At 39.3% G+C, this 230168-nt stretch overlaps 3 protein-coding genes and 1 long non-coding RNA gene across 6 annotated transcripts; 1 reads left to right on the top strand and 3 right to left on the bottom strand.

Annotated features, from left to right (window-relative positions):
- LOC110397446 lies at positions 30713-40540 on the bottom strand. Its single transcript, XR_002437784.1, has 4 exons — positions 40394-40540; positions 38297-38377; positions 36278-36350; positions 30713-30885 (listed from the first exon to the last, which is right to left on the bottom strand). It is a non-coding gene; the product is annotated as an uncharacterized LOC110397446 (long non-coding RNA).
- On the top strand, positions 94400-104870 carry LRPAP1 (LDL receptor related protein associated protein 1). Of its 2 annotated transcripts, none has more exons than XM_021396076.1 (8): positions 94400-94624; positions 99639-99783; positions 100116-100240; positions 101588-101708; positions 102612-102770; positions 103254-103336; positions 103538-103714; positions 104050-104870. In XM_021396076.1, exons 1-8 carry the CDS (start codon positions 94451-94453, stop codon positions 104113-104115), a joined length of 1050 nt encoding a protein of 349 aa, XP_021251751.1. In that variant the 5' UTR covers positions 94400-94450; the 3' UTR covers positions 104116-104870. The 2 variants fall into 2 exon arrangements, with proteins under 2 accessions (XP_021251751.1, XP_021251752.1); XM_021396077.1 differs by lacking the exon at positions 94400-94624 and adding an exon at positions 94738-94945.
- DOK7 (docking protein 7) lies at positions 114735-178381 on the bottom strand. Of its 2 annotated transcripts, none has more exons than XM_021396260.1 (12): positions 177929-178381; positions 177733-177778; positions 175358-175603; positions 171355-171555; positions 161870-161989; positions 153833-153940; positions 150816-151690; positions 128891-128933; positions 122828-122893; positions 121720-121791; positions 117537-117686; positions 114735-116162 (listed from the first exon to the last, which is right to left on the bottom strand). In XM_021396260.1, exons 1-12 carry the CDS (start codon positions 177980-177982, stop codon positions 116026-116028), a joined length of 2118 nt encoding a protein of 705 aa, XP_021251935.1. In that variant the 5' UTR covers positions 177983-178381; the 3' UTR covers positions 114735-116025. The 2 variants fall into 2 exon arrangements, with proteins under 2 accessions (XP_021251935.1, XP_021251936.1); XM_021396261.1 differs by having other exon boundaries at positions 175358-175588; positions 177929-178380.
- On the bottom strand, positions 180524-222688 carry HGFAC (HGF activator). The gene is made up of 14 exons (XM_021396106.1): positions 222497-222688; positions 221311-221365; positions 219347-219443; positions 213935-214008; positions 208389-208502; positions 207231-207362; positions 205746-205856; positions 193705-193879; positions 191514-191599; positions 190579-190819; positions 187250-187389; positions 184997-185137; positions 183847-183995; positions 180524-182191 (listed from the first exon to the last, which is right to left on the bottom strand). The coding sequence occupies exons 1-14, from the start codon at positions 222560-222562 to the stop codon at positions 182021-182023; spliced, it is 1752 nt and encodes a 583-aa protein (XP_021251781.1). The 5' UTR covers positions 222563-222688; the 3' UTR covers positions 180524-182020.

Raw genomic sequence — 230168 nt, forward strand, 5'->3', positions numbered from 1 at the left:
TTGGTTATGGGACTGAAGAAAATTTCAATTTAAACAGCAAGATCCCTCTGGGAGAAGACATATGAACATAAACTAATAATAATAATGATAATTGCATCCAGCTGGAATTCAAATTCCCTTCCGAGCTCCATCAGCGCTGCTCATTAAGTGATGTAGAGTTACAGCTTTTAACTTCTTCAGTTAGCAGCAAATGCCAGTGTTACCTCAGGAGCATCTGTGAATATCATTACCTCTTGAGGACACCATTTTTCCCACAGCATTCCTAAATATGTGTAGTTGCAAGAAAAGATTTACAGCTTTTAATTTCAGATGTTCTTGTGGACTAATCTCCTTTAAACTACCTGATAGGTCTCACACAGCTAAATATTAGGAATGTAAAATAATCTTAATCAACTAGTACTCTAATATTCTCATAGCCCTTTGTAGTATTGAAGATATTTGAAAAAAGGAGCTACAAGTGTACTTTTTCCCCTAGTGCAGCAAGAAAAGCTGTGTGAAAGAAAATATGAGCTCTCAAGACAGAAATGATTATAGTTATGTATTAATTTGGTCTTTTTTTTTTTCCAAAGCGAATAACAGTGTTTCATTTCCGTAAGTACACAGCAAGCATATGAGCGCACTATGGAAAAGCTTCAGCTTTCCCGGCAAAAAAATAGATACTTCTAGCATCAACTCATGCTCAGGAAGATGACCAGATGGGCAGTATTCCAAAGCATCCCATTGCTATTTTTCCAGCTATCCTTGTTATGAAGAGAAGAAGCACATAGGACAGAACTGGGACATAATCTATGTAACAGAGTTTTCTTAGATGACATTTAAGTTGCTATTGAATAGAAGGAAAGAAGATGGTAAACACAATTTTCAGAACAGTTTTTTTTCTATGCTGATAGGTTTTTTTGTTGTTTTTTTTTTTTGTATTGTTGTTCTGATTAATTTAGGTAATTGCAATTCAGTTTAAATGAATTATTTGATTGTGGGGAATATAAAATAACATTAAAAAAATCATGGCACTGTTGGCTGCAATCCACTGCAGTTGGGGCTTTATGATCTGATGAGGAAAAATAGCCGTATGGTATTAAATTCAACAGAATTGAAAGCAATAATGAAAATTTTATGAACAATGCACTTTTGTTTGGATGGAAATTTTTAAAAATTAAGTGGCAAATTGCGGATAATTTTCTCTTCACATTTCTGTCATACTGTAAAGCTGAAAAAAATATTATTATCCTCAAACATTTTATAAAGCTTCTTGTTTTCTATAAAGAATGGAATCTCCTGCCCTGGAGTCATTTTGCTTAAAATAATGAAATCCTTGGATTTGTGAAACATTTTTAAGTGGCTAACTCTTCCATCAATATGCAAACTTAATATATTAACTTCAGATATATTACACATGTAGGTCTAGTAATAATATATTCTATAATACTAAGTTTCTGAGGCTGCAAGCTCAGGCAGACAAAATCGAGGTCACGGAAACCTTCAGAGAGACTTGAGTCACCCTTGACACAAACCTTTTCACTTGGTATAACTTCATTTTTAGCCACAAACTCTTCAAGCTGTCATACAGATACCAACAGCACAATGGCTGTCCCAGAGTGCACTCCTGGACTGGCACATCTAAAATACGTATTGGATGAAAGAAGAGAAACACAATGACACTGAGCAGAGTTTTGGGTGGTGAGCTGGTAGCTAGAATAAGTGGTCTGAGAAAGCCGCTCTGGAAGATGAGTGTAAATACAGCTCCTCTGAAAGCACCTGAAACAGTCCCAAATGCTACATCAGCATTTCTTAATACATTTATCATATAATCAGTAACTGCTCTTATGTATGGAAGTAGGGCAATGTACCTCAAGACTGGTATTGTAGAGACTTCATCCTCACAATTTGAACAAACAAAATAGGGAGAAGAGCAGGTTTTTAATCCCTCCATATAACCTTTCTTTCTTCAGTATCAGAAAAAAATCCACAGAAATAACTTAAAAGCCAAATAAATACTTTGAAGTAAGAAATATTGTTGAAGAAAGAGAAGTTGGGAAGGTTTCTTGGCTATAGGAACTATGAGGATCTATAGGAAATCTTCACAAGTACTCAAGGACATTTACCTAGGTTAACAAAACAAGAACCATTGGCTAAATTGTAACCAGACTCGAATTTATGATATATTAGGCAAACATTTGTAACAATAACTCAGCATTCTGCCTTCAGTTTCTAGACAATATGACTTTCTGGAGGATATAACTCAGAAAAACACAAGTTAATGATTAAATAAGGGGGATATTATGAAAAAATTGATGTCCAAATTAGATGATCTTCTGATCTTCTGGTCAATTATTTGTAATATCAAACATATCAAATAAATATTGAACATTCAACACCATCCATTTTGGAGAAAGGTGATCTTGTTTCCATGGCAACATGTAGGCAAGCCAATAGTTGTTCACCAATTCTTTCTTGGATTCTGTATGTTTGTCCCCTGAATACTGTAAATGTGACCTCTTCATTTTTTTCCAATAATAATTAGAAACTACATAATATATATGAGCCAGTCATAACAAATATTCTGTTTGTACGAAATTTAAGAAGATCTGTGCATTTTCACCTTTTTCTTGGGATCGTTCTTTTCTCTTCTGTGATTCATAGATTCCAGCAGATGCAGCAAAAAGTTACATAAAAAGCTTTTTAGGGTAATTATGTCTTCAGCTGGAAATTTTGACATTTGTGATCTCTCTCTTTGATTGCTACTATTAATATCTCCTTAGCAGATATGATTTGCCCACTGCTGAGAATTAACTAATTGGTAGAAAAAGCTATTCGGAGTTGCAAGAGTTTTTGCTTCTTTATTTCAGTTTAAGTGATAAGGTTGCACAGGATCATTATATTTCTAGTTAACAGAATACTCAACAGACATGACTATGACTAGAAAAAGCTGGTATTTTTGTCCTTTAGGTAGTATTTAGGTGTTTGTTTGTAGCGTACAGCTCTTTACATTAATGTATTGCCTGCAGCTTCAGAGAATTTCACCATCCTATTGCTTTAGCAGTGGAAGAGGTACAAAGTAACTGTCCTAAAACAAGAGGACTGATGATGTAAAAAAAATGGGATGGAGAGTAAACATACGTAAGTAAAATACCTGTACTGATAGCAAACTGACAGAGTTCATCCCATCCAGAGATCAGCCCATCTGGCTATATGTTAAGAATGGCAGTGTTATAAATCCAACATCCATAGCTCCATAGATCATCTACTGAGATAATCGTTTGGCAGCGCCATACACTCTACTAACTATATAGGAAGCCTAGGAAATTTAGGATCCTTAGGCTGTATCAAGGTACTTGCCCAGCATTATATAGCAAGTCCTTGGCTGAAATGAAACACTTGCCTACACATCATCCTGTTCCAAGTAATGTCCTAGGCTAAACTGCTATCCAAAATTCTTCTTTCTTCTGTTTTCTTCTGTCCTCTATATCCAACCCACAATTTTGCATCAATCATCTTTTCTGAGTTTGTAGAGAACTGCCTTCCTCAAAAAAAACTTCACTTCAATGGGTCACTTCAGTGAAAAACAGCATTGTAGGAAATTTTCTTTAAGAGGCCTAAATTATAAAATTGTCAACACTTAATATGAAGAAGCTTCATTTCTCTTTTTTTGGAGAACAAATTCAACTCTTATTTTCTCTTTTCATTCAAAAATTAAGTACCTATTATGGTCATCAGACAGTGAGTCTAGCAGATGAGTACTACTTTTGATTAAATGCAATCCATATGCTGCAGTTTGCTTTCACATGAAGCATGCTGTCTTTATGTTTCAAATATCTCACTTGATGATTAGAACATCTCCTGATTAGCATAAACAAGCAGTTTTCTTCCTCTACCATTCCTAGTAAAAGAGCCTCTGTGAAGATATCCTTCCTTGAGTGCTACACTCTTGCCTAAAACTCTGCACCTACTCTACTGTTTTGAACTGTTCATCCTCCACTTTCAAACAAACAAAACTTGAGAGAAGAAAACCACTGGATCATGACTCATTCAAAAATAAAGTCCTAAATACTCATAAATATGTTAACATGCTTTTAAATGAAGTATATAAATCACGAGCAGAAATGTTATAGCATGTGAATAGGTTAGATGTGACATGGCATATCCTTTTGCTAGCACAGCACTTTTTTTTTTTTTTATAGCTGAAATGTCAGCTTCTTAATAGATCTATGCACCATGGATACGGTTATTTATTTACACATCCAGGAAAATTACAGATTTCAAGTCCAGCCTCACCACTGTATATTATTTTTAAATCGCAGCACTTTTTTTTTAATCTGCAGAACTAGGCTGTTTATCATGACCATCCTTCCGTTACTCCTCTCACTCCCAAAACTAGCAAAAAAGGAAAATAAAAAGTGGAATTAGAAAATAAAGATTTCAGTAGGGGGGGGGGGGAAGAGGCATTAGTGTACAAATCTTAGGATTAGAGAGGGATATAGCTGTCACTAACATCAGAACAAGGACAGGCCTCCGTTATCAGACATATCAGATTCTGCCCAGCTGACAACGAGACAAAGCTAAATCCCCTCCAGTGCACAATGAAGCACCTTGACCTGAGGCTGCCAGGTTCAGCAGAGCTGCGTGCCATGAGCAGCAGAGCATCACCTAAATTCTGAGCTGCACCAGAGGTTTGATAGTGTCCTGATTTCAGGTTCAGAGGGATGTATATCCAATTACCTCTAAGCATGTAATAATAAATAAATTGTTATTCATAATTTGAGTGTTGAAATTATTTACATCACTTTTTTAGTTTATATTCCAACCTGGGGAATTAAGAGTATCTTTTTCCACATAAACAGAAATCCTGCAAGAAAAATGAACGCAATTTTGGGGTGAAAAGCAGTAACTTGCGTCTAATTAACAGAACCAACAGCTAGCAGTGACATGTTTATAATGCTGTGCAACACTAGAATCCCCATCCCAACGAAGCTCCTGTTGAATCTATGCTGATCAGGCAGGGAGAAAGGCCTGCCTTCATTTTGCACCTCAGACAACAACTCTGAACATCACTGAATTTGCATTTCAGTTGAAAACCTATAACCTTATAGCAGTTATATATGTATTTATTGGTCCTTATCCCAGAATGTTTTCCTTTACTTCATTTCCTTTAACGCTTGAGTTAGGGCTGGCCAATAATGAGACATCAGCCAGTCCTTAGCTCTTCTGACGGTCCTGATGGCTCTCTGTCCCACAGTCACAACAGATAGAGTTTCCGATATAAACCACCTCACCAGCAGGAAGCTGGCGAAGAAACACAAACTCAGGATAATTCAGGTTAGAAAAGGACTGAGTGTAACACTAGATTAAAATGTAACCCTCAGGAAAGTATTCAACAAGTCTAGAGTAACACGTCTCTCATCTGCAGAGGGTTGAGCACAGTTCTTTAAGGACCCACTGTCACCTTCTCACAGCACCATCAAGGAAATCTCTGCCCATATTTTTGTAACTGCTGCCTTGGTGCTGCTTAGAAATGCTTTCACTTCAGCAGGAGAGCAATCACTCTCTTTAGATGTCAGAGCAAGAGAGCAGAGTGCTTCACTTTGGAGTGCAGCATGCAGAATGATGATTAGAGCCCAAGAGATGGGCAGAGCGCTCGTGAAGTGAATGGCTACCCTCTCTGAAAATTAAGCAACTGACAGATGTTAGAATATTATTAAGCTTATACAAGAGCTCAGGCCCTTCTTGCAAAGTTCATTGCTCTATGCAAAATCAGCTAATTCAAGGTGGGATTGAAAGGCATATTTGCATGCTGCAATATAGGTTACTCCAGCTTATCTCATGTAAGTACTGGACTGGAAAGGAAGGTGCCAATGATGACCTTCCAAGAATACTGGCCAATTAATCTTAGCAGCAGAGACTTTTAAATGTCAACAAAATCTCATCCACGGGGACTTGCCAAAAATGTTTTGGACTTCTGCATGAGCTAACGCTGCTTTGCAAGCAGTGCCTTCTTCTGCATCAGAGCAACAGAAGAGTTCTGCCATCATCCCTTGTGAAACAAGTAATCATTAATCAAGTGTGAAATTTTATTGACAACAGCCCGTGACAACAATGAAGTTCATGCACAGGGTTTAAACCATGAGAGACAATTAAGTTGTCTGGTTTGGTCTTCTGTATACTTAGTGAGCCTAAAGAAAGATGAGCTGCAAGTCATGAAAGCGGAAACAAATTCTAATGGCTACATTAGTAACTGCTTCTTTTGGTGTGAGGAAAGAGGAGGAAAGAAGTACAGTGTTCAGACAGACTTTCCATTTTGTGGGGAAACAGACTGACTAGAAAAAAATGGGATAAGAAAACTGAAGAGTAAATAGTAGGAACTTTTCATTGCAGGGGAGTTGGACTAGATAACCTTTATAGGTCTCTTCCTACTCAAATGAGTCTATGATTCTGAGTCCTGAGGAACAGGATTTCAACTCAGCAGAGGACAAGAGGAGACAGGAACAATAATTCACTGATTAGAGAATACATGCTGCAATACTAGACGTCATATTTCTCCTAATAGTAAATACTCTGTAACCCTCAGAAAAGCTTGCATCTTCTCTCTCTTTTACTGCAGGCAAGTAGAAGGAAGTCAACAACTTCCACAAGACCGCTGCCAATTTTATAGCACTACCACACTCCTACCAAAATTGCTACCCTCATGAATCTACCATTTTTGCACATGCAGTTACAGCATGAACTTGTGTTTGAAGCACAGTGTCTTCACCCACAAAGCAGAAAAGAATCTTATTGTGTTTGCTCACTTCATTCCATATGATTACTCCTATGAGAACAGACATTATTGTTGAAAACACAACAGCAAGAAGTTGCAATCAGCGTAACTATGGAAGAAGTCCTGGATCAGAAGATGCTGTCCCAAGCTCAAAGTATTTTAACACACTTGCCATATTTATTATTTGGGAGTTTTCTGATTACTATTTGCATTAAAAGTACTATGGTACCTTCTTCTTAAGTCTTGTTTTTAGTGTTGTTTTCACACTCTTACTATCTCATTTAGATTAAATTCAAAATATATCTACCTAAACTAAATCTAATTAAACAAACTCTTTGTGTCAAGGAAACAATATCAAAGTATTAAAAATTGGCTCTAATCTCCCCTTTACTGCCAGTTACCAGGGTACAAAGTAAAATAATTTGTGGTTGAATTGGACCTTACATAGAACTTCTCTATTATGTAAGAGACAGGAAGAGGAAGACCTAGTTCTGCACATACTTTTTCCTAGTACAGTACTGTCAGCCTGCACAGCCCATTCCTCTGAGAGGGATGAAAACTTCATTTTATTTTTTATCCCCTAGGCCCATTCCCTCTCATTACCACACAGGAAAATCTTTCCCCTTCCTCAAAGAAATTAAACCTTTTCTCATCTCCATCAAATATTTCCTCCCTAGCTCATTTATTATTAACAACTCCCAGTCATAACGTGTAGTTTTCACTTACACCCAACAATGTGTAGAGCCTCTTCCTCCACAAGGAGAAACACAGTCAATATACATATGGAGATGAATGAGCAGTTCTGGGCCTAATAGCAATCAGTGATGGTGAGGACTAGGTGACAGGTGGTGAAGGATTTGGAACAGCTGACTCCTACCCAATTTCCTGAAAGGTATGCAAGAGCGCTGTAGTCTGGCAGTGTAGTGTTGAGCAAGCTTCTGTTAACAGAAAGCTGGAGCTGTATCATCACCTCTTTCATTGCTCTCCCCCTGGGTGAAATATATCTGCTTGGGATGAAGTCCCTGCTCCATTCTGGGATGCAGACAACAGGGTATTTAGTAAATCCCTAGTTTCCACAGAGGAAGAATAAATGTAAATTAGGGAAGGAAGGAGTGAAAAAGAAAAAATCTTATCTCTCAGCCAGCTAGAGAGTCTTCTAGTCAGGACTGCCTGCTGCAGTTTTTCTCCTCAACATAAAAAAAGATCTAAAATGATTTCTACTTCTTAGAAACCTATCAATGTGGATACAGCTAAAGAAATCTTTTTTCACAATGTATTTCATTGTAAATTGTAGAAAATGTTTTATCACAGAGCTAAACATGATGTGTAGTAATCAAAAGTACTGAAGAGATAAAACACAGTACTGATCTACACGAAGTACAAAAACAATATTTCAGGTTCCCCTTCCAAATAAGCAAAACAATTACCTAGCATGAAATTTACTAGTTCCCCATTCTCACTGAAAATAATTAGGTATGTTAACTTGATTTAAAGATTTTTTTTCCATCAGAGAGAATAGTAATAGTTGAAAATTATTGCCTTCAATAATCTGATGTTGTCATTCACAACTGAGATTTAGGTAGCCTTAACAGAAAGAAGATTCTTTATTATAAATGTGAAGCTGTAATTAACAGTAAGCTTTTGTTCAAGTCATCCTTCCCATATCTTTTCATGTCACTCTTTTTGATGAATTACAAACAGACTAAAAATTAAATTAATATTTTTTAGATAGTAGAACTTTGGAATTGTATCTTCGTAAATGAACCTAGCACATGAAAAGTCATGGTCAGTTTTGATATTTCAGGATAATTCAGTTATTCCAAGTATTTCTCCACTTGGGGGTGTAGAATTTTTTGCTTAGTAAAATATACTGGAGAAACAACAAGAAAAAAAGAATTTTCTTTGCCTGAAAAGAGAACACAAGTGTCATTTGTAAATGATAAGAGACAAAAAGTGTAGTCAGCATGGTGAAGTTGGAGTGGAGTGCAGAACTATAGGACCTTGACAATGGGAGAAATATTTAAAAAGGTAGAGGTCTTGTATATAAGGAAGAGAATTAAATGGTTTCTTTGCTGTAGACTGTGGGTTTCTTGGCTGTAAGTAACAATGAATGAGAAAGAGGTAGGTGTATCAGTCAATCATGAGATGACTATAAGCTATCAATGTGATGCAACATGAAAAAGGCAATTGTAATTCTGAAATATATCAGGCAAAGTATTTTCCATAGGGACATGGAGTTATTAGTTCTGTTGTACAAGGCACAGGTAAAATTTCATTTGCTATGCTATATGTAATCCTAGCCACTGATGTTAAAGAAACATTAACTGAAATAAGCATAATGCAGATAAAAAGCTATTGGCATGATTAAAGTATCCATCAGCTAATTTCTGAGAGAAATGAGCACAGTTTGTTTAGCCTTGTAAACCTTTGGCTGCAAGAGGTAAAATATATTCTGACTACAAATACATCAATAAAGTAAAGATCAGGCAAGAAAGAAAGTTATTTAACCTTAAGGATAATGATGATGGAAGAAAAAGAGGGGCCTAAAATTGATCATGAATAAGTGCGAACTAGAAAAGGAGAAAAGGTTTCTTAACTATCATTAATACCTTTGTGGTCTTTCTAAAGAGGTCCTCTCTGATATCTCGTGGAGCGAGGGCTCCTCGTTATCTTAAGAGGCATTAAAACTAGACCCTAGGATGTCAGATGTTTGCCCTTTGGAATCTGCCAGTGTTAACTTGTGGATTTAGGAAATCTAAAGCTCAGTCTTCTGCTTAGATGTCTTGAGCTAAATGGCCAAATCAAAAAGTAACAAGGAAATGGTTGGACTCTGGCAACATTCCTCCTTCACAGCAAGCAAGCACAGCAGGGTCCCTCCAGGCATAGGCATTAGAAAGCAATTGCTTTTGAGAAACCATGAGTCAACAGTGAAACCCTTAATTTCAAGTTATAGCTTTAACTCTTTAGGCTATATATGTCCCTAAGCCAACAGCAGGCACAGTCTAGAAATTATTCTCTTTCCTGTTTAGAAACCATATGAGAATGTATTGGTTGTTTGATTATTTCACCTAATTCCTGAGGTTCTCGTACCTAAATTGCTTAGTTTAGGTGATCTATACAGAGCTATGGTGACAGCATCTGACCAGCCTTTGAGATTACAGCATGATTGTAAGATTGTTTAGTAGGCACGATTTGTCTTACCAGAAGAGTCCTTTGTTTATTACATACATTTTCAAAAGAAAAGCAGGATTTTTTTTTTTCCCCCTAAGTAATAAATACATTTTTAGGAGGGAACAGGAATATTCATAATTCAGGTTGAAGTTTTTGCAGGTTGAAAAAAGGGAACGTAAATACAGGAAACTCATCAAATACATCATTTTTAAATTAAAGAAAATATGAATAGAAATCCACAAAACTTAATTTTGGAATTTTGAAAAGCTTTTGAGCATTTAAAGGGAGCTCATAAACGAGATCAAGACTGATTTTTCACATGGTCCGATATTGATAGGACAAGAGGGAATGACTTTAACCTAAAAGAGTGGAGATTTAGTTTACACGTTGGGAAGAAATTCTTTACTCAGAGGGAGGTGAGGGCTTGGCACACGCTGCCCAGAGAAGTGTGGGTGCCCCATCCCCAGAGATGCTCAAAGCCGGGAGGGATGGGTCCCTGGGCAGCCTGATCTGGAGGGTGGCAACCAGACCACAGCAGAAAACTGGAACTAGATGGACTTTAAGGTCCCTTCCAACTCAAGCCATTCTATGATTCAGTGATTCTATGAAATTTCCAGACACACTTTGGCAACATCCTAGTTTTCTTCTGAAATTGTCTTGATGTTGCCTTTTAGGATAAACAAGTAAATGTGGGGTTTCTTTGCCCCTAGGGTTTCTTTTTGTGTATTTGTTTGTTTCAGGAACTAACTACTGGAATTCCATTACTCACCCAGTCTATACCCTGGAAGAAGATAATGCTGATTCTTACATTCATGTAGACCTCAAATTACCCCCCTAGTTAGGCAATGAATATAACTTGATAAATCTTGTCTAAACAATTGCAATGCTGGCCTCTCCTGCATGCAGTTAACTCTTCCACAAAGTAGAATTATTTCAAAACAAGGGTGTTCTCATATCTATCCCACTGTATTTTTGTCTCTCTCCAATTTATAGAAGGGAGAGGAGGTTATTTTAATATATGCATACCCAACGGCAAGATTAAGACACAACGAGTCAAATGTTAGCCCGACAAATCCTAGTTGCTTAGGGAGAAGGGGAAGGGAAGGCAGGCGATAGAAAAGGCATAGGAAATAAAAGCAAGGAGTCCTTGTAGAAAGCAAGAGAGAGACAGTCACCAACATGGGTCCAGCATTGTTCCTAATGCCTCCGTTGATCTCAGGAACTGGTCTAATCACCGCAGGGGATGAGGGAAAGCCAGGAAGCTTCACAGCAAGCAGGCCCTGGGGTGTTCTTTTCTAAGAGGTTTCTTTCTCTTAGGGAATTCCTCCACCAAAGGTTTATTTTCTCTAGGAGTTCTTCTCCCACAAAGGTTTCATTTCTCTGGGAGTTCTTCTCCAAAGTTCTTACTTTAGTGGGGACCTTTTATCCCCCATTTCACAGGTTTTTTTTCTTCATTTTCTCTCTGTTAGTGTGACACACCTGGCACAACAGATAAGCCAGCAGGGAGTGGTGCCTTCGTTGCCATGCAGAAGCATTATCACCTTTTGCAGTGGTCAGCTCCGTCAAGCCGCACCCCCAAAAAAAGTCTGCTTGTCCCCCCTCTGCTTATCTTTACAATCATAAGCAGAAGTGCCCTGGCACAGTGACACCCACCGCTCACCCCCCCCCCCCCCCCCCCCCCCCCCCCCTTGATAATTCACAGTTATCACAGCCTTATCACCAAAAAGGCCTCATGAAGCAAGCATTAAGGCAAAAGAAAAAACAGTTCTTGTCTTCCACAATTTTCATTTATCAGAAAATCTGTTGTCATAGTTAAGTAATGTCATATTTTCTTTTCCTCGCTGCTGAAATATGCTCCCTTGGCTTAATAATGTCAGCAGATGTTGTAGAGCACAAGAAGGCATGAGAGGCCAGTATTCCAATCCTACTGTCTAAACAGATGGACACAAGACAAGGCAGCCAAGAGAGCAAGCCACAGACACTTAGGGCAAGAATCTCCAGTTGTGGATGCAAAAAACTTCAGTCTTATATTTATGAAATATTATGATCACTATCACAGTGATTTAGATTTCTTCTGAAGAACGTAAACAACCAAATGGCTCTATAGACTATTTTTTACCTAGTTGCTCTACCTGCAAATAAGTATTTTAATGATATGTTGTTAGCCAGGCTGTATCCTAAAGGTCCCTAAGAAACCAATCATCAGCTTTCTGCTGGCTGGCTGAAATTCAAGCATACAGGTGACTTAATTGTATAAATCTAATTTAGAGCTCTGAAAGCATACAGAAGTGACACATAATGACAGGACTGACATATAACACATCCAACCAAAGAAGGAATAAGAGGCAGATAGCTTTCAAGTCATTTGTAATGGCATTTCATAGAATCATAGAAGCCTTAGAGTTGGAAGGGACTTTTTGAAGGTCATGTAGTCCAACTCCCCTGCAATGAACAGGGACATGCACAGCTAGATCAGGTTGTCCAAGGCCTGATCCAGCCTCACCTTGAAAGTCTACAGGGATGGGGCACCCACCACATCTCTGGGCAACCTGTTCCAGTGCTTCACCAGCCTCACTGTAAAAGACTTTTTCCTTATATCCAACATAAACCTACTGTCTTTAAGATTGAAGCCATTTCCCCTTGTTCTATCAGTACAAACCCTGCTTAAGAGTCTGTCCCCTTCTTTCCTGTAGCTCTCCTTTAGATACTGGAAAGCTGCTATCAGGTCACCTCAGAGCCTTCTCTTCTCAAGAGCTGGTCTTCCTAGCTCTTTCAGCCTGTCCTGATAGGAGAGGCATTCCATCCCTTAGATCATTTTTGTAGCCCTTCTCTGGATGTAATTCAACAGGTTTATGTTTCTCTTGTACTGAGGACTCCATATCTGGACACAGTACTCCAGGTGAGGCCTCATCAGGACAGAGTAGAGGGATAGGATCACCTCCCTTGCCCAGCTGGCCATGCTTCTTTTGATGCAGCCCAGGAAACAGTTGGCTTTCTGGGCTTTGAGGGCACATTGCTGGCTCATGTCCAGCTTGCCATCCACCAGTAACCCCAGGTGTTTTTTGGTGGGGCTGTGCTCAATGCTTTCATCCCCCAGCTTATGTTGGTAGTGAGGGCTGCCTCAACCCAGGTGCAAGATCATGTATTTGGATTTGTTGAACCTCATGAGGTTCACCTGGGCCAACTGCTCAAGCCTGTCTAGGTCCCTATGAATGGCATCCCATTCCTCTGGTGTGTTGACTGCACCCCGCAGCTTGATGCCATCAGCTAACTTGCTGAGGGTGCGGTGCACTCGACCCCACTTTCAATGTCATTGATATAGAAGATATTAAAGAGTACCGATCCCAGCGCTGACCCCTGTGAGGTCAGTTTAAAAGAAGGAATATGTTGTAATTCATTACATAATATTAGAGAAAAAATTCTGACAACTAGCTTTACTAGCCCAAGGGCTTTATGAGGACCATGGGGGTGGAGGAGAGAGAGCTCTGTTTTATAACTGAAACTAGTAGTTTAAATATTCTAGTAAAAAATGTTAACAACCAAAGAGAACGTCTCTAAAGAGAATCTGAAAAAGTAGCTGAATGAAGCAGATACACTGTTTATTGAAACTATATTCAAGGAGAATTGTTGCAAAGAGTGAAACAGTTAAATCATTTAAATACCTGTACCAATTATTCTGCAGCAAATGAAGAACATTCCAGTGTTAGCGTGGTGAACTGATCAAAGAAAAGCTGCTTCTGAGGAGGAAGTCTCCAGTCAGCTATTTTAGTTCACACTATTATGTTTTCTGATACTAACAGAGCTGAGGGTGGAACCAGTATTACCTGTCCATAAACTTCATGCCAACAGTGTTTTTAACATGAATGTATTTTCTAAGTGGTGAAGCAGAAGAAGATGAGCTGTCCTTTCTACTCAAGAGTTTAAGAAGTATCACTGAAGCTTTTGTTGGATGTTCTCCATGTTGAGACTCTACAGACATCTTTAGAAACCACTTTAAATAATCAGCCTCACTCCATAGCAGTCTTCTCTCTGAAGGAAAACCTGTCAATTAATTCATTTTAAATCTAAACATTGTTATGGTAAGTTTTATATTTGAGTTCCCGTGCCAAATTGCAAATGGAGATGTCGTAAAGAATCCATTACGCCTCATTGCAATTATCAGACCGTAGCAGGAACTCTTTCCCAGAGGTCAGTGTTGATTATCACTACTTTATTTCTTAACTTATAGTTCTTTATTAATTAATTCATTAATCAATATTTAACTTACATAGACTGTTAGACTGTTACTTAGACCTAAAATTACCCAAAGCTTCTCTATATCATTTTCCAGTATTGATATAATGTTAGTATTCTGCTTATCTTCTGAAGCTTACTTACAGACCAGAGCTTACTAAACAAAATTTCTTGGCTGCCTGTTTAAAAACTCTTGCATCTGAGTTATTTTAGATTGCTTTTTTAAATAATTGAGTTTAGCAGTAGTAGTTTTCCACTTCAGCAGTAATTGAGAAGAATGTATCATCAAATAAATTCTCAAATACATTGAACACAGATCAGAACTATTTATCAATTACATCTTTATGTCTGTTTTGTTACTAGCCTGTCTATTTTTCCCACTTCTGTCTAACTAATGTTAGTTTGTGTTTCTTAAGATACACATATCTAGCAGTATTTTGGCCCCAAGATTCCCACTTGCTTCCCTAACTAATTTTCTGCGGCCTCCAGTACCTCTTGGATTCCCCAGTTTTGACATCTGAGATCTACTGCATCTTGCACCTACAACTGGAGAAGGATGATAGTACAGGTGATTACCCAGATCTGTTTGGCTTAGCATTACAGAGCGTCTCTGATAAACAGCTTGCAGCTGTACCTTGAGGATCAAAAGTATTTAAGAAGCCTCGGTTCAAGGATGACAAGTAAGTCATTAATATCAGAGCTGGATAATGTCTTGAAGGGAGAACATTCTAGGAATAACCCTTATGCATTTCAACTTACTATGCAGGTGACTGAATGATGGAACAAGCTGCCCAGAGAGGTTGTGAAGTCTCCCTCCTTGGAGGCCTTCAAATGCTTTCTGGGCATGGTCTTCAGCACCCTGCTCTGTGTAGTCCTGCTTAAGCAGCGGTTGAACCAGATGACCAACTGAGGTCCCTGCCAACCTCAAACATTCTGTGCTGCTGTGAACTCAGAATAAGTGGCACCAGAGATTGCGTTCCCAAAGCAGAGATGTACTGACATGCATTATTTTCCTGTCTTAACAGAAGCATAGAAAGAATACTGAACCAATATTAGGATGACGATTCAGCTTGAAGTTAATGGGTGGATCTACTTCATTTACTTCTTTCCACACTCGCAGCCACCTTACATGATTCAGCTGGAAGATACAAACACTTTTAATTAGTTTTTCCGTAAAGGGAGTTGATATCACAAAAATCAGAACAAGCCAGCCATGAAACTGCAGAGAATGAGGTGTCGGGCCGATAGGTCAATAAATTGTCAAGGAAATTCTATTTAAAAAAAAATCTTACTTTACATATTCATCAAATAGTATTGTTACTGCTTGATCCATGGAGACTGTACTCAATTTAACAGTTGCTACTGCTACATAAAAATACTTAATCTTTCTCACTGTGCTGGTAGTGAAATGGTTAGAGATTGAAAACTTTCTGAACACATTCTCTTGGAAACTTGATGTTTTCTTTCTCTGGTTTTTCTTTTCATTTTGAAGTCATATAAAACCAAGAGTAAGGGAGAAGTTCAGATCAGCATCTACAATAATGCCCACATTTGAAACATAAGTTTCAAGCCCTACAGGAGGAAAAAAGTGTCAATAAATGATGGAAAAAATGTACGAAGGAAAAAAGCCAAACAACTAGTGCATATCTTGTATTAACAGATTGCACACCCTAAGGAAGATATGAATGTCCTTTGCCTTTTGTCCAGACATTCTTGTATTCCAAACTCTTTTTAACTGATAGAATGGACTCAATTTTCCTGTTATATAAACAAGCTGCAGAAGCAACAAAGTTTTCAAATTCCTTTACAGTAAAAGCTTGTTTCAGTTACAAAAGAAATATGAACTGTGTAGGAAGGTTATGAGGTACATGTATTCCAGTGATGCTGCCAGAGCTGCTTTCCCAGGAGCTATTTAACTAACAGTGGACAAAGAAAATCAAGGGTGAAGAGAGATGTCTAAAGATAAACATTTCGGACAGGCAAAATTCAGGAATGTGTTAATGGCATCCCAAATAATTCCACTGTTTTGTAGCCTTATAGATATGAAGTGTTTATGTCCATATATTTACATTTTTTTTTAACTTATTGACAATAATTTAATTACTTTTCTGAATATCTTAATGTTTAGTTTTTTTTTTTTTTTGCCAAGAATAGATGAATGGATGTGAGGTGATGAAAATCACAGCAGCAATGCACATACCAAACACCAGAGGTGACCATTTGTAAACAGTCTCTGGTGCATCCTTGGTCTTGTTTTGAGTAAATGTGTTCCATCTACAGGCAAGTGACAATTTTATTGGCCAGCCCTGGCCTGAGGTTTTACAGTCTGAGCAGAGCACAGAAAACTGGCCACCCCAAATGTAAAAAAAAAAAAAAAAAAAAAAAAAAAAAACCAAAAAACAACAAAATGGAGTAAAGGCAGTAATTAACTGTCTCCAGATGCAGTAGCTGAGGTAATGCTGCAAGTTTAAAAAGCATAATATTCTAAAAAAAAAAAAAAAAAAAAAAAAAAGTATTTCTAAAGCTTGATCCATGCAGGGAAAAAAAAAAGTGTTCAAGTAATAAATATATTTATAAAAAATTCCATTCTAAATAAATGCAATAGGAAAAGGGAAATGGTGGCTCTGATTGAATAGTAAATAGATCAGATGTCCTCTGCTGAAGATGTCCATGGCATATCTTAGATACAAATGCTTTTACCAGTTAGAAGGTGTGTAAGAGCCCATAAGAAATAGGCACTGCAGAGAACTGTCTGTGCAGGCTACAGTTTGGATTTCATATGAGAGAGAACCAATATTGAACCAAGAGTGTTAAAGAGGTGCCTTTCTTTCTAGCAACAGTTGGAAAATTAAATTCTTTTAAAAGCCGTTTCTGTTCACTGTAGAACTACAAGCCAAGGCTGGTCCCTGAAGCTATTTGTGCATCACCCCCACTGCAGGAGGATTAAACTATTTCTCAGTGCACTGAGCCGATTCATTTTGTTCAGCCAGTGCAGCTTCTTTCTGGGCAGAGTAGAATTACAGATTTACGGTTTTCATTACCTAAGGCTAAAACTGTTAACGAGGTTTAAGTTGGCTGTGGGGGGTTGAAGGAAAGCACAGCTCTGCTTGCATAGCTAGGCTCAAACAGCCCTTTGGAGAAGGCGCTGGCTATTTCATTTGCTCAGTATCAATACTTCTTTCCCAATTCAAATACTGTGGTGCAAGCATGGGGCTTTTTCTTACAGCTGCATGTCCTTGCCCAGGTTAGATTGGCTGTTTTCCCTAACAGTCAGTTCTAAATCCAGATTTAAAAGGAATAAACACATCTCACCTGAAAGCAGACATCCTGAAAGCCGCTACCTTACCATTGCCATATCCATAGGGCTTTCCAACTTCAAAATTGCTCCAGTATAAAGTTGAGCCTCTGTGCTCAGAATTATCCCAGATTTAATAGCTCTACAGACATGGTTTAGTGGGCATGGTGGTGATGGGTTGATAGTTGGATTAAGATGATCTTAGAGGTCTTTTCCAGCCTTCATGATTCTATGATTCTATGTTCCTGCTCATACCTATCACCTGTAGGAGACAGTCATAAACCCACCATGGACCTCAGTCCAGCAGCCACTCTCACATGCACTACCCACTAATGTCTCTTTCTACTGCTGCGATGAGAGCTCTTTTATTTGAGTTAGCTGAGAAGAAGGTAGGAATCCCTTTCGCATGGCTATTAAACACTCCCCTGAGCAAAGAGACATCCCTCTCTGGGCTCTGAGCTGAGCTCCATGTGTAGCATTCAGCATTTTTCCTGCTGAAGTTGTGCCACCATGGGAAAATAACTCAGAGCTGCAGCAGAAAGTGTTAGAGGAGCTGGCATATGTGCTAAAGCCATCTCTCTGGACCTGCAGGGAGCTTGTCCTTCCAGCTCTGCACATCCCAGCAGCAGCCTCCCGTGGACAAGCTGCTGCAGTGATGGAGCTCCTCTGGGCTTCAGATGCCTCAGGATGGCAGAGAAACTTGAACAGCTTCTTTTGAGCAGAAGATAAATGTGTGCACACAAGGAGAAGGCATTCTTCACAGCTGGAGATGAAAAAGCTCTGAGCCAGCTGCCTGTCCCAATCACACAGCAGTGAGTTAGAGCTGTTCAGTTTTTATGGCAAAAAGGAGTCCAAGAAAAATTACTATTAATGTTTCTTTCTAGGAAGGAAAAAGTTACTTCTTCCATGTAAATGAGCAAAACTGCTCTATTCGGAGGCCAGTTACATAGTGGAACACAAGTGCTGGGTTGTTGATGTAGCTGCTAAGGAAAGATGAACTGCTGTATGAAGTAAGGACATTGGACAGTTATTTGCCAGACCTATTCAACAATGCATAGCATTTAATATATTTAATTAAATCCTAAATGAAAAAAACAGAACTACCCTCATTTCAGCTTTATAGCATGCACCACAGGACTGAATATACAGAAATATTTCAGTGTTAGCTACTGTGCCTGCTCAAATAGAACAAAAATGACAATAATTCTTCATTTTATAACAAAAATGACAAGAATTCTTCATTTTATATACAAGAAAGTCCTGTTTTCACTTTCACAAGACAGATGATAGACCTGAGTGCCAGAGAAGGATCCAGCTTCTGTTGCATAGTGTGACAGACCAACTTTGTATTCTTGGCTCACTCCAGTGAGCTACAAAGCTCTTTGGAAGCCAAAGTTCAGCACATTCAGTGTTTGCACTGGAGGGAAGCTAAAACCATTTAGGAAGTTGATTAAAAGTGCTCAAAGGAATAGTGCACTACAGGCGTGGGGGCAACACTAGAAGTAACAAAGATGACACAGAACATCTGCGAGTCCAGGTTTCCTTTATTTATGGATCTTCACCTTTAAACTCATATAAGACTGAAAAATCTGCATTTTAGACTTCAGACTTCAAGCAAAAGATTTCCGCTCACTGTTATTGTTTTAATCTGACAAGTCACCTACTCCGAGAATTTAGAGCAAAAATAACACAGAAATCTCTGATCTGCTGTTCATTTTTCATACATTACTGAGCCTTAAAAATACTTGTTGTGTAAGTTAGCTGTGCAACAAATGTGTTCCTGTGTAAGACAATGGGCAGAAATGCTGTGAGGTGAGGTGAATTTTGCCTCAAAGGATCCAAAAGCTCAACTGTGATCAATAAAAAATATGGTTAGATTTGAAAGCACAAAAGATAGATTATTGGATTTCCCTGAACTCAGATCCTTAGAAAATACATTTTAATAACACAGAAAAAAAAAGAAGAGGAAAAAAAAAACCCTACTCTGAGACATTTTGCTATAACATAGAAACAGGTGTTTTACAGTGAGTAGAGCATTTAAAAACTCCTTGAATCTAAGTCTTCTACACCCAAAGCATCACACTGTGCCAAGTTCTGCTGAGTTTATCATGGAAAGAAAAATTTTCCAGGTTTATTAAAGTAGGATGTCACCTGAGTTACACAGCATGGGAGAGTGAGACTGACTGAGGCTGCTACTACCAAGGTAAACTACGTCAGAGTGACTAGCACCAAGCACTTCAACTGGCTTTTTAATCATGTGTTTTTCTCACAGACAGAGAAAATAAATTCAGTGAAATGTAATTTTTATTCAAAGAATAGGCTTGTGTTGTTTTATGGAAGCTTATAGCTGGGTTAATTTACAAACTCCTGTTGGGTTACAATTTGAAATGAGCATTTAATGACATATACTCTCTCACTGAGAAAAAAATATATATCAGCTGTATTGTTGATATTTCCATTTTCCAGAAGAGTTCTAAGTATACCAAGAACGCTGTCAAGGTAGCAGACACATGTAATTCATGCAAAAATAGAAGATTAAAAATGGCAAGGGCTGATTGGAAAAAAACTTAAGTGCCTTAAGATTTAACTTAAGTTGAATCAGTTCCATTGAAGTCATAGAATCACAGAACCATAGAATGGTTTGGGTTGGAAGAGACCTAAACCATTCTGTGATTCTATGGAACCTAAGATTCTATAGAATCACTGCAAACGTGCTTCTTGGCTGCAGTAGGTTTTGGCTGAGACCTTAAATGGGAATCTGGTATGAAACGCTTGCTGTCATAACTGTATATATGCAGCTGCCAACAGTTACACACGTGAGCTGTGAAACAAGACATGGAGCTGACATACAGCACAAGCCTCTGTTCCATCTGGAAGAGTTGTGTTATGGAGGTAATTTAGCTACCACAGTGTGTGTCAAAGTGTTAACAAATGTTGTAATTATGAATAGATTCACTTTCTGGTGAAGGACAGAATGACAACAGAGGATGTACGTATTGGAGCAAGAGAGGAAGAATCCCCAATTTGTGATTTGATTTTCAAAGTCTCTGCATTTCCATGATGCACAGATCTTACCAAAATTTAACAAATATAACCCCAAAAGCAAATCATTTATAGTTCATCAGTTTTGCTGAAGAAAAATAAGGAAAGTTGTTTTCCTTAGTATGGATTATAGCTCTGAAGTATAAGATACAGCAGTTCTGAATATTTAATTAAGATTTAGAGGTATGGCATAGATTGAAAATATTTTAAAGGTTCAGATTGAAAATACACAGCTAAAATTGGGCAAGAGAGAACAAAACAGATACTTTACAGCAGAGACAGAATTAAAATGGTAACTCAGAAAGAGACAAACAAGACAGTGGCAGTCATCCCTGAATATTTGGCAACCAGTATCTCTTGGAAATTTACACCCTGGGGATGTTTGGGCAGAAGAGGAGGATAAAGGGTATGGGGTTCTGTAAGACTGCATTGTTTCAGAGGATCATAAAGAGACAAGTGGAAGAAAATGAAGAGTGGGAAGAAAGGACAGGTACTACTGGCAGAGATTGAATAGAGTCAGAGCAAAGGCCAGGAAGGTTAGGAGTAAAGCCTTACTTTGATCTAAAGCAAAGGAATGATTACTAGTGGACTCAGCCAAACGCGTATTTTTTCAACCCTAACTTTGATCCAACTGATGTTAGGCATTGCTTAACATGAAGTTTAAAAATATAGCATTTCTGGTGCCCTCTTGGTCTTTCAAAAATATATTTATGACCGTAATCCAGAGCTCCTTACTCTTTTTTTTTATTTATTTGAATAGGATTTCAAGCCACTGCTAAGGTAGTTTTCAGGAAGGAATCTCTTTTGCTAGTTCAATTCAGACCTTCAGTCAACATTTCATGCAGTCTTGATTTCCATCTTTCATCTTCACATTATTACAAAAATCTTGGAGGAGGGACCTCTTCAACCTGCTGGTGATAAGAGAAAGAGTCTCTACTGAGCAGAGTGTACTACAGTCATACTGGAAAGAGACATCTTCTGACATCCTATGTAAAATGTTTCTGTCACTTAATTCTTGCTGCTTAACTCTTCTGTCAATTCACATCAAAAACATGGGAAGAACACTAACAGAAGTAATAAGCCTTGTGTTAAGACTGATGTCTAACCTCTCTGTAATCTCTAGAGAAACTCCTCTTAAACTACATATAACTGCAAGGAAGTTCAGAGATAACAGTCAAGTAAGTAAAGTCAACAGGCACCATGCTGCACTTTTCACATTCAACACAACTGCTACAGGACGCATTCCCCTAAGTTCGTCACCTTCCAGCTCATGAAGGGAGAATGATGCAATAGCACCTTGGTTAGCTCACTTCGCTGGGGACAGCAGAAGCTCACTAATGACCATTCACATCATTTTCAGCATGACAACTTTTTCAGCCCATCCTGGGAAAGTGCCACCAAAGCACAGCTATGATTTGGTCAGTCTGCAAAGATCCTTATAAATCTCTTCCCAAATCAGTGGCAGGGCTAACCGACAATCATGTCCCTTCTCTCAGGTGGTTGCACTACCTCCTGTTGTTTGTGGTACAAGGGAATCCATGACCCATCTCACTGCACAAGAGCTTGGGAATGATCTGCAGAGAGGGATGCTTTGTCCCATCAGCATTTCATGTCTGAAAAAAAAAAGGAGTCAAGTTGTGAAGAGAAATCTAAAGAGATGTGTTACTTTTTTTCCTAAAATGAAAGTTGATAAGAGAAAGCTGTGAAGATAAAGAAGTACCTGGCACTCATGGAGAAAATTCATCTTATCCTGGCAGAATTTGTTACCCAGAACCTGCAGGTTTACGTGGAAATGTGGCATCAAACCATGATGGCACCAAAATAACAAAACAACACACTCCAAACAGCTCAAATTTTGACCCTGCTCTTGTTCCTGTCTAGGAATGAAATAGGCATGGAAACCAAGGGGCTCACACGCTACCATCATGAAAGAACTCCTTCAGCACAGTAAAACAGAAGGCAAGATCTATCTAAGAAAACTGTACAGTGCTCTCAGCCTATTTCTCTACTGGATATTTTTAATTTCATTTTTACTTCATGTTCCTGACTCCACTGCTCAACTGTAAGCTAGGTCTAAATGACAGAAAATAAGCTTAAAATCCCATATATCTTTTCTAATTTCTCCCACTCACTGTGGAAATCAAGGCTATTTGTTCCAGCACCACTAGGAGAAAGAAACATAGACCTTCTGCACACTAACTGCACCTCTGCCAAAGCCCTTAAATCCAGCTCTCTGATGGAGAGGGTTTTATTAATTACAACACACAGTTTGTAATTTTGACATTGCCACTGGAACAATGCTTCTGGTTTCTGAGCTACCATCAAGTCATCAATTAGCTCATGAACCATTGCCCTGCCTGCATCTGCTCCTTCAATAATCTGTGCCTTTGTGCTCCAACCAAAATCTCCTACTGCTGTACAGGCACTGAGTCATAATGATGATTTCCTCTCTTAACTCATCTCTATCTGCCCCTGCTAAATGAAAGGAATGCAAATGACAAAACATGCTCACTCACTGGAACAGTGGAAAAACAGCACTTCTGCAGCATCTCATCACCTTTTTTCATGCAAGACAGTCATACAGCTCCTAACAACCATAGAGCCATAGTCATAGAATTGTTTGATTTGGAAGCGACTCTTAAAAGGCCATCTAGTCCAACTCCCCTGCAATGAACAGGGACACCTACAGCTCCACCAACTGCTCAGAGCCCTGTACAGCCTGACCTTATGTGTCTCCAAGAATGGGGCATCCACCACCTCTCTGGGTGACCTGTTCTAACCGTGACTTCTGGGCTCTTTTGACTGCAGGAGGACAGAGTTTCATACTGAGCCTTGAACAATAATTTATAATTTAGGACAGAATATCTCTACCTGAAACTCAGACCCTCACAGTTTTTTCTTCTTTCTTTCTCTCTTCACATTAACTCTTTTAATGGAAAGATCACCAAGTCAGTAAGCTATGTAATACAAAAAGCGTGACCAAAGAAATAAGCACCATATAATATACCCTTAGTTCTGGGGAGCAGAGCAGCTGTATCAAATACTATGGATGAATAGTCCCTTGATGCCAATGAAAAAAATGAAATTATCCCACGCTGATGGAAAGTTAAACATTTAAACTGGAATATTTTTGCAAACATCAGAGACAGATTTCCACTGACAAAATGTTAAATTGATACAGTATAATTGCCTTTTAACTTTTCCACGTGCAGTAAAGTCATAACACATTTTCTCTTAGTTGCTGTTTTTTTTTTGTTTTTTTTATTGTTTGCTTTTTTTTTTTTTTTTTTTTTTTTTTGAGGGATTTTAATGCCATTTGCATTACTATGAAAATGCTTAGTGTGGACAATACCAGCATTTCAGGGAGAAACATATCTGGAGACCAATTAATTCCCTTTATATAGAAATAGCTGTATGTCAGAAAAATCAGACTTCTTCACACCTCAAATCCTGCTTTGCCCCTTCAGAACATTTTGTACCCTGTGATATATAATCATATCGGGCTTCACTTTAAAGCTCCACAGCATTTATATGCTTCAATTCCAGAAGTTTCCAAATAAAGATTTAGAGAAGAGAAAAATGCTAGAGAGAGAATTCCCTCCCAGGATTTGGTTTTTGAGCTCTTGTGTCTGTTTTTCCTGCGTGAGATCTCACAGTCTGTATGCTGGCCTGGAGCCAAAAAGTGGTGAACTTGATTCTAAACTCAGCAGCACCTGCTCAACTGCTACTCTTAGTGTGCTGAGAGTAAAATCAAAGTAGCACTCGAACACTCAGTGAGAGAGATTTGGGCACCTCAATTCAAGAGGCTGATGCAAATGTATGCCCTGAGTGTGCTGGTTAATCCACTCTGCTGTCTGAGAACTTTGTCATGTCCTCCAGCTCCTTTCACAAGCTAAGCTGCCCCCTGCGACCCCATACAGTTATAGGCATCCTTTCATTTCAGTGCTATAACATGATAGCCCAGTAATACAACATTTGTATTGCCAGTAATATAACATATGTATTGCTACTGGCCGCAGGGTTTGTACTGATGTCTCCAGACCTCAGTATTGAGGATCGTCACGCTTGCTTTATCTGAATGTTCTGGGATCTGCCAGGAGCATTGCTTTCATTCAGTTCAACAATTTTTCTTCCAGCCAGGTGGCTATATATAATTTGTTTTAGTTCTGTTTATCTTTTAGGACCCTAGCTTTTATAGGGAGAGTAGTAACAAGTAGCTATTCTGTGTAGGCTGGGCTATTTCTGACTGTAATTTAATGTTACAGTAGAGAGAAGTAGAGGTCTGTCTCATCAGCAGAGGCCTGTCACGTGTGTGGGGACTACAGCAGGACCTGCAGAGGAGTGTGGGCATGGGATGACAGAAGATGGCCCAATGCTATAAATGTCTCATCCGTAACAAGTTAAAGAAGTGCAGAACTGGAGCCAGACAAAGCCCATTTTAAGAGTAACAGAGACATCAAAGAAATAGTATCTAGCATACCTAAAAGGCACCGTGTATAGGAAGATCAGATCAAACATGGAGCTGCAGATAAACAAAGGCCAGAGTGTACAAGCACATGAGCAAACATAAAAATCGCCCTAAACAGAACTCAGAACAAGGAAAAGCCATTCACATGACATCCTGGTTCTCTGAGCAAGGGGCTCATGGCACAGATGTCTCATTGCTACCCCAGTAGTGCACCAGGCTGAGGCCATTGGCCTTAGGACCCTGCAGGGCTGTGGGAGGGTGGCCTAACCCCAGGGGAAGGGGAGCTGCTAGAAAGTGTGTGCTTCACCATGCACAAAACAGTGGTTACTGAGACTTTTTCTGTAGGGTTGTATTCATTTTGTTTTCTTTTTTTTCTTTGGGGTGGTAGCTGTTAAACTTGGACCGATACCCATTTCTGGATGAGACTGTTAAGATATTAACTATACTGAACAGAAGAAGCTTGGTGTCTCCTTTCTGCCCACAATATGATTTTACTGTAGCAGCGTTCCCATCCTCTTTCCCTAGATTCACACACTGGCTGATAGAAGTTTCATGTTTGTCTCAAGCATGCCAACAAGTGCTTCCCTTCTCAGTAAGGTTTTAATACTTATATCTACCTTCATCCAATAAAAGCAAACCAAATTTTTAACATGTTAATTACGATTTCTGCAGTGAATTTGTATTTTCCCTTTGCTGTATGATCATTGCAGTGGTGCTGCCTGAAAATAATTACTGCAGCATCTTTCTACCATCTCTTGCGTAGCTTTTTCCCCAGTGCAGAAGAAAAGCAGTCAGGACACAGTACAGTTATTCTGCCTTCTCAAAGGTCTAGATGTATAATAAACTAGAACTCATAAAGCTGAAAAAGGCAAAAGCAAGGCAATTGTTGCTAGTTTGATGTGCCAGTAATCATATTTCAACTAATAACTCAGAAACTAGAACAGCTTACTTGAGAAAGAAAAGAAGCAACTCAGCAAATGGACTTCAGCTAATTTTAAAATTAAATTAACCTCACCATCCAATTTAAATGTTTCCAGTCAGCACTTTAATAGACCTATCCAAGGCACAAGTACCCATAAACATCTCAAAGAGAAAATAAAATTCATTGTCTTTAAAACAACCCCTCTCTGACTGTACACGCACATGTAGACACTGAAGGACCTATTTTTTTTTTTTTATATTTTTTATACTGAATGTAAGAAAAATGTTTTTTACGAGAAGGGTGGTGAGGCACTGGAACAGTTTGGTCAGAGGGGTGGTGGATGCCCTGCCCTTGGAAACATTCAAGGTCAGGCTGGACGGGGCTCTGAGTACCTGATGGGGCTGTAGGTGTCCCTGTTCACTGCAGGAGAGTTGGACTAGATGGCCTTTAAAGGCTCCTTCCACCTCAAATTAGTCTTTGATTGTATTTTATGATTCTGGGAATTTTGTAGATTTAATGCCATTGTGTCAGTCTGGATGCCATCTGCAAGAACTCTTACTTGACAGAAAAATGAACTAAAAAAATGAAGTAACCCTGCCATCCCTGCAAATGGAAGAAAACCTTTCTGCCACTGCAAGCAAAACCAGCAAACAAACCTCCTGCTGAGAACAAACCTGTCTTCTTGCTAATATGCTGCTCCTGCCTAGCTGTACGCAGAGAGGTTCTGTGTCATTAGCTAACACAAGCCCAGGTTCAAAGAGATCTTTGAAATGACAAATCCAAAATGACAGGAGATGGAAAAACAAACTGTACCCAGCAAGGTAGAGCTCTCTTTAGTGACGAGTGTAACTGGAATACACAATAGGGCAGAAATATTACCTTTAAGGTCCATTGTACAAACAACATTTAATGACTAGTTAAAAGTTAATTAATTATATGTGTAGGGATAGCTCAAAAGGTGCTAAATTCTCCTGAAGGGACTCCTCATGCAGAGACAATAAAACCCTCGACTTCTAACATTAAAGCTCTCAGCTTGTATGAACTGTCATACCTATTTTGCTGGAAATGGTGCTGTGAAAATTTACATCAGTATCAGGTTTCCCTCATTGATTTTGTTGGGACAGCTCATATACATATGCAACACCGGGGCCTGAATTAGAAAATGGAGGTCCACAGCAGATAGAGCAGCACAGCCAAAGGGAATGGCAGGAATAAAGGTTAAGAAAGTAGGAGTAAACACTCAGATTAGGCTAGACAAGAACAGGAATAAGGAAAATATATTTATGTAAGGCCAGCAGAGAAGTTGACAAGATATTCAGTGGAGACATTTCTTCCAGTATCTTGTACTCTGAGCTTATGTCCGGATAGATACCTCCCTGATCTCTGCCCCAAAGAGCTCAGCTGCAGCAGCATTCTCACAGAACATTGTATTTGCAAGAAAGGATCTGTTTGGAGCTCTTAGACTGGATCTGATCTTGCATGCAATTTTCCTAAAACTTAAGATGTTCAGCTGGGATGTGAAATGGACAAAACCCAGTGTAGAGCTAAAAAGAATTATCACGGCCTCAAGGAAAGCATCTAAGCCCTGAGGCTGTAGGCACTGGAGTAAGTATGTCCTGTCCTCAGGTATATGTTGTGCGAGCTCCAACACTGGAGAATTTCTGTGGGTCTGCTTTGAAAACCTCTTGTTGCAAATCTGATATTCTGTGGTATCTTAATTAGGGGATTATTTGAGTGCCAGCTGTCAGAAATGACAGCGTCTTGGGCCAGACAGCAAGACCTCAGCAAGTGTTTTGAGGGCTTCAGTGACGTATGAACATGGGCTTCAGTGTCTAACATGGCAAAATGCTACTGTGGTCCCTTTGTGGGTTTAGTTCTACAAGCTTAAATACTGTGAATCTGAGCATTGAGCTTCAGACTGCAACCTCTGTTCCTCCAGTGATGAGTGCTTTCTGATCACTCTTTTGTGTAGACTACAAGGACTAACATCAGTTATTATCTTCTCTGCTTTGGGTACATTAAACCTAGAAATTAAAGAATAAGTAGTTACAGGGCATGTAATGTTAGGGCACGCAGTATACATCTGAGACCTGGGAGCCAACATCAGAATCAAGTGGTTTAGCAGCAAAAGCATTCAATTTCTCCTTGAAATCTCCTAGTAAAACATCTAAAAGAGGCAAATTCTATGCCTACTTTAAAAGAAGTTTCAAGGCAACTGGGATTTAAAGACAAACTAATCTGACTTCAAACAACAGCAATTGAAAGCAGAACAATAAAAGATAGTGATTAACATTACACAAATTTATGAAAACTATTTGTACTTTTTCTCCCTTGTTAGGGAGGATATAAATAACAGCAAACAGTGAATAGTGAGTGTTTCCATTTATGTTTTCTGACAATACAGAAGCTAAAGAACATTCAATTACAATGTGCAGCAATGCATTAACTCCAAAGAACTCTTTGTCACAAGACATCACCAAGATCAAACAGAGCTGGTTTGGTGTTTTCTAGAGGAACCATCAGAGAATTGCTGCTTGTTGAAAACTGAAATAGAACTTTGGAAACCAGTTCTGACAGAATTAGTTTCCCAAGTCCAGGCTGGAAATCATGATGAAGAATAAGGAAGGAAAAAACATTTTTCATCTGCTGTCCTACCAAACAAGCTTGCTGTGCAATGTGCCTTGTTGATGTGCTCAGCATATTCAAAAATTCTGTCACTCAGAAGATGAATATCTTTTCTTCTCCTCTCAAGAGAGTAGCCTAGAAGATGGGCTCTGAACTTTTTTGGTGTGACCAAGCAGGTAATCTCACAGTTATAGAAAATAGCTACTGAAAGAGCAACGAAGGTAAGGAAGAAGAAAGGATTCATACCACAACTTTGCATGCAAGTGCACACTTCAGATACAAAGCACTATGAACTTTCCTCATCAAAAAACGTTTAGAAATTTTTTCAGTATAATTTTTGGGGGATACTGACAGGGTTTTTTTTAGAGGAAAATGCCACTTCTTTCTCAACAATCTACAGCTCAGAAATATTAAGAATGAATAAGCTATCAAAATAGATACTTGGATCATTAACAAATATGTTGCATACATTTATAATCTCCTCTAATATATATTGAATATTCTTCACAGAGTAGACAAATAAAACAGCCTTTGATAACTTTTCATAATACATTTTCCTCCGTATTGATTCCCATTTGCTTGCCACTGCCTCCTGTCAAAAGTACAACCAAACATCATTACAGGTCTAATCCAGCATGAGTATCTATTTACTTACCAAAAAAAAAGATACACAAGGAGTAGTACAAATTATTATCATGCACTCACAGTTGAAGAATGTTTGTGGTAGTAACCAAAAACCAGCGTAATTTCCATTCACATATTTCGTAGTGATACCAAAAGGGTGTGATATGCTAGGCCCTTCACTTCCTCATCTGACAATAAAAATCATAATCAGAAGCATCTTCCTCATAATTACTGAGACTTATGTGAAAGTGAATATGATATGGTGTGCACTTTGGGAACTATTTACAGGTTTATGACCTCTGAAGCTCTATTTACTTCATGAGGTTTGGACAATTGCTGTGTCTTTTTCATGTAGAGATAAGATACATTTTTCAAAACCTGCCTTTATGTGCACTTTAAATCGCAGAAAATTGAAAAAAATGATGAATCTCCTTTGTTTCTAATTGGGCTGTGAAACCTTACACATCCATTAACTCACCTACATGAACTCTCCTGCTCTCAGACAGAAGACCTGTAGTGCTGTACACGAACAGACACAAATTCCAGAAGCAATTCTGCTTGTCATGTATAATGGGGAATTCTGGATCCCCCATGTTTTCCCCACAGGGATGGAAATTGTATTAAATACTATAGGATCAGCTGGATTTCATTTTAGAAACAGACAAATTAGGCACGCAAACAAAAAGGCAAAGGCCATCTCTGAAATATATTGTTTATGCCATTATCTCTAATTACTAACTTTTTTTTAAATTTCTTTCTAGCCATGACTAGGCTCTGCCTTACCGACATAAAATTCATAACATTTCATTGAAATATTGAGTGCTTCACAAGACTCCCTGGGCAATCTTCCTTTTCCAGAAATATATTGACTTCCTGAGGAATGATGAAAGGATCTGACTGCACAGTTGTCTAACGGCACTTTTCTTTGATGTACTTAGAAGTGTCATGCGTTAAAAGACTAAACAACCCAATAATTGCTAGACAGAACTGAAGTAGGCCTGGAAGTTGCATTATGTCATGAAAATTGTGACAAGAGATGTAAAAAAATTACTTTAGCTCAATCATCTTCACAGTCTAGCTCAAAAAAGTGAAAACCTGAAATCATTGCTCCAGATCTCGGAGCCTTGATGACTCTGATGCTTTGGGCTAAATGGATGAATGTGGGTGTGAGAACAATGCTTTAAACAACGTGTTTTCCAGGTAGGCAGCTCAACACTTCTCTAGGTAATCACTTGTGCTCTTATCTAAGGCAGTTGCTATTAGTGCTCTCAAATCATATTCCCTGCAACAAAAGCATAGATCCTTACTAATCCAGGATCAAATTTTGGCATTTGATTTAAATTAGTGGGAATTTCTGCAGAATGAAAAGTTCACCTGTTGTTCTTTATGTTCAGCATCAAATTGGCTTTTCAGAAGTACATCAAAAACAGATTTTTTATAAGATACTGTAATAAAGCCCAAACCAGTTCTGTAAGCAGGTTCTGCAATAATCTCTGCTATGTTGGACTTTCCAGACATAAAGGAGATCATTAATTTCTCATAATTATCAGAAGAAAACAATATAGTTATTTGCCACAGAATTGATTTTTACTCTTAAAGCAGTAAGAAGGCATAGGCAATGTCCACAGGTGGTATCCAAAAAGTCAGTGCTTCCTTCATCCTCCAGCAATTCTTCTCAAAGCCATTGAAAGCAAGTAGCTTGGAAGTGAGCTGAAGGTGTCTTTCACAGCCAACCAAGAATGCCAAAAGCATGCCTATAGAAAAAAAAAGCAACAAATAGGGAATCTGACTATAGCACAGAATTTGCTAGACTATATCCTGCCATTAGGAGTGGGAATGGTAGTTCTGGTATATTTTCCTAATGTGTTTTATGCTATCTACCCACTAGATGGTAAAGATAAATAATTCCAAACATATCCGTTGGACCAGGCTCCTCAACAAATTCACAAGCAAAAAGGCAGGACCAATCTGTGCAAGCAATTTTACAAAACAGACAACCAAATGTGCTCCATGCACTGGCACAGGCCATTGTCATACTTTATGTGGATATAAAGTGAAAGAAAGATTTATGGAAACAAAATACTAAAATGCCTTTGTATCTGTCTATAAGGAATCACCAAAATCAGTGAAACATACAAGAAAGTAGAAAAATACTGTAAAAAAAAAAAAGTCTACAATCTGGTAAATTTTGATACTTTGATACTCTAATAAAAGTGTAAAATGAGATTGGGAGTTGCTGTGGAGTACTCGAAAACACCTGATTTTTGTTTGACCCTATCAGAATGGGGGACCCAGAGGAGAAATGTATCTCAACTAGTGATAAGGTAAATGATAAACTCTCAATGCCAGATACTTGATATTGACATAATAACAATCAAGTATGTAGGCATTATACCGCATGTTTGTGAATACCCAGCTAAAGTTGCATTATTGGTATATATTGGCATTAAATGACTGGTTTCAGAGTATGGAAAGTTAAGGGCAATATGTTGTTCAGTGATACTTTAAACTGCTGTTAATATGGGGAAAAAATCGCATAGAACTCTAATTTGAGTGGGTATGATGCATGCCGAAGATGCTAGGATAATATGTGATAGAGACCTATGGAAAAGACGTGCAATCACTACAGTTTACAAAGCACCACAGATGGCTCACCGAATTTCAATAGCACTGGAGTGCCTGATTCCTTTAAATTCTCTTGAAATCCACAGAACACAGTCTAGTGGTGTTACAATGCAATGTGTTCCCAAATTATATCAAATTGAAATTCAAACATGGGTGGCTGCACCAGTGCATACTAATAGAGCAAAGCACTCATACCCCCTAATCCTCCCTGACGCTGTTGGCTTACATTTTTCTCTCTAGTGTCTTATTATTCACGTTCTCACTACCCTTATAAATTTTCATTGATGTCTCTTCTCTCTTACTTAAAATGAAAACATCTGGATTAAAGCAACTAAATTCACCCTGTCAGTTTTGCATACACTCAATAATTCTTTAAAACAGAGCTCTCAGACTCTCTGTATTTTCAAACTTCCTCCCTGCATTTTCAAAGCTTCATCATGAAGGAAACCCAAACTCCCAGTGGATGATTTGACTTTCCTGTCATGTTCCTTTGAATGATTTGTGCTCGAATGTAAATATAGTCTATCTGGTTTGGTATCTGTTAGCAAGCTACAGATTCACAAATAAATAGAGCTACATGGCTACATAGCCTACATCTTTTATTAACAACAAATTGAACTGAAATGATCCTCAACCAGAGCAAGCTTTATTTGCCAGGTCTGAGCCACATAGGTGTTGTCAATCCTCTGTTCAGCCTCTTGCACAGAAACATTAGTGGGTCTTAGCCCAGCATGGAAAGCTTTGTCCAATGATAAGACCAGTTCCACCACAGTTTTTTGGTTTTTTTTTGACACCAGTGAGTTATCTTTCCTGTATCTCTCTTTAGTGTGTTGACACCAAAACTGCATTTTTAATTTTCTTTCTGAGACATTCTCCTCAGCAAGGCATCTACAGGGCACTATCAAAGGAAACAATCTGTGTCACAAACAATTAGAGGGAAATTATCTCAGAATCACTATGAAATGTGGGCACTACTTGTGGAATAAAAGCTTAATAGAAAGAAAACACAGGAAAATTCCATTTTAACCTCAGAGATGACTGGAACAATCCTTCAAATCTGAGAGGAAAACTATGTATGCCAAGCATCCTTATCAGAAAGGACATTACTTTTCTCCTCCAACATCACCCTGCAAAAGGAAGTTCATGAGCCAAAGTGAGCAGGTCAGCTGAAACCTAATTAATATTACATTCTATCCGGAGGTTTTTGATAGCAAAATTCTGGCATAGTCTCTCAAGGCCCAGATGCACTCTGTCTACCTGTGAGGGGACAACTACATTCTCTCTCCATCACGTCTCCTCAACAGCTTTTTACATTTTGCAGTCTCAAAGTAGCACAAATTACTTACGGCTCCTCTATACCCCAGAAGTGTACAATGTAAAGGTGTTGGTCAGAGTGGAGCTGCAGCAAATTTAGCCAGGTTGTACAATGAAAAGGTACCCACACTGGCAAGAGATGCAGCAAATAAATGCTTCTTGTTCCACAGTGGCCCTGTATTATGAGGCCTTCTACATAGTTTGGACAGTGAGATATTGCTGTGAGATGTGCCTCGGCTACTGGTTCCCAGCAGATGCACTCCTTGAAATCATATTTAATAAAATTGTAATTCAAGCAGAGAAGAGAAGGATGGCTGTAACCAAAATAATTTTAAATCCAGTATGTCACTAGTCCTTTCATCTAGGAGGAAGTGCTAGCCACCACTGACAACTGTAAGACTTCTTCTAATATACAGCAGTCTTTATCGTCTCTACCAGTAAAAAATGATTTTTCCTCAATTTTTCTGTTTTTTTCCTTAGGCTTGGAAGGATTTGAGGGGCCTTCATTTTTTTTTAATCCAAAATGGAAGATGATAGCCACCAAACTATCAACAGCTCAGTAACTAGTTATTTCCAATGCCTAAAAGTGTTCTTATTATGTTCTTCATTTGTCAGCACAAATTTTAAGTACACCAAAGTCCTAATGTCGATTTTGTGAAGTTTGTGACTGCACTAGCCATAGCCTCTAGCTGAAATACTGACATTTATATAAACCAGAATAAGTGTGCACCTGAATAGAGGATTTCTGTTCAGGCCATACCTGTCAGCAGAACTGCAAGAGCAACACTAATGAGCCTCTATTATTTCTTCTGCAATTTCTGCTTTGTTAGCACTTCTTACGTTGGCATCATGCAAAATCTCTGCAAAGTCCTTTCTTCCCTCCCCTGCTCATACCAGAACTGTGGCAATGTTTGTCTTTGCAAGTCAGCTCTTTGTATAAAACATGGGAAAGCAGGACCTGAGCCAACAATGGCTTCAGATCCCAGGAGAGGTCTACAGACATTTTGTTTAGACCTTTTGTAGGTCTGATCAATGACACTGGAATAAACATGGGAAACAAAGACCCCCATTACCTCCTTCTGGGTTTATCCTGGGATCAGTAGTAGACAAGGCACCACCAAAGGCATGGGCTTTGTCACAGATTTCTCATTCTAAAGAAAAACTAGCAAAGCTGCAGCATCAAAAGTTCAATAGACTGCTTGGCCAAGGCAAGGTAAAGGAAAATGGAAGCACAACACCAGAAATAATAATCTGCATTCCACGTTATTGTAGACAAAGGATCAGAAAAGTATTAGAGAAAAGGAATTGAGAAAAGGATCGAACGCCTTGTTCCTTCTCCAGCTTTCTTGCTCCAGCTATGGTGAAAGCAGAGAGCTATGTGAAATGCTGCAGGGTCTCTTTGCACATAACTCTTTTACCAGTGCCTTTCAGGACTCACTGTTTTTCAGGCCTCTGATAATTTTAAATATATATTTTATTCCTCTCCAGGCCCTAGCTTATTTGATCTGTTAGAAAGCACAACTCCAGGGCTTACCAGGGGCCAGTGGACCCTGTTCAAACAACAGAGAAGGAGATAAATCCTTTCACAAGGAAAGAAAAGCTGATACCTTCTCCAGGAACCTATTCAGACTGCATTGGCAAGGCTGGAATCCCAGAGTTCTCAAACAATGTTTATTAAAGGGCTGTTTTATTCTAGATTTCTGAGCTACCCACCGCAGTGCATTATTGCTGACAGAGGACGCTCAATAGCGTGAGCTGCAGACTCATGCTGCCACATGCAAGTGGCAGATATAAAAGGAAAGTATCTTCCTCAGAGATCACAGAATCATTGAATATCCCAAGTTGGAAGGGACCCATGAGGATTACTGAGTACAACTCCTGACAAAACTGCAGTGCTGAACTTCAATATCTTGTACCCAGTACGACAAGCCAACTGACATGATTCATACTCCTCCCCAGGCCTGCATTCAGCCCCTTCATTTCTTATTTTCACTGTTGGTATGGATCAGGTGGCAGCTGGAGAAAAGAGGTCATCTTCCAAGTGCCATTAACCTTCTCTTTGTTAGTGTCTGTCTGTTAGTTGCCTGAGCATTTGCATACAATGTGAAAATCCCTGTTCATGTTAACCAAAACTGTAAATCCTGTTCCATGCAAGCAGTTTTGAAAAATCAAAGTTCTTTTAACAAGCTAGGAAATATTTTCTTAACTTCAAGTATTTAATTTTATATTTATTCTTTAAGTTACCACACATTATCTTAATTTTCAGGTTGCTTTCAGCTGGCAGATAGCAATCTTTTCAAAATGTTAATAAAGGTTGCTTCAAATAATTTCAAAACTTCTTAGAAAAATCTCTATTAAAAATCATGAAACAGGTATCTTCTTACGTCCATGTTTAGCTTCAGCTGATTATTGCCAGAAAAAAAAAAAAAAAAAAAAGAAGAGTAGAAATGCCCTGATTAAGTCTTATTATAAAATGTCAGGGAAGTAGTGTCTGCAGGGATGAGAAGCAATTAAATGTTCAAGTAAAACAATCAAATGTAGGAAAACGTGATCTGAAAGTCAAAAGTCATAGGGTCAGCAGAGAAAATCATGCAAAAAAGAAAAAATGTGAGTATAAGTTAGCAAGAAATAAAGACTTTGGGGGACTCTGAGGTGCAAAGAGCTGATTAGTCTCCTTTGTGAAGAGAATAAATGGAGGATAACATAGAAGAGAAATGCAATTGCCAGGATGACGATCAGAGAGATGTGAAGCTGACAAGTAGAAAAGAGATGTAGAGACCAAAAAAGGAAAAAAATGAAAGTGCCACAGTAATATGTTTTGGTCTTACTTCTGTGTAAGAACAATAAAATTAGCTGCCATAAGACAGAAGGATGCTTATTGGATGCAGTTCAAATATATCCATAACAGTTTTTAAGGTTGTTGCCATCAAGCTGTCAAATGTTGATATTTTTAGCAAAATCATAATTTCATGGTTTTAGGCTACCAAAGGTATTTCACATTTTTTGAGAGCATATAGGAAGAAGTAGATAATGTAAGGTTGATCAATTCAACCATACATTATCAGCGGTCCCTTTGTTTGCTGAGAGATTCACTTTCATTCAGATCTCTGCATATGGAGCATTCTATCAATAGCTACCAATTCACAGTCAAAAGAAAACAAAATACATAGATTTTGAATGCAAAAAACTTCATTTTCAGACACCTACCTCCAGTACAATAGGGGATACGTATCATTCATATTGAGATAAAGTTTTACTCTTCATGAAAGGAAAGCTGAACCTGTAGATGAATCACATGCATCAAAGACAAGTTAAATCAAATCCATTCCACTGAAATTTTTGCTATCATCTATTAAGCAGATGAGAGAAGTAAGAAATTAAAATAAGCTCTTAAAATATTGATAAGCCTGGAGTTGCTGGGACAAAGATTCTTTGCTTTCCCTTTAATTTTATATGATGGTTTCTCACATACCACTGGCTCTGTTTGTTTAGAAATATATTCAGGTCTTACAAAGACTTCTGAAAAGGCATAATGAGTTCCGTGATTTGCATAAAGAAAATTGTATTTAGAAATGTCTGTTCCACTTTTTTAAAGTAATAGAAAAGAGTTTCTACTCAGTTGCATTTCTTTCTCCCATTCTCTGTGAAGGATAAAGGATTCCCTTTGATCACTCCAACTTTTTCCAATCTTTGCTCACTTCACATTCAGATGCTTCAGTTATATCTATCCTCTCCCACAGCAACATTGGGTTTCATTTCCTTAATACTGACACGTGCTAAAAAAATTCTGAGATCTATAACTGCTGCAGTTAATGGGAAGTGCATACCTCATTCTTTCCCTTCAGCCTGAGTCATTCTGGAGGAATAGCAGGAACACTTTTGCACTTTTGGTATTAAGTCCTCCTTCACAACAAGACCTGTGTGAATTATACCACTATACACTCCCGCAAGATAGCTCCCTCTAATGTGTTTGCACAGTATGTATATGCAGGAAAATAAGCTCTTTTTCTTTTCCATCTGAATGTTAGTCTAGTGAAATACGAGTATTTTACAAAAAAAAAACATGTTGACTACCCTCAAATGAGGCCACAAAACATATGTGGGCATGCGAGGCTAGCTGGGGTGGGCAGTGACATTCACACCAAGATCCGCATTAAGTTTTCTCCTCATCTAATTGACTGCAAATTAACTGGTTCCTTCTGTGAGCAGCAAGGGTGCTTTCTGGCTAAGAGGGGGAACAAGCCAGATAATGCAAAGGGCAGCCCAGTTCAATTGGCTAATCATTGCATGCATGCACGAGTCAGGGACTGCAGCTTTTGAGTTCCAGCTCTGATGCTGATCCTCCTTAAGGAAAAAGCTCAACGCTGTCAGAGCACAGCAGCTGCACTCCTGCACAGCTCCTGCATGCTCCAGGATAAAGGCAGGGAAAATTAGCCCTTTCTGACAACACTAAGTAGATCTGGCGTATGGATGGAGGAAGGGCAGTCATACTGACCTCAATCTCCATGGGAAGAATGGGAAAAAACTTTCTCCATCTTCAGTAGTTACTCCAACACACAGAGACCTGTGGCTCAAAGTAAGATTTCATGACAACAGAGGTGTGATCAGTCTTTTCCTTTCTTTACAGTGAATTTTCAATGCAAGATTATGCTTTTTTGATACTAAGGTTTTAAAGACACCTGGAACAGCATCTGTAGAATCATAAACATACCAGCTATATGATTAAAGGTTCTTCAATTATCTTCACTCCATGCTACCCAGGCACTTTCTGTGACAATGTACAAGAGATCATGCACAACGGGGCAGAAATAGTTTCAATTTATCTTGACCCTAGTCAATTTGTCAAGATTCTACTGCTGTCAAGAAATGGCAAGTAGAATTTTTTCAATTTTTTTTCTTTGCTTTATGTTTTATGTGCTGATACAAAATGTACAAAACAAAAATTATGGTTTTGTTGGACTAAAGATGTTGTGACAGAAGAGATCTTTTAAATCCACTCGTTGTAGCTGTGCTCCCGCCTTCGTGTTGTTATGTGTTCGTTTACTTTTAAATTGTTTTGTATTTTACGTGTAGATAAAAGTGAGGTGTAAATCTCTAAAATCACTGGAGAGATCTTTCTCAAAAGGATGGCAGTAAATTAACACTTAAAGTTCTGCACCAAACATAAGTCAACAAACATCATAACAATCTGCATGGTCTTTCTGAGGTATTGCTATTAGCACTGACCTTGTAGCAAGCTGGAATGTGTGCCAAGTGATAACTCTTCTGAGTGACTGTCAAGGCATAGCAACGTGGCATTTTGCAATTCTAAACAGAATTATGGGAAAAAAAATGACTTTGCGTTAGGAGTCCTCTTGAGAAGTACTCACATTTCTAAACTGCATTAGACTCAATCTGAAGAAAATACAAATTTGAACAGAAGAATAATTTTTTGCACAGAAAAGAAGGAAGTAACACCATTCAGCTGCAGCCTCTCAGAAATATTCATAGTGCATATTGGCTGCACCAAAGAAGAGAGCTCAGCAGGGAACATCTGTCCTCAACAAAACACTGCAAGTGTCTTGTATATGTCTTTATTGGCCCTTTGATAGACTTCAGACATCTTCCTTATTAATGGAGTATTTGAGAGTCTATTGCATGTGCTCTCAGGCTCTCCATTCTTGCTATTGCATAGTTATAATATGTAAATCTCTTAATTTTTATATTTTCATATTATCACTTCACCCTTCCACGAGATTCCTGTATCACAGAAATCTTAAGAGCTCATTAAGCTCAGCACAGTGGAGCTCTGAAGAGGAGAAGAAAGCACATGTGATATTAAATATATATATATATATTAAAAGGCCTTAGTTCAAGAACCCTTTCTCTAGAATTACTTTACCTTCTGGTTTTCCTGGTTACTCTTGCCAGAATTTCATGTAGGGAAGTGGTTCTCTATGCATGACTGAACTCTACAGGGTCTATTTTGTTGCTGGCAGCTGCTGTCTCCTTATGAGTACATCCCCAATTTCTTGTTCTCATACTGAGGATGAATGACAAGGTCTAGCAGCGTTAAAATTCACAAAGTATTCCTCCACCCTGGTATGCCCAAATAATGGAAGCTTGTGCCTGGAGGTTCTGTAAAGCTGCTTTAATGCTGAGCATCAGTTTATTGCGCCTCAGTGTGTTTAATAGAAGAAAATCTGAATTTTGTTCCTTAATATCATTCCAAGGATGGACAACTTTGTCATGGGGAGTGGGCTTTCCTTTGTTGCAAGGGGGAGCAGATATCCCTGGTTTATGCCATAGCACTGTGCTATGATTCATATTATGGTTTACAAATCATGTTTTCCCACTGCTGTTTGACTGACAGCTGGATTGATGAACACTGGACTTGCAAAGTGCTTAAAAAATTATTTCCTCCTCCAAAAAAGAAGCATTGCAGTCCCTTATCCTCACACAGTCTTTGCAATGAGAAATATTTTTTTCTGAAACTGCCGTGAATACTTGGCAGCTTTACACACATTCATGTTAAGATCTTCCTCGAAACCCACATAGAAAGAAAACATTGTTTAAAAGCACATTTTAAACCTATGTATCAATTAAACGTTGTCCTGAATTAAGAGGTTACTATGTCTCATTAACATGAAATTTTAAGGGATGAACTCAATGACTGTAACAAAACCAAATAACCTACTTAAAAGAATCGTCAGCCACCTATCTATCACCTGCATTTTGTTTTCCAGCATACCTAAACTGCAATTGTAGTGACATAACGAAATAACCCACTATAACTCAGGGGTTATTTTGTTTCTAGTGTTGTACCAAATTAGGTGGTGAACATTTCAGACCTTAGCAGATTATAGCATCCATAGCTCTAGTCCTGCAACACCTTCTGGGCATGCTTGGCTTCAGTTGTACATGTGGGGGTTAGTTAAACTGGCGGAAGTGTCATTCCATCAGGTTCTCAGTTGAGCAGCCAGGTGCAGAATTGGGGCTTTACTGGAGCCAGCTAACTGGTTTGGAGGCTTATTATTCCACGGTGCCATTGAGTAACACTCTATCTCCACATTAAACCAAGTGAAGGTTTTAGTTCGACAGCTGCCTGGAGGTACCATGAATTGTTCATAGTGACACATTACAACACCACTGGCAAGACTTTGGATCTACACTTCTCAATGCACACTGCCAGTCTTCAGTTAATAGCAATAATTTTGCACATAAAAATATATTTTGATAAGCAAAATCTCCTTTGTGCCTGAGAGCTGAATAGTTTGGTGTTCTAGCTACAAGTAAGCAGTTTACTGCTGCTCTGTTTCCACACACACTTTTCTCCATACCTACCAACTCTGTTATGCTCTTATTTTCCTCTTCAAGAGTATTAAGTACTTCTCCAAAATGTTGTGAACCAAATTATCTTCCTGATAACTTTTGTCTAAATCTCATTTTTACTGCCAGGATTATTCCATATTCACCTAATTACAATGAGAAGTAATTTTTCCAGCTATTTTGTGTTTATCAGTCAAGCAGTCATATCCCTGAAAAAGAAGGAATTATGTGAAAATATTCTTTTACTCCAAAGAAACTGTGAGATATAATCACTGAAATGTTTCTGCTTCAGAAAAATACAGTGCACTAAACTAAATGCTGGGTAGTACAGGCCCTATCAACTGTAGCTAAAAACAATCACATTTAGCCTGGTGAGACATGTGATCTTTTATTTGTATGTGTAATTAAAAACAATTCACCATAACAAACATTGCTCATGTGTCTTTTCTCCATCCGAGTGTCTGTGCCTGTACAACCTGCTTGTTGTCCAGGAAAGGAGAACAGTAAAGCTAAGTCCTTGAGATAGCCTACGTATTCAAATCCTTAATTACAGATTTAGGTGCCTTAAAAGATTCTTCTAAATTTGGAAGCAAAGTCCCAGATGTCTGCATATCATAATTACATTCATCCTCAGCCTGCTATGAAAAAGGAGCAGCACCTCTTTACTCTTCCACTCTGGCTTTCCCTCAAGGGTGAAGTACTTCAAGAAGTTAAATTTTTATTTATTTATTTTTAGAGCTGGGGATTCTGCCTCCATCTTTCCTCCTTCCTTGTTCAAAAATTTCCCCAGTATCTAAACCTGGCATGCTATCTGCTGAGAGCTCTTTGAACTTATTTTTCCTTTTCTCACTACCTTTTACTCTTCTTACTACCTTTACTCCTTTGATCCAGGTGTCCAGTAACTGTCATTCTGTCCTTTGCTGTCTTCACTGGGCTGTGCTACCCCTCCTTCTTTTACCATCCGCATAATGTCCCAGGTAGCTTTCCCCTCTCTATTTCACAGCATGGTCTTCCGCATTTTGATCTTCCTTTATGTTAGCACACCAGGTCCTCTTGTAATCAAGGTTTCTATTTTTCAGGCACACAGGCACACCAAAGAACATCTGATTTGAAATGTCACCCATAATCTTGTTTTCCATTCCAAGCATATTATGAATTCCTCCAAAATTTGGTGCACCACATTCTGCTCTCAGTTTGCTAACATAAATCTTATTTTCATCCTGGCAGTAATTCCAGATTTACAGTGATGTAAAAAAATATATTTTTGCACTAAAGCTTTATTTGCTAGGCATTCTCTTTTATTTAAGCAGTGACATGGCAGAACAAAAGCTCTAACTGAAAAATAATGCAGGGCTTTATGTATTTATGATAATGTTAAAGAACCTTAGCAAATATCATTAATCCTTTTTTGCACAAGCAAAACAAGGAAAGTTCAAAAAAACCAAACAAACAAAAAAGGAAAAGCTGTTGAAGAAGGTCTATAGCACAAGTTATTCCTGCAAAAGCCAATTCCATGTCTCTGCCACACCATCTCTCCCTCACACAGATTGATTTAAACTTCATACTTACATACCGGAGAGAGTTTTTACTGTTTCAGCACTTCTTCCTGCCACGATTCAGTCTCCATTTTCCTTTGAAGCTGAAACTATTCCTGAGTTATTGCGGCACCAATAACATGACACCTGCAGCATTGTAGTACCCTGATGAGAAAGTAAAGTAAGGGAAGGAAATTTCAAAACAGACTTTAAAATGAGTACTGTTGTTATACTTTGGTTAGCAGAACATTAAAAAAAAAAGGCTGGGGTGCAGGCAACTATTCAAAATCCTTCCACACCATAAGTTTCCATGGTACGTGTGAATTGCAAGAGTGCCCAAACTCAGTCTCACTAAATTCAAGAAGACAGTAGATACATTTTCAGAGAAGACTCCTGGAGAAGCCAAAGTGGGAGGACAACATTCCTGCTCTGATGAGACACACTCTGATTCCCATGTGTGAATACTGGGTCTCTACTGAGAAGCTCGAATGTTTTTCTCAATCCATGTGAATATTCCTATGGACCAGAATAGCACTTCTTGCAGCTACTTGTCCAAGGTGATGTCCATCTCTGTTTCTGACACTGCTGCACATGTATCTCCATACACCACAGGGCCCACAGAGCATATGAGTCCAAGAACATCTCAAAGTAAATATGATCCCACAAAAACTTGCTTGAACCCTTTCTGACACAGCTGTAAGTCAAACGAAAGGGAAAAGAGATGTTCTTCAGACTAGAACAAGGTTGGCTGCATTTCTTGAAACAATTGTGCAGGAGCCTATGAGATGTTGATCAGCCAAGAGATAGTGGAGTCCATAGTGGTAGCTCTTAGTCTTGACTTCATTGTATCACCAATATGTGCTCAGCCAAATACTCATATAATTGGATTTATCCAGCCCATGTCACTTAAGCCTGTACTTGATTATGTGAATGCTTAAGAAAAAAGTACAAGAAGCGAACTGTTTTTAAGCTCTCCAGTAGCGGTTCTGCAAAATATTTGGCATTCTTTCTGGAGTCCGAGCTCCTAACTCATGTCTGTACATAATAATCTCAGCTTTCACTGGGGGAAAAAATACAAGTTTCCAAGTTCCTGTGGCTTAAGAAGATAAGTGGAAAATGCACAGCCTAAAGGCTTCCACACCAGAAAAACAAATATAAAGATCTCAGAGGTGATCTGCTTTAAAATCACATGATTGGTAATCTGCTCTTGTACCATCTTTGGCCTCTGACTTAATTGCTTTTTATAAGCATGGGGCTGTAAACACTTCTTCTCCCATACAGACTATTAGCAGGGGTCTAGCCCCAGTTCTGCTTGTCCTAACATTTTTCTGGTCTGGCTGTCACATGGTAAAACCAGCCTGTACATTATCTTTAGGATCATTTCTTTAACATCTGCTTATTATCTGGTATTTTTATATTCTGTTGATGGAATGTGATCTAGCTGGAATTCATCACTGATGAAAAATAGCACTGCAAACTAAATACCTAAATAGGATGTTTTATATGTATTCCTGATTTCAGTGACTGCTTGTGGTTTGAAAAACAGAGACCATAATTTTAATGCAAATGAAGCTACCTCATTCTCTCTCCATTGCTTCACAATCAAATAAAGTGGCAAAGGAAATGACTGCAATTCCTTGAACTTGTTTGTCTATGCACCAACTTCTGAATATCGTGTGAAGCAGTAATTACTTCCTAAATGATTTACTTCTTCTACTGGGGCTGCAGCTTCTGAGCCACCCCAATTTGGCAGGAATGTATTTATCTATTATGACATGCATAATATCCCGAACTATTCCACCGACTCATAGCTTAATTTAGAGATGAACCATGAACACATCCAGGGTTAGACCTTGGCCTTATGCTGTTAGAAATAGAAATGCCAGAGAAACCACTGTGAAAGACCTCTCAACAAAACCTAAGAAACTTAAAACAGGCACCTTTTCCAGAAGGATTTGGTATGAAAAACAACGTGAAAGCAAAAAAAAAAAAAAAAAAAAAAAAAGGTGGAAGAAAACTGCTTTTGCTTCTATACAAAACCCAAACAGTGATCCAAGAGAGTGAATAGACTTTGGATTTCCACACTCTCAGGCCCTTACAGCCTGAATTATGGATATTCCCAAGACAGACAATAAGGTAACTGTCTGAGGATGATTGCTGTGCCCTGTAGTCAGAGCAGGGACAGCAGCAGAGAATAAGAAGCAAAAGTCACTGAGGTGCTGCTGCCCACTGTCTGCTGAGATCAGATTCTCCCAAAGGCCATATAATGTTAAAAGAGCTGTACAACAATCAGGCCAGAAACAGAATGTTACCAAGTTTTTCTGAGGTAGTGATACTTTGATAGCGAGGGCTGATAATTTTTTCAGATCTGTTCTGAGAAAGAAGAATTTATCTTTGAATAAAGGCAGCTATACTAACTTTGTCATGACTTCATGTACTAGTCTAGCCATGTCTTCTCTATTCATTATAATTCTAAAGGCACTGGGTGATGTTGGGTATATTAATGTCATACTCATTGTTGTCTTTTTTTGCTTAAACTATCAGGTTTTATTGAGATGTCTAGAAAGGAGAGAGAAAGAGAATCAGATTTCAAGACTTACTGATATATAGAAGATTACTAATCAATGAAATATTACATGATCGCAAGAATATTTTCAATTCAACTTATCACTTAGTAATTTACTAAGTCACTTTGTTCCCATTACAGATGGCCTTGAAAATTTCATTAAGAAATCGCGATGCTCTTTCATTTTTTATTTCTAATTACAAAATGCGTATTAGCTGCTAAATTGCTAACATGATATGAATGAAAATGTTATGGTAAAGCATCCTAAGCTGAAGTTCAGTGATATCAGTGAAAATACCATCAAGGAATGGGAGTGAAGAATTTGAAATGTGCAATGGAGCCACGGCCATGAGATTTTCACGGTTTCTTTTGATTCAGTCAAAAGAAGAGTTGCTTCAAAACTAGTCTACCATGTGTAATTCCTACAGACAAATATGGAACAAAAGGAAATAGAGAGCAGACTTCTACAGTAATATTTATTTACTTTGGTTTGTGTAACCTGTACTTGATATAAAATGGCTTCCTGAATTGAATGGATTTATCCTGTTGCACCTAAGCATCTTTTCTATGTCTTTTGTACCTTCCAAATAATATTGTTGTTTCTTTAACAATTTAGTGCAGTCTAAGATGTTTCCAGCTAACTTGCATTTCCCTATTAAGACTGTGATTTTTCACTTGGTGAGACAAATCTCCTTTTTGCAATGGCTGTTTAATTATAGTGGATGGTAACTGATTGACAACTATGTTTATCAGCAGTGAATGAAAATGTTTCTATTAATTTATTACCGTGTGCTCTGTCATCACCACTGATGAATGTAAATAACTCTGATAAAAATACAGAGGAGCCTGTTCAGTGGATGGGAGGAATTTCATTAGGGTGTGGGAAATTTGCTGTATGCCAGTGATTTTGTTTAAAAAAAAAAAAAACATAGCAGATGTGTATGTGGTGTTCACCTAGCAACATTTTTTTAGCACTACTGATTAATTTCACATGGATCAAAACACTGGGGATGATTCTTCTCACCATACCCACTTCATAGAATCATAGACTGATTTCGGTTGGAAGGGACCTTTAAGATCATCTAGTTCCAACACCCCTGCTATAAGCAGGGACACCTCCCAGTAGACCAGGTTGCTCACAGCCCCATCCAGCCTGGCCTTGAACACTTCCAGGGTGGGGGCATCCTCAGCCTCTTTGGGCAACCTGTATCAGTGTCTCACCACCCTTACAGTAAAGAATTCCTTCCTAATATCTATCAACTTCACTTCAATAGACATCAGTTCACCTTTGGCTGTGCTTTGCTGGTGACCTGAATTACCCCAAGGCATACCTTCTCAGGACACCTAGCCCACAGCTGCTGCATCAGTTTATCAGCACTTGATTCTCTTGTAGCTCTGTAGGCAGGTAGAGCTGCCCACAGCTCAGAAGAGCAGCTCCTTCCCAGCCCATAGCAGTGCTGATGGTGACATTACGAGCACCTCAGCAGCAAACTGGGTCTTCCAAAAGACTAAAGGGGTTGCAGATCATCACTGGCCCTAGTGGAAGTCAAGAAAATGTCAACTGCAGAACTGGAAATATTATGGTCCCCCTACAGCTAAAACAAGCAATTTCTTTTCCCTGTATCTCAGCCCCAGGAATCCCAAACACGAGACAAATAATGGCTGTTCTATAAAGGGTGGTTTTTTTCTTGCATTTATACACGTTAGATGCAGAAACCCTCTTTTCTGTACAAGTTTATCCCACCTGAAACTACATTTATCCAGAAGCACTCTTGTGATATCCTTCAATAGAACCAAACTGAACTCCTTTAAATGGTATAACAACAGCCAGTAAGAAAACGTATACAATTTAAGCCCTTTTCTAGTTAATCACTTTCTTTTTTCTAAGTGTTGAGCTGCTGTACATGTAACCATAAAATTGTACTACATGTCCACAACCTTTTCCTATACTTCTGTCTCATTCTCATCCCTTAGCATGATGTTTGATATCAATTTACTAATTTCCTCAAGGCCCGCCATGATAGATGTCAAGAGGCAATGTGAATTTATTAATGTGGTAGTGGAAGAGGATTCCTACACATATATTCTGGTAATGTATGCAACCAATACAGTACAAACAGGAACTCCAGTGTAGCATGCAAGTACAGTAAGGAATTCATTATCCAGCTTATCATCACTGGCTGCATACCTAATAGTTTACATGGTGAAAAGAGCTATATATGGTAAATGCTGAATATATGTTTTTATCACTAATAATCTGGACATCTAAAACCTGAATGAAATAGAACTGTAACACTTTATTTGTATGTTGTCTATCTTAATGCTGTTCTCCAAATAATTTTTTATTTCTTAATGCATTAAAAAAGACACTCTAAATCAGTGCCTAGTATGGAAGATCCAAAACAGCCTCAGCTTCTCCTCTGGTGACCTGCATTGTTCTTGGCTTCATGTATGACAGAGCTCTTCAATGAGGGAATGCAACTTCAAACTGCCACTTTCAACAGTACTCCAGATATATATTAGGGGATTTTCACTCTATCACTTCTCAGCCTTCCTGAAGATAAGCAAACCCTATTTTTTTTCCACATAGAAGCCAAGTTTTTTTCTAGCTTCTCAAACTTTGTCACTGCTCTTGTCCATACTCTTCCCAATCCACACTACTCCATGCAGAATACAGCAGTCCCACTAGGGCCCACTACAACACAGATTTCTTTCTTTATTTCACATGATACTTCATCAAGTCAAATATTTGGTTTTTTTCCCCAGCATGCCAGCATTATTGATTCATGTCTGATGTGTGGGCCATTCTCAATGATAGATCTTCCTAGATAGATCTTCCTAAGGACAATTTCACTAGCAGTTCCTATCTACATCTTTGACATCTTCAGCCACTTTTGCAGCTCTATAATTCTTTATTTTAGAAGTTCATAAATTGTCATGCTTTCCAGAGAGGAAACACTAGAACAGCAATCAGTTTGGTGCTTGTGATGCACAGATGCACATAAATGGTGTAGGTTTTGAACAGAAAAATAGAATGGGAATTTATGCTATGATTTCGCACAGATAACTCTCAGGGAATTAATTTTAAACTTCCACATTTTGTGAATATCTGTTCTTGAAGGAGTGAAAAAATAGACTAACAATAAAAAAAAAAAAGAAAACCATTGATTTTTACAAACCTTGGAGTGGGTAAAGAATTCTGAAAAAATCTGATGTTTAGAAAAATGAAATACTAATACAATTATTTACTACTCATTTACGCAATATGATCTCATGTACACTGTTAATAATAGCTATCAGTTGTAAAGTCCTAAGTCCTTCATTCAGTAAATAAGAGCTGTTTTTCTGAATCTCAGGGAAGAGATTTAAAGAAAAACAAACAGCTGGATTATTAAACATTAATTCAGATGCACTTAAGAAAAAGAAACCACTTACCTCCTTTGTGATTGTATTTACAATAAGCACCTTCATTGTATTTTATCATTAAGCTATCAGGAGATAAGAAAATAAAATCTGCTTAATGGAAAATGAGGCTTTCATAAAGAAAAGGCTTATTTAAAGTTCATTATAACCATACAAAGCTATCTAAAATTTCCAGGTTCAGACAATAAAGTGAGGAGGGTCATCTTCAGAGAAAGCTCTGTTGCTAGGAGACTCAAGCCACTAAGTGTAACAATAGGTTGTAATGTACTTTTTTTGTCAAGAGAAGTCAAAGACAAATGTGCTCACCACTATGTGCAACACTTTTATCAGGTGTGCTTCATTTCACGTAAAAAGGAGGGACACCAGCTTTCCTTGTTGTCTGACACCTTTTCTCAAATCCCTGAATTCACAGTGTAAGGAGAGTTGCACACTTCCATTTTCTTGTTTTGCAGTATCAGTTTTTTAGGTCATCCCAGTATATTAAGGACTCCTATAGATAACTGGTTCCAGTGGGCAAAATAAACAGAGGCAGGGAAGGTCAGATGTTGAAGAGGCTGGAATTCAAAAGGTTTAAAAGGAGGAATGAAGGGGAGCAGTTTGCAAGGCATGACTAAAATACTGAATCATAAAAGTTGAAAAAGACCACTAAGGTCATCTAGTCCAACTATCAACCCATCAGATAATCTAGTTCAACCATCAACCCATATTGCCTAGCTTGAAAACAGCTCAAACTGGAGGAGCGCGCCCAGTCTTTCATAGCTAGTAGAAAATATGTTTGGAGATTTCAATCTGGACAAAGGGTGGATCACCTCCAGATGTACACAAGTACTAACTCAATGCAGTAGTCTATTTGCTTTTGTTGGCATCAGGAATCTGATACCAAAACCCAAACACTTTGTTTTGAGCAGCAACACCAGTGCAATAGAACACAGAACCACAGAATCATTAAGGTTGGAAAAGACCTCCAAGATCATCTAGTCCAACCGTTGACCTATCCCCACCATGCCCACTAACCATGTCCATCTGTGCCACATCTCCACAGTTCTTGAACACCTCCAGGGATGGTGACTCCACCACCTCCCTGGGCAGCCTGTTCCAATGCATCACCACTCTTCCTGAGAAGAAATTCTTCCTAATATCCAACCATCTTTTTAGGGACAGGTTGTTCAAGAGTTTCTCAGAATCAGAGTAGCTCTGATTCTGACTCCAAATGACAAGAAGTGAAGGTATGATAAGGTTGGAGAGGTGGAGAAGGAGAAGCTGGGGTGAGGAGTCTGGGGTCTGTAATGTTATTAATTGAACGCAAGAGCTGAAATTAAATAGAGTTGAAGTTTAATTCATTTGTGAAAGCTTCTGTCGCTGTAGTTAGTTTGGATTAACTGTCAGATTCTTCACTGGCATAAAAAAAAAATGCAGTAGGCTGATAATGAGGTTTTATTACAGATCCTCATTTGGTTAAAAAAATAACTTCCCTAGAACTGCCTAGAATTGTGCCTAGTGTCAGACAGAGACCTTTTTTCAACTGTATTCACATTTCACTAAAAGTTTGGGATTGCATTTTTTCCCATCACCGTTAATAGTGAGAAATATGAACACATAAACCTCACTAGCGTTTGAAAAACAGGACAACATTTTCTTAATATTGCCTACATAGAGGTCTTCTGCAGTCAAAAGCCCCACTAAAAGCTGTGAAATGAAAACCAGTGGAATGAATATTCATTTGTGCTTGCTCTCCTTTTGTCCTTCCTCTCGTATTCTGTTCCCTCTTCCTTGTGTTTTTTTTCCCGCCTAAGACAAGCTTGCAGGTTAATTGCCTTGTATTTCTTGCCTGTTTTCCTCATTATGTTGAGTATTGGGAAACCACGTACCAAAATTTTGGATTTGCCCAAATGGAAGGAAACACTGAGAGGAACTATCTACACATTGGACAACTTCATAGTTCTGCAGTCTAAGCAGGCAGGAAATATAAATAATCAGCACACTTAGCAGGTTAATAAGTATGTGTTGTTTGATGAGTATGTGACGAGTAGCATCCTTACAAAATGGCCATTATCAAACTGTAATAGTTTATACAGGCTAAAGTGCTCAAAATTAACGAGGCATTTGTACTCAGGGAAGAACCTGCTAAGAAAATGTTTTTGTGTTTTTTTTTTAAACACAATGAATCATGTGGATTAATTAATACCAAATGACCTCATTTTTGCAAGGATGTTCTATGTTTTCATTCTGAATTCTGCTCCTTTACTCTATAAAGGGGCTTAATAACTATGGAACAGATTAATAACTATGGCACATCAAACAACAGATCTGCTTTGACAGCAAAAGAGAGCCATGTACTTCTGTGCAAGCTGTACAGTTTGTAGCTAGAGCAGAAGAGCTTTAAATTTCTAAAGTTCAAAGCCACTTATCTGACATGGAGAGAAGAGGAAAGAGTCTTATAAAAGGTTTAGACGGGATGCAGGACTTGACTTCGTCTTGGCAACTAAGCTGTCTGAACTGCTACATTCTGTAGAAGCACAAAAGCCAGAAGCTCCAGGTAGAGAATGAGATATTTGCTGTCAGCAGCTCCTCTCTGTAAAGGGAGGTCTGCACCAGAGACATAACCAGAGTACAGCCCTGAAACAGAATCAGGCAGAGATGAAACGACATGGAAAGAAAGATGTAGAAGATACCCTGAAAAAGAAGATCTACAGACACCCATTCACAATTTGTTTTCCACTCTAACACCTCCCTAGAAGCCAGTAAACGAAGATATAAACACCATACAACTACTAGATGGGTAATTTACTTGCTGAGATAAAACATATTATTAGCTCTGTTCAATTCCTAGAAGAAAACAGTAAAGTGGTTACTGATTCATTGTGCAAGCTAATGGGTTTGAAAGGCCCCTAAAAGTTAATGTTGAGTCAGTCTCCAATGAAACCATAAAAGGAAGGCCTATCAGGAAGCACTTTCCCAGAACATAGTGGCGAACTCTTATGCACTTTCCCTCTTGCAAAATTAAGTAAAAAATATGTAGCCAGAGCTGGGACACAACAGCCTGCAGCCCTGATTTCATCAAAATAAATAGGTTCATGTTCCTTGCTTCAAAGCTATTCCTAGAATATTATCTGTAACACCATCATTCTTTGCTCTTTCAGAATGATAACTGCCAAGTCTCTGGTCAGTGCACAACCCAGCACTCTCATTCCCTGTAATAACCACCAGATTTTGCAAGACAGTAAATCCTGACCAATTATCTGAGTGGACATTTGCTGCATTTCCTCCTGTGTTATGCAGCCAGGAATATCCTCCCCAGGGGAGGTGACGTGCCATTGATCACTCTGAAGGGATGGCAAATTAAGGGGTTTGACTTCCATCCCAATACTAACCCAGAGGTCTGGAGTCTCACTTTGCTCCTGTGTCTCCCCACCCATCACTTGTGGTCAGCTGCAGGAGGACAATCAGTACTTGTGTCCACTGGCTAATTCTCTAACCTTGAATTTGCACTCAGTCTCAAAAGCCTCACCATTCAAGCACAAACCAAATTAAATTTGATAGTGCATAGTGAGAAAAGCGTGCACACTAATTTCAATCACATACTTTGCAGGAGTGAAAAAAAAATACTTGAGACACATAATGAAGCTTGGTTCCTTATGCACATCCCAGTTCCTCTGTCCCTCACTGTCATTCACATCTTGGTTCATTTGCATCTTGAATATAATTATACTCAGAGCAGGATCCTGGTGCATGAATTCATTCCATATTTACCTTTTGGTCTCCCATCAGTTCACACACCACAGGCAGTTTCAAAAGTGCTGGTGCTTCAACACCTCCATGTCAGGTTTCTTCTCACCCTGTAGTAACTCTGTAGGGACTTGGGGTTTTGTCAGGATGAGATTCTCTGTCAAACATCTCAGCATAGCTGTAATTATGAAGCCATTTACTTAGAAGAGTTTTTGACATGCATTCTCTAGTTATAGATACCTTGAAGATAATTGCTCAATCTCCTTAAAAGTAAATCTGAAATGGGAAGAGACTGGACTGCTACTGTGGTCATATTTCACATTTTCACAAATGAAAAGATATACAGATATGTTTTAGAAGTAAACATACCATAGATATTTAATTAGTATGACCACTTAGGCTTCTTGAAAAACAAATGAATACTGGTTACTTTACTGTGGGCAAAAGTGGTTTTTCTCTTGAAAAATAATTATGTTTTTCTATCCAGCTGCATCAGAATAGGTGGGAGAGTTCAGATTGTTTTGTTTGGGCAAAAGATGACAAGAATATGGAAGTAGACATGTCCGTTTAATTTCGGCTCATTTTTAAATATAAAAACAGCATACTGAAACAAAGCCAAAGTTAAATTTAATATTCAAATTGGATATCTGAATATTTTCCTCCACTTTTTGTGGCCAAAACTATTTACTAGGTTGAATCTGAACTGGAAAAGCAGCTTACATCTCCCTCTGCAGCTCAGTTTTTAATTGAACACACTACAGCTACGAAACAATGTCCTTCTTGATACTGAATATTATACGCGCTTGAGTGCGGGAGGTTGAACCAAAAGACCTCCAGAGGTCCCTTCCAACTTCAACAATTCTATGAGTCTGTGATTCTGCCTCTATTAGAAGCATAAATAAATCATTGAAAATTCATTGTGTTCACAACTGATCATTTTCAACAGTTCTACAACCATACTACATTTTGTTACAAAAAACAATGGATACTATTCTACAGGGATATGGCATCAAATGGACAGCCTGTCTTGACAAATCAGAAAGCAATAATGGCTCAAGTGGTTGGGAGATAAGTTATTAGTTGCACTTGTCTTTCTGTTGCCAGCATTTTTCCATACTTATTTTCATTCCAAGCACGGAAAGGGAATATTTTATCTTGAGGCCTCTTTTTCTACACCCTGAGCAAATGCTAAACAAGACCATGTCCTCCTTCAAGAGCTTATAAAATAGATGAGACACAGCTATCTTCTTTCCTATTTGTCAGCACTGGGACTGGAGGTTTTCAGGTTGAAATTCAGGTTGTTTGGCTCTGTAATAGCTATAGAGAGATAATAACCATAACTGAAAACACTGAACCAGGCAATGAACACATTGTCACCCTGCTGTCCCAGTGTTGTGTTAAAGACCATTTGATGCAGCATTTCACAGATTAGTTCCTCATTTTGAATGGAGTTAAACCTGAATTAGTCAGTTTAAATAGAAAAGAATTATAAATGAGTTCAAAAGATTCTCTAAGGCCAACATACCTGAAAACACTGGGAAAGATTTTAAATTGCTCCAAGCAGAATGTGAACTTTGTGGGGTTGTTTGTATAATGTCTATGATAGTTATCTTACATTTATAGCTTGTCTTCCCAAACCAAGACCCATTTGAAATGTCACCAAGGATCTGAAATGTCTCAGTTTAATAACAAGGGAAAACGAGCACTGAGAGGTCACTAGAGGTATACAGCTGTGGCAGTGTGCTGACCTCCAGAATATGTTACTTGAAATCATCAGATACGGCTTTGCCACTTCAGAACTGAACACTCAGTTAGCATGGATATAAACACAGGAAGCATGCTAAAAAAAGTGTTTATTGAGCAAAAGCTGAGCATCAGCCTGTTTGAGGGAAGCTGACAGTCTGTTCTTCCCACTGGGAGTTGCTAAATGCATCAAGTATTCATCCATATAGCTCTATGCGGTAGTGGAGGCAACGCTGCACCTCCAAGCAGCATCCTATAAGTTACTGATTTTAAACAGTAGAGCCCTGATCTTGCACTATGGGACCCAGTGCATTATAAAGCTTGGTACAGGAGGTAGAAGTGAAAAGAAAGATGTGGATATAAAAAAGGGAAAAAAAAGAAAGAAAAAAATCTGACCTTCCCAGAGCTGAATGTCGTTGCCTAACTAGAGCTCCTGCAAAGGGAGATACAGCACTGGAGGCAGAGCTCTGGTCTGCGTTAGAAGATAAGCGCATAGATGGGTTTTCATGTTCCCTACCTTTCATGATTCAAGTCTTTCAAACCACTGCCCACAACCACCCAAAAATCTAACCATAAAACTCTTGGCCAATACATCCGATAAGCACAGAAACTGGAATTTTCTCAAGATAGGATGAAGATGATGGAATAGGCCAAATTGATGTCGAAGCTGGCAAGTATCTTGTGGGGAAAAAAAAAATGAGAATGATCATTAAAATAGTATCACAATACATGTGCACATATAAACCAAATGAAGCTTTCAGGAGTTGTTTTAATTCTAGAACATCCCAGATCTTTGTGCTTCTTTTTGCCATCTTCAAATACCTTGTTTAAAGCAAAGTAATACCTTCCTTTATAGATATCCATCAGATAATTTAGATTATTCTCTGAGTAAACTCAATATGTAAGGCAGCCTTCTATGTTTCAGTTTCACACACTTAAGAAAAAATAAAGTATTTACAAAGGGTTTCAAAATCTGCCTGTGAAGGCACAGAAATCCTAATTTATGGAGTTCTGGGATACCTGTGCCTTGCCTAAATGAATGAGGCGATATAAATGAAGCACAACTGGAGAGCATTTTATGTCTTGTGGGGTTAGAATTACTTTAAAATGCAGGCTTTTTTTCATCAAGTACTAACATAGGATATAAAATCAATTTTCTTTTATATTAGTCATGATTGAACAAACTGAAATCATTATCTGTAAAAACATGACTAGACTGCAAAACTGCTGACTGGGCATTGCCTCTAGAAGGTGTATAGCTTCTAAGACAGAGAAACATAGGTGAAAGAAAATAGCTTCATCTTCCAACTTCACACAGGCTCATGAAGCTATCAGGATGCTCACGTGTCATAGAGTATCAAGCAGCAAAATTATTTCTGAAGAAGGATTGCAACTTTTCTCAGTCGCTGGTCAGATATGAAATTGCTAACATCCATTTTAAATAAAAGATTAAACTACACATAGCTTTGGACAAGCATATCTGAGTTTGTACAGGAGAGGATAGGAATGACTTGTCAACAGCAACTTCGCCCTGTTGTACGTACATCAGATAACCACCAACACCGTTTATCTCTTGCCTACTGTCATCTTTTTCTGCATATAAGTCACTTCTGATCAGCTGGAATGATCTTCCTGTGATACAATTCTATTGCTCAATTCTGTGAAAACTATAGCTTAATATTTCTGGACAATAGCTCCAAAATAAAGATACTAAAACACTTGCTGAACAAATTTCTTATAGCTACATACAGTGGCTTATGTAATGTTTGAGTTACCAAAGGGTTTCTTTCCTGATAGTCAATGTTGAATATATGATATTGTTGCTTAATCATGGTTCACTGTCCACAGTGTAACTAAGGAGAATATTAGCATTATGGAACTAATATTCTGCTCCTCATCAGGAGGAAACTCTCCTCAACACAAAGGAAACTGGAATTGTATAAGCTTTCTAAAAGATCACCGTCCCTGAAGGTGTTCAAGAAACTTGTAGATGTGGCACTGAGAGACATGGTTGGCGGCACAGTGCTGAGGGGTTGATGGTTGGACTAGATGATCTTAGTGGTCTTTTCCAATCTTAATGATGCCATATGAATGTAATTTTAACTCCTGTCTGACTTTTACACATTCTAATTAGTGTCAGCATTTTAACATTTTTTCATATGCAGCAAGAGTTGTAGCTCAATACACCAACTGCTCTCATAATGTAATCTTTTTAAAAATTGGCATTCAAATATACAAACTATTAACCTTACCCTATCACAACAGACTCTGCTGACATGTCTGTCCCCTTCTTACAGATCTCCTTCAGATACCAAAGGCTTGCTATAAGGTCTCCCCAGAACTTTCTCTTTTCTGGGCTGTACAGCCTCAGCTCTCTCAGCCTGTCCTTGTAGGAGAGGTATTCCATCCCTTGGATCAGGATTATACTTGTGGATGCTACAGTACTAGAGAACCTGTATTTGAAGGAAAGAAATACAATCTTTACCCATCAATCCATCATTTGAAGATAAAAAACTAGCTTTATCTGCCCCCTCTGACAGCATCTGTGAATGAATGCATCAAAGCAATGACACAAAGAAGGTAATCACAAATGTCATGGCCTTCTCAGAAGACAGTGCACATACAAAGCTACACTGCACTCATTTCAGTCTTAACATCTTGAGAAAAAAGAGCTGTACCTTGGGGAAATCATTCAAACATTCCTCCACATGCAGCCCTAAGAACTGAAACGCCTAAATACATATCGCTGATTTGGCCTGAAAGCTGTAAGGCAGCAATACTTAATGAATGACATCTGGAAGAGGGGAACTGTTCACACTTCCTTATGTTGCTCAAAAGCCCATAGGTGTAGAGGATGATCCTAACAGCTTTGTAAATTGAACAGCAGCTGTGATTTGACTGAACTCAAGTAATCTAACCAACCACCAAAGCTGTTTATTAGAATAACAAAAAAACAATGATAATCTTTGGTTAGTGACAAAGTAATACTTTAAAAGATTCAGCATATACAAGAGGCTAGGACCATGGATATATTCTCCCTCTCCTAAGCTGCATATGCAGTATACATACATGTTCTCTTATGCTGGAGAATATCTGATCTGTCTGCACCAGTCCTGAAGATCCCCTCTTCTGTTTCACAAATGAGATTTTCAGTTCAGTCAAAAGAGCAGTGGTCCTTTACCCATTACGGTGAATTCTAGAAAAATGCGAAACAAGATAGTAAAGCAGATTACCCTGGTAAACCCTCCACACTTAGTGCAGACCCCAGCAGTACTTTGAATATGGCTTCACTCCCTCTAATAAAATGTGCTCATTTTGATTATTAACCATCTCCTTCATTTTGCAGTATGATTCACTACTTTGTTCACATTTGAACTAACACATGAAATAGTTTAAAGTCTCCTATTTTCCCTACAAGATAAATACCTGCTTTTTCTACCACTTGCTCCTAGGTGACTCCATTGATAGCTAAGGAGACACTCCTGATTTTTGCCCCCCAGTATATTAAAAAAAAAATAGAACACAAAACCATTTAGAATGAGAGTCATAATTTCCTCAATATTGTTAAGACTTATGAAGTCCTTGGTTCTCTGAATACTCTGAATATTTCTACTTGGCATTTACCCGTTATTGCATTATATCTGCAAGAATGTTATCTTTGCAGAAAGAAAAACATAAAGGAAGTCAGGAATACCTTTTGGCCATTCACGCGAAGCTTTAATAATTTTCTCTAATTTTTGCTCAGTATCACCATTAAGAGTATAGTTTCCTGGGTGTAAGTTGTTTCCAGAAAACAAAGCTATACTTTATTACAATATGAGATTACAATTTATCTTCTGCTGTAAGTCAGGGCAGATAAAATATTAAAAACATTTTTCCAATCTAAGCACTTAGGTATTGTTAATCTTCTGCAGTTTTGTAGTGATTTAAAAAGGTCACAGTCTTCTTTATAAACTTTATAATACAGTGCTCTGGCATCCTTTCATCATCCAATACAATGCAGCTCTCTCTGAAGTCAAGTGGAGCAACACCTACCTCTACAAAGCTTTAGGGTCTCTTCCCCATGAGTATTGCTGTTTTTTATCACTCTCATTTGGGGTATTTGGGATCTCATTTTATTTCCTGCCTGATTTTAGTGGAACAGTAAAGGAGATACTGTCAATGCAGAATATCTCTCTACTAATAAACAGAAAGCATTTGTCATTTTGGTTAGCTATTATACCTTGTTATTTCTGTGCTGAGGGAGTAATAGCAATCTTTCCATATGGCCAAAGCAGCTCCTTAAAAGAGATTTCTGAAGAAGAGAGCTTCATCTTTCTCACTAGGATTATATTGCATTTGAGTTTTGTTTTCTCTTTTGGTTTCATGCCAAAAACTTTAAAAGTCAGAGTAAAATACCACAGAGGAAAAAAATTAAGTGTATCTAACATACTCTCCATTCTAATACAAAGGTATTTACAACAAAAATCAATGCATTCAAGTAAAATGAAATTGTGTATGACAAGAGCATATGTCACAAATTAAGGCCTAAAAGGTGAATTATTATGTTATTTTAATGATGTGCTGTCAGCCAGAGCTCTGGGACCTTTGTAGTGTATGCTTAACACCTACAGAGCAGATCTAAAACCCCAGCTGCAAACATTACATCAGCTTCAGTGGAAGAAGCAAGTAGGCTCCTGGCCACATGACAAACAGGGCTATGCACATATGCTAATATGTATGCTAACACACATTTGGGTAAAACAGAAGGAAGACTGTCTCCTTGCAATCATGACAGCTTCTGATTTGTAGGAAAACTAATTGCAGCTCAAACAGCCACAGGATCCCATGTGTTAGATGGGGCATCAAAAGAAGTGTAGTCAGCTGGGCAAGGGAGGTGATCGTCCCTCTCTGCTCTGCTCTTGTGAGGCCCCACCTGCAGTCCTGTATTCAGCTCTGGGGCTGCCATTATAAGGACACGGAGCTGTTGGATCTGGTCCAGAGGAAGCCATGAGGATGATCAGAGGGCTGGAGCACCTCTCCTGTGAAGAGAATCAGAGAGAGTTGGGGTTGTTCATCCTGGAGAAAAGAAGGCCTTGGGGAGACCTTATAGTGGCCTTTCGGTATCTAACTGGGGTCTACGGGAAAGATGGAGAGGGATACTTCATCAGGGAGTGTAGTGATAGGACAAGGTGTAATGGTTTAAAGCTAATAGAGGGTAGATTTAGTTTAGATATCAGGAGAAGAAATTCTTAATGATGAAGGTGAGGAGGCACTTAACAGGCTGTCCAGAGAAGCAGTGGATGTCCCATCCCTAGAAGTGTTCAAGGCCAGACTGGATGGGGCTTTGGGCAATGTGGTCTAGTGGAAGGTGTCTCTGCCCATGGACAGAGTTGGATACAGATGGTCTTTAAGGTCATTTTCAATCCAAACCATTCTATGATTTTGCATCTAGTAGTTGTATTGATGTTTTGTGACTCCTCTTTTCCAGGCCTTCCATAAAAAGGGAAAGATGGTCACTGCTACAGAAATTTAGAACTGATGTGTTAGATAAGAGATGAGAAACAAACACAATCCTGCTACAGCTAGATGGCAACAAAGTCAGCAGAAGACAGCAACCTCAACATGACAGTGGTCTAACCATCATCAAAATTCAGGTGTATGCAGTTGAGATGTGTTCATGAGGGGTCCCTTACTACTAATTAGCTCAGCATAAACAATGAATTCTGAACGCTGTGTTAGAAAAACAGCAAGGAAACTTCCAGGCTGGCAAACACATGGCAATTGATGTGAAATGAGTTTGCATGCCAGGCTTATGTAAATGTCTACAAAACATTAATTAATTTTGGGGTACACTTCTCTGAAATGGCAGAAGGAATTGCAGAGGCTGCATTTCATCAACAAAGCTTTTGCTTATCCTTTCTAATTAGCAGATACGAGAGAGGCAATGAGCCACACGAAAAAAAAAAAAACTACATTTGGGGATTATATGCTCTTGTAGTTAACTGTTTTGCCTATTGAAAGAAATACTATGGTTGACACAGAAAAGATGAAGTTGTCAACATTAGTGGCATGAAAGTAAGAATGAGGGAATTAGCATAGCTACTCCCTGACATTTTGCTTACTGCAAAATTCTTAGTGCCATGGAAGGTAATGACATTTTAAAAGACTTCAACCACAAATCTGAAAGAAAAAGCTATGCAGCATCTTCCAGAAACAGCTGAATGAGATGTTTTGTGGGTGATGTGTGAATTCTGTTCCTCTGGATCTGTTTATTAATCTGAAAGATAAACTGCAGAACAGAATGAATCCTATAGAAGTAAGTTCCTGAAGGGCCTAATCAAAGCTCATTGAAGTGGGTATGAAAGACTACTGTTTCCTTTAGCAGCCTGGCCATGAGGCACTAAGTGAATTTCTTCTGTGAGCCTGTTTCTGTGTTTGTCTGCTACAGATATTCTAGCTATTCTAAGACTGAAAAATGGGGTAAGTTAATATTCAGAGAAAGTAAATTGTGAACCTATTATAATATAGGCTCCATAAGTACTTAATTTTAGTACTAAGAATTGTTTTCCTTATAATTAAGGAATGTATGTGCAGATATTTCTGATAACTAAAAATTGTAGTAAGAAAATCAGAAAACATTTATTAGCTGCCTCTGGGTAGAGACAGCATTCAGCAAATCATTTTGTATTTATATCGAGGCCAATTATATGTTCATGTACTATCCATAAACACAAAATGAATTCCTGCTTATTCTGACCTACTTTCCTTCTTTACATAATTATTTGACCTGTATCTAGCATTTCAGTTTGTCCAGTATGACTCATACTAAATTTCCATGGTTAGAGCAATTTCAGATGTTGCTGTTGACACTTCTGGCCTTCCAGTTCACACATATCCATTTTAAGACCTTCTTGCTGCAGCTGAAAAATAAAGGATTTACCACAGCATGTGATTATGAACTCAAATAAAAATATCCTACATGGTATTCCTTGTGAAAAGGGGAGAGTAGAGATAACAAACATTTAATGATAAAGAATGAAAAGGTTCTGGAATCTGATATTGAATAGCTTTTCTCTGATCAATTCCTGTGGAAGTGGAAGGTCATTTTCAGTGTCACTGGCTGTAGGGCTTCACAAGCTCCTGCATTAACATACAGTCAGAAAAAAAACACATCTGAGCCACCCAGAAAAATGATAGTGTTTATCCCTGCAAGAAATACGTTCCCAAATACCAACAGAAGTTTTCTCAGCTGATAGAAAAAAGCAGGCTAACATTTCTATTTCAGTTGTACCAACTGGGTGAGGGATGAAGGTTTGATCCATTCTTTTTCTATGGCAAAAGGCACATCTGCATCACTATGCAAGTCCAATGGCTAATAGATCAGAAAACAGTTGTACATATAGAAATAGCATACCTTAACTAGCTGGCTTCAGCACCACTCTCCATCCAGTTAGTTATTTTAGTGTTACTTGCAGCATCATAATGCACTTGATTAGATATTATTTTCATTATTATGGAAATAATACTGGAAAATAATACCGGACCTTTCCACTGCTTTGGGGAAAGCTTTGTGTAACAGTGAAGATACCCACCAAGAACCTTGGCATGGTGTCCCATGGAGAACAGAATCTCTCCCATAAGGCCCACAGTGCAACATGTATTGGAAAAGGATTTTCCAGACCATGGGGAAGGATGCTGAGCATTGTGCGTGCACTCTTCCTCCTCAGCCTACCACATAGACACTGTTAATGCATCCCATTGCACACTTGGATGAAAGGAAGATTACTCATGTTCACACTCACCTTGAAGTAATGAAAACATGAAAGAGGAAGGGAATTAGACACTTGGAAGCAAATTTTGTTAAGCAAATAGAAGCACTACTTTTAATGAAATTGTATCATCATTGGAACTCTCAGAAAAGACATGAGGAGTTAGAGACTGCAGTACTGCAGAGACTGCTGGAAGCGATGAATGACAGTGCACAACATGCAAGAAGAAATCTTATGTCAGCTCAATCAGGAATAAAAAGCTATGTACAGGGGGTATATGCAAATACATTTTAATCTGGGGATTCTTTATCTAGAAGAAAAGCAGTGGGGAAGCTTATCTACAAAATGAGAAAAAAAAGAAAAGTAATAATAAAAAAGCCAACCAGAAAAATTGTCTTCTCTTTCATTCTGGTGTGAAAGCTTTCTCCTAAAGAAAGGAGTCCAGAGCATGGAGTGTGTCTATTTTAAGTACCTGCAGTGTTAAGGTTTGAAACTTGTGACATTTGAAAAAAAAAAAAAAAGAACGAAGGAAAAATTTCACTGGTTTGGAAAAGCATATTACATCCATCTATGCATTATTCATTAGCAAGTGCTTGCCTTTCTTTGTGCTGCAGTGGTTTTAAGTGGGATGCTAATCCCATGCCTGCTATTATTTGTCAGCAAAATCAAAGGTCACCAGATGAGAATAACAAATTAGATATCCTGAGTTGTCCAGGCAGAAGTGGAGGCTTTGGCAAAGGCAGCACTTCCTTATCCCGAGAAGGTCTGGTACACTGGGTCCCACCTCTGCTCTGGGTCCACAGCCACATTTGAATTTCCCAAACAAACAGGCACCTGGTGGATGCCCCATCCCTGGAGACATTCAAGGTCAGGCTGGACAGGTCTTTGAGCAACCTGATCGAGCTGTAGGTGTCCCTGTTCACTGCAGGGGAGCTGGACTAGATAACCTTTAAGGTTCCCTTACAACTCAAAGAGTTATATGATTCTATGATTCTAACTACATAAATCCAACAACCACTCTGCTCTGGAAAAGCAACTCCTTCTGAAATATCCCAGTCATGCACCTACTTTCCACAGCAGAACAATACCTTCCTCACCACCTGCATAATTTGACCACGACATCTAGGTTTGGTGCCTGCTCAAACCATCATATAAGTGGTACCCTTTGGTCAGGCTGTCCTCAAAGACCTAATTGAGCCAATTGCATCTGCCACTTTACTTCACATCTTAATTCTTCCTCTCACCTACAGTTTTCTTCCAGAAAAAATGCAGAAAGTTCTCTACAGGGAGAGACCTCAAGTGACGGGATTAAGTGCAGGAGAACTGCTCCACTTGTAGCTTCCTGAGCAGACAAGTTACTGAGGCAAAAAACAGCTGCAGTTTTCATTACGGTTTTGCTAACCACCCTTCTAAAGTGCATTGCACTCAAAAAGCACTGGATAAAACATAGGTGCCATTGCTACTATTTTCTGTTAGCTGCCCCAAGGTGAGTATAAATGTGGCCCTAAATCTGGCAGACACAACTTTATACCCTCAGCATATCTTCAATTGCTTGTACCTAGCTGGCTACTCATTAGTGATCCCACCTGGAAATTTGTATTCCTCTATGAGACAACTTATACGAAGGCAGGAATTAAGGTAAGAAGGAAGAATGGTGCAGAGAGATATGCAGTACATCACCAACAGACACAGATATGCATAACAAAGAACTTGGTGCCTCTTATGAAAAATGAAATGAATGAAACTCATACAGTTTTAACCCTACCAGCTGTAACATTTCTTTTAAACAGAATGTGTTAGCTTGAAGGAGTGGAAACTCTGTGAGTCTCATCACTTTTTTACGGGGGTGGCTGACTGCAAGACACTGCAACTCTACAACAGCGAAGACTGAACACCTCTTCACAGTTATTGAAGAAAAAAATACATTGCATTCAAGTATGATTTTACCATGTTATACTTCAATATCTAGATAACACAATATACTGAAATACAGCCCGCAGGCAGATAGCTATCCAGACAGCTACTACAGTACCAAACCTTAAGATTTCTATCAGGGTATCCAATATGGGAAAAAATCTGTCAGAATCCACAGCACACAGAAAAAACAAGGCTTTGAATGATGGAGCAGCAGTGATGTCCTCTGCTGCATGAAAAGTTGAATGGAAGGATTCAGAACTGCAGATCACTTGCACTGCTTTGGTAGCCATGGCCATAGGGTGTCTCTTCCCCACTATATTTCTACACATTAACTACATGATCTCAAGACACATAACCACGAAGAACAGCACCAACCACCAATGCTTTGTGACAATATCTCTCACTGCCTCCTCATCTACACCTCCCGTATCTCTGCCATTGTGTTCTGATCACAGTTTTCTAATACGGCCACTTCACTCTCTCTCTAAAGTATGTACTTACTCAAAGAGCTGTGTTCTAATGCATCCATCTTATTTATCCATGCTCTGGATCTTGCTTACCAGTATTTCTATTTGGCAGCTGTGGGTACATTTTCAAAATTAATATCAAAAACAAATAGCTGAGACAGGTGAGTGTCCTGGCAAGATTAAATAGGAAGAGTTTAGAACAGAGATGACATTGTTACAGGCTTAAAATTTTGCTATGTTCTAAAGATGACACAAATAGCAATCTACAATTAAATCCAAGACAAGAGTGTCTTATTCTGTATAAATACCTGACTTAGGCATCAAAGCTAGTAATTTCAAGGTTAAAAGAAATCATTCTTCTTATATAAACTGTTCTGAGAGCTACTTTGTTCATTGGTTAAAATAAATAAACACACTTTGTTTCTGGCTTGTAATTTTCTAGTTTCAGCCATCAAATTTTGGATCTTGTTATACCTTTCCCTGCAAGATTAAAGAGTCACCTACAATTGGACTGCTTCTCACAAGGGTACATATAGACACTAATTAAGGCTTTAACCTTCTCCCAGATAAACTAAGAAGTCTGAACTTCTGGATCCTTTCACAGTCATCTGCTGTGAACCAGTATAATGTGAAACCGGAAAAGATGAGTAAACATGATTGCTGAAGATCATTAACCAGAGATTTCTAAGGGAACAGGAGCTGCTCCTTAACATCATTATTGCTGGACTAGTGTAATATATTCCCAGTTCACTGATATGGCCATAGCTGCACAGCACTCTTCTGCCCCATTCCCACTAAAGCTGACTTAGGCTGTAACCTATTTCCAAACGCAGACTGACAGGCCCTCCCCTGGTTTCTTCATAAACTGCTGACACACCACTACAGCAAAGCATTCCTTGCTTGTGATAAATGAGTGATAAAATCCTACTGGAGATGTCAAGCATATTAATGCACCAAAGCATCTGCAGTATTGGAAAAAATGCTGAAGGACTGTCAGTCTGCGTCATGCCTGCTCATAGAATACATCGCACAAAAGGAACATCACCTTGGTTGCTTAGCAGTCATAGAACCATGCATCACACCATTTCTTCAAGTTTCCATACAAAGCACACCTATATGGACAATACGCGTCAGTATGCCATATAAAACCCTGATTCATCTCCCACTAACGTCAACAGACAGAGTGCTTTAGGCTTGACAGATCTCGTAAAAGTATTAGCTTTTGTGCACTTCGACCTGGAGTCACATTCACCTGAATTCATATTAACACAAGCCAACATTACACTTTGTCGTTCTGTCAAAACAAAACAAAAATCTAGAACGTCAATCCCTTTGAGAAACTGAAAAGCATACCAAATGTAAAGGAATGCAGATGGCTGTATGTACTTGAAAGCAGAATTCCTAGCCTTCCTAGCAAAAATATTGCTAAGCAATTTAAAGAAAGCTTTTCTTTTACTAGCATTTCCATTTCTTTCAAAACTTTTCAGCAAGAAATAGATGAACATTTTTTTTAACTGATTCTGCCTCATTTTAAAAGGGTAACTAAATTTATAAACACAAAAAGAGAAGAATTTGTTCTGATATATTCATTGGAAAATACTTACTGTTTGCCAGGTAGTCAGGCTTCCTTCTACTTGTGTCTAGAGTATACCTTATACACCAGGCGCTGTCCCTTCATTGTGTTACTAAGAACCACTACAGAACAAGCAATAAATAACAGCAGTAGCTTACTTCATATATCTCTGTACATTTTCATTTTACTCCTTTAACTATATAAATCACAGCTTTATGATGCTGTGTAGAGGATTAACTGCAAAAATTAAATTCCCACTCTAAGCACTCAAGTACTCGTACATTTTGTTTTGATGACAAAGCCCTATTTGGGAATTGATGTGATCTCATTATGATTCCATAAAACTTTAGATTTTTACGAAGCACCCAAACTGCAGTTAAGTGAGTCAGTGCTTTATTGTATTTAGTGCCATTTGTGACATTTCACATAATTTTGCACAGAATTTGCTCCCCAGCAATAAATCCACAGGATGGGAGAGGCACTGTTTGTGTCATACAGTTATATACGAACGCTGTATCTTCCTTAGAGGGAAACTTGGTTATGGCTCTGCTGGAGATCATAGCTGAAACTGCAGTGATCAATGTCAGAATCAGAACAAACATATGAGGCTGTCACACCTCAGAAACAGGGAAAAGGCTTTTAAAGCAAAATAAAGTGAAACTTCTAATTGAGTTTCTCTGTACATAACACCATCTCTATTTTCCTCAATAAAACCATTAGCATGGCAGCAGTGTCAGGTCTCTGAAAATAATTTCCAGAATCAACTGTCATTCTCTGCCCTAAACCTTTCACTTTTGACTTGAGTTTTGTGAAACTATTTCACGTGTTCTAATTCAAATCAGGAATAAGACAAAATTACCATGGTATCATCACAGAAACTTTATTTTCTGAAAAATGTTATTTCTAGCATTGTTTCTGGGCTCTCAGGAGAAAGTGTAAAACCTCCAAGTTCAGGTATGACAAAACAAAATATTACTCTAGTTAAGCCCTTCCCTGTGACTGTCATTAGTCTGTTTGTTTGTTCTGTGCATTTGAGATAATCCAACTAAAATTGTGCTGCATCTTGAAGTTTGTGTTATCCTGGCAGGCTTCTCTCTTACAGTGTTTGCTTTCAGGACAATTTATTGTGGCTGAAAGTTCTGGAATGAAATGTCTACCTAATGACATCAAGGAGTAAGTTGCCATAAAGTACTTCATACTGAAGAAGAAATATTGGCTGCACATGCAAAAGAAAAGCAGCATTTAGTAAGAATGGTAGTTTGGGATGAGATCAAATGTCCATGGGGCCCAGTATGCTGCCTCCACAGCAGCTAGAAGCAAAATTTGGTACAAGGATGCTTTTCCTTCACTTCCCAGCTTCCAGCTAACTCCAGTTCAGGGGATTCCTGGGCTGTACGTGCTTTTCTGTGTATTTCATAGAATCATAGAATTGTTTGAGTTGGAAGGTCTCTTTTAAGAGAGATCATCCAATCCAACTCCCCTACAATGAATAGGGACACCTACAGCTCATTCAGGTGCTCACAGCCCTGTCCAGCCTGACCTTGCACGTCTCCAGGGACAGGGCATCCACAATCCTTCTGAGCAACCTGTGCCAGTGCTTCACTTTTTTCTTAGACTCAGTGAAGCTCTCTTTCATGAAATTGTCCAGTATTCCCCTAAGCCAATGGCAAATTCAAGCACAAATTTCTGCTTAAAGCAGCCACATCATGGTCAGTGACGTTCAAAGGTCTTCAACCAGCCTTAGGAAGAACTGCTTCTTTTTGTCTGATCAGAGTACAGTTCCCATAATTTTCATTCAGTCTTCCTACTTCTTTTTCATGGAGAGTCACAGAACAGTCCCCATCTTATTTTTCCAAATCTGCTGTGATTTTATGGCTTTCACCTCTACCTGTTCTTTTACAGTCAGAAGATCCCCAAATTACACCATTCTTTTTTGTACAGGAGCCATTTCCTGCCTTTGACTCTTGCTTGCCTTCCCTGAACTCCATCATGCTAAACTTTGACCTTCCCACTGAGTGCTAATGTCAGTTTGGAGCCCATTATATGAAGTTCACACAACTTTTTTCTATGTTCATCAATTTACCTGCACTAATTCCATCTGGCATTCTCTGACTGAATGACTTATCTGTTCTTTCTGCTGCTCCTCACACTCAGCTAGCACTTCACTATTCACTATCATGAATAACTTAGTACCTCTGCAAACTTTGTGCCCATATTATTCTTGACCTTTTCCAGGTGATGATACCTCAGTAGCATTATGGTGGGAATGCAGAAAGAACATATTTTCTGTCTGTGGATTTTAATGTTTCTTGAACATTAAAGGCAAATTGCAAGATTTCTCCTAGCAATTTTTTGCCTGCTGCCACCATATTGGCAAACATGCTGATAAGAAACTGTCATGTTGTATAAAGAAGAGAATTGATTATAAGGTGTGAAAAAGAAAACCTGAAAGGATTGGGGTGGTTGTGTATATAGAAGACCAGAGTGAGAAAATGTAATGGTCTTCTGGCACATTAAAGACTGCAACAAAGAGGAAGATAGCAAACTGTTACTCAGGTCCACTGAGGATAGGATGGGGAGTAATGAGCTTAAACTGCTGCAGAGGAGAAAATGCTTTATCATTCAGGATAATTAAACATTGGAAGAGGCTGCCTGGAAAACTGGATTTTACATCACTGGAGGTTTTAAAAAAAATTAGACAGGCATCTGCTAGGAAAAAATGTATTTTTCATCTCAGCTTGGGGCTGTGGATGGAATAGGGTTAAACAAGCAGGCTTCCTAGTGACGAAATACAACAGAAGTGTTCAAATTTCCCTGGTTAACATACAGGACAGGACTTAGGCCCTCTGGAAGCATGATCTGGTTCTCAGAGCTGCTGAACTCCTGAACACCTACGAGCTTTCAATAGCTCATAAATAATGTGTAGGTATTCCCATTCTTTGGCATCCTAAACTTGTTTCACTGCCTCCAGGTCTACGTAGACCTCATTCTACCATCAGCTACACAGGAATTAATTATTTTCCTTTACTTAACTGGAGCCAGGATTTAGACCCAGTGACACTTGTGGGTCCCTTCCAGCTTGGGATGTTCTATGATTTTATGATTCTATGAAACAAGAAACTCATTTTACCTGTGAGAGGACAACAAAAGCATTTCAACCTTTGCCTGATACGGTGTTTGGGGTTAGGGAAGAAAGAAGTATTTTCCACAGTTTCATTTCTGAGACAGGACGCGGTTGTGGTGAGTCTTTGAGTCTCTTTCACTGTTTTGGAGAGGTGTTTTTGTTATTTTTTTATCCTGTCTGAAATGTAGAGTATAACGTTCCTTAAGAAGAGAAGGTAGCGTCCTTTTTTATAAATCAGTACTGTCTGTGGTGTGGGAAAGCAGAGAGCAAGGACATATCTACCTTTGCTGGCACATTACATAAATAATGCTAAATGGAAAATATGCTGATTGCACTGAACGCTAACTAAACAAGGACTGAAAATCTCTGTGCCTCCCAAGAACTTGTTAGTACAAAGGCAGGAAAATACAATTACTTCTGCTCTGAATATCCCAGAGAAATGCAGACACTCAACCTGGATGTTTGTATGCTTATGTGATAATGATGAGTAAAACAACACCTACAAATTTCAGACATTGCCATAAACAAAATGCAGCACAGTATCTCTGCAGCATCCATAGGGTACCACAAGATGCAGTGAGTTCTTCTCAGAGATTAGAATTCAATTTAAAGAAGAAAACAGCTGAATGTGATTGCTACATTTGAACAGCTGGAGTCCCAGAGGTAGGGGGAAATTTTTTAGATGAGGGGTTGAGATGAGGAAATAAATAAATAAATAGAAGTAGTGCAATCAGAAGCAGAGCTAAATCAGTCGAAGCTGGAACAATGCTGCTGAAGTCACTAATGCTTTGACAGTTCGCAAAAGGCAAGATGCTGGTCTAGAACATTCTCTGAGCATAAAGCCTTTCTTATTGTGCTGTCTCCCTTTATCAATGCAGAAATTGCTCCTACAGTCAGAAAACTTATTTGCTCTGAAACAGACACACTTCAATCAGGTTTGGGAATATTCAGGTAAGTTCATGCCCTGCCACTCTGAGAATCCAGCAGGCTGTTCCTGAACCAGGATTCCTTTTTGCTGAATCTGTCTTCATTCAGTATTAAAATTAAAACTTCTGACAGATACGTATGAGAGTTTGTGACAGTCCTCCGCATCAGCTAGAAAACTCGATGGTCCTGTTGCTGTGATATAACTAAAGCATGTGAAATAAAACGTAATTTCCAGCTCACCTGTCGGCAGAATAGGAAAGCTCTCAGCTCTTAGTGAAAACAATCATGCAGTGGACACAGAATGGAAAGCCTGCCTTTTGGGAAGGATGGGTTAATCTTTAAGTTGACTTTAAGCATTAAACTGAAATGCTATCTTGATATTTTTTCCTCTTTGCTGAGTCTAGAAGCTGTAAATCTGACAGAAGGCAGGATCTCTGACAAGATTTCAATCTTGTATAAACAAAATTTATTCAGATTTCTAAAAAGCATTTTGCATAATGCCATCTAGCAGCCTGATTTGAAAATTTTGGCAATGTCTAAAAATTAATGTTGTCTTTATCAGATAGAAAGCATACAAATTACGGTTAATGGAGCCTCCAGCACTTAAGGATGTTGGCAGGAAAGAGCCAAAAAAAAATGAATCCTGGACCGTGCTGTTACTCATTGTTACAGCATGGAAAATCAGTAACAAGTTAGAAAGTGGCAGAGTTTATTATACACCATGCCAAAGCAATTAACATTATAAACAATTACTTCTTTACTGACGCAGAAATGGTTTAGCTTTTAACAATAAAGAAAGAAAGGCTCTCCTACTCTGTAAGTCCAGAAATGACTTTTGTGAAACCCCATTCTAACTTCCTGAGTAAGGCAGATTATCAAACTTACTTCAGTGTAATCACACCTGAAGCAGAGTACACCTTTTAGAAAATCTACATTCTTGGCTTATAATTGCCAGTGATGGAAAATCTATCAAACACTTCATAATGTGATCCACTAATTGTCTTAATTTGTTTTAGTAAAAAACTAATACATAATCATTCAAATACAGCAATGGCCCTTTTATCCAGACTAAATGGAGTTAAGTTCAGACCTCTAAGCTTCAGGTTTGGCAGCATTATTTGCCTTCTTGACATCGGAGTCCTGGCTACAATTAATGGTGCTTGAGCAGAAGTGATAGAGTAAGTACAAGGCAGTGCCTAGCAGCCAGCATGATTCTCAGAAAAAGACTCCCTTCCACTCTTACTGCCTTTTGGAAGACAAAGTAGAATGGGAATGGGTCAATTCTACACTGTGGAGGTATGGCACATGTTTTTTAGAGAGACCAGAGTGACATTACAGAAAATATCCCCTGCTGTGCCTCCGTCTGATGCAGAAGAACTAAAGGAATGAGTCAAAATATACGTCCACTCTTAAGAGAGTGTGCCAAAACAGTGTAAGCTTCTTAACTGCTTTAAATTATATGAATAGTTCATCTAAAAGCATTGTGTAATCCACCAAAATCCAAAATCTATATATTCATCTCAGAAAAGAAATGCTTTGCCATAAGCCATCGTTTTTAGGCAACGAAATAACAAATACCTGACAATTAAATACATTAAGCATTTAGCAATGCTCACTGGGAATTTATTGACTGAATCTCAAGATGGCAAAAAGAGAACACCTTTGTTACAGGTTAAGAAATCTACAAAAAAGAGTAAATAGAATTATGTTTTGACAAATAGCATTATGTTTTGACAAATAGAATTATGTTTTGACAAATAGAATTATGTTTTGATGTTTTGAATTAAGTATTGACAGGACTGAAGAATTTTATATTGAACACAGATTTTCTGATTTGTTAACTCTGCCTAGTTGTACTGACAAAAATCACGTTACTAGGCAGTGCTATCCTCATGAAATGTCTGTGTTGCTTTGACCATTTTGCATTTGACAACTGCATTCAACCTAACATCAAAAGGGCTATTTATTTAAAACTCAAAATAACATTTTGACCTTCATCATACCAAGCTAAAAGAAATAAATTACATCTTTGTGAAGTATCATATTTGCATAGTTATTAATGGACATACATAAGCACTCTGCATTTTTCTTTCCAAATTGGTTGAAAGCAACTATAACAGGGTATATAATTTAAGCATTAAAGCATATTTCTGTGAAATATATTTAACACTTAATGATAAGAAATTTCATTGCACACAGAACAGCTCTTTTGATCTAATGTGCTGTTGCTGTGACTTTTCTCTTTTGAAATCTCTAAACATTGCCGGAGGTCAGATTCTTTGGTGTAAATCACGGGCACATTTATTTACGTTATCTTCAGTAAAGCCTGTTGTCTACTACAGAATACAATATAAAACCTTATGAAGAGTTGAAATGTATTTATTGGCTGGCAAAATAGTCATAAAGTAAATTGTAACGATCATTCTGTTTCTGGAACTGTGATGTATTTAGAATTGTACAGGTTGGTTTCTAAAGCTCAGACGAATTTAATAGACCCTGTTTCTCTGAGCTGTAAACCTCTGTCTGAGCTGATTTTTGGCATGTTGTTCTGGAATGGTAATAGTTCGGCTGAGACCAGATACAATAAATGGGAAAATGCAGAACTTACCAGGAAGACAATTGCTCACAACAGATTAATGGATTCACTTAATCTTTCCATAAAGTTAACATCTCTTTAGTGCATACAAAGTGTCAGCAACCTATTTTTGCCACACTGTATACATGCTATGAAACTTGCTGTGGAAACAGGTTCAGCCTGGCTGTGGAAACTTCTGCTGTTTGAGCAGGGGATATTAACACATACACCTGCATCCTTCCCCAAGGGTCATTTAGATACAGAAAGGCAGAGGTGATTCAACAGTAGGCAGTACAATGCACCATGAAATACCTGCAATTGCCCATTCAGTCAGTGGCTTACATTCCTATCTGACTATGACTAACTACACTGAAATCTTTAGGATCTTTTTTATGTGTTGTTTCATAAATCTACCAAATAGTGTTTTTAAAGAATGTCTGACAGAGACATAGCCCTGACAAGAAGCAAAATGATTGCACGTTTGTTCCAGTCAAAGGATTGAAAATTGTGTCTTTGAAGCATCACAGGAAAAGCAATACATTCACATATCTTATTTTCAACCCAGTTGAATCCTCTTTAAAAAGTCAATATAGTGTTTTAAAAGCTATCTTTAAGACATTTTTACCTTCCTGAAGGAAACCTCCCTGCAGCTTCATGGTAGCAGCATGTCTCTTCGTCCTCCCCTCCAAATTCAGGCAGGTCACTCCTGACAGAAGGGGTCTTTTGGATGGATTTGCTATGTTTAAGAAACACTATTCTTGGAATCATAGAATCATTAAGGTTGGAAAAGACCGCTAAGATCATCTAGTCCAACCGTCAACTCATTCCCACCATGCCAACTACGCCCCTCAGTGCCACATCTCCACATTTCTTAAACACCTCCAGGGACAGTGACTCCACCACCTCCCTGGGCAGCCTGTGCCAATGCATCACCACTCTTTCTGAGAAGAAATTCTTCATAATATCCAAGCTGAACATCCCACAGAGCTACTTCTCAAAAATGCTGCTGATGCCCTTTCAAACTTTGACAAGTATTTTCAAAACCCACAGAACAATCACTTTTGCATGCTGACCATTCTGAAATAATGCCACTTACTACTAACTGCTGCTCCAAAACAAACTGATGAAAGCACACAGTCTGCGAGGAACTAAAACAACAATTTCTTGAAAATCAGACTTGTTCAATGGTCTTAAGCCAAACTCACTACTTCAGTATTTCCTATGGCAATCTAAGTGTTCATCCTGGTATGTTTCCTCAAGCAACATTAATGCTGAAGTAAAGGCACTGAAACGTTGTTGCTTTTGTATACAAGATTATTGCTATAAAGAGGCATTCATATCAACAGGTGGGAGAAGAAGGAGGAAAGCACTTATATTTGTTGTATATCAGCATACAAGTAGTTGCAAAAGGATGTGATCAGTTTGAATCTATTAAAGCAGTCTTATAATAGGAGTCTATAAATCACATTGCATTTCTTCTCATTAGTTTGGAGTTATTTAGGACAATACGAGCCCTTTTGGAGGTGTTCATTGAAAGTTTTGCCTTGAGGCAGTCTCTAGACAAATAGGATGTAATCCTTCATATTCTGAGCATTCAACCAAAAATACTTATAAGAAGCTTTGAGATTTTTAAACAACAGAGGAAATTTAAATTCATCACAGGGGCCAGCTTTCTTTTATGTTGTCTTTGTGAGGATCAAGGAGTGAGTACCCTTGAGTTCTTACTCACCAGCCCTCAGGAAAAGAATTAACTATCAGCCCAGTTTTGAAGACAAGGAAAAGAGAAAGGTGAGGCTTGGTTTATAACTCACTGATACCTGTGTATAAGCAATTTAATAGGAAGACAAGAGCTTGCAAAGAACTAGGATGGCTCTTTATCAATGCTGTTATACAAGTACACATTCAGATGAAATATAATCACAGTGGAAACAACAAAACATTTAAGCCTGGATTTCTCTTATTTAATTTCAGAAAAAAAGTTATCCTCAAATTAGCTGGGTGAAATTAGTTACAATTAATTTTGTAATACATGCAAACAAGAATTATTTCTTCCTTTGTATCTGAGTCTGAAAAATCTGGATTCATCAGTTGCTACATGAAACTAATCCACCAAGGTTACCATTCTTGCATTTCATTTTTAATTCTACCTGTGCCTGCTTAGGTTTTCCCTCTTGTTTCTTCACCTTCTCTGGCTTAGATTTTTTTTATTACACTGAAAGGAGCTTGGCTTTCAGAAAAGAGGGTATTTTCAGCAGTACCCATCATCTGGCATAGTTAATACCCCCAAATCCACTGCTGGAACATTTCCAGCTGGCTAAGCAGTTAAAACTAAATAATGTATCCTACATCATTCTCTCATCACAGAAAAGCAAAACTGTTTGACACTCATGTAGGACAAGGCCAGTATTAATGTAATACAGTTATTCATAGAGCTCAAATTATTTTGACCAGCTTATTTTGCAGCTTTTTATGGACACTGTGTGCAGACATTGTCACCCAGCTGGTTAGAGAAACTGCAGTACTTGCTACGACAAATCATTAAAGCTACAGATTCTGATTTTTTCACTGGGGTTGATTGAGAAGTGTAAAAAGAAGACATTTGCTATCAGACTTGCACAGCTGTGGGACAATAACATATCTGAAAACTAGATGAAAAACAAACTCAGAATTAGTGTATTTCAAAAACATTGCCCATCATCTCAATTGGAGCACTTACTTAGAAAAGCATTCTTATCAAAATGGAGTATAAAGTATGAAAGTAGTTTCTATGAAACTACTTGCAAGACATGAACCATCACATGTCGCTCTAAAATCTGTGACTGCAATTTAGGTTGAAGGGCTCTTTGATTGTAATTAAACTCCAATTTCAAGACAGGAAAAGTGAATTGTCATGTTCTCCACATGGTATTTCAGATGATGTTCCTTCACCTTTTTCCTCTGGAGGCATGGCTTTGGAGTTCCAATTATCAAAAGTGAGCTATAATTTTGGATTTGACAGAAAAAAAAATGGGTGACTCATAGACCCTATGCATCTGTTATCATAACCCTAAACACATGATTATCTGGTTGATTGAACTCACAGTTTCCACGTGAAAAAGATGTAATTTCTCCTTGGAAGAACACTTTGGCTTCAATAAATAATCACAGGTGCTCTTTTTCAGCTTATGACTACAATTACGGTAAACCAAAAGTGGCAGATGTCTTTTAAAGAATAAAGATGATATACGCTTAAGAGCTAAGACCCAACAATTTTGCAATAAGATATAGAATAGATCTAATTTTTCAGTAAAGCACTGAATGCTGCTCAAAGCCAGTAATACTGTCTTAAAAATCAAGAGTTAGAGATCCAGGCAACAATTCTAAGAAAAAGACTGAAGAAAGCCAAAGTGTTGACAGGGATGGCAGGACACTATTTTTGGAATTTTTAAATAATCAGTCTTGGGAGTGATATCAGCTAAAGTTTTCATAAATTATATGAAGGAATAGAAAGTATCCCAGTGAAGTTTCCTGCTGACAGGAAATTTGGACACTATACTAAATAGGATCAAATCACATGAGAAGAGTAGCATGACCTTGAGTAAATCAAGTAAAGCAATGAAATCAGACAAAATACAAATTTAATTCTACAAAGAAATATATCTTAATTTTATCAACAATGAAAAAAATCTAAAATTTTGTGAGCTGCAGACAAAATAAAAGAAAATGACAGTTTGAAACTAATTAGTATAAATGTTGTGGAAGCAAAAACTTTTTAACAGCCTTATAATTATTATTGATACAATTTAATAATTTTATACTGTGAATTGGTTGCCATAGCTTCATACACATACACTCATTAGCGTTTATATATAGTTTTATAACAGGAAATTGTAACTTAAGCATTCTTAAGCACACTTCTTATCTATTTTTAGACTGATTTCCCTTGGAAATAAGACCTATCAGATCATATCATCTTAGTTTCTTCCCTAATGAACTGCAGTAAAATTGATTATTTTTCTATTCAAGAAGTATTAGTTGATATTTCAAAGATGATAATGTTCTTACTCACAAAATAGGTGGACAGAAGGAGAGCAAAGCTGCTGCAAGTATGAACCCACAATCTCACTCTGCAAGGCAGAAAATCTGCAAAGCCGCTGATAAAAATTCTTCAGCTGTAGGAAAAGCTTCAGGCAGTACTTGCCACCGAAGGACTCAAGACTCCAGTACCAGAGAAACATCATTCATGTTAAAAAAAACATATGGTAGGTATGTTAAAACACAAAAACATTTTCTACAGATTGTGTTATCAGTCACATGCATTTGTCCCCAGCGGGAGAGGTGTTGATTCTCATCCCTGTTAAATGGAAAGCTTGTGAAGTTTCTGCTTGTAAGACACCTTTATGAAATTCTGATTTGATCCTCACTCGGAAGGAGGCATTTCAGTGTTTCATGGCCTGACAGAGAAACAGCCACAGCAAGATTAACAATCTGTATTATTCATAAAGATGCCCACTGCTGCAGGTATTTTTATTTCTTGTTTTTACCTGCTTTGAATGTTTCTTTTTCCCAACCACTCAAAGGCAGAGGCCTACCTGCAGCTCTTCTTTTCTTTCTGTAGCCTTTCTGTGCTGCTGGAAACAAGATATGAGAGAGAAGGGAGGAGGCTACATACGTTCTCCATTATCTAATCTAATATCCAGTATTTGTATAATAACCTTACAGATCCTGTAAATTATACAGTTCTGTGCAATTGATTTTGAATATGTTTAATCTGCAAATGGTGCAAAGCTATGGAAGTTTTTTTTTAAAAAAAAAAGCCTACTCTGATAACTGAATGGGGAGGAACCAGTTAAAGACGTAGTTTAATGTAGATCTTTATTTGGAGATGAAAAGGATGGAGGTGAAGGGTGAGTACTGACATCTATAGCCTGGAAAATACCAAGAATAACCAGCAATAGTTAATATCTGAATACCATCTAATCTTCCAAACAGCCTCTAAAAACTCTCGAAGTTACAGTACAAGTGCATCCCAAATCAGAGACTGGGATTACCAAGTAGTGTTTCAGTAAAAGGAGTTTCATTCTCAGACACCATAGATGCACTGAGAGGAAACAGGAAGACTTCATGAGTGTATTTTGTGAGATGCCTACTTGGAGAAGGGATACTAGAAGCAAAATACTATATACTGAAGAGTTCTGTAGTTTACCAGCAAAGACAAAGTTTACAAGTTTTTAGAATTCATTGTGAACGATATGGGAACATTCCAGGAGGATTTGTATTGATAAAAATATTCTAAAACAGGAGTGGTTAAGGTCCTCAAAAATCCTGCTCAGATTCCACCTAACCCTGAGTGTGCCTAAAATGCCCATGTCTTGATGAGCATATGAGGGCACACACCTGTCCCAGGTCTTAGCTCCATTCAGTTGTCAGTGTAGCACTATAAGTACGGCTGATATTCTGAAACAAAAATCAGTCAAATCACAAAACTGAACCAGAGGAGGACAGACTTTCTAATTGCCCTGTTTTTTTGCTGCTCCACTGGTGATTATCAATGCTGTAAGTAATCTATCTTCCCTCCTCAGCCCTGCATGAAGATCCTAATGCACAGCTCACTTAAAGTTTCTTTGGAAAGTAAAGGCATCCTTACTAAATCTAGGCTTTTCAATGAATCATTTAGAATTTAGAAGACCATTTCCCCAGCACATGCTCTCAGTATCTTCTATTAGGCATTCAGCAACTAGTCTAGTAAGCATTTCATTATTTTAAATACAGTGGAAGTGCAACAGGAGGAATTGAGAGCTGTGCCCTGCACTGGGGTCAGGACAGCTCTGCAAAGCAAACATTTCTGTTCTCACAAACTGCCTTTTCTATGGACTACAACTTAAAGGAAACCTTCCAGCACAGGGAAAATAGCTGTAGCAAAGCCACACATTGCCCTGTGCAGACTGCCAGTGACTCCAGCTGACTGGGCCACAGGGAAATGTTCCTATATTTGCTACTACTTGCAATATATGCAATATAGGTACTAGCCTCATAGGTAACGTCAGACTCCACTGAGCAGCTACATAAGTTACGGAAATCACACTTTTCACCAGAAATTCTTGGCTGGTGAAAGAAGTAAACTCCTTAATTCTGTCTTGATACATTCCCTGAAGGATTCGTGGTTGTTATTTTTCATTCCAGTTGCTTCGTTGTTCAGCACAAGTGCAATGAATAGGCATCAGGCTGCCAAAAACCCTTCAACGCCTTCAGTAATTGAGTGCTATCTCCTAGGAACCTCCGTACCAGTCACCTTGGGATTAACACTTACTCCACAACAAAGTAGCTGAACTTCAATTCCTTGGCTCATGTATATAAAGCCCCTGAGTCCATGATTAAATCAACCTGTTTTCAAATGCTTCAGAGCTGTGAAGCACGTGATCTGTAACAGCAGCCAATCAAACTATGCAAAGCTTTAATTTTTGGTTAAAGCCTCTGCAATGCACTTTCTTCCCTGTGGGAGACTGAATTACGAGTAATCCTAATGAAACTTTTCTATCTCTACTTGCCCATGTCAAACAATATTTTCTTCAATTTAAAAACAATTGCAGCTGTGACAAATTTGGCAAACCTAATGAGCATCCTGTGCATATCTCTTAGATGAGAGCTAATTAATCATTTCCTTTTTTTCCCCTAACGAAATACATCTATTAAAAAAGATAATTCCAACAATGCAAACTTACTGATAGATTTTTCTGTACTTTGGGTAGATTCATGATAAGGCATATTCTTACAAAATAATACTACATAATTGGTTGTGTCTTTCTACTTTACAAGGATCTATACAATCTAATTTCTGATAAACCAGAAAGACAAAACTGGAACTTGAAATGTATGGAGAGTTAATCATCTGTGATTGTAATCATCTTCCACAATGAATGTTTCCATTTATCATGGAAACCATATCCGTTTCTACAATTCTAAACAAGCCATTCTTTTAACCAAAAATCTTTTAAAATGAGGTGTTCAGGAACTGCTACATTCGGAACACGAAATCAGAGGATTTTCCAGCTATAAACTAAAGTCTTGGTTCCTGATCTTTCTGTTTATAAATCACAGCAGTAATTCAGGATTCAATAAAGCCAAACACGATCTTTGTAGATCACGCAGACCTCTTCCTAAACTGTGTTTAGGGACGCCTTTGTGTTTTCCTCATATATACTTCTAAAAGTACTGCTTGTCTGCTGACAGCAAAACTTTAATAGTCTCTGAGATCCTCTGGCATATTTAATAGCTGAAATATGTTCCTACATGACGTTCTTCAGAAGACCTAAGTTTGTCCCTTTTTGTTTATTTTCAATAAGCAAAAATGAATAGCTTCTATTCCTTGTCTGCAGATACAGCCTATGCAGCACAGCCAGAAAACAAACTATGGTAAGCAAGAATAGGAATTTTTTATCCATACCTTTGCTGAAATTGATAGAAAATCTATAAAGTGAATTCTACTGACTATCCCATACAATGGACTTTACCGGTGTCTTTGGGTCTTCATTTCTAATGCATGTTCAGGAACTGTATTTGGCAAAAGCCTAATTTATGAAACAGTTCATTATTTCCTTTTATGGAAAAAGTACTGAGCTTCCCTAATGTTATATTTACCTACATAGTAAATTTTGATTCAGAGGAATCTTTCTAGGGGAAAAATAAAGAGCAGCAAGGGAGTTCAGGCAATTAATTGGCTTTATTAGCCTGGACATTGTTTGGCACCTTGTTGTTTCTTTTTTTGTTTACAAGGAATACACAGAAAATCTTTGTGCGTACCTGCTTCTCCAGGGTCCCAAACTAATTGGGCCAGTGTTTCACAAATTGTCTAACTGGCTGAACATTCCTATTCCTCTGATTTTAATCAGTGACACATGGTGCATATCAATAGCCTGCTTCATTATGCCTGAAGAAGATCCAGGCAACTGTCCATTTTCAATTAAACTGTATTTAAAAAGAAAAGCAACTTGACCTTTTAGAATACTCCATAATAGGTTTAAAAACTTAAGCTGCTTTTTTCTTCTTTATTTCCCCCCTCCCTGGGGCAACTATACAACAAAGAGAAATAAGCACCCCCTATTGCAGTATATCACCAAGGAACACCCTTTGATGCAGCACTGCATCCATTAGCTACATTTTCTGATGATAATAACACCTGAAAAAAAATCAATTGCAAAAGAGTTGTGTCTCTCCACAGCCTCAGAGCACCCTGTTAGCATCTACTGTACAAACAGACCTAGAAGACGCAAAGAGTATGCTCAACCAAATCACAACTGAGAGAGCTCCACTACCAAAAAGTTCATCCTTTAAAAAGACAACAGTGAGAGAGAAAAACTTATGAAAAGCCTTGCTAAAGGTAAGAAGCAGATCAGTGCTTGTGACAGAATATGCATCTTTTAATTTCTACAGTGACAATCAAATGGTCAACTATATTTATTTCTCCTTAACTCTGACTCAGACTGAATCATCCTTTATTCTAAGATTCTTGTGGCATTCCTCAAAGGCTGTGAGACAGCCAACAAGATTTTATCATCAAAATAACTTTCCTCCACTTCAGATTTCAGGAGTTCTTTTTGTCTACCTTGGGTGGCAGCCGTTGTCAATACAGTTCTGTGCATGATCCAGAAAGAGAACTGAATTAAAGAGCTGTACATTAGATAGTCAAAAGACATCACTGCTCTGAAATTCCTCACTACTACATAAGATTTAAAAAGCATCCTGTTAAATAACAAATAGAAGACATAAGAAGTGTTTATTGTAAAGCATCACTAGTTCTGGAAAGGTTGGAAACAAAAGAAAAATCATGACCTTCCAGTATGCACTGGCCATGTTGTTGAAAAGCTCTCTGCTTTTTTAAGCTGTTGGGTTGTGCTGAATAGCTGACTAATAGAAGCACACTCTTCTTTGTAACAATAAAAATCTTTAACTCATGTGCCCCAATGTTCTGGAATAATATTCTTCTTCAGTTTGAATGTCACAATGGTTTCTATGAGTGAATAATGCCAAAGTGCTATCTTTCTAGAGCTCAGGAACAGTCCCAAACATACTGTGCTTTTTCATCATTAAAGGAGATGAAAGCATAAGACAAAAATAAACACAACAATACAAAAAAAAAAAGACAAAATGATTAACTAAGAGCAATAGCCTTACTAAAGAGTGCATCACATCTCTCCAGATTGAGGTCAGAGGTGATTTCATTTTATGTAATTGACTACAGGAGACTCACAGTGTCTCAATACAACTATTCTCTTAGGCATGATATTTAAAAAGTCCCTATTTATCCTCATCTAGAAATTCATCTGCAAAGGCAAGAAAAATACCAAAAAAGTGTACAGTGTGGGCACTGTAGAATATTTACAGACGGTCCTCCAGGACTCTAGACAAGGAAGAACCACTCTATTTTCGTTGCTGAAGTGGACTGTCGTGAATAAAGTTAGCCTTTGTGAATTCTGCCACCTCCCACTCTTCTTCCAACCCATTTACCTACAAATACAGACCTCCAAACAAAAGGGATATAGTTCGGTGTGATTTCTCCAAGCTTAGACCAGAAATATTTGTGGACAGTTTTGCTAGATCGATAAAAGCATCACGACCCAGGAGCAACAAGTCAAGCTATTCTGCACTGACATTCACAGGTACTCTCTCCTGAGCAACTAACCAGACACATCCAAAATCCATAGCAGCCAGCTGACTGAGGTGTCAACGGTTTACGGGCGTTAGGCCCGATTCCGTGACAAAGGGGACGAGGGACCCAAGGGCCCACGTCCCGGGAAAAGGGGAAAGGGGAAAAGGGTAGGGAGATGGCCCTGAGAGCAAAGAACAGCGGCAACAATCTGAGGAGAAACAAACTAATTTACTAAATAAGATATCGGAATGCAAAACAACACACTATAGTACAATATTACAATTACAATTTAAGCTGATAAATCCAATACAGAGAGAGAGAATGTCCCAAAGTCAAGGTAGGCCTTACTCTACTACCGACGATAAGACGGCTGGAGAGCGAGGTGCTGCCAAGATGAGAGATGGCGGAAAAAGGGACGAGGTCTCGTGATCTGCAAGTTTTTGTACTGTGAGCTTTTATCCCTCCGGCTGGAAAATGGTAACAGAGGAGCAAAGTACCGTGGGGAATGTAGTAGTCCTTCTCTTCTGAGAACCAGGTACATTCACTACATGATGTTATGATGTGGAGTACCAATAACCGAAAATCATAAAACCATGACACTGAGGCTACATTCTGGCTAGACAGAAGATGCAGTTTTTATCCGAAACTAATTAGGCATTCCAAAGACTTACCAGATAATATAATGAATTTGTTGACACTAAAAGTCTTGAAATGAAATGTAGTGTCTTTCTAAAGGCTGTGCTCTCCATCTCAAGAAGAATGATGCTGGGATTAGAGTTCTGTTCTCTGGTCTGGCTTACAGAAGAGGTTAGATGAGCATATCTTAATGATGTCTTCTAGCCTTTAAATCAGCAAATATTTCCACGATTAGCCAGAAAAATAGGTTTATGCTATTAAAGCAAAAGAATAAAAAGAATGAATGAAGTTGATTTTGCCTATACTGCAAAGGACTTAGCCATTTTCATAGGGTTCCTTACTCTCTTGTACCTCAAAAACGTTAGTTTTGCTTCAATTCCTCTTAGACAAGATTAAAAGTAAAAGCAGTAAGACTTGGAAAACAAAATACTATGCTCTGGGTTATGAAACTGAAAACACTTTAAAACACAAAATAAACAAACTGACATTTGAGACACACCTGACACAAGTGCTCCTTCTTTCCTTAAAAATCCTAAAAGGAAGTACAGCAACTTCTAAAGAGAAGATAAGACACCTTTTGCAGGCCCACCAGAATTACTGTGCAAAGAGCAGGCTGAAAACAGCACTCAGAAGAACTGTCTTTCACTAGAGGACCTCTCTGAGCCTCTGTAGAGAAACAGAAGATAAAAGGGCAGCAGATCAGTAGCATTCGTTCTCTGAAATATTTTCATTTCCAGATAGCCTAAAAGGTTAGCTTGGAAGCTAAAAATTTATCTGTCATGAATATGCCTTTCTAACTTCTAATATGATTTCAACTTTACTTGAATATTGTTACTGGCAAATTAATAACACAGATGAGAGAGCTGGCCCTAAGAAGCCTTCCTGTTCTTTTCTATAAGTTTAGGAATTTGGCTATCTCCAAACTCAGGAGACACCCAGACTCAACAAATTACTTTCATTTTAATGTTTAACTACTTGAGTAACATATGGTACTTCAGTACTTAAGTAACATTTTAAGTACTCATGGTACTCTCAGAAAGATTTCATTTCTAACTGTGATAAATACCGTTCTCACACTAAACTCTCAGACTGTGTAAATGAGCTGTTCCCATCACTTTAAAGGTTAAATCCACTAGTCTCAAAGCACAGGTGGCAGATTAACCTTCACTGAAAACAAAGTGGCAGATTCCATTTTCTTTCATAATACCCAGCAGTTATACCTCCTATTCATCTAAGAGCCGCAGAAGGAGTGTTCAACCCTCTTACCTGCTTTGGGGATTCAAAACCTGCAGCACTTTCTTCTCTAGACAGTCTTCTAATTAATAAGCCTACAGAACTTTCCAGGAAAGATTTATCTGCTCAGTTAAGAGAGAAAGCGTGAATCTGTAACTTAAAATGTTGAGTCCTTTCCCATGTCTGGATTCTAATTAAGAAAAACATGCCTTCGGTTTCTACTGAACACACAGAAATTTCAAACTTTCTTAAGCAAGAAAAGAAAAATAAGACCTACCCTTTCCAGCTACATATTCTGACCAGTATTAGCAAGAGTAACACTCTCAAGCTCTCAGTATTTTCAGTTAAACTCTCTCTAGGGCAGTTTGAAGCAGCTGCAAGAAAAGGAGGGCAAAGAACCCTCCAAGAGCACCATGATGGGCTGCCATACTCACTACTGCCTGTGCCACCTCCTGAATCTGGTTTCTTTTTCAGAGTGCGATAGGAAGGAGGGCACACACCTATAGCAATCTCAGCCAAGGATGGGGAAGCAACACTTTAAATCTTACTGCAGCTCTCTAATTCCTGTGCTGCCATTTGCTCTTCTGAAAGAGGATGATATATTTACAGCAGCATTGGGAAGACTAGCTGGTCACCATCTGCAAACATAGCTTAAGGCATAAATCCACGTGCTGATCAATATGGCATCAATCACTATTAAACACAGTCAGTTCCATTCTCCCCTGAGGTATCTCCTTGCAAACCAGATTTGCAGTGGGTAGAGCATGCCAAATTTATTATAGAACAGTATTGCCCTCCTGTGGCCAAAGAAGACTATTCTGAAGAAATGAATCATGAGATTTACTTCCCTTTTATTTATTTGCTTGTTTCTCGTGCACTACCTCAGATACACTGGTCAATCTTTCTGAAAAGAACTCAGAACTGGGAGACTTACCTCTGAACCACTAAAAAATTCAGATTCAGAGCTGTGTTTGGTATGCAAGGGAACTGCAGCTGAACAGAAATCGTATGAAGTAGATACGATGTGAGTCCCTCTGGTTCTTCACATTTCTCTGAATGATGTTATTCATATCAAAAATTATGATTATCTTTGCTTATCCTCTGTGGGCATGCTTAATAGTTGCACCTTTCCTTTCTGTGCACCATCACTTATTCTATCCTCTTCTACATTAGACTTGCTTTTCTATTAATCCAAAGTAGAAGCAGATCCAGACCATTTTCAGATAAAGAGACAGTTCTATACCCCTTCCCTGGGCATAGGCAAGGACCTTCCAGACCTTGTCCAAAATCCATGTAAGTAAATGGGTTCTCTCCAACTTTAACATCTTTGGATTAGGTCCTTAGTGACTTAGAGTCAGATGTAATCTAAGAGTTTGCCGACACACAAAACTGAACACAAAAAGCACTCTGAAATCCCTGTGATTAGGCAAACAGTATAGTTTAACAAACACAAATAACACTTTTCACAAGTAAAGAACTTGGACACAGGAATTGAACCTCTGAAGTATTGGATCAGCCATACACCTGGAGACAAATTTATTGCAATAAAGGACCTATATATACAAATGACATGGATGTATGAATGTAGACTAAAGCAGTCTAAAATTTTCACCATTAAGTCTGAGTGCTGAAGAAAATTAAGTTACAGTTTCTGTGACGATAAATTGCATTCAACATAGCACATCACCTGATCTATTTTACTTGCCAATAGCCAGTTAATATGACTCAGCTTTTCTGCCCAGCTGTCAAGGCTGAAGAAATACGGATAAGCATCTCCATCCTTCTTTTACAACTGCCAGCTATGCTGTGCAAAAATGGTTTACATTTTCTTTCTCACAAATGGTCATTTTCTGACAGTCTAATCACTGACACGCTCACTGCTGCAACAAATTTAAAGAGTATTAAAAGTAATTATGGTGATATAATTTTACACTTTCAAACACGACTATTCATGCCTGACTCTATGTGTTTCAATATCTCCCACCTCAGGATTTTTGTGTTCTCCATTCAGTTTGGAGATCCACTTGCAAATAATCCATGGAGCCAGAGAAAGTCAGTGAATACATCTGTATTTAAAATACAAAAAAAAAAAAAAAAGGGGGGGGGGTTATTTTTTTTTTTAAACATACAATTGAAAACAGAGTATGAACAGGACATACTTACCCTGCCCTGGCTGTGAACTGATTAACAGTGCACAACCTATAACAATTTTCTTCTGATTAAAATAAAATCTACTTTTCTTTTGGATAAGTACTGACTGCAGATTTTCCTGGCTGCTCAATATTTATTTCTGATCAATGAATTTTAATGATCACCTCAAGAGAAACAGTATATGCCCAGCATCACAGTACAGAAGGGTATAAAGTATATGATGGGAAAATAAGGATTACATACCCAGCTGGGTACATACAGAGAGAGGGCAGAATAACTAACAACTCTTGCTCTCTCAAAAAGATCTGAAAAGGATTTTTACCTATGCTTGCCATCCAAAAATTTTGTGCAGACCAAGGATGCAGAAACAAAGCCTGGAAGGAGAACATCTGAAAAGTTTTTAATCAAGTTCACACTGAATATTGCCCACTTGTTCATTAATTCAGTCTAAGAAATGTTTGTAGATATGTGCCACGGAGGACAATGCCAGAGAAATTCTGGTTGTTAGCCCTTGGTTTAATTGGGCAGATAACTAATGCATTTTGAATGAAGTTATAAAAACAACATTTTTCCAGCTCATATTCTGTTGCTGTGTTGCAGCAAGAATGATAAGCAGCCACATCTCTCTGCAACACGTACTGTATCACATGTGAAAATAGACAGACATTCAGATTTTGTTCTGGTAACCCTGCAGACTCCATCCATTTCCCTTTGTGCACATTCTTCCTAACATTAACGCAACAAACAGCCATGTTTGGATCTTCCTACTCCTTCCCAAAGACAGCAAATTTTGGACTATTCGATTTACTTTTCTGTCTTTCCCAATTATTTTTTCTACTTTTGATACTATCTAGGAAAAAAAAAAAAGAAACGGTTAAGTGGCTTGCATTTAGATTTCCATTTCTTTCAATGTTTGGCTGGTAGATTTGTCATTCAAGAGGTCAATGTTAGTTATTCTACATTTAACACTATGCAGAACAATTCTTTAATTAACCACTTTTCCACCAAAAATAATTTTTGCAACAATTACACTGATTTTTTTCTTTGTTGATAGTCCATCTTGCAGAAGCAACAGAATCCAACTGAAACAACAGGGTGCAACAGCAGGAGGCCTCCAGCTTGTACAGTTTTGCCTGCCTCTCTGCCTTCTTTCCAACCCAGACTATAGCAAAGAAATTTGCTTCATCATCCCTCCTGTAGCTCATGCTCACCAGTCATCATGTATTTGTAAGCTTAATACTGCTTGCTCTATTGTTCTATAACGCTACCTGCACTCCTGCCCAGCATGTCTCCATTAGGACTCTCTATGTTTCAGACAAGGAACAAGTCTTTTTCTCTGTCTCAGAAGTTATTTTTCAGGCTGCCATAGCACTATAACAAAATCATAGAATCATAGAATTGCTCAGGTTAGAAAAGACCTTCAAGATCATCAAATCCAATCGCAACCTAACCATACTGCTCTAACAACCCACCACTAAATCAAGTCCCTGAGCACCACATCCAAACGGTTTTTAAACACACTCAGGGATGGTGACTCAACCACCTCCCTGGGGAGCCTGTTCCAGTGATTAACAACCTTTTCTCTAAAGAAGTTTTTCCTGATATCCAACCTAAACCTCCCCTGGCGCAAATTGAGGCCATTTCCCCTTGTCCTGTCACCTGTCACCACTGAGAAGAGACCAACCCTGCTCTCACTGCAATCACCTTTCAGGTATTTGAAGAGAGCAATAAGGTCTCCCCTCAGCCTCCTCTTCCCCAGATGATGAGAATTGCTCTCAATCTTGAGATCAGTGCAATCTCATCTCCCTTTACAATTACTGTCCTGCTGGGTTCACTCCTCCTGAGCAAATGTCCAGCTACTGCTACTCAGATACTTTTTCTTTTGAAAGCTCACAGTCAGTAACAATAACAAAACACCCTGAAATCAGTGTTTGGCTTGTGAAGTCTTTCTAACTGAACTGTGCTTTCTACTTCATTGCATAATTTCTCTGTGACGCCCATTGGGATTCACTAAGACTTCAAACATAGCAGTGATGTAGGCTATTTAATTCTAAAATCCTTCCTTTGCATCTTCCAGAGGAAGAGGACTTCTTTCAGCTGGACTAGACAATCCCATCTGTTTATTTGGCTCAGTTTTCTACAGCTCCCATGACCCCTATTTCACGTAAACAGCTGAAACTTCAGGAACAGTAATTAGAAAAAAAACTACTCCTTTTACACTCTTGAATGTTCATGCCAGCACTTGTAACAGTATGAGATGCTAAGCCTGCTTTGCAGGCCGCTCACTAAATATTCAATCCCAATATAACAGTAACTTGAAAATTACTGCTGCTCCACTTCAAAACAACAACTGTCTGACAACAAACATGCCAGAATACAAAATGTTTATTGTGAGGCTCAACAGATACAAAAATGATGCTGAGCTGCATCTGAATAACACAGAACTATGACATACAACACTGCCTTCTGCATCTAGAAGAGTCTTGGTAGTTCAGATAAATTTTGAAAAGCATAGCTATTGCTTGCTAAAGTTCAAAAGGTACGTAAGCAATGAAGGGGAAATTGAAGGAAAATAAAGGCATGAAGATAAGCATTATGTGGTTATACTTTAAAAGTGATGATGCGACAACAAAGGAGAAAATGATGGAAGCTCCTGAATGTATCTAAACAAGGAAATGACATAGCCAAAGTTATACGGGAAGAGGAAGAAAGAACAAGAGAAACAGAGAAGCAAGAGGTAGAAATTATTCGAGGTGGAAAGACTGCCAAATATGAACACAAATGTACATTTGCTCAATACGTAAGACCTCCTGTTGTCACACCTCATAGTGACAATCTGCAATACAGGAGTAATTAGGATTGCTGTCCTATATTTTCGCAGGAAAAAAAGAGATCTAGTTAAACTGCAATACTTTTAAGGAATCCTTAACAAAGTTCTGGAGAAAAAAAAAAAAAGACACAGTTACTCTGACAGAAACCTGAATAAAGGAGCACATCTGTCAGATTTCTTTCTACACTGCACTGCTGAATTCCCCAAAGGATCATTCAGGAAGAACAGAGTTACAGTCAATTATTTGTTATAGTTTTATAAGAGAATAACACAGCACTTGGTATTCAAGGACATGACACTTGGCATTTTTCAGAATTCTTTTGGTACTACATGTTCTGTTTCATTGAACTGTTCTTGCATTTTCCATTGAACTAGACCAAAACATGAGTTGCAATGATGAGCTTCATCTCACAGAGCAGTTGCATTTCTCTGGCAGGTGAGACACCTGTTAGCAATTAGCTTAATTGTTTTGCACTCATTGTTTATTTCATACTTAAAATTTAAAGAATCACAGAATCACAACAATCAGAAAGACCTCTGGAGACCTACAAAATTCCTATTGTCCCCTCTGCAGTTACGAAGAAAGAGCCTCTAAATGCACTCATTGCAAATAGGATCAAAAGGAAAGTTGCATCCACCACAGCAGCTAGACATCACCTAGAGCTGTAGGCAGGAGCACTAAGCCAGGAATTTCAACAAGTATTTTATTTCTTCCCAAAACAAGTCAAAGAACACTACATCCAGACACAACAATATCTTCTAGAAGGGCAGAATTCACAAGTTGGTTTTGATACATTCATCTTTAGTATCTGCCCTAAACAGTTTAGCTAAGGAAGCAATTTCAGCAAGATAATAGCGATAGTAAATGGTTAATACATATGAGAATCAATTACTTCACGGAGATGTTTTACAGTAATAGTACTCCAAAACTTGCTTCTGTTTTCACTACAATTAAATTCATGAAGGAAAGAATCCATTCTATGAGAATGCACATTTAAAAATAAATTCCAACCTGGTTAGTTTTCTCTAACATTCCATTAATTCACAGAAAGGACACAGGTAAGAAGTTAATGTAATAAAACATCTTCACAACTTATAATTTTTAAACACATTCAGGAATGGTGACTCAACCACCTCCCTGGGGAGCCTGTTCCAGTGCTTAACAACCCTCTCTCTAAAGAAGTTTTTCCTGATATCCAACCTAATCCTCCCCTGGCACAACTTGAGGCCATTTCCCTTTGTCCTTTCACCTATCACCACTGACAAGAGACCAGCCCCGCTCTCACTGCAATCACTTTTCAGGTATTTGAAGAGAGCAATAAGGTCTCCCCTCAGTCTCCTCTTCACCAGACTAAACAGCCCCAGTACCTTTAGTCGCTCTTCGTAGGGCATATTCTCCAAGCCCTTCACAAGCCTTGCTGCCTTTCTTTGGACCTAATCCAGCACCTCAGTCCTTTCTGTACTGAAGTGCCCAAAACCGAACACAGTGGAACCTCACCAATGCCAAGTATAGGGGAAGGACTACTTCCCTAGTCCTGCTCACCACACCATTTCTGATACAAGCCAGAATGCCATTGGCCTTCTTGGCCACCTGGGCACACTGCTGGCTCATATTCAGCCCACAGTCCATCGGCACACCAAGGTCCCTTTCCGTCAGGCAGCTTTCCAGCCACTCTTCCCCAAGCCTTTGGTCACAACAACCGCAGGCAACCCTAAAGTGCAGGACCCGACACTTGGCCCTATTGAAACTCATACAGTTTACCCTGGCCCATCATTCCAGTCTATCCAGGTCCCTCTGTAAAGCCTTTGTACCCTCTAGCAGATCAAGACTCCATCCCAACTTGGTGTTTCAGAGAGAAGGAAGGTTTACAACACTCTAAGAGGTAGAGCTGTGAGCCACCAGGCCTCCGGCAGAATGAATGCATGAAGTGTTTTTAAGACAATTGTGACTTCCTATCCTGTTAGCTATTGCAGACTCTTGATGGAAACATCAGAAGAATCCAGTTTCTGGTAGGCCGGTTAAAGGAGTCAAAATGCCTGGATGACTCTGACCCTGGTCACAGATTTACAGAACAGCAGACAGTGAAGGAACAGGCTTAATCTCTTGACAAACAGGATTGTATCTTTGATGAGAGATTTCGGCTCAGTTAGTCCACATACTTATCTCTGACCATTTTTCACTGGAAAACCTAAAGCACATCTGTGTAAATACACTTTAAGGTGAATTAGAATATGAGGAACTAGATGCTTCTGCAAGAATGCACAAGATCCAGAAGGATGCTCTCTTCTGTTATTAAAAGAAAGTAAAAGAAGAGACAGATTCCTCTGTTTACTAATCTATTCTGAGAAGCAAACATCAGATACAGAATGTTTTGGGTCACTGACTGAGCAAAGACCACAAGGAAACTCCAAAGCCATCCTGATTTGGAAGGTCCCTGTGCCTTCAAAATACTAACCCAAGCATGTTTTATCAGCAAGGATCTGGATCTTTCTATGGCAAGAAAGCTTTTAAACTATTAGGATTTAGTCCTACATACAAATAAAATACTGTAGACATAAGCGGAGCCAGTAGGATTATAGCAGAGTTAAAGGTACACTTGTGATTCTCTTCACAAGATCAGGCTGCAACTAACTGCTGTGCTATCTTCAACAGGGAGTTTTGGTTTGCAGTCCCTGTTAGAAAGGGATAGTTGCTTTTATGACAATTTTATACTTCTATCAAATTTCTTACTGTTGAACTGAATTTTGTATATAAGACTACAGCTGGGGTTAGGTTTAAGGACAAGAGTAGGAACAAAGAGAATCGGGAATGTAGAATCCACTCTATTCCTGGATCTTCTGACCCTCAGAAACAAAGAGAGAAGTGGTGTTAATAAGAGCTCATAATTACTTTAAAAGTCTAATAGAATAATAAATCATGTAACTTAGGCTTAAGCTAGAAAATTACAACTTTACGAATTTAAATTGATGGATGTTGAACACCTCAGAATCCTATAAGGGTAATGGAACAGTGAAAATACTATTGTTTTTCAGAGTTTTCAGCTACAAAATAGTCTTCAGTCTATCTTAAGGAGTGATCTTTGGAAAAGCAGCAAGAAGCACGGCTTAGAAGATAAAATAGCCTTATTCTATAAAAAATGCAAAACAAATCTGGTCTGTTTCTGCAGCACTGTTATGGTTAGGTTAACATTTCTAAAAGTAGAGTCATAAAAACGTTTATTGCGGGCTGCACAGACAAATAAAATGAGGGATTTAGTAGGAAATATAAATTTGCTCCAGAACATGGTGGTTAGGTTTTGGAGAATGAGGACTTTCTCCAAATAAAGAGCTTATTACTGATTAGATTGGGATTTAAAAGATGAAATGCAGTGGGAAAAATATATAGAAGAACCTTGACAGAGGTATGTCTGGATACTGGCAAAGTTAAGATTTGGGCTAGTTTTTGGAGAATGGAAGGTTGAAGGACATTTGTTACAGGAGAACGAGCCATAAAGAGGAAATGTAAAAGAATTAAATGGGAAGAGGAAGAAGCTGTCCTTAAGCTTTGATACAAGTTTGATTCACCTGAGTTCTGCTCTTATCATAGCTAGAAAAGACCAGGGTTCAAAAAAACGAAAGGAGAAAAAGATAGCCCACTGCAGTAGAACCATTTCTTCATATATGGGATGGAGGTTGTGGTTGGTTGGTTTGGTGAAAGTTTACTAACTGTCATGAATAAGAAAATTATTCAGTACAGACTGAGGGTCATAAAAAAAGCTTTTATACTTCATATTTCAGACTTACAATAATGAGAATATTACAAGTTCTAAGTCCTAAAACTGATGGCTGATGGACTTGTTTTCCCACCACTTCACTAACATACTTCATATTTCAAAACATCAACATATTCTTCATTTTAGAAATGAGGAAGTCTGTGAGACTTTTGCCTGCTTCTACAATTCAGTTTTACAGCAACAGCTCTTAAGTCCATACAACTGAGAATCTCAGCACAAACTTTGGAAAATGTGGAAGAGAAAAAAAAGAGATGTTTATATTGCTCATGGAGCAAAAATAGGAGTCCAGTAAAAGTCCTCCTCAGGGTGTCATTTTCAGAAATCTCATTATAGTTCGGGCAGTCTATTTGTTTTCAGAGGACTGATTTATAATGCATGAAGGTCTGGTGTTGATAGTACTACAGCACAATGCTTTGCTCTGCTCAAAGTCACACACAAGGTCTGAAGTAAATTAATGAAGTGAACCCTTGCCTTCATCACCAGCCAGGCTCTAGTACTGTGCTAAATAAAACTCAACATAGAAATGCCCAACCATGCCAAAAATCTCATACTATACAACCTTCGCAGTATGCAGAGAAGGATTTATCAGGAAGACCAAAGAAAAAGGTTTCTTCTGTCTTCCTCTCAGAAACATCCAGGTGGAGTGTGCCCTGCATCTCAGCGCACATCCCCTGCTCTTCCATGATGGTGGCATTCAATTTTAGTTGATTTTTTAATAACATGGGAGGATATATTCCAGCCCTGGATTAATCATCAGACATTTTCCCCCATATAACATATTTCTGCTTAATACAGTCTGACTTAATATCCTCCAAAAACACCCCATGGCCTGCTGCACCTCCTGGTTGCATGCTCTGCACAGGATGCACCATGAAGGGAGGTGGGCACTAAGCAGCAATGGACTCTCCTGCCCAGGAGCTGTGCTCAGCATGCACCACCAACCTCAGGGTTGTTCTCATAGTACACCTCCTTCACTAACAACCCAATTTACTCATTACTACATTTCTCACGGTCCACTTCCTCCCCATACAATCACACTCAATAGGCTGTCCTGGGCAGTGCTGTCCTCTTTCCCCAATGGAGGACAAAGTCCTTCCCCCTCATGGGAAATAGAATCCTAGAATCATTACCACTGGAAAAGATCTCTTAAAGATCATCTAGTCCAACTGTCAACCCATGTCGACTAAGCTATGTCACTCAGTGTCACACCTACATATTTCTTGAACACTTTCAAGGACAGTGATTTCACCACCTCCATGGGCAGCCTGTTCCAACACTTGACCACTCTTTCTGAGAAGAATTTTCTTCCTAATATCCAACCTGAACTTCCCTAGTGCAAATTCAGGCCATTACCTCTTGTCCTAACACTCATTTCCTGGGAGAAGAGGCCAACCCCCACTTCACCACAACTTTCTTTCAGGTAGAGGATCACAAGGTTTACCCTGAGCCTCCTCCTCTCCAGACTAAACAATCCTAGTTCCCTCAGCTTGTCTCCGTAAGTCTTGTGCTCCCGATCCTTCACAACATCGTTGCCTTTCTCAGTGTCTTTCTTGTAGTGAGGGGCCCAAAACTGGACTCATTACTCAAGATGCAGGCTCACCACAGCTGAGTACAGGTGGACGATCACTTCCCTGCTCTTGCTGGCTGTATTCTTTCTGATACAAGTCACAATAGCATTGGCCTTCTTGGCCACGTGAGCACATTGCTGCCTCATGTTCAGCAGACTGTTGACTAACACCCCTGGGTCCTTTTCTAGCACACAGCTTTCCAGCCACTCAACCCCCAAGCCTGTAGCGTTGCCTGGGGTTTTTGTAACCAAAATGCAGGACCCAGCACTTGGTCTTGTTAAAGCTTATCCCACTGGCCTCTGCCAGCAATCCAGCCTGTCCAGGCCTCTCTGTAGAACCTTCCAACCTTCAGACAGATCACCACTTCCTCCCAGCTTAGCATCACCTGAGGGTTACTGAGGGTGCACTCAATCCCCTTTCCCAGATCACCAATTATCGTTCTTGCTTTCTGCACTTCCTGAACTGCTCTTTATTTTCATGCACTGTTGAGCAGTGCACTAATATCAGAAACCTTAGTTTGATTGAAGGGGCAGTGCTTGGACCTGAGGAGCTGCCTTTTCCACACACATCAGATACGGATACCTCAATGAGGGTCACACAGCACAGGGCTCCAGGACACAGTGGGTGCAGAAAGAGAGCCTTCTATATACATAATCATATTTCCACATTTTGTGCAGCAAACGCTCAGAAAAAAAAAAAAAAAATGAAAAGATGCCGCCCCAACCTAATTCCTCTCACACCACACAGACCCCAAACTTCACGCTGGCTTTTTAGATCTTCAGCTGAACATTCAGTCTATTTTCAGACACCAACACCCCCTTCCCACGCGGAGGAGGGCGCAGAGGCCGCCCACAGCAGCCGCCCGCCCCGGCCCTGCAGGCGGGTGCCGCCTGGCATCTCGGGACTCGTAGTTCCCCGCACGGAGCGACATGGCGGCGGCGCGGGCCCTTGTGGCTGTTGTCGCCGTGTTCCTCCTCGCCGCCAGCGCTCGGGCCAGCAAGTACTCCCGGGAGGCCAACGAGGGGCTGGCTGACGCCAAGCGGCGGGAGACCGGAGAATTCCGAGTGGTGAGGCTGAACCAAGTCTGGGAGAAGGCGCAGCGGGTGAGTGGGGCAGTGCGGGAGGAGCTGCTGTGAGGCGGAGGAGGGCTGGGCCGCGCCGCTTCGGCCCCTCGGCAGCCGGCTCAGCTGGGGGTGCGCGGAGAGCAGCGATCCACGCGTGGCCAAAGCACGGCGTTGCTAGGCCCCAGCATGGGGTTAGGCCTCCGGTTGCGGTGGGTTTTGCCTGGGTTTTAGGCCCAGTGCCTCTGCCGGGCGCCTCATGGACGGATCGCACAGCCCTGCTTGCTGAGGCTGCCCCAGTCGGCTGGAAACTGCACCGTGATGAGAGGGCCATCAGGAGGTGCCCTGTTCCTCTCTTCTGCCGTATGTACCTGGGTTATGGGAAGTGTATCATCCCACAGTTATATCCAGCAGTGAAACTTAATGCCAAAGAAGTGTCCCTCTGGTACCAGGACAGATCTGAGTCTGACTCCTGCACCTGCTGCTTGAGCGCTTCAGCTCTGTTCAGTGGTGATGTGCTCATCCCACCCTGTTTGAAGGCAGTGGCCTTCATCCTTGCTTTGCTTAGGACAGGAAGGCACAGTAGGATAAGAAACCCTCCATCATGGTGGCTAGATCCCCTCTGATACTGAGTTTACACTAAGTGATGTAGTCTCATGCAGGGGGGGGCTAGCAAATGAGTATTGTCGTTCTCAGATTACAGAATTAAAGTGGCTTAGATTGGTACGGACCTTAAAGATAATCAAGCTCCAATGCCTGGGGCATGGGTAAGGTTGCAGTCTACTAAATCAGGCTGCCCAGGGCTCCATCCAACCAGGTACTGAATGCTTCCAGTGACAGGCTACCCAAAATTCTCTGGGCAAGATAAAAAGGTTGATTGCTGGTAAGAGCTCAGTTCTTTCAGGCAAAATAAGTTAATCCTGGATGGACATTCCCCAGTCTAAGCTATTGAAGTAAAGGTATTCTTCCGTGGGCTGCACTTGGAGTTTGATAGGGTTTAGTTAAAAAAAAAAAAAAAAAAGAGACACCACAGAACCCCTGCCATAACACTGTGGAGTTTTATCCATCATCCCAGCATGTCAAAAGAAATAAAGTAACAAAATATTCCTCCTCTCAGTGGGAGACAGGTAGAGGACAGGGCAGCGTGTGATAATGCAGTTCCTGATGTGAGCTGGCAGCTGAAAAAGAAACAGCACTGAGACTGGAAGTAAACTATAATTATAGTATTGTTTGTTTCCTCTTGTTTTTCCCCCCATCTCCCTTTTTTCTTTTTTGTACTTAGATCTTCTGGAATTCAGTTTTCAAACTTTACATCATCTAGATTAAGTCTTGGCCTAGCAGGCTAACGTGAAAAATGGAGGTAAACCTGTCAGGATAAACTAAGCTACAGTAACTTCCATGCCTCTGAGGCAGATTTTAGAGAAGCAGCATGTACTTGAGCTACATTTGCTACCATTTAAACTTCATTTTTGAGTACAGCTGATACGCAGCCTGTGTTTTAGCGTTGTTTTTTTTTCCCCCCCAGGGGAAGGTCTGAAATAGGAGAAATAAGCCTCTATACAAGATCTGCTTCAAAATGCATGTGTGCCAGTGCTGAACTCCTTCCTTTAATTCCATTGTGCTGGAGGTAGTACTGAAAATAAAGAACTGCATTGTTTTACATCAAAGACAGATGTTGCAGTTCAACATTGCAACACAGAGCTGGAGGATCAGTACTTTAGATAGCAGGAACTAGCAGCTAGCAGCCATTTCCCTGAGAGAAGGTGGGTTTGATCTTTCTCCAGTATCTCTTCTCATAGGTGTGTGTGTGTTTTTATCTAAAAAATTTTTAGAGTCTACCTCTTTCCAGTTTAAAACCATTCCCCCTCATCCTGTCACTACATGCCCTAATAAAGAGTCCCTCCCCAGCTTTTCTGTAGGCCCCCTTCAGGAACTGGAAGGCAGCTATAAGGTCTCCTCAGAGACCTCTCTTCTCCAGCTGAAGAGCCCCAGTTCTCTTAGCCTGTCCTCATAGGAAAGGTGCTCCAGCCCCCGATCATCTTCGCGGCCCTCCTCTGCACCTGCTCCAACAACTCCATGTCCTTATGTTGGGGGCTCCAGAACTGGACACAGCACTCCTGGTGGGAGGTTCTCACAAGAGCAGAGTAGAAAGGCAGAATCATCTCCCTCCACCAGCTGGGCATACCTCTCTTGATGCAGCCCAGGATAGGGTTGGCCTTCTGGGCTGCAAGCACACATTGCCAGCTCACGTTGAATCTTTCGTCAACTGACACTCTCAAATCTTTCTCCTCAGGGCTGCTCTCAAGCCATTCTCCACCCAACCTGTATCTGTGCTTGGGATTGCCCCAACCCAGATACAGGACCTTGTACTTGGCCTTGTTGAACTTCATGGGTTGGCATGGGCCCGCCTCTCAAGCCTGTCTAGGTCCCTCTAGATGGCATTTCATTTGCTTCTGACAGGTTTTTGGTGATACCAGGCAAAGTATTTGCAGGTAGGCCAGAATTCATATACAGAAAGCATTGAACTCACCCAGCTGGTGAAGGGACCCAGGCTATACAGCATTCCTCCTCCAGAAGCAGCCTAGGTCCAAGACATGTCTTCCCTTTAGTGGCTGGCTCTTATATGCACCCTGGGTCCACCCCTTCTGCTAACATGGGGAGCACAGGTGCAAACAACTTGCCTGTGCTGCCTAGGCCAGCCACACACCTTCACCAGGTGCTCAATCACCAGTTCAAGCTGTGACCGAACAGTTCCCTTACAGTAAAGAACAAGGAATAAGAAATGAGCTTTGTTGTTTAATCATTAAATTTGGCTTTCCATCTCTGCTCTTAGTTAGTTATTCCAATGGATGACTGACATTAGGGATGTGAAGTGTTATCTGTTAACACTTTTTTACCTGATGTTATTCAAGAGCCTGCATTAGATGATCTTGAAGGAAGCAGATCATGACATATATGCTTTTAATTACCCTAATGTATTCACTTTTATATTATGTAATTTGGACAGGGCTTCCAGCAGAACATTTGTAAGAGTTTGTGATGTTTAAAAGTTACATACCAAATTATAATGACAGTCAGAAAAATATTATTGGACTTGAGATGAATTTGAATAGAATCCTTCTTTTTCTCCTTAGAGAACAATGGACTTATTGAGAATTTAAAATGTTTGGTTAATGATGAGACATCCCCAAACTTTCCATTTAGATGATCTGATACTATTCTCTGGTGCTTTTAGAAAACCCAAAACTATGTGTTTATGAGGTTGTGCTAACTGCAGTGGATGTCTAGCATAAACTGTTGTGTAATCTTTTATATGTATAAGTGTGTCTCTGATGGTAGTCATACATTTAAAAGATTATATTGTCCTATTTTGCAATACTTAGGAGATGAATAAATTGTTATCTTAGTTATTGATGGTGACTTTTATATTCTGGATTTCTTCAGCCTATCAACATATTAAGTCATTATGGCATTAGAGTACAGAATTACCAAGATGATTAGTCATTTCCTGCACAATTTATAGCGAACTTTTACTCAGTCTTCCTCTCAGAACATCAGGACACAATTCTGCAGGGCAAAACAGTGTTACTTGGTGCCACCATAGCACTGAAGCACTGTCCAGGTCAGCCTGCTCCAGAAAAGCAAATAAGTAAAAAGTAAATAAGGTTTTCATTATTTTAACACACAAAATTCATAACTAAAGTGGTTTCTGCTAAGTGCTTAGCTTTCATCAAACAGTTCTCCATAAGCAGATGTTAAAGAAGATTATAAAGAGGCTTTAGAACTAGAGGGATCCAAAGTTTTAATACATTCTATAAATTATATATTTATCTATGATTCCAAGTACTGTCAGTTTTGGTAAATTATTTCAGTAGGCTACGTGCAAGATACAGAGAAAAACCTGGTTTAAAAAATTGCAGTAATTAAGTAATCTTGTCCCATTGAATGTAATAGAAGAGCATTAGTTGAAACCAGAAACAATAATGTGCAGAGGTTCCTGAACTCCTTACAATTTAGTGCACTAACTTAGAATAATGACATTTTTCCTAGTTATTTTCTAATAACCTGCTGGTGCTCAGATGAATGGGTGTCTTTTCAGTAGCATCAGTTTAAACATCAATTTCTGATGTTTAAAAATTATACTGAGATCTGAATCTGTGTATGTTAAACATACTGTTTTCTCACTGAAAATGAAAATTTTTGTAATTTTTAATCTGATTTTAATGACAGGAAAAAAAGAAAAAAAAAAGAAAAAAAAAACCCTCTAGTCAGTAAATTCTTGCTAGGACAGATGAGCCCACCTGGTCCAGAGGTGGATCTCAGCTCCCAGGAGCTGGCTGCTCTGCAACCTCAAGTAGAACAACTCAGAAAGCTCAGGCAAGACTGAAGGTCACACTGTTAGGATGTGTTTTGATTACTTCTCTTCTCTGAGCTTTTCCTCACCACCACCACCTTGTTATGAATTCACATGCAAGAAGTTCTTAAGCATGAACGTTATTTGTTTCATTACTTTGTTTCAAAGAATTAAAGTGTCTAAAATCTGGAAATTCAAAAGTTTGGGCTCATCTTGCAGCAGTGCTGCTTAGCCAGCTGCGTATTAGTTATTGTCTTTGTTCCTGTTTTCTCCGTGTATTTCACAAAATTTCAAGCTGACCTATCCGTCATGTAAATCTTTTTTTTATTTGTAGTGTCAACCTCAGTATCTTCTCTTTTTCTTCCATTACGTAAGGCAGGAATTCTTCCAGGTTTTATGTTTTTAATGCACATAAACCATGTTGAGAAGTGGAATCTTGGAAAACTATGCACTTTGTTGCTAGTTAAAATTGCTGATAAAGTGGTTCTGTGACCTGCAAGGCCATCCTCAGTGTCCTGGTAATCTGCAAAACCATACCAACAAATGAAATTTACCAACTCTCTAAGACTGTGCGATTAGAAGATAGTCCACAAGAAAGCATATGTGCTGGCAAGGCACAACATTTGAGAAGTTTGGTCATTATTGCTTGCTGTATGTTAGTAAACCTGAATGGAGTCACTTCCTTTCTCTGTTTTCCTTTAGCTTCATCTCTCTGCTGTGAAACTAGCAGAATTGCACAGCGATCTAAAAATACAAGAAAAGGATGAGCTAAGCTGGAAAAAACTGAAGGCTGAAGGGCTAGATGAAGATGGAGAAAAAGAAGCCAAGCTTAGACGCAACTTGAATGGTAAGGTATATCTTTGCAGAAGGGGTTTAAACTGTGCATGAAACACCTTTGTTTAGACACCTCTGAAAGTGTTTGAACCGTTAAGTACCAGGTTGTCTTTCAAGACACCCAGCTTGTAGTGGTTGTTTGGAGGTCAGCAGGGATGTCAGGAGGCTAACAGCTTCCTGTGCTTCTGATATTTTCAGAAAAGATCATTAAACTCTTTGTCTTAAACTGTTAACCCACCCACTGTGAGCTGCAAAATCTAACTGAAAGTCAAGGATGCAGCAGCCAGCCTTGTGTACGTTCATAGCTGATTCTAATGCATCTGTTATCTTCTATTTCTCCTGCAGTCATTATGACTAAATACGGAATGAACGGAAAGAAGGACTCTCACCTAACGGATACTAACTACATTAAAGATGGTACAGAAAGTGATACACTGGATGACCCAAGACTGGAAAAACTGTGGAGCAAGGTGGGTAAAATTTCCAGGAATTGCGGTGTAGGAAATCAGCGTTTCTTCTCTTCTGAGAGCCTCCAGTCTTGGAAGTGAATAGCTTTAAGCTTTACTGCTCTATTTTTTAAGTTCTGGACAAACTGCTGTGCTCTGTAGCATAGATCACTGTGCACTGTGGGCATCCTATGTGCATCCAGATCAGCAGGTGTGGCAGGTCCTCTTTGCCAAAGAAAAAAACATTCATAGCAGTCATGGAGAGTAAGATCCTCTGTCCATTAAGATAAATAGAATCTTTCCTCAAATGTCACTGAACTCTTGATTTCCCTTTGTTGTTTTTCATGTTCTTCTCCTTGTTCTTTCTCTGTTTTTTTGTTTTGTTTTTAATTTTGCATATAGAATAGAACTATCTCATTGAATGTTTAGAAAGGAGAAAGGAGATATTTGGGGAGATGTTAAAAAGACATTAAATAAAGATATTCCCAACATGGTATTCAAGTGAAATCTTCCAGGATTTGCATGAAAAATAGAAAGTGTGCTGTCTGCATGGGCAGCTAAAACTAGCAAAGTAGCAAAGTAGTAGTCTTAAAAAATGAAATGATATGGTTTTTAGAAACAAGTAGTCGTGTAAACCAAAGAATTCTTAGACCAATCTAGTGGGATGATACTAAAGCAGAGAAAAGATTTGCTGTCTTTTAAAATGTTACTGTAACCAGATGCAGCTCTGGCAAAGGATACATTGTCATGTGCTTTGGGGAGTGGTGAAGTTCATCACTTAAAAGCGTTCCCTAAGGCTGAATTGGCATGAGCAGTTTTCACTTTTGGTCATGCCATTGTAGGAGGTTAAGTCACAAGACTCGTGGGCAATTAGAGCTTCACTAATTGCTGAATATAGTCCTGTGAGGAACAAATCACTGCAGAGCAAATAGAATCATAAAAATGCACAGTAGTGATACAATCTTCACTTGCCAGTAGAGTATGATTTCATGAGTAAAGATTGTGCTTAATGCTGGGCTACAGCTATCACACAGACAGTTCCCTTTCAGTTGCCCTTGTATCTCCATGGCTCTTATTTCTCTATCAAATTGTTTTCCACTGAATATAAATGAGAGAGACTTTTCATTGGGTAGTCTGTAGCAAGCCAACTTTGTAGATCTGGAACAAACTTCCATTTGTTACAATTAAAGCCACCATGTTCCTAAACGTCTAGTCTTGCCCTCAAATTTACTTAATGGGATTCAAAACAGAAGATCTTATGGAACAGCTGGGCTTAATAATTTTCTAAATGTAGCAGGGAGAAGTTTCAGCAAGGGAGTGCAAGTAATAGCACTTGGCCTGGGAATCATAATGAGTTTATGTTTCTTTCAGGCCAAGACCTCTGGGAAGTTCTCTGATGAGGAGCTGGATAAGCTTTGGCGAGAATTTAAACATCACAAAGAAAAGATTCGTGAATACAACATTCTGCTAGAGACCGTGAGCAGAACTGAAGGTGTCAGAACATCTTCCTGATGTTTCTAGATCTCTGCCTATTGCCTCCATTGTTTCCAAGTTTCTTTGAAAATCTCTCAGTCTGACATTCCTGCCAGAACTGCTTGCAGATGCTGAAATTCCCAGATACTTGCTTGGTTTAATTCTACATTAGCTGCCAAAAATCTTGCCAGTTAATGAAAATGTTGCCATTTCAGTTTTCTAATTATTGCTTGTGTTTCAAGCAAGGAAGATACCATCAGATTACTAACAATGACTTGTTGGAGTTTACTGGAAATTGTGCAGCAAGCACAGTTCCACTGCTGCAGATTGTGGTTCTAAAGTCTGCAAAACATGGATGTTTCATCTCACCAGTGGAATCCCAAGAGGATATATATCTTAGGCACTGAGCCTGAGGATCTGTATCCAGTTTTCTGTATTAATCCTAGCTAAAATGTTGTTAGAATCAAACTGTTCTAAAGCTTATAGGCAACTTGATGTTTGCATTGTAGAGTCCAAGCTGAAGCTGCTGAAAGTTATTTCAGTGTTGAATATCCTGACTAACTCATAAAATGTCTGGGGGAGGGTTATAGGACTTACCAACCATACCTATTCCATTTCCTTGAGATAATGCTAACCAAGGAAAATAAGATCATTCCCTTATTAAAACTTCAGCTGATCACCAGTAGGATGTAAAAGGCATTTCTGTAATACCACCCTCCAGATCACTGAGGAACATTAATCATAGCATTAGCCTGCAAAAGGAGTTACTGCTTTTTAGAGTATGATGTCAGTGCTTTACTTACACTCAGCTCAAATACAAAGAACGGATTATATTTTATCCATCCCAGATTTGAGGGATTCCCAGCGTTTCTTACCTATTAGGATTTGGCCCACAATCTATATAGCTTTTCTCTTTCAACAGATATTCACAAAAATGTAATCAACCCATCTGAAGAGAACCTGGTAAAAGAGGAAGTCTTGCACAACAAACACAGAGAACTTAAAGACAAGCTAAGAAGCATCAACCAGGGGTTTGAGCGTTTGCGTAAAGTCAGTCACCAGGGATATGATGCAACCAGTGGTACGATACAGTAGTATTTTTTAATATTTATTTGGTGTCAATTTTATTAAGTAAAAATCAGTGAGGAAGTAATAAGATTTAATCACAGTATCACAGTACATCATGTTGCCACAAAGAGCTGAAGAGGTACATCCAGGCTGTTCCAATTAGTAGCCAACACAAAAAGCCTAATGCAAGGAGAGGGGCAGCCTGTAAAGAGGATAGTTCTGTCTTCATACCCATGTGGGAAGGGATATTACACCTTCTGCAGATAAGTTAAGCAATGTGCAGGGCAAACAATGGCATTAATTAGTTTGGGGGATTTTTGTTTGCTTTTAAATAAATGCTTGCTACAGTGCTGTCCTTTTAAGTGAATTACTTGGACTTTTCTCCCTTTTCATCTAAGTAGACCTATTAGTAATGCATTGTTTAGTGTATCTGCATGCTTATCTTGCATAAAAGCATTATGTCCAGATTCTTATTTGGTGATATGTGTTTGTTTAGAATTTGAAGAACCAAGAGTGATTGATTTGTGGGACATGGCAAAATCAGCCAATTTCACTGAGAAAGAGCTAGAATCTTTTCGGGTGAGTAGAATTCCAGTAAGATCTCCCATGGAAAGGTATTTTCCCACATAAAGAAATATTCCGTGTAACTCTTAGCAATTCTATAATACTCCATGTTACTCTTAGGTAATTATATATTGCTTTTCAGACACCAGAAAAAAAGTTATTATTTAATGTTTCAAATATATACAAATGTGAAACTACTCATGTGCATTGTCCTAGGAGGAGCTGAAACACTTTGAAGCAAAAATTGAAAAACATCATCACTATCAGAAGCAATTAGAGATTTCGCATGAGAAACTAAAACATATAGAGGGGACTGGAGATAAGGAACATCTGAACAGAAACAGAGAGAAATATGCCATGCTAGAAGAAAAGACAAAAGAGCTCGGATATAAGGTCTGTATAAATCCAGTGTACGTACCTGTTGAAAATTAGACTCAGTAGTGGAGGGAATGTCAGTTACCCAGTGCTGATTTTTTTATGCAGGTAAACATCTTCCAGAGGAAGAGGTTAAGGCACACCTATGTTCCATGTTTAATACAGGATAGGCATGATTGGTTTTTACAGACCTAATTCTGAAATGCCTGAAAATTTTCTAGTCTCAACTCGTCCCAACAGCTGCCACATGTACTGATAGCAAAATCCGAATATGTTGTATTGATTTATTTATTCTTCTAGCATCACTCATCATCTTACTGAAATTTGTTTGATACGTTTCCTTTTTCTGCTAGGTAAAGAAGCATTTGCAAGACTTATCCAGCAGAATCTCTCAAGGCCTTCAACACAATGAATTATAAACATCTGTTCTCCTTCATGGGATCAATTTATGAACATAAAACAAATAACAGAGGGATTTTATGAACAGGATTAGCCAAGCAGTCCTTCCGAAATACTAAGGATTGAAGAGTTGTCCTGTAAGAAAACTTTTTGTGGTCCACTTAGTTTTGTATTTGCACTATCACGTTAAATGATTACATTATAAATCTGAATCAAGTAACAGCCTTTGAAATAAGTCACGTCACAAGGAAATGTCAATTCTCAGAAGATTCCTGCTAGTAAAAAAAAATACTGATTTTATATTTAGTGAAAGCATTCTGATCAGTAAAAGCAAACACCTGAGGTACAGGATGTTAAAGTTCAGAGAAGTTTAATATTTCAGTGTTTGGTTTGATGCATTTTCTACTGAAGGTAACTAAAATATTTCTACTTACTGAGCATTGACTCAGAGCTGCACTGTATATGAATCTTTCATGTGAGAGGAGGAGGAGGAATAAGGAAGGAACAAGTATTGAGGTCAGTTCACACAACTTACAGACTAACACATCTGAAGTTGCTGAATGTATGTGTACAATTGTGTCATTCATAGTTGCTTGGTTTTGTTACACTTAGTCATTAAAAATCAAAACAAGATACCAGTGAGGTGGCTTTTTTCTTCCCTTTTGTTCGATGACAAGTAACCAGATGGAATTTCTTTGAGCATATATGCTTATTACTTGGAACTGAAGTTAACTCACACATTTGTTTTTAATAAAGGAAGGGTAGTTTTGCACCACAAGAATGTGCTTATGTATTCTGAATAGGCAGAAGGCTTTCTGAAGCAGCTTGTCTCTGAGTACATACTCCAGTAAAACCTTCAGTAAAAGTTTCTGTTACTTTCCCTTTCAAGACCAGATCTTCCTTTTGCACATCAGAACTTTGGCTAATGTTAGCCTCTTGGGTTGAAACTTTCTATAATAATAGTGGTTACCCTTTGTTTCTAAGGATTTTTTCTTGTGAAACTGCCAGGAACAAGGCTAAGGCAAAGGTCCAGTGTAGGTAAATCATTACAGCTACTTGGTTGAGAAGCTCTATCACTCTCACAGAGCTGTAGCATGCCATTGTAGGAAACTGTCTTCAAGCCTTGCTTGCCATATATATTCCATGAGAACCAGTAAAGAGAGACAGTTTGTCAGAATGAGCCACTATGGATATTATTTATCCAGGTCCTGAGTCCATAGTGGGCTGAAAGTGGTATGATTCTGCACCTATAGGCTATTTCATAATGCACAAGTGATTTGAGTGAAAACAGTGGTAGCAGTCCTCCTGTGAGATTCTGAATGTCTTACGTTGCAGCAGTAAGCAATTTTTTACTGTTTTTGTATTAATGTAAACTGTTACTTATATTTCAGAGAATTGCTGTTCATCAGTAGAAACGCAGGCTACTATTAATATTAATAGTAAGTAATATCGACATTTCTTAAAAATGATACAATTTAGATGTTTACAGGGAATTAATTGAGAGAATATCAGTAGCTTTCTGTCTCTGAAAGTGCCCCTTGCACTTGTAGTGACATTGCCAGTGATGTTCCGGACCTAGACTTCAGCTTAAACACCACAATTGATTGCCTTTGGTCGCATAAGAGACTTGAGCATGGCCACATTCGTGGTGCTAGATCTCCCTCCTGCAGCTGTAGTGCCAAAGATGGCATTCAGTAAGGCATAGGGCCACATTTTCAGCTCCAGGATTTCATTAAGAATATGTTGTTTTGTATGAAGCAAAGTTAACTGATGTACAAGTTCATTGATAAAGCAATTTATAGAATTATTTCTACTGTAGCTAGAGACAACTGAGATTTTCAGTAAATGTTCATCACCTTAGAGATGGTTCATGTCATTAATGGTGCATGTCTCCTTTGGTTGGTAAGCTAAAAAAAGTAAACCCAAAAATAGCCACAACGTGATTCTACTCAATAAAGAGAGACCTGTTTTTTTTCCAGGATGCTGCTAAATAACCATTTCTTCCCCAGACTGTTACAGCAGAGTCCACTCAGGTTTCTTTAACGCAGCAGTAGCTGCATTGTGTTACACGTTTATCTATCTTCATCATGAATTTTTCAAGGTGAATGCAGTATAGAAATGCTATACAACCTCTGTAGTTTTCCCTCTGTACAATGAGAAATCCACGTATCACAGGTCAGTTTGGTCTTCAGTGGCCGTAGCCTTGGTTTGTAACTTGCATGTGGAAAATCCTACATCTGAGGAATTTGAGCTCTTACGCAACATACATTAGCAGAGAAAAGGAGCTACGGAAAACAACAAAGTTCCTACATCCAGTGGTAACACCTGAGATGTTCCTACAATCAGCATTAACACTTTCTTGTGTTCGAATCAAATGCTAAAATGCTATTTGGGTTGTACATGAATGGAAAAGCGTTCACTGAAGAGCATTCAGATATTCCTGCTGGTGGGAACCTGTCACATGAAGGGAATGGCAATGTGAGTATCTCAGCCCCCAGAAAAGGAGGGCAGAGGAGCTGCATGCCCTGCATGAGAGGGTGTAGCACAAAGCTGCCTTTCATCTTTGGTGTGTACCTGGAAAAGAATATGCTTTGTGAAGAGTTCCTGAAGAATTTTGGAATAGAAGAAGGTGCTGGACTCACAGAACCCATCCAGGTTCAGAGCAGCACTAGTAATGGTTGTCTCCCAGTGCACAGTTGCTTCAGCGCCGGCCTCAGTACTCCCTGTAAGCGGAGCTGAGGGCTGCACCAGGTCTTTATTCACCACATCACAACAGTAATCAGGCTCAAACACTGGGTAAGCTCCAGCAGAGAATGGCAACTGCTTCAGTGTACGCAAGACTGACGATATATATTTACATGTTGTGGTAATTTAAAATTAGGAACAAGTCACAGATCATTAGTAAAAGAGGTTGTAAGGCTGGTTTTAGTGCAGTCATTTCACTTCAGTTGTTGAACACAGCTGTTAATGAGTCATGAGGTGCAAAGGCTGTTCGTAGAAACCTAGAGGAGAAAATGTTAAGCAGCATTGTTTGCTCCTCCCGAATTCAGCTTGCTCCTGAAGCACTCTAGCAGTTAGATATTGCAATAGCACAGAGAAAACATTAGGAATGGCTTCCATTCCTGCCAAGGCTCTTGGCTGCTTTTTTTGAGATCTGGAGACAGTGCACAGGCTGAAGTCTGATTACACTGGCTTTGAAAGTCTGTGCATCAGTGTCCATCAGCACTGTGTCCATCAGTATTTGTACAAGTCAGTTTATTGAGGTTTTAAGCCAGAGACAATTCATATGGCCAAAATAACAGGAGTGAGTAGTCTCTGAGATGTTACTTTTAAAAATAGCTTGAATCCTCCAGTCACGTGTAAAAAGCAACAAAAAGTCAAAGCCAAGGAAAAACGTATGAATGGAATACTTGCATCTGTGTATAGCTCATGTATAGTCGTGTGCCTAGCGCAAATTGAATTATGGAGGTCACAGGTAAGACTGCAAGGAAATGATAACTGAAAAGGAAAGCCATAACAGCTTTTGCAGAGTAGCTGAACCTTCTCTTCTTTAACAGGTATTTTATCTGATTTATCCTGTAATTATTCAAATTACAGTTTTTTAAACCACTCTGGGAAAAAAAAATTGAAATACAAAAGTAGGAGCAGAAGAGGGAGGAAAAGAACTGTGTTTATTAGGGGAAAAAATAAAAAAGATCAGAACGTTTTGTGCTTTATACAGTCTGACAAACTCTTCCCTAAAAAAAGAATCTCAAATGTGTCAGTGATTTCATGCAGGACAGATTATTTAATAAACAGGTTGGGGGGTTAGGAAACGAGAGGAAAATATACACAAGGCATCGCATAAAGCAAAAATAACCAAGTCTTTCTTAAAGGAAACACCATGTCCTACATGCAGGTAGGGGAGCTTAGGGAGCATCATTCTTCTGTGACACATAAGGAACAACCACTACAGCAAATGGATTGCTGTTATGGTGTTGCCCTCACCCCCTGAGGGATTTTGATGCCTAATAGATCAGGAAATAGCAAGAGTATCTAAATTCACCATGTAGAGACCATTTATATTTTGTAAGCTGCATCTGAGGTGCCACCACTTCCCAGCCCCACCTTCTAGCAGCGATCCAGTTCCTGCAGGTACGTATTTCAGTGCTGAGAAGTTACTCAAAGCAAGATACCATGTAGGACGTGCAGCTTCAGTCAGTGAGATGTGACCCCGCAGCATTCCTGCTGCTTGCTGCATGTCCTGCACCCTGCTGACCCTAAAGGGAGCTAGCCAACTAACTCATCTTAATTTCAGCTCAGTTACACTGTATGAAACAGTGTAGGTTCCCAGCTGGGCTTCAATATACCACAGCACCCAGAAACCAGAGCATCACAGCAGGAGCCATGCTGCCAGGGACCTGTCGGGAAGCACAAGTACAGTGCTCAGCTCAGGACCAACCCAGACAGAACACACAGTTCTCAATTGGCAACATATTCATCATCCGCAGACCTTCCCTGTCATCTGCTACTGCTTCAGAGATTTATTTAGGTTGGGTTTTGCTTTTGCTTTTTTTAAAAGGCGCTCTTCTACGTACAAAAATCTACCAGTGGTACACAAGCAATTTTGAAATCATTTTTAAACACAACTTTTCTTTCCATAGCACTTAATTAGAATAGAATAAAGAAGTAAAAAAAGGAAGTCAGTCCGTAAATGGACTGTTTTTCAAACAAACCTATCATTGCAAAGCCAAACAGGGAGCTATGGAAGATGAAGACTGCATTTTCCATAAAACAGTTTCAAAGTACCAGAACCAGCATTCTCAAATGCAACGCACAGTTAACACGTATTCATGTATTACAGGCCATTCACGTAGCACCTGTGGGGAAGCAGGTCATCAATCTACAGAAGAAAAAAAGGATTTATTATTATTATTACTAGAAGTAATAGTCATAAAATAGAAGTGCAGATTTTATATCTGTCCAGTTGAGCCAAAATAAATTTATAAACTTTCATCCAGAGCAAATACTTCAAGTTGAGCCATATAGTACCGTAACAGTTGTAACACAGATGCTATCAATACTCCTTAATGCATTCATGTATCCAAATCCCCACGTGTATTATCCCACCACTCAATGAGAGTGCTCTCCTAAATCAAAAAGAAACCCATACACAGGTATTAATGCTTCACATAGGGGCATAAAAATGATGGGTACATTAATACAGCATGTAGCTGTTTTGTTCTGTCACTGATGTATTAACTTATCAGAAAGCTGCACACATCTGCTTTAATAATAACATTTTTGCCAGCCTCAATAGTTGCCTGTCAAGGATTGATCTACCATAATTTAAACCTGGTGATTTTCAAAGGGCGAAGTGAGTGCTGAATTTCTTTGAAATAAGCCTCTTACTAAAATAAATTAATGTATAATATTCTGCAGTTATAATTTTCCAGGCCACTTATTTTAAAGAGGGAAGGGAACTCCATTATTGTAAGAAACATGCTGAGAACTGGAAACTTGCATGTGAAACCCAGTAATCTGCAACGCTTGGCATCAGATCCAGATCCAAATTCAAATCCCAGTTCCTTATTCAACCAAAACCATTAATTATCAAAGAATCATTAAGGTTGGAAAGGACCACTAAGATCATCTAGACCATCCATTAAATTGTCTTTCAGTGGGGAAAGAGTTCATTCTCCACCCTCAACCCCATGTTCTGGGACTGCCATTTACAATACTGAATATGCATATGGACATTAGACTCATTCAACAGTCACAGTGTAAAGTTTCCATCCATACTAGCTCATGGGGTGATCTCATATTTCGTTCCATTCTGAAGTTCAAGAAAGCAAAAGGGAAGTGAACGATGTACAAAACCAGACATCTCCAAAAGAAGAGACTTCCATGGCAAGAGTTTAGGAACCAAGAGTTACTGCTGATTTCAGTTCTACAGCAGGCTGCTGGCACCTCATTTTTGTTAGGAACTTTTCAGATTATACTTTGTTCTTAGACTGCACCAAACTAATGCAGATAATAAAATTATCAACAAAATAAAACACATTCCAACAATCTGAACACCAGACACACAGGCACATATTGCCTGGAAGACTGAAGCAACCTACCATTTTCCAAGCCCTTCCTCAAACAGCTAACAGCCAGAATCTATACAGGATGAATTGACAATGTCTGCTTAGTCTCATTTTGCCAGCGCTGCTTAATCCATGCCACTACCAATCAATTGATTCAAGTCTTGTGCAAACTGACCTTCATTCCCCTGAAGAGAATGAGTTTGCAGAACTGCAAAGTCTTCAGTTGTGAGTTTCCAGAGATCTGCTTAGGAGTTTTTTTCCTTCTCATTTTATTGCCATCTGTATAAATAGCTATGCCAGAATTTTTGGTATAGTAAAAAAATTAAAAAAAAATTTAAAAGGTAGTTCTGCAGTATATATCCACGATTACAGAAGAAGCAGGAGTGAGAATTTTTAGCCACACGAATATAGTGGGATTAAAAATGAACTCTTTAGCTCCTTCAAAGCAAGAAACAGAGCAGCTCATCCTACTTAGCTTCGAGCACTTACCACTTTCCAGTGAAGACTGAGGGCAGGGGGTAGCTGAGGCTTTTTTCCCACACTGGCAGCCTTGCTGCTTGGCTCTGTGCTGTTCAGGGCAAACATCTTGTCCATGTAGCAACAGGACTCCTGTGAAAGCCCAAACTGAAGGTGTGGCTGCAGGCCATAACTTGCATCATGACAGTTCCCCAGCCAGGTAGAAGGTCTCAACATGTTAAATTTTGTCAGTGTGAAGGAGGGTTTGGCCAGAAATACATGTGCTGAAGATGTATTTTGAGGCAACAAATCCCAAAGGCAGATCATCTGGGGCTTCAAATCTCATTAGTGCAGGAAATGCGTTCTCAGCTATCGCTGATGGACTCTGGCATCATGCATGTACTTCAAAAAGCACGGAGACAGCAAAACTTCATTAAAGCCACTTCGTGGGCTTTCAGTAGCCCTGTTCCCTCTCTAGGAAATCTCCCACCTATTGTAAACTGCTCTGATGCAGCTGAACACAGCATTAGGTACACCTTAGTGCCAAGCCAGGCTGCTCTTTCATAGCAGGGCCCAGCACCCACCATCACTCACCCAACACACAGACCAACCCTTCATATGCTTTTCAGCAAGGAGAAAAACCAAACACTGAGGCTAACTCTTCCCAAGGACCAAACCAGGACATACGGAACCATTCAGTGGCTGATGCAGGGACAACAGGACACTGCTCCTGCTATGGAGGGTGTGAGAACACAGCAGTCTTTTCCAAGAAACCTCATGTCCTTGCTATGACCACAAGGAGGATACTCCAGCACTGGTTCAGACACCCCATGTTACAGACCCAAATATTCTTCAGCTGCTCCTTCCTCCAGTCAGTACATTCACCAGCAAAGAACTGCAGCTTTCCAGCTCCCTGCTGACACCTACCTACTTCTCTGTCAAACTCCCAATACGATTTTTTCCTGTGCTTATGGATTTGTGGCCAGAGCTGCTAAACATCCCTTGTAAGAGGACCAAGTGTGTGCAGCAGCCAAGGGCACTGCACAGAGTCCGTCCTTCAGCAGCAGTGGAAACAGACATCGATGCAGGATGAATCTGAGCAAGTCCTTACATAATAGAACTCTGGTATCCAGAGGTCAGATTTCCTTCTGAGCACAGCCTCCTCTATTTTCTGTGTGTTGAGCTACCCTTAAATTGCCAGCTCAGCCTACAGATGGGTAAAATTTAACTTATACAATAGCAGGTGCTAGGATTTATTTTTTTCTAAGGAATTCACGGCAGTATAATGTAATGTAGAGATAAATTACTGTCATGCTAAATCTGCTTTCTGATCCCACCCCCCACCACACACTCCTCAGATAAACTGACATGTATTATTTCAGTAAAACGCTGATGTTACACACGCCTCTGTGTACACAGTCAGATAATAAATTTCAATTATTCCTAGATGCTCTGATGCAGAAAAATGTATAAAAGCAAGCAAATTTTAAAGTTAACTTTCCCTCACTCTGAAGTTCTTACCAAACTCAAAGCTCAGTTGGCAGCTGCACTTTCCCAAACCTTCCCACTGCATTATAAACCATTTATTGCATCATAATGCAGGATGTGAATTACGTATATTTTGCTGTAACTTTTGTGCCAGTCTTCCAAAGAAAATCCACAGAACTGTCTTTAATCTGTATCCACCTGATTGTCACTGACCTAAGCTTCAGAATGAGCCTGCCTAAATGCAGTTATCTTTCAAGGAAAGCATGAAACTGAACACTTCAGAAAAAAAAAATCTAATTTTTTTTTAATGACACTTTAATTATAGAATCATAGAATCATTAAGTTTGGAAAAGACCACTAAGATCATCTAGTCCAACCATCAACCCATCCCCACTAAACCACATCACTAATTCTACCCACCTGCTCTGAAAAAGGATATGTTTACATAGCTAGCCCTTACAAATTTCTATTTAATAACTTCTAAGTCTTCCATCTTTATTTTGTTTGGTCTCGTTGCTGCACAGTATTAAATTAACATTTCCCTTCAACCTGAATTGCAAAGCAATGGTTGTGTAACTGGCTGCATGATAGCTGAGGATCTTCCTAGGGAAAGGGGGATGCATAAATACAGCTATGCCATCTAAAAAAAATGCTGAATTATAACAGAAATCAGCAGTTGGAATTTAAAAATCTGAATTCTTCCTGTGGTCACTTTAGCAAAGGATGTGTACGTTATCCCCAGCAAACTGGAAAAGGTACTTACTGGAGTGCGCGTGTTCCAGCACTATTTAAACAACAATGTAATCACTCCTAAGTCAAATTTGAGTACAACTTTCCAAGCTACAATCATTAAAACTCTTTTGTTTAACTCTATGGCAGAGAGGAAAATGAGGAATTTTTCAAAGCTATTTGCTAAAAACAACTGATTTTCATGCACATTTAGATACCCACAGGCACAATTTGGCATTTCACCAATGGGGTACCACAGTACTATCAAAACCCAGACAACTATTAGTCTTGTTTGGCACGTGAGTGCCTTCAAAACTTGGCCCTCCCTTCTGTAGCATTTTTTGACTTGGAGAAATTCCATTATCCAAATAAAAAATGTTCTGTAACAGCATACAAGCAATGCCATAAAAACCCATTGGAGCAGTATTTACATTTGGCAGCAACCTATGGAGAAGGGCGATGGGAGTAAAGCAGCATGCACACGCTGCACGCAGATGTGCAAAATAGATGCATGGCAAAGAGAGTTCAACCATGGCATAGGCTGGTTCAGATCAAACCACTATGCCCCAGCTCTTCACTTGCTGACAGCCTGTTTTGTCATCCCTGAGAGCACTGTCCCCAAACTGGTACTTCTGGCACACTGAAGTACTTCGAGAACATCACCAGACCAACATCGCTTTGTCCTTCTGGCAGTAAATGCACATTCTCCTGGCAAGGGCAGGGGGAGAGCTCACTAGCAGAACAGAAGAACACTAAATTAAAGATGAGCAAAGCTTTTGTTTGTGCCAGTAGAAGTTACGAGTCACATTTATGTCCCAAAGCTTGGGGGATTTCTTTCTTTCTTTCTTTCTTTTTTTTTTTTTTTTTTTTTTTTTTTGCGAAGAGCTCTGAGTCCTGTAACAATCACAATCACTTATGCAAGATGGATGAGTAAACCTTTAACTGCTCATACATTAACTGCATTACTGCATTACTAGAGTTGAAGGTGCTGAAGGCCAGGTTGGATGAGGCCCTGGGCAGTCTGATCTGGTGGGGGCAACCAGCCCATGACAGGGGGTTAGAACTGGGTGATCTTTAAGGTCCCTCCCAGCCCAAGCCATTCTTTTATTCTGTGACTAGAGTTAACCCATGGAAGCTACATGGTAAGCATGAGTCTACTCATAGGATTGTATCTTGACTTTCTTTTTCCCCAGTTCGCCTCTGGAAATGGGAGGCACATTATTTATTTAGGAAAAAATGTTTTGCATTTCTGTGAGTTCCTGCTGTTCAAATGAGAAAACTGTAATTTTTTCAACAGAATTTCAAGCTTATAGCTCCACAGGGGAGTGTCTTCAAGATACTATAAAAAAGCAAGCCATCATTTTTTAACAGATGCAACAGTAAGGCTTGACTTGCTGCTTCAGCCTTCTCAGCATTTTGCAACGCAATTTCCTGCATGAGAATAACAAGCGAATTTAAAAAAAAAACAAGCAAAAGTCATCTTTCCTATTTAACTTATTCAAGCTAAGTACAAAAAGAGAAATAGAACGCTGGCCTTCTGAGATCCCAACTTTTTATTCCAGTATCAGAATACAGCTCTGAAACAGTGACTAAGCAGCCAGTGGAACTGGAAAACACTGCATTTCAGTGCATTAGGCTAGCAATACTCATTTGAAATATGAAATATAAATAAACATATCACAGAAGTTTCTTCCCTGCAAGCTCCAAGTGGGGAACTCGTAATGGAACAGCACTGGTTAGTCCAGGTGAGCACTGGGCCCTAGGAAACCCAGTCCCAAGGAGCTTCAAGTCCAGGGAAAAAGCCCATGCTACTCCCTTTGTACCAAATGTATGTTTACAGAGTAGATCACCATGGCACGTTTGTCAAACAATAAGAAAACATTTTAAAACGAGAGTCTCATAAGGAATATTTATTTTTCCCTTCAGAAATAAGCTAGGGTAATAAATAGGAAAGTATTTCTTAGTACAGAAAAGATGACAATGGCAATTATCACCTCTCAAATGCTTTTTTTTTATTATTTGAGAGATTTTTAATATTTTACATTACTATTGAGGCTACAATTAAATCAATTTATAGGTCAAATTCTACCTCAGAAACATCTTGGAAGACACTGTGCTCTAACCCAGGACTGGTTCAATGCTACTTACATATAACATAGAATTATTCGAAAAAAATGTTCACATCAACGTGGATGATCCAATTTTTAACCTGGTACATCAGGCATAATTTTGGAGATATAAATAAAGAACTCAAATTTCAAATGTGACTATTTCTTTTGAATAACTTGATTTTAAGCTATTTCATATGAGAAACCTGAGATCTGATTTTGTCAGTGTGTATGTTAAATACCAGGAAACTTGATAAGAATTACAGGCACACAGCAACTATGAAATCAAAGCCCATGGTGTCTAACACAAGGCTTTTAAGAACAGAAGCACCCAAAATATCACTTCAAATTACTTAGGTTTTTAGGCATAATTAAATTAAACCAATTGTACATGTGTGTGCTCTTGTCTGTATGCACCCCTAAGACTGCAACATTTAAAGCTGAGCTATTTTAGCCAAAGATTTGTGAGGTATAAAACTTAATTACTCATAGATATAGTTAACTATGTCTGTAAATGAGCATATAAATTGAACAAAACCATGCCTGCAAAAAATCAGGCACTGAGTTTTCTTGCTTTGGTAAGATTTCATTAATACATTAATAAAGGTTTTACATAATTTATACACTCAGACATATACATATATTTTATCTGTAATGTGTGCTTACATACATACATATGCAAACATATGTGTACACATACCACACACACTCACATCCCCTTATACGCACACATTCAAATTCTTTAAAGAAAATGCCATCATTTAATAAGCACTGGAATTGGTTCCAGGTTCTTACATGACTTCAGACTTATAGAAAAAGGTAGCTTATATCTATTGCATATGAAAAAGAAAAGGAATTTACAATCAAAATTAAAAAAAAAAAAGAAGAAGAAGAAGAAGAATGCACACACACCCCTCACATTACCAGCTTTCCAATTAGGAATCAAAATGTTGGAATGAATCTGGTATAAATGCAATATGCAATGGCAGCTTTGTATTTTTTTTTTAAATAAATCTGAATATTTTGGAATTTAAATTAGTACCAATTAATGGTGAGCAAAAGTTCTTTCATAGACAAGTCACTGCTGAGTCCCTTTCTTCTTCTGCTCCAGCTCCTGCAAGCGTTCCTCCCGGCACTGTGCATGCTGTGTTCCCACTTTGTGGGCTGTCTCAGTGGCTGCAATGTCAATCTGTGCGTATCGGGATGATCCACTCCCTGAAATACCAAATGAAATCATATAGTAGTCCATACCCTTCTTACAATCTGAGGTAAAACTGACCCAGGCTGAAACTATTGCTAGACTTCTTCCAAAGATTTCCTAGGTGATCTTGGTCTGGTATTAAAGCTCTACAAAGGAAGTAAGATGATAAGTACAACAAAAATGTTCAATCTCCACCCCCGTTTCTCCCAGTAGAAGACAAAATTGAACAGAATGACAATTTAATCCAATAATTGGCAATAAGGTGGAGAAAAGTTGCTCTATTTGCTCAGGAGCAGAGCAGTTCTGTATAGGTGTAGATGCATCACTCTGGAAGAAGGGAAAACTTTAATATGAAAAATATATAATATAAATATAATATATAAATATATAATATTTATAAACATTAGGAGCACCTCCAAAATTACACAACTCAAGCATGGGTTGGTGTTTGACATACAGCAAAATTTATGTCAGTTTATGGAATCAAGGTTCTTCGTTCTTAATGCTTTGGTTCCCTGTCTTTAAAGTGAAGATAAAACATGACTTCCGTATTTCAAGAGAGTGTTATACAGACACCTACATTAAGGTCTGTGAGAAGCTTAGAATTACTTACCTAAAGTCATGTAGCACTGAACAACACTAAATAAACAAACAAACAAACAAACAAACAAATAAATAAATGGGAAAAAATGGAAGATCTCTCAATAGCAAGTCTGTGGAATTCAATGCCAAAGCCTGGTTAGGAGTTTTCTGTAAGGAGGGAAGTGCCTGTAAGTGACTGTACATGGTAGCTATAATTCACATTTGTGTGCTAATTCTCCAAGATAAACATTACAAGAAAAATACCCATATCCAGAAAAAGAATTGGGGTGGGTGAGGTGGGCGGAGCAGGGGGTGTGTGTGTAAGCAAATGCTTCTGATTTTCTGCAGCCCTCAGGGAAAGCAGACAGAAAACACCATAGTCTGTTCTTACACATTTGCCACATGGCTCCAGAGGCAGTATTTTAATATCTTTAGGAGCAAGCTCTGTACACCTACACCCATGACCCTTTTGCTGAATCCAAGCAAGAAAAGTTAAGCAAGTGTAGCCCTAACACATGCACTGAAAATCTTGAGAACATGAAGAAAATTACTGTCAAACTCCAGAGACACGGAAACATTCACTTTAGAAGGACTTCATATACAATATAACACATTAGAGAACTCTGCTAGTTATAAATCTTTTCCAGAAAAGTTGACAATTACAAGAATTAACTCACAAAAATACACGGGTACAAATTCCTCTGTTAGCCAGAGGCTATGGGCAGGTGAGAAATTATTTTCCATACCACATACAATTCGTAATACTGTACCCACTGCTGTTCAAATAGTCCTGGAGGCTTCCTTACCTCTTATGCTTGTACTGGCTTCTTGAAGTTCCAGTTCCATGTAATGAAGTTGTTTTTTGGAAGTAGGACTGACAGGAATATTAACATAGGTGGCTGCCTCGCTGTGGGGTCGATCTGATGTAGGGACATCTGCTGAATAACCTACAGCCCCTTCCAAAATAAGTAACGTTATTATAGACACTGTTTGCAATGGCCAATGAACCATTTCATAAAACACATTGTTCTGTCAAAATGTTCTGAAAACAAACATTCAGCAGTAACAGCTCACCAAACGGTACATCCTTCAGTCCTACACAGGACATGGGAAGACAGAGGTTTCTACAGAAAATATCCTCAGAGACTGATCAAGTCAGGATCCATGCAGAAAACCACAGACCATAGCTGGTGATCTCATGTTGTGACAGAAAGCAAACACTGCACAGAAATTCTCTAACAGACACAATGTATGCAACACTATTAACCTGAGTTGGAGCTGAAAGCATTCAGAAGTAAAGCCTTACATGAAAAGATCTGTCCCAGGAACATGTTGACTATTATAGCATCCAGAAGAAAGCAACCAAAATCTCTAGAATTTCAGAAGCCGCAGAAACACAGACTGAAGACTGCTTAATGCTTGGGGAAGGCAAGCTTGTGCAGACAATGCAGACAGAAAACATAGAATGGTTTGGGATGGAAGGGACATTTAAGATCACCTAGTTCCAACCCCTCTGCTATAGGCAGGGACACCTCCCTGTAGACCAGGCTGCTCAAAGCCCCATCCAGCCTGGCCTTGAACGCTTCCAGGGATGGAGCAGCCACAACCTCACTGGGCAACCTGTTCCAGTGTCTCACCACCCTCATAGTAAAGAATTTCTTCCTTATATCTAGTCTAAATCTACCCTCTTCCAGTTTAAAGCCATTTCCCCTCATCTTGTCACTACATGCCTTTATAAAACATTCCTCTTCAGCTTTCCTGTAGCTCCCCCCTTCAGGTACTGGAAGGCTGCTATAAGGTTCCCCCTGAGCCTTCTCTTCTCCTGGCTGAAGAGCCCCAACTCTCTCAGACTGCCCCCATAGGGGAGGTTCTCCAAGCGGGAATAGATCATCTAATAAAAGACTTAAATTTCAGGAAAAAAGTAAATTAGATGAGGGAAAATCTTTCTAATAGAAAGGAGCACAAGAACACCAAAAGAAATCTCATAGAACCTGAAGAATTTCAGCATCTAGAATTTCCTGAAAATGAGATAGACTAACATCAACCAGGAAGCAGTTTCCCACAAAGTGATTCTGTCTTAAAGAGATTTCATTATCTACTGGATGACTTAGCAAGACCTTCTCTAGCCCAATTTTCAGTTATTCTTATCTTGCCAGAAGTGAAACAAAGAGAGAAGATCTTCATGGCTTCATATGTCTACGTTTCTGTTGTACTGCTGAGTCCAGAACTGGACAAGGAAAACCAGGTGAGGGCTCACCTCCCTTGACCAACTGGCAATGCTGGCAGGATACAATGATTGTGTCAAATGAATCTTCAGAGAAGACAGGTTTTCACTGTTGTTATTACATACTTATTATCACTCGTTTTGGTTTTCTTTTATAAGTTTGTTAAACATATTTAAAAAAAAAAGAAAAAAAAAGTATTTCTAGTTTTTTTCTTCCACATTTGTCTTTGGCAAGAAGCAAATTATCTTTGGGAAGAATCAATGATTTTTTAAACTTTTTGGTCAATGACTAAAGCCAGCTTTCTCCAGAATCCCACAACCATGACTTTATATATATATATACATATATATATATGAGTAAACTGGTGGAAAAATAGTTGTCACAGACAAACAGAAGATTCAGTGCCACAAGCATTGTCAGTCATCACTTAAAGATGTACTAAACTGAAGAAGAGGCAATAAGATGCTTATATGTGGTTCATCAGCTGTTATGAAGGGACTCGTAATGACTTTCATTTGGAAAGTTCATCTCAAAATGTAAAATCCAACATGAAACAAGGAAACATAAACGACACAGTTCTTGAGTGCTAGGGACTAGAGAGAGATCCCCTTAGAGCCTACTGTTAAGATGGGATAGAGGAGTGTAGAGGAAAAATGGTATTTCTTCCAGATTCTTCTTCTGCTTAATGTTCTCTCATTAAACCCTTCCTTACCCAAACATAAAACTCACACCAAAATTTTACTTTTCCAAATCACTGTTTTTATTCCATTCAGACACTGCTGGAGTGTGAATGGAAAGGCAGTAGGCTTTTTAGAGTACAAAGTGTAATGACTTCTTAAATGCAAGGAGGAGCAGTTGTAAATTGCCATAAAGTGAAACTTTCTCTTCTTCTTGGACAGCAAAGAGACCTCGTACAGGTTGGGTAACATTAAGAGTTGTCAGATTAATATCCAGGATAATGTAGTCTCTCCAGGTGTAAGCTATTTAAGTCAAAGCAGTCTACAGAGTGGTCCAAAATTTTAAAAGTCTTGAAAGATGACCTATTTTCTAACATATATTCATTTAAAAAAAAATAAGAATAAAAAAAATTGGAAAACCACTGGAACATTCATGATGGAGCTGACCGTTTTCTTACTTCAAGTTATGGCTCCTAAGCAAGTGTTAGAGAAAAAAGGAAAAACAAAAAACAACAACAACAAACACCACTACCACCACAAGAGAAATCTAACTGTACCAAATATCACTCTCAGAAATAGCTGAATGATGCTGTCTAATATATTTCAATGAAACTTGGCCCAACCATGCCAAAAAGGATTTGGAAGAACAAGAGCACTGAAAATCTGCATCCTAAGTAGTTAAATTCATAAACAAATGACAACCTTAAGGGCTGATACAGCATCATGAGTAGTTATGAAGAAAAAGATGCTTTTGAAGTCTTTCTATATACTATTAAAGTGAAGTAGCAGGATGTTAAGTGAAGTGTCCTCGAAGCCAGTGGGCTTGTAAGCTAGCAAACTCCTCTATAAAACTAAGTAGCAGAAAGGCTTTAGGAAGGTGGATCTTATAACTGGAGATTTTCTTAAGAACTAAAACAAAAAAAAAAAAAAAAACAAAAAAAAAAACAACCCACACAAGGAGAAAACTATATTTATTGGTAAACCTTTGTGCAAGAAAAAAAAAAAAAAAGAAAGCCGTGGCAAGACTCAAAAATGCTTGCTCTAACCTGACTTAAAGAAAAAAAACAAAACCCAAGTACAAAGCTATGCAGATTGGAATAGAAGTGAAGGAAACTCTCCTCTTGTTTAATCTGTTCTTTTTCAACAGAAACTTTGCTTTCTTTCTAAGCATAGAAATACTTGGTTTTTCATTTTTTCTTTGAATAAAAATATCTCATTAGAAATGAAAAAGTGCTTTATCTTGAATAAAAAGGTTTATTTGAATAGCACAAGACATTTAATATCTCTTACTAAGAAAATAAGGCAGACACAGAGTGCCATGGACAAAGAAGATGCTTTCTGAATGGACAAAGGTAGAAAATCGTTACGAGAAGGTTCAGAAGACCAGGATTTGTGCAGGATTTGTGGTCATTATTGAGGGAGAATTTGGAAGAAAAAAAAGACCAGAATTTGCAGTTACAATTTAGAGACATTCTGAAAGAAATGGCAGAATATCATGTTTGAGGAGAAAGGGAGGAAAAGGAAGAAACAAACTAGATAGTTAAACTAGTAACGAGAAGGATAAAACAAGAAATGAAGTGGCGTTTAAAAGAATCGGGGAGCGGAGAAGAAGGTAAGGAAAGGAAAAGATAGGAATGATTGGGAAGAGGAAAAAAATGTGTATATTTGAAAGTGATGTTTCATTCTTTCTGTCAGTATTTGTTGTTCACAGAAAGAAAACATTATAAACACTGCTGTGGTATGTATGTGTATGTGCATGTGTATCACAGAATCATAGAATCACCAAGGTTGGAAGAGACCTACAAGATCATCCAGTCCAGCCATCCACCTACCACCAATATAACCCCACTAAACCACGTCCATCAACACAACGTCTAAACGTTTCTTGAACACCTCCAGGGTTGGTGACTCCACCACCGAATATACCACTCCAGATGAGTGTTTAGGAGTCTCAATATGCTTGTAAAACAAGCTTCTGCAATTGTCATCAACTCAAAAAAATCAACGTTTAGAAGTCATCACAACATTAAAAAAAAATCAGAAATTAGCTTCCTGTGATGCAATTGGTTGCAAAGATCTTTACTCACCAGGCTCCTCGGGGCTAGTAGGACTTCCAGGTTCTGCAGGAAGTGTCAGCATCTCATAACCACCTTTAGGACCTACAATACAGGAACACCATCAACAGCTTAGAATTCAGCAATTTGCACAGTGAAAACAAAGTGTATGGTTTTTCTGGTTTAGAGTCATGATCTGCTAATCTAAACAACCATACTGGAAGAAAATCTCAGATAATAGCTATTGTTGACTTTTCTGTGGTGATGATGTCAGCTTTTTTTAATGAGAGCAAGTAAACAAACATGGCCATTTTAACAGCTAAAGACACAGAAGGGCACCAAAGTCAACAGTGTGTTTTGCCATATATCAACGTGGGAGAAAAGCTGTCTTGAACGCATGAATCAGGGAGAAGTGGGTGGGTGATCTTGGGAGCATTTGGAAGACTCTTGTTAAAATTCCACCTCCAGCATGATGGATAACTTCTTGATTTCTGACAAAGCACTGTAGAAAGCGCTTAAACTGTCCCTTGCAAGGACAATTTTGCTTTTCAAGTGCAAACCATCAAGTTTGCAAGAAGCCAAGTTGCACAACATCACTGGTGCTTACAGAGCACTAAGATGAAAAGATTCCCAGGTTCCACCATGATCATGGACTCCACCCCACTTTCATGTAAGGCAAGCTAAAACGCTGTGCCCTTAATATGAATACACTGGGATCAACCATGAATGACAAATACAAGTTTATCTGCAGGTGTTTTTCCCTTCATTACCATGAACTATCTTAAAATGTGCTGCTTTTTTCCTCATCATCTCTTTGCTAGGGTACAGGATTTCTCATGGCCTAAGGTGGGGTTTTTTGGTGGGTATCCTTTGTTAAAATGCTGGCAGCATTATACTACTGTGAATAAGATTACTGCCTATGCTCTGACACTTATCTCATCTGTCACTGTCTCTTCTAAACTTATCCCATCTGTCAATGTATTTCTAACAAAACCCTGCACAGCAATAAGCTCAAAGATATATAAGTGTTACAAAAGGGAATCAAATCATATATTAACATTTCCTGAAGTTTAAAATATTTTAAGTCTAAATAAATTTGAACTTACAAGCACTCACATACTTCATAACCACTTATACCTACCAGCTTGAAGACTGTGCCCTCTATGTAGTTTCAGAGACCCAGAAGCTGCCATGACAGAAGAAGCACCTGTTTCCAAAGAGAGATATTCATATTAAATCTAAATACCTGCTGCTATTGTTAGATATCTGCTGTGCATCAGCATTCTTAGTAAATGTTTCTGAAACATCAAGAAAATTACCATAAGTATTGTAAGTCTTTGGCACTTGCTCTTGTAAAATTTCATGCAGTTGGTAATTGCCCAACCCTCTAATTTGTCAAGATCTCTCTGCAAGAATTTAAAGCTGCCAATAAATTCTTATCAGACTGGGTCCAGAACCTGTTAAAGAGAAGACCTGTACTACACTTCAGTAGTCCACTGTCCAGTGGTGAAGGATCTAGCTTCAGTGGGGTTTGAATCTGGGTCACAGCTGGTTCTTGTGAAATAGTGTTCCAATTGTTACAGACAGGAAAGCTTTAGCGAAGACATATCAGATGGCACAGTAATTCTTTGCTCTTTTCAGATCGGCAGGAAATTCTCCAAACAGCTTCAGACAAGGAAGTTTAAGGAAAGATGAGCTAGAAACTTGGAAACCTACAAACCGGTACACATGCAATGCAGTTTGTGTACATCCATATATCCCTTCTTTATTCAACAGGCAAACTAAAGAGCATTATACTTAACTTTTCAGTTAGCGTTATCATTAGCAGGCCACAAATTTCTTGTCTGTGCTGTTCTAACAATGGGCACCTTAATCAAATTGAATGGCATTTACTTCCTGACATGAATAATTTCATGGGAACTTCTTGTGCAAGTAAGTGGTACTTAACACAAATGAAGTAGGAGGCTCTGCTTATGAGCAACCCTGCCACTGGTGACAGGGCAGCTGTACCATGTGCAGCTGGGTGCTTGGGATCAGTATAAAATTAACACTGTCTTCTAAACCGATGAATAGTCTCTGAGCAGGTGAGACATTTCTTTGCAAATTGTTTTTAAAATAGCAACCAAAAATTAACATAATTCATATGTAACACAAAGAAATTCTGTAAGATAAATAGCAATCTCAAATACCTAAGAAATCTGCATGACCTGGGAACAAAAAGAAAATGGTACTTTCTTAACTCCTTCCCTGCATAAATGATACACCCATAAAAATTATTTTCTAATTCTAATAATTTTCATGGTTGTAAAATTACTCCTGCATTTTTATGAAAAACACGTAATAAAAATACATAATTTCACTTGATGAGGATGATACATTAAAAAAAATAGCAAATATATTTCAAAAATGCATAACTGAACTAAACCTTTTCTTTTGCAGTTTTTTTTGTACATAAAAGCATATGTAGCGTAATCCAAGGTTACAAGAATGACCAAGTGTGCCATATGGAGAAAACTGTATTTAAAGAAACAAGATCAGATTGTAGAACCTTTATGAATCTTGAAGAAATCTTAAGCACGAAAAGCTTTTTTTTTTAATTCTGTCTTTAAAGAGACTGTTAATGTAAATAAATGCAAAAACAGGCTAAAGTAGTATGACATCCTAGACTTGGTGGTTTATTGGTGGGGTTGAGGCTTGATGATCTTTGAGGTCCTTTTCAACCCAGGCCATTCTATGATTCTATGATTTATACTTCTCACCTCAGCGTATTGCCGTTCCTGCTTTATTAAGGACATCAGAACATGCTTTATGAAATTGAAAGTCCCAACTTACTTTGAAAAGAAGACTACAGCTTTGTGCTAAATGCAGTTTCATCACAAAACTGTTTTGGGTTTTTTTGCCCCTCAATAACTTTATGTAATTCAATAGGAATTGTTCTACAGGAAATTGGGATTTTGAAGCAGCATTTGTAGGATTTGTGAAAAGCACACAAGAGAGGGAAGTAAATTTATAACCACAAAATATTCCAGTCCATTTAGGGTCATGTTGAAATCTTCCCCCATGGAGCTGCTTTAAAACAACCATGTTAATGCCTCTGGATTTGAAGTATTGCATTTTCCTCATTTTCAGATCAGGAAAATAAGAAATATTTACATAGTCAAATCTCTCATGAATTTTTTGTGAAGCTTCTAACTATATTATATAAACACATATCAACAGAGATCAACCTATTTTCTTCCTTCTTCTTCATAGTGACCATATACGCTGGCCTTTTGCTCGTTTATGAATCCTAGGATAACTCTTGCAGGAATGAAAGAAGCTAGCAAGATACCTTTCTGAATGTACAAAGTGTGCAGCTGGAGACTGATGCTCTCTTCCATCAGTTTTCATCTTACAAGGGATCGTTAAGAACAAACTTCTGCAGTTCCCTGTGGGGCTGTCTCGCTCACATCTTTGTTAAAACTGAGTAGTTTTCTACTTTACTCATTGTATAAGAGGAAGACAATGTTCAAAATGTGATAAAATGAAAACACGCTGTTTCCTGCCTGAATTTCTTCCATTCCTACCTACAATTAAGCTCAAAATACTGATGGAGCTCAAACTATTTGAAATGTTTTTCTAAGTGCATATGCACTTCTTTATGCCCACTCTTCAAAAATAATCACAGTTTTCAGTACGTGCTCCACAAGAAACAGCCATGGAAAAGAATACAAATGAGGGAAGCTGGAATACATCCAATAAACCAAGCCCATGCAGGTACATTTTCAAATCTTGTCACCTACTCTTATACAGTTGGTAAGAAGACACATGTAATACACAAGAAATCTCCTTACTGCCCAGCCTCTCTGCCTTTATAGAGTAGGTCACAGAACAGGCAAAGGTCACCCTACAAGAGGAAAAAGGAACCTGCTGGATCTACTCAGCCCAGAGGATGAACCAGCAGCATATGGATCACTGTCTAGCATCTGGTTTCACGACAATGACTTTTTGTCCTCAGCCAGGCCCCTAGAATTCAGATACTCTCTAAGGCCTTGGTATAGAATGATAGAATCGTAGAATCAGCTAGGTTGGAAAAGACCTACAAGATCACCTAGTCCAACCATCCACCTACCACCAACAACCCCACTAAACTATGTCTCCCAACGCTATATCTATACGTTTCTTGAACACCTCCAGGGACGGTGACTCAACCACCTCCCTGGGTAGCCCGTTCCAATATAGTTTGTAAGTGCAATACATGTTTGAACGAGCTAAACCAATTCTGCTAAGCTTCTATTTTTCTTCTCCTATGGAATTATTTTAAGTACACTTACAAAATAAAGTACAATCAGGAACGAGTATGGCATATTATGGCAGGGTTTTATTAATCAGCTGCTGATAATAATAATGTTGTTCTCTTAAAATATTTAGCCCTGTGACGTATGGTTTATTTATGGTGGACACTGTTCAGCATGCTTTACTGGCTCAGTGGTAGTATTACTGTGAACTCTGTCTTCATACATCTGAAGCCCTGATGACATGTATCCTCTAAAATTTTTTTAATTACAAATTATTTCCAACCCAAGCAATAGGAACCAATACAGTATGGGCCATATTCTTCTCAAAATGCACAGTCAAAAAGAGAAGAAATTTAAGAATCGCAAAACTTAATGATATTCAAGTATACTGCTTCCAGCAGAGGATGTTTCTTTATTTCTTGATTTAATTTCCCATTCAGCTCTTATTTTTGTAATGCCAGAGCCTGCAGCACAGAAGCACAGGCTGATCAGAGTTCCCACTACAGACGTTTCATCTGGGCATTAAAATGCCAAAGTATTTACAAATACTTTTCAGCTTGCCATTAGAACAAGATACATTTCTTTGAAGTTGCTTAGTTGATTGCTCAGCATATGTAACTAACAATAGAAAGATAACATTATCACCTACATTCATTAGCAATAAACTGAAAAACATTCAAACAATTGATCCTGACTAACTCCGTTTGTTGATACAGAACTGAGGCATTCAGAAGCAAAAACTGTTGAACAGAACGGGGGCATATAGAGCATCAAATGAGGTGGGTGTGCATTTGTATGTCGTATTTGGATGGAAAAGAAAAAAAACAATACAATCATTTCTGTGATAAAAAAAGTATTTGTGACTAAGTGGATTGGTACGGCAGCAAACAACCTTACTGTGTCAGGTCACTGTAAAATTATGCACATTAGTAGGCGTATCTTGCCATCAAGCCAGTTTTTGAAAGTAATTATCTCAAAATAGCATGCTTCTATGTTATCCAGAAATGTGGATTAAAACAGCATAATAGAGAAACATAGAAAACTTCTAATGCTGCTCCTTTAGTCCAACAGAACTGTCTGAATTACTGCTTAGCACAAAGGGACCTTTTGATACATGCCTCAAATTAAAGACAGCAGAAGCAAGGAATTGAAGGGCTACAGCATTATTTTCAGAGCTTTGCAATACCAAGTTTAATTATACTTGAAATATGTACATATCTAAAAACAATACTCCCAAATGGAAAATCTGAGGATAATAAAAATGAGACAGAGAAAACATGGGTTTATAATGCATTGTGAAGAACAGTACAGTCTTGAAGAATAAAGTACAAATATATAATCACAGAATCACATGTGGCTAATGAGACTATCTGAGAGATGAAAACCCCACAAAGACGGCTAAACACTTCAGTCACTGGCTTTAGATGCTGCATCTGTCTAAGGCAGTTTATACTAAATACAACAAGGATTCACTTTTCGCAGTGCACCAAATGTGAAAACCCACCCAAATTTTTACCAGTGTAGTGTCTTCCCTTTCTTTTGACCCTAAAATCTGTTCTCTAGTTGCATTTCCAGATTGTTTAATGACAGATTTTAACAAAATAGCTCTTTCATCTGCATAAATAGAATGAGATTGTTTTCGTCAAGTAATGTTTGCAACCACCCTTAATTTGCCACTGAAATTAATGTAGAAATATATCCACTACACACAGCTATGGAACCAAGTCCCACTCTATTTACACACACTTCCACCATAAGAATTTGTCTGGTTTCCTTGGGTTGATTAGAGGACTAAAAGCCCGAGTTATTAGAAGTAAAGAGAAAATCGGAGGTAATGATCCAATTTGTTCCTCTATTTAGACCTCTATAAATCAAGAGAAATTCCACTGACTCAAGCGGAATAACTAGGAACAAGATCTGCTACATGCTTTTGCATTTACTCCTGCTAAGACAGACAAAGGAATAGAATTACTTACGACCTTCTTCAGAGACATCTCCTGATCCTGGGTATCTTACTGGATTTGCTCACACAAGCAGCAATCAGCTACAATTCTTTCTTTACTTGCCAAGATTTTTTTAATTCATAACAAAACCAAAACACAAAATGTTGTTCTACTGGGAACAATGTACCTGATAAATTAATTGGACCTACTGAATTATCAAGTGAAAAGGCAAAGAATATAAAGACGTTCAAGACACTATACAACATCTCTGTACAGATATCCCAAAGGAATGAGGTGGGCACAGTACATAAAGCCAAGCATACTTACAGGCTTGTGAACTGTTATCTGTGAAGTAAAATAGTGATACAAAAGAAGCCAGAGCAGTCTGGCTAAGTGAGACAGCAAACTCCCGATGACCAACACATTCTACTGATAGGGAGATTTACAACGCAAAGACAGTCAATGTGTTACATTTGCATAAATAATCTTTCAAGGCCAGATATTCAGCTTCCTTCCTTTACCAACTGTCTGTCAATGAGAATTTCTACAGACATGAGAGAAGCAGCTCCATGTTTTCGCTGGTAAGGATCCACTCCTGGGTTTTTCTGCTATTTAGAAAACATTGCACCTACACTGAAAATACAAATCAAGTTTGCCCTTGGTGTCCATATAGCCTAAAAAGAACACCTTCACTTTGAGGACATAAGCAGAAAAAGCACTACACAACTTGATAAAGAAACTGATAAATTTGAACCTCTTTTGATTATAAAATGAAGGAAAAATTCAAATGTATTAATCTTTGCAACCAAAGATACCGCACCTCATAAATGTCAGTCTACTCAACTGCAGCAGCAAAACCAGTCACAAGCAGCTTCTCAATATAGTCTTTAATCCTTCTTCCTTGTACATGCTATTTTGTTCATGACCATTTGAGACTTAAGCATCAATATATATTAGCAAAACAAATAATTAAGTTGTTCCTACCCGGTAGAACTGGTAAGACTCCAGACTGTAATACAGCTGATCCCTAAAAAAAAAAAAAAAAAAAAAAAATTTTAGAATGAAAAATCCTCACAAGAAATAGAAACTTTACAAAGGATACGAAGAATGGCAGAGAAAAGCATTTCACCATCAGAGAGGCTTAACACATGATTTTCAAATCCAGAACACAGGCAATAATGTCCAACCTGAAGGTGTTTAGAATATGCATAAGTGCACCTTAGTGAAGGCTAACTTCACTTTGGTTGCTTTACAGCTCCTGTAGAACACACCATAAGGCTTAGGACAATTGAACTGATTGCAAAAAGCAGTAAATTTGATATTCAGATAGAGATTATACAAAGCTGGAGCAACAGGATTAACATTGTCAATTCAGGGTAGGAGCTGTGAGCAGGCCGAAGCCTGGTGTGCTTGTTCGGTTCCGTAAAACCAGCACGTTTTAGTTTGGAGCTCAGACTAACTTCAGGCTGCCTACAAATCCCACCTGAGACACACAGGCCTTTGTACCAAAGCTTTGTGTCATCTGAGCTACTTTACCATACTGGCACTGTGGCAGTCCAGCAGCAGCTGGGGCACTTCAAAGCTGGCAGCTGTAGAGTACCAGTGCCCAGTCACATCCAACAGTAAGCACATTTCAAAACGTGCAGGCCAGTTATTCTCCCAAAGCACACTCTGTCATTCACAGATGATCAGGAACAGTGATGCTTTGATCTCCAGACAGCACCAAGGCCATTCCTGGGCTACAACATCAGGGTAGGCTGTGAGGTCAGCCTGCTCTGTGCTGCTCATCCCCATGCTGCCAAGGAGATCTCTTATTTCTGGGCTCTTGGCAAGAGCAAGAATTCATCACCACAATCTATTCTTTTTGATCAATAAATTCATCTTCTGAACTTTGAAGTGGGAAACACTACACGGCTACCAGAACTGAGTCATAATGTTGTTCAATTGCACAGAAGTAAAATACCATTTTATGCTATTCTGATAGCAATTTTCTTAATCTAAATATACAGAATTACTGTGATCTCTGATCTCTGTTTCCTGTGCTTTCCTACGTGGAAGCTTTTGAGAAGTACTCAAGATACATACACACTTTATATAGGCACTGTGTTGACTTCCCGAATTTCTTAATAGGAAACAAGATAGATTTATGTATTATAAAGTTCAAGTCATACTAATTCCTGCAAAGGCAAACATATGGAGATGTAACATTCATTACATAATGCACCGCTTAATCCAGAACAAGGTGACACTGAGCAGCAAGATGGAAAGAAATGAAATAAAAGAAATTCACAGGGATACCTGACAAAAATGTAAGCACTGAAGCAATCCAGACATTGCATTTTCTGTGCAACAATCTGTCTGTCTGCTTTGAAGCGGTGGTGCAGTTTTTTAATCAGAGATTATTTTCTTGATTGTATATTAATTATTTTTAAACTTCCTTTTGTTTACTACTTGAAAATCTTTTGCTGAGCTGCTTTCTAATTTTCAGAAACTATAAATGTAACATATAAGAAAAACTGTCAGTTAGAAGCTGGATCCAGCTTCAGTTAAAGTAAGTGGAAAGACTCTTTGGCTTTGATGGAAATTGCATGAAATGGAAAACAATAAGAAAAGATTACAGTGGTTCTTTTTCAGAACATAAAATATACATTGAAAGAGCTTTGTTGGACCCCTGGGTGTATAGATTTAAAATACCATTTTGAAATGTGCAACACAAAACAACCTTGAACAGGGTTGTAACACACATCAGACAGGAGACCATCCTGATCCCCTTGCAGACGTTGAAACTCCAGTCTCAGTATGGAGATTTTTGCTAGCTGTATGCTTTAACATGAGAGACACTGAATATGAGCAACTGCACGGTGTAGAAGGGGTGGGGTGGAGGGAATCAGAAATATCCAAGATTTCATTTCTGAAACAGAAAAAAAAATCCCAAAGCATTTTATTTAAAAACACATATATATATATTCTTTTAACCATAGGAGATGTTATTTGTTTCTATAGTTACTGTATTCCACTGCAGAAGATGTGGATTTCAGTGGGGGAGAAAGCACGATTAACTGCACAGGCAAAGTACAGAGGACTTTGGAACCCCTTATGAGTAATATCTTGTATATTTAAGTAACCAGCAGACTTTAGAAGTGCATTTCACCCTCTTCCAATAATTTATTAGTGATGTATTAGTATAGAATATAAAAAAAAATTCCCTGACTTCATGACTGTGGATATAAAGCAGAATATGCTGCCCCAAAGATAATAGCTGCTAGCACAGCTAATGGAATTTTAAGTGGCAGACCGCAGTGTCAAAATGCATAAAATTCAAATCTTACTACTGAAGGATCTCATAACATTCAGGTAACTTTTTTTTTGCTTTTAAAAATAAATGAGTTTTTTGTTTTGTTTCTGTAACTGACAGGATTGGAGGAGTGGAACTGTATGCTACTGCATGGGCTCAATCAAAAATCATTTAAGAATAGGGAAAAATTCTTCATCTTCCTCCCTTTTGCCTCCAGAATTGGTGCAGCTTTGCTGCCATTCAGCTATTGCGCTTGATGCATGAAGCTAGATAGCAAGTCTGAAAAAATATTTTTAATTTTTTCTTCCAAAAATGCATTGCAGACCAGAATATCCTAAATTACAGCAAAAACAGGGCTAGAAATAAAGGATAGAAAGCAGAAAACATGAAAGGAAACTGGAAGTTCTTTAAAACAGGAAGCATTTGGATTCTCTATTTATATATAACCTCCTGACAGGAGTTCCCTTCAACGTTATAGATCTTCGAAGCAGCAGTGATGCACATAAACAAGTAATAAGCTGAATATTTTTTACTATGATTGGTTTTCTTCTTGATTTTTAGCAAAGTTGTTATTTGCAGCATCGGCTGCTACTTGCTAAACAGCACGGCTCCTCCTGTAAACCCAAATCATAACTACTTGATTTATTCACAAATTAAGTTCAGCTATTTTTCCCTCCTCCCAGCATTGCACAAGTATTGCACTTCTGTAAGAAACGGGAGGATTAAGAAGCCTTCCAATGCTGAATGCTTCCACTGCAGAAACTTTTTTTCTTTTTTTTGGCAACGTGCTGCTTAATCCAACTTAAAATCTGTCAGCAGGGCATTGAGACCTCTGCATGTGAGCACAGAACTCAAACCATCATTTTCTGTTTATTCTGCACAAAAATAACAAAAAATTAAACAGATATCGCTAACATATGTACAGTTTCTTTAACAACTGAGCATTATTTCATGGCTTGAAATCCTAGTCAGTCTTACAAAACTAAATCTAAATAGTTTTTAATTAAAAATTACAGGTTAGATGGGTAAGATAAGAAAACTGATGAAAGCTGGACAGAAAATAACAGTTAATACTTTCAAAGTAATTAGTAGGAGATTAGATGATACCTGACAAAAGATACAAAAGAGCAAGTAGAAGTTAGATGAGTGGTACTACATCAGATATGGGACACTGATAAAATATCATTGGAATTACAGCAAGTAGACTGAAGACAACAAATGAATAGAAGAATTAAATATGATTAGATAGAAAGGAGTCAGAGTTAAAAATGAGTCTTCTGTTTTCATGTGATTTTTCAGGCTATGAAATTGTTGTTTTCATTTTCATTTCACTGCATTTATTCTATTATTTTTGCAACTATGAGGTCTCCAGCCATAATCCTTTGTAAGAGAGACTTCACTAACTTACAGTGGCTGCTGCTGAGACAACTCACTAGAAAGAAGGGGATCAGAGACTTAAAAGCTTTTCTAATTCTACATACCTATGACAAAACACACTTTTGTCAGTAGGAGAAACTTTGTAAATTATTGTGGTACAATGTACAGATGTAAATGCGTGTTTTTCAAATACAAAGTACAATACAGATCTCAAACTACCGTTAGGCTGAAGAAAAAAATGACAAGTGACCTCACTCCTATAATATGCTTTTGTTATGACTGGTATGATATTCCAACAGTAATTAATGATGTATTTATTTAAATCCCATGAATCTCATGCTATTTGTAACATAATTTAAGTTAAATATCTTCTAATGTAGATTACTATTTTTTTTTATTATCTGTGACCCAAGAGCTGAGTGCTGAAATATGTGATGCATGGTTGTTAGTTCAAACAACCCCACCACTACAACACCCACAGTAAGTGGATATGTACCACTTGTATATCACACATCATGAACCACATGTCCAGGGCTATTTTAACTCTGGTAGTGATCTGGCTGCTGTCAGATGACATTCATGTTTTATGTTCTGCTTCCAAACTTCTTGGGTAGGGTTCAGTGGTGCATGTTAGGAGAAGCACTAGTCTGGTACACTGGATCATTATTCACAGATTAGCTCTGTTGCCTTAAAGAGAATCTAGCTTTAGCATTCATTTATGTCTGTTTGCAAATAATCATCATTATTATATACATAATTATTTTTACAATCAAAAACGGACATTTTTTTCTGTACTTTTTTTCTCTTTTTCATTCTCACTTTTTTTAAATATTTTATTTCACTCACTTTAAATTCCATGAGATATATGACTTACCAAATCAGCCTTCATTTAAAAAAAAAAAATCACCAGACACAAATACTTTCCCATACAAAGAGCCATGTATCCATTTTTCCCTCTATAGGCAAATCACTTTCCACCTTGTTGTCGAGGCTAATTCCTCCTCCTATTGGCTACAAGGGTATAAAATATGTACTTTCAAAAAACCAAAATATTTTTCTTTCAGATTGTTAAACATAGATGATTAGAGAGAGAGAGAGAGAGAGAGAGAGAGAGAGAGAGAGAGAGAGAGAGAGAGAGAGAGAGAGAGGAAAGCACACTTCCAAGGAAGAGTAGATCAGCTTCTCTAGATTGTAATTTTGAGCTGGGGTCCATCATCGCTAGCAAGAGGAATGAAATGCCATTTGCCTGATTACTGTCAACATTTCAAACATCCCTCATCAGCCACAGCTTATGTCATTCCCTTTGTGTATCTCTGGAAATAAAGCTTTTCTTTCAAGCCTATCTACATTTTTTTTTTATAGCTCCATTATTCTGAACCTAGTAAGAGCTACATGTACAGTTTCTTAGGTGTCATTTGCATTTGCCTAAACATATGCATGAAGCTTTGCCCCACTCTGGATTCTCAGAAAGGCTCAAGCAAAGATGAGAGAATCCAAGCTTCTTTTTCTCAAAGAGGAAGCAGCAATAGAAGTAACTATTTGCACCACACAAGTCAAAAAACACTTATAAATGGAGAAGATGCACCACAAAACTGGTCAGCTACTTAATTTTCAGTAAAAATATGATCTAGATTTTTTTCTTCTCTCTCTTCTCCAATTTTAAAGCCCCTGTGCAATATCAAGGACATGCAAAACATCCAGTTATTCAATAGAAGACCATCAAGATCACGATCCAAAAGCTATGGGATGGCCTCTGAAAAGAGAAAAAAGTAGACTTCTCTAACAATGAGCAAATATTGTCATGCCTACTATATGCAGCTTGTGGCTCTTCATCAGAATCCCTGTTCATACGTAGAGGAAGGCAGCAAATTACATTTCTGTTATATAGTTCATGACTATAGCATCTTGAACAATGTGCAGCTTCACAAAGGAGCAAAGGATTCGATGTGAAATCCTGAAGGAAGATTTTGAAATTAGCGTCACAAAAATACACTGCTTTTGGAAAACAGAAAAAAAACTTGAACATGTCCAAAGTTTTGCAAGGCTCAGATACTTCAGCAAAAACAAACCAGTTCCTAGTAAAACTGACAGTTAATGTATATTTACCATAAGGATTAAAGGCTATGACTTATTCTTGGAGCAAAGCCACAGAAAAGTTTGAAGTTGGAATGCCTGGGCTGTCACAGGGAAAAAAGTTCCCAGGAAAGGTCAATTGATACAGACACGTGGAGCAACCTTTAAAGGTCACCCACTTTGATGGCCTGATTCACAATGCCCAGCAGTTGATCAGTTTTGGAACAAATAATACAAAACTATCAAACTTTCATAATCTTTCATAACAACTCCAAATGAAACAGAAACTCCTGGCCATGGTATGTTTCAGGTGCAGGGCTCCAATTTCAGCCACAAACTTCTGATTACTCAGCTTCATCTGTCACAAGCCAACTGCCAGCTAACAGAAAGACTGCTGAAGTCAGCTCAGAAACATCTCAGTTCGCTCAGCAAAAGCCAAACATCAACTATTTTCTGAAGCATGAAGCTGATGACTTTAGTGGCACTGGCAAGCCAAGTGTCACACTAAAACACACCTCCTAAAACCTGCAGAATAATCACAGCTCAACTAAGCTACAGGTTGTTTAAACAAAGAGATGAGAAAGAGTTTAAAGTATAGTTTAGCTCTTGTCCAGATTTGTGTGCTGTTCTTCTCTTTCTTATTTTGATAGAGGAACACCTCAGTGGTGACTTTGAACTGCCATTCCTGAACTACCCCAAGGAATGGCATGAAACTGCAAGAAAGGAGGTTTAGGGTGGATACTGGGAGAAGATTCTTCACAAGATTGTGATCGGGCTCAGGAACAGGCTTCCCAGGGTAGCAGTCACAGCACAAAGCTTGCTGGAGTTCATGTGTCTGAACAATGCTCTCAGACATATGGTCTGATTTTGGGTTGTCCTATGTGGAGCCAAGAATTGGACTCAGCAATCCTTATGGGCCCCTTCCAACTCGGGATATTTTAGGTCTATGCCAGTTATGTATGCTTTTGTTCTTCTTCTTGCTGTGGGCTTCCTCAAAGCCATGAGCAATTTGCCAGAACATGACCACCAGCATCATACTGGAGCTCTGAAAATGACACAATTAAAAGATAAATGATCCTTCCCTTTACTATATTCTGTTCACCTTTGCTAGAGAAAGGAAAGATGGTTGGCCTGAGCCTTCTGCCATAGCCAGCAAAAAGGCCAAATTACCCAGGCCCAGCTGACACCTTAAAAGGAAAGACTTTTCAGTTAGTAGCCGTACTCCAAAATTCATAGGGTAGGAGTCTTGGTTGCAGCACTAAATTGTCCAACCTAATGCCCTGCTGCTGATAATATATGGACATGAGGGAGCTGACACAGCAACAAGTAACATGATTTATTCTTTTGCTTTTCAGAAATGGACCCAGAGTTACTCTGTACTGAAGAGTTACACCAGGATAGCGCAGAACTGGACAGCAATGCAATTACATAGTCACACACTGTTTTTTTTGTTCGTTTGTTTTACGCTGGGACATCTGTCTCATTCACTGCCCTAGAGGGACATATGTGTGGGTAAAATCAAGACAGCATGAGCAACCGTAAATCTGTCAATTTCTTAACAGTAAGGGGCTTCACTTTTCATCCTAAATAACTTCCTTTTAACATCACACACGCCTCTTGTTATGTACAAAAATGTTCAGGCAGACTGCTAAAGGAGAAAGCTATGCAATACCATCCGACATGTATAAAATGTCTGGCATAAACACATCAGCAAAGTTTGTGTCTGTTTCCAGGCACTACTGCAAGTCAAGCTTGCATACTTCTAGACTAGACCAAAAATAAAAAAATAATAATCATCAAGAGCAGGAACAGCTGGCCCATACCTATATAGCTCACCCCCAGTAAACAGCAAAGTCTGAAGGCACACAGCACTGAACCAGTATAAACAGTTGTAGCACTAGCATCAGCTAGACAGTTTCCAGTGCTCATGGTTACAGAGAAATGCCCCAAACCACAACAATGTAAGATACAAAGAAATTCCCAGTACCTCCCACAAACACAGATTTTGATTCTTTAGCCCTACTTTTTTTTTTTTTTTTTTTTTAACTAATTTCACAAGGTTTGTTTTTTTTTCCTCATGGTACTTCAAAGAAAAATGGGTACGATGGTTCCAGTTCAGACAAGATGACTGAATACATCTATGAATTTGAGTATCCAGCCTCTTTAACCACAGGAGAAAAATCAGAAGCAGTGACTTCTGTACAAGTGGAAGTACTTAATTGTCCCATGGAGGTACTGCAAGGCGCAGTGACAAGTTACAGAGAGAGAGAGACACTACAGCACCAAGTCCTCAAGGTGGGTCAATAAAAGCAACTCCAATAAAGAGCCAGATGCTAAAGATTATGAGCATTCCTGAACAGAGGATCTCACCTAAACCTCCTGACAGACCTCACAGCACCAAGACATTGTAGTATGACCAGAACACTCCTCACATCCTGTTCATGACAGAGGACTTTCACAGCAGGAGCCGTGGCTAGGCTGAGGGATCCAGCCAGACAGAAGAAATGGCTAAGCCAGACACAGCAAATTGCCTCAGAGACTAATTTCAGTTCACTGAGTTTGACAAATGCCTTGAATTGATGCAGGAGTTAGAAGGCAGGAACTAAAACTAATCCCTTTACAAGAAATAAAAAGACCATATGCAAATGTCATGGGGTATATTTGTCAAACATGACAACTGGGGCATAGCATCTCCTGATTTGAGAGCACAGAACTTCGAACAAATACACCTAAGAACTGATGCTAGATATAGAATAAAATTAACATCAGCCTTCACTGTCTCATCATCTTTCACCAGATATATCAAATAAAATCATTCTGACATTCAGGACATGAAAGGCTCCTAACAAAATTGCCATTAAAATAAACCATCAAATACACTCAAGTTCAGAAATGTCACTACTTTTTCTTCAGTTATGATAGTTCTCTTAAGAAATATTCAGGATTAAGATCCAGGGCAGATATTCCTCCTGATATATTGTTAAATTCAGCATATCCTAGGGCCAAATCAATAGTCACTTCCTCCGGGCAATAAAAATCATGTACATTGCCTTCCCCTTGACTCCTCAGCTGAGCTGTGGTGCTTTACAGTAGCAGATGATCTATTCTGGAATTTTATGAAAATGATTTATTTTTAAGCACAAGACACTTGGGAGATTTCCTAATTCAAGATAGCGCTGTCAACTTTTTAGGGAAGTTTTCATAACAGCATTCCGTTCCTTTTTCCTCTTCTCAGAGCCTTCCTCAGTCAGCTGCATCAGTCAAGCCACCTTTCCTAAAAAATCCAGTTGCAATGATTAAGCAAAAGAGTTCAAATATGCATTTATTCTGACTGGTGAAGGTTCAGCAATGCAACCCACAGCATTATTTTAGCCATTCATGTTTTCACAGGTGAAGATGAGTGCTGTTATTCGTAATGCAGCTGAATAGCGTATGCAGCAGCTTCAGCCATGCAAAAAAACAAATGTATTTTTCTTTCAAAAATAGCAAAGACTTTATGAATAGATAGATGTTCATGAGTAATAAAAAGTAACATTGATTATAGGAGGCTATATATTTGTATTCTTGCAGAAAGACAGTAAAATTGCAACTACCTATGCCTACAGCTGTGTCTTAACATGAAAAAGAGATTATTTTAAATTCAGTTCTGATAGCTCGGGTAAAAATCTTTTCTATTTACACCAAACATACACTTTTAAATAGAGACTGACATTTCCGACGTCCTATCAAGTACAATGGAAAGAAAATCATGCACGCAAACAGTTTTCACTTCCCTGTATTCCAGTTTATACTCCAGATATTCTAATTTCCAACAGAGGGTAGCATTACACTACTGCAAGAGCATTCCATATTTAAAATACACTCAATTTCCCCACATTTGCTGGCCTGAGCTTCCTTGTATAACAGATCTGTAAAATTCCACCCGTTCTGTACAAATGAAATCCACTCAATACAGAGACTCAGACAAAACTATTGTACCAGTGAAAATAAGGCTCAGATGGAGGCAAATTAGGTATGAGTAAGAGTAGAGTTTACTGTGCAGATAATTAGCAGCATGCTGCCTGCATCCCATTATTCTCTGCACATAAAAGAAACAGAAGAGAAAAAGTGTAGGACCAGATGCAGCACCTCACATGATCCATTCCTTTTGTATTTTGAAGTTCATGAGATCAGCAGTGCCACCACTGAGGACCTCAGTACCACAGAGATACCTGTGGAGTAAGGAAGTCATGACAAACGAGGAATGTTTCCCTACATTTTCTCAGAACAGCACATCCCAGAAATAACAGAATTCTGCTGCCCATATCAAGATTTTGGAAGTCAGTATGGCAGTACTGTTTAGCAGGGAGCTCGGAGAGATTGAAAAGAAATGTAAAGAACAATCATTAACAGAGAGAGAGACATGTACACACAAAGGGATTCAGACGTTTGATGAGGAAAGGGGTGCTTTACAGCAAATTTACCTCTGAAGAGGCATATAAGAAAAAAGTTCAAATAATTCATTTCTTGACACAGAACTATTCCTTGATGAGGAAATGGGATGAACTTAAACCACCTCACGCAAGAAACATTTAACATATTTCAATGAAAATAGTTCTTCTGCAACTGTACTGAAAATTATTCTAACTTAGCACAACAAAATGTTTAACAACTGCTTGTTAAACACTGCCTGATTAGCAGAAAATTAGTTCCACTTACTTTAAAAATTGGAGAAAGTTTTCCTTTTACACAAGTTTTCTGCTTGCAACAGAGCTTTAAGACTAAGCCATCCATGAAGAAAATGGAAATTTTTGCAAATAAAGAATAAAGCTGACTGGTAGATTCAACTACACCATCACAGTTAAAGTGACAAACAAGGGACGAAATATAGAACATTTCAAAAGCTAGCAAAGGCAAATCTCAAACATTAATAATAAATTAAACTATATCTACAGATTCTCAGAGAGAAAGAGAAATTTATGTTAAGCTGTAATTACCATCTTGAAATATTCACCTAGGGACTGCCCTAAGAAAGCTCTGTTGCTTCTACTTCCCTCAAAGAGTGCTGTTCAACAGCGAGAGCTTAGCTTGTACTTGCTCTAAAAATACACTAGGGCTTGTTCTGCAGTCAAGGAACTATGCCAAGTTGCATTAGATTAGCTATTTGGTTCCCTCCTTCCAGCCTATTCCACATAAAGGCATAAAGAAAAGAATCCTTGTTATAACCTGTGCATCCTGCTCCACACAAAGAGAGAACTAGAGTGGGCTTAATTATGAACCTATGAAGAACAAAGATTAAAGCCTAGCAATACCATCTTTGCATTCATTTTCCTTCTTTTTCAATTGCAATCCCACATTTACAGCTAAGATAAGTCGACTTCTCCCTGAAAAATGATTAACAAGATAATCAATGATCATTATTAGAAAGAAATGGATGGAACTAAAGGGATAAACAAAGGAGAGAAAACTCAGAATAGTAAGATTAAGACAAGCTCAGCCATCACTAAAATTATGGTTTGTCAAAGGTAATGAAACTATAATTAAGCATCACAGCTTCAAAGGATACAGATACTTACCTATGCACGGGAGCTGCTCGCAAGCTTTTCCTACAGTGGAAAGCACTGCTATAAATTATTAGGTATAATTATTTCTGTAGCTTTCCAAAGCTTTCTATAGCAGTTATCTCCATAGCACGTGTGTTCTGCTTGACTCTGAGTCTCAAGGAATGAGTTGAATTTGCAAACTTCATCCGGTAAAGTTTTGCTAGCACTACAGAGGATTCAGGTATACAGTCACAAGCCCTGATATAGCCCACTCAACATTTCTCTGTCCTTGCAATAAACCTGGTCTGCAAAAAAGGTCTGGAAAAGGTTTATATTTCCTTAATATTTTCCAGTCTCGAATTTCTTGTACATTCAAAATTGCTTCCAATCAACATTGAATTAGCAGAGGATTCCAAAGAATCCAAACTGCTGCAAAGGATGTGGTAGGGGAGAGGGAGCACAGCCAGAGCTCATGTCCCACTGATTCCCAGCTGTTGAAACAGTCATCTCAGTTGATTGACAGCTGGCTGCTGCAGTTTATACTGTGAATAGTCCAATATCCTCATGTGACAAGGCTTAGGAGCACAAAGTCAATTTCAAAGCCCCTTTTACTTTAACCTTTGGACTTGTGTGGGATCGTGATGGTGCAGCAAAGAGTCGCTCAGACTGCTTTCTTTCATCTACCCTGTTTTACAAAAGGAAACATGGAAACACATAAAAGCTAAAGCAAAGGGAAGCACACATGCAGAGCAACAGAGAGTCTTTGGTACAGCCGAGAATCTGTACATAACACTCTGGTATTCACTCACCCCATCCTGGCTATCATTTATCACACAGATCACATTAGTAGTCACTTGCTTGGATCTTAATGTCCCCACACACCCTATAAAGCTCAGTCTAACTTTTACAGTCCAAAAAACAAAAAGCATGCATTGTTACAGACATAGATGCATCAAATGGTGTTGCAGTTGAAGCACAGGGGATGAAACAGGAACAGTAGCTCCACGTAGCATTTTTCCTGCACTTATGTCCTATGCCCACCCTGAAGCAAGTCAGAGTTTTTCAAGGGATGCTTCATAGTCAGAATGCTATTACACTAGCAAGGATGGCTAGAATCCAGGAAGCCCCTCTCTGCACAATATCATCAAGGAATGGTACTGGAAATGTTGTGTGAAACTAGTAAAAGCGGGGTAAAAAGCTACTTTTTAGACTGTAAAAAAGACTTGCTCAGCAGCTCAGGTGAAGTAATTTTAACATATTATTGTGCCATCTTGATTCTGACCCAGAATTCCTACATTTAGGTTTGAGTTTATCCAGCATCAAAGAAACTCAACAGTTTTTACTTATTAAGATGGGTCAACTGACAAGCTGAAATATTTAACTGCAGATCTTCAGAGAGCTTGAACTGTTACAGAAGTTCCCTGTGGCTCTCTCCTCTTGCACACCACACTAGATAAGAAGATTTGGAGTTTTACCTATTCTCTATTCAGGCAAAACTGTTTTTCACTCAATTAAAAACAAACAAATAAATAAAACAAATGTATTTTAAAAAAACACCCTTAGATTTGATGCAAAATATCTCTCCATAGTAATCAGAGGGCACAACACAGGTGTTTGCAGATTCTGAGAAGGCAAATTTCCTTGGAACACAGAAGTTCTCTCTCTGATAAGGATGTTGCCAGGTTTTTTGTTTTTTTTTTCTTCCTCTGCTGTTACAGCTTTATTTGAATTTCAGTGCTGTCCCCAACTGTTTGGCATCCTGGACATTTCTTAATGCTAAAAAAATAGTTCAACTCCCTGATTAATCCCTTGCATATAAAGAATTGCTTTTCAACTGCCACGTCCTCAGACTAAATCCACTGAGCGCAACGGTTTCTGCATTAATAACTTCTTACCAGTTACTCTGTTGCTCTTGAAAGACATCATTCTTCAAACTGTACGTCACAGAAAAATTTTCTGTGAACACAGCATATTCATAGCACCAGTACTCCGCTATCTTTCATTTACTGGGAAACAGCTTTGAACTACTTGAAATTATAAAAATTAGTGATAGGCTTCCCAACAGTTTAAAAAAAAAATGTATAGGAACTGCTCCATCTCAGCAGGTTGATTCCTTCTTTAGTAACTCTTATTAATGAGTTCCTTACCTGTTCATAGTTCACATAAAAGGCAAACAGCTTTCTAGCTCTCTCACTGCAGTCTGGGAAATATAAAATTTAATAATGTATTTGGTACTTAAATAGAATCATCCACACTCAAAACACTATAGACAAACTGACCAACCCTGACAACAGACTTGGAAAGTAAACATTATTCAAATAGGTACTATGGAGGTACACTGACAGAAGTTGTCAGAGCCAGAGTAATAAGACCATAACACAAAATTCCTAGACCAGTTCAAATCTCCAACTTCTTATCTCTCTTACATGCTTTGGGATTCATAGAATGATAGAATTGCTCAGGTTGGAAAAGACTCTCAAGATCATCAAGTCCAAACTCAACCTAATCATATTACCCTAACAACCCACGGCTAAATTATGTCCCTGAGCACTACATCTCCTGTTAAAAGTGAGACTGCCCAAAACGCTGTTGTCTGCATTTCACCATCACAAGTTCCTACCAGGAGTCTGCCTTAGACAACTAGCTTCAAGTCATAGCATCCAAGTTGGTAAAAATGCACCAAATTTTAAGCCATGTATGACAACACCAAAGTTTAGGATGGATTTCTTCTGCATTTCCTGATGTCCAGAGCAATCAGTCCCACATTTCAGTGTCTGCTACACATAATTTGGAAAAATTATCCTTCTTTTCTTTTTTAGATTTGTTCTCTAGCATTTCGACAGTATTTGTAACCATGTACAACAAAGCAATACATAAAATTGCAAGACAAATTTAACAGTCCATCTCAGAAACTTTGTCAGACATATATTGGTTTTCTTTCCATACCAGAATGGCTTACCCACATTGTCTAGCCCTTCTGCTTAGGGGAAATATTCATTCTGTTCTGAATATATAAATATGCTTCAGCAATTCATTCTTCAAGTACATTTCAGTGAGCTTTTTTAGTGGAACATTTAATAAAGAAACTTATCTTCAGTAGGTTTGTTGACACAACTGCTGTCTTCTTGCTAATCAGTGTGAAAATCACACTAATTACCCATATGTTGTTACTCTACTAAGACAATATTGGAAAACATTACTTGTTCTTTACGACTAGGTGTAAGGTTAAACATTTATATTAGAAACAATAAGAATTCACCTATAACACAATCTCTACATGACTGATACCTAACCAGACTACAAATCCATATGGGATGTTATCAAACTGCCTGACTGTATTTTGATAAATATCCTGAAGTATTAAGTGTACCAGGCATCCAGAACTACAAACATTAGTTCTTCTCACATGCATTGCCATAGATTGTGGGAAAATAAAGTTTGTATAATTTTGCTGGAACACATTTCATCCTTTTAAATTCATACACTTGCAGTTTTAAGTCGCTCTGTGAAAAAGGGTTGGTAGGAAAGGTCCTACACCTACTGAGCATCTATTTTCACTTTCCATCCACTCAGAGTAAGCTGCTGTCAAACCTCCAGATATCCTATCCAAATGATTGCTATCCTGCCGACATTCACCAATTCCTTTCCTGTGCTGTGCAATTACCTCAGTATCACTGAACTTTATTCAAAACAGGGTATTTTCTGTATAGCCTTCTTCAATCCATGATCTTAAAAATAAAATATTAGTAAATGTTACCATCAAGTTGCAGAAATAATTGTCAAGTGATACTTTTTTTTTTTTTTTTTTTAAACTGACTTTGTTTACCATATTACAGAAGGAAATGAACCACTTGGGAGTCAAACCTCAGAATCAATCCAGGTTGGCACTGCTTATTTGCTTCCCTCTGAGCTTTCACCTATTCCTAATCTTTTTGTGATGCCTGCCTCTGCAGGTGAATTCTACTTTCTCCCTTTTTGAAAATGAAAACAGAAAATGTTGTCTGGTAATACTTTATAGGACTTCTAATTTAAAAAAAAAAAAAGAGAGAGAGAGAGAAAGAGAGAGAGAGAGAGAGAGAGAGAGAAGGAAGAGATAGGAAGAAACCTTCCCCTTTCCCATTTTGGCCAGATTGCCAGCAATCAGATGAGTCTCTTTACAACTGGATCAAAACCAAAACAGAAGAAACCAATCAACACAAATCCCACATTACAAAGGGAGTAATTTTTCCAGCTTTCATTGTTGGACACCATCTCCTTCAAAACATTTCTTTCTCTCTCTTCTGAAAAGCTATTGCTCCCAACAGAAGTAGTAGTTGCCAGCTGTAGTAATAACAAAAGCTATTATCCAGCCTGATTGTATTCAGAGCAGGAAGTAGATTTTCCTATTTATTCATTCCAATGGATAAAAGGTCAGTACTGTGGTTTATCAATGTCTTCATTGAGTCCCTGAGAGAAAAGCAATCCAGAAACATTTCTGCTTAGTGCAAAAGAATGAGTTCTGCTGAGCTATGCTGTCTACATCCAAAGCATGTAGGAAATATGCCATCTTGACATTATTATCATTTCACTTACCAGTACTTCTGTGGCAGGCACTTCCTTCCCCACTGCAGACCACATGGTATGTGTTTCACTTAATGTCTGATCTCAAGAAGTGCCAAGAGCAGTATTATTATCTAGATCTGAGGATAGTGCCAAAAATAATCTGCACAAATGTTGTAGGACGGGCATGTCTTCTATTTCACTGTGATAACTCAAACCCAAAGTCACTTCCATTAGGTGACCTTCTTAGGCAAGGATTTGGTCATCTATATGAGCCCTTATCAGCAATAGCAAAGTAAAATAGAAGCTAGGTCTCTTCTTGGTTATATGGGAGTAAAGCTTATTGCAAACAAGCATTATAGCATCGTACAAAATAATGACAAGAAAAAATAATGGCAAGAAAAAAAATAAATCCTCGTTTCTCTGCAAACTGCTGATAAGCAACATCTCAAAATAGTGCATAAACAGACCCAAAAGAACTTCAGTAAAAGGAAGGCAGTCAACTCTGCGGCAGTCCTAGCTAAAACCGCAAAAGGGAAAACAAAGCAAATCAAGCTCTGCATCTGACACTCCTCTCACTTCTCTCTTGTCCCTTTCCTCTGCCAGTTTAAACTGGACAATATACTTTTTGCTCCACCTCTGGTTTGGATGGTGCTGTATGCTTTTGTCAGCACAACCAGCACCAAAAATGACTGCATTTCATTGTCAAGGACAGCAATGATCATGGATTTCTTCTATTTCAAAAAGATGTTGTGGGGAATTCAGTGTCTTTAAAGAGCTCTTCAGATTTATGAAAAGTTAAAAAACACAACACTACTTTACTGTAAAAGTTTCAGAGCCTTTTACAGTAATTGTAATAGAAATGATTATGAAACTGTCCAGCACATACTTTCCTCGTTCAGCAGTGATACATGTTACAGAAGATGCACCTAACTGCAGGTTTAACTTTCACAGTCAGGACTTAAACAAAAACAAGTGGAATTAAATCTGAAAAGAAAGCACAAAGCAAGCTTTCTAGTTCACGACAAAAACCAATAGTGCCCAGAATCAGCAGTAACCAGAACAGAAGAGAGCCTCACAAACACATTGTTGCTGAGGTCAGTAATACCAGCTCTCCTGACTTCCAGATTCTTCTGAGGTGTGAACTGTTCCTTTTATAGTTTTGACAGCATGTGTGTTGCCTAACTGCCCAGAGCTCTGAGATTAAAGCAGAAGTACAAGTAGGAGAAGAAACATAAAAGATGATAAATGCATCTTTCTCCACTGAGGAAGATGTTTCTCCAGGAAACAGCGTGGAGCTTCTTTTGAAGGTGGGAGGAGGCATAAAACGTTACAGCATCACACATCAACATAAACCTATATTTAAAAAAATAAAACCTTTGAAAATAAATAAGAAAGGTGCATGATTATTAGTAATTACATTCCTACACTTTAAGAGAAAGCAGGAAAATAAACATGCTGCAAGATAAACATAAGATGTTCAAACCTCATGGAGAAAGAGGTAATGTCTGCAACAGGAAAAGACAGCTACATTTAAGTGGTATATAACAACATAGTGTGGTGTCTTTAGTATCTATTTTAATACTACTACCTGATTAAAAGCCAAAAAAAAAAAACGGGGGGGAGTGGGATCATTCTCAGTTACATGAATGTGACAACGTAGCCTGCAGCTGCTGTATCTCAACAAAACAGAAGTTTACACTTCACCGCTTTCAAAAGCAGCATCTACAATGAAGGGAGAAAATCCAAGTTTAAGAGTCTTGTACAAGAAGACTGACGTGGTATTCCCAACTCAGCCACAGGCAGCTCATGATCTTGATAGATCAGTCCAGGCAAGATCTAGCCTTCTCAAGGCTTCATCTCCCTGGTCTACATTGCACAACAGAAACAGAGATATTCATAGCTCTAGGTCTACTCATAGACTGCACTCGCCAAAGATTGCATTTGATTAAAAATCCCTGCAGGGACCCATAGTGCTGCATAAATGCCTGCTCAAGAATAACAGTACACACATCCACATGCAAAATACAATATAAAATAAAGCAGTTTCTAAGGAACAGACTAAATGGGATATTTTTCCTATCAGCTAATCAAAGCAACTCCCCATGTAAGTAGCAATCCACATCCTTCCAGGGCAGGTGTCAGACCTCCCTACACTATTTAGGGAGATAATAGCCATTCAGAGCAGTAGATTCTGCTACTTAACGAAGTCCCTAAGATCCTTCATGCATCTTGACCACAGCATTCCTGTGTTTCAGCTTACTACAGACATGTAGCAAGCTGGGTTCTTCAAAGTTTGAGGCACAGTTATTGTGACAGCAGGAACCATACAAATATATCACAGAGGATTTTGGTAGATCTGCTCCTAATCTAGGACAACTGTCTCCAAGGAGAATTTGGCGTTTTTAAATGATCAACTAAAATAGGTGGCTGAATACCAGTGCAGGGTTGATAATCACAGATACATACAAACTGATGCTTTCCTTTTTCCTCCATCATGGCAAGTTAACTACTGAAGCTGTAATCAAGCCTGTACGTAAGAACTCCAACTAACATAAATATGAGTTTAGAGTAATACAGAAATATATAAAAGTAATTTCTACTGAAAGGCACGTTTTGAGCTGTCAACAGTGATTTGAGCACAACACTGAGCAGTATGAACAGACAGCCATAATCATTCCATATTAGTTCAAACTGCAAGAAGGTGAAGGTCAGGGGACAAAAAGCAAGGAAAAAAGAAAAGCAGTACTTGTCAGATGGAAAAGGACAAAACCAGTTGGAAAAGAATTTTATTTTTCAGACTTCTAAGAAAATTTACAAACAGTGGCGGTGTAAAAAAAAAAATAGACACCCTATAAAAAAATGTTGACAGTTTCTCAAACTACAGCATCAAATGAAGTTACAGAGAAACAACCGTACAGTGTAATGCTATTCCTCAAATTAATATCAGCTAAGTAGCTGAAAATTGAATAAGTCTAATAATAAAATCTCCGTAGCTTACTTAGAAATCCCACAACAATCCAACATTCTGAGCTTGAAATATTCTTAAAATACACAAAGATTTCATCTTAGCATTAATCTATAGCATTGAAACCACCTAGGCAAAAATTACATAGCAGAAGATACACCTTGCAAAGGTTATAAAGAGGGACATCTTGTGCACACTGCAGCAATATACAACGGAAAGCAAAACACCCTGTATATATACTTATTAATCCCCAACACATGATATGAAATACAATATAGAAATAAAAAAGCAAAATTTAGTAGTTTCTTTCATGCTTGTGCTATTCTTCATCCAGAGTGAAACAGAAAGGCTTCCTTCTCCTGTTTTGTTTGAACCTTGGTAATCTCCCTACGTTCATCATCAACTTTGTCACTAGCAGAGCAGGTGGTTCCTAAACTAGTCAGTCTATCTAATCCATCTATCTAAACCATCACCAGTGCCACCATTACTTCAACATATGCACGTTTGCACTCTGCAGCATGCCTCCAGCTCTTCACATGCTGAACTCCAACACAAAGATGACATGCCCAAATCTAACCTTGATTCGCCATAGTTTACATCCAGGGCAGAAAACAAATGCATACCTGCTTTATTACTGCTATAGGCTTCCTTCTATTCACTCACTTTAAATAGCAGGCATTTAAAAAACATCATCACAATTTAATTAACAGCTTAATTTGAAATTGCAAAGGCACTCCAAACACTGGCCCAGTAAAGCCTTTTGAACACAAATTTGAGTCCATGTGAAACCTGGTGTCTCATTAATTCATAAATGAACTCCTCTTGGCCTGAACTATATCTCAAATGAATTCTGTTCAAAGCATGAGAAATAATAATTATTTTAGTTAAAACACATGGATTTGTGCTTTCACTGTATTCATCATGAGAAAAGCCAAGGTGTCCATTAAATACTGATAAAATAACTTATTTTGACAGTTTAAAACAATATATCTAAAAGTTATTTTCTCTTTCCAAAATGAAAATAAGTCCAATCATTCCTTTTAATGAAAGTTCCTTCCCAAGTACTTTCAGCAGAGTAGAGGAAAGGGAAAGGAAAAAAAAGCAGGCATGCACATCATGTGAAAACATTAGAAAAAAAAAGTTTCTAAGAGTCATATCAGTGTCTCTCTATCGCAACATTTGCTTAAATAGCAACTATTCCTGACATTCTTACCAATTAATGTTAATAGGTCACTAGAATCAATGTGAAACCTGTCAGGTCTTCACAAAAAATAAATAGATATCTTTTTATACATATACACTAATTTAAATATATATAAAAATAAAAGATCTGGCTGTGTACATCATGGAAGCAAACAGGCGGTTAAAGAAGGAGCAGCATAATTTTGCCTTTAAATGTTCTGAGTAATAGAACAGAATCCTTACTTTCAGTTGCCTGTCTGCCACAGGTGTCCAGGGTAAGCTTCGATAAATTCATGTCTAAAGTGACAAATGAGATCACCCACAAACATTTAGACCATGTGAGCTAACTCCACGCCAACAAATTCTTCCCTTGCTGCCTAAAACAAAGCCATCTTGGGGCTTAGTTTTCTCAGAGTAGAGACCTTCTAGGAATTGGTTTCAAGCATTCTTCCCAACCTCTTTTTGACTAAGACAGCAGACACAAAAAGCCAGCAGCAGAAACACTGTTCTCCTCAGCGCAGAAGGAGCAGAAGCTGGAGGCTGAACCTCAGCCCTTGCATCCAGTCAAGCTTTCAAAATGAGGCTGGAGGGCTTGCCAAGATGGCCTTGGAAGTACACTGATCCTAACAATGAACGTAGACACAACCTTATCCTGCTACTCGAGCCTTTTCCTACCTCCCAGATGCCACAAGTACAGGACAATGTCCAAGCTGCTCACACACTGCAGTTACAGATGCTACACAAGCACCTCAGGCACAAAGGATTTTCTAGTTTTCAGACACAAACACAGCCAATGATGCAAATGCGTAAAATACCACAAGAAGAAAAACTGCCCCTCAAGTCTACAATCTTTTAATTCATTTTATAACTTCCTATGTATTCAAGTCCTTCAAATAGCAGTGATTTATGTAATCCCACATGCTGAATTAAAAAAAAAAACACAATTCAACCACAGTACTTAATTCTTCATACAGAAGTCTTGCTGAATCCCCATTTCACGTGTTCCTAATTTGAGCACGCTCCCTGACCTTACCAACATTTCAACAGCTCACCAACAGTTTTACCTTCATCTTGCTTATCAAAACTAAAGCGTTCTCCAGAATAGATAAAAACAAATATTTTCTCCATGCCCTGTAGAAAAGTTTCTGTGAAAAAAAAGCCAAGAATTTAACAGGGTTCAGAAAGAACTCTAGGGAATAAAATCATAGTCACAGATATTGACAAATGTGTTTAGAAAAAAAGCATATGAATCTCTGTATCTTCTGTGACTGGTGATCAAAAATAACTTTCCCTGCAAATACACTGCCCAGTTAGTAGATCACGAATGGATTTTTGTATACTTCCACTAAAGCATCTCTCAGTGGTCAGTTATAAATATAATAATAAACCAGGTGATTTGTCATGGATTGCTGTGCTAACCAGACTATATTCTCTTTCCCTAGTAAGAAGCTTCACTAATCTGACTTCTTCTTGTGCAACACATGCTCACAAATTACAACAATAAAGAAAAACATGAAAAAATATATATATACTACGGCCACTCTAAAGAGGAGCACACATGGCCTCCAACTTTTGCCTTTTGAAATACCAGCAGCAAGACAGATCAGTGTTCTCCAAACTGACTAATTACTACAGGACAAATTCAGCCCTCTCATGAGCCTTTGAAATTTTTATCTCTGTCACTGCAAGCTATTTGCATACACTCAAAGAAAAAAAAATGGTCAATTTAACATCAATGATTGATGGGCTGTATTATTCAAGTATTCTCTTGATCAGGTACAGATTTTGAGGAAACCACGTACGAAGCCTCTCAACTTGAACATAAACAATACAAACTTAATTACCTATTAAGATAATAAAGGAAATAAGGTGACTTGTAAGTTAAGCCATTTTAAATTAAACATGCTATATTAAGTAAGGCTTGTTAGCAACTGCTCAGCGTTAGGTATTTACCTTTAGTCCACCACAGATTGGACAAGCTGAAAAAAGAGCTCTTGTCATCCCAAGGTGGGGGCTACATGTGTCATAGGGGTCAGCTGAGGCTCCACTAGGTGGCGCTAACTCACTACTTTTGGAGTCTGACACCTGTCCTGGTGGTTTTGTATCTGACCACCTCGAAACAAAATCCACACACGCCTCATTACTTGAGTCTTTGGTGCTCTCTGGGAGTAAAGATGACGACCTCCCTCTGTCCTGGCTGTGCTCTGGTGCCCTCTGTGCTTCTAAGTGTGGAAGTAGCAGTTTTGGATCACTAGCACCATGAGGAGGCAGGGCCTGGTCCTTGGGTAGCGTGGAATCTGCACTCTTGGGTTGCACATCTTTAGCAGCTGCCTGTACCAAACTCCTGGGTATATCATAAATATGTCTGAGAGAGCTGGGAACCTGATACTCTGATCCCACTCCTCTCTGAGGCTCACTGTGAGGACAAGTACACAAATTCTGATCCGAAGGAAAGTTCAATGGCAGGCTAAGCAATGATCCAAACTCATCGCCATGGCAGATGTCCAAGCTCCCAGCATAGGAAGAGAAGCTTCCAGAGTAAGAAGAGTGACTACCAGTAGCTATTCCACTGTCAGAAGAACTCTGACGACCTATCTCCTGTAGCTGTCTGGATCGGAGGGGCTTCGGAGGTGGTTTAGTGGTGCCACGTGCCCCGTCTGGATGGATCTTTTCCTCCCCAAGATGAATGCCCTTTGCAGCTGCCAGTCCATGACTCTCTTGTGAAGTGCTGGCTGAAGACTGTTCTGGCCAAATTGTCAGTCTGCTCCCAACACTAACATCCGAGTGGCTGGTATCTGAAGATGAGCTTGAAAGACTTCGATCATCTCCTAAAAAAAGAAAGAAAAAAAAAAAGAAAAGAGATCAGCCCATGTCTAAAACAACACACAGACTGGAAGCAGGGCAAGTAAACACAGCAAGGACCCTGAGATTCCATCTGCTTTGTAAGGGGAGCTTCTGTTGGAATGCCATAATTCCTGCAATCGTTCCCAAACCCACTAGTAAAACAACAGGCAAATAATATTTTAACATAACCCTACCACACTGTGGAATACACTGCATTCAGGGCTAAATTTTTAGAGTTGATGCATCCAGCTCTCCCCCTTTTAAATGTGATTCACTCCTGTACAGTTAATTAGCTTTATTTTAGATACTTCTGTCTTATATCACAGGGAATATTCACAAATTTTCAGAATAGCTGAGGATGCTCCGAAAACAAAAAAAAAGACCACAAATTTGTTAATGTAACCCAAAAGCATATAAAAGATTTCAAAATTTCTATTTGAATTGAATGAACCAAAAGATTGTTGTACTTTTTTCTCTATTTAAGTCTTAACTGAATGACATCAAAATGCATGTTAGAGGCAGAAAAATAAAATCAAACTTGAGGCTGTCCTGTTCTCTGCTGTCTCCAACACCATATTTCTCCATAATATCCACACTAAAAGACAATAATCTGAGCTTCTGGTGCTACTAAACTATTTCTGTTCTTAGTTGCTACAGGAAAAGTTTAGAACAATTTTCCTACTCTCCACAGAGCAATTCTTGTTTTACACTAACACAAAATAGCAACATTTATCCCTTGAAATCTAATCCTTTCTTTTCCCCTAGTGCCCACTGCTTGACACTAGCTTGTGACCCCGCTACAGAAGTGTAACTCTAGGGATTAAATCATGCTGCCATCTAGACAGAAGACTTGAATTACAAAACTATTAGCGTAGTTCTCAGCAATAAGTCCAGCGTCTGAAGAAAAATACCCACTAAATAAAATAGTTATCTACTGTCAAAAATACACTCACAAGTATATACTCACAGAGAGATATACAGGTATAGATATATAATAAGATTCTTTAATGCCTTTGAAATCACTTTTCCAGGCTAAATATTTTAGAATTTTGGAAGGGAAGCTCTCCCACAATCTTATATGAAGTGTACTAACTACAGCTGAGAGCTACATGTTCTCCAAGTCTAGATGTCCAGATTCAGGCAAATGACCCCCAAAGCGTATAGGGACAGTCTTGTTATTATAATTTCCCATGAACGTTTAATTTTCCGGAGTGCAGAGGAGGGCCACAAAGATGCTCAGAGGGCTGGAGCACCTCCCCTGTGAAGACAGGCTGAGGGAGCTGGGCTTGTTCAGCCAGGAGAAGAGAAGGCTGTGTGGTGGCCTCATTGCAGCCTTCCTAAAGGGAGCCTACAAACAGGACGGGAATCAACTGTTTGAAAGGGTAGATAATGGCAGGACAAGGGGAAAGGGTTTTAAGTTGAAGAGGAGGGAAGATTTAGGTTGGATAGCAGGGGGAAGTTCTTTACTATGAGAGTGGTGAGGTGCTGGAACAAGGTGCCCAGAGAGGCTGTGGATGCCCCATCCCTGGAGGTGTTCAAGGCCAGGTTGGATGGTGCCCTGGGCAGCCTGGTCTAGTATTAGATGGGGAGGTTGGTGGCCCTACCTGTGGCAGGGGGGTTGGAGCTTGATGATCCTTGAGATTCCTTCCAACCCAAGCCATTCTATGATTCTATGAATTTTCCTGTGCAAAACTCGACAGAATATGAAAAGTTCTCTTTGTGATTCCTTGTTCTCTGAGGATTGTTAGGAAGAGAGGGTCACAGATTCAAGTACATCTCAAGCAGGGAATGTACATGAAGTTTGGCCACATATCAGACAAGAGAGAATAGATTTAAAAAAAAAGAAAAACAGGCATGCTTTTCTGTCACGTTACATCAGTCTAATAGCTCTATCTACCTAAGAGAGACCTCCACAAGGGTCAGTGGCATTTAGTCACAAACCACATTACTCAGCAGTGACCGAAGTAGCCATGGACACGAATACCCTAAATGAAATATCTTGACCATTGTTCTATTATTTTTCTCTTAAGTTCACCACCTTATAATTACATATACATGGCTCATTGCTACAGCCTAGAAAAGAAGGTAACACCACCAATCTTTATTTAATTAAAGGAATTTCTTACCTCCACTGCCCTGGCGACTTGTGTGGGACAGCAAACTCAAGCGCTTCTCTAGTTGCAAAGCTTCATGAGCCAATCTTTCTTCTGAGTATGCTGGATTTGTAGTTGGATCTTTAAAATGAACATACAATAAATAAATCAAAAGAAAAGACATGGAAAAGATACGTAAACGTTAGATACTCTATTTTTGTGTTGCAGGACAGGGAAAACACTGATTGGGAAATGCCTGGGACATTCTGCCATAAAAATAGAGAATCCTGAAGAAATGCAACACAATCAGTCATAATTTTAAGTGTCAATGAGTTTCAAAATTGTACCTAGAATCTGTAGGGTTTACCACAAGCCCTGAAAGGCACGGCACAAGAGACAATAGCTACAGGAATAATTAGCAGATCTATAAGAGTGATAATAAGCGACCTGAAAAATGTGTCTTCATTTCACAGAACTCACTAGGAATTTCATCATCAATAATGACTAGAACTGTTTCACCCTGCAAATATAAAAATCATAATATAGTAATTAACTATTTGACACCCTTATAACTGATCTAGATCATCTATTTAGAAAGACATTGCATTCAAGTTTGATGTTTAGAAGGCCACTAAGTCCAGAAGTCAAAGGTGAAGAATCACACAGGGGACTCTGTCTGCCTATCCAATACAAGATAAAATAGAAGTACAAAAACACTACTAAAATAGAATAATAGAATCATTAAGGTTGGAAAAGACCTCTAAAGATCATCTACAACAACCGTAAACCTATCACCACCATGTCCACTAAACCACGTCACTCAGTGACCCATCTACCCTTTTCTTGAACACCTCCAGGGATGGCAACCCCACCACTTCCCTAGGCAGCATGTTCCAATGCATCACCACTCTTACATAGAAGAAATTTTCCTAATATCCAACCTGAACTTCCCCTGCAGCAATTTAAAGCCACTACCTCTTGTCCTGTCACTAACTACCTGGGAAAAGAGGCTGCCCCTCTCTCACTACAATCTCCCTTCAGGTATTTTAGACAGGGATAAGGTCTCCCCTGAGCCTCCTCTTCTCCAGACTAAATAATCCAAGCACCCTCAGTCATTCCTCATAAGATTTCTGTTCCAGACAACTCACAGCTTCGTTGCCCTTCTTTGGGCACACTGCCTCAATGTCTTTCTTGCAGTGAGGGGCTCAAAACTGAACACAGTACTATGTAGGGGATTTTCTTCCCGCATTTTAGTGAGTTTGCCGTTGCAGCTAAAACTGCTTCACTGAAGGTTCCTTTCTATTTCAAAAGAAAGAGAAAGACCAATTGTTATACAGAACGTGGAAGAATTTTCATCAGAAAAACAGTACGGTCTCCTATAAACAATTTTGCTTCCAACTGGACACAGCAATAAAGCCAGATGTCAAAAGTAACCATCATCCCCAAAGAAATTTTGCAGATTTCTTCAAGTGGCACTGACACTTGTGTCATGTTCAGAAACTGCAAAGGATATTGTCTGCTAATGTGCTCATTATCAGAATCACAGAATCACCAAGGTTGGAAAAGACCTACAAGATTATCTAGACCAACCGTCCACCTACCACCAATATTTACACACTAAACCATGGCCCTTAGCACAACATCTAAACATTTCTTGAACACCTCCAGGGATGGTGACTCAATTGCCTCCCTGGGCAGAAGTTTCAGTAGCCTTCATAATTATTTAGGAAAAGTAATTAATGACAGATAAAACAGATTAGCTTCTTCACAACGGCAAAGGGCTACCCATTGCTGTGGTTAAGTTAGTAAAACAAATTAAAAAAAAATAGTTGAAACGATGAAAGAAGTTTCCTTTTCAGCCCAAGTCTTTCCATTTTAAAAGACTTCAGTTTGATGTTGGCAATGCAGCATTCAAAGCAAGCTCATGATCAAGGGAAACGGCTTTTCCAGGCAAGCTGAAGCTCCATAGGAGTCCCTGTATTGTTAACTATCAGAGAACCTAGCTGCTATATTTCTCCTCTTTGACTCCATTCCCACTTTCTGAATGGTCCAGGATAAGTGGGAGCACATCACAGCAGCAGAAGTGACAGTGCTGAATTTTTTTCTGCACATAATGAAGTTCTCCATCTTTAGCAATCTGCAATCTGGATAAGGTTAGCAGAGCAAGCCAGGCATACACACAGTCTTGCCATAACAGCATATGCTGGAAATGCTAACAGGGACAGGGCAACAATGTGATCAAAAGTGCCTGTGACCTCTGTGTCTCCCATCTCCAACTGTATTTGATGTCAGTGTCTGGCACCCTCCCAGTCTAACTTCTAGAACAGAAAAGAGGACTATACTTTTTTTTCCTTCAGGTTTCCATTCCTATTTCTCCTGCAATACATCTCATGTTAAGTACTGACTAGTTCAAACCTGTGTAACTGCTTACTCAGACAAAACCTCCCAGTGCTTCCATGTGGATCTCTGCCAAAGGCAGATATAAGATTTGGCCACCAGCACCAAAGCTGCAACTCAGACAGGTCTATGCAAGGATCATCTCGTTGGCAAACACTGTTACAGGCTGCTGCTTGAATCTATTTTCAGATGTATTCTGCTCCAGTTACTCTACTGTAAGTAGTTAAATATTTGTATGTCCAAAAAGGTTCTATGAGCACTTTGAAAAAAAAGTCGGCAGAACAGACCAGTAAATGAGTCAAACCAAAATGCAACAGACACCAACCCTTGCAACAACAGAACTGTCAGTAGGAAAGATCCTTCCACTTTCCTCAGAAATTTGACTGTTGATGCACATAGATTTTTCACATACGTAACTATAAGCTTTTTAGTAACTATCATCCCTTTTGAAGAGGGAAAACATGTTATAAATGAGATAATTTTTTAAAAAGGTCAAGAAATTGATCCTGTAAGAATGGCCTTGGATAAACACAAGATGGGAGGAAATTGTAAGTAAATCATCAAATTCTGCATTTCAAATGTTCAACCGCTTTTATAAGCAATCTTCCCCGTCAGCTAACACACAGCTACTAAACACCATAGGTTTCACCCAGCAACATGGATTCCCTAGGCATGGTGTCTCTTCAACGAGTCTGATCATTCTGGGGTTAAATTTCTCCTCCCTAAGTTGGACAAGTAGACAGCCTTTGCCCCATTGCTCATGAGATAGAAACTGCTATCTGAAAATCGGGTTCATAGTTATGTGCTCTGACCTCTCTTTGCTCATCTTTTGGAAAACAGGTTGGATTTTTCATTATACACTAGGAGACTTCTAGAGAAACAGCTTCAAATCTACCATGTATACGTAAACTTAGAAGTCTTAGATGTTAATTACAACTGTTCATCAGTTTTACTGCAGCCTTCGTTTTACATTTAACTTAAAAGTTCTCTGCTAATAAGCAAGACATCTATTGGATGGACAATACCCATTCCCAAGAAGAAGTAGGCTCTTACACAAGAATTTTTGGTTATAGTTTATCCATCACTATTCACAAGGTTTTCATACAAGCAGACAAAGGACTGAAGTCACTGGCAGTCACATTTTAGAGACCAGCCCTAACTGGAGGGCATAATCTATAATATCCTTTCATAGAATCACAGAATAGCTTAGGTTGGAAGGGACCCCGAGGATCATCAAGTTCCAATCCCCTTGCCACAGGCAGGGCCACCAATCTCCAGATCTGGTACTAGACCAGGTGTCCCAGGGCGCCATCCAACCCAGCCTTGAACACCTCCAGGGATGGGGCATCCACAGCCTCTCTGGGCTCTCTTTCATATCAGCCTATAAATAAGGCTTAAAAAAATGAACGGTATAAACAAGCTGTTTTCTTCTTTCATCAACAGTTGTACCTCAAAGCCTCTAAATAACTGTGGAATAATTTGTCATGTTACTAACTCAGGAGGACACCAGTAACTTGATGGGTATCAAGACAGCTGTCCAAGGAAGTTCAGGCAGCTTCAGCCCACACAACATCCTGCAGCAGTTCCAACAACTCTAAGAGCAATTTGGAACCTTAATTTCCCAAACTCAGGACAAACGTATCCTATAACGTAATTTACTCCCATGGAATCCAGGCAGCTAGATTCACTGAAGTCCTTCAGTTAAGAAAATGCTTTGTCAACCATATTTCTCAACCAGAAATAGATTCCTTGCTATAAAGAAAAATCATTAAGGCAATTATTGAAATTTTCCTGAACACTGCTTCGAGGCAAATGGGAAGCATTAAATCAAATTTGGCTGGACTAAAAATGTCTCTGATGGAGATTTTATTTTTACTTTACGTTGGTTGCTATTCAATAGAGCCTCATCAGCTGCTCATCGTGGGAGATTTAGAATACTTTGGTAATACACAAATAAATTGTCACCATAATTTAAAGTTCGGAGGTTCGTGGGGAAGCACCTGTCAGGAAGAATGTACTGTGTCAAGTTAAATCAGCAGCTACCTAAGGTAATCTTGATCATATGCATCTTTAAAATGCAACACTGACTAATTACTCCACTAAACAATGTTAGATAAGTTATGCTGGATGTCTGCCCTTTCTTCCTTTGTAACTGTAGTCAAATTTGCAAATCAGGCCTGGACCCTCACCTTCATTCTAACATCTCCACACCTTGTAAGATGTCTGGAGGAATGCAAGGGTGTCCTATAAGTTTGAGGAGGATCCACTTGGTACAGATACTGCTGAAGGCAGCCACAGAGCTGTCTTGCAGTGGTCAAAGGTGTATCAAGCTTCAACAAAAAGAAAGAGCATCAGATAAATCCTCAGCAAGCAGCACTGCACATTCTCCAGTCAGTCACAAAACAGCCTGAAAAAGCTTCCACAATTAAAAGAGAGCATCAAGACTATTGACATTACACTTTGAGTCTCTCCAACCTGCAAGTCTAGGCTCTTAGCCTTAGTCAAACTTACAGGGTACAGATCTGCCCAAGTAACAAAAGATAACACTAATAAACTGTTCAGCTATTGCTGTGTTCATGTTTAGAATTCCGAATAAATCTTGGTATTGAAAAGAAGGAATTCAACACACACCTGATAAACAAACATTTCTCAAATAATATGCATGCAAATTTAGTATAGATTACAAACCATGCAATAAGTGATTCAGTATTCTGTCAATATCCAGGCTTCTGTCAAGACAAGAACACAAAACTCTATGGTTTATTTTTTAAATATCTTCTCAAGGAGAGGAGGGAAAAAAAAGACTACGTAGCCACTTACAGCAATTATTTTTCAACTAGCAGCTGGGAAAAATAAGCCACTGAAAGACCTCCTGTCATTCATTCTAATCCATTATTAAGATATTACACACTGCCTAAAAACATCTAAAGATATGTGTTCTACCTTTGGATTCCCACTCAATGTCATGTCTTAAATTTGAGACCTGATTATGCAGCCTTTAACAAACAAACTGTATTTTGGTACAATTTAGCTAAGTTAATGGGCTCCCAAAATAAGCACCACCACACAGTGGTAAAGTGTAAAACAGCTAATGTTCTTTTCCTTTACCATTTTATTTTGTATGTACACATAATGGAATTATTTTTATCATGATAATATTCACATTCATTTGGTATATATTTCCAAGAAATCACAGAATAATTCAGGTTGGAAAGAATCTTCAGAATTCTCTAGTCCAACCTGATGCTCAAAGCAGGGTCAGTTAGAAGAAATCAGGCTAGATTTTGCTATCTTAAAATGGTCGGTCACATTTGCAAGTTCTACTCCATGGCATTTTCATTCAAAATGTGTTGTAAAGATAGTATAACAAATGCACACAGTAATTATGTGCATCAATGTTATAAGAACAGCAAGATTTTAAAGAAATAAATTTCATTTTTAAAACCTAAAATCCTGAAATGAGGATGTGACTATTGTACTTGAGCAAACTTGTACATGCAGTTTACAAGCTCCTTTTGGACACTGAGCATTTTACATTTTCTTTAAGAATCACTACAGCAAGTAAAGAAGCAAAAAAATGCCCATTTTCCAGTCCTCGTCTTCAAACTAGTGTCTATCATTCCCTGTTAATTTCATACTTAAGCTAATATATTTGAGTGTTCCATTTAACCACGTTGTTCAGTGAGGTGTTTGTACATATGAAGCCACTGGCTTCATTCATTATCCTTTTGTAAAGATAAACCAAGCAAATGCTGACAGCATAATCATAGTTGCTCTTTGTGCACTGAAGCCCAACAACACTGTCAATCTGACTTTTTTCTCCACCACATTAAGTCATTTTCTCCATGTTTTCCTTTCTTGGGACTATCTAATAGTTATTCAAGTACATTTCTTGCTTAAGTTAGAAAGTTACAGTCAAAAGCAAGAAGTCAAATTCAAATGGCAGCTTGTGGAGAGAATTGTTCTTCCTATGAAAGCTTTTAAGCAAATTAAGTTATACAAAACTAGAATACTGCATATATAAAGCACAGTTAAGGCTGAGTAGCACTCCTCACTGCCATAAATATGAATTACCTGGAGTTGATATTCTTTGGTAGAATCCCCAGTCTGGAGATTTTCACCTAGCTACGTGAGGTGTACAGGTGACTTACTAATTTAGCATATCCCTTTCAAAAGGTTGTGTGAATTCCAATACTCTTGCCAGATACAGCATGCAGCTGGTAGAGACTTGAGCTTCTCAAGCAATACAGAGTGTTCTGTGTAACATTATACTTGATAAGGAAAGTTAGTTTACGGATGAATCACTAGTATTGTATATGCGTATGTGTCTTAAACAGGTCTGTGCAAGCTTCTGAATGAGACAATAAGTAAAGGAGAATACCAGAGCTGAATAGATAACTAAGATGCAAATTTACATCTATGTGGCCTTCAAAAGCTTTTTCAAAGAATGTGTCATCTTACAAAAAATAAAATCAAATTTCTTTAAAAAATGACCTTGTAGGCATTTCTGGACACTTTTGTTAAGTGGAGATTTGGAAAAAGTTTTAGAAATGCAGAAAAATGCACATCCACTAGCAAAGCTTTAAGTATCAGCAGTGTTGGGGGGGGGGGGGGGGGGAAGTTAGTTGCGGGGCTTTTTTGTTTCTTTCTTTGTTTTTTAAATGCTCTTCTTAGCTTTATGCAAACACACCTCATGGCATAAGAAGAATGAGGTGTTACTGCCTACTACACTGCTTTGTTGCTTTGTTTACCCTAGTGTTACAGCTTCGGGAAAGAGGAGACAAACCAAGCCTTGTGTCTACTGTATTTACCTTAGCAAACCTTTTGCAGTTTAAAACGTTTCACGTCCACACCTAATCTTTTCCATCGCATTTCCTTCCCAAACTGATTATCTTCATCTTACAACAGCGATAAAACTCTGCCAAACATCTGTTAACTAACACTTAAACAGAAACTCAAAACATTTCCTAAAACCCGCCTCATCCTTCATCGTTCCTGCAGTCCCATTATGCTATATCCCATTGCCAATTCCCAGATAACTTTCTGCACTTTCCTTTCCACACTCTTACTCTGTTTGACAGTCATTCCAACTCTGTATTATATTTTTAATCTGTTGAAGTCAAAAGGCAACAGGGCTTACTGTGATTCTGATTTCCTTTTTTAACATTACAGTGCACACAATATTTACCATGAAATAGGAAAAGGAATTTAATCCTTGCACACCAAGAAAAAAAAATCCTCAAGCAGCCAAGCTGAAACTGAGGCCTGACAAAGTTTCTTCTGAGGTTGGCAGGTTTTCCAAACGTTTGGGATAAATCCAAAATACCCCAAGAGTTAGTTTTCCTAGTTTCAACTAATTAAACCATCAAAAATATTAACTCAGACCTAGCTCTAAGTTGCATTGTACAAGCTTACAATGGCCATACTTTAGTACCATGAAACAAGACAAGGCCAAAGATAGCAATATCACCAGAAATCTGAATGAGCCAGAGCAGCAGGGTGAAACTGGGTACATTCAATGGATAAATCTGCACTGCTAACATTTTAGAATGGAAACCACTTTGCACTTTCTGCACCCTTACTGTCTGCAAGCTGTTCTTACAGTCAGAGCAATAAGTGCTAGACATGGCAGGTTCCAACTTTGCTCAGTCACTCTGTGGTTCCTATATTAACCTGGTAGGACTGGACGCAAACCAAAAGGGCCTTTCGTCGGGGAGATGCCGCGGACGATACAGTCGAACAGAAAGCTGATCTGCTCTCCTTCAGCACAAGAAAGGAAGAAAACACCAGCCCCTGCAAGAAAGAACATAAATGTGTTTTTCACCTGGATACATCAGAAATACATTTAGCTGAAGCTATTTATAATAGAGCAATCAAGAGAGTATGAAATGCAAGCCATGAAAAGAAATCAATGAAACATATTCTGCAGAGGAAAAAAAAAAAAGAGGTCAGCATATACATTGAGTCAGGAAAACACACAAATTCAATAGATAACTAATATTTATGCTAATTTTCTGCAACTCAGGCAGTTAGAGCAATGCCAAAATACAAACCATATGCTTAACAGCTGTCTGTGTCTTTTATTCTCATTTACCCCTAGAATTTTGTAGATTCAATCTTAGCTGTGCAAGTGTCATAGTTACTAGAAGCGTCTTAACCAAAATGAACCAGGGTAGTTCTGCTTTTACCAAACTTTATCAAAGAACAGCCTTTTATAACCCCTGTAGTGATCAGGGTTTGATTATATTGTTAGATTATAATATAAATTTTCCCACTTATTTAAACAGCCTAGACTAAGTCCTATGTACCTATTATTAAACAGAACGTAACAGGACTCCACAGGCTGTCATCAGATCTTTACCCTTAGCTCTATTCTGATATTTTGCTTTCCATTCATTAAGAATAGCCCCAAGCAAAATTAGAATGAGAATCACTAAATAAACAAACAAGTTCTGAGCCACATGATATACAGCTACGTGGACAACACGGAAGACCAAAAATGTTCCACGTAACATTTTGAGAAATTTCAGCCCAAGTCCTACTCATGACAGAAAAGAAGCACAGTTGGCCTTTTTAATGAACTGAAAGCATCAGGCAAAATACTCACCATCCCAAGTAACCAGTGAAATTAGTATATAGATCTTTTAAGAAATGCTGTCAGTTCACCAAAGCCAAGTATAGTACAAAACCAGAACACCAAATCAACAGAGTTTAATATATAGCACTCCTAAGAGCCCTTAATCTGGACATAAATTTGATTTCTGCACATTTCTCTAGCTTCTTCTGAGTTGAATGGCTACTTTCGTCAATTTTACTTAAAGCAGCAGCACTGGTCTTGACGAGAATGCTTGCACCCCTACCACTTCCCACACACATGCAAGTCTTATCCAACAGGTTTTCCACATTTCACTTGAACAATGGATCTGTTTGACAAAGGACTGCTGGATTCAAACAAAAGGGGGGGGGGGGGGCAGAAAAAAGGTGATCACAAATCAAATTAATTATTTTAGAAAATTAGATACAGCTCAAGCAGCAAACCGATCACTTCAGGAGAAAGCATATTCTACTCCATGCTCTTTTGTCATTCTCAGTTTATGTCAGACCTAAGTCCCTGCCTGCTCTGCTTGAATCTGTTCCAGACTACACTGTTTGAACCATCTTCTAATTTGATTTGTCACACCATCACTTTTGTTCCTCTTCAGATCTCACTGATCAACTGTATCCCACATTTTCTCACAGCAAATACACATGCAATGGCTTCAGTATCAAAAACCATCTCGGAGATTACAACAGCAATCATGCAATCTGACAGGTATGAAAGTTTCAGGTAGTGACTCATATACAGCCTTGTCACATTTTCCCTCTCCAGGAGATGCCAAAGAGTCAGAGAACTGTATTAAAAGAAGTTGGGTGCAAAATTTGCATTCAGAAGGTATTTGAAATTTAGCTCTCCCTCTGAGCTAGTTTCTCCTTCCCCTCACTCAGTGGAGAACAGTTTGCCTGATGTTAAAGGCTATGACTCTTCCCCTGTGAATCATACTGATGGAGAAGAACTTGCCTTTCTTCAGGAAGCAGAGCAGCACAAAGCTCTGCAGGGTTCTGAACATGACCTCCCCATTCCATGAACAATAAGCAATCAGGATATAGAGAGAACAGAGAACATTCATATCTCAAGCACAGTGATGGACTATGGCCTGATAATTCAGCAGAAACTTGCATGTTACCATTCAGGAAAAGAAGATACCTCCAATGTTTCTATGCATACAGGTTACATCCGGACCCCTTGCTCTTTGCCACTATTGCAAAGAAGTGGCTTACTTGAATTCCTAAGTGGCTTACTAGCCCGTGACTTCAGTGGAAACAAAGAAGTAAACATTTACTGAAATTTACTTCCATGCAACTTAGGTAATTAACTCAAAGAATAATTTCTGTGAAAAATCATTCGACATTTGGAAACCCAATAAACAAGCATGAAAGCCTTTATATAACTTGTACAAACAGCATATGGACATGTGCCCATGGGTACAGATCCAACATATGTGCATTCCCATCAAATATTTCTTTGTAGATTCTGTTACTCACATGATCACCACAAAATGTTTTCTTTCTCGTTTTGTTAGAAAGAACTAGAATGCAAAGGAGGGAAGAATTTTAGGAGTCCTTACAAAAGACATCAGATGAGATGAATGAATAGGTAAGGTTCAACTGAGTTATGTTTTAAAAACATACATAAAAGTCAGCAATTGCATTTCCTTTCTGCATTCTTGAGAAAGCTGATAAATTCACTACTAGAAATTACACGTCTCAGTCATGTGCTAGAATAGATTTGGTACACAGGCATTTGGTAGCCCAGGAGTATGTGGTACACATCACTGTAATACCATGCAGCTGTTTACTAGATTGAAGAGCTCTCTCTCTCTTCGTGGGGGTAAGAGACTTGGTGAGAGATACTGCTTGAACTCAATATGAAAAGAGTTTCCAACAATGGCAGGCCAAAAGGAATACATTGTTTGTCCTTTTGAATGCACACATGCAGGTGATAGGAAGTAAAAAACAGCAGTCTATGGCAATTGAAGTTTCTCAGCGCTACCACATATCGAGAAACACACTTATAAGAAAGAAAGAAACAGTAATATAATGCAGAAAAATATAGTGGGACTCTTTCCAAAATACTTCGTAATTCTGGTCCCCTGCGGCCAAAGAAAAGATTAGTGCATACTGGAAAACAGGTACACAGATGAGCTACTGCTGAGCTCTTACAGGGAAGACAGCTGGGCTTGTTTAGCCTAGCAAAAGAGACAGAGTGCATAAATAAGGGTTCTGTAGTTAATTTAGGAGGTAAGCATCAGGGAGAGAGAGAGAGAACATCATGCTAAAGAACAATGCCAGAATAACAACCTTGGATATAAGAACAAAAAGTTAAGTTGGAAACCTTGTAAAAGGATTTTAAAGGATCATAGACATGAAAGGATCTACAAGACTCAAGACCCCATTCTGGTCTAATACACACTTGGATCCTTTTTAAAGGATTAGAGTCTTGATAACACCACTATTCAAACAGTGTTGAACTTTCAGAAACAGTTGACAGCCACTCAGAAATCAGATTCTTTATTTGTACATGCCTCACCACAACTTCAAACACCATTTTAATCAATGGTATACCAAGAAATGCAGAATATCTTCTTGAACCCTGAAATGTTTCCCTTGAAAGAAAAGGTATCTCATTTTTTCCACTTGTATCATTTTGACACATATTGCTGGGGAATACTCTTGATTTACAGTAGTATAAAAAACTACAGAATATACCACCAGTTAAAAGCAGCACCCAGAAATTAGGATAAGCTTAAAGGTGAGAGGGGACCCAAGGGAAGACCTGCAGCATAACATAGGTAATTCAGGTACTTCAAAGTCCCATAGCAAATCCATCAACTACAGCTCCCCATTTGTATAATTCATTCATATTTCATACCACACATTCTTTACACAACTGGCATCCTGGCCAATGAAGTAGACCATTCAGGTTTCCTGCGATGAAGAAAAAACAATCAATTGATATTCTTGGAATACAGAAATTGCATCAAATCTAGAAAAAGTTACACAAGATCTGCAACAACTTAACTAAAGAACCAAAATGGAGGGCTAGTTATACAGCCCATTTCTTACTTTCTGCTGTCACTAAGCATCCTCAGTAAGAAGAAAACAAAGATTTGAAGCCCTGAAGGGTAAAGGAGGCCAGGAAACAAGGTATCCCACTCTCATAACAGTATGACAACCAGAAGAAACATGCAGAGCCACACAGCTACCATATCACCTCTTCCAGTGATGTTTCAGAGTGTCTTCTACAGCTAGGCAACTCAGTTGGTTTTGTTTTCTGAATGCTTACCTAGGGACTCAGAACATCTTCACTCCCACTTCCCAGAACCAGTCTGCAGGAGCAGACTCCGGCCTGTTCAGGAAACTACTTGGAAGAATCCCAGGGTATCTGGTCCTGGAGAGAACATGGATCCAGAAGAAATGGCTCATTTTCAAGGATCACCTCCTGCAATTTCAAGCCAAGCAAAGATGGCAGGAAAGCCTGCATGGATGAACATGGAACTCCATGTAAAATTCAAACATAAAGAAGAAGCACACAAGTAGTAGAACTAGGGTGACCAAGATGATGCAGGAGAAATACAGACACACCATCCACGCACACAGGAATGGGGTTAGGAAAGCCAAACTCTAGCAGGAATTGAATCTGGGATGGGGGTGAACGTGAAGAGCAACAAGAAGGGCTTCTGCAAACATACCAGCAAAACAAGGAAAATGAGGGAAAACTTCAGCCTACTGCCGAAGGGGTGGTGGACCTGGTGACAAAGGACATGAAAAAGGCTTAAATACTCAAAGTCTTCACCATCTTGGTCTTTACTGATAAGATTCAACTTCCCTGTCAGTAATCACAGGCCCTTGAAACCAGCAGGGAATCTGGAATGAGGAAGATTTTCCCTTGGTGAAAAAGGAGCAGGCTGAGGAATATTTAAACAAATTGAACATACTGAAGCCCATAAGGCCTGGTGAGATACATTCACATAGGTGGTGAGGGAGCTGGTCAATAACACAGCAAGTCCACCCTTGGTTGGCTTTATTTTCCAGAAAAGGACTGGGAAGATTAAAAAAAAAAAAAAAAAAAAAAGAGTAACAAAAGCAAATAGATCTTCAAGAAGGACCGAGGAACCACAGGCCAGGGGAGGTAATAGCACAAATAATCCTAGAAAGCATTTCCAAACATACCAAGGACAAGATGATGACTGGGAGTAATCAGCATGGAATTTACAAAAAGGAAGGAATGCCCAAACAAACTGATAGTCTTCTCTGATAAAACGACTAGCTTGGTGGATGAAGCAGTATATGTCTTTTGTTTTGACTCCAGCAAGGCTTTCAACACCATCTTCTATAACATATCCACTGACAAAGCGATCAAGTGCAGACTAAATAAGTAGACAATAAAGCGGACTGAAAACTGGCTGAACTGCCAGGCTGAAAGGGTTATTATCAGCAGCACAAAGTCCAGCCAACTACTACTGGTGTATGGTGGGGTAAAAGTTTGGGCCAAGGGTGTTTAACATCCTCATTGACCTGGACTGCAGCACAGAGTACACCCTCCACAAGTTTGCAGAAGACAGAAAACTGGAGAAGCAGCTGATACACCAAACTACAGGAAGAAGTTGCTCACAAAAGTCGTGGAGTACTCATCCTTGGAGATGTTCAAACCCTGACTGAACATGATCCTGTGCAAACTGCTGCAGCGAACCCCAATTTGAGTAGGGGGGGCTGAACAAGGTAACCTCAAGAAGCTGCTTCTCAACTCAAGCATTTTGCTTAGGCATTGTGACATCTAAACTTAGTTTCTTTCCAATCTCATTCTGAAGAATTACCTTCATACTGAAGTGTAGAAGCTTCATAATCAACATTATAATGCTGCATAACAGACTAGCAGTGTATCATCAACACTTTAATAACACAGAACTGCTACAGCAAATTCTCTGTATTAAAGCACCAGTTTTTCAACATAAATTGCAATGTTTGTCCGTGTTATCAAACAGCTAAGCAAAAACTATCAGAAAGTTAAAGAACAACAAATATTAATCTAAACAACTTGATAGCTTTCAAAATTCAAGGATTCATATGAACTGGTGATATTTTATGTGTTGAAGCACAGAATGTTCTTTCAGATCAGTTAAAAGTAAAGTAAGATTCTAGTATATTAGTAATGCTTTAATATATGTAATATTTGTGTTTTCTGCCAAATCCAACAAGACGTTCCCTAAATACTGCAATGAAAATGAAATGTACAAATGGAAGGTGATCTATATTCACATACAAGTTACTGAACATTTTGGTTACCACATAAAACTAGCTCGTATTACTTATGGCTTTGCTTCTATTTAGGAAAACAGACATCTTTAACAACATAACATGAGCAAGACATAGAACTGCAGGGTAATATATCAGCAATCTAATATACTCAATTCCAATTACATATACAGATCATAACAAACCGTACATAATCGATAACAGAGGTCCAGCCCATTTCATTATAAAACCAAGGAAGAGAAAAGATACTCATTTATTTCGGGCTGAGTTAGATCCTACCAAAATGTACCTTCAATCTTTATGCCAATATCTTAAGTGTCTTATTGCTGAATACTCGGAATTTAGGCCACCCCCAAACAATCTATGTGGAAGTGCTAGACTCAGATTTCTGGATGCGCGCAATCATCCAATAGCAAATGCAAATTGGACAAACACAAGATCTGGGTAAGCTGTACAAAGGAGGAGCACATATTGCACACCTCAAAGCAAGGCTCTACAAGACTTCGTAGAAAGCTGTGGTAAAGACTCTTCCAAGAAGACCAGAGTCCAGCAAGCAGGAGAGTGGCTCAGCCATCAAATTTCTTGTTACTTATCTCTTGCAGACCACCTTCTTTTCTAGTCTACAGAGCTCACGTAAGATCATGAAGGTTGCTGAAGGAGTACGAGTGGTACTCACATCTTCAAAGAATCTTTCCAGGGAATAAAGTACTAATACTACAGACATTTCCTTACTCATCCATCGTTCCTGATGCATTCAGAAACCCAGCCTTACCCGGTGCACACTCTAAGGTGGTTTGACTACACCAGTACACACTGTAGCAGCAGTTTTCTGACTAGTTGCAAGAAAATCAGCACAAATAAGCATGCGAATAGCAAATCACATATTTTCCAAATTTGGTTTGGGCACCCTCAAAAGAAAGACACTTCCTAAAGAACGGGTGATTAATAAGAAGGCTCATTTCATTTTGATCTGCAAATACCCCTTACTTCTATCCTTTCAAAAATGAAAACCAGAATTGAATTGGAATCTTTTCATCAACATTATCATAAAAATCACAGACACTGAGTCCTAAATGCCTATTCTTTATACCCTATCAAAACGTTCCTCTCAAAACTGCAGGATACCTAAGAAGTGGATTCTCCAGGCAATACACACTGCAAATTCTGACAGTCAGTGCTGAACAGTCACTCTGATAAAAGCAGGAAAGAGAAAAAGCCAATTGTTGTGGGGTTTTTGTTCAGCTGTGTTTTGTTTTGTTTTTAAAGGAGAACGTATGACCTAACATGTGTCACTGTTTTCTGCTAGTCATTTCCACTTTTGGATAGTCATTAATGTTATTTCCTTCCATATTATAATGTATGTCTGCATAAAATACATGCTTGAAATCTACAGATACTCCATTTGCTATTAACTATGTACTCCAAAAATCCATCCATGAATTGAAGGCATTATTGGTAAGAAATTACTACCTTCTTTCTTTGATGCACCTGCTTTAGGATTCAATTCAAAAACTGAATTTAACACATCACAGTGCTACTGTACCCTATACTCAATAAAAATTACAGATACTCTGCTTCCCTAGATAGCCTTAGGACTACCAATTACTCCAATAGATTTAAGATTTAAGGTCTCTCATTTGAGGAATTATGTAAATGATATCTATTACACAAGTTACCAATCCATTGCTAATATTTACTTAAATATTGCTTAGAATTTCTATTTCAAATGTCTATACTTTTTAAATACAAATTTTCCACAGTTAAATGATTTCAGATTTCATTAGTTCAAGAACTGGTATGCTACACAAGCTTCCCAGAAAGTACAGCCATCCTGAAAGCACAGAGAACACCACACTTTCAAGTTTGGAAGGTTTTTCCCTGAAAGCATTCTGAATGCATAGCTTAAGACTTCTATTATCAGTTAAGAATCCAAAGAGTGAACCCAAATTACGTCTGCACAGAAGAGCACATATTTAAATACGAAAATATAATATTCTATAGCAAGTTATCTACTGACAGTCTGAACTATACCACTAAGCAACAAGACTCTCCTGTTTTAGGCTTCACACAACTTCATAACCAAAACTCAGTAATCTTAACTACAAGCATTCGTTTTGCTACAGACTATACCTATAACACATTCCCTCAGACAATGAAAACACCTCTTTAACTCCAACATTTAATTAAGTAGTGAAGGATTTGAACTAGAATGTTCTGCATTGCAATCTAGTGCCCTAATTCAGAAATGAAGGTATGAACGTCAAGTCCACACTTACCACCTTTATAACTCAGTTCTGTATTTTTCAACAGACAAACCATTAAACATTCATTATAGTAAAACAGTCAAAATAATTCATTTTCTCTTCCTCCCCAAATTTCATTAGAATTCCCAAGGAAGAATATTTTGGGGATTTCCACCAACTTGGAAGCTTCTTTTTTTTTTTTTATTCTAGTAATACTAGTAATAAAAGAAATCTATTATTTTCACATTTCAGCATGCAAATGTCACACAACTTCCTATCCAATTTGGTAATATGCACATCCGTTTCCACTCACAGACCATCAATACAGCGAATCCTGCTACTGAAGTTAAAATTCAGCGTTTTCAATTGATGTATACAATTGCATTAATCATCTTTTCCGCTCTTATATAGGTTTTTTGCATTTTATCTAAAGTGATAATGCGAAAAGTCCTAAATATGAAATCAGAGCAAGAGATTCTGCCCATCTAAAGGGGTACCTTAGCTACTAGGCTACAGAAACTAGCTTCAGTTTGCTTACTTTCATTTTGACCTCTTGAAACCTTTGGTCCCATAGCATGACAAGTATAATAGTAGGCAGAAGTTCCTTAAAGTTAGAATTCCTCTCTACTGGATTTAGACATTAGTATTTTTGCAACGAGAGCCTTGCTTCTACTTCAATATTGATTTCTTTCTGCAGACAACAGAAATAACCATAATTTAATAATCTGAACATTAAACCATTTTGCTTCACCTCTTACACGACACAGGCCTTAACCTTCATTACTTTATTCTTGCTCTGAGTCCACTAGCAACAACTGACTGAGCATCTTCTGGAGAGCCACATGGCAACATTCAGCCATAACTCCACACTTCTACTGAACATGAGGGTTGAAGCAAGCAGAAACCTACTCAGTAGAACAGAACATTTGATATGAAGCTGACTGTATGACAAAGCTGCACAGCTGTTTCCAGAACATCCACGTTGATAAAAAAAAATCAAAATGTACATTTCCACAAATAGTTTCAAACAACTTTTAGAAGACAAGTTCTATTTGTACTTACAGAAGCCACACCTGGTACCCCCTTCAAAGATGAATCCATTTGGGACAGCTCCATATCGACGCAGATCTGAGAGTTTCCATTGCCCCATAACACTAGGAGGAAGGTCTTTTGCAAGGACGAGAATGTCATTGCAGAAGTGCAGCGTAGCAGGCCCACTCTCTAGTTTAGTGCCAGGTGCTACAAAAACTTGAAATCTATGAACTATCAAATAAGGAAGAAAAAAAACGTTACTACAGAAAGCATGAGTAATGTACCATAACTTATGTAAGTCATTCTGTTCAGCTGTAGTGTGTAGACTGACCCCTACCCACATCACAAGGCTAGGACAGGGATTCTAGCTAGAGCCCAGATAGCCCCACATGAGTGGCTAATGTTTCAAGTTATTAAGTTGTAATGCTACAACTTAATGCTACATTAATCCCTCAAAACTCTTACAGAACAAACCCCATCTCAAATTAGTCAGTTACCCAGCCCTTGTCCATCCTTGCATCAATACAGGGATTTCTTTCTGCATCCTCCTTTGAATAGCCTTTGCCCAGCCTTTCTGAATTGCATGCACAAAGACACACAACACAGTGCCAAAGGAGCCCAGAAGTCAAAGCTCAAAGAAGTGGCAAGTTCTAACAAGAGGTCTGCCACTGACTCATTTGCAACCTTTAATAATCTGCTTCACTCCTTTCCACATATTTCCTTCCCTAACAGTAAAATGAGGAAAATTACATTTTCCCACCTTTGTGACTCTTTTGTGAGCTGGTGACGCTAGATGCCCTGATATTTAAATTGACTTGGAAATTAGTGATTCATTGGTAATGTATGTTCTCAGATGTCAGTTAACTCTTTATATTTCTCAGTCTAAACTCCAGCAGAGCTGGGGAATACACCTCTCTCATTCAAGTTTATATCCCAACTTCAGTATCTCCTATATTGCAAGGGTCCTTACCTACAGTAGCAGCCGTTCTAGGCTGGCCTGCCATCTTCTCCAGAGCTGGGAGTATTTCAAAGAGTCAAATCTCACAGTATTTCAAAGGTAGCAATTTAAGTTCGCAAGAACCTAATTCTCAAAAACCTATTTTGACCTCCACTACCCCTCCAGTTTCTTTCATTTTGCAATCAGATACAGACACACAAATCCATCTTGGCACAGAGAAGCATAAGGACTGTCACATTTTCAGATGGATTTTCAAGGAAGCATTTATCAGGAAACATGTAAATTTACATTTTGGTTATCCATTTAGTGTCATTCAAGCAGCTTCCTGCCTATGATATCTACACAGTAACTTCCTGGTATTCTCATTTCTTGTAATTATTCTTCCCTACTTCTTGCCTATGCTCCTTCAAGCATCATGAATTTCAACCAAGTCTGTGCCTTGCTCCTTGTTTAAACTGTTGCTATATTAGTTACCATCTTAGCTGTAAGTTAGCTCCTCACCTATGACGTACATTTGCAAAGTTTCCTAAGGCTTCAGCAGAATTAGCCACAAAGTCATTTGAGTGAGATGTGTAAGGAGCCAGAGATAGATCTTTAAGCAACCGCAGCTCTACTTACAGTAATACTGCTAGGGAGCAAGTCAATAGTCACATAATGTTCCCTTCTGGGCAAACAATTATGTTACACAACCTAACAAAAATATAAAATATGAAAGAGATAGCAAAGCCACCCTGATGAATGATATTCAGTAAAAAAATATTTCATACCCTTTGGGATACTCTGCACAGTTAACTTCAGAGGTACTTTGATAGCAATTAAACCATAAGAAGCAGAAACATCAGCATCCTTTCTGCCTCATAAACAGAGAACAAAGAACACTTTAACACAGTGGGTTACAAGTTACCCCAGCTGCCAAAATGAAAGAGTTGCAACTCAGATTCCAGAACACTGTTAGGAAACAGCATACCCAAATCTGAACAAAACCAAAATAGAGGCAGAAGTCACGTCTGAACGTGAAGGATTTGCCATATTCTCCTTTCTTGGCAATTTGCAATTTTTTCTACAATTCTCCCCAGGCATCTACTGTTTTGGCTGGGAGGGAGGGAAGGAATAAATAAAAGGAAAAAAATGGAAACAAAATCATCAACCATAAGATACTTAGCTGAATATAACCATGAGCAAGAAATACTGCTAAAGTTTTCATTTCCTTTAGGCACTCTTTTTCTCTTCACAGCTGTTCACTGACCTGCAGCATGCTAACTTTCTCAGAGTGAGCTGTGGACTTGAGCACACTCTTTTCACAAATGGCCTACACCTCACTCATTTAATTCCACTGCTTTCTCTAATTCTCTAATCCTGATTGGTTTATTCCCTTGAGCTGTCCTAGGAATCACACACACCTGACCTCCAAAAACAGAAAGAAAACACTGGGAACCCCAGTGAACACTCCTTCCATTCTGTGGTTCTCACCCAACAGCATCAACTTGTTTCACTTTTTTTTTTTCTTCCTGCTTCCTAGACTCTGAGGTCATCTGCCCACGGCCTATTTTCAGCACCCAGCCGCGTTACTTCCAACGCACACAAAGGCATCCTTACTTGTCTTTAAGAAAGAATCACGAAACAGTCACCATCTCCTCTTCATATAAGAGCCTCCTCTTTTTCCTTCTGTCTACTCAGGCTAGATTCTATTCTGTTTGGCTTCTTTCACCTACCTGAACTGGGATGGGAAGACAGAACCCAGCATAAATTTTCTATGCTCTGGTCTATCCTCCTTTCGCTGAGCTTTTTTCCGATTAACATCCTACAAACCACTGCCAATTCGAATACTTGTTCCCTTACACTTCATTTCCTCACCTCCACTTGCACACTCCCCCCATCTGTCTCTGCTCCAGAGCTACCTTCATCTCATAGACTCTATTCCTACCTTATTTACGGCTTTAATAAACTCCCCACTTCCTTTGAATTTCCTCCCACCACAACCATAACTTTCGCATTCAGATCAAGACAAAACATTCCCTTTACCCCAGCACTGAATCAATGCACAATCATGAAAACCAGACCTACTCTGTCAAATTCAAATTCTCTTCCAGCTTTTAGGACAAATCTATGCTGTACAGAGATCACAATACTGGTAAAGAAACAGAAGTGGAACACAAAACAGCCACACTGTCAAAATGTACTCACTACTCCCGCTACATCTGCCTATCTTGTTCAGGGATCCCTTCCAACCTTTCCTCTTGTGCAAGGCTCATAGCTCTAAGTAATACATCCATGTCTCTATTCCTATACCACTACATTTTATTACTGTAAAATTCTCAGACCATCTTTGCATGCATACAGTGAAAAGCAGTGAGTCCATAGCTACAACAGATGGCAAAGCATATGTAACAAATGATTACGACAGCTAACGTGTCTTCCACACACCTACCTTCCTTCCCTAGTTATAACTAAACAGACATAAAAGCTACTATGGATTATCAACATTATCACTCCTTCCTCATCACTATATACTTTAGAGTTGCTAACCAAGAAAAAAAATAAAATGTATGACTAGATAGCTGGAAAGACTGTATCCAATGACATATTTTGTTGAGGGATGTCTCCTCCTGAAAGGGACACCAGCAGCAATGTGAATTATCAAGGCCAACACCTGGTACAATAATATGCAGATCAGAACACTGGGATTGAACAAGCCAACTTCTAACCTTGGATCTGGTTCTCTTAATTCAGGCTCTTTCTGAACCCTGTCATCTAAAACCCCAAATAAATTGCATTACCAGACATAGAACTCTGATCACTTTGCTTCAAAGCTACACACTTTCAGTGGTAAAGACAAAAACTAAGTTGAGAGCTCTCGTTGTTAGCGAACAGTATCGGGCAGTACTGTAATCACAACCTATCAGAAGGGACAGCTGCTTTAAGGCACAAGGGGAAGAGCAGTCTCTTCACTCATATGAGTGAGCCTCTTCCCTAACTACACTTTTTCATTTGCATTTTAGTTATGGCTTTCTTTGATTTTTTCCTGTCAAGAAAAGAAATAGGAAAAAAAAGGGAGTATGAGAAGACAAAGGTTACCTTCCCCCAAACTGTAGCGGATTCGTACATCCCACGCATACATTGTTTCCTTGTTCTCAAATCCTAGCATCACAACTTGAGAAAGACAGATGATTGCAAGGGTGTGATTCAAGCCCTCATAGGAGAGCCCAGGATCCAAGCCACAGATGTCTTCTAAGGTCACGCTGCTTCTCTCCTTGTGCCCTTTTGCTCGTTCAGATTTATCCTTGTACACCAGCATGAGCAAACAGTCTAAAAGAAGCAAAACTGTCAGAGATGATGAGGCAGAACAGAACACAACACGTTTGTACCAAAGCAAAGAACGAAGAAAAGTGCTTCAGACAACGGCAGGGTCAGTTTGATCAAGCCAATACTAGAACTCAGGCTCCTTCCCCCACCCCACCCAGGTAACCTGCAGTCCATTTTTAGGGAGCAGACACTGAAGACGTGTTTCAGCCATCGTCTGCAGGCTCAGAAATACAAAGGCAAGTAAGAAGTCCTCCCAATTACTTTGCAAAAACATAGTGATTTTTTGTATTGTCTCCCAAGTCTGGAAGGGACTGACTCATTAATTTTGAGCATTAGAAGTTGGAGTATGATAGCTATCCACATTACGGGCGTTAAGGACCGAGAGGCTATTGTCATCTTTATTTCCATTAGAACATACTGAACCACAAACGAAATTCTTACAGTAGTTCACAGATTACTCAACTACTAAATGGTGAGCAGACTGCCTGCACTGCCAGACATTGTGTCAGCTCAGGTTTCCTAGTGAAATGTTGCACAGTAGCCACGCTCAATAATCATTATGTGCCACACCTTTGTTTATTTATTTTTTAAAAAACATGTCACCATTTGTTTTTAACCCCTTCCTGGGCATGTTTGCTATACAGTAAATATGCAGTGGAAGAACGTAATTCAAGTATCGTGGTGCCCTAGGAAATGGACAAGAGCATTAATTTTCACCCAGGTTCCCTTCCTATCGCACAGCATTGGGTTATAACCTAAACTAATGGTACATATCAAAGCTGCAACATCCGCAGCTGCAGCTGACCTGCATGCCACGAGGAGGAAGCCCCTGTGCACCATTTCATGAATGCTGGGGTGTGGTGCTTCAGCCCTGGCAATGTTCCCTGTAGCACTCAGCTGGGCGGCAGCCTGGCAAAGCTCCAAAGAGGTGAAAAATGACTGAAAGACCCAACACCTGCTAGCCAAAGCTCTACGTGCCCTCCCAATTGTTTTCCTGCACCTGTTACCAAAAACAGCTGCAACTACGATACTTCAGCTTTCTGCTGTGCAGTTGTGCGTCTGAAGAAAGAACTGCTATGGCATACAGACCAAGTGAAGCAAATCATGGGGGAGGGGAGTTTCTGGTAGATCTCACTAATTTTGATAGAATGAATGCAGTATTTTTGAGGAATAACATCATCAGCAAGTTTTCTTTCAAAACTCCCCCATCTTTCCCCTTCACATTTGGTTTACATTAGAAATCCAGACCCATACGTGTCTGGATGTTGACTCATACAATCTAGAGATGTCCATTCATGGAGAGAAGTTTAACAAATGCAGTAACTAAAATATCGGTATTTAACTGTAATAACCCAGTACCAAAGTGTTGGTCTAAAGAGCAAGAAACATCCGCTCCACCAGCTAAAAAAGGTTCTGTAATGGATTCTGAAGCAATGCAGATCCATGTTTGGACAATAAGCAACAATTTGCCCTGGAAATAAATACTTCTGGGGCCAAATGGTTTTCCCATCAAAAAAAGATTGGGAAACATGAAGCCTACTTTTCCCTCTCCAACAGTGAAACATCAACTCTTCATAACATTTTCAGTTCTCCCTTGCAAACCGTGGAACTGAAGTTTTTAATTCGAGATGACATCTTATTTTTAAATTGAAATGCTTAATGTCAAAACACAGATCAAGAATAACTACAGAACTCACAATGGCAGCCTTTCGCAGCCACCAATCACCCTGAAGAAGTAATTTCTACAGTAAGTGTTTTAAACGGGAACTAAACTCTCGGCGTTCGTTACGCTTCGGCGGGGTCTCCTTCGATATCCTCTTTCTATTTCTGGCCGCCTGGCTCTCTGCCAGCTGAGCCCAAAAAGAAAATAAATATATGCATATATATTATTTTTATTTAAAAAAAAAAAAAAAAAAAAAAAAAAAAAAAGGAAAGAGCAAGGACGGCTCCCGGAAGCCTTCAGCCGAGGGGTCTCCCCCCTGCAGCAGCGCACCCGACGAGGGGCCCCGTACAGCGCTTTTCTCCCTTTCCCCGCGACCCGCACCGCCCGGCAGGCAGAGGAGAGGCCCCGCGGCCGCCGGTTCCCCCCCCCCACACACACACACACTCCCCGGGACGGGGCCCCCTCCGCCCCGCTCTGCTCTTACCTGCCACCGGGGAGGGCTTGCGCAGCACCAGCCACCTACTCTTCCACTGCAACGAGAGACAAAAGGACAGGGTTAACCAGGGCCGAGGGACGGAAGAGCGGGCTCTGTCCCCCTCGCGAGGAGGGGGCAGCGGTCGGAGACCCCCGGCCCGTGCCCGCCGCGTGGCCGAACCGAAAGGGCACAGGGGAGCGCGGACCTTTTTTCCATCTCTCAACTTGACGTGACCCTCCACCACCACGGAATCCGTCATCTTCAGTCATGATTCCGGACAGCTGCGCCCGGCTCGCTGCTCCCTCCCCGCGCTCTGGCCGAGGGGTCACTTTCAAAATAGCTTTAGTAGGTCCCCGCTGAGGCACAGCGAGCGCGGCGGGCGAGCGGCCAGCGCTGCCCGGCCCTCCCCGGCGCCCCCCGCCCCGCCGCGGAGGGGCCGGCCCGGCTCCGGCTGAAAGTGTCCCAAAAAGCCCCCCCGCTGTTTCTGTATTAATGTATTTTATTGCTTTGTAGAGTTTGTGCTTGTTTTTATTTTATCGCTTTAAGCACGGGCAGGTGCGAACCGGGGCACCGACAGCCCGACGAGGTCCGCCCCCGCCGAACTCCTTCGGCCGCGACCCCGAGAGGCGCCGAGCTTTGCGGGCAGCCCGGCACCCCCAGCGCCCGGGGCCGGAGGGAAAGCCCGGAGCGGATCACCGCTGCCCTCTGTGCCGCGGAGCGGCACCCGGCGGCCGGAATTCCTGGAGCCACGCAACGGTCGGAGTTGGAAGGGACCTTACAGCCCATCCAGCTCCAACCCCCTGCCGTGGGCTGGCTGTCCCCCTCCAGATCAGGCTGCCCAGGGCCCATCCAACCCGGCCTTGAGCACCTCCAAGGATGGGACACCCACATTTCTCTGAGCAGCCTGTGCCAGAGCCTCACCAACTCTCTGAGTAAAAAATTTCTTCCTAAATTTCCCATCTTTTAGTTTAAAGCCATTCTCTCTTGTTCTGTCTCTGTCAGACCATGTAAAAAGTCTGTTTCCCTCGTGTTTATAAGCTCCCTTCGAGTACTGGAAGATCACAACAAGGTCTCCCTGGATCCTTCTCCATTCCTCTTTCAAAAAGTGTAATTACCCATTCCCTTGGCTCTCAAAGTCATACACCACCTCTAATAAAAATACTTTTTTTCTTTCCCTTTGCAATACAACTGCCATGAGATAACAGCCCACTTATACCAAACCCGGAGCTGCTACAATTAATAGAATAGGATGCGCTAATTATGTCCTTAAATTCATTTCAATGGGAAATTGACTAATTAGAGTCCATTATTCTAAAAATACTCCTATTGCATCTTATTTGATGGTAATTAGTCCTTCAGCTTTTTTTTTTTTTCCTACAGCAGCACACATTTTTCTTTCAATAGTATAATAGAAGGGTTTTTTTAGATGTTTGCTTTTATTTCTTCCCTTTCAAACGGTCAGTTTGCATGGAATAACCTGTAATTTAATAAAACCATCCTTAAGCGTGTTTCATAATGAATTGGGGATATGTTTATTCAACTGGTTTTGCATTCTAATTCTATTTCAAGTTTAATGTTAGGGAAAAATATCAAAGAAACTTTCACTGCTAAATTTTAGCTGTATTTCATTTTAACGCAAGTGATGAGCACTTAAACAGAGCCGGGCAGAATAGAGGAAACATTTCCATTGGGAAACGCTCAAGAGAAAGACAGGAGGTGCTGGAGCGCCCATAGGAATGTGACCAACGTTCTCAGAGGTGTGAGAGCTAAGGCACGGACCTTTTAGTAACCCTGGGCATTTGCTTGCCACCCCAGTCTGAGACTGTGGATTTAATGTAGTGCTATTCAACACGTGGCAGAGACTCAGATCATGAAATCACCATCAAATCAATGCAATGCCAACAAATAAAGAAACAAGCCACTTTGAAAGCCACTAATTCAGTGCGGTGAATTCGAAGTATGACAGTTCAATGAAGATTTATCATTTAGGCTAGTAAGTACAGAAAATTGAAGGTTTGCAAGTGAAACAGTCAATGTGTTTTTTTAGAAATACTACTTATTGATTATACTACTTTTGCTACATATTTCTAGAAACAGCATGCATTTTGAAAATAAGAGTTTAAAATCTCTGTACAAATTGTCAGAAACACCATTCTACCACCTTTCTTATCAAACAGCCACCATCTTTACAGCAAGAGAAGACAGAGAATACATACAAAACAAAACTACCAGGTTAAAATCTTGCATAGTGTGGATGGATATCAATTTCAAAGTGAAAACAAAAGGTCACAGAACAGGTATAGATGTGTTGAAACCTGTTCCAAATGAATCACTTCCAAAGAAAAGTAAATAGTTCCTTCAAGCTGATAGTCCTCCTTCATCAGTAGGTACAGTTAGTCTTGTTAATCAGTCACATTCATTTCACAGTGTTAAGAAAGCCAGACTCATACTGCAAATGGCCAGGAAGCAAACTCAGACAACAATAGTCTTCAGATCGTTTTGGAATCAGGAACTCAAGACTTTGATCTTAATATTCACAGTATTTATAGCTGAAAATCTTATCCAAGCTTTGTGACTCAGTTTCTTTTTTTCCACTCTTACACCTGTCTACTGGAAATTTTGCATGACACTTGTATAAAACTGGGAGGACCACCAGCTCAACATGATTCTTATGCAGAGCTTTTCAGATGCCTCCTGGCACAGAGAAGTGTTGTTCCTTTTTCTACCAGCTCTCAACTTGTAAAAAACCTACACAACTATTCAAATATATAGTTGTAACTATATATACAACACACTAAGAGACAGAGGGTAAATGTTTTTATTTATCATAGATTCATGGAATTGCAGTTTATATCATCTATCTGGATAAGTACTGTTGTATCTCTGTACTTACACAAATTCAGATTTTGGATATTCTTCCTTACAAAGTTTATTTTAACTGAAGAGGTCATTCACCATGACTAAGAAATCCATGAGGACACTGCCAGTATTATAAAACAAAAGACATATCTGAGTATCCAAGCACCACTTTATCTTTCTACATCTTAAAGAATAGCTTTGCTTGAAACACCTAAAATGTTCACTGTTAGAGAAGAAAAACATTTCACATCAACAGATCCAGATGTACACATCTGACATGGCTAAAAGTCCCTGTACTAAGAAAGTTGTAATTATCTCTTATTTTTGTTTTATGCTGAATCATTTTCAGCCTTTTTGCTAACACAGCCAACTGCACAGCTATATATTGTAATAATTTCTTTGACTGTTCTTATAATAATGCTACAGACCATATCAGCAATGCACATGGTTTATAATTACCACTGATTCTGAAGGAAAATGTCAAGCTGCTCCTCCAGCAATGCAGTTTAAATATCTTTAAATATCAGAAAGGAGAACCCTCCTTTCTGTCTTATCTAAACAGTTAAATAACTTGTTAGTACAAAATCTAAGGCATCTTCAAAACACTGCCAAATTTAAGAGAGGCTTAGACATTTTCCAAACAAGGTGAAATATTTGCACTGCTATCCTCAGGGTGAGGAGCAGCTGACAGTCTGCAACAGGCCCTAATGTGTTGATCAACAATCATACCCACCGACTTTCAACATTTTTTCAGCAATAAGCTTTGTGCTTTCAGCAGATGTTGCATTAACTTTGCTGGAAAATTGTACCCCAAATTCAGCAGAGCTCTGAAGCATGTTTCTATTTCTATTTTTGTTGCAACATAAGAATATGCTTACACGTTTTGAATCAAACCCTAAATCTTCTGTTCTCTTCCCAGAACTAGATTACTGCAGTTAGCTGAAGAGCATCTTCACCTATATTAATCTGCTGTCATCTCTCAAACTAAACTTTAAAGAAATCACTTCTGAAGGAAAGATAACTTCCTTTTTGGTGCCCCTCATTTTTTATTTTGTTAACTTATCTGAGAAAACCAGATCAACATTGTTACAGGTTGCTTTGGAGGATGACAGTTCCACCAGAAACTTTTAAATAATTATTTTCATGTAATCCACCACGCAGATAAACTGCTGTAGATGTTGATACACTGTGTCTCGATGCGTTAGTTTTATTAAGGCAAATAAAGACAGTCTCATATGTTGAGCTATCCACAGCCCTAAATGTGCAGCTCAGAGTTACTGATATCAGAGGGATGAAGACTATTTTTAGTGGTCTGGTTTGGAATTTCTAAGAATTACCAAAATACTTCTCATACTAGCTTACAATAAAATATTTATGCCACTTTAATGAAACCAAAAGACTCCTGGACCCTGCTTGAAATGATATCATACTTAAATGTTCAACTAGTTTTTCGAGGGGCTATTCTCTCATTGATCCAGTTTACATAGTTTGTTACTCTTGTATATACTCCAGGCTTGTTGACTCTGCCACAGCCATCTCCCCAGCTGATAATTCCATAGAGGTAGGAGATTTCATTTTTCTCACAGGCCAGAGGTCCACCAGAATCTCCCTGTGTGTAAGTGAGGAAAGATTATTTAATTTGACAGAAAATCATTGGAAAAACAGTTTACAGATAAGATCCAGACTTAGAATATATATATATATATATATATGGAAGAAATTGTCCACTGAAATTTAATTGTAGGAAACTTTTTTCTATCATACATTGAACACGATGGGTTTGATTTGTTGGTTTTTATTTCTAATGCCACATTAAACAGGGGCATCAAAATATCAGATATTCTTTGGAAGTGTTTTTGAAATTCTTCTGGATTCAGACATATACTGAAGAGTATGGATGATTGGGGCCTCTTTTAGTGGGAATAAGCAAGTCTTTGACGTTTACACTACATTGTACTATTGTGTACTGCAGCCATCAGAGATTATAAAAAATTTCAGAGAAAGGTGTTGCACACATACACATTTTCCCCCATGACCTCATGATGCTATAATTTTGTGGTGTATACCCAATTTTGCATCTGTTGTATTTAATTACTTGGTACCAGCGAAAGGAGCCACCCCTCCAGTTATCTGAGACTAAGCAGAAAGAGATTTTTTCCTGTTTGAAAAAGAAAATACTTTCAGAGAAAAGTAGGAAGGAAAATTGTGTTGCCTTTCTGTTAGAAGATTCCTGTGATAAATGAAGTCTTGCACCTGAGATTAATTTACTTTCTCAGAACTTTGCTTATGTCTACCCATCTCGTCTCACAGACTGTAATTTCAGTATCAATGCACTGTTTCTCAGACTACATAACTCTCTTCAGACCATTTGTCTTTGTGCAGCCCCTTTCTTCATCCCTCCACTTTCTTTTTCCTCTTTGGACATGTTAATGATCTCTATAGTGGTTCCAGCACACAGTATACATGATATTCTTTGCTTTACAGACTGTCACTTCCAAGTATCAGCTACGTGCTGCCTGTTGCCAAAAATTATTCTAACAGAGCATAACCCCATCAAAATGAACAGAAGATAAAATCTGAAGCCTTATCTAAGAAATAACCTGAACCTTAGTTTCACACAAGTCTCATCAATCACTACAACAACTCTGTACACTTTTTTCAAGGGCCAGAGCATGACATAACTCAAAAAGAGACAAAATATAGAAAGAATTTGAAGTCCTTCCATGAAGAATGGAAGTCATGAAACTTTTCCTAATGGACTATTACCCTACACCTCTAAAACCTATCCACTGTAATAACCTCAGATCCTTTCTCCTCCAAACCCCATCACTGTTCCCCACCTCCTACGCAGGTATTCTTGTTTCCATTTAGTAAGAGGCAGCAGCTTGGGGATTTGACTTATCTGCCAGCTGGCCAGCAAGCCCCTGCCATCACAGTGCCATCTCATTCAGCCAGCAGCTTAGGCAGCTCCCCTCTACTGTATAGCCACTGGCTTTTATAAAGGTAAGAGAAATATAGCACCATGAACAGGGGTTTTTTTTGTTTTTTTTTTTTTGGTCCTTTGTAAAATGTAATTGACATTAATAGGTTAAAAAAATAACATAGGAACAAACAGTGCAGTCACATAAGTATATATATATATTTTAGGAACATTTCTTTTCTTTAGGATGACTGTAATGTCAAAAGTAAGCACTGTAACACTGCAACATTTCTTCCAATTATACACATTTATATTCTTTGTCTGGAGATGACTCACAACATTACCTGACAAGCATCAGATTTGCTGTCAAAGTAGCCAGCACAGAACATATTTTCACTGATTTCTGTTCCATAAATTTCAGGGCTTCTGCACTTCTCCTCAGGAATAATTGGAATCAGTGTTTCTTGCAGTACATCTGAATAACCAGTTATATCTTTAAAAAAATTCCCAGAGAGGAAAAAAAGTAATTTTTACAAAATGCAAATAGCATAACATGGAAACTCAATACAAGATACAACATATAAACAAACTTAACACGTCATGTTGTGGATCTCTTCAAAAGATAACAGTTTTTCTTAGTGATCAGATCATTTCCTACTTCTGCAGTCAGAGTCCACGTCCACTAAAATAGCAGTATTTCATGCCCAAGTATCAATACACTTTGGTCTCATTTCCTAGGGACCTGGGAACACTTCCCCAGCACTCTAGTCTTCTCCTCTTTCCTGATGTGATTTTAAATCATAAATTTACCACAGGCTGTAGAAACTCTTTTTGTTTTTAAATCACACAGTTAGATTAAGACAACCTTTGCTCATACAGAGTTTCTTATGAATATGAGGAGGCCAGGTCCCCCATCCTTCACCTATCTACATAGGATTTTGCTATCTCCTCATCAAGCCAGCATGACCACAGCCTCACAATCCTGAAATTCCTGAAGCATCTCACGGTCCTGAAGCATTTCCTTTTCACTTTTCTTAAACTGAATGTAAACCCTTCCTAGCCCAAAGCCCCTCTAGCCTTTTCCAGTAGATGTTTCCAAGGTTTCCTGCATGGTGAAGCTAAAGATCGCCTCCATCACAGATCAGTAAACGGACTGTGTTTGGTTTGCAGTCTTTAGTACCTGCCTTGAGAAACCTGGAGTAAGACTCACTTAACAGTTCTTGGCACCTACAGCTAAGCTACTTGCTCCAGGCTCCCCTCATTCCCCCGATTCCTTGTTCATGTGAACCACTCACCAAATTTCAGGTGCTATAAGGAAAGCATGGGATGACTATTTCAGATGTAAATGATACAAACATCTAAAGGTAGGTAATCCCATAAAAAGTCCCTTGGAAAATGTTTTAGAAGACTACCAGTTGTGCAACATATCCTTGAGCATTTTGTTTAGTTTTCATCAGTGTTTTCCACAGACACCAGCTCTGTCATTTCACTTACTCTCGTGCTTGTGTCCCCATCCAGAAATCTGACATTTGAACTGATCAGGGAAAACTGTATTACTTTCCGGCAAGCAGATGGGCTGAACAAACTGGGACTTGACAGCACAACGTTGGCCATTCTTCTTCAGCTTAATCAAAGCTGCAGAATAGAAAATACAGTAGGAATAAAGTGTCTGTTCCCTTTTTTTGATAGGATTGGCAGCAGTGGGTCTCAGATACAACTTTAATTATCCCCTAAGCCTCTCTTAATTAAGATATTTCAATCAAAGACAGACAGACTCATTTCAACAGCACCTGATTTCACATTAAATTGAAGGCTGAAATATTCACCTACTCCTCTTGTGGGAATATTTATTTTATGCTGCACTCACTGAACAGATTTTTCTTCATTGCTTTTGTAGAGAAGGGGGAAGACAGAAAATACATGCCTCCTCCCACCCTAAAGTTAAATAACAGTGACATATCCACAACTTTCAGCTGAAATAAGTGGGATGTGCAAGTGCTCGCTGCTTCTGAAAGTCTGGCCACCTGCCTAATTCCATTTTGATTAAAAAAAATTAATTACTGCAAGAGCTGATGTATTTCATGCTCTTTGTTATCACTGAGTTCAGCAAAATTCAAATTTTTGAAAACTAAGGACTAGAAAATGAGGCTATTTCAAAACCAAGCTTCTGAAAGCTTTTGAGAATTACACAGCCTACGCAACTTTTTCTCTCCCCTCATGAGGCTGAAAACAGCACAAATATGGAGCTGTGCAGCATCGTGAGTTCAACAGTGAAACTGGATGCCAAAAGTAACAGAAACTTTGCTTTTCCTGCAGCTAACCTTCTGTGACGAGCCATAGGCTGAGGTTGTGTTTGGTGTAAGAAGGGCAGTGTGCTGGGTTTGAGCACACCACTCAAAGAGGACAGAGCTGAGGTATCATGGCTATACCTATTAAAACTTCATATCACAGCTTTCAGAGGCTGCAGGTTTTCTGAACACAGCTGTGTGTAAAGCAAGAGATCCAACTGTACAATTTCATTTCTCTGCGGTCTACATCTTTTGGCTTTTGTGGAATACATAACAGTATCTCACAGGCCAATGAGTCCACACAGATTGCTCCAATATTGAGCAGCTTGGTCTTCCTCACCCTCCTCTTCTCTCCCACTGATTCTATCTGTTTCTAAATCCTCCACATTTTCCAACAAACGTTCATGTGGTAGCTTGTTTCTTTTAAAAATGCATTTTCAGCACCAAATAAATCTTCTGCCACATGAGGAGAAGTCACTGGTAAGGGAGAACATGCCCACATGTATTTCCCACAAATTTCTGCCTGCTTGTTTGTTTGCAGTGGGGCACATCTTAGGAATTCCATCTCCAGACGGCCCTAAATTTGGACACTGCACATGAGCTGTATGCCAAATTTTTATGCCAAATTTCAGAGTAATCCAGGATATTTCAGAGCAGAGCAATGCCCCTCAACAAGTTCATTTCTTGGTATGCTCTGACAGAGTTCCCACCAACACAGAATCTAAATGCTTTTTGCTACATAGTGGAAAATATTCACCATCTGGGAGCAAAAAAGCCCGTACATCCCTGACCTAAGTTATCCCTGATGCCAGACTATTAAATAGTTTCATAGACAAAGTGCTCACACAGCTTACTGCCCCAGGGAGGTATGCCAACTTCCATAAAAGCAGATCAGAAAGTAAGAAGCAAGTTTCTCTTCTATTGTCATTCTGACTAATATTATAAGGTCAATCAGAAGGGCGTTTAACTTTTGACTGATAAGACAGCTGATTTTTAAAACTCTCTCCTTAGTGTAAAGAATGATCCTTAGTAACATCGATTTTTCAGGGCAGATAGGGCTATTATATTCATCTAGTCAGATGCTCTATATACAATACAGACAATAAAATTTTACCATGTAATTCCTGCATCAAGCCCACAGTTTCTGGTAGAGCTGAAAAAAAACGCGTAATCACGCGAAGACTTGAAGTGATGATGAATCTGCCATACATCAAGGTAAATTGCTCCAAAGGCTAATTACCATAATTATTTAAAACTCACAATTTATTTCTTATCTGAATTTGTCTAGATTTCAGATGCTCTTATTTCCCTCGTAGAGATAAGAACTCTCTTTTCTCAAAAGCCTCTCTTAATGTCTATTATTTTTCCACTATGAAAGCAGTTTTCAACAGATCAATAGCTAAACTTGGAACTAAGTCAACTAAACAGGAAATAAAACTGCAAGAAGAAAAATACTCACCAATATCATGTTCAGTAGGGCTGAACACCGAATACTGAGGATGTAAGATGTATTTCTCTATTTCAAATGTTTGTGTTACATCAGTTGTTCTATTAAAGAAGTGCTGACCAAGAACAACTTTAATAGTGGATTTTTGAGGACTGTAATACAAAGGAGAGAACAAATATTTCTGTATTCAGAAGCACAAATGAAAACCAGTTTCCAATGGCTATGTGCACCATGAATTGTTAATAAATTCAGATCCCCAAAATGTCCATTATTTATCCTCTCACAATGCCTTGACCTGTCACCCAGTCTTCTTACCTACTGTGGGCCAGGAGAAAGCTGACTAAAGTTACAGTGAGTTCCATACTCTGTGGGCCATTATTAGCCTAATTAAAGGCTGTTCCTTCTTGACAGAATCACAGTCATAGAATCATAGAATGGTTTGGGTTAAAAGTGATCCTAAAGATCACTTTTAGCTTTTAGACTTTTTAGCTCCAATCCCCAGCCATTGGCAGGGTCATCTCCTACTAGATCAGGTTGCCCCAGGCCCCATCCAACCTGGCCTTGAATACTTGATGGGACATTCACAGCTTCTCTGGGCAGCTGTACCAGTGCCTCACCACCCTCATATTGAAGAATTTCCTCTGAGTATCTAATCTAATCTTTTCATTTAAAACCACTACCCCTTGTCTTATCACTACGTTCCTTGACAAAAAGTCCCTCTCCAGCTTTCCTGTAGGCCTCTTTTAGGTACTGGAAGGACACTATGAGGTCTCCCTGAATCCAGATTCTTCTCCAGTCTGAACAATCCCAGATCAGCCTGTCCTCATAAGAGAGGTGCTCCAGCCCTCAATGGTCATCCTCTTGGTCCTCCTCTGCACCCACTCCAACGTCTTTCTTGTGCTGAGAACCCCAAATCTGGATGCAGTACTCCAGATAGGGCCTCATGAGATCAGAGCAGAACAGAAGAGTCATCTCCCTTGCCCTGCTGCTCACCACTCTTTTGATGCAGTCCAAGATATAGTTGGCTTTCTGGGCTGCAAGCATACATTGCTGGCTCATATAATAAGAGCCATACCCCTAGTTCTCCACGATGCCAGTAAGATCATATCCCTGCAGGTGTGTGCTTGTTTCTAACTTCTCATTTGTTCCCCACGTTATGTGTACAGGAAAGAAAAGACAAGCCATAGGCACTGCTGACCACCTCTTGTCTGGCCAACAAGCATCTTCAGGGTCTGCAAGTACTTCTTGTTGTGCCAGTCTTGACCAGAATTGTTAAATGAGTACCACAATTACTGAGGAAGAAACAAGACACAAGTCAGTGGTGGACATATCATTTCTCTGGCTCCTAAGAATATTACAGGTGTGGATCAAGATTTTAGAGGTGTTGGCAAACTGACAACTGAGGAGCATTTTGACAGATTCTGCTTCATAGCTATCACCACTTCTTCCCTGAGATTAGATTGATCGATGTTTCATCTGTTGTCTAGAATCAAAAACAATCTGGGGAGGAAGGTCCCAAAAACACACTGATCTAATGGGGAAAATCTCACTCAGAGTATAGTTTTTGTAATTCATGCCATCTTCTTGGTTGCTTACTTTAAGAAGATGACTGTTTCCTCATATCCAGTGTCTTAGGACAGAGAACTAATAAGGACCAGTACAAAAGTTGGGAAGAAAGGGAAACTTGGGAATAATGAGGAAGAGTCTGGAAAGACAATAACTTCTCTAGCTTTGAAAGCAATAGAATTCAAATTTCAGTCTTGCTTTAAAACCAACTTGATTTGCATGTGCCTAAGTCTACAATAAGTTGAGCTAGTGAGAGTCCTTAACATGGAAGACCTCAGATGTTTAGTTATACAGTGCAGGAGCAGAAAATACCTATCAGGCATCGTGTACAGATCCAGCGTGGTAAGTACCATTACAAAGTTTCCCCAACTGTGATTCTGTGCATCCCTGGTGGCTGTCAGATATAAAACACTGTGAATTCTGCTCTGATACTGAGCACAAAACAATCACAAACAGCAGTGTACTTGGTGGAGAGAGATTCTGACTAATTGAAGCATAGAGAACAGGCAGCTACCCTGCAACAATTATTATGTGCATGGTTAACAGAGCTTAAAGTTTACTATTTTTGAAACTGGAAAGCAAGAAAAAAAACCATTATTCAGTCAATACGTAAGGCCAGGACTTTCTCAACATCCTTGCAAAAGTAAACCAGTCCCTTTGAGAATCAGATTTTGGGAACATAAAACAGAGTGGAAGCTCATTTCCCAGGATAGTATTTTAAAAAGATTTTAAAAGCACTAAATAGTTTCATTGTGACATACAGGTGATTCATTGAGGAGAAGAAATAAAAAGGGAGAGGCTACAGAAAAGGAAAAGAAAAAAAAACTACCAAGTTAGCTCCACAAGGATCTATTGTCGCCTAGTGGAAAGCAGTTGAAATTGTGGCTAACTTAGAAGTACTGAACATACAGAACAGTGCAAATTACAATGCAGTAATTATGGAAAATCTGTATGTAACAAACCACCAGCTGGAAGTGGGTGGAAATGTCCTGAATAGCTGCCAAAGTTAGTAGCTATTTCACAACATTTGAAAAACAAATGCATTGTGGCTCAAGCTCCAAATGCTGCTTCAGTACAGCATTCATAACAGTATTATTAGGTCTACAAACTATCAGTGTATGCATTCTGGCACAAGGTTTTCTGTTTCTCTTGGCTCCTTTACTATGCAAAGGAACAATGAGTATGAAATGATGTAATATTTTTACCATCTACATGGTCAAACTGAAATCAGAAAAAGTGTTCAGCATTTGTGGAAAATTAAGTATTTAGAATAAAGTAAGGGTATCCTACAGACAATCTTTTCCCTGGTGACCTGCAGCTGGAGGCCAAAAAAAAAAAAAAAAAATCACTGCTTGACTCTTTCAGCCTTTTTGAACAAAAACATAGCAATGAACATATTCATCTCTGTTACACTTCAAAGCAGGCATGCACTTGCAAAAAGGTAGGTGAGAAAATAAACACTTATATTCTCCTGCAGATACCTGCACATGCAAGCTCCCATTCCATGTCCTGCCCTCCTGACACTCAGCACTACCTTACTCCTTTTGTCAGTCCATTTAGCATCTTTGAGACTCCTTAAGGAATACTGGAGTCCATGCTATTTGTCAACCCATGTGCTGCACTCAGATTATCAGCAACTCCATTTGAAACATTTGTCTTTTTGTAATCTCATCTTCCTTCTCACTTGTTTCAATTCAGTTTTGTTGTGACTCACAAGAACACGGTGGCAGCGAGGAGGAGAGGACCTACTATCACACCTATGGCTGTGAGTTTACCTGTTAGCAAAGCAGTGTGCTGCTGACACAACCCAGCAAGTCTGAATGAGAGTTCCAGCACAGAAACTCTCTCCAATATATATAGCTGCTGTCCAGGGATGAGATCCAGGCAAAGATGAAGATCCTCCAATAATCCTGGGTCTCACAAAAGTTCTTTTTTTGTGTCTTCTCCCACATGGCCTTCTGGCAACTGCAAAAGTGTCAATATCTTCTGGAACTGGTGGCCTCCTTTCCCTGCTTGCTAAGATATAAAGGTAAATGGCATCAGACTGTAAATCATGTGATTTCTAAAGAACACATCATCATGGACGGATTCTGGACTGAGCTTGGCCATTCCAGCAGCAAGGACTACTATGCTTATGTTAATGTCATCAATCACAAAGTGTTGGAACCATAAATGGAGAATAGAAGGATGACATGATTAATTGACTTTTCAGATTAAAGCTCTGTTCTAAAGGTCAGCTTTAATATTAACAACAGTTTAATATTAATTTAGAGGAGGAACAACATCTTTAGTTTTCAGAATTATATACTGTGTCATACGACTACAGTCCTCTATTTGCTCACAGGGGGCCACTCACCACTTGAGCCTGCTGCACTGAGAAATGACAATTTGTTAAAAAACATTATTTATTACTGATGCCTTTCATGTTTCAGCAGAAAGTCTGTTCACGTTGGAATGACTGTAGTGGAAAGCAGTAGCGTGACACTGCTGATATACAATATTGCATGACAAAAATCATCAGCCATAACACTACTTCAAAATAATAATGCAAAATAAGCTTGTTGTCTCTTGATTTACTGCAAACAGTAAAACATTCAATATTCCTGGGAACAGCAGAACATTCAAAATGATACAGTGAAAGCTTTTTCTAGTGTCAATAAATCTTTCTTCATTAATTCATAGCATAGGTTTTAAGAGATCTTTCACGTACCACAAGATGGAATGTTACAGTATTCCCAAGACAAACTGTTGTCCTTCATGACGTAACACCATGGCTTCTCATCTTCGTCAGGATTTCTAATTAATTCAGGGGAGAATAAATTAAATGCATTAACCACACTGTTATTCCAAGCTTCCCAGATGTTTTCTTTTTTTTTCCTATTGTGCCATGCAGAGGACTGATAGAATTGTTGGGTTTGGAGCCATCTAAGAAAATACTGAAGAACCTGCTAACATCTAAATGGGTGAGTAACTATTCAGTAGGGTTCTTTATGCTTAATGCTAGCCAAAAATAAAGCTTATTAGGACCTAAAATGCAGAAACATGACTAAACATCTGTAGAATTTGCCTGCAAGTATTCAGATGCATGAGCATGTTCACTTGGTTTAAACACAGCCTACACTGAAGTGCTTCAACAGATATCAGCTGAGCTATTTTCAGGACTAAGTCCCATGGGAGAGATTCCTCTTTTAGATTATTTTTTTAAGTGAGGAAATTCCACCACAGGTAGATTCATAGAAATTCCATAACAAGAATAGCTAGTAAAAACTAATTTGAGATACTCAAGTTCACACTCCCTGGAGAGAGTCTGAGGAAATGAGAGACTACTTCACGACAATATTACATTCCTCAAAAGGCAATATCAGAATCAATTTAGTCTTTTATTACTCTGATATTTAACAGGTTTGGTGTTGATTTCATTAGAATTTCTCCATGGTACAGCAGAATTGCCTTTATCTATCTATGCTGCACAAGTAAGCAGAAATTTGACCAGTTTAGTCCTCCAAGAGCATAGAACTTCAAAGACTCAGAAAGATCTTGAGTAGGCCAATAAAAATAGACAAGATAATTCAGGACTTTGGATAAACAGTAATTCTAATTTCAGCTGGATTTATCAAAAGTATTATCCATTATTTTAAGATTCATCAATTTTTTTTAAATCTGACTGCTATTCAAAAAGGATTAAAGCACTTTCAAATTTTCAGAACTGAAGAAGCAACACAGGTTGAGTCATCTTCCACCAACGTTTCTAAATTAGACTATTTGAAGAAGAAGATATCTGAAGGGTTATATAGTGCAGCAGAGATATCCCCAGAAATTATAACAAGCTGACAAAAAGAAGTGAAAAGCTTTTTTCTCAGCTTTACAGAACATTAACACATCAGCTTCTATACCACTTTATTATTTGCTTTTGAAATCTGCAAGTGAATATTGTGCTTAAATGACGCAAATTGAAGGGATCGGGATTTATCAAAGTACAAAATACATGCCCAATAAATTGCCATGGTGTACTGGGACACCGTAAATTTCATACTTAAGTGAATCCATTCCAAGCCTTTGAAAGCAAGCCAATTTGGATTCGGCGGGGGGGAGGGGAAAATAGTAATTGTTTGTTAGTTTGTTTTTGATAGAGAAGAAGAGCTACTTTGAGTATGCATGCATGCTTTTTAACAACAAACAACTTGCCAATAGTTCATGGAGAAGTACCTAAGATTCTCAGCTTTAGGACTGCCTCTACTAGAAACGTTTATTCTATTTATGGATATCCATTGGCCTCATGAAGAACTCAGAGACAAGGGGAACATAAAGTGACAGAAGAAAGCCATAAAAAGAAGTTTCATTTGAGCTGAACACAAAACTCAAGTGGAAACATAGTTTATCATACATGTGGTCTGATCAAAGTTGAAATACCAAAACTTTATTTTGCAGTCATTTTTCTTTGAAAGAAATTTGACAATACATCTTAGCATTACCGAAACACAGTGGCTCTGATTTTTTCCACTTTTAAAATATTTTCCTTACTATCAAAAATTCCACAATATCATAATTTGAAATAAGAACTTAACCATTCAATTTGTATAATGCATTTCTTTCTCCTTTTGGATAGTCATTTTTGAGCAGTTTTCTTTTGTATGGTCTCATTCAAAAAATCCAGGAAAAAAAGGATCAGGATTTTCCAACATTAGACTGTGCTTAAGCTTCTTGGCAGAACCACATGTTGATCTACACTACCTACCAGACCTTGTCTTTCAACCCCCGTATCAGGCCGCTAAGCCAACCTAGTTTTTCCAAGACAAAGGTGGCACCTGCTTTGATATTCCTACCCCTTCTCGCTTCCAAATCTGCTCCCACAATATATCCATCCACCTCTTGTTTTATAATCACAGGGCAAACTTCCTCACCTGCAGTAAGAGAAGGGCCCCAAGCCTAGCTGTATTGCTTCCTCAACGCTGTCAACGTGAAGCTCTCGGTAGAGTAAGTCCGAATTCCATGGCAAGCAGCTGTGTCCAGAAATGGTCCTCTTGGCCGTGCCTCTGTACTCGGTGCCATTGCCACGATAGCAATGATGACTAGGAACTGTCAAGGAGTAGGAGATTTGGTGCTAATTATCTGTTAAATACTTGTTTTGCAGCTGAGGTCCCAGATGAGAGGCAGTGGGCCCAACCCTGTAGTGCCTTTTGCCTTTCAAAAGAATTTCTTTTTACAGATGAGGACTTTAAGTTTTGAAAAGCAGTTAAGACTTCTAAAAAAGCCTCATTTTATATGTGCACAAAAAAAAACTATTATACAGGCAGAGAATTAGATCTAACATTTTTGTTGCATATGGAGGATTTTAGTCAGCAATCTGCAGCAAAATCAACAGTATAGGGAATAATCTTGTCTAATTTTGTCTGGGAATTATCTTGTCTAATTTTAGAAACAGCTGAGCTCATCAATGGAGACTCCCATTTTAGTCAATTAAGAGATACAGGCATTACTAGCACCAAACTGATCTAGCCTGTCTGAGATGACGTTTTTCAAGGTGAAGATGAACCTTGACATACATTCTTGACTATGCTGACTGAATCTCATTTGACAATAAAGGGAATGTAAGTCAACAAGATCAGATAGCTGCCTGTGTTGTAAACTAGTGAAAACAATCCTGCCCTGCCAGCAAATGCTTAAAAGGACTAATTTTGGAAAATACTTCTCTTTATGGCCTTGTACATACCCATATAGATATACTTACCATACCCATATGTATGTGTATATATATGTAGATACATACTTCAAACATCAAATTTACAAAAATGAAACAAGTAAGTTGAATTTTCATATTCAAACTCCATTTCTTTGTCACCTGCACATGGGATATTTCTTCAGATAGGTCTGACACACTCAGCTGCCAAGATCTATCAACAGCACATACCAGCATTCTGGCTGAAAAGCATATGGAGATGCATTTCTATGCAAATAGCTATACTGAGCAGAAAGTCTACACCTCAAAACATGGCTCAGAGTACTGCAAAGGAAACACAAAACCATCTAATGTACAAAGAGGATTAATTGTGACCAAGCCTCAGAGGGTTTCTTTTCCCAGCCACGCCAGTATGACTTATTCTTGACATCTGCAAGACTGGTGGAATCTTCTAAACTTATAAATGAACTGAAATGTATAGCATCATAGTATTGCTTGAGTGTTGAAAAACACACTGTGAGGATGATCAATCACAGCACACAATACAGGCAACTATTACCAAATATCTGTTATTTTGACTGAACATGGTGACACATGAACCAAGGCGTACAAGCAGCACTGAAATGGTGAACTGCAGCAGAGAACTGCTGATGTCAATTATTCTTAAGTCATCAGTACAGCAACAGCGCTCAAAACCACAAGCAAGTATATAGCATAAATATGGGAGCTGGGGGTCAAGAAGTTTGATGTAAGACTTTAACTTGAGTTATCAGAGAAATATGTAGTTTGTAAAATTAGCTTTCTATCTTAACCGGGCAGACACACCTGAGACAGTGAGACTGCAATTCCTCCTCCCCACCACCCCTTAAATCAAAGTCCTTTTATATCAATAACTGAGAAAAATTCATTAAATCAGAGAAATATTTTAACAACCATAAACTCAGATCTCACAGAATAGATTTTGTTTTCCATTTGTATTGCTAGCAATAGCAACCATTTCTTGGCAACCCTGCCATTTATTTTCTGGGCAAGATGCAAGTTAAGCTGCTTTGTTTGCCTGAAACTGTCATGAAAATGCTACGATCTTGCTGCATGCAAAATTCTTTCACTTATCCAGAGAAATGCCAGGTGCTGTTTTTATTTGTAGCATATTTATTACATTCAGAAATGATTTAGAGTTGCCTGCTTTTATGAGGATGAAACAAGATTCTGTTTCGCTGCAGAACCATGGCCATATTCTGCAACACCGATGGTTTGGACATCTTGCAGATGGTGTTTACAAGTTGTGCTCAACCTTGTCAGGCTAAAATTCCAATGCACCTCTGTTTTTGCATATCTGCCAGTCATCACTAAAGCTGCCAAAAGATTATAATTAGAAGAATTCGGCTCCTTTCTAAATCATCTGCCACGTTTTCTTCTCCAAGAAGTTTGCATTACATATTGCACTTGTTGAGAGGAACAGTAGTATCTCTTAGTCTGTTTTTTGTTTGTGTTTTGTTTTCAAAGAGGTATTTCTGGCACAAGTAAAGTAACTTAATCTCACATCTTGAGGAGAGGCATCTGGGTTAACAGAGTTGTTGTTTCCTCGCTTTACTGGCTTGCATTACTACCGCGGCACCCTCATCACAGCTATTAAAGAGCATCTCATTAAGAATCTAAGGCCAGCAAGAAATATATCCAAAGACTAATACGTCTTTTCTCTATAATTCAGGAAAAACAACTCTCAAAAAATAATCTCTGTAACTACAGCAGTCCTACAGATCTTTTTCTCCTTTTTTTTTTTAACCATTGCAGCACTGAAAAGTCTCCTTTTCCTCTGTTATAAGCAGTGTGTAGTTCGTCTGTTTTCAGCACTTCTTAATGGATTATTCTGTCTGGAAATTGTTCACTCTGAATTCTTTGTAGTTTCTTCAGCTTCTCATAACTCTGAAATACATTTATTTTCTTATGTGGAAGAAAGGAACTGAGGGCATAACATAGGTATTTTTCTTGTTCATTCACTTCCTTGTGGTACTGCCAATCAGCATTAGAGTAGAAATGGCCTGGAGCTTCAGATGAAACTTTGCTTTGATGAAAGAATAGGTCTGACTTATGCTGCAGTCCTGTGCCACTGCCACCACTGATTGTTTATTTTCTGAAAATCATTGAAATTTTAAAAGAATTTCCAGTTGTTTTATTCTGAAAATCCAAGAGATTTAAATAACTCACATAAAACACTCTTGTGTTCTGATGCCATATTTTATCAGCACGTCACTGCAATTCTTTTCTTTTAAATTTTCCATTAAGAAGCAGTTTTAGGTCTTAAAATTAAAAGCAACCTGAAATAGCAGTTATTCAACAAGTTCTTATTGGTAACTACTTGAAAATATTTGACAAGGTCTTTTGGTCAACAGACTTTGCTTCACGTAGTTCTGTAGTTACATACCTGAACATTTCAGTAAGTTTCTTTTGGAAGTCTTTCTGCAGAAAACAATGCAACTTTCAGATGTTTTCCCCGAATATCTCATCAGAAATTTTCCTAATGTCTTTGAGCTTCAACTGTATTTTCTTTACAGATTTTGCCTATGCTGTTACATTCTGTTAATACTTTTTTCTCTAATGGCCCTAATGCTGGGGCAGAATAGTTTTAGGTAACCATTTCATTCACTAATGCTTTGTTTTATCCCTGACAAACCCATGATGCTTTTATTAAATACAATGTTAGATGAGTTTCTTCACTGTACTGCTCTTATTAACTTATGACAGAAAGGGAGAGGGGCAAGAGGACAAAGACAAAAGCCTCCTCTCTGCTTGAACTTGCTCTAACAAGATGTCTTTCTCAGTGACTTAATTATCAGTTATCCAGATGGAAAAGATCTTCAGAAAACTATAACCAAAAGCAAACCTTGGTGGAATTAAGAGGCCATCTTATATCCAGAGCCTTCCTGGAGCATATGCCCGCTCCTGTTTCAGTGCCAAATGTATGCCCTGCACAGGTCAGAACAAGCTCTTCAGCTCTCACTAGACAGCAGGTTGTTCACAAGACAGAGTATTCATACCTATCTGAAGCCTTTCTTCTATGTCTATCAATTTATATTTCAATTTCAGGCTTCATCTATTAACAATAAATATAAATACCAATGAACAGTGAAGCTTTAGGTCTCTGCATATGTCTCAGACTCACTGCATGCCTGCAGATGTCCCTGTCTTTCCTTGGTCTACCTAGGTCTACCTGTTGTGGGTAGCTGTGAGCTTCCAGGATAAATACATACGCGGCACAAAGGCATCATCATCCATAGACATTGCTCTTACAGACTTCCTCTCTTCATTGCATGGAAAAACCCTCAGGTGTTTTGAGAGCAGTAGGGTGAACACTACTGTGGGAAGTGAAGCAAACACCATGCTGGACTATCCCTGGCTTGATGCAAACTGCTTCTCATTGCCATGCACTTATCCCTGTCCCTGAAAGTGAGATAACAGCACCTACTCTCACTTTCAGATCTCGGTTATTAATGAATACAAACTACAACAGAAATATAAGGAAGTTATATTTATACATAGATATATTTCTGTATAATTCTGCCATCTCTACAGTATTTACCCAGATCTCAATATTTTTATTGTGGGCTTATGATTTAATACAACAGCAGATAATACATATAAGAAATTTATAACAAATAATTGATTCACATTATGTGCTACTTTCCCATTTGTTGAATAGCAATAAAACCTACAGTCTGACAGCACATAACACTGAAATATAACCAATGAAACTGTGGCCTGATTGTGAAACATACACAATCTCTCTAAGCCAAAAACAATGAAAAAAATGTGGGAAAATTGGCAGCTCTTTGTAATGAATTAAATATAATAGAAACTCACCACGTAAAAGAGGAATGGTTTTAGGGCTGGAAAAACAGAGTGATTTATATAGTGTGAAAGATCTTTTTAAGCTGCATCCTAACTTAAGGATTGCACACACCACTTGCTGCAGCTGGACTTATTATTTAAAATATTTCTCTTCCAACAAATCTTTGTAATCTTGCACTTGCAAACACTCTAGATCAACTGAGACAAAACTGAAGAGCTGATCTGTTTTTCTGTTATAAAACCTAATGTACAAATCTACCTTCTGAGTAAGCTGAATCCTTTTATATAAAGGGTTAAATCCAGAAATCTATAAACTCCAAAACAGAAAAAGAACCAGACTCTCTGGCACTTACTGATGACCACTGGGGGAGCAGGTGCTCATTAGAGAGCCAGTAATGAGAGGAGAGTCTTTGAAGAACCTGAAGATCCAAGGGTGGCCTGGTGGAAGAAAGTAGGCAATGGGAAAGGGCAAATGCTGCAGTGGAGATTTCTGGAGTAACTCGGGGTGAGCTAAAAGCTTCTGAGATGTACCACAAGCCTACTGCATCTTCCCCTCAAAGGCCTCCCTAATTGACAATTATATAGCATAACACATTACTTGGATCAAAGGGTGTAAGTCCCCTCACATTTTCAAGAGAACACGCACCCTCTGTAGAATATAATTAACTGATACCACCGTCCTGTCCTCAGAAAATCAAAAATAGGATCAAAAGCATGTTAATATCCTTAAATTAATCATCACCCAATAACTAACACCACTGCCAAGTCAGAGACGTTGTAACGAATGTAATTATCAACTGCTAACATTAATCATATTAATTTATACTAAGGTTAAAAACAAAGAGTTGTCATCAAAAAAGGCACCAACACAGGCACAAAGAAGGTACCAGAGAAACTTCAGTGCCCACAAACATCTGGGGGAAAAAAAACCCACCATATTTCTTTATAAAAATTAAGATCTCCAACATATTCCTGTCTGACTGGAGAAATTTTTGCCTATTGTCTGGTGTTCACCTTATGGCTCAATCATATTAATTTTTCTTATACAGTATAGCAGTATAGCGTGTTAGCTTTCTCCTCTCTAGCCCCGATTTGCTATGTCCACTGTAAATGACTAATCCACAACCTCCATGCAAATGGTGCTCCTTTATTTGCTTGTATTTTTCTCTATACCAGCCAAGATCTTTATTACAACTCCTGACTGGAAAGAAACCTATGACATCAGAGTAGCCACTGTTTCACTGTTCACATCTATCACCTCCATAAATGATGCCTTACAAATATTTTTTGAACCTACTTTTTTTGCAAATCTTCTGTCCACTATCTGCTACGTATCTTAGTGCAGTGAAACAGAGGTGAATTCTCATTTGACGATATCACGCACATGCGCTTCGTCATCTTCTAATTCTTCCTACTATTTGCCATTTCAGATCTTAGCCTACTAAACCTAGTTTTTCTCCATTAAACTGTCTCTAGCAACTTTTTAGGAAATAATTCAAAATCTGATGAAAATCCAACTCACCTTTTCTATTTCTGCATCAGTGCCCTAGGCTTCCTCTTCATTACCCTTGCCTTAGTAAACCTTGCCCTAACTTTGTGCAGTTTCTCAGGGACCCATAAAACTTTACCACTGCAAAGCATCTGGTCACCTCTCCAAACCACACCAAACCATATAAAAAAATGATGATGATGCTTATTTGCTATTCCACTCGCCCACAACTGTAAAGGAATACTAACCTTATTTTTTTCTGTCCTAGTTTTATTACTAATACCACTGCTCCATACATGCAAACAGCACACAAATCCCCAGCATCATGTGCAAAGCTCCTGAAGCAGTAAGTATCAGATCTACTGATTCAACCTCAGTGGGCCATCAATTGATTGAATACTCACTTATCCTTATAAGCCAACTGACCTTATCATTATACTTCACCCTTTTAATAACAATTATCCTTTGAGATCCTAGAAAATAAAAAATTAAACACTAATCTGAAAGCATTCTGGTAGATTATAGAATACCACTGGTAAACAAAAAGCAAAAAGTTTTCATCATCATAGAATCAGAGAATCATAGAATGGCCTGGGTTGAAAAGGACCTCAAAGATCATCTAGTCTCAACCCCCCTGCTGAGTGCAGGGTCGCCAACCACTAGACGAGGCTGCCCAGAGCCACATCCAGCCTGGCCTTGAATGCCTCCAGGGATGGGGCATCCACAACCTCCCCAGGCAACATGTTCCAGTGCATCACCACCCTCTCAGTGAAAAACTTCTTCCTAATATCTAACCTACATCTCCCCTGTCTCAGTTTAAAATCATTATCACTATACTCTCAGAAGAAAAGATTCAAAACTTTTCCTCCAGCATCCAGAGCTAAATTTCCTTTACAAATATACCTCCTTAGCAGAAATCTGCAAACACACTATTTCAGTAAAATAACCACTAGGAGGGTGGGCTTGCTGTCTTTTTTTGACTTCTTTTATTGCCTCACTCCCCCAGTTACTCAAAGATGTGGCCGAGAGTTCTTCCTGTATATAATTATATACTCATCTATCTTGTCATCTTACTTTTCTAAAATTCTTCAGCCTACTTCTGACATAAAACAACACATCTCCTTATATAACCATAAAACTTCCACAATTAGCATTGCAACTCATACTTTCTTTAAAGCTATGTTGTCTCTCTAGTTCTGTTACCCATAACCTGCAAGCCAAAAGAGAAAAAAGGACTGGAAAACATAAGGGTTTTTCATAAATACCCTTAAAAACTTCATATTTCATTGTGACCACACTACTAGCAAAAACAATGTTGATACCTAAATCTTAATCCAAAAAGCCTCAAACAAGGCTCTGCAGACCTCCCAATTAAAAAAAAAAAACAGTAATAAACAATAAAACCTTTGTGGGTGCCCCATCCCTGGAGGTGCTCAAGGATTGATTGAATGGGGTTCTGGGCAACTGGATACGGTGGGTGACCACCAGTCCATGGCAGGGGGTTGGAACTGGATGATCTTTGAGGCCCCTTCCAACCTAAGCCATTCTACAATTCTGTTCCACAATTCTACTTTTAAATCTAGCATCTGGTGCAACCCACAACCATTGTGACACAAGTCCAAATAGGCTTTCCATGGCTCTGTTTTCTACTTCATCTTTTGTTTAAGCATGACAAGCACACAAATCTGCCACAACTCATCCATTATCCGGCTACCTAAATTTCATAAGTAGCTCCACAAGAACCTGAATTATTGCTAAGTACTAATACAACAACAAAAAACAGAAATAAACCCCAGCTAGCAAAAAATATTTTATCACCCAATGACTAAAGCAATTATGCATCCAAAAAATAGTTAAAGCCCGAAAAAAATATTGAAATATGCTTTATGAAACCCACCTTAATTACCTACATATGATTCCAAGTTATTTCTCCGGTCAGCAGTGGCACAACAAAGATATCTGTAAGTGTTTTAGGAAAAGGCTTGGCAGCTAGTTAAAGAGAACAAAAATATGCCACTAACATGCTTGCCAATAAATCAAGAATAAACTTAAAAATGCAAATGAGACTCCCAATTTAACGAACAACCCACACCCAAAAACAATACCAAAGCACAAACTCCATGTTACCCCAGAAATGGGGTTACTGACTCCAATGAAGCTAAACATATCTGAAGTTAAACATTTCCCCCTCAAACATTCACAATTCCCTCTCCACTCTCTACACCAGTTTGGACCACAGATGAAATATCACCCTCACAAGCCTCTGAGTTGTCACTTCTTATCACTGCCAGAGTGGATGACTCTGAACCCTATCTGTTACTTTCCCTGTACAATAAGATCACCACTGCTACTCATAACTAATTATGAATTTTCACTTAAAACTTGGATTCAGGCTCTCTCATCAAGAGCTCTGTCTCCAAAGTGAACACAGTTACTCTCTTAATACAAAATCTGTTTTTTCTGAAAATTTACAAGTGCATTTTTAAGCGCAATTATTATGAATCAAGGTTAATTAAAAACGGGCACTTTCATAGATTAAAACAGTATCTGTGTGGGGAGGGACTTTTGGTGAAATATCTAATTTCCTTTCCTGAAATCATATGCATAGAACATTTTTTAAATGGCATGTCTTTCTTTAGTACTGAAGGTTTCTTCTTTAACGGCCAGAAAATACAGCATTATTACAAAAAAATAGAAATCTATATTAGAACCTGTCTTTTGTATATAGATCTCCTTTGTTATACACATCTTCTACGTTACATTTTTCACCTCTCATTTTGTTTAATTAATTTTTTTTTAAAGTCAGCTCACAGTTTACCAGGAACTGCATGACCATTATAAGAAGGGCTTGTCCATACCTATTATGACTGTTTGCAAGGAAGTTGTAAGAGCAGTGAATAATGACTTTGAGCCCTGACAAGGACCCCATCATCTGAAAAAAGAGACAAATAATGGGCAGATAAATAGGTACCTGCAAAATCATAGAAGTTACAATTAATCTTTGTTACTCACAGTACAAAGGGGATAGAAATAAAACTATCAGCGAGTAGGTTTTAAGCTAACAATAGAAAATACTGTTTTTCCTCATAACTATTTAAATTCTGGAACTTCTTTTCACAGCATGAAGTTTTACAGAATTCAGATAAATTCAATGGAAAACAAGTAAAGGACTCATTGAGGCCTTCCAGTACTTGAAGGGAGCTTATAAGCAGGAAGGGGACTGGCTTTTTACACGGTCTAGTAGTGATAGGACAAGGGGGAATGGTTTTAAACTAGAAGAGGGGAGATTTAGGTTAGATGTTAGGCAGAAATTCTTTACTCAGAAAGTGGTGAGGCACTGGCATAGGCTGCACAGAGGGGTTGTGGTTGTCCCACCCCCAGAAGTGCTTAAGGCCAGGTTGGATGGGGCCCTGGGCAGCCTGAGCTGGTGGGGGGCAACCAGCCCATGGTAGAGAGTTGGAACTGGATGATCTTTAAGGTCTCTTCCAACCTAAGCCATTCTGTGACTCTATGATTCTATTAAATATGAATGTCCAGCAGTTTGCGAAGAAAAATCCTCAGATGATAGTATTTCTCAATAATTTCCTGCTCCTTATACTTCTCACTTATCTTCTACTTTGCCAGCGCTCAGGGCACAACAGAACTCAGACTTGTGATCTCAAGCAGGGTGACACTGCATTTATTTATGTTTGTGAGGGTGGCATTAAGACAAATTTGCTGTTTTTCTGTTAGAAATAGATGAAAATTAGTTGCTTATTCCTGTAGATGCCAAGAGCAGAAGGCAACAGAGAGACCCCCATCCACCTCACAGCCCAGAACATTTTGGAATGCTTACTGTTTATTAAATTGATGGGGTTTTCTTTTTTTTTTTTTTTATGACATATTTGCATCACAGTTTGGCTTTAAGGTTGCCTCTACAAATGAATAATTTAGAATAAATACACTTTGTCGACTTTGCAGCTTCCTCTGGATCAAGTGTTATAACCAGAGGCTACTGAGATTAAAGTGTAAACTCTCAATGCAGCCTTGTGAGGCAAGGGAAAATATACAAGACTGTAAAAGGGAAAACAAAGCAAAACAAAAAGCCAGCTGTGCTCACAGCATCAAATTGAAGGGTTGAAGAATAAATTAATCCAACACATATTTAAAAATCAGCTCCATGTGCTGTGAGATCACCAACTCCCAGTGCTCTTGCCAGCATGCCGTTACCCTGGTGTAATGGCACTATCAGGTCAGTAGACTCCAGCATTAATTTTTTGCATTAATTTAGAATGACTAAATCCCCGTTAAGAGATTTTTTTATTTTATTTTTATGCTTCTTTGCAAGCCCTTGACACATAAACACAATCCTTCAGTTCCTGTTTCGTGTGTGGGTGTTAGGCAGCTGAACACAGATGGTTTGTAAGCATCTAAAAGCCATTTGTTTAGCAAACCAAATGCTTGCTTTATTATTTACAAGTAATCAAAGAGCACCTGCTTATTTCTTGTTCTGAGCTAGTCAGACAGAAACCAGTATTACATCCACAACACTGCCCTCCTGATGTTTATAATCGTGGCCGTGCTCAGTGGATGTTTATGCACAGCATTGCAGATTTGGGTAGGAGAAGCTGATAACTAAACAGGAATGTGGAAAGTGTGAAGAGGAGCAGTGTGCAGTCCTCCCGGGATTTTAGGTTGCATGTGCCCCGCATACATGCAGCCTCTTGCTCACATCCATGCAGCAGTAACGCCTGGGAAAGATCTCAGTGGGGCAACAAAATGATAAAAGCACAGAGCTACATTGAGGGACTTGCAAGAGTCATTAATCACAATTAATCAAGAACCTGGTGAGTCAAAGTTCAGGACCAGTTCATAAACCATTCAATGTGCCGATTTATTCTTGCTATTTGTTGTTCTAGCTGTACTGCCAGTCCCCCTGGTGGCTTTTTTCCAGCTTGAATAGATGGCTGCACCATTTTTCAACCACCAGAACAGAGTGGAATATCAGATACCACTTTGAAATATCAGAGCACGTTATATTTTCTTTACTGAAGTACTCATTCAGACCATCTAGATGCCCAATGCAGCCACCACCAGCCTTGTCTTTGATTTTGATGAGACTTACGTCCTGAGAAATTCACTGCCATGAGCTATGGGATGATGAGCTGGTACAACTGCAGGCCTGTTATAAATTATGCCTAATACCTTTGGCATTTGAAAAGTAGCCACTGATACAACTTGAAGATTTAGTGTGCAGGTAAGTTTTACAAACAGCCACAACCTCTGCAGTGAGAAAAGTTAAATCTTCTTCAGGGAAATTACCCAAAAAACTACGCAGCATCAAGTAAGAAGCAACACAGAGCTAGCACACAGACAACCAAAGGCAGGTTCCTCTGCCCTGACCTATCAGTAATATAACGATATTTTAGGAAAAATATGTTGCGCTAAATGTGCTATTAATTTGAAGTACAAAATAACCCGAACAGATAGTGTGCATTTTATCTCTGTCTACATCTCACAAGAATCCAGTGCTTCCAAATATAGCCAGCTGCTAGGTTTTGTCAAAGCACAAACCCCTATTTCATGAGTAGACAGCATGAGATGCCTGAACCCATAGGGAAGCATTTGCGCTGGATAACGACACTGATATGCTGAGTCTACAAGATGGACACACGTACTACTTTTTATGAACATGAGTAATTGGATTAAAACTTCTGTGTTTAATTTTCCAGACAGTTGAGGACAGAAATGAGTATTTTTAGAATCAGGGTTTCAGTGAAGAAGAGTGTGTTGTGTTTTACACTGGAGGAATACATTAACAGTTGTTCGTGAAGTTCTGCATGACTCCTCAGTTGTTACAGGAAATGTCTGCAAAGGGAAAAAATCCCCAGCTTTGCACACAGCTGAAAACTCCAAACTCCCTGCCTGCAGTATGTTGTTATACTTACCAATATTGCAGTACTTTCCTACGAAAGGTCCTTTGCAGTCACACAAGGTTTTCCCACTGAAGGCAATCATTTTACATTCTCCGCCATTCATGCAAGGATCATGAACACAACCTACAAGCAGAAGCCAAAATCAAATAAAGACAACAAACTAATCAAGAGAACCAGTCCAATTTTGACTTAATTTAGTGCATCTTCTTCCTGTATATACATTTAAGATAAATTTCCTTTTTACTCATCCTAGACCTACACCTGATATAAATTGAAGAAAAGGAAACTACTTATTTTTGCCAACTGAGGTCTGTCTCACTGCTTTCATTTTTACTGGATAACGTCAGCACAGCTATTGAAAAATATTATTAATGAACAATAGGTAAAAGGGGGTGGTGATTATTATTGCTGGTGGTGATGATGGTGACATTTGCATTTCTTTCTGTACAGAGGGTTCTCCCAGTTCCAAGTTTACCGCTGAGCTGTGTTGAAATTTTTAATAACATATTTAGCAGGGAGCTCAGCCAAATATATAGGGTCTGCAACAAGGAAATATTAAGTTTTCTCAAATTTCTTATCACTTCCATAAACTCCCATTGTCCTAGAAAGCCAGCAACTCTCTCCATGCTTCAACTTCCACTTCTCTCAAGTGGGAATAAAAGCTCATACCTTCTTCAAAGGGCTTTTATGAAGCTTACTCAGTACTGTAAGTTATTTGGAAGTCCGGAGAGGTAGATCTGGTCAGCTGGATTGAATAACAGAATAGTCAAACTGGAACACATAGAGATGTGAGGCAAACTTCTTTGCTTCCCACCATCTCTCCTTCCAAAGGGAGGTGTCATGGTGGCTTCATCAGATGCATGACAACCTAGGGTGCATGTCCAGCTCTTCCTGACACCTGGGAGCCTCAAAATAAGGAGGAGGCTTCAAAACATAAGCTTTTCCCTGACTGAGAATGGGTATGTTGAGTCTAAAGTTACAGGGACTCTGGAGTCAATGCTGGACAAATGGGATCCTGGAGGCAGGTACAGTTAACATGCTGGAAATTCAAGAGCAAGATAGGCTTGGGAAAAAATCCCAGAGGAAGCAGCAACTTGAAGAGATTGCGGGTATCCAGGGAAGAGTAGAGGACAGCGTGCCTCTCAGGCATGTTACAGTTTTGGAAGAGAGCTTATGACATCAGAAATTTCACTACTTCCACTACATTATCTGTCTGTATTCCTACACACTGCAGTTCAGGATTCAGTCCCTGTCAAGGTCATTAAATTCAGCTTACTGTATTTAACTGCATCCTCAAGTAAGAACTGACACACTAAAGTGATTTCTTGGGTCAGCATTACTGCTCATACATGGAAGGATGTGATCCCATAATGAAAAGTGTACATGAGCAATGATAGCAGCCTTGCTGTGATAACACCACTCAGGTTTTATATTCTCTCTATCATTTATCCCCACTTTATGTAGGTCAAGAGCTGCAATACAAAATAATGCACTTACTTTTGTATTCAACTCTCTGGCACTCCATCTGGCCATCCACACAAATGCACTGCTCCACAGCTCCTTGTTTGACTCTTGACCAGCTCATGTCCACGTCAAAGAACTCATAGAGACTGTCGTCAAAACATTTCTCTGAAATGCAGTTTGAAAAATAACACAGGGTTTCAGAGATTATTTCTTGCAGGGGATGGTGCCACGTACCCTACTCTCCCTTTCTCCGTGTTGAATAGATATACGTTTGTTGACAGCTGGTGGTTTTCCAGCAAGCCATCCTCCCACGTGTGAAGGCACAAAGCCAGCATAGCAGCAGCTCCAAGGACCTTGAGGCAGAGGTGGCTTTCTTCTAAAACTCTATGAATATGATAGCATCACTTCAGCTCCCCTAGAAGTTCAAAATGCACCCAAATGCAAAAAAATAAAATCAGTGATATATCACTGTGTCTGTCCCATTTTACAGCATCAGTCACAGCTGATGGGCTGTGCTGGAGAACTAACATGGAAAAGGGCATCCTCGCTTATGTTCAGGCAGTCCACAGCTGTAGGAAAAAGCCTTCGTTAAACAAAGGCAAGCACAACTGGAAGTCTTGTTGTAAAAGCCTGATTTTTCTCTTGGCATGCACTAAATTGGGTGTGACAGCACCATAAAACTGGAAAAATAATCCAAGCAAAGCTCTCTGGTCTCTCCTCCACCTCTGGCACCACATTCTCTGCAGGCAGAGGAGCTGCACAGGCCTTAGTGTTGGCATCACAGAAGCTCAAATGGCCCCAGGTCTGCATATGCAGAAGGGATAAGGCGTCACCTGAAGTTTGGCTGCTTTTTCATGTCTCCCTGCCCTACGTATTGGATGTTATTATTAGTCATTTCCAAGCATGTAAGTGATATTTAAATCTTAAAAACAGCAAAGGGAAGGGAGAAGGCTCTTTGTGTTTCCCATAGCTTAATACCTCACTGGCTCAGAGCATACTTGGATTTATAACTGTATAATCAAGTTATTTTCAGCTGTCCTGTCACTAATGGATGTCTGTCATAGCCATTTGGAAGTCTGCCTACAGAAACAATCATGCACAACAGCACTACCTTTTCATTAAGCAAACTGTAACGAGCTCTCCTTGCTGCCCATATCTCTTGGTGTAACACTTGGGGAAGAAGATACTCACTCATCTGACAGTCTCTTCCCGTGAATTCCTCGGGACAGGCACAGTGGTATGTCCTATGACCATGAGCGAGAAAACAGGTCCCTCCATTTTGGCAAGGGTTGTTTGCACAGTAATCTAGATGGACCAGATAAGAAGCTGTTGTTAACATCTGCCAGACAAACCATGCTTTGTTTTGCTAGGAGTCGGCTTGGTTACCTTAACCATTTTGGTTCAGTGCACAGTGGCTTTAATACCACCTCTTAATCTAAAATGGTGTTGATCCAACCAGTGTATATTGGTTTTGTTTTAAGCTGCAGAACAATTACACTCATCCAGCTTTTTAAACCCGTATAGCAAATCACTGTTCTGGATGTTCTCTCAAATAATAGGACAAGGGGAATTGGTTTCAAACTAAAAGAGGAGATTTAAACTGGATATAAGGAAAGAGGTTTTTTACTGTGAGAATGGTGAGGTACTGGCACAGGTTGCCCAGAGAGGTGGTGGATGCTCTGTCCCTGGAGACACCCAAGGTCAGGCTGGATGGGGCTCTGAGCACCTGCCTGAGCTGTATGTGTCCCTGTTCATTGCAGGGGAGTTGGACTAGATGATCTTTAAGGGTCCCTTCCAACTCAAACGATTCTATGATTCTATTCTATGAATAACTCGTCCCAGGGCGGTGGGCTCAGGCCAACCCGAGGCTGTAGTAAAGAAGAAGAAGGGCCGACGCCCACTAGATGGAGCTGTGCCTTTGTACTGGGGAGGAAGGCGTAGCTCTGGCTCTGCCCGGATTACTGCCATGCATGCTTTGCATTTCAACAGAAATAACCGGGATTATGCATCTCTCTTTCAAATTACAAGGACCATCCTCCACAGAGGAATTTGATGTGGATTTTTGGATTATATCTAAAATTAACAGACAGCTGGAACAGAGGAAAAAGCTTTTGAAGCAAGGCATATCCAAATAAATTGGGCCAAATGAGATTAAACTGGAGCAGAGCTTTGGATCTGTTTTTAAAGGAATCTTCTAAATCATGGGAAAATAAGTTGGGAGAGTAGGGGATATGCTAGGACAGCTCTCTCACAATGCAATGGAAGCTTGACTTCCCTCAAAGCAAGTTGTGGAAGCCTTGGTGGCCACCTAAGGTCCTGATTGCAGTGACAAGGTGTGCAGCTCCCCTGAAGTCAACCAACATCTTGTTTTGCACCTGCAGAAGAGATGGCGCAATAACTTGCCTGCATTTCATCCTCCTTGCTACAGCTACTCTGACTCTGTGAGAGGTCACTCGATCCAGGTGCTCCTTTAGCTGGAGTGGTGTCTAAGCATAAGAGGCAGTGTATGAAAACAAGCACACACATACAGAGCTAAGCAAAGTATGAAAGACAGTTCCTGAACTTGGCTACAGCAATGGAAATGTGAAGGTTCCCCTGCACATATCAAAATATTTACTGTAGAACAGAGTGGTGTAATTGATGTGAAATACCAGCCCTGGGTGTTTTCACTGCTAGTTTCACTCCAGGATAACATCAAGGGAAAGCAAGTAAAGGCAGTGATGATTCTACTGTTCGTGCTGTTTGGTAGTTATGAAATTTGTAGTGATGTAATGTTTCCTCAAAGGCAAATTCTGTATTTCCTGTACCAATCACATCAAAAACATGACTTGCTCTCCAGGCCATCTGTACAGCAGTGCTCTGTACAGATTACAGTTCATTACACCCACAAAGAGCACTTCTGGCTTTCCCAGTCGGAGACCCTCACTGCATCCTGCTCACCCCTCTGGCCAGACTTCCCCTGGCTATTCCACATCCCTTCCCTCCTATCCTGAAGTCAAGGTGCTCCCAAGCAGATGAACACATCACTCTCCCTCTAAGGACTCCTGCTCAACACTAACTGTGGATTAAATGGGGAGTCCAAGTCCTTGCCTGTTCAGCCGATGCCTAAATCTCATGGGAAAAACAACTTGTTCTTGCTGGCAGCCACCCTGACATCAGCTTCACCTCTCAGAGGCTGTACAAGAGACTTGTCTCACCTTTCTAATTACATCTTCCTACAAAAACTTTCAGTTTCTGCCACCCACCTTTCCCAGGGGCTGCTCTTCCTCAAAGCCCCTCATGGGACACAGCCTCTTCCTCATGCCAGCACAGCCCACACACTTCTACTTCTTCTTTTCATATCAGTTCAAATATCTCAAAAAAAAAAAACAAAAAAAAAAACCCTTCTTGTCTGGTTGTCTGGCACCTTCTTTCCAAATCTGGGCCTCTCTGGTGTTCTGGCCATTTTTCCAAGGTTTCCAGATATTCAGCAGCCTGGTCAGAGCAGTAGCATTGACAGAATGCCCAAGATGTGATAGTTCCAAACACAGTGACACTGTGCACTTATGCACTGTATATTTGTATGTGTATCTGGGCTGTGCATGCACAACTGTGTTCTCCTCAGGCAGATCCTACACGCGCTCTCCACAGGATTTCCCAGGCAGGAGAGGCAGATCCTCCAGAAACCTGAACAGATATCTCCTAAAGGCAGAGATAAAACTCCTGCTAATTTCAGGGGGGCTGAACAAGCACTGCAGGTGCTGTTTCTGTGAGCTCTGGCTCTGTGCTGCACAGTGCTAACATTTCCCTCCAGCAGAGCCTTTATACAAGGGCTTAACTTCACCCTGGAGCCAAAGGTTTGGTGGTTAAACTTTCTCTGGAAATTGGCAGAAGTATTTTTCTGGATCAATGCCCCAAACACTTGCTTAACACTGACTTGTAAGCAGCTCCAGTGGTTTCAGGCAGACTTCCCACATACATGGGGCAATCTAGGCCTGGAGAGAGTCCGTGCTTCAGCCTTTGATCCTTCCCCATCCCAAATCACCTACTTCTCACAAATCTCCCATAGTCAAGGGCATTTTATCCTCCTGGAATTTCATTTTTTAATGTTTTTTGTGTGCCTATAAAACAGTTGAGATTTCATCAAAGTTGTAATATCTTAGCTGGATTTTTTTCACAATAAAATCATGTATCTTCCACATTTAGAAAATCATCATCTTTCAGTTGGACTGCTGCTCCCTTCCCAGCTATCTTCCCAGCAAGTGAGCTTTCCTCCCTTTTCTTGAAGTTCCCTTCAGCCATTTACCACTCCTTCCTTTTGACCTCACCACAAACCTTTTGCCTTTAACCTGACAGTCTGCTAAATCTTTTCCAAGTCCAAATACAGTGCTTGCTACTTAAAAAATAAATAAATAGAACTATGCTTACAAATAAACCAACATGTACAGACTTATTTAATTGCACAAAATCCTTAATGCTCCTAGAAATGAAGTATTTTCTTTTTAACAGCCAGCTGTGTTCCCTTCCCTCTCCCTCATTCCCCTTTCTCTTTCCTTTCCTCTTTCACACATATAACTCTTTCTTTTCTGGAGAAGAACTAGAAGCCAGGACAAGCTCATTCTGGGGTTATGGTACATTGAGAGCCCTCAGCAAGTGGCAGGCTGGTGAGGGGGCTTTCCTTTGGCAAGCCATCCTATCCAACTCTGTGGTGGCTAACAGACAAAAATGATCTGAAGAGCCCCCAGAGCCTTGCTCATTTTGGAGACAGCTGTTCGTGAGGCTGTCAGGATCACACCGATGGGAAAGGAGAGGGACAGAGGTGGTATGAGGAACACTGGGGCAGCAGTGGGGAGGGGGAGGATGGAGGGATCCCCAGTAAATCCAGCCTCCACTGGGGAGCGCTCTTCCTGGCCAAATTGACTATTTGGGTCTCAAAAGTGTGCAGTTCCTGGTAAGCCCTGGTGCTCTGCTTTTCTGCACAAGAGGAGCAGCAGGTGATGCCAAGGTGTTCTGTGTCACAGCAGTGAAGAAACAGTACTTGTACACAGAAACTGAGTGCACAAGACTGCGGAGGTAAATGGAAAAGGGCTGGAAAATCTATCCTGAGAAGAAATGGAGGGGGAAAATAAAAACACTACCAAGAGTGAGGCAGGAACGTTCCCTTTAAATTCACTTCACAGCAGAGCATGATTTACTGTTTCCAACACTTTAAGATCCGAGAGGGCACTCATGAATAAGCAAGTGAAGCCCTCATAACTTGACTCCTGCAAGCATGAACTGTCTGTATTCAGCATTCATGTCTGACATACTTGCATTACAAAGGCACATGCGTTGCTGCTTGTTATTGGATTAGGTCATTTGTCTCTGATCTAATGTTAATCTGCTTTAAAACCAGGCTGGAAAATAATTTAAAGTTGTTAAGTTTAAAATGATGATGTTGCACACTGCTTAATTTTAGATTCTCAGGATGATTCAGCTTGCATTGGCTTTTCAAGCACTCTGGTAGATTGTAATCAGTTTGGCAATGAGACTCCTGATGTGACAGAGAACTCTTCAAGGGAAAGGCAGAAAATGCCCTTTAAAAAAAAGTGAGAAGGGAACATGCAAGGGTATCCAGCCAGATCCCACAGACTGAACAAGACAGATCACATCTGAAAGTGGTTCCAAAGAGAAAAGAGGAAGACTATCAGCATTCAGATACAGATCCAAAAATAGACACTGGAATATGAAATCTGGGCAGTACACCTGATTTTTCAAAGCTGGTCTTTCACTGTGCAAATGAGGCCTAGATACCTATACGTTCCTTACGAAATGAGCAAGTTAGCTGCTTCAAAATGAGAACCCCAAGCAGTCAGCCCATGAAGGTTGAAGTTGGCAAGGTAGACATGCAAGGGCCAGCCATCAAGGCAGTGCTGAGGGTTGCATGATCCACGCCAGAATGCTTGGGACATGGTGCTTTCACCCACCACGTTGGTTAGAAGTAACGTATATAGACAGGAGAGTTTTCCACAGACCTTGGCTTCTCCATTTAGACAGACTTTCACAATATGTACAATCACAGCACTTTAGTGTGATGACCCACATGAAGCTGTCACACTGCTCTGCTAAGTAATCCTTTTGTTGTCCCTCAGTACAACTGCAACAAAACACCTGTCCTCTCATACTCTTCATAGCAGCCCAAAACATGAAGCCTGGTTGTCATAGAAGCACTGAAGCATCACTGAATCATTTAAATTGGAAGAGAACCTTAAAGATCATCCAGTCCAACTCTCCTGCAATGAACAGGGACACCTACAGCCAGAGCAGGTTGCTCAGAGCCCTGTCCAGCCTCACCTTGAACGTCTCCAGGCATGGGACATTTGCCACATCTCTTGTCAGCCTGTTCCAGCACTTCAGCACCCAAAGGAGAACTGCTCCTAACTGAGATCATTAGAAGGGAAATCTAAAAGACATCTCCAAGCTGATGATCACCTCCGTCCTCAGCTCCAGCAGGAGCTCAGATTTCCATGTTTGCTCTGCCATAATTTCTCTCCAGTGCTTCAGGTTAATCAACAGTGAATTAAAGACTGTGTGGTATTCACAGCCTAATGCTATGGTTATGTAAAGTCACAAGAAGATCTTGGAAACATTTAATGTGGAGGCTTGTTCTGTGTTCACAATTTAAAAGCCACAGAGAAGGCACAGACTACTACTACAAATACTACATGTGGAAAATGGGAAGCTGGCACATGGAGAGACTCAGCAGTGGCTCACCTTACCTGAGTGCTCTGTGGACAACAACGTGCAGTACCCCCATTTCCTGTCCCGGTCATAGTTATGTGTTGTTGAACACCTGGAAAGAATGAAAAGTGTGGTTTAGTGCAGCTTCAGAGAGCCTGGATATTGCATCACGTGACTCAAAAGGCCCCATCACAATCACAGAGCATGAAGGGGAATCATGTGAAGTTCATTTACCCCATTGTTGTGTGCAGCATATTGGAAATTTTTTACTTCAGATAAAAATCCTGCAGAGAAGATGCTTATGAGGATTTATGGGCTTAGGGCTACTACAGACCACTGTGCCCTTGAGAACATTGCTTCAATATAGCCAGGCACCTGCTTTTTGTTCTCAGTCCAGAAAGGCCAAGTACACATTTGCACTGAAACTATCATAGAAGTACTAAGGTTGGAAAAAACCTCCAAGATCATCAACTCCAACCATCCACTTACCACCAATACTTCCCCACTAAACCATGTCCCTTAGTAGCACATCTAAATGTTTCTCGAACACCTCCGGGGACAGTGAATCAACCACCCCCCTGGGCAGCCCATTCCAGCTCTTGATCATTCTTTCAGAGAAGAATTTTTTCATAATATCCAACTTATATGTCCTTGGCTCTTTGTTTATATGGAAATTCATTCTTTTTTCCCTAATTAGCACCCATTTCATTCAAACTCTCAATACCAGAGGAAAAAATGTATGCATTTTTGTGGGTTTTTTGTTTTGTTTTTGTTAAAGACACTGCTCTATTTATCTCAAATTAAATACTGACTGAGATGTGGAAGCAGGACCTGAGATCTCCAATTAATCATTCAGGGTTGGGGGGGGGGGGAAGTCTGCTTTCTGTTTCTAAGATTAGAAAACAAAAGACAGAAATGAAAAACTAAACAAAAGCAAATAAATTATGTCTCCCACATTCATTACAAAACAAGCCAAACAGGACCCAACCCCTTTCTCATGCCTGCCTGTTACCTATAGTGATCTGCAGAGGCAGGAGACTACCCACAGAGGGACATTCTCCTTGCTTTCAGTGGCAAACGTATGTTATGCTCAGTTCCTTTAAAGTATTTCTACTTTTCAGCTTGCCTGACAAATTGAGGAAATAATTGACATGGGGGTGGTTTCCAGAGGCACGGATGAAATCTCTCGTTTCTTTTGAGTCCTGCACCCCACAGGCGCTTTGGGATCACTACCAAAGCACCATCCAGGTGCACTTCCCTTGCCCTTATCCCTCTGTTCTCTCCAAGATTCATGCCACTCCAAGGAGCATTAAGGTTATACTCCCTTCTTGCAGAGGTAGACATAGGCTTCTCAAGGTCAGACAGGCAGTGGCTGATCCAAACCTTAACTCCACAAGTCCACATCTTGTCCCAGCATCCCATCCATCAAAACATTGCTCCTAACCATACTTGGCACCAACGGACATGGTTTTGGGATGTGGTTTAATGATAGGACTCAGTAGGTCAGGTTGGCGGTTGGACTTAGCAATCTTGAAGGTCTTTTCAAAATTAAATGATCATCTGATTCTGTGATACTAAAATTAATGTCACCTATACTTACTGTCATTACGCAGGGAAATGTGTGGCTATAGGGCATAGCATGCAACAGGAGTTGGCTTTATTTAACATGTCAGATGATCTATTTTTATCTTATTTTTATCATATATTGAACAGTTGTGTTATCGTTCCACCCCAGAACTTTACAAGCTAGAACAAAGTTTTATTGTAGAGCACATCTACCATTTCAACTGCCCTGTATTAATTCTTAATTAGATGCTATGTGGTATTCAAAATGCTTTATTTTTTATGGAGCACGTGAATAGGCCGTCCATATTAAGTTAGGAGACCTTAATCATATAAGGTTCATAAAAAAGAAAGGTGCTGAACAGTCCAATGCAGATTGATGAGATATATTCTTAAAGATGCCGTTTTCTCACAGGCATTAAAGTCCCTGCCAATTTGAGGGAGTTAATGGAAATTTCCTTGTACTCTTTTGGTGGGAAGGAGGTCACGTTCTTTTAAAGAATGGTTTACAGCACGTGAAGGTTACAGTGACTCTCAGTAGTGTGTCACTTGCATTATTGCTGGCAAAACAGTCTCAGACTTAACATTTCAGTAGCGATGAAGAAGAATCAGAGTTTTCTGACTGACGTAATTATTAATTTAGCAGAGAGGTCTTACACTGGGCAGCATGGGAGAGGCAAAAGATAAAGGTTCCATGTACACTTAAATGCAGAACTGAGTATTTGTCAAAATGAATTTAAGCAAACTTAGGGGGATAAAAACATATGAAAAATAACGCTCTCTAGACTCTGTCAAGTAGATACCAAGTTCTAAGCAAATAGAGAACTGCTTTTTTCCTTCCAAAATGATTTTTTGTCGTCAGAGGTCCTGACGGTTTCTTCCACAGGCTTGCCACAAGCCACTGGTTCTCTCACCCGATGTTATCCTGTTATCCTGCAGGGACTATGAAGATATTAATCCCATCCTGAGCTGCCAGGCTTCCTAAAAATTTGTACAAGCTTTTTGTGTTTTCTGCCATGTTCCTCTTACTCTTCAGAACAAGCTCAACACATCCTCACAGCTATTTCACTATTCTTCGGTGTCCATTGCATCCTCAGTTTCTCTGTCCCTGCACTGTCTTGTCTTTCTGGAGGTGGGAATGAAATTCAGCAAGACTTCCAGATCATTTCTTGCTCTTTAACACTAAAGACAAATTTACATGACATCTTTAGTACCTGGTAAGAGGCTACTAAATGGGAATTTATCTGTGAAAACATTATAATTAAAGGGAAATGCAGTACAGGATGCTGTTAAAGGAAGTTTGTTACTCGAATATTGCAATTATTTTGTCTTCTTTCCTGTGATTTCGATAAATATTAATAAAAATACCGTGTTATTTCTTGCTCTTGGATTAAGTAGGGAGAGATTTCTGCAGTCAGAACTCTGACTTCTGTTGAAATATTTAATGTTACAAGCCATCGAAGTCACATCTGATCTTCTTAACACATTTAGTCCTTTGAATCAATACTGCATCTCATAAATGAGAAGTCCTCCTTTGTGTTAAGATAGACACTACCCTTCAATGCTTTCTGAAGTAGGACTTTTTATTAAGCCTAATATGATGGGTTAACACATTATACTTATGTCACAGGTAGTATAAGAATGCATATAACAAAACTAAAGCCAATGGAAGCCAAGTCCTGCTTTGAGTCATACCTTAAGGATTAAGAACATGGACTTTTTAAGTACATAATCCAGCACTCTCTTAGGTTTGATAAGGCACAGAGACCCCTCAGGTGAAGCAAAGTATTCAAAAACTAGCAAAACAGTGTGCCGTTTTCCCCTTGTCTGGTCTCCTTGCATTTGTCCTCAGTCTCCCACAATCTCCATCCTTGCTAGCAGCTCGCAGGCAGGCAGGCAGGTGAAGGGAGACGAGCCTCGTGCTTGTCTGCTGCCTGCCCCTAAGGATCAGCTGTCAGCACCAGCCTCACATGGGTTGGTTCCAGGTCGCACAGACATGTCCAGAGTACATTTCCCCATTGCCCTTCAGGGCTGTTCCCGGCATCTCCATGCCCAAAGTCACATGCTGGATTGTTTTTAGCTCGTGAAAGAAGAGTAAACACTGGCCAGCAGGTCAGCCACAGGGTGAAATGATCTGTCAAAACCAAACAGATCCAGCCATCCTCATCATCTCCATGCTTGTAAATGGCTTTTAAAAAATAGGAACTACAACTGCAAGTTCTCCAAGGTCACCTGTAAAGCGTACTCTAACCTTGGATCTCATACATACCCTGCCTTTCCATTTCTGTGGTCTTACTTGCTAAAAATAAATATACAGAGCATCAGTACTTAACAAGACTCATCTTAAGCACTGCATGAGATTAAGCAGGCCCAAAGGTCAAAGTCTTTGTGGCTACAGTCCAGCAAATCAGGTACCACACTAAAAAATTATTCTTATTCCTTTTCTTAAGCACAGATTTTCCCAAATTCTCATTTTCTTGAAGATTTTATTTTCTGGATTGCATTGATTGTATTTGGTCTCCTAACCCAAAGTTCCGTGTCTGTTTACAGCAAAAAGTCATAGAATCGTTAAGATTGGAAAGGACCACTATGATCATCTACTCTAACTGTTGACCCATCCCCACCATGCCCACTAAACCATGCTCCCCAGTGCCACATCTCCATGTTTCTCAAACACCACCAGGCACGGTGACTCCACCACCTCCCTGTGCAGCCTGTACCATATACATCACCACACTTTCTGAGAAGAATTTTTTCCTAATATCTAACCTGGGACCTCCCCGGCACAACTTAAGGTCCTTATCTCTCATTCTATCACAACCCCTTTTCAGGGAGGAAGCTTCCTCTTCTCTAGACTGAACAATCCCAGTTCCCACGGCTGCTCCCCATAAGACTCATTCTAGACCCTTCACAGCTTTGTTGTCCTTCTCAGGGCCCACTCCAGATCCTCAGTGTTTTTCATGTAGCATTTTGCTGTTTGCATTACACCAGCACTTGCACTTAAGAGAGATGTACCATCAGAAAGAGAACACATTACAAAAAGTCAGACAATGCTATATAAAAACTGTGAGTTCTATCCTGTATGGACCAGCAAAATGCACTCTATAAAACATTATCTCCATCCTGAAAACATGTACGTATGTATGTGCCTTCGATAAAGCTCATCTCTACATACATATTTTTCACATTACTGATATCCATTTATTTCTTGTTTTGTTACCCTTAGTTTCTGTTAACGTGCCCATTAACAAGATATGTCTGCAAAATTAGCCTTGTTTATTCAGTACTTGCTACAGTAGATTTCCCACCTAACTACCCTCAACCCTAAAAGAATAACAAGTATTTGTAACAACTTACACATTTGAAAGAATAGCCATGGCCCAAAATAAGGAACCTGGTCTTAAACATACTAATAGAATGAATCTTTACCCAAAAAAGCAGGAGCACTGCAGCACATGAGAAGGATCTGATGCAAATCAGGATAGAATAGAGAGGTACTGGGGGGAAAACCTACTTTCCTCAAAGATCAGCCTGTCCCTGCAGCAGTACAACTGTAGTCCACACAAATCAACAAATTCCTTGCCTTCAGCAGTGGCTAGCTCCTTGTTCTGGCTCATTCTGCACCAGCTGTTAACAATCTGAAGGCCAAGAAGAAAACATTTCTGCAGGTGCTGAACTTTCCGTGGCCTTGGGTACCCCATGACTGGGTTTGTTCCCCTCTGTGTGTTCTTTGATCCAAGGGCCGTGAGCATCAGCAGGAAACATTATTGCTCTCAGTGGATGGGAGAACAAACCCATGGCAATTATTACAAAAACAAGACAAAAACACTAAAAGCATTATATTTTCCTTTAAGCACTGTCCTCGTTTGTGAGCAATGTTAACTTACCATTTCTTTCGGGAAAACAGATTTGATAAACATGAGTGATAAAGCCTTCCACCATACCGGAAAGGAAATGTGCATAAATTTCCATCCTCTGTAAACACTGCAATAAGAAGAATAAAAACCTCACCATGCAGCTGAACACCAGCCCAGAGGTATATATATATATAACATTGTTATATTAAATGGTAAGTCATCCTAGAATCATAGAATGGCTTGGGTTGGAAGGAACCTCAAGGATCAACAAGTTCCAACCCCCCTGCTACAGACAGATATCTTCAAGTTTTTCTGCAGTACTTTGGCTTCTGTGTCTTTACAACTTCTATTATTTAAGTAAAGGTCTAAAATCCCACACAATTTCTAAACAAGCAGAGGGTGATGGGATCTATGGTAAATGTCTCCGAGCATTTCAAGCTCAAAATACATTGCAATTTCTGGTACAGCAAATGCCAATTACATTCATTAATTGCAATTACCATTTCTAATTGTGTCGTACTGTAATAGCATATTAAATTGATTTCTGGTGTAGTATCCTTCCAGGCTACCTATCACTTTGTAACATCCGTTTAAAACAATTAAGGTACAAGGCAGTACAAGTTGAAATAGAAACAGCTAAGGGAAAGAGGGTTTTAAAGGTTTGGGGGTGACAGATAATTTTGATCATACCACCTTCCCTTTGGGATAGGTGGAGAGAAATTGATAGGACTGGTATCTGAAAAGGGCAAGCATTCTATTTGCCAAGTCAATGATAGCTGCATAAGAATGGGTAGTGGGAGTCTAGCAGAAAAAATCCTTCAAGATGAGTCTTGAGAATGAAAGAGACTGGAGAAAAAAAAGACAATGAAAAACTGTCAGAGATTATTTAACCATTAAACTAAAAGAAATATGTTCTGAGAACCAGAAGCATGAATGGGAAACCAACTGCTGGGGTAGGTGAGGAATGGAGCATAGAGCCGTGGTAGAGTACTGCCTATTTCCACTTGGTGATGACACAGGACCACTCCTCATCCTGAGCTTATTCCTGCAGTCACAGCTGGGGCTCCTGCACACTGCTGTGATATCTGTTAACCCTGGCAAGCCCTGACACATCACCTCAAATTGCTGCTGAGGCCAGTTATTAGCACTACATGAAAAAAAACGCATCCCTGTGGTCCAAGCCTTCCTAGCCAGTTGAAATTACTGTCACCCTATTGGCCTTGGCTGCCAGTACCCGTCAGCTTCCCCAAGTTACTTTGCTGTCTCTTTTTGAAGCCTGGCATTCATTCTGAACTAACTGGGTGAATGTTCAGATACTTACCTTCACTGCTTGATAGCTCCCATTATAAGTAGCTAGAACATGATGAAAATAATTCCATTGAGAAGATATATTTAATCCCAAAGGTCATTAAAGTTTGTTCTAAGCTATAAAGGTACCAGTAACAGCCCAGTTCATACCATCCACAACAGCAAAAGCATAGGGCAATAAAAGCTTTAAAACTGGAAGTCTGCAATGTCTGCACACAGCCAGGATGTCTGAAACTTCAGGTTTCAAAACAAACGCAACACAGCAAATTGAATGGAACTCAAACCCTCCTCTTGCACAGAGATCAAGGGCAGCTGCAGAAATTGAACCCACGCATACAAAGAGCTGCTTATGTACTTTGAAGCACAGGGCAGACACAACTCTGATTAAAATAAAGGGAATTGTACATCACAGCCCCACCATGTTAGGAGGGAAGGTAAGCCACACAAGTTCAGAAAAATGAAAATCTCGTCAGCACCTTCACATTAATCCCCACCTGAAGGAAAATTACCTGGGATGCCTGAGCGAATCCCAAGTTCACATCTACACAGAAATTAACAGTCATAACCATTCCATAATCCTTATGCATGTTAAAACAAAGACAGGCTTACTGCTGGCTTGCACAGCATGGATGCAAACAGGCGGAATGTTCTTACTGTCATGAAACCTATTGGATTTGACTCTGTACCTTGTAGGTGAGTGAACTCATGTTTTGATCCTCTTCCTGGCCCAGATTTGTGGTGCTACAAAGGAAAAAGAAAGAATGTGGATTGAAGAGAGAAATTCACTCTGGGAACGATCCTGTAGTGAAAAAATATGCCCTCAAACTGTGTTTCTCTCAGTTCTTCCACAAAGATCTCATTATTTGTATCTGATTTCAGCTGGGGCCCAATGTGATGAATGGGAGTAAATAAACATTGGATAGCGGAAGGTCTCTGTTAAACCAGGAGAATCCAGCACAATAAAAGAAAGGCTGTGGCTCTGCTCCGTTATATCTTGCTACTGCCAAGGGACACATCTCCTATCTTCCTCTGAAAAATGAATGTATGCATTCTGGGGCCTGCTCACAGTTACAAATAATATCCAAGGATTTGACTTTTCCTGCCATTTAGCTGTACCCCTCAGGGCATTAGCTAAAAAAGCAACCTCAACTTTATTTGGGTTTGCCAATCAGCAAGCAGAAAGCATTAGGCTGAGCTGATCTGAAACCAAGGGAAATAATAAAAAATGGGAAATACACATAAAATGCTGCTGCCACCAAAGGTGCTGACAGATGATCTATAGCAAAATAAAAACATCACAAAAACAGTCAAGGAAGCTGCACATCATGAACACAGATGGGGATAGAGAATGCAAGAAGCAACGGATAAGGCAAGGCTGTTGCTAAGAAGTATTGACAGAGCTTGATCATTTCTGAGGAAGAAACAATTTTTGCACTCAAACTCCACACTACTTCTGTCTGCACTGGGCAGCCTGTGATGGCTTCAGCCAAGGTTGAGCTTTGTCATAGGCACCATGAATATTCCCCTCTGCCCCAACATACAATGTCTAATGAGATACTTCTGCACTTTGCTTGAGTAGTTGGGATTATAGCATCATTTAAGTACATCTGGGCTAGTTTTAATCCAGCTGATGAAGTAAACATAACTATAAAGATACACAAGTGTGGGCCTAGGCTATCAAGTAACAAACGATCCTACAAACACTGCTTAGTCAGCACTGTTGTAAGCCTTGATCTAGCAAACCCCTCCGTGTTTGAAGCACTCCTGCTTTCCATCTGGTTGGCGGCATCACTCATCCAGCCCCAGGCAGCACTGCCCTGCCAGGCAGCACGTAGGTGATCCACCACTCCAAAGCACAGCAATCCGACCTACCTTCCTCATACAGTCACTGCTCAGAGCCAGAGCCAAGATGAGAGCGAAAGGAGCATAAGCTTTCATCTTTGCCCCCCTCTCACTGAGGTTTTGCCTGGCAGAAGGAAACTTCCAGGGCTGGGCTGAAGCAGGAGGGTGAATAAGCAGGGAGTTTTCTCAAAGGGCTGCAATTTGTTTGACTGTAGGGTATTTTAGTTCTCTAAGTAAGCAGAGCTCTTATCGCTGTTAATCATTAATGCTTTTGTGGGTAGATGGGAATGCCATGTAGCAAGATACACTGCCTGAACTGCAGAGAGTGAAGAGTTTACCAAGCATGTGACCCCGGCTGCTGTTCAGCAGTGTCCTTTCTTCTTCTGTGGGACTCAGCAGGAGATAAGGGCACCTCCAGAGCAGCTGATCCAATGGTGCTTGTAATCAGGAGCTGTCTAGCACTCAGACGCTTTCCATCTCTTTCTTCTCATAAGGATGGTACAGCAATAACAGGGAGCTCCCAGCAAGCCTTCTCAGAAAACAACATTGTGTTGCAAAACATGGAACAGATCAATGCCAATATCAGGCGTAGGAATTACTCATTAACAGATGGTTACCTGTCCAACTGTGACTTACAACAGTCTTTTAGCAACAGATTGTGAGAATTAGAAAGAGAGAACACACACCAATGACAAAACTTGCTGTACCAAAGATCTCCCTTCTGCAGCCACCTGAGCAAGCCCATCTCAGTCTGTAAGTGCTTGGCCACAATATCTGCACAGGAGATTCACTTCTAATGGGGATGCAGAAAGTATTGCTAAAACTGAAATTTCACCAGCAGAGTCTGTTTCAGCCCCACCTTGCCCCACAGCCAAAATCCACAGGTTTGGCTGGTATAACTGTGCCTGTGCTTGAGGCTCTTGCCAGCCATCACTGTCAGTCAGGGACCACACCTCTTCACACCCCAAATACACAGAGCAGCAGCAGACAGAATCCCATAGTCCTGTCTTAAGTTTTGCTCTATGCTTTGAAGTTTCACAGCTATGGAAGGAGTGGGAGTTTTTGTTTTAACACAGCAAGACTGGTGGTAAGGCCCTGGGCTTGAGTGGAGCTACCCAACACCATTTTGCCATGATGGTTTATAGTGCTGGAGGGAATTTCCACTGGATGTGCTATTACACTGCTGTGTCTGTCATCAAAGTAATAGCTCTTGTTAGTACAATTATGTAGATACGGATTTATGGACAAAACTTTCCTACTGACAGTAAGGCTTCAAAGAGCAGGAACCAGGTGGATTTGGAATTGTCTCCCCACGCTCTAGCAAAGAACAAACAAGCGGAAAAAAAATTGCCTTTATGCACTGTTTGTTGGCTGAAGATTTGAAACAAATAAAGCTTCAGCACAGATTAATGGAATAGAGCTGTCATATTTTTCCTCAGTTTACAAACAGGAAATAAGAGGTGCAGACAGACTGGGCTGCCTGGGGACACCTGGCAAAGCCAGAACATAGGTTTCCACTTCCTGCCCTCACTATTGGCGTAGGTCATCAGGCTTTAATCTAGCAACTCCCATTCAAAGGCTTGAAGACATAGCTTAGTATCTAGACTCCTGAAATTGTGCAAAGAAAGACATTTTTTTAAAAAGCCATTGGCTGCTATTCCATCCGAAGTTGCCAAAAGCGTTGCAGAGGAGCAGGAACTGGACAGCCACGGGAGCAGGAAGATATTTCTTTAATGCTGTGGAGATGCCTCCTTCCACCCATTTTCAGAATAAAAATTGTCCACTTCTGGGACGAGAAGCATTGCATTTCAGTGATGAGCAAGGCAGCTTGTAGGAAAGCCTTTTCATGTACCTGAACTGAAGAAAGTAGAAAAGCAAGGATGTGTTCCCTGAACGTATGTCTGCTCCTGGTTGTTGTGTGTAGGCATTGAATACAAGCAATAGTCACTGAGTGTCTTTCGGGAGAGTCACAGGTCTAACATTTTGGCTGAAACTGATTCCTTAACTTAAGGAAAAGGAGGAAGCAACACCAGGAGCTACTTCACTTGCTAGGGGATTGCTGGCACAAAGCAAAAGGAGAAGTCATTAAAGCAAGTAATTGCAACAGGAGCTGCCAGAGAAGCACCCCTATGTAATGGGAATCACCCCTGAGTAAGATATGTATAGCAACCCAACAGTGACTCCAGGGTTCAGACAGATATGAATCACTAAAAACCCCAGCTACTACATGAACTACCTGCATTGGTTCAGCAGAGAGGTGTACGAGCAGGTCTTACTGCCATAGAGAAAAGGCAAAATTCCAGATTTTTTAAAAATTACGTTAAATGATTAGTGACCTTTTGGTTATTTTTTATAACCCGAAGAAAGTCTGCCTGCCTCTGTCAGGCTTCTTCTAGAATCTGAGAAACTACTCAGAAAAGTGGAGATTTGGTTTCAATACTGAATTCTTACAAACCTCAGAGGGCACTGGGAACTTGGGACTTCACGGGGATAAGGAACAAGGGAGGCTGCTGATATCTGTGTCATACCCTGTGAAGCTGGGGTAGCAAGCATAACGGACAGTTTGGGAACAGACTTGGGGAAAGAGCTTAGGGCTCTCAAGTAAGCGTGGCCTATTTTATTTACTCACGTACATCAATGCTGCAATTGCGGGTGCTCAGACATTTGCAGGAATCACAGCGTGACCCTGGGACTCGACTAACCGAAGATGGAGGCAGAGCACAGCATGGGTCAGACAGATGAGCCCATGCAGCTGCTCTCCTTTGCCTTCTCAACTCACTTCATCTGTGACTCATTATTTCCAGCATAGTGCTGGAAACTGTCTGTAAAGGGAGAAAAGTCATATGTGGATAGAACAAATATCACAACATCAACACGAGAAGGGATGAAGGGATGAAGATGTGGGAACAATCCCTATCACACTCAGGATGAAGTGCCTAACCCTAAATTTCAGAATTCTTTAAGTGTGGCTTCTTGAGTGAGGATCCCCATAAAACACTGAAGATATATATATATACACACACATATATACATACATATACATAAAAGTAGAAGAAATCTGAAAATGGGAAACAGAGGAAAGACCTGGTGTTGGGGTGGTGCCATTTGGTGGCTCCAAGGCCTGGAGCCCATATTGCAGCTCACCTCACCAGCAAAACTGCAGCTAGAGCCTGGCTCTTGTTTTGTAAGAAAATTCCATTTTCCTTTTAAAGAAAGGCATGTCTCAATTCTTAAATTTGCTGCACATAATATTGAACATTTCCTGTGGAGTACACATAATCTAACTGCATTCAGAGCCAGCTTCAGCTACCGCTGAAGTCAATGAAAGGTTTCAAAGTAGCACTGGGAAGTCTTTATTATGTTTGCAGGCTGTAATCCTTCTGTATCAACGGCTAAAACCCTCTGTTTCAGCAGTCATTTTCTCTTTATAATAACACCATCATGGGAAAATGAAAAAGCAAATAAACACACAATAAATGAACAGAAAGAAATATTTGCTGCAGGGGGTATATCACATACTGATTGTGCTGCCTCATATGTTTGCCTTTTCCTCACTTCCCACACTGCAATGGTTTCATTTCTCCAAATTTAACAATTAGTAGAAGCCCAGACTGAGCCCAGACTCTGAACTATTTAGTAATAATGAAGCAATGTTAACAGCGATCCTTAATCATTCAATATTAACAAAAAGTAAATTGTCAGCCACCAACGTTAAACAATAAAATTGCAGTTTTCTTTATCAAGGCGCATACTAGACATAAATGGAGAAAACAAGTTTAGACACATCTATATGCATTCCTACCTGTGTATCACCTATTGAGCAGGCTGGGGGAGGAATATCCCATGACCTAAGGTTTGGCAGTGTCTTCCAAGTTTCATTTCTTGATCAATGTTAACATTTCTGAGGAATCTACTACACAGTTACTACAGAACAAGAAAAAATATAATGTTTTCTAACAACTGATTCCCCCATGTATTTTTGCAAATGTCTGTGCTTTTCCAGGTCATCGTGTTTTCTTCTCTCAAAGGCAAGCTTCCTCTTCCTTTTGAAGGCAACAGATGGCAGCCAACTAACGGCAGTGTTGCCTCCTGAAATCATCTGATTTCCAGGCATTAATTGGCATTAGCACTACAAAGCCCCAGCCCACTGCCCTGGCTAAGAAATCAGGTGCCAGCTATGGACATCGGCCCCATGGACAAGTGCCATCACCTTGCTGAAAACATAGCTGTTGGAAAGGATTGCCTTCATCTCTGTGGCTTGAGATCATTCCTATCATCTGTTCTTGGGAGCATTTACCAAAACTTGGCTATCCCTCTTAATGGATATCCCAATCACCAAAACAGAGGCTAATGCTCCTGGGCTCCACGGCTAGTGATTTTTTAGACTTAAGGCAAGACAGGAACCCTGGCACAGGGAGCGTGGGCTAATAGCTGCCTTGAGAAATGGAGACACCTCAGCTTGATTGCTTACAGCCCAAACCAGGGTCTTCACCACTGAGCAAGATGTGAGCCTCCATCTCCTCCTCTCTTCTCTGGAGCAGTGCCTGCAGAAAAGCCACTGCACTCCTTTGCCAAAGACACATGGAATGGAAGAAAGCTGAAATTGTTTTGCTTGTTTGCGTATTTCAGCAAGGAAAAATAAAAGCTTTGGTTCACATCAAGGTGAAGAGTGCCCCAGACTGATGAGTTATTCATATGGACCCCAAACAGTGTAGCACCCAAACGGCAGCACTTTCCATATAGTTGCATTGCAATTGCAAACACCTCTTGATGTCACCTCTCTCACTCTCTCCCTGAGAGCTTCAGAAATCCTGAGGGCAAAAATCTGCATGGTTTTGGCTTCCACAAGAACTGCAACCCTGTTTCATTCTCAGCTGTACCAGACTGTGCTGGAAATATTCGCAGCCATGAAAAACCTCAAACACAGAGAAGCACAAACCATCCTCCCCTCTGCCAGAGCAGCAAGGCTGGTAAAAGCAAATCTGCAGAAGTCTGGTTTCTGGACAGCTGGGATGCAGTAAACATGGATTTGGAACTGCTGTACTGTAGAAGATTGAAAAATTGAAAGACATGCCTTCACCTAAATGTTTACTCCTCCTCACCCCTCTCACTTCCCACGCTCCTCCAGCACCTGTCCTGGCTTCCCTCACCCAGAGCTCACAGCTCTTCTCTCCAGGAGAATCCGTTCTTTGATTCTGTATTTTTCATTTCAATCCCTAACTGCCCTAATCCCCCACCACAAACACGTGTTGGCTGGTCTTCCTCACATCTTGTCTTCTGCAGGGTTTGGGTCTCTCTTTTGGAGTCTCTGCAGACCTTCATGTTGCCATCACAACTCCCAGTGGAGACACATCTGCCCCTGGATTCTGGGCTTGTCTCCCTATGGCTCCTCTGCCCACCATCTCACTCTCCTTGGTGTGGTTTCATTATATGTTGCTCAAGCCTCACATTTTGCTGCTTACCCAGTGCTTCTACCCCTTCATCACTGCTGCCTCTTGGAGGTGACCTATTTGCTCTTGGTTTACTCCAGCAGTACAGTCCTTTGCCAAAGTTTGCTGTGTTGGTCTCCTTCCCCCAGCCCAGTGCTTCACAGTCTTTCCACATTGCCTGCTCACATCAGGAGGAAGCAAAAGACCCTCACACAGCAGCTACAGCCTTCCCAGCAGCAGGTGCTACCACGCAGCATGTTAATACAACTCTGAGAGCACAACCTTCTGTTTTGCTTTTTCCCATTGGCACACCTGGGTTTGCGTTGGCAGGCTGTGGCATCAGACTATATCCTACCAGTGATCTTTCTCTTTTCAATTGACTGCTTTTGTGTGCACTGATTTTGTAATAGCCTCAAGCTCAGTGAAATCACATTTCAGCCACTGCTGTTGCAGCTATATGCTAAAAGATCCCTGCCTTTATTTGCAGCTGAACTTAGCAATGTTTCTTTCATGCACCTGGAAAACATTAGTTCTGATCTGAAAAATCAAGTCATATAAAAGTAGCTAAGCTTGAGCTGCAAAAAGGAAACCAGGCTGCAATTTCATACCGCTAATCACACAAATCTGTGAGTGATTTAAGGCTGTGCTACAAGCCACAATATGCAGAACCTTCATTTGCACAGATCAGACACGGATCCAGTTGCAAAAACTAACCAAGATTTTAGAAGAGACGGTTTCAATGGTTCTGTTCATGCACCCAGATGTTGTGGCATATCTAAAATACTCTGTCTGCAACCAGTCCAGGATGTGTTTGCATGAGGACACTGTTCCTCCTACTGCGTGAGTAAGAGTGGAAAGTAGCTAATTGTTTTTCAGGGACATTCTGATATAAACCTTTACTGATAACCCTGGCTGAAACAGCAGGTCCATACAGCGAGGCGTGTGATTTTTTTTTTTAGCCGTGTACTCACAGAAAACTGACAAGAAGAGGTGTAGAGGCACCCACTTTCCACTGATGCCAGCCCATTTAGGTAACTTCAGCAGAGGCTGATTTGCAATTGTTAGGCATGTACATTTTTAGCTGTGCTCAAATTCCTGCTCTTCCACCCACTTTCTTCATTAGCATATTAGACGCCCCCGTGGCGTTCTTTTAAATGGTCTGTAAGTCAGGCATGTGTGAGGGGAGGTGGCTCCACTCCTGCAGCTGAAGGCAGCTGAATTCTTCCCTTTCGCAGCAGGAGTGACACTAAGGGATAAGGGGCAGCCCCACAGGAAGACACCAGCCCCACATTCTGCCTCGACTTGGAGGTTATTGCCTATGGTTGGATGGAGAGCAGTGCCACCCGGAGTGCTCTACTCATTCTAATTGCAGCCCTAACAATAGCCTGTATGGAAGCCTATTTATATATGTGCATATATATTTTTTCCATATTTTTTTCCATGTATACATGTCTGTGGCAACCAGATGCCTTTTTACATGCTCACTTGGTGCTTTGCAGGTAGCTCACATGCCAAGAATCATCTGCCTGTGCCATTTGTGTATGGTGACCGGGCAAAGCCACGCGATGGAGGTGTCTTCTACTAAACCTACACCCCTGCACAGGGAGCGTGGCTGTCGCTCACTGCCACCAAGCAGCTGCCCAGGGCCAGCAGGGCAGCTCAGATGTTGTGGTGTCACCCTAAGGACGCTCACCTTGGATTTATCAACCTGCATTTTCAACACGTTAATTTAGCACAGTGTTTGCCTAGGCTTTCCCTGGGATTTTTACATCACAAACCCTGCGGCAAACCTCTAAGGGGCTTTCCCAGAAGGTATTTCTAATAATGATGTGGGTAGGTGTTGTTCCAGTCGAGCAGTCAGTTGCTTAGGACAGCGAGAAGTTGCCATTTCTTTCCCCATCTGACACATGTCTTTTTTCCTTTTTTTCCTTCTTCCTCCCACATCCTTTCTTTTCCACTATATCCCCTCAGCTGAGCTTTTGTTCCTACATGGAAACACAACCCTTGGCCCTCAGTGCCACGCCTCAGGGTGCATTTGGGAGAGCCTGTGCCACAATGGACCAAAGGTGGAGAGGGACACAGATGCCCTTCAGCCAGGGCTCTTCTCTTGCTGCATACAAAAGCCCCACTACTCATGGCCTCCTCTTCTGCTGTATGACCTCCCTCTGCCACCACCTTCATCCTTCCACACACTGCAGCAGTTACTCATTGCCAGAGGGAGTGGTGGAGGCTAAAAGTGCTCAAACCCAGCTGCACTGGTGGTAGAAAACCCA

This window comes from Numida meleagris, chromosome 4 (genome assembly GCF_002078875.1).
Source record: "Numida meleagris isolate 19003 breed g44 Domestic line chromosome 4, NumMel1.0, whole genome shotgun sequence".
In the NCBI taxonomy this organism is placed as follows: domain Eukaryota; kingdom Metazoa; phylum Chordata; class Aves; order Galliformes; family Numididae; genus Numida; species Numida meleagris.

Coding starts and splice junctions, on each gene's coding strand:
- DOK7 (XM_021396260.1), bottom strand. CDS start 177,982: ATGACGGATTCCGTGGTGGTGGAGGGTCACGTCAAGTTGAGAGATGGA. Junction 175,604..177,732: donor CAAGCCCTCCCCGGTGGCAG/GTAAGAGCAGAG, acceptor CATCTCTGACAG/TTTTGCTTCTTTTAGACTGT. Junction 153,941..161,869: donor TTTGCGTCCAGTCCTACCAG/GTTAATATAGGA, acceptor TTCATTTTAAAG/ATCCAACTACAAATCCAGCA.
- LRPAP1 (XM_021396076.1), top strand. CDS start 94,451: ATGGCGGCGGCGCGGGCCCTTGTGGCTGTTGTCGCCGTGTTCCTCCTC. Junction 101,709..102,611: donor GACCGTGAGCAGAACTGAAG/GTGTCAGAACAT, acceptor CTCTTTCAACAG/ATATTCACAAAAATGTAATC. Junction 103,715..104,049: donor CAAAAGAGCTCGGATATAAG/GTCTGTATAAAT, acceptor TTTTTCTGCTAG/GTAAAGAAGCATTTGCAAGA.
- HGFAC (XM_021396106.1), bottom strand. CDS start 222,562: ATGAAAGCTTATGCTCCTTTCGCTCTCATCTTGGCTCTGGCTCTGAGC. Junction 214,009..219,346: donor CTGTTTTCCCGAAAGAAATG/GTAAGTTAACAT, acceptor CATTCTTTCCAG/GTGTTCAACAACACATAACT. Junction 207,363..208,388: donor GGGAAGAGACTGTCAGATGA/GTGAGTATCTTC, acceptor ACTGCATTTCAG/AGAAATGTTTTGACGACAGT.